Genomic DNA, 288358 nt, shown 5'->3' with positions numbered 1-288358 from the left:
GGTTCAGAGTCTAAGGTTTTCACATTGTATGTATGGTTTTATGTCTAAAAACCACTTCTTTTACATAGGTAACTAGAGAGAAGAGTAAGGAGGCAGATGAACCCTCTAGGTTTTGCATAAGCAAATGAAATGTGCTTTTCTTCTGCCACCAGTGTGTGTCCAAGATGGTAAGCAGGTCATCTGTTTTGACCTGTAAGTAAATAGTTCAGCACATTTTTAAATTGTTGTTAAGAGTGAATTTAAGGCAACAGACTGAAAGGGTGATCTATTTCTTTGTTACAATGATTAATAAAAAACGAGATTTCCAAAATTCTCTGGACTGTTGATTCAGATGATGGGCTGTGCCTCTAACTGTACATACTGGATTGAAAGCTGATAATGACTGATAGCTGATAATGGCATCAGAAAGTGTGTTCTGGTGGCCACAACCAGCCAGGAAATCTTTCTTGCATGAATCATGCTAATGAAGATCAACTTGAATACTTACGGTTTCCACGTTTAGTGGTGTCGGATTAAACAACCAAACAACCCCCAGCCCCCCCCAAACACTTTTTTCTTGTGTGTAAATGTATCACAGGTCTGTTTTTAGAGCTCTGTCTCTAAAGCACTGATTTTTAGGTTTTCAAAACTTTGAAACATTCTTCCTGATGATTGCTAAAATGATATGTCAAACCAAACTTTAAAAAACTATATTAGCATATGCAGTAAATGCTGTTTTAGACCTGTTTCAGGCAAGAATGCATCAACTATATTATGTACGTCCTGAAGTAATAAAAGATACTTTTATCCATCTCATTGTCACTATGGCACGTTGCTTCAAGAACTGGCTCTAAAAATCTGCATGTCTTGAGCAACTTCAGAAGATTCCTGATTTCTTTGAACCAACTTGAAAAATTAAGAAATCAATGTCTGTCCCTTTCTCTAGCTATGAAATTTTCTCTTTTATTCCCCAATTAATAAAAAAAATCAAAGAAATACTAGCCTATTTCTTCCATTAATTCACTTGAGAGACTAACATTTCAGAGACAATCAAAAAGACCATTAGCTAGGCAATTTTTCAGGGCTTATGAGTTATGATATGAAGTGAAATCAGCAAAATTCCACAAAATTTGAAATTTGGAAACATGGGCAAATAGCAATTATGATCCAAAAACTTTTCCTAGCCCTGAGAGTAATTGATCCCCAGCTCAGTCTCAGTGGCAGCAATGCTTTAACATCCCAGATCCCAGAAATGCTGGACTCTTAGTCTGAACTGGACTACCAGTAATATTGCTTGAGAACCATGCTTGAGATTTGGAAAAAAATCAGTGAACCCATGATGAGGGCAGACCATCAGTGAATCTCCTTTATTTAATTAATCAGGGAAATTTCTGATAACCTTTACATTTATATCTTTACAATGAACAATATTCTTGGCCTCAAATATATAAACCTGCAGACCTGTAAAATCAAATCATAGCAGTATGTTTTATGTATAGCAAAGCTATTTTTGGTCAAGCATCTACTTTAAAACCTTTCTCCATTTTTTATTTTTCTCCTTCTTGGTCTCTGCACAGCTGCACTCATGACAACTAATTCACTTGCCATTACAGATGGAGACAAACAAAAATAGTCATATTAACATTCTAGAATTTCCCCAAAATATTTTTGAGAGGATCACAATAATGTACATCAATACATATACAAAATACATGATTGTGTGGGGTGCTAGAAAGGTTTTCCTTGCATGAGTATGTACTAACCCACATAATTCATGAACAGTGAAGAATAGGGCCATTATATGCAGCAAAATGAAGACAGCATTGAATACTACCGAACTTCATAATGTGTCTGTATGAAGCTTAGCTTTTCAGAGAATCAAATAGATTTTATTCAAAGCTTAGAAAGTACAAAGTCAACCAGATTATTAAAATGAATATACAATAAACAGGTAGATTCATACCCTGTACTGAAATTCATAGAGAACTTCATTGGGTTAAGTGGTAGGTCCAGCTGTGTGAAAAATGTCAGCATTTGGCCCCTTGCCACAAGTCATTTTAGAAACATCTCTAGTATTTTTCTAAAAGCTGCCAGGGCAATTCACAATACAGTGCCAAATGATCCACCTTTTTCACTTCACGTTGTGCACCAGATGTTGATATTTTTACAGACACTAAGTACCCTTTATTCCATAAGGATATAGTTTCACAGCAATGTGGCCCTTAGTGATCTTTCCTGTTGTGCATCTATTTACTCCAGATAATGTCTAAAGAATCGAACTTTCTAATTAACTTCTCAGATAACAAATTGCTGTATTTTTGTGGCTGCAACTGAAGAGTCTGCCTGTATTAAGGCATTAGTAACATATTAGTAAAAAAACCTATGTTGATTACTGTGTTTAAAAGAACATGGTCTGGCTGTGTTTCTCCTTAATGTATCTTTACATTGTAGTAGCATAAAGGCGGTTATTTGAAAATAGTTTGGGGATCAACCATGTCAATTCAGTTATCACCCCAAAGTGTTTGTCTGCCAATAGGTATGGTCTCAGTCAGCAGCAAATAATAAACTATATTAAATTAGTCTGTTTAGCAGTTTGAATTATGCATCATTTTAATGTACAGATTATTGTAACAGGTATATATGTATAGTGACAGCCACATGCTAGACTGAAGAATGTCAAATTGACACCACAGATAAGGGGAAGTTTTACACTTTGTTTAAACAGAGAGTTGTTTACTAACTGGTTAAGTGCAATGCAGGGGATGCTGGGAAGAGAGACATCTACATCAATATGGAAAGGAAAGAACCTTATGCTAATTTAAAGTGAGTCTCCTAATAAAAGAATGAATTTAGGGGGAGATTAGAAATAAAGATTAAACAGGCCTTAGAAAACTGAAAAAAGAGTTTGTCTGTAAGAGCATCTTTGGCTAGGATGCTCTTCTAAGACCCTTTGCTAGGACAGGAGCGCCATGGAAAGGTTGTTGCCAGGCTTGTCAGAAAGAAAATAGCAAGTCAGCTGACTGACAGAAAAAGGGACCTTCTGATCTAATCTTTGTGTAAATTATGTACAATTTCCCTTTACCTTCACTCATGTCTTTTATAAAAAAAAAAATAACTTTTTCATTCTGAATATGACAAATGAATAGTTTTATGTGCTCAGCTTTTGTTAAGTTAACTGGAACTCAAGGTAACTGAGTAACAGTTACCAGCAAGCATTCCTTGACTTAAGTGCAGCAAATTCAGGTGCTGGGGACACCTGAGACACCATAACAAGTGCCCTAGCTCCTCTGCCTATCATCCACTCTAAGAGAGTGAGTGCTTCTTTGAGGTGCATGGGCCAAGTGTAGGGAAAGAGGTACCAGAGCTAATAGACAAAAGGCAGAAATGTCTTGAAATGACTGTTGATGAAATTAAAGGCTCTCTGGCATGCAGTAAGATATTGGGGTACATGACTGAACTACAAGAGTCACAGGAAGAATGTCATAGTAACAGTACTTGTGAAATTTTTTCCCCACTATTTCTAGGCAAAGCATGCTTTGTTTTACTAATAATCTGATCAAGGTTGATTTAAAAGCTTCAGAAATCAATGCAGTGCTTTCCCTTGACTGTAGTGCACTTAAAATCCATATAATCAAGAGTGGTAAAATGTATGCAGCAAAGTTAGAGAGATACTATCTTCACAGAAATGTTATTTAATCTAATGTTCTACCATTCAATGATCCAGAGTTAAATTGTGTTTGATGGAAGTATACCTAGCGGAAAGTCACATCTTCTGGATCTGAAAACATCAAAACATAGAGGTTTTGCCATGACAAGTAGTGAAGGCAATAATTTCCACTTCTAATTTGTCCAAATTAACATTCATCTACTAGGCAGTTCTCAAAGTGTTCTGAGAAGATCAGCAATTCTTCATCAGCAATGTCAAAATAATCTTTAAGAAATAAGCATTTATTTTAGAAATATGGATCTTAGTTCATAGACACATGAACAAGGTATAAACTTCAGACCTCTGGAAACAGGAGTTCCCAGCTTGTAAATATAATACACTTCTTAGCTTAAGCAAAATTACAGTTAAGTACAGTCTATGGGTGCAAATACAATGTTCCCTATTAATAAATAAAATACCTGGCCCTGAAAGGTAAATGGTATCTCGTATTTGTTAATAAAATGCTCTCTTATCACTCAGTTGCATAGAGATGATTTTTTGTAGTGGTGGGGTCAGATCATCTGACATTCCAAAGCTGATAAATCTGTGGAAGTCTTTCAAGCATTCAGATAAAGCATGTTCTACAAGCCTTCTAACATGATCACAAGACTATTTTCTTTCTATCCCTAACTTGTTTTGTTTACTATCAGAGCAGGTGTTTTATAACAATTAGAGGTTCTGATGCAACCTTACCTCAGAGAGGTAAGCAAATAGAGCAAGTACACTATGAGTTCATAGAGGATATTTTTTCTCTCTTAGAAGGACCATCTGGTAACTCAAAAGAAAATGTAGCTGAATGCTTCATACTTTTCTCTGAATAGAGTGACAGAATTAGTGCCACCCCTCTGGAAGTATTAGTGTTATATTAAGTGGGTTTTCTCTACCTTTGTTTCTTTTGTAGGTCTGGAAGAGCACTTTGACATTTCACCATATGCACAGTGTATTATGTATCAAGGAACCAGCGGATATTACTGAAGGGTTTTAGCTGGTTTTGTTTTTCAAAAGGGAAGACAGTTTTGCTGATGCTGGTTCCTTTTGCACAGATTTACCAATATGTGCTTTTATTTTCCTTTTGCTTTGGAACAAAACCTAGATTTCATATCTCAGTGCAAATTAATTCTTTGGCGTCACTAGCCTAGAAAGCCCTCTGGGGCCAGCTATTTACAGCAGTGCCATTTTACAAGCATTGCAATCATGGATATATGACTAGATAAATTGATAAATGGTGGTAGCTGTAAGAAGATTGAATATTTTTTGCTCTTTACATGGCACGTATGTTTTGCACAAGTATTGCCTCATCTTTCTTTGTTTCTGTTCTTCATCATTGCAGAACTGATGTATCGGGTTTGTGTGGTGAGGTTTTTGGTAGCGGGGGGGCTGCAGGGTTGGCTTCTGTGAGAAGATGCCAGAAGCTTCCCCCATGTCCTATAGAGCCAGTGCCAGCTGGCTCCAAGACAGACCCACCACTGGCCAAAGCTGAGCCAATCAGTGATGGTGGTAGCGCCTCTGTGATAACATATTTAAGAAGGGAAATAAACTGTGGCGGAACAGTAGCAGGAGAGAGGAGCGAGAATATATGAGAAAAACAACTTTGCAGACACCAAGGTCAGTGAAGAAGGAGGGGGAGGAGGTGCTCCAGGCACCAGAGCAGAGATTCCCCTGCAGCCTGTGGTGAAGACCATGGTGAAGCAGACTGTCCCCCTGCAGCCCATGGAGGTCCATGGTGGAGCAGATATCCACCCTGCAGCCTGTGGGGGACCCCACGCCGGAGCAGGTGGATGTGCCTGAAGGAGGCTGTGACCCCACGGAGAGCCCGCACTGGAGCAGGCTCCTGGCAGGAACTGTGGCCCTGTGGGGGACCCACGCTGGAGCAGTCTGTTCCTGAAGGACTGCACCCTGTGGAAAGGACTCATGCTGGAGCAGTTTGTGAAGAACTGCAGCCCATGGGAAGGACTCACATTGGAGAAGTTCATTAAGGACTGTCTCCCGTGGATGGGACCCCACGCTGGAGCAGGGGAAGAGCGTGAAGAGGAAGGAGCGGCAGAGACAATGTGTGATGAAGTGACTGCAACCCCCATTCCCTGTCCCCCTGCACCGCTCGGGGGGAGGAGGTAGAGAAAATTGGGAGTGAAGTTGAGCCTGGGAAGAAGGGAGGGGTGGGGGAAGGTGTTTTAAGATTTGGTTTTATTTCTCATTATCCTACTCTGATTTGATTGGCAATAAATTAAATTAATTTCCCTGAGTCGAGTCTGTTTTGCCTGTGACAGTAATTGCTGAGTGATCTCCCTGTCCTTATCTCGACCCACGAGCCTTTTGTTATATTTTCTCTCCCCTGTCCAGTTGAGGAGGGGGAGTAATAGAGTGGCTTTGGTGGGCACCTGGCATCCAGCCAAGGTTAACTCACCACAATTGATTAATTAATTGATGATTGATTGTGCTAATTCATAGAAATCTTTTTATTCACAGTAGACTGCACTGTCTTGCCAGGAACAGCAAAACAGAAGTCTAAAAAGAAGAAATTCAGGCAGGTACTTCATGTAGGATTCCTGGAATACCTCCAGATGTCTTTGTGGGCTTTCTTTTGGGGCAGGTGCTAGAACTGTAAAATCACCAGAACTTCCTGTCTGGAAGGAGCCCTGGGAGGACTTCTGGTCCCACCTCCTGCCTAAAGCAGGTTCAATACTGAATTCAGACCAGGTTGTTTAGGGCTTTGTCTAGTCTGGTCTTGAAAACTCCAAGGATGGAGGTTCCCCAGCCACTCTGGAGATCTTGTTCCAACATGTAAGATGGCAGGGGATGAACATAATCCTCTGTGGAGGGATTCCACTGGAAATATACATTCATCCATTTGGACATCATTTGCTGGCTCTAGGAAATCCTCCTCTCCAGGAGATTAAGACCAGTAGCTTGCACTGCTATGGTTCTCCATAACAACTATACTAAATTCTGCAGGGATTATGAATATACTGAATATACTAGAAATATAATGATTTTCTCTGATAATTCTCCATCAGGACTACAGGAGAAAAGAAATATGTTTTTTGCTTTCTGTATAGGATTTTTTTTCCATACAGGCAGTAGTATATATTTGCAAGATTATGGTTACACAACCTAAATAGTTTTTATCCCTCCTCCCAAGTATATATGGTCTCAGGATTTACTCAGAGTGGATCAGCTCTTCTCTGTCTCTCTGAAATATGTGTGTGTAGGATAAAAAGGTAAGAATACCACAGACTGAGTTTGAATAGATGTTATCATACATGCCTGACCATGCAGATGATATTGGTAACCTGAGTTTTTATTTTGTTAGAAGCAGAATGCAATTTAGCTGGAGATAACCTTGACTGGAGACAAAATAAAAAATTAAGAACTTCAGGATCTGTTTCTCCAATCCAGATTCATTACACACACACATAACACTAGGAACTAACTGAGCAGTTTGACTGAATAACCTACACATCCTGATCTCCTCCTATAGCCAATGAAAAGGTATGAACACCACTAGAAAATGATTCCGATTTATATAGGCTTAAAAATGACCTTTAGAAGGTAAGGGTGATTATTGTTCAAAACTAAGGACCCCTGTTAAGTGTGATGAATGAACGTTGCATTTGAATCAGTTTGTCCCTTTTGCCATCAAGTCAAAAGTTGTCTTCTGTGATGCGCCAGCAGTGATGTGAGCTGATAACACATCATTATTCAGGAGAAAACTGCTTTTTGCAATGGAAGATATAACTCATCAAGGAACTCAGCCTGTAAGATCAGGCTACAATTTCCTCAACACTATGTACTCAGACAAAAATGCAGCTGGCTGGTTTATTGGAACAAAATGTTTGGCATTAGTTCAGTAAATAAACATGCCAATTTTGTTTGAGCTGATCCAAACCAAAATATTTGTTTTGAATTTGTTTGTGGAGAAAATTGTCAAAATTGAGTTTAATCTGCAAGAGAAATCAAACAAAAATCATCGATTTATCCAGACACCAGATTCAGCAAGCCTTCGGCCTGGTTCTTGGAGCACTGTTCTGTTTTCAGTTCTGTTGTAATCCCTCATCATTGTTACAAATCAGACCCGAGGCTCTACCTAGAAAATCTGAGGTTGTGTACACAGAAAAACAAGACTATGCCCAGCAGCCATATATGACCATGTGCCTGCTTCATCCACAGTACGGCTACGTGCCAGAAATAGTCACTGGCTGTAGTTATCCAGGGGACTGTTTCCATCAAAGACCATCCTTTCTCTGCTATATTTCTCTGCCTCCTTTACAACATAGCTTCCAACCTGTACAGCAGTAGCAGGTGCTTAAAGGTAGCAGTTCTATTTCACTTAAAACCATCTTTTTTTCCCCAGAACACTGACATGTAGAATATATGTCAGAAGTCTTTTGCAATAAGCACTCAGTATATGATCATATAAATTTGAAACTTAAGATTATCACAGATCTCAGCATCAGAACATCACCTCCCACATCAAGACAAAAAGGCTCCTTCTTTGACATGTCATTGACAAAAATAAGCATAAGCAGTATGTATGCATTTTTAAAGAGGCATACATCCATTCCTTTCCCAGAAAATAAATTAAAATCCAGCTAAACAAAATATTATAGTGAGTAGTCAGTTCACCCACTGCAGAAAGGTGACAATATTATTAAATTGGTAAATAGAATAGAATGGAATAGAACAGAATAGAATAGTTTATTCTGTTGATGTCATTGTTGTTGACATTTGTTTAATACTATGGGAAATCTCAGGAACATATTTAAACAACAATAAGGCAGAAATTCTCAAGGAAAAAAAATCCATATATGTCCTAATATCTGGTACCTTCCCTGGCAGATAAACCAGTAAAATAAAAATTGTTTTTACACGTTCCATTTTGCAGCATTCCTCTCTGATTTTGTGTCCTTAATGACCAAAATGATGCAAATTAATTTCTTATTCCTTTCTACAGCTAGAGAAGTGTTAAGTAGTAGTCTTTATTTTTCTCATAAATATATACATTTCTCATGTTGAAATAGGCATTTAAAAGAGGAATACTCTGGATTTAACTGGAATAAAAAATAAATCTCTCACACTGCAATAAAAAAAAAGAAAAAGGGTTCTTGTATTAGAAGCCTCAACCTAGTAAAATCCCTTTCTCTGACTATGATGCGCTGCTGGTTTTCTGTATTTTCCTGAAAATAGAAACTTTATGTTTAATTGATTTATTTGTAATGACTCTGGCTCAGGGAAGAGACCCTTTGAAGCTGATTGATTACTGCAACAAGCTTAAGATTTCATACCACAACAAACCGTTTTGTACTAATAAACAGTGGGACAATAAAGCTCTGGGGCACGGTGTTTCCCTTCACATTAAAGTGAGGATTTGCAACATAAATATGTGAGGGACATAGTTTATGTGCTCCCAAGAAGCAGACATAATGAACTATTTCTTTTAATGGCAGATTATCCCTGTTTCTATTTCCTGGAGTGAAGACCTCGCAAATTGATGTATCTGTCCTCTGAGGTTTTCAGAGAGGCATTATGGCATTTTAAAATATTAATATGAGAGTACATTTAGCTGAAAGTAGCTAGTCTGGTAGTCTCTTGTGGCTGCCATACAGGTCACCAGAGACCTCCTGTCTCTCAAGGCAAATGATTTACTCTAAGTGTATCATTAAGATATACTTTTTTGGAATTTATGATAGCGCTTTCTTACAAAGTTATACCTTTTCTATAAAAATCTAAGCATTTTTATGCTATTTTCTCCCTTCACTCACTGTTCCTTAAAAACCTGGTCAGTGTCACGGGCAAATTGAAAGTGCCACCCCCTGCACTGCAGTAGTGGGTCTGTGTTGAACACTGATTAGCTAGGACTGGATGTCACATCTTGTTATAACTTTACATAGCTGAAAAATTTCCTAGGAGATTTGAAAAGAACTGCAATTATTCCTCCAATGGAAAAAGAAGAAAGAAAGAAAGAAAGAAAGAAAGAAAGAAAGAAAGAAAGAAAGAAAGAAAGAAAGAAAGAAAGAAAGAAAGAAAGAAAAAGAAAGAAAGAAAGAAAGAAAGAAAGAAAGAAAGAAAGAAAGAAAGAAAGAAAGAAGGAAGGAAGATAAACTCAAATACAATAAATGTCTAGATGCAAGAAATGGAAAAATATTAATTTTCCTCAGTAAGTTTTCTACTATGGAAAACCTAATAGTCAATATATGGTCATGTTTGTTTCACATTTTCTTCTAGATGACAGATGATACCAAGGATGAATTTGTGACTTTCAGAACTTCTAGAGGAGTGTCATCAGCTCCGCTTAGTGTTATTTTAAAAAGACAAGAAAGTAGAGAGATCTCATTTCTATTTGCTGAAATTGTATGGGATGTGGTACTTTCACATTCATGTACAAATACACACACATTGCTTTTGCCTTTTCACAAGTGGCAAAGAGCCTGTCATTCTTCCTACAGATCCATTCTTTGGATGTCATGGAGATAGTTAAGGAGATGAAGTCTTCACAATGAGCTTGTTTTCTGGAGGCCAGACCCATTGCCAGCTAAAATCAGTGTTCAACTTCACCAGTGCAGGATCATGACCTGGAAGATTAGAGGAGCTAACTTAAATACTGGTCTTTGTTTTCTGTCTTGAATTATTTAAGCCTAAACTGATCTAAAGCAAAGATCTAAAGCAAAGTAGCACTGTAATATATTAGCTGAAGTGCAGTCTTTCTATATTTATAGCACTACATTTGAAGCATACCTGGCAGATTTCACCTTCATTTCATTAGTCTATTTTGGTTTAGTCATGTACAGGAGGAGAGAAATAGAGAGTTTATACTTGAATTTGAGCAAGAGACTGAAGCTTCAGAGAGGGTGTAAAGAGTTCAGTGATACAGCATAGCACTTGCACATACAATGCATCTCCAAGAAAACCATCAAAACATCAATTAAATGATTTTTAAAAACCCTTCCATTTCTAGCATAGTTTAAAACCATGTTCATAATCTGGGACAGACCCTAAAATGTTGAGAAAGAGGACAGTCCCCTTAGCTTCAAATGAATTGTAGAATCATAGAATCATTTAGGTTGGAAAAGACCCTTAAGATCATCGAGTCCAACCATAAACCTAACACTGCCAAGTCCACCACTAAACCATGTCCCTAAGTGCTTGTCTACACATCTTTTAAATACCTCCAGGGATGGTGACTCAACCACTTCCCTGGGCAGCCTGTTCCAGTGCTTGATAACCCTTTCAGTGAAGAAATTTTTCCTCATATCTAATATAAACTTCCCTGGGTGCAAGTTGAGATAGAATCATAGAATCATTTAGGTTGGAAAAGACCCTTAAGATCATCGAGCCCAGCCATAAGCCCATGGTTTATGTCGGCTGATGTTTTGGTCCCAGGTATGCATGTCATGCTTTTACTGCCCATTTCCTTAAGCCCTAGTATCCTCTTCAGCATGTGCGGTGGAGAGCAGCAGATGGGCCTATGTTAAAGACAGAAAACCCTGGGGTGTCTGCATGCAGGAGAAACGCATCCTTGTGGCTTCACAGCAAGGCATTAGATAGCTGCCACCTGCTCCTTCGTACCACCACAAGGGTTAGCAATCTGCTGCAGAAGATGGTGGAGAGGCAAATGAGGAATAGTTACAACCAGCCATCCTAGATGATGTGTTCCCTTTCCAAAGCTGTGGGATTTTAGATAGCTATACAGTCAATGCCAAGTCAACATTAACTTCAAATCCCTTGAACCGCACTGCAGGAGCTTGCCACGGGCACAGCTGTGGCCGCACGCCCACTGGCGTTTCAGTACTGGAGGAGAGGTGGCACAGCGCAAGCAGCCCAGGTCTCACAGAGGGGCAGCATGTGGAGCCATGTGCTGGTTTCCCACTGGTTCTCCCCAGTGTAAAACCCACCTGTGCTCAGCTTCATGTGCTTTCTCATCTGTACATAAGGCAGATTGCATGGCCTTTCACATCTGTAGAGAGAAACTGAACACATTTTTAGAATTGCCTTTTTTGAGATCTAAAACAAGGTCAATGCTAATTTTAAGTTAATATGCAGTAAATTATTTCCTGTTTTCAGTTGTCATCTCTACATTCCTGTCAGTAAACAATGAGATACAATTTACACACTTAAAATAATTGACCAGGGAATTTTTTTTCTTAATACTTTTAACTATTAATTCTGATATGGTGTCAAAATTCTTATGAAAAAATAGAATAGTGTCTAAAAATCATGACCACAAACTGAAAAGAAAAATGAATAGATATTTAAAAAATGGACTTTTGGCCCAAAATTTTAAATTTCTGAGATTTAAATTTTTTAGAAAAATTAGATGGTCTTTTTTACTTTTAGTTTTACATTATTCTGACCCTTCTAGCTTTTCAAGAAACAAAGGCTTTCCATTTTCTCAGTAGCAAAACATATTAAAGAAATAAACAACACTTCACAGAAATAGGAGGGGTGAAGGGAAAGACAAGGAAAATAAAAGGTGCGAAAAAATCTCAAAGAAAGGCTGGAATACTGAATAATGACCAAACCCAAACTATTCATACAGTCAAAATTTTCACAAAAAATATCAGATAAAGCAAAAATAGTGAACTCTCTAAACTTACACAAAATGATTTGTCAGCTTTCTAATTTTTTAGTAATTCCATTGATACAAAAATATTTCATATGGCTAAATAACATTTCAGACAAGCGTGTTTTATAATGGTCTTTAGAGGAACTGTAAGAGACAGAGTATTTAATTTCTGAGATTGTTTTATACCTAATTTCGTTTGCCTACACATATCTGTATTTCTGTGTTAATTCAAATGATCGGAATAGACCAGCAAGGACTGTAAGCATAACAGAAAGTCCTGAACAATATAGACAGCCCTACCCTTTTATGTACCCTTGCTCAGTTGTTTCTCAGAAACATTTCTGAGAATGATATTATTAAATATTTCTTAACTAGCTAAGTATAATTCAATTTTCTATAGCTAGAGAATCCACATCATCAAAAGTGTGAAGGCTGCTGGATACTCTTGTGATTCTTTCCTTCCAGTTTTCATGTACATGTTTTTTGCAGGTTTTTTTTGATTACAAAAAGAAATGGTCTGTTCCAAATTTGGCTAATGGCATATAAATATGTTTTATACATAAGTATATAAAACCTGATGATGTTGTTACTGCACAGCAAATCACAAAGAGGTTCCGGTAGCAAATATTACAAATAATTTTATCTATCTCTGTTTCGTCTATGTCAATCGTGAATACAAATAGCCATGTATAATTCTACATTTAAATTGGGGAAAGAAGAGGATATCTTAAGCAGCGGCCTTAAATATGATATGCGGAAAAGTAACTGTGACAGCTCCTGCAATGATAAGTGTGAGTGCTCCACTTACGGAACAGATAATACAGGGGTCTTGTCAACTGATGTGGGACAGCAGCATCAAAACGCATCCAGCCTCTTCTTGGTATAGTGAGGGAGCACTTGTATCTTCTCCTGCCCGTCAAGTGTTTAGAGTGCATACTAAGTGATATTGAAGGGATTTTTATCAGCAATCAGTTCAAATAAGTTAAGCACTTTACTTTCCTAAAAACTAATCTTAAATGCATCTTTAAATTTAACTTTAGCCAGAAGGTTGAACGCTATCTTTTAAAAAAAACATAAATACAACAAGAGCAATGAGAATTAAAGAGACTCTTAAAACTTCTTTTTGTTGTTTATTTTCCTCGTATTCCTTAAATGCTAGCAATAAAAGTAATGTCTGAGGATAGTAGTCTTTTCTTAAGGACCATATTCAATATTCAATAAGCAAAAGCAAACAATTTTTTATTCACTTGTAATGGAAACTGTGCCCATGTACATATCAAAACCATCTGGTCTTCATTAAATCCTTATCGGTGGCTATTGTTTGTCAAAGGAATGGAAGTGTTCAATATCTTCAAACATCTACTCCTTCAACATCAGTCCTATCTTGCATCTGCCCATGCAGGTCTGCTACTAGTTTAGTCCATAAATGATGGTGCTGTTGCAGGACTGGGGGCTTGTGTCATTCCTCAGGTAGAGCAGCCAGCTTATTCTGGGCTTGCAGGGAGCTCTGCATATCCACCTAAGAGCTACACCTGGTCCTTAGATGAGATCAGTCAAGTCTTTACTTATAGGCTTGGAGTTTTATAATGGAAATATTGTATGCTTGACAAGCCATCTTTAGTTCAATCATACATTACTGGTTAGTGCTCCCTCAGTAAAAGAATAAATCCCTCTATTGGAAGAATAAGTGTGTAAAGCTCCAGAGCTTTTAATATTCAAGAGGTCAGGGTCAGGGCTGGATTCATCACCTAGTTTCAGTTATCTTAAACTAATATAACCAGTATAAAATACCTGTTTGTGCTCTTTGATAGTCAATGGGGAAACTCAAGCATCCAAAGGGCAATCTATCCATGTCTCTTTGACACTGATGTAATGAAAGATGAACCTCTGTCCAGGCATACTGATTTCTATAGTAACTATAGAAGAAAGCTGGAGAACTAGCTTAGACCAACTTGCAGCAACTAAAGTTAGGTGGGATGAAGCTCAGTCTTGGTTATCATAATGATGTCTTTTGACCTTAAACCTCTGCTTGTGGATTTCTGCCAGTATGTTTCAGTTGCCAGTTTTACCTTTCTTAGAGAAAATCCCTGCAGAATATAGGTCAAGACTCCATGTTGAAGTGAGACTCCCATTAACTTCAACAGAGAAGAATATGACTGTATATGTTTTACTGATGTAAGAATCAACAGCTGAATTTTTTTGAAATACATATTTAAACTTCCTTTAAGGACAAAGAGATAGGAAATACATGGCCTATGAGACAGATATGCACCTATTTCCAAAGTTATATCTGGTCCTGGAAATTAATTTTCAAGCCTTGACTCTATCATTTCAAATATGTCCATCAAAATCTGTTCTAGATTTAGTTGTGGTCAGTACAACTGCTCTTATTTTGCACCAAGACATGACAGAACAATCAGTTAATCTCACTGTTATATGCCTGCATATTCACACATTGTGCAAAATGGAATTTCCCAGTACAGCTACTTACAGTTTGTTCTTATAATATAAGCACTTTTATCATTGTATATTTAAGATTAATTTTTAATATTATGAGATAGTGAAATTTGTTATATGGGTGTACTGAATATAGGATCTGTCGCACTTATGCACTTGACATATCTTTTCTATGCAAATTGTCTGAGAGGGACATAAGTCATTTTTAATAAATGTGGGGAAAAGGTCTGAGGTGAAATGAGGTTGGTGGTTGGGGCTCAGATTCTAATAAGATAAATTAAGGCTACTCACTCAGCTAACACTCAGTGCAGTTGTCAGCAGTCTTGGTTTTAAAAAGAAAAGAAGATCGAAGAAAAGATTTAAAGATGCATGAGCCATGTAGGCTAAAATACCCTCTCCTTTCAGTAGACAGTGATTCTGTAGGGTCAAAGTTGAACAGTGATGGGAAGAGTATTAAGAAATCTAGCAATTTAGAATGGAGATGTATTCTCACAGGCATTAATTACATCCTCAGAAGGTATAAATTTGGTTTCAAAAGGGTTACTTCTTCTGGACATTAGAGGAGAATCTGGCCTGATCCTTGAACCTAACTCTGGACTTTCAAGTTTCCAATAAATTTCCAAGTTTCTGTGGACAGCAATTATCCCATACAGTCCTGTAATCCATTCTCATGCAGACCTCCACATCACTTCAGGGAGTTACATACATGAAAGGACCATAGAACAGGGCCTTTAATTTTCAGATAGCATATTTGATAAATTATGCTGCTGAATCCATAGTGTCAGTTCTCTACAGTGATGTTTATAGAGTAGCTGGTATAACATACATAGAGCACTATGGTCAGATTTTATTGTTTATTTTAACAAATGGATAGGGTTGCATTAGCATTGGGGAAAATGCATAAATATTGATTTGAAAACCTGTCTTGGACAATAAAAGAGCAACCCTTGTAACCCTTTTAGAGAAACCCAGCCATAAATAAAGTTCATCTCCATTTTTTCAACAAAACAATTAATACATAATTCGTCCCGAAAATATTATCATCCCTGTTGTTACCAATAGCAACTGAAGTATCCTAACACTGCTAACACTGCTCTGTGAAGATTATATTTATTTGTATATCTGAAGAAGGGATGTAATGGTATATACTACAACAACATTTTATTTGTGGTGGAATCTATAAAGGGTAACTTTTAATAGCTCTGCATGGGCTGAGTGCTAAAGGATGAAGCTGACAAATTTTTGTATTATTATGACCATGGTGAAAATAAAATCAGTAAATGCATTTTTGGAACTAAGGAAACTGTTACGTATTGTCTTAGGTCATGTCTTGTTCATTTACTTTATATCTTCCTGTATGCAGAAAGCTCTGTCCAATAATATTAACAGTATACAGCTGTATATAATTAAAGCTTCTTTTTATTAAGTAAACTTTGTTTAAGTAGGCTATTAACTGTAGTCAACTAAGGTTGACTACAACACATTTATATTCACATTGAACAAAACTATCCAAAAGTTTAGGAGATTCATTCTATTTTGGATGGACACCAAAGATCACCTAAGCATTCTGCTCTGAGAACTGGGTTTGAAATCTCACAAGAAAGGCTTTTAGTTATATTACCAGTACTGTCCTGCTCTAGCAGGACTGAATGCAAGTAAAAGAGCTAACACCTCATTATACAATGTGGAAAAAGAGGAAAAAGAGTACAGAGAATTTTTTCCAAAGCTCCTTCCTAGCCATGAGTAGGAAATTTGTTTAGATTGGTCTCAGGTACCTGAAATACAACAGCCCAGGGGAGAATGACAAAGAGAACAGCAACGACATTTAGTAAATCTTCAGGGCCACCAACTGGCTACTACATATGGATGGCAGCATGTGTTGGTTGGAATACAAAAAGCCAACAGAGATATACCAAAAGATAAACATTAGATACAGATAGGGCTAAAAGCAAAACTTCGTAAAGATTGGATGCCCTAGCATCATTTGACATAATTTGACATTTTGGTTGATAACATTTTTAAAATAGTAAATTGTGATGCAAAAAGTGCTACTGATGTTTGAAAAGAAAAAAATCCTTCACTGAAAGGCTGTTTTGTTTTAATGAAAGATATTTGGGAAATAGTTCTTTAACAAAGCCTTTTTGGCTTTGTTAAACAAAGGTTTCAGCACGTGACTGCATTTTATCTTCCCCCTATTTTATAACTAAAAGTTCAGATTCAGACCAAGTAAATCAGAATTTGCTTTTCAGCTATCACAAAACAGATGAGAACATTTGCTACTCCGTAAACCTCGAAATGTCAAACTGGGTATAATAAAAGGTTTTCTATCTCTGTATTCACCAAACTCTAAAAAACTGTATGCTCTGTTTTAATGGATCCTTATAGTACTTTCATACCATACACAGAAACAGAAGGACATGTCAAAAGGACAGATGATTCCCTTGAGAAAAGCTTCACATTTAATAAAACAAGTACCATTTTGACATTTTTAGGGTGAGGAGATGTTAACACACTTCTATGCAAACACCTATTGAAAATCTCACATTCTGGATAGTTGACTAAAGAAGAAGTAACAATTAAGTGTGTTTACAACAGAATGTGATAAAGTTACAGCTTTAGATTAAATCTCTTAAAAGTTTAGCATAACAGCATGATCGAAGTGTTGAAATATCGACAGAGAAATGTACATTAATTTTGGAACTGAATCATGACTGTATCCTTTTCAGCTTATACCTTGAGAAAATATCCTTAATAATAGTAAATATTAAAAAATGTAGTTGGACTGCAACCCCTTTCTTGTGTTTAGAAATATAAACATTAGATTTGGCTTGATTTTATGGAGATCTACAAACCATAAGATTGAAGAAGAATTGAACAAGAACACTGTTTCTATATGACAAACTGTGTGAATATTTGAAATATAGTTGTCTGGAGTCTGAGATAATTCCAAGCCTAGGGTAATAAAAACTTTTCAGTGACACATGGAAATTTATTTTAAATTAGTTTATTTATTCTTATCTCTAATACTTGAACTTGAGTGGTTTGTAGTGTAAAAATAAATAGTGCAATTTCTGGCATATGTATCCCATATCCTAAGTAATGATAAAGAAAAATCCTGAAAGTTCTACTCTTATTAATGAAATAATTTTTTGAGCTATTTTTGAACAGAACACTGAACAGAATATGTAAACCAAATACATTTGTACCTAAGACCTGATGCAAGTTATGGAGCTAGTTATTAATGCTTTTGAAAATCACCTCTGGGGTGGGATGAGGTTGCTTGCTTTTAGCCTATGAGGAAATGAATAATAAATAAAAATCTTTCTGAAACATGGGATAGTTTCTTTCTATGCATAAACAAAGGCTGAAGAATTTAACCCAAGATTACTTTATTTCAGAGAGGAATGAAATGAATTAAGAGGGAACTGAAAATAGATATAAAAACAAAATTGTGTTTCAGTCAAATATTGTTTAAAATTCCTATAAAACTCTTGACAAAATGGAGTACTTGATTCAAGATGAATGAACTTCAAGAGTTTGAAAGATCCATTTTATCTGAAGTATCTAAAGAAGAAGACTCCTAGACCTGAGAGCTTTTCTCAAAGAGATACCTGAACTCTCACCACATCGTCTGCTTCTTGTTTTTGGAAGAGTTCCTGTGGTCATATTTCCAAAGGAGAGCTATATAACTAAAATATAATATCATTCTTCTCACCATCAGATGGCCTTTCCTCTAAAAGCTTCTGTTCATTACCAGTACAATTCTTCCCCTCTTTTTAAATTAATTTAAAAAAATGTTTCTACCTTCCATTAAAACAATATCATTCTCCCTGAGGTGCTGTACTTACAGTCTTCTGACCTGCTCTGCCTAAGTGGTGATATGAGAGACAAATAGCTTTAAAAACAGTATTCCTTCCCTACCAGTACAGGAGTTATCTTTGAGATCCTTATGCACCCTTACATCTAGAGCTCTCTCATATCTAGAGCAGTTCAGTAACTTCACGTTCTCTGTCCTTGTTGTGGTGGTATAGGGGGAACTTCAATGCTCCAAAAGAGCCCAGTTCAGGCAACCTGATCCACTAGACAAAGTATGGAACATGTGTTCTCCATCAAAGCTTTAATTTTGTAATCGTGCACCATGATTTTTCCTTTTCTTGAAGCAGTGACTGGATAGTCCCCTTCTCCTTGAGAAAGGCACAGAAGTATGATTCCTCTGTCCCCATTACAGAAACTGTCACTGGATTTCCCTGTAGGAGAAATTTCAGAGTAATGCATTTACCTTCCCATAAACATTTTCTTTCTATAGAAGTTCACTGGATTTTCAGTACCTAAATTTTAGGAAGAAACCAGATATTCAGAATTGCTTTTTCTTCCTCACAGGGCTGCCATACTGAACACATATCTCCAAAATGCCCTGCAAGTCATTATTGCTTAGTCTTCTGTGTTTGAATTATATGTACAGTTTGTAACAGAAAAAAAATTATCCTCCCCCTGTTTTGATAACAGATATATTAAGTAAGTTAAAATTCAGTCTAGAAGTAAAAGGATAAAATTGAGAAAACATATAATTAAAACAAAGAGATATTCTCAAGATACAAGGTCTGTCATATATGAAAAAACTCTATCTAGTGATGTGATGGAATGATTTGAATAATTTAAAACTGATCTTGAGGGAACATAGGAAGATTATACCATGGAGAATGATACAAAGAGATAGCTAAATTACATTATAGGTCTTCCCATCTCAAATTTATCTTTGTTTAATTGGCCAATTCTTATTCAGCCATTTCTGTGAGAGTTTTGCATGATTAAGGTCAAAATTTAGCCCCATATTTCATCCTGGTCATTCACAAGGACAACATGATGCCATTAAACATTATATAGGCAGTTTCTATGAACCCATTGTGATGGACATGATACAAAAAAAGACCACCAAACTTAACCTGTAAGTTTAAATTGAAACTTAAACTGAAAGCTAGCCGGAAATTTTCAGAATAAAATATGTCTGATCCAGCACATGGCAGAGTCAGAACTAAATGTGAATACTGTAATAACTGTGTATCCAATTATTATTAGGCGCCAGCTCTTCAGGTGCAATGGAATCTCATAGCATGATTTGACTTAAATTGTTGAGATTTTTACAAGCAAAGGAATTTTCTTTTGTGTGTGTGTGTGTGTGCAATTCTCAGATTGCAATCAGTAATAACAGCTATTTTTAATGTGACTGTATTTATCTATGTCAATATGTATGGGATTTTTGTCAGTAATCTAGCTTCTCCAAAACAGGAAATAGAAATAAACTAACAACAACAAAAAAAAGCTGACGCTACAATGGTTAAAAATATCACATTAAACCATTGAACATTAAGGAATATTAATCTAGCTGTTTTAGGGTTCCCGTTCAGTCCCATTTTTTTTAACAGAGGGCAGAAGACATATTTAAATACTAAGCTAGAAGACATTTAAATACTAAGCTTCTTCCTCAAAACATATCTTGAATTGGGTTTTAAGCGACAGATGGTTCCAGTACCATTTGAAATCTGTGTTATCTAATACCCAGATCCCCTATATAAGGACAACTAATACAGATTTATGTTACTATTCATATAAAATTCTTATATATGTGCTACGTATATAATATAGATATCACATAAAAGGATGTATGTACTTTTAGAGGTAGATTCTATTTTTAATATTTTTAATCTCTGAACAGTTTCTGAATTTTTACTGACTGCATTCTTTCATAACTGAAAGGTTCCTAAAGATTTAGCCTGTCACCTTCAATCTTCCTTTTTGAAGCATTACCATCATAACTTAAGATAACATTTCCTCAGTGATTTTCTCTAGCAAGAGCCTATGTGCATGTCAAATCAAGTATGTCAAAGCAGGTTTCCATAGGATAAATTTGAGTTGTTTTCAGTTTTCTCAGAAAAGGTGCTCATACAGACTTTGCTTTTACTAATGCACTTCAATAATGAAAAGAGAGATATGGCCATAAAGATCTTTTATATGTTTCACAAAACATAAACTAGAGGATTGAGTACTATTTCCTTCATCTACTGGGAATAAACAAAAGAGTAGTGGGTGCAATGACTACATACTGATTTAGAAAACAACATTAATACCTTGCATGCATAAAAGTTTGCATAAATAAACAAATAAGTAGCAAAAAAGTGGATGGCAGAATCTGGAAGATGGCAAAGTTATTGCTGCTTTAGGGAAGACTGGGATTACTACATTAATTCAGTCCTGCTGCAGCCAAAGTCAATGGAAGTTTCACCATTGACTTTCAGACTGACCTCCAAATTACCCTGCAGCCTAAAAAAATAAATGAAGAAAATCAAAATGGGTTAATGAGACAAATACAAATCAATAAATTTAAAAAGTAATTCTGAAGTTTAACATAAACCATTTTAATTTCAGCTGAAACTCTAATGATGTTAGAGTATACATCCAAGCAGGAAAACCATTTTCACATTTTACGGCAAGCCCTCACATTGCAAGGAGAGCACTGTTTTCTTGCACTGAGCACTGCAAGGAGAGAAAACAGACACTGTTTTCTTATGCATTCCTGATGCTTTGCTGTACTCCACTGAAAGCACCTTAGACTGGGTTTCCTAAATCATTACTATTCCACGTAGGAGTCAATATGCCACAAGGCCTTGCTTCATATTCTAAAACATAATTTAAAACGGTTGTGGTTTAACCCCAGTCGGCAACTAAGCACCCCCCAGCCGCTCGCTCACCTTCCCCCTTCCCTGGTGGGATGGGGGAGAGAATCGGAAAAGCACAAGTAAGAAAACCCATGGGCTGAGATAAGAACAGTTTAATAATTTAATAATAATAATAATAATAATAATAATAATAATAATAATAATAATAAATAATAATAAATTGTAATGAAAAGGAAAACAACAAGAGAGCGAGAGAGGAGCAAAACCCAGGAAAAACAAGTGATGCAACGGCTCACCACCAGCTGACCGACGCCCAGCCAGTCCCCGAGCAGCGATCGCTGCCCCCCAGCCAACTCCCCCAGTTTATATACTGAGCATGATGTCATATGGTATGGAATAGCCCTTTGGGCAGTTGGGGTCAGCTGTCCTGGCTGTGCCCCCTCCCAGCTTCTTGTGCACCTGGCAGAGCATGGGAAGCTGAAAAGTCCTTGACCAGTGTAAACACCACTTAGCAACAGCCAAAACATCAGTGTGTTATCAACATTATTCTCATACTAAATCCAAAACACAGCACTATACCAGCTACTAGGAAGAAAATTAACTCTATCCCAGCTGAAACCAGGACAAAAATTATCATAAACTGAAAATAGATAGTATATACCTGAAAGTGTTGAGAAACAGTAGTGAAGAAGTATTACCTGAATGGTCTTATATATATGTAGTAAGTTAAATGTATGATGGGGGAATAAACTTCCCAGCTGTTCCTGTTTCACAATGTGAATATTGAATAATCTGACTCTTCTTTGTTTGGGTCATGACGTTTGAATAATTAGACAGTAGGTCATTTGAGATCTGTTGTGTCATCAACTAATTACTATATTTATGTTTGTCAATAGCAAAGCTGCAGTAGTATTTTAAATTCCATTCATTGTGCTTTATCTTAATGCTTACTGTTACTTTTCCTCCACATTTTTTCCTTTCATGAAAATTAACACACAACATATCTTTCTGAAAAGAAAATAAACAGCACCCTTGCTAAGCCTTTCACTACACTGCTTCTTTCCATCATGAATTGTGATCTAACACTAGCCTAGTAAAAAGCCATAGCCTTTGAAGTGTTGTGCTAATTTGATTAATACGAAGTTACATCCTGTTATGATGCACTTTGCCTTATGCATTTTAAATGGAAAATGCAGAGTGGATTACATTTGTGTTAAAACACACCATACTAAATGAACAGCAGTGAAAGTGGGCTATAATAACAAGCACTGCAACCACTTTAAATATGTAAAAGGTTATTGCTTGAGGTTAATGATAATTGTAACAAAATACATGTTTTTATAACAATTAAGAGGTCAATATAAATACTAGTGAGATTCATACAGCTGCTGTGGGAAATATTTACCTGATTTAAATTCCTTGATTAAAAACAAAACAAAGAAAATATTCAAAATAATCCTCTAAATTAGCAGCCTTCTACTCATCCCTGCAAGTGCTCTAGGGCTTGAAGTCGCTTCTAACTCAGCTTACATCCAGCCTGAAAAGAATTTAATGTGCTTTTCTCTTCTGTTTAAATGAAGAGTAAAATTCATCTTCTGTTTTGGTACTACATATGAGGTTTCCTATGCCTAGTAGGAGGCACTATTACACAGCACTATTACATATAGAAATATTTTGGGTTGGTTTGTTCCCTTATCTTTTTAAAAATAAAATACATTGTTTTATCATAATACCTTGAGATACCAATTATCACTGCAGAATAAGAAATATATTACCAAACTACTTTATGTTTCAAGTCTACTGTAAGCAAAATATGTATCAAACCCAAACTTTGTGCTTTAAGTGTGTATCAGTATGCTTTACAGAGTTACATAATTAAATAGTTATATAATTATTACACCTACTAAATTTGCTGACAATATAGTACAGTAAAATTGTTTCCATAGACTTGAGTAAACACACAGTCCTTTTATGTACTTGTGCTAAAACAGATAAAATATCATACTATCAATGACGACCCCAAAAACTAAATATGCATTTTAAAATTTCAGATATTGATTATGATTTGCACAAGAAGAGCACACAGATTGTTTCACTTTTTGCAGCTCTGCTTAAACGCAGAAAGGTGCCATTCTATTAACTCATGATGTTTTCGAATCTTTCAGTATTTAGTGTCATTATATTTCCAGCTTGCTTGCACTTAGAAGCTTATCTGACACCTCTGTCTTGATTATAGGTGAAAAAAGATGTATTGTGGAATGTAGCATCATATTATTGAAGGGGAAGTGCAGCAAAGGGCAAAGAATTAGGTTAAAAAACATTAAATTACTAAACAGTCCCATAAAGTGTGGGGTCTATTTCTGCCTATTGCATGGATTTGTTGCCAAATTCAAGGTGGCAGACACTTGTTATTCCATCTACCTCCCTCCAGGGAGAGACAGCATGTCTGCATGTGTTTCTAATTTATTTTTAAATCGCTTAATTAACGTTTCTTACCTACTCATTTGCAAACTATAGTCACAGGTTTTATTTTCATTTGTATTCCTGAAATTAAGTTTAATTGCTTTCTTTCTTCAGTACAGGCATCTCAGTTCTGCTTTTATTTTTATCATTAAATAATGCATTCCAAACTTTTTTCATAAAGTTTTCATGTTTACAGTTTACTTATAGTTCATCCTCACTCTTTTGCTAGTCAATAATAATATTAACTATTACATAATCTCCGAAGACATCTCTACCATCATGTTTTAAATATTTTTCTAAATTTTCTACTTTTTTCAGTATTTCCTAGTAACATATCATGCAATGGTGATTGTCGTGGTTTAGCCCCAGCCGGGAACTAAGCACCACACAGCCACTCGCTCACTCCCCCTCCAGTGGGATGGGGGAGAGAATCGGAAGAGCAAAAGTAAGAAAACTCGAGGGTTGAGATAAAGACAATTTAATAGGTAAAGCAAAAGCTGTGCACGCAAGCAAAGCAAAGCAAGGAATTCATTCACTACTTCCCATGGGCAGGCAGGTGTTCAGCCATCTCCAGGAAAGCAGGGCTCCATCACGCGTAGTGGTTACTTGGGAAGACAAATGCCATCACTCCGAACATCCCCCCCTTCCTTCTTCTTCCCCAGCTTTATATACTGAGCATGACGTCATGTGGTATGGAATAGCCCTTTGGTCAGTTTGGATCAACTATCCTGGCTGTGCCCCCTCCCAGCTTCTTCTGCACCTGGCAGAGCACAGGAAGCTGAAAAGTCCTTGACTAGTGCAGCAACAACTAAAACATCTCTGTATTATCAACACTGTTCTCAGCACAAATCCCAAACATAGCCCCATACCAGCCACTATAAAGAAAATTAACTCTATCTCAGCTGAAACCAGGACAGTGATGGAAACCACTCTCTATGGAGTTGACTGAGTACATAAAAAAAATTGCATAATTCCAATGATTTATATCAGGCAACCGTAATCAGATCAGATTGCAACATCTGCAGTAAAAGTGCAATGAAGTCAGCTGTAAGATCTTTCCCTTGGCCTTCATGGGCTTTTGGATCATCATCACCTAGTCCTATTATCTCCTTCCATGGCATTTACAGTACAACACTGCACTGACAGTACATGGAGGGAAAAAACCTCCCCTATCTTCTGAAAAATTTGGCATCCAGCTCTACACCAAGAAATAGAAATTTGGTCCTTTTTTCTGGTTCTTCTTATCATATTACATTGAAAACTTATAAATGATTTAATGCCCTTGTATACTGATGGTTTTGACCATTTCTCCTCAGGGTTCCTTTATGCACAAATGTTTGTATCAATACTTCTAAAGTGTAGTCATAAAATTTCTTATCAATTTTCTGATTAATATATTGGCCTGCTCTGTACAATCCTTGATATCTGCATGTTTAAACATAGCTACTCCTTCAAATATGGTCAGGTTTTAACCTGTGCATTTGCATTTATACAATTCTACACTTTCTGATGTTTTAAGAATAAGCTAAACCTGTCTTCCTGGTATACATTATAGTTATGCTGGCATCATAGTTAAGTCTTTATTTCATCATCACCTAATAGCATCACCTACAGTTAATAATGCTTACTGAAAATAATGTGTCTCTGTCTCAGATGCCAGTCCTTAACAACTAATTTTAAAGAGTAATACTCAGTGGAGACTCTAGTTCACAGTTTGAATGAATAGCACACACTTTTAAAATAGATTAATATAGCATAAATTGTTGTAAGCCAGAACCAATGCACTTTAGAATTTAGCTGAGATTTTAATTTTTCATAAGATCTTTGAAAGTGATTTCAAGCAAATCATTAAGCATAACTATTCAGAATGAATAGATGAATCACATTTTAATTGTGATTATCAACAGCAGAGAGATCTGAACAAAAAAAGTTTATTCTTTTATATAGTCGAATCTTTATAAGAGGATTTTAGATTACTAAAAGTCACACTGATTTCTGACCTTGAACCAGAGAAGATAATGAGCTGAGTGTGACTGATAACCTGAGAAAAGACTCTTCTCATACACTTCTGTTCTGTCTCCAAAGAAGATTCAGAATATGGCTGAAGAAATAGAGCTGGACTTGGAAACCATCACAAGCATTCCAAAATCATCACTGATAGCCTTGATACTATGAATTAAAGGCGGATGACACCTTGCTGGTCAATCAAATCTCCTGGAGAGTGATCCCCTTTCATCTGAAAACTGTAAATATTCACCCAGGAAACACTAGATGTATTCTTTATTAATTGCATTATAAGCCTAAACACAACATCAGTCTTATTTTAAAGACACTTGGAAACCCACACAGAGTAGTACAATAATTTTTCTTGGCCTCTGCTCACATTCAATACATGATTCCCACCACAGTTTTCAATTTTCCTCAGGTTCTGAAAGACTTGAAAACGAGGTGAGTGACAATATTTTGTGCATTATCAGTGAACAGATGTGATTACAGTTGCTTACATCTTGGAATTCCTCAAACCAAAGCCTTTAAGAACTAGTGACTTGCCTCTGCAGCACTTCACCAGTGAAGTATTTTTGAAGAGAAATAAGAAACTCATTCTGAGACCAAACACAACTTGCTGTAACTAGGTAAGATCTCAAAAGCAAGTTAATAATCCATAATCAAACACATTGTGATCCTTCTATAATGGAACTTCTATTCTAAACTCTTGAAATACATATATAAACAGTCCACAAATGCATTACACTTATGAAAGATTTATAGGCTCAACCAGATCTGTCACCATACTATCCATATATCTGAAGAGAAACTAAAGCAAACCTTCATAGTTTAAAGTTTGCATATCTGATACATCTGATGCATGATTTGCTTTGTCTGTAATTGAGTTAGACCCTATTGCTTATATCCAGAGAAAGAGAGATTCTTGCATCCACTTTGAGTTGTGCTGCTTCAGTAAGGCTCTCCAAAGGTGTTGCAAAGCTGCAAAATAAAGGTCTTATCTATTTGCTCATTGGTTTGGGTTGATGGTGCCCTGTGTGAAATACCCAGTACCAAATAACGCAGCTAATCTATGACTTCCAATGGAAAGCATTAGAAAGGTAGGCATGAAGAGGAAAGGGTTTTCAACCTGTGCAAGGAAAGGGACATTCTTCATTTTTTTAAGATGTATATGAGCTATAAGTGAATGTGACAATTGGTACTGAACATTTTCTGATTAGTTAAAAAGATGGGTAAATACTGAACTTTTTTTATTCCTGTCACTATAAATACAAGCTTAATTATAGTTATAAGTGGCATTGGTAACAGGGAGAGTATCAAAGAACAAAGAACCAATCCTTCCTCTTGGTTATTTTATAAAGAAACTTAGAGCAAGAAATAGAATGTGCCACATGGCCCTCTAGTTCTTCATTAGCCTCTAGCAATAGTTTTCTGCAGAGCTCTACTGGACTTAGAGTATCCTCCCAAGGCTGTTTTCTTCTACCTCTGTTATCTGGAACCAGAAAAGGAATCATAACCTTACTTCTGAAGTACCTTGGCATTCAGCTAAGCCATTCAGGGAGAACACCATGACATAGGATTTAAAAACAAATCAACACCATTTTTGGGCTCCGTTACATGTTCTTGGTGGCTGCATTTCTCAGCTTGGTTCAAATAGCAAAAAATACAAGATCTGGATCTTTACATTTTACAGATGAATATTTGTAAAGCCTTAGACACACTCTGTTTACCTACATATCGTAATAAATACAGGAAAGCTTTACACTGAAAGTAAATTCAAGTACAGAACCTTAAATAATCAAATGTTTTAAATCACTTTGATTAATCACTAGAATATATTAAAAGATATGGTTTCAGCATATTTTGCGCAGAAAATGTCTTTTAGTCAAACTCTAGTTTCTCTCTTTCTATCTGGTCCATGTGTAATTCATGGACCTTGAAACATTATGGGATTATAGATAGCTAAGCTGACATTTTTACTTTCACTTAGCAGCCTGAATAATTGGTACATTCCAAGCATTTTAAATACTAAAGTAATCATTGTTTTGAATTCATCTTGTGATGTCATAGCAGCTGACAATTGACATACTAAATTTCAAGAATATGAAAGCTTGAAAATAATGTTAGAAATATTTCTTATTTTTAATACATAAAAATTAAATCCTCTATAACCAGCAGTATATTCTGATGTTATCTTTAATGAAATGCTCTTTAAATGTATGATGTATTGTTATTGGTTTTCCACTTCTGGGCAAGAAGAGAATTCATTAAATTTTTTAGTGTGTTTTCCTCAAAGTCATAAAGAAATATATAGACAAAAATACCAAATCTATTTAGTATCTTGAATAACAGTGGAAGTTCAATGATGAAAAATTAAAATTTGACTTTCAGTGTCAGAAACTGCAAGAACTGTGTTGTCTCCTCCTCCTCAGGAGTTGCTCTGGAAGCCAGTCACAGCCAAGTAACAAACAACTACAGCTTGTGTCAACTATAATTTAACATAGGAGATAGCTGTAAACTACATCAAACCCCAGCTGGCAACTGATTTCCTAGGAGAGGCTGGGGGACCTGTAGCCCCCTGACAACCAGTGCATGGTGCAGATCCTGGTCCCACAGTTCAATAATGTCCATGTGGCCATGCAGCCTTCCTTGAGGACTTAAATCAGATCTATCCCAAGCTACGCAGTTTCTGGAATAAAAGCCCATGATATGGAGTACTGCAAACCAGTTCTTTCCTAAGAGAGACTTCCGCTGGTTAATGTGATTTGAACAGCCTGAATATGGGAAGGAGAAGACATCCATCATGTAATTTTTGAAGAGCAAAAGTTGAGTATTGCCCTTGGTGCTTCCTAAATAACATTGGAAATGCTGTTGTCAGTTAAAAGGACATCAGCAAGATAGGAATTATGGCAAAGGTAAATTTTTGGCTTAATGAAATAACCCTTCAAGATGTGATGTTTTTATTTATATTCCATACATAGGTACACATTTCAGTATAAAGCTAGTGACTACAGAGATGAGCACAGAAACGATTTATGTAATGTTGCATTTCTATGGTATCTATCCTTCATTATCTCCTTTATCTTCATTATCTCGTTTAATAATAATAAGAGAATAAATGTTGCATTTATCAGAGTGCTTGCCAAGATGCACAATCTTGCAGAATATACACTAATACTTCCAAAAGCATCACCGTGTAGATGATATCATGTATGCTCTTTGGGCACATATGCAATTCAGCTTCTTTACCCAGAGATTATGCTGCCCTCCATAGGCAATGAGATATGTACTGAATACCAACACATTGCAATGGGAGGAAAGAAGTCCCATTGTCCTTCTCAATAAATCTTTAATTATTTTAGGGGAAAGACAGTAGCTTAAAAAAGAAAGAGTGAAAGAGATTGCTTTCCCCAGCCACACAACCACATAGAGGCATGGACTGCATGCAAAAGCAGTAATTAAGCCACTTCTTTTGGACTGAGTCCCATCTGCTGTTCCAGGTCAGTGTTCTCTCCTGTTGGTTGTTTAGGTGGATGTGAGAAACAGCAATGGGGAGAGGTTTTGTTTGGCTTGGGGTTTTTTTGGAAGGAAGGCAGAAATGAGGATGGACTGCTTTGACTTGGTAGTCTTTCCCCAAAAGATGGTCCATAGCTCATAAAGCCTCAGAAGTTTTCTCTTTCCCCTCCAAACTCAGATACCTTCTTGATCTTTCTATTGACAGTTCATATCTCCTTTCTGGATTCTGTGAATTTGTATACTAGGGCAGGAGTTCTATATGGTTACAAAAAATCTAAAAAGTGGTAAAATATTCAGGATTGCAATACCAAAAACCTTGGTAATGCAATGCAACTAGCATACCATTGACAGGGCATAAGCAGCAATGGTAAAAGCTGATCAGATCTAATAATTTTTTCAAGATAAATGTATGTGTGAGCAACAGAACATACATTAATATGAAATTTTATTTACATTACAGTAGCACCAAACATTCACAAGGAAGACTGGCACACTATTGCTTTGGACACACCATGATCAATGATAACAGAAAGCACTTTCTTGGGAAATAGCATATTCCATCACAGAGGAAATATCCTTCACTTACTAATTTATAGTATATGTAAGGACAAAGCTGAATCCATCAGTTAAGCTTTTGAAGCTGTAGTACAGTAAGTAATGTAATTGTTGACTATGCCATGTTCACAGCCTAGATTTTAAGTTGAAAAAACTCAGGTTAGTATTCCTCGTATATAAGTCTACCTGTCCAAATGTGAGGAGTCTTTCTAAACTAGCTGTCTAACACCCTCTGCAGTAAATGGAAAAAAGAAACCTTCACAGAACAATTCAATCTATCCCTAGGTGTCCTGGTTTCGGCCGGGATAGAGTTAATTTTCTTCCTAGTAGCTGGTATAGTGCTGTGTTTTGGATTTAGTATGAGAATAATAGTGATAACACACTGATGTTTTAGTTGTTGCTAAGTAATGTTTACACTGGTCAAGGACTTTTCAGCTTCCCATGCCCTGCCAGGTGCACAAGAAGCTGGGAGGGGGCACAGCCAGGACAGCTGACCCAAACTGGCCAAAGGGCTATTCCATACCATATGATGTCATGCTCAGTATATAAACTGGGGGGAGTTGGCCGAGAGGTAGCGGTCGCTGCTCAGGGACTGGCTGGGCATCGGTCAGCGGGTGGTGAGCAATTGCATTGTGCATCACTTGTTTTGTACATTCTTTTATCATTATTATTATTATTATCATTATTATCATTATTTTCTCTTCCTCTGCTGTCCTATTAAACTGTCTTTATCTCAACCCTTGGGTTTTACTTTTTTTCTGATTCTCTCCCCCATCCCACTGGGGGTGGGAGGGTGAGCAAGCAAGTTGTGTGGTGCTTAGTTGCTGACTGGCTTTAAACCATGACACTAGGACAGGTGGGATACATCTTGCTAGGGATCTGTCTATATATATTTATTAACTGTAGGACAAACCTAGACAACTAGCTTTGGTGGAAAAGGTTTTTCTTTTCATGTTTTATCAACAGCACACGAAAATGCATTGCATTTTTCGAGTTTTGCTTATTAAAATATATACTGTTGGCCCAAAAGTCTATTTCACTTGTTACCCAGATGAGGAAAAGTCAGATATGAAAAGCAAGGAATCCAATATCTGAAAAATTAATTAGTGTCCATGTTCACAACAAATACTTGCCAAATGGACAGGTGTGTATCTTTCTTACTGCAAAAGTTCTATAAGTGTAGTGTAAAGCTCAGGCTTTAAAACTTAGTAGCTGTAGTAGTGAAAGGTAAAGAAGCCAGAACAATTGAATGAGATATGGTAAATATTCATGCCCACAGAGACACTTCAAGGAAGTAAATTGTCCTGGTTTCGGCTGGGATAGAGTTGACTTCCTTCCTAGTGGCTGGTGTAGTACTGTGTTTTGGGTTTTAGTATGAGAATAATATTGACAACACGCTGATGTTTTGGCTGTTGCTGAGCGGTATTTACACTGGTCAAGGACTTTTTTCAGCTCCCCATGCTCTGCCAGGTGCCCAAGAAGCTGGGAGGGGACACAGCCAGGATTGTTGATCCAAACTGACCAAAGGGCTATTCCATACCATATGACATCATGCTCAGTATATAAAGCTGGGGAAGAAGAAGGAAGGGGGGGGACATTCGGAGTGATGGCGTTTGTCTTCCCAAGCAACCATTACGCGTGAGGGAGCCCTGCTTTCCTGGAGGTGGCTGAACACCTGCCTGCCCATGGGAAGTAGTGAATGAATTCCTTGCTTCGCTTTGCTCGCGCGCGCGGCTTTTGCTTTCCCTATTAAACTGTCCTTATCTCAACCCACGAGTGTTCTCACTTTTACTCTTCCGATTCTCTTCCCCATCCCACCACGAGGGTAGGGGCGGGGAGTGAGTGAGCGGCTGCGTGGTGCTTAGTTGCCGTCTGGGGCTAAACCACGACATAAATCTAAGCTTATTTTGCTGAAGGATTTTTCTCTGAGACATCTGGTTGGTTGATATCTCGAATAATAATTGTTGTTTACACAGTGCCCATAAAACACAAGAACCTGCAAGTATAAACCTTTCACAGAAATTCCTTAAACTACCAATGAAATGAAAAGTGTAATCCTGAAATGTATATTCAGAATTCTTTCAGTCTACCTAAAAGGATTGCAATGAGGATTTCTCTTCATATGCAGCTATCCGCTATTTAAAGATTGTTTTATTCCACATTTCTCTTCAGTTTGATTACAGACTACATAGGAAGTAGATTTGGGAAATAAGTACCCAGCACAGAAGTACCAAGCAGTGATCATGACACAAGAATGATTAAGCTGCAATCCTACATAAATCATGGTAGTGACAAAAACTCCCATGATAACAGTCTATAAACAAGTAAAGTTCTCTACTACAGAAGAAGTGGTTTTACGTTTTCTAAAACAAGTGAACAAAGATTTTCATATGGATAATTACCATAAGGCTGACTGGAGTTTATGTAAAATAAATTACTCAAAAAATTCCTATCACTTCATCAGACGAAAGGCAATATGAAAATGGAATTAATCATAAAGATAATTCTATCACATCATCTAAGAACAAAAATACTGAATTATTTTTAATGTCTAATTGTTTTGTTGACTGTTTTAATTGCTAAGGAATTCAGAAATCAGCAAGAATGCTTCTGCAGAAGCAACAATGTGCTATCTCATTAACTACAACAGCAAATTGAGGTGTTATTTCCCAAGTTTCACTTGTAGTTTAAATGACACATCATATTAAAGTTTTCTATATTGCCATCAGTGTATTCATTCTTTCTATAACTGAGAAAACAATTAAAGAATTGATTGAGAAAGACATATTTGTTTCCTGTCATCCCTGATGCTTGAAACCATAGAAATATAAAAATATTTATGAAAGCCATTTGTTACTACAGAGCCAAAATGGGAATAATCCATTTCTACTTCATTATTTTAAAGACATGAAACTGCATTAAAAATATTTGCAAATGTAAAATGTATACTACAATTAAAAAGTTTGAACTTTATATAATCATTTGCAAATTATAATGTCAACTTTAGGAGATAGCACTCTCTTTACAAATTAATGGAAAATGAGAATGACTTCCTGCTAATTGTTCAATTATGTCATTCTTTCCATTTCAAATATTTCAGTTATTTTAATTTCAATTACTTTTTTTCATCTTTCAAGAGAGTTTCAGAGTCAGAGAAGGTATATCATTATGTCAACCTTCAATACATGAAAATTCTGAGGTATAGCCCCCAAAACTTATTGAACTGTATACCTTCCAATTAAAAGAAACCAGAGGAACAAAACTTCAGTATGTTTTACAACATATTAAAAGTTACTTTAGTATTTTAGCTGCATATTGGCTTGTGAAATAACTTAATTCTTTAAGGGTGAATGCAAAGGCACTTCTCACAGCTGAACATTGTCAGGGGTTTTTTTATGATAAGGGGGTTTTTATGATAAAAAGGGGTTTTTTTATGATACAGTCTTAAAATTAGAATAGTCTGATCTGGTGTGTGATTAATTTTATAACATGATGCATTTTGCTGAAGGGTAAATTATTGATGACACTATCCTTAGTCATAAATGTAAATTTTTCCAAAAATGTATCATAGCAAAGCTGAAAAAGGGAATGAAATTTCAGTTTTATTTATTACCTCTCATATACTTTCAAATTATTTTCCAGCAAACGAATTACTGAAGGCCAATTCTGCCACTTGATCTAAAAGAATCTGGACTTTCCAGAAAACAGTAATATTAGTGAAGGCTTGAAACATGACAAAAATCTGGATGCAGATTGAGGAATTTTAAGACAATTATCGTGTATTGTTAAATTCCATTGAGTGTCTGATCTTGCTTCCACCATTGAGTATGAATGTGTTATGAAGCTCTTTCATTCTGTAGTTTTCAAAACTTCTTAAAACTTACAGGGTATTTTATGTACACTCCTGACCCAGCTGTATCAAGAAAATAGGTATTTTCCTTTTGGAAGTGTGCTAGGATAGGTTAGAGAGACCTGTCCTATTTTTTTTGCTGAATGCCAATTTGTTTGTGAATTTCCAAATAAATTTATTTTTATTTCAACATGCAAATAATTTCATTAATTCACTTCTAAAAGCAAAAATTTAAATATATAGAAACTGCTCAATATGATTTAAAATAGCACACTATGGAATGTCACAGCTGAATTGTACATTCAAAGATGGTAGAAATTTACTTTTAGAGTAAAAATACATAAAGTTTCACTAGCACCCCCTTTAAAGTATTGTGCCTGTTTTTTATGTGTTGTCTTTCTGATGAAAGAGAAAAGATGGCTGCTTTGTACTTTTCTATCTCCCATTCACAATCTGCATGGATAATATCACAAAGATGATTAATAATAATTAGATTTTAAAAACAATAATTAATTACTTTATTTGTCTTTTGGTGTCAGCATGATTAGTGATCCTGCCTACTGCCCCATGGGCTGGACACCTATTCTTTTGTTGCTTCTTTGTGAAAAATGAAAAGCTCAGGTAGCAACCTGACTCCAGTATCAGCTATTTGAAGTTTTGCAATATAGCAAGAGCTGGCAAAAATGCAGTACAAACACAGCATGAGATTTTATAAAAGATGAATCTTGATGGGAGAAGATATAAGAGTAGTGAAAGATGTCCCAAAGGACAAACAAAGAATGTTTTTCTGTGGTTTTTCTTCCAAATGTGGAATGAAATCCGAAAGCATTTGTTTCTAAAATCTCTGCTATAAACTCCCCCTTCCCTATAATCTCGTCAGCTCTGGGGCAACAGAATCTCTTAAGGTCAGCCTCGCTGTTAACAACAATGCTTATATTTCTCCTCTATTTCATGGCAGTAGAAAGGAACAGATGATTTATTTTTAGTGAGTTGCTCAACCTTACAGAAGGAACTCAGTGATTTTTTTTTTTTTTAAACTGATAAGATTGCCAGCGATAGCACTGCTCACAGTAGTATTAACTACATCTATAAACCTCAGTACCACTTCTCTTGGCTCAGTCACAGTCGTATGTTCTTCAATTTTTCTTTCTGATATTTCAGGCTCTTTTTTCCACAACATGTTGAGCAATGTGTGAGATAAACTGGCATGTCTTATGAGACCAGGACAGCACGCATGGGTGAATTATATTATCAGTATAAATGACAAAAAAGTTTTCTGATCCATAACATATGTTTGGGTGAGAAGAAGAGACAGATGCAAGAGAAAGCAGTAATGACATGATACTGCTATTCTGTCTTAAAACATGTTTCTTTTAATAAAACAAGAATAGTAATAACAGCAACAAAAAGTTGTTTAGTGTTCAGTATTCTTTTCTTAAAAAAAAGTTGGCTTCTTAGGGAAATTAAAACATTATAAGGAAGGAGTCTCTTCTCCATTCCCAGACTGAGCAATTTCAATTTTGACCTCCCTTACCTTAAACGGAGTTTACCTGCTTAAATTTGCCCTGCACTGATCAAAGAATTGATACTACAATATTCATACCAGAAGTCTCTCTTCCCACAAATAAATCTTCAGACACAAAATAAAAATCTGTAAAGCCAGAAACAATATTAAAGCAGAACCCAGAAAATTATGTGGTGGATGCTTTAAGCGATATTACAGTAAGGATGCCATTAAAAAGTTTTGTGGATATACAGGTTATTTTTAACATGCAGTTGTCTAAAATAATATTCCATAAAAAGGAAATAGAAAGTATGCTTTATTGTCTATGGAAATCACTTTTTAAAAGGTTCTTTCAATTACAATATATTGAAGCATGTCTGTAAATGCTGACTGCAGCAGTAAGCTCATTTTACAGCCAACATATAAGAGCTGGAAGTGTTGATCCCAGGCAGCTGAGAATGGCAACACCATTTGTTAAATCATCAAGCAGGCAGCTTTGTGCTTTCTCTCTTCCTGTCTCGCAGATTTGCAAGAAGGTTTACATAAACAGTCCAGAAACTGTTTCATTATCATTTCTCAAACCTCTCCTTAAAACAGCCTTTTGCTATAATGCCTCCATAGGGCATGATGGAAATCAAGCTCCCATTCTGCAGGACTGCCCTGGCTGCCAGGCTGCTGCCCAGGGCAGGGGCATGGCACAGGGCCGTGGCCCCCTCTCTCTGCACATGGGACAGGTCGTACCCCACAGCAGCCTCTGTGTCTCCGGAAAGAGGGCAGAGCAGATGGCTTGGATGGAAAGGTAGGTGCCTCAGTTAGGGGTGCGACACCCCATCCCCAGCCCTCCCTCTGTTCCTCTGCTCTGCCCCATCCGTGTCCTTGTGCCATCTTTTGTTTTCTGCTTGAGCTACGAGATACTTCGGACAGATTTTTCTCTTCAGGGTTCTGCACGCTTGGACCTTAGCTACTGTACTTCTGCACTCTAGTAGTGTTGCAAATGAGTATTACAGAGGTGTCCTCTTGGCTTTGCTATTGCTATGAGAAGGGATCTCTCCGAAAGCAGCACCCTGTGCTCATTGGGAGCCCATTCACCCCTGCCAGCGCTGGGGCCCAAGCTCATCACACTGGTGGAGCCACAGCTGTGGCACTGATGTAGGCAGAGGCTGCACGTGGAGCAAGGTGTTGCCAAAGATGAAGAAGGTAATATTTCACGGGGGGCAGAGGCTTTCAGCAGGTAGTTCTTGGGGTCACTTGTTATTGCAGAAATTCACAGAGTCAGCATGGGATTCCTGACATTTCCTCTTTTCCTTCCACCAGGTCTGAGGTTTAAGTAAATAAATAAACTACACATGACAAAGGGAAAGGCCAGGAGAGAGTTCCATCTATCATGATGCAAATGCAGAATGCTTTTGACTCCAGCTATGTTCCATTTATATTAAGAAATGAAAATACAAAGCCATATTTGTGCAAAAAATACTAAAGAGCTGCTCTGTCAGAAAATTATTCTCATAACCATCATTGTTTATATTATATTCTTTCTCTACATAATTTACAACATAATCTCAGCAGACTGTTTCCTGTATGAGGTAAAGAATTTATTTTTAATTATTTTAATGGCACCAACGAAAGGAAAAAAGTAATGTACATAGCTGTCATCAGGTATTATTCCATTGCCTTCCAGTCTCATTGAACAGCAATACAGTCTATTCATATGGTAATTATTTATACTGAAAGACTCCATCATGTACAAACAAGAACTTTTGAATAAAGTAGGCTAAAAAATGTTATTCATATTTTGCCATCAAAATAACTGGCCTAATTTTTAGATATGAGAAATATCTCCACTATTACTGACATGAAGAGTGCAAACCAACTTCAGCCCATAGATCTAAGTGCTGGACAAGGTCTGATTCTGATACAGCAGACTAAAATCAGCTTCAGGCTCCAGTTCAGTAAAATAGCTTTTTGGTTAACTGGATAATAAAATTGCAATAATACACGTACACCCAAGTTAAATTATATATTTTGATATTCAGTTCAGTTCAATATCCCCATGTATTTTTTTTTCAGTGTGAGGCATATTCTTTGAATAAGTGTTGTGCTACTACGTCAAAGAATTTTAAAATCAGACTTTTTGGATCCAAGAAGACACCTGAAAGGCTTTTGTGAAATGCTCCATTATCTGGCTATTCATGTTGAAAACATCAGCCATGAAACAGTTAGCAGCTTCCTATTTAAATTGCTGTTGTCAGACTTCAGAGTTAGTATCCACAATGAAAAAGTGGAGACTTCGTTCATCCAGTTCACGTCCCAGAACTTCTGCTTGCAGCCTTGAGGTCCGTAATGCAGGTTTTCCATGACTGAACCATTCCTGTGGGGTCCCATGCGGACAAGAGTTCACCCTCTGTTTTTGTTTCAGGCACAGTGATAAGCAACAGGCAGTTTAGGTAACTTGCCATTTGCAGTCTTGATCTTAGTGGAGTCCAATTCTTCCTCTTGGAGGCATAATGCTTATTTACTTTAAGGTATTTTTTCTGAAAAAGAATAGCTTGCATAGGCCAAATATGTTTAATGTTTACTGCATTTAATATATAGCAACTATCCTTAAAAATAAAAATTTACCCCAAGCTGAAAGCCCTTCTCATTTTAAAATAACACTAAGCTAGTTTACATAGAGACTTTACCATCACGTTATTTTTCAATAACTTATTTTCATTGATCGGTCTAACAGTTTGACATGTTATTTATGGGCTACTGTGATGAATCACATCCGTTTCCAAGGTAAAGTAAGCAAATTCTCTGTTTATAGGATTAAAGTTGAAGGTCAAACTTTGATTATATTTTCTATTCTACTACAGCAATATAAAGCAAGGCCTTTAGACTTCAGAATCGGCAACCAGTCATATGAGATGCTTTTATACTTAAAAATTGACCACAAATCTTGAGTAAATCATAATTAACATCCAAGAGGCAGGAAACCTAGCAGATGACTGCAATAGACTTTAAGAGAAATTTATTTTGTGTTTTTAATATGCATTTTAATATTTTTTTTACCTTGCAAAGCAGATTTATTTATTTTTAATCTGTTTTAAGAAAAAGTTTATGTCTACTGGAGTGTGTGTGAGAGCTGGGAAAACACTAACCTTCAATGCTTATGGTGTCATGTGGTATTTATCTAACTCACTGGCCCACTGCTGTTGAACTTCTACCAGTGTATATTTATCAGTAAGCCATTGGCAGGTGCAAGTGAAATTTGCCGCGTCCAGAAATGTAATGTATAAACAACATTTAACCCCCTTTTTTAGCAACACATTATTAAAGTCTGAGTTGGGATCTTGGAGCTGCCGAAGCACTGGCAACCTTAAATTATAAAGGATGTTGTTGTGCAATGTAATAATGAAAAGTAATTACCCGGATGCCCTCCACTCCAACCACACACAATGCCCGGCACGCTCACATAGCCAAAGGGAGGGGGAGGAGACGGGGGAACCATTTGTGTTAAAAGATAAACGTGTGCCGATGAGAATCTCATCCAAAATATCCCCACTAAATTATTTAACAAAGGAAGCATGAAAGGGAAGATTGTGAAGTGTATGATTTCAGTGAGCCGTGGAAAGGTTGCTTAGGAGGCTTCTTGTGATGCAACGCAAAGATTGTTGCATTTAGATTAGAGGTACTGACCTTCCTTTATCACCCAGCTTTATAAACCTGTCTCTACTTTGCATGCTTTTTTTGTCTTGGAAGGATTTATGTCAAATCATTTGTTATCACATACATTGTTGTGCCAAGACTTTGCAAATCCTGGCTTGCAACTGCAGCCATCCTTTTAGGTCAGGATTAGGGAATATTTTTGCAACATCCAGGGAAAACAGGAAGGATTCTTCCTTCATACTAGAACTCTTCTTTAGAGATGTCTGAATCATGCTTAAAGATTTTTGCATAAGGAGGCTTTTCTATGGGCAGACTCCCTCCCTTACAAGTGTGGGAGGGGAAAGAAGCACCCATTCACACAGGAGCATCCCCAGTCCACAGGACTTTGGGGTGCTGGGTACGTCCAGGGACCTGTCCTGGAGCTAAAAGGGAAATGGTTGAGCTTAAGAAGAAGGGGTTAGTGCAGAAAGACAGAAACACAGGCCATGCTGTGGTCCCATCAGGAAGGAGATGGTGCTAGAAATGAGTGAAGCTGTGCAAACTTTGCTGTCTGTAACTATTATTGACATAAATCTAGGGATCTCTCTAGCCCCAATTCTGGAAACCTATAGTGGCCCTTTTTAGCTGCCCTGGCACTCTCCAATGGATGAAAAGGATTGAATCAACCAAGGAGACTGAGCTGCCTCCTGGGTATTACAGCTTTAGCTGTATCCAGGTAGGGATGAGGAAGAGCTGAAAGCATGCAGAGCTGGTTGCCTTCAGGAGATCTGGACTGGACATAGAGCTCTCACACAGTGAACTGGAGAGCTGGAGAGCTGGCTAGTGACGCAGGATTTCATAACTCTGAAGCCCCAGAGTGTGCCTTTGAGCTCAGCTCTGAGCAAAAGGACATACATAAATGCCCCAGTCCAGGAAAAGTCTCAGGAAGCACAAACTCTGAAACAGTTTATCTCAGAGACACAATTTGTGCCATAGCCCATACCTACAAACTTCTGTACACCTCTATGCAAATGACCTAGCTGAAACAGCAAGTTGACCATAAAGACAGAATTAAGATTATATTTATTTCCTTTCCCGAGTATTTGCTGCCTTAGACAGGGGCAAATTAACACCCCATAGTGAAGCCAAAAGTGAATTTTGTGGTAAGGGAGCATCTGGACCCCATACAGCTCCTGCCAACCACCCCTTGGATGCCTCCTGCTGTCAGCTACATGCTCAGTTTAGCAAGGCTTGACCCAGAGTTTATGCATCTTGAACAAGATGCAAAGTGGAGCCCTTGCTCTCTTTTATTCTCAGGCAGAGATATGGAGTGTCACATGCAGCCTTGTCCTTACTGAATAAAATTTTGCATTTTCTTCAGCAGTTTTCTCTTTATGTCTAAGTTACAACACCACACCAATTAAATTATTCCATCTTTGATTTAGCACACAAAAGCATTTCTCTTGTAAAGTAGGTCTTCAACTTTGAAGTTTAGTGCAATTAAAACTAAATACTTCTAATTAGGAACCCAGTGCCTCAGCTATTACTCAAATTAATTATGTCATCATGACTTAGGACTACCCACACGAGCAAGAATTTTCAGGACTGGACTCCATATTCATTAAGGTTGCTTTTTTCTGAAGTTGCAAACAGCAGATGGATCACAACAGGACCCTTACACAGCATAAAGTCAAGCAAATATGTAATGATTTATAGGATCAGAATCCTCCCGAACGCATTGCTTGCATTTCACCAATTTCTGCTAACAAGGATTAAACTGTGCACAGTTTTCTTGTGTGCTGTGACTTTTGACAACAATAAAATGTTCCCTATTGCCATATGACACAGCCAAGTCCAGATGTGCTATTTTGGTTTGAGATGGTTAATCTTTTTTTGTTACTATGGAGATTATCTACTGAATGGTTTACTTACCACACCTAAACTGTCATTGCATACTGTTTAATTTATAAAGTTGGTCCAAATCTCTGTGGAAAAAAAGTCACCAATATTTCTCACAACTTTCTTTGATTTATTTTTCAGTGTCAGCCAAGACATAACATTTATTATGATTCACCTTAGCATGATGACATTTCATTTTTCTTACTGAAGAAGATGTTCCTGAAAAAGGAGATCAAAATCTCCTTAGCCTTCTGGATATCACATAATAAATGAGGGGGTCTGGTTTTCCTCAGTGCCTCAATAGGAAGAAGTGTTTATGTTTCAGGACCAAGCCCCCACAGAATATTTACAAAATTTGTTGCGAGGTGTTGAGCCATAAATCTGAAGTTTGAAACCTACATCAAATAGAAATGAAGACCTATAAAACACAGTGTAAAACAAAAAGTCAGAAGAAAAAAATGTAAATATTTTTAAGAATTATTGAAATCCTTAAATGTCTTCCCCATAAATAACACATACAATTTATTTTATGAAATGGACTTTGGTGCCAACATTCTAAATATTATAAATGAATTAAATATTTTCATTGCAGTGCGCTAAAATAAAAAAGTCAAACATTCTATGGTTGCTATAGATAGCCAACTAAAGCCCATTACACTCTTCCTAGAGTGAGAAAGAGAGAGACTTAAAATAGCATCTGCTTTACATAAGAAATTGTTATCAGAAGCTAAAATCCTAAACTGAAAGTTACTTCGAATTTCATTATGGTAAATGAATATGAATTTATTTTATTAAGGGGAAAATGTATTCCAGAAAGCTCATGGAAAAAACCCCACAGTAGGATATGATAAAAAGATAAGAATAGCCAGATGATTTTGCCATTCAATAATTAGGCTATAGTTCCTTAGAAAACAGCATAACCCTCATGATCATTTCATAATAACACTTGCTTTATCTCATCCCACGATCTGTAAGGCATACTAGGATTTTATTGTCTCTGGAAAGACTAAGAAAAGTGTCCTGATAGGTTTATATATAACTGATATTTGCCGAAGCATGCATATTTACTTTTCTGTATTTTTTTATTTATTAGCATTAAGACATTGATATTATTTAAAGTTATACTGAAACAGAATAAATATCATCTTATATTAAGCACTGTATGCAGAGGGAAACAGAGTCTGGGAAGCATTTCTATTCTGGGGCCCGGATCACTTGTCAAGTCATATAAAGGCAGATGCCCTAGGGGTCATATAAAGGTCTCTACTCTGATACTAGCTTTAAGGAGACCCTCTGTGGGAACACACATGTCAGAAGATTGTGGGCTTTAAAAACATGTAGCCTAGCCTGACTATTAGGACATGAGTAGTTAGACAATAGCAAGTTCTTACAGAATAGTTTCTGGTTGTTGAAAAAAGGTGTTCTACAAAATAGACATATCATTGCTGCAACTGTGTTCATGGACATGCGTGTGAGTTGTCACTGCCTCACACACCTTAGAAGCACAAAGCTGTTTAATTTCCCCAACCTTATGTTTTCTCAGTAAGTCCTGCATCTGAAAACCTCCGTCCCTTGCTTCTACTCAGAGTCATATTCCTCTCTTACTTCTTGCTGTCCCTCCTGCACACAGCATGTCAAACAACTACTTATTCCCCAGGATTTTAGACTAGTGACAGGGAAGCTTGTTGTCATGGTTTAACCCCAGCCGGCAACGAAGCACCATGCAGCCGCTCGCTCACCCGCCCCAACAGCGGGATGGGGAGAGAATCAGAAAAGCAAAAGTAAGAAAACTCATGGGTTGAGATAAGAACAGTTTAATACTTTAAATAAAATAAAATCATAATCATAATCATAATCATAATTATAATAATACATTGTAATGAAAAGGAAAACAATGAGAAAGAGAGAGAGAAACAAAACACAGTATAAAAAAAAAAAGGATGCAACTGCTCAACACCTGCCGACTGATGCCCAGCCAGTCCCTGAGTAGCGGTTGCTACCCCCCGGCCAACTCCCCCCAGTTTATATACTGAGCATGACGTCATATGGTATGGAATAGCCCTTTGGGCAGTTGGGGTCAGCTGTCCTGGCTGTGCCCCCTCCCAGCTTCTTGTGCACCTGCCAGAGCATGGGAAGCTGAAAAGTCCTTGACCAGTGTAAACACCACTTAGCAACAACTAAAACATCAGTGTGTTATCACTATTATTCTCAGACTAAAATCCAAAACACAGCAGCACTATACCAGCTACTAAGAAGAAAATTAACTCTATCCCAGCCAAAACCAGGACAGTATCCACCACTTATTCTATACCATCTACATCATGCCCAGGTTCTACACTTTCTAATACATTCCAATTAATCACCACCACTTTCCCTGTCTTTTGATATAGACACACAGATATCATTCCCTTGGTCTATGGGCCATCCCTCTAAAATGTCCGTTGAGGTCATTTAGTCCATGACTTTGGGCTCCATCTGTCATAACAGTCCTTCAGGGCAGGAGAGATGGTGTGTGGTGTTGGATTATTACATGCTGAAGCCAGTTCTGGTTCCATCACTGCTGTACTTTGCTTGGTTTCATCAAAGTTCATTCTTCATTAATCTGGGTGATTCTTACTGAAATACGATTGATATGGTGTATAGTAACCATAAAAGTGATGACATACAGTATTATATAGCAATTAACATCATACCATTCGGTTCATTGGCTATTCTCACCCAAAATCAAATCCCCTTGAGGTACACAGCGGAGGTCCCCATCCTTTTGCATCACCCAACAAGTACACCCAGGTCCTTGAGCAAAAGCAATCCCATGAATGGGCTTGCCTTTGCCTGAGGCAAGAATAACCCAGACTGTCTTCCCCAGCATGTTTTTTATGTGCACTACAGGGACTTTATCCCCCTACAAAAACATAAAAGTTTTGATTGGGCAGGGCCAGCTCAACTGGCAGATCCCCTAGTGTTGACTAACCAGGTGGCCTTTGCTAAATGTGTATTCCAATGTTTGAATGTCCCACCACCCATTGCTCGCAGTGTAGTCTTTAATAGCCCCTTGTATCGTTCGAATTTCCCGGAGGCTGGTGCATGATAGGGAATGTTATATACCCACTCAATGCCATGCTCTTTGGCCCAGGTGTCACAGAATCACAGAATCACAGAATCGTATAGGTTGGAAAAGACCTTTAAGATCATTGAGTCCAACCGTCTATGAGGTTGTTTCGGAAATGAGTCCCGTTGTCTGACTCAATTCTTTCTGGGGTGCCATGTCGCCATAGGAATTGCTTTTCAAGGCCCAGGATAGTGTTCTGGGCAGTGGCATAGGGTACAGGATATGTTTCCAGCCATCCAGTGGTTGCTTCCACCATTGTAAGCACATAGCACTTGCCTTGACGGGTTTGTGGGAGTGTGATATAATCAATCTGCCAGGCCTCTCCATATTTATATTTCATCCATCATCCTCCATATCACACAGGCTTTAACCGCTTGGGTTGCTTGATTGCAGCACGTCTCACATTCCTGGATAACCTGTGCAATAGTGCCCATGGTCAAGTCCACCCCTCGATCGCAAGCCCATCTATATGTTGCATCTCTTCCTTGATGGCCTGAGGTGTCATGGGCCCACCAAGCTATGTGATAGTGAAGCTATTCCCCCTTCTGTTGCCAGTCCAGATCCACCTGAGCCACTTCAATCTTAGCAGCCTGATCCACCTGCTGGTTGTTTTGATGTTCCTCAGTGGCCCAACTCTTGGGTACGTGAGCATCTACATGATGTACTTTTACAACCAGGTTCTCTACCCGGGCAGCAATATCTTGCCACAATGCTGCAGCCCAGATGGATTTGCCTCTGTGCTGCCAATTGTTCTGCTTCCATTGCTGTAACCACCCCCACAGGACATTTGCCACCATCCATGAGTCAGTATAGAGATAGAGCACTGGCCACTTTTCTCGTTCAGCAATGTCTAGAGCCAGCTGGAAGGCCTTTACTTCTGCAAATTGGCTCGATTCACCTTCTCCCTCAGCAGTTTCTACAACTTGTCATATAGGACTCCATACAGCAGCTTTCCATCTCCGATGTTTTCCTACAATACGACAGGACCCATCAGTGAACAGGGCATATTGCTTCTCATTTTCTGGTAGTTTATTTTACAGTGGGGCCTACTCAGCACCCATCACCTCCTCCTCTTGCAATATTCCAAAATCTTTGCCTTCTGGCCAGTCCATAATTACTTCCAAGATTCCTGGGCGATTGGGGTTTCCTATCCGAGCCCGTTGTGTGATCAGTGCAACCCACTTACTCCACGTAGCATCAGTTGCATGATGTTTGGAGGGGACCCTCCCTTTGAACATCCAGCCCAGCACCAGCAGTCGAGGTGCCAAGAGGAGCTGTGCTTCAGTACCAACCACTTCCAAAGCAGCTCGAACCCCTTCATATGCTACCAATATCTCTTTTTCAGTTGGAGAATAGCGTGCCTCAGATCCTCTGTATCCCCAACTCCAAAACCCTAGGGGTCGACCTCGAGTCTCCCCTGGTGCTTTCTGCCAGAGGCTCCAGGTAGGGCCATTCTCCCCGGCTGCCGTGTAGAGCACATTCTTTACATCTTGCCCTGCCCGGAGTGGCCCAAGGGCTACTGCATGAACTATCTCCCGTTTAACTTGTTCAAAGGCTAGTCGTTGCTCAGGGCCCCATTTGAAGTCGTTCTTCTTCAGGGTGACTTGATAGAGAGGGCTTACGATCAGACTGTAATTTGGAATATGCATTCTCCAGAAACCCACAACACCTAAGAAAGCTTGTGTTTCCTTTTTGCTAGTTGGTGGAGACATGGCTGTTATTTTGTTGATCACATCCATTGGGATCTGATGATGTCCATCTTGCCATTTTATTCCTAAAAACTGGATCTCCTGTGCAGGTCCCTTGACCTTACTTTGTTTTATGGCAAAACCAGCTTTCAGGAGGATCTGGACTATTTTCTTCCCTTTCTCAAAAACTTCCTCTGCTGTATTGCCCCACACAATAATGTCATCAATGTATTGCAGATGTTCTGGAGCTTCACCCTGTTCCAGTGCAGTCTGAATCAGTCCATGGCAAATGGTAGGGCTGTGTTTCCACCCCTGGGGCAGTCGATTCCAAGTGTACTGAACGCCCCTCCAAGTGAAAGCAAACTGTGGCCTGCACTCTGCTGCCAAAGGGATTGAGAAAAACGCATAAGTGATATCGGTTGTGGCATGCCACTTGGCTGCTTTTGACTCCAGTTCGTATTGAAGTTCCAGCATGTCCGGCATGGCAGCACTCAGCAGCGCCATGACTTCATTCAGGCCACGATAGTCTACTGTCCATCTCCACTCTCCATTAGATTTTTGCACTGGCCATATAGGATGGTTAAAGGGTAAGCAAGTCTTGCTGATCACTCCTTGGCTCTCCAGTCGATGAATCAGTTTATGGATGGGAATCAGGGAGTCTCGGTTGGTGCGATATTGCTGCCGGTGCACTGCTGTGGTAGCAATTGGCACCTGTTGTTCTTTGACCCTCAGCAACCCCACAACAGAAGTGTCCTCCAAAAGACCAGGCAAGGTGGACAGCTGTTTAATTTCCTCCATCTCCAAGGCAGCTATACCAAAAGCCCACCGGTACCCTTTTGGGTCCTTGAAATACCCTCTCCTGAGGTAGTCTATGCCAAGGATGCACGGAGCCTCTGGGCCAGTCACAATGGGGTGCTTTTGACACTCATTCCCAGTTAGGCTCACTTCGGCCTCCAGTACAGTCAGCTGTTGGGATCCCCCTGTCACTCCAGAAATACAGATGGGTTCTGCCCCGATATAGCTTGATGGCATTAGGGTACACTGTGCACCAGTGTCCACTAGAGCCTTATACTCCTGTGGGTCTGATGTGCCAGGCCATCGGATCCACACAGTCCAGTAAACCCGGTTGTCCCTTTCCTCCACCTGGCTGGAGGCAGGGCCCCCCTAGTCCTGGTCATAATATTCATTACCCACTTCTTGTATATATGAGTCAGGAGCTCCTTCATTAAAATCAGAAGTAAGATCAGCCCTTTTACTCTGTCTGGGGAACTGTCCACTGGGAACTGGAGCAGCAATTTTCCTGGAAGAACCCCCTTGGGTGATTGTTTTTCCTTGCAACTCACGTACCCGTGCCTCTAGGATTGAGGTAGGTTTTCCATCCCACTTCCTCATGTCCTCTCCGTGGTCACGCAGGTAAAACCATAGGGTGCCCCGTGGTGTGTACCCTCTACATCCTCTCTCTTGGACAGAAGAATGCTGACTCCTAGTAGCTGAGATACTGGTCTGTACAGGTGGAGAGCAGGACATACCCTCTTTGAGTTGCTGGACCTTCTGGGACAGTTTCTCCACAGCCAAGATGAGGGAGGAAGAGAGACTTTCTTTGTATTGCTGGAGTTGGCCAGCCAATTCATCCACCATTTGGCCATCTCTGTCTTTCCTGGACATTACTGCCAATGAGTTGGCATATGACAATGGTGTACTCCATACCAACTTCTGCCACATGGGTCGTGTGCATTTGACTTCATCTGGATCTTTGGATAACTGCTCGTTGTTCAGGTCACCTTAAACCACCTCCAGCATGGCTAATTCCCTCAGGTACTGGATACGTTTCTCCATGGTGGTCCATTTGCCTGGGTGATATACAACATCTTCCTTGAAGGGATATCTTTCCTTCATAGCTGACAGGAGTCGCCTCCAGAGGCTGAGGACTGGTGCCCCTTTTCCAATTGCTTTGTCAATGCCCCCTTCCCTAGAAAGGGATCCCAGCTGTTTGGCTTCCCCAACCTCTAATTCCAGGCTACTGGCCCTGCTATCTCAGCATCGGAGCAGCCAGTGACAATGTGCTTGCCTGGATGATGAACGAAATCTTTTCGCATATCTCGCAGCTCACTCAGGGATAGGGATCGGGTGGTTACTGTCTCATTTATGGGTTCTGCCTCTTCCTCCTCCTGTTCTCATGATGGCCCTGGTTCATCTTAATCCCTTACTAAATGAGCTGATTTTCTTGTGTATTTTTTCTTGTGTATAGGGGCGACTGATACCAGCACAGGTTGGTTCTCTGGTTCAGCTGCAGTACCTTTTGCAGGGGTTGGAGTAGCCGCAGTGCCTGTTGTTTTGTCATCAGATCCAGAGACCTTCTCTTCCCCTTGAGGGTACTGAATAGTGTTGAACAGGGCTCGGTAGGCATGGGCCAGGCCCCAGCACATTGCAGTGATTTGTGTCTCTCTGGAGTTGCCAGGGTGACAGCATACTTTTTCCAAATATTCTACTAATTTTTCAGGATTCTGCACTTGTTCAGGGGTGAAGTTCCAAAACACTGGAGGTGCCCACTGTCCTAGGTACTTGCCCATACTATCCCACACACCCTGCCACTCATAACTATCCGGCCTTGGGGCAGATCTCTGGATGATATTCTGAAATTGCTTACTAATCTTGGACAAGATCGAAACAGTATTCCCAAGCAATACCAATAGAAGTATCTTAACTACCCAAGGATGTTCAAGATACTGAAAAGTTATTGTAATGAAGGAGGAAACATTGTAGAAAAAGTAGTGAAGGTACAATTCTGCATTTCCTCCATAAAAAACCTCTCAGAGGAAGAGGTATAATTGCACATTGTCTCCATAAGGTGATACCCGACATACAATAACGGTTTCAGTACAGCACTTAGATACCAAAATAAACCCAAGGTTACTGTTTTAATAACAAATCTCACAAGCAAAACACCACTAATCCCTGCAGAGCACAGCAAACTGCAAAAACCAACACCGATCTTTAACATGTACAGCAAAAAAATGAGCATGGTGCAGATCAGATAAACTGTTATCAAGAACAGATGAATCAGTATTGTGACTGGCAACTGTTAACCGATCTGAATTCCTTAATACGCTCTTGTTAATCTGTTATTATCTCAAACCCTTCGAGCCCCACGTTGGGCACCAAAAAAGGACTGTTGTGGTTTAGCCCCAGCCGGCAACTAAGCACCACACAGCCGCTCGCTCACCCTCCCCCCCCCGGTGGGATGAGGGAGAGAATCTGAAGAGCAAAACTAAGAAAACTCATGGGTTGAGATAAGAACAGTTTAATAATTGAAATAAAATCTAATAATAATAATCATAATAACAACAACAATAATAATAATAATAAATTGTAATGAAAAGGAAAACAACAAGAGAGCAATAGAGGAGCAAACCCCAGGAAAAACAAGTGATGCAACGGCTCACCACCTGCCAACCGACGCCCAGCCAGTCCCTGAGCAGTGATCGCTGCCCCCTGGCCAACTCCCCCCCAGTTTATATACTGAGCATGACGTCATATGGTATGGAATAGCCCTTTGGCCGGTTTGGGTCAGCTGTCCTGGCTGTGTCCCCTCCCAGCTTCTTGTGCACCTGGCAGAGCATGGGAAGCTGAAAAGTCCTTGACCAGTGTAAACACCACTTAGCAACAACTAAACCATCAGTGTGTTATCAACATTATTCTCATACTAAATCCAAAACACAGCACTATACCAGCTACTAGGAAGAAAATTAACTCTATCCCAGCCGAAACCAGGAGACTTGTTAGCTGTGGCTTCACAGTACTGGCTATTCAGTGACTTTATGCAACTAAAATAATGCTGTGGATTTAGGGTATTTTTTACTGGGTGATTTTTAGCCATGCTATTCCCTGTTCCACTTGCTTATGCCGTTGCACAAACACATATGCCACCATGGAGCAGCGGAGAGGTGCGAAGGTGGGAATATGAGGTTGGAAGAATGGAGGGGCAGGAACTTTTTACAGCAGCAGCAGCAGCAGCAGCAGCAGCAGCAGCAGCAGAAGCTTCAATTTGCATCCCGTTACAGCCTCACTCAGTCTTCCTTGCTCAGTACTGTGCTCAGGTCTTTATGCCTCCAGCTGCAGCTTCTATTGTTTCCAGCTATTTCACAACTGGACACTTAATTGTGCCTTTCAGTTCACCTGAAGGAAGGAGATTTAACACATCTGTTGGTCTTAACATCTTCTGTGGTTTTCCCACAGTTCAAAGGTTCACGTGGTGGCTCTCTTAGCCACTGGCAGGGCAGCAATACAAAAGCTCTACAGTGAATGGAGGAGTTGTTCTTAATTAAATAAATATGTATTTCATTGTCTCAGCCAATCCTGAGGTTCTATATCAGCAGACAACATCTAACATGTCCAGAAGACATATGTCCTGCTTCTGCTGTGTAAGTCACGGGCTGGAGCCACCAAATGGGAGCTGCCTTGTGCGTGCTCCCCACCGGGACTGCACAGGTAGGAATGGGGAAGCCCCAGGCATATTGGGCAGCTGGGGTAGACAGCCAAGTCAGGCTTGGAGCACTGATGGGTTAGGAGGGTTACAACAATCCAGGAAGAGAAAATGGGAAATATACATCAGAGGACTATAATTAGAGCTTGAAAGTAGAAGAAAGAAACCAGTCAAGGGGCTGAAATTGTGGAGCACTGATGGCAAAAGGAAGAAGGGATGGCTGCTTGCAGGTGGGTGGCGGAGGGACTGGTGTGTGGGTGGCACTGGAGCCTCCCCCTGCAGCCTGTGGTAGCTCTACCAGGCAGCCAAGCCCGGGTGGTGCTGGAGCTAATGGGCTCCCCCAGGGTGGTGCTGCCCCTCAGTGGGGCTGGCTTGCTTTTTGAGCTCTCTGGCTCAGCGGCAGCACAGATATCTCTGCACCTGACTCCCTTGTGCGGTGCAGACTGACCCTAAGAGTCTTTTACGTCACTCTGGGAATGAAATACAAATACATCCAGATTAACGCTTGTTCCTACTGCCAGTGTGGGATAAAGCTTTCCTTTCCCTGATACACATATACTCACACACCATATACGCACACACAATCGTTCCACCAGCTCGAGTTACCCTCATTTTATGCACTGAAAGCCAGCCTCATACAAGTTACCCTGTTGTAATCATGTATGCTTCATCGCTCTGCCTCTGATCAACATAGATCCTGCATGTAACTTGTGCCACTGTTTATGTCATAGCTGAATTTGGCCCAGAAATGTCATTAGTATTAAGCTGGTTTTTTACATTCCACATCTGTCCAAAGATCTTTGGTAACAGTATAAATCGCAGCCAAAGCTGAATGCTAATCTCCTGAATTTTGAAAGCACAACAGGCAAAGTCAACCCCTGAATACATCTTAAACACAAGCACTCAGAATACAAACATTCACAGGAAATAACAAAGAAAGCCCTGCCATTTCTACAGTCAAATAATAGCACTAGTGCTGAACAGAGAACAATTTTAGACAACAAAAAGGTAGCAAGATTAAAAATATACCTGATTAAAAAGGACTCTCTGTTTTGCCAAATGCCTGGGCTTTTGTTAGAAACAGAGAATTCCCTTCAATTGTGTGGGTCGAAATTTATGGGTATAAAAACCAACAAAAAGTGTAGGACATGATTTTCTGCAATGTGTGGCCAAGCAGTTATTTATCTTCAGTGCTGCGACAATGGAGACTCGGTTTCTATTTGCTGATGAGTGAATTACAAACCGGGGGGGAAAAAAAACTGCAATGATCTCACTCGGGTGCACCTCAGTCTGCTGCCAAAAGTGAGGAATACCTAAAACACAATTTATTTACAAATAGGTCCTTCCTTTTTGCACAGCTGATGCTGTTCAAAGTGAATGGCTGTGTCCTACTGTTAAGTATGATGTCACATCTGTAGTCATCCTTTCCCCATTTAGTCACATGGTGAAATAAAAAAGAGCATATAGACCAGCACACAAAACCAGACCTATTTCCAGAATTACACTGCAAAATTAAGAGGTTAATTGCTTGGCAAAGCAAGCTTCTCACTCTTTTATTTATTTGTCTTTTTAGTCAATGAGGATACATTCTCCTGCACGTAATCAAAAAAAATATATCCAAACAATGATCACTCCCACGAAACAGAACTGAAATGCTGTCCCTGGTGACAAGTGATAGTAAGCAGGAAAAGGGGGTTCAGGCAGAATAGGAAAGATCCTCTTTTCAGCTAATCTGACCATCATAAAACACTGGTATATCTTTTCATTTGGTGAATGTCAGAAATCTTGGCGTTCACAACGTTTTACATGGCCTGTCTGGCAATGGATGGAGAAACACTACCCAGAGTCCCAGACCACTGCTCTAGCCTCAGAGCTGTCCTCTACCTGCACTGTGCCAGGATCTGCGAGAGACGCCCACTCACTGCCTGGTGGGCCCAGGAATACCAAACCCCGCTCCAGCCCTCTTCTTGCCTCTGCGAGTGGCACAGGATGTGATAGTTCTGAAGTATCATGGGCCCAGGCTCAAGCATCGTGGCAGTTGAACAGCCCAAATAACGATATTAGCCCCTTGCAATGACCGGTGCAATAGAGCTTGATTCCCACTTTGCTCACACCAGGCTTGCCCCAGTAGAACTGCATGGACTTCTACTGAGCTATTATTGATTTACCCCGGTGTAATCAGGAAGCAGCTTTTCTCAGCTACCTTCCAAGTTAGGGGGTTGCCCTGGCAGAGCAATATGAGTAAGGGTGCATTCGAGGGTGCCCTGTCCACAGCAGAGCTAAATGCTACCAGTGTCATCTGTTTTGAATTCTTCCCGAGTCTTAAATCATATTTTAAAAAGGATACAAAAAAGTACCAGTAAGAATCCAGCCCTGCCAGCTGGTCAGTCCCTTTCTGGTCGCTATTGTGATCAGTTATGATCACAAAGAGTTACATGGCCTGGAGCAAAAAGACAACACTGCTGAGGTTTACCTGAATGATTTACAGGCAATCAAATGTAGACATCGATGATCCCTCTCCATCTCAGTCCTTCACTCTTCTCTCCTGGCACTAGCAGAACTACTAATATGATACGTTGGCACAACAGGCTGTTTAATCGAGATTTGCTGAGAAGTTCAAAGTACGTGTGTGGTGTGTGTGTGTGCATGTGTGTATACACAGGTGAGACTGAGAGAAAAATGATTTTACAGAGGTAACAATATGGACCAGTTCACTTTTACTTGAAACTGTACTCTTCCCTCTGCACGCTGAGACTTTCTTAGTTCTCCCAGTCCTTTTCTTCCTTGGCATAGTTGGCCACAGCAGCCTGGGGAATCCATAAAGATTTAAGGAACAAGAAGAGATGGTGGGACAAAGAATGACATTTTCCAAAGAACTACTGGAAAATATTGCTTGGTAAAAGAAAAATATGTTATGTCAAGATCCCCTGCCTTCTTTCTGATCAGTGCTTTTCATCATACTATTTTTTTTTCTCTAACATATTTTTTTCCTCTCTTTCTTTTCTCTCCCATTTCTCTATTTTTTTCTGAGCATTACCTCAGAAGTTGTATGTAATCCATGAAGTTTTAGCTAACTCAGCTGCACTTAAAGCTCAGGTGCAGTGGTGCTCCTAGCACCAGAGTCACAACCAAACAACCTGAAATAGGAGGCAGGGTTTCCTGTTTACGAAAGAAACACCAAGCTTTCTGGTTCCAGGTTTGAATAGTGTCTGGCACAACAGGGTTTGACTTCTGACAGAATCAGCAGGAACAGCTGCAATAATATTCAAAACACAATCTGCCAATTAATTGTTCTCTAAAAGCCACTCCACTTGTCCATGACCATTCTGGAATCCATGTGCTGTAATGGAGCTGGTTTTCAGCTAGTGTGAGCAAAAATAGCTCTTCTTTCATGTTGATAAATCCATATCAGTAGAGTATCCTGCAGCCTGACTTTATCCCATCTACAGATAATTGTGTCCAGATATTCCCTGCTTTTGTTTGTTCATAGGCACCATCATAGAGACCAAAAAGAGAGGCTGGTAATTTAAAATATAACCCTTATAGAACAGCTGATTCTGTTCTTTATATTTTGATATTCAGTATCATATTCATTTCCTCAGCCCCAGAGTTCCCAATACAAGGCATGTGCCATTCTGAAGTGTCATGGATGTAAGCAGGAATTCAAGCACTTCACTGACGACACAAAAGAGCTTTAAAATGGGTATTAGTCCACGTCAGAGTGGATGCATTCTGGAATCCACTGCATGCCCATCTGGTGTGTCTTGGATACATTTTTCAAAGACTGCAATATATAAACAAAACATAGAAAATAATGGCAAAGACTAGAAAAAATGCTTGCTGCTCACTGCAGGGTAAAATCCAGGATTGTATTAAATAGTAGAGATTTATATTTTTACCTTTTCATTCCTATAAACTGAATCTATCATAGTTTTAATTTGGTTTCAATTTTGTTACTTTAGATAGGTGTTAAAAAGTTAGTAGAAATATCTATGGTAAAAAGCTCCAGTAAAAAACTAAGAAACCTTAAAATGGAGAAAATAAATTTAGAGTACTCCATGTTAATCTTTAAACATATTTTGTAAGAAATGTGGGGATCCAGAAAATAAGATTCAAGATATTAATCATCATCTTCATTCCAGAAGCACAAATTTGTACTGGAACTCTATAGTGTTTTGAACTGCACATGCTCATAGCAGAAAGACACTATGACCCCAAAACTGTCACTGTGTCCTACTGGCCAGCCCATGAATACATTTGGCATCCATCTAGTAGAAGACCCTCTATTTCAGGACAAAGAATGACCAGAATGATGCAAGGTATTTGTTTTATTGAGGACATCAGAGATTTAAGATGAAAATAATAACTTAAGAGCTTCCTCAGAGGGGAGTATATCACCTCGAAGAAACACAACTATGCCATAAACTGAAATTCAAAAACAAAAGGAACATAGGGCATCCTGGTAGGATAGGATTTGTTCTTCTAAGACTATCTGGATTCCCAGGTCAAGTTTATGAACTTTTGATCTGAAAATAACCTCTGAAGACTGTGGAAAAGAAGGGTTACTTGGGAACTGGGGGAAAATTTTGCATAAATTGTTTGTTTGCCTGTTTGTTTGAATGCTGTAAGTTTGGAGGTGATAGTAAGGGTGACAAACCAAGAAGACTTCATACAGGTTTTCTGAGATACCTTCTTCACCAGTGATATCTCCTAATTCTACCCTCAACTCTTTGCCCCAACTACATCTGATTAAGTGGCTGATGCAGACTAGACTGTACCATTAAAATCAGGGATTTTTTTTTGATGTAGTAACAACTTTGGTGCCTGATGTGCAGAGATAAAAGACTAGTAAAATTAGCCTGCCTAGCACTTTAAGAAGAAAGGTTTTAATGTCCATTAAAAAACCCCAAACAAACAAACAAACAAAACCCCCCACCACTGTAGGTTATCGGAGACCAATGGTACATTGATGTGCTACAAATCACGAAACTGCTGCACAATACTGTGGTGTGTGCTCTGTGTGTGTGAATGAGAGACAGAGAGACTTCTTGGCCTTTGCCATGTTATTCCCATACTGTTATGAGGGGGAAACTCAGGAGCTGTTAGATGTTATCTCCCTGTAAGATGACTGTCATGTAAAAATGTGAATGTTATAAATTCACTGCTGTGAATTTTAAGCAGGGCGTCAATTTTCTGTAATTCATGAGCTGGATGCTAGCCTTTGAGTCATGCTTCAGGTAGCTGCTACCAGGTGGTAAAACAGCTTGTAAAGAGGCAGGCACAAGGCTGAACCTGATAGTACCCGAGAGCCCCACGGCAGCCCCTGGCAGCGTCCCTGGCAGAGCCGAAGGCAGTGACACTCCTCTGTGGCCTCTGTGACACTCTTCTGCACTCAAGCTACAGTGTTGCTTTCAGCTGGGCTGAGGCATGTTGTAATGCCTGGAGGTACAAACTGCAGGCATTTTCTGCGCACTAGGGAAGAGAACTAGGAGATGCACTTTGCTTTAAAGGCTATGATCACAGTCAAGCAAGGATTGTAAGGCATATGGTGCATGTGGGCTGGAGATATCTGCTTAGGTGCAAGGAGCTCATAAATATGTGTTTCTGTGTGCATAACTTGCCTGCCATTAATCAAGGAAAGCTTTTAGATGAACCGACCCCGTAAGCAAACTGAAGGGAAGCTATCTGCCAAGCGACCCCAAACCAGAGGGCAAGCCGGCACGGTGGCCCCGGCAGCTGCCCGCCCGGCCGGCGAGGAGGCTCGGCGCTGTACGAGCCCTGCCCGGAGCAGCGCAGCCAGCCGCCTGCCCTCCGGCGGGAGTTACAACCCACTGATGCGTTCTGCTCCACGCTCAGAGGCGTGGGTGTGATGCCTAAAATTATGCAGACTCTGATCTTTTTTTTTTTTTATACTAGTTTAAATGACTGGTACAATGGGGAGGAGGGAACAATAGGACTTTGCAGTGCGGGGTGATATGCGGTGGAATAGGATTAAGGAGGCAAATAATTATATGGAAGAATCTTGTTTCCTAACCTCCTACGTGATGAAATGTAATTGTAAATTACAATTAGCCGGAGGATAAAGGTTTCCCCGGGAGCGGGGTGGAATTTCATCGCGGTGTATCGATGAATATTAAATCCGAGCGGCTTGATCGGCACCACTGGGGCTCTGCCTCTCCGGAGGCGTTTTGCGGAGGCACCGAGCCGCGGCTGCCGGGGGGTCGCGGGAGAGGGGGAGCAGGGCCGGAGGGCCGGGGCAGCGCCGGCCGCGCAGCGGCGCGGAGCAGGGCGCGGAGGGGAGCGGGGCAGAGAGCGGCGCGGAGCGGGGCGCGGTGCAGGTCGGGGAGAGGCGGGGCCGCTCCCGGCACGGCGGCGGTGGTGTCCGGGCGCCCGGGGCTCCGGCTCCGCCGCTGGCAGGAGAGGGGCAGCGGCTAATCGGATTGGGAAGGCTCCCGTAATCCCAGCCCGATCGGCGGCGGTGCCTCCCTCTCTCCAATATCACTAATGTCACTTTTATTGGCTGCATTAGGCAGATGTTCAAAAGCTCCCTTTCGCTCGCTCGCTAAATCTGATCCCCCTGTAATACTTTCACTGCTATTAAATCCACATGCACCCACTCTTCTCCGCCCCCCCTTCCCATCCCTTTTACTTTCCTGAGTGGACCCTGGCTGCGTTTGATCGCCTTTTCCAGGGCAAAACGAGATCTTCTGGCGAACAGACAATGGGATTGCCCTCCCTCCCCATCTGGTTGTCTACCACTGAACCCTGTCTCCTCCACGACCAAAAAAAAAAAAAAGTAACAAAACCAACCAACCAAACACACACACACAAAGTCCAGCCAAACTAATACTGCCTGGGATGTGACTGTTGCTGGTTATTCAAGGGATTTGGTTCTCCGTTCAGAACAGAGAGAATTATGAGACTTACCTCTTCGACACATGATTGCAATTAGAGTGTTGGGATGCTCTAGATCCCCCCATATAAATGTATAGATGGATAAACATACACACATCTGTGTAGACAGATCAGATACACATTTTTGGCAGGTGTGTCTTCCCAGTTTGTTTATCTGGACCAAGCTGTCTTTTCCCTAACTCTCCTTTTAAAGAAGGTTAGGAAATATCCAGCCGGACTGGCTTTTAACTTCTTATTTTTGTTCTTGATCAGTTTCCCCTGACACTCTTTCCTGCTTCACTGCTACTGTTCTCCCTTACTTTTTGCAATCTTTTTCATTGTACTTGCTTTTCCCTCTTACAGGGTCACAATCTCCTTTGTAAGTGTGTGTTTTATTCCCCCCCCCTCCAGCTGTCCTTTTGTTGTTCTCTGACTAACCCGCAGAAATGAAACACATATGCAACTCTGTCTCCTTGCATTTTCAGATGTTTCTCTCACTATTGTCTGCTACAGCTCATTGAAAGTGCAAAATGAAAACAGATGTATAAAAGATAAAAAATATACATATACACGCACCAACTCCATGGTGTGGAGAATAAATCTGGTAAATCCCATCAGAGAGAAAGAAAAAGAGAGAGAGGGAGAGAAATAAAGAGAGGGAGAAAGAAAGGGGCGAAGAGAAAGAGGGGGGAAGAGAGAGGCAGACAAAGAAAGAAAAGAAAGAAAAGAAAGAGAGAAAGAGAGAAAGAAAGGAAAAAAGAAAGAAAGAAAGAAAGAAAGAAAGAAAGAAAGAAAGAAAGAAAGAAAGAAAGAAAGAAAGAAAGAAAGAAAGAAAGAAAGAAAGAAAGAAAGAAAGAAAGAAAGAAAGAAAGAAAGAAAGAAAGAAAGAAAGAAAGAGGGAAAGAGGGAAAGAGGGAAAGAAAGAGAAAGAAAGAAAGAAAGAAAGAAAGAAAGGAAGGAAGGAAGGAAGAAAAATAATATTAATATATAATGTGCATCTCGGGTTCCTAATTAGCACAAAAGGGCATTTTCATGAGATTTGATCATTTCCCTCTGCCCGGACAAGAAGAAATCAATGGGGTACGAATCTATAAATCAGCCATCATGTCAGGACAAATCAAAATAATGCTTCTATTATTTCAATCAATAAACCATTTTTATACCTAACATCTGATCTACACAATGTGTTTGTGTTGGAAATTTGCAGAGCCACTTTGCACAAAAAACAAACCATTAACATACGTGTCAATCACATTTGAAACTGTTTGAAATGGCCGGAGATTTCAGCGCGGGGCTGGCTTGAAAAACGCCGGGAGAAAGAGAAACGCACGGGGGGCTGAAAACACTTCCGAAAGTCTGTCGCTTCTTTATTCTTTCCACCACACCCCAAGCCCTAAACTTTGCAAGCGATTGAGTCGAGTGGGCGAGGTGGGGAGGAGGGGAGCTGGGTGGGGTGCCGGAGGGGGCAGGCAGGACCCCGCCAGGTCCGTGCGATGTGAGATGTGTCCCCCAGAGCCTGCAGAGGTCGCCTGGAGAGCGCGGAGCGCGGCTGTGCGGAGGCCGGCGGCCCCGGCATTCCCCAGCACGGCCCACAGATGTCCCCAGTCTAGCCACAAACCCCGCTGGGGCTGTGCCCGGGCGGCTGCGGCCGCGGAGCAGCGCAGGTTGGGCGGGCTGCAGGAGCCGGGCTGCCGGAGGACAGAGCAGCCTGATGCTCGCGGGTCCTCTCCCTTCGGGCCAGGTCTGCTCAGCACCTCTGCCGCTACCTGTCTGGAAACTCCTCCAGCCCCAGACAGGGACAGGGAAGGTGCCAGATGGATTTCCCCTACATCTTGCTGTGCAGTGCTTCACCTTGCTTGTTCGCAAATCTACCAAATAATTCATGCCAAACAACCATTTAGAAACCATTTTCTTTGTTTCTTTGAAACCCTACTGTACAGCTCCATCTGTCTGATATAAATGAATAATCCTTCTTGATACCATTCCTAATCCATTTCTTTACAGTCGAATTGGAAAGGAGAGTGGAGGTGGGATTAATCCTCTTTAAAAATAGAAACACCCAAACAGCCACAGATCCGGCGTATTTATTGCTTCAAATTAAACAGATGTCCCCCCACCCAACCCCCTCCCTCGTGGTTGGATTTAGGACAAACGGGAATTTCTCAGAACCAAAATCCCATGCAAAATTCTTTGGAGTTTAAAGCCCAGATTCGTTTTTTCAAGGGCTAAGTAGCATTAGGCATAACTCCTATCTTTCAATCAATCCTTCTTTAGACAGGAAGAGGAGGAGGAAGAAGAAGAAGAAGAAGAAGAAGAAGAAGAAGAAGAAGAAGAAAAGAAGAAGAAGAAGAAGAAGAAGAAAAAAGCGAGGAGGAGATTTTAGCCCCGGCGGAGGGGGGCTAGTCCCGTACTGCCCTGGCTACCCCCGCAGTGCTTCACTTCCCTCCCGTGCCCGGTCCCTCCCGGTTTGTTCCGTGTCGCCGCGTTACAGTGGGCACGGGGCGATCATCTGTAATTCATTGTTTGTTTGGGAGGGAGCGAGGGAGGGAGGAGGGGAAGAGCGAGTAGCAACTGAAAAGGTTGCAGATTTTTTTCCCCCCAGGAATGATAAACAGGGTGGGGAGGCTGTTTAGCTTGTAATATGCACCCCCCAAGGTTTCTGCTTTACTAGTTGTGTGTGGGGGGGTTTCTTCTCTTTTTTCTTCCTATAAGTGCTAATATTTTTTTGACGATAATGATGATTTTCGTGCGCCTCTGGCAAGGCACCTCGGAACAAAGAACATTTGCACCTCTTCTCTTAGACAATCAGCGCCCGTTCACACCAGGCACCTTTGCTCTGCCCCTCTCCCAGCGCCCCTCGGATTTTGTTTTTCTTCCTTTTTTTTTTAAATTTAATTTCCTAATGGAATTGCTTCTTTCCCTACCTGCTATTTTCATAGATGTTTTATTTCCCGCCTCCCCTCCCGTCTCCAGATCAAACGAAAGCTTCCCTGTCTTCCCGGGCTGGCGACAGTGGGGGATTAGGATGTTATTGGAAAGCCAGATTCCCACAGTCAGCGAGGGAGAAGAAGGGAAAAACCTCGGGGCTTCACGGAGCCGAGGCCCTTCCCAAAAACGCTGAGGAAGCCGGCGGGCACCGGCGGGCGGCCCCGGCCGGCGCACCGCGGCCTCGGCCCCGCACGGGCGGCCCGCGGGTGGCCGCGGCTCGGGGGACCCTGCCACACCCCAGCCTTTCTTCACCCCCCACCAGCCCCGTCCCACTCGGGGGTGGTCACCCGGCGCCGGGTCGGCGCACGTCGCCGCGCCGGCCCGCGGGTGCGGGCAGGGTTGGGGGCGGAGGGAGCGGCGAGCGCGTCGCGGAGCCCCCCGCGGGCACGCGTGGATTGCGCCCCACCACGCGTGGAGCCGTGGGCTTCCTCCTTCGCGCCCGTTCCCACCGCCCGCGCACTGGGGCGGCCCACGTTCAGCCGTCGCCGTACCACGGCAACAAAGGGGAGAGGGAAGGCTCCCAGCAGATGCTCACTTTTTTTAACTCGGAGATGATGCGAGCTCGTTTTCGGCCGAGAAGATTACCAGCTATAACTAATGGATTAACCGAACATTGATGATAATATTATTATTACTATTATTATTATTACTATTATTATTATTACTATTATTACCCTGGGGCTGGGCTGTCCGGTTCCGAGCTGAGACCTAAACATTTCTTTCCATTTCATAATTTCAAACCGATTTAAGTGCTGGATCATCAGTTTTTCCCTTTGTCTGCCCCAGTTGTAAAGAATGGCTTTGAGATTAGCTAATTACGGCGAATTAATCACTGATAGAAAGGAAATAAATCAAAGCCGGGTTCGAATTTTCAAACTCACTAGTAGAGACGTGCATAGCAACTCTATCTGCAGCAGATAGGTGCTGTTTAAATTACTGAGGCTACAGAGTAAACCACATCCACGTCACTTTAAAAAATGAAGATTTTATTTATACATACCAGTTGTGCCGTTAAGTGGAAGTTTGGGGGAATTTTTTCAGTCTAGTTTTGTAAAACAAGAGTTCCTATAGTAGTGCAGTCTGAAGCCAGCAACGTTGAAATGTGGAATTAACAAACTTCTTGTAATAAAAGCAGAACATAGAGGAGACAGAAAGATGTAAAAGAGAGAGATATGCAGATAATCTTGTCAAAAAGACCCATTATATTCTTTTTCCTGTGACTAGATTACACAGAAGTTTGTATAACAACATTCATATTAGACGCTGTTTTTTTCAGCATTTCACTAGCCCTCACATCCTTCCTGCTGTCCTCCCTACAGCACAGTGCGTTTTGTAGTCATGTCCTCTCAGTATTTTGAAGCATTTCTCTTTGGGGGTGGGGGTTAGATAAGTATATGCCAGAAAGCAACAAGCCAGCTTCTAGGGGAAGAAATCATGTAGGTCTTCAAAAAAATAGAGTCTGCAGGCGAAAATTCGGAGCCCCAGCCAGGAGACCTAGAAACCCCCCACAGACACAGACGGACACATGCACACACTCCACCCCGAAAGCACCCCTCCACCTGGAAGGAGGCAGCGCCCACCCCTGCCCGGGCGCTCCCCAGCCTGCAGCCAGCCTCGCCCTGCGGCCCCGCGCCCTCGCCTCGCCCGCCCGCCCGCCCGGGGACCGTACCTTCGCCGGGCTCCGCAGCCGCTGCCCGCGGCAGCCAGGCTCTCCGACCCGCACAGCTGCCCAAAAAGTGGAGCTGAAGAAGCCTCCACAGTCCGGTCACTACCGCTAGCACCCTCCACGCTGTCCTTAGCCGGGCATCGCTGCCAAGTGCAGGTGGCCAAGGCTCTGACACCACCTCCCCCCTTCCTTTTAGTCAAGAACCTTATAATTAATTTTAAGTTATTCCGCGTACCGTATCATTAAAAACAGGCTGGGAAACAGCGTCAGACCCCGGGAGCGGGGGGGGAAGGGGAGGGCGATTTGCATAAAGCTTTATCTTTAGTGTGGGTCGAGCTGGCACGGGTTATAACGCTAATTGCACCAGATTAATGCGCAGATTGGTCTCCACCGCGCTCCTGTGCCTGGTTTAAACCCGGAGCTGCACTCGCCTCTCCATCCGCGGGCCGGCGGCCCCCTCCGCTGAACCCCCCGGGATCAGACCCTGCCGCGGCGGCCGCGCTGACTTTGCGGGGGAAGCGCTCTGCCCCGATCCCCCTGCCCGCCGTCTGTGCCGCGGGCAGCGGGCCCTTCCCCGCTGCGCGGGCGGCGGAGCAGCAGCGCGGCCGCGCGGCCGCGGCGGGCAGAGCTGTCCCTCGGCCTCCCGCGGTGTCGTGCTGCCACCTGGCGGGCCGCCAGCCAGCGCCGCCCCGCCGCCGCCCCGCCGCCGCCCCGCCGCCTGCGCGCCCCCGCCCGCTCCCCACCGCGCTGCCCGCCGCCCCGCCGCCTGCGCGCCCCCGCCCGCTCCCCACCGCGCTGCCCGCCGCCCCGCCGCCTGCGCGCCCCCGCCCGCTCCCCACCGCACTGCCCGCCGCCCCGCCGCCTGCGCGCCCCCGCCCGCTCCCCACCGCGCTCCCCGCCGGCAGGCGGGCCCCGGCCTCAGCCGTGGGTGGCGGGCGGCGTGCTGCAAGCGGCAGCCGGCGCGGAGGCGGCGGCCGCAGGCTGGCGCGGTGCTTCCGCCGTCGCCCCCGCGTGACTCTGAAGCCGGGCCGTGGCTTTACCAGGCCGTCGCGCAGTTCGGGAGGTGCGCCTGGCGTTCGGAGACGGAGCGTTCGGGCTGCCCTGAGCGGTAGTACGAGTACAAGGCCGGTGAAAGAGGGGAACCCAGGGCCCGGGTGAACACATCCGTGGTGCTTTCTGCCCCAGGTAGTACAGCGTACGTTATTTTCTTCTGCCGCCTCTTTGGTGACCAGATTCACCACATCGTGCCTACGACTGAGTGGTGCCTTTTCCAAGGCACCAAATCCAAGGCTGCATTCGCCCCTTCACGGTATCGTGAGAGCACGCAGCATCTCATTATGAAATGCAACCGTGATGAGGGTCAGCGATGGGGAGAGGCACAAGGGCAGGGGAAGCAGCACCCTCACTTCCTCAGCACCCCATATAGTTCTCTCTTGAGGAATCTGACGTACAATGCTTGTAGGGTAAGAGGACTGCAAAGACCTGAGTTTTCAGTAGAATAGTCCTTCCTTAAGAAACTCTGATTAAGTCTTGTACTGAATGAGCTGGGATGATCTCCAGTGTTGCTAATATCTATAATGAACAAAATACTATTTTACTTTTAAAGTAATGAGGTTCTTCATACCTTCAGTATTTGGATTAGTCTGAGATTAGTTAATTTTGCTTCTTGTCTCTCTCCCTGAGCAGGCTGTTTTGGTAGAGTCAGTTGTAGGCTGTAGCTAGGTCAGCCGTCCAGTTGTGCATAAGCTCATCTCACTCTGTCCTGCCTGGAGGAGTGCTAGAATAGGATGCCTCAGCAATTAACAATCCAGAATCTGAGCATAAGCTTATTTTACCAGCCATTTAAGCTAATAAGGAGGCAATAGTAATTTCTAGCAGGGGCTGAGGTGGGTAACTGGTTAACCACTGCAGTTAAACCAGGGCTCACCTGTCAGAAACATTACTGGGCAGCTGAGCAGATCCTGATGGCAACCAGATCTCAGTGGGTCCCAGATCACAACAGGTTTTCTAAGTACACTTGCAACACCAGATAATGATAATTTTGCCTAATTATTAGTTTGGTATAGTTAGTTATTAGTTTGGCATAATCAGTTATGATTAGCTTTGTTCTATGGCAGAACAAAAAGCCATAGTTCTTGCTTCCATTACTGTGTAAGAAAATGGTACAACCAGTCCTAACTAATGGTACCTTACACATTTCAAAGTACTCATTAGCCACAAATCCCATTACAAGTATCCAGTGGACTTTAAGTTTAGCCTGTGCCTTCCTCTTCTAGCTGCACATATTTGTGTCCTTTCATTAACTCTTTCCTAAAATCTTAAGAGTTGGATTCATACATAAGTAGGGATAGAGCATGCTCAGAATTTTTACATTTATTTCCAGATACTATTAGATATCCACAGGTCACAGGCACTTGTGGATCAAATATTCTTACATTAAAGTACTTCAAAATTTGTGGCTGATTTGTGAGTAAACTGCATACAGAGCCATACTGCCTGTCAATATATTATCAAGCTGAACGCAAATGACATTCTGTGCTTTGAAGACTGATAGCTCTTGTATCCCTTCTGTTACATCCCCCATCATCCCATTTAAATTAAGAACTTTATTGACCCCTAGGAACTCCACAACAGATTCTTCCCCAGGCAAGACAAGGGATCCCAGCTGACCAAACAATGAGGTGAATGTTTTCTTCATTATTATTGTAGAAGCCTAAAAACTCCTGAGTGTGTTCCTTGATTCTGAGAATGTATCACTGCAGGAATCGCTCCTAATCATGTTTAACTAGGAGTCATTTATTAGACTCATCGAGGACTAGCAACTTGAAAGTCAATGGCACTATGGCAATTGACCCTGCTTAGGATGTGGCTGTACCAACTAGAAACATCTGTAACAAAATAAATTAGCTACAGAAGTTTCATTTGTCATTTTCCAGCAATCAAATAAAATGGCAAATAGACCTGTAATTTTTTTTTCTGCCATCACTACTTGTCTGTTTCCTTTTATTGAAGCTTCTGGAAATAAAATTAAACTATGGAACTATTTGTATGATCATTTTATCGCCTCCCTAGGAGAGAAAATACATATATGCCTATACACACATTTATGCACATATACATATAAAAATTCTTTTTCTTGCCATGACAAAAGACCTTCCCCACTAGTCTTGTGTGTAACTGTATAAAAGTTGCACAGTATCTTATAATCCATTTAGGCTATGGGTAAGGTGTTTATTACAGGTGAGCAGTTTATTAACTATTAGTAATGATAATAGATACACAAGTAATAATATCAACAGTAAAGGCTATTACTACCACATCTACCACAATTACAATAGAAATAACAACCACTTTCTCCTATGCTTTACATTATATACCTTTGTTTTCTTCATTAATTCACAAATTAAATATTAATAAGAATCTCTCAAAAGTATCTGTCAAATGTATGCTGACATATCATTAATAACCATTAATGTCTTTCTTTGCTTTTTGTATCTGTTGCGATCCGAAATACCAGACAAATTCAGTAGCTGGTGGGCTGGTGTTCTTTATATGATTATACCAGAAATGAATTTGGCCCACACGCCTGCTTAATTCAGGAAGTCCAAGCTGGTGCCTCACCTGCTCTCTTTACACTTTGATTGCCCCATATAACTGACGTTTCCACTCTGCAACACGTGTCTTTCAGCCACTAATTTTTATCGAGATGTCTTAAAGATCTACTGAGGTGTTTGCCTTTTCAACATTACATCTGTGTCCCCCAGGGTTTAGTTACACCTTCTGCTCTGTGGCAGAAAAGGCTTTTCTTTTAAGAAAAGAAAAATAATTTTCATAATTTACTTTTATCCATGCTCTTTTTTCCTGGGAGAGAGCATTGTGGGAGGATCCTCACAGGGGTTCATACCCTTCTTCCATCGCTGCCTCATCAGTTCTGCTCCTGAGACAATTCCCTGGGCAAAACTCAGAGAAAGCAGCTCATGAAGAGACAGCCTTTCCACAGGTGAGGGCAGGAGCTAAGTGCAGCAGGCTAACCAGTGCTGAACAGGGAAGAAATGACAAGAGCACTCTCATGATGGAGAGACTGAGAAGGATGTGGTTTCATAAAAATCAAGAGTGCTTGGGATCAGGCCAGTTAGAAAGAAGCAGTGTGCGCTAAAGCCCAGAGCATCTGCTCTCCCTGAAAAGTGCCAAGATGAGAAAAAAGAAGATTCTCTTTAACAAGAAGCAAACCTGTTCAGGATAATACATCAAACCTAAGCTTAATACATGGCCATGTCTACATTTGTATCTATGGACAGTACTATGAACATAAGTTTTGTTACATTACAGATTTTCTGGGGCAAGTACCATCTGTATTTGCACAGGCTCGGAGTCTAATCGGGGACTGCAGGAGTTACCACAACAGGCAAGCTAGGCAACTACCTTAGTGCGATTCAGGACACAAGAAATTACTTCCAACAAATCTGTGGAAATCTGAGGCCTTATGCATAGCATCACGACTACATGAATAATAGCTCCAATGAGAACCACTGTAATTGATTCTCATAATTGAAATATGAAGTCTCTTGTATCTTATGGGAAAATCTGCTCTTTGAGGTTTTTTGTGCTTTCTCTTTCTGACAGAGTTGGGGTAGATATGGACATTTCTTGCAATTCCAAATCCAGAGCCAATAGCTGAGGAGGGCTGTGAAGTGGGGAGATCCAGAAGATAATAGGGCTCCCTGTCATTTGGCATTTGCTCAGGAAGAGTATTCCTACAGACACAGTGATTACATCAGAAAAACTCTGCTTTTAGCTTCCTTACAGAATTTAGGAAGGCCTAAACAAAATCAATACATTGTCCATATGAACCAATAACAAAACAAAACCCAACACATCAGAATATTACAATCTTCTAGAAAAGTCTGAATATTCCTGCTCTGTTATTGTGTGCCCAGTGACATACTTCTCAACCAGCAGGACAAGTGAGACACAGGTAGAATAAAATGAGAAAAAACACTGGAAAGTTTAACAGTTTGTAGACAGTCTAGATGTTTCCACACAAAAGAGAATCATCGATGTACCTCTAAAATTGCATATAACTTAAACACCAAATAGCCACAAATAAATGTGATGAAGATTACTGCTGTATAAAAACAGTAGGTGTGCAAAGAAGGTAGCCTATGGTACCTGCACAGATTGTAGCTAATTCACAGACACTTTTAACACTGGAGACCTGTGAGGTAAGGCTCGATTTCTCCTGTGCGTACGTGAGCAGGAGCTTGTGAAACCCAAGAGAAAATTCAGTTACTGCAAATGTGTCTTGAGGAAGACAGAAGCACCGCTGGCAGTATCCCTGGTGAGTCAGTAGGTAATGTCTATGCTTCAGTCCCAGTTATAGACAGGCTGGTAGCTAAACTTGCACAGGACTCACTGACTGTCCTAGTGTTTGTCCACAGGAGGTTTCTCAGCCTGTGCTGAGTTTCACAGTGCTACAACATCTTGTAGTTAGCTAATTGAAGGCCACATAACTCCTTTCCTCACAAGAAGAATTATATAAAAACTGCAGAGCTAGTGAAGCTCCTGCAATGTGTAATAAACTGTTGCTAAATACAGTTCTGCATTCAGCAGCCTTAAATGTGGGGTAATCTAAGCATGCCTTCTAAAACTGTTTTGTACAGAGTGGTCGTGGTGTAAAAAAAAAAAACAACCTCTCAGTTTCTTCTTAGTAGCTATGCCAACTAGTGCAAATTAATTCTGTATGTTGTATTTGCAAGCAATCGTTTTCCTGGAAGCAGGGAGAAGAGCTGTTCCTTAGGGTCAAGCCACTAAAGATGTATTACAACATAGATGAGTATTGAATCATTGAAGAAGATAACTAAAAGAGCTGGAATATGGTGCATCTGAGTGTAAAACTTTCCAGTAAGCATCTTTGCACAGTGCCACTTCAAGTCAAAGTCTATGTAGGAAATTAAAAGACACCAGCGCAAGAAAGCAGTGCTCTGAAACAGCGGTCTCCAAACTTTTTTGAGTGCACACCCCTGATATATGTATATTTATTTATTTTTAAATTATGTACATGTACTACTGAAGTTCTAATATTTTCTTCCTGCACCACAATGGATCATCTTGTGCACCCCCTGGAGTGTATGCACCCCACTTTGGAGACCACTACTCTAAAATAACTTATTCTAATGTTGTACACTGTCCTAAGAAATATTTTGCAGTATCTTATACAAGAAAGACCTGAGAGAACAACAACAAAGTTTGGGCTAAGGGGAGCATTGATACTAAGAAACATCTTTAACATCAGCACATTGAAATATTCAGAGGCTGTGAAGTACCATATATATCCCAGGTAAGAGCTTTTTATGAACACAGATTGTTGCTAAAATTCGACCACAGGATTAAACCAAGTTTAGCTGTGAATGGTAGGCAGCTGATAAGTGTGTTTGGAAACGGTGTACCCTGGACAACCTCCAGAGTATCTGGAAAAAAAGAGACACCCATCATCATTTCTACCATTAAAAGAAATGTAAACAGCCATAGTGCTTTCTTTCTGCTTTCCTAGAAATCCACATTCTGTTAGCTAACTTGGCCTCCCTTACAGCTTGAGACTGGATATAGACAGCATCAACATTATCTTCTCCACATGAACAGCCACCATCGAAATATAATACAATTTTAGTTACTCTGCTTTAAGAATTTGTCTCACTGCTGAGAATGCTAAGGACATCTTCTTTAATGACAATTGTATTTCTTTTGTCCCTTTTGAAGTACAAAGTGATGTTCTAGCACAAAGTGATGTTCTGAGAAACTGCAGAATGAATAACGTGTGGGTTAACGTTTTAGCTTGTGACCATCCCAGAGTTGAGTGCTGAAGCCTTTGAGTTAGACATAAAACACCCCTGACATCAGCATTTCACATTGATCCTCCACCCATCCCCTTGGCATGTGTGAGGCTCATTACAAGGCACCTAGTGTTCCTGGCTTTGGCATGAGACCAAGCTGATCTGTACTGACAAGGCTGACAGACTTTAGGACATGCAAAGAAACAGAAAGAGTGAGAATTAGCCTCCTAACTCGGAGGATCAGGATCACTTTCCTTTGTGACTTTCCCAAGGTTACAAAGGCGGCAGGTGAGGAAAAAGGGAACTGAGTCCTGGCAGCACAGCCCTGGTGAGCTGAGGGGTGAGTGCAGAAACAAGCAGCCCTCAGGGATCATGGGGAGACGTTTAAACCTGTGTCTCTGCTGAAGGTGGAGTACATGAGGACATGGATGTGAGTCACTAACAGGCAGGAGGAGTGCCAGGGTTTGGCTGGAAGCAGAACCAGGTTTCTTTTTCCTTTGCTGCTTGACTCCAGTCTGGAAGTCCCCATCCTGTATATCCAATCTCTGACTGCTCTGTCCCATCCCTCCACCTCTAATCCACCCACCCTCCTCGTCTGGGCACTGGGACCAGCTGAAATTAATTTTCCTGCCTGCCCTTGAGCAGAATCTTAATTCTGAGTGACATGCAAGCTGCCTGCATACAGGCTTGGCAGACCCCATCCAGCCAGTGGGTTCCTGTCCCAATTTCTGCTCCATGTTTTTGTGGGACCCCCCCCCCCCCCCGCCACTAATAGAATACCAATTATATTAGTCTAAAATCCTACAGAGTTTGCTAAAGTGTATCATCCTCAGAATGGTTTGTAAACACTGGACTGTACAATTCATAGAAATCAACTCGTCTATCACATACATTTGTCAGAACAAAACGTCTATGGAAAAGTTAAAAAGCTGTTAAAAGCTGCAGGCTTTTTCAATAGGAACTGACACTTTATATATTTCTCATAAAAACTCTGGCATCTCCCACCTTTTTTGCAGTAGTTTCTCTCTTTCATTATATTCTGGTGTGCTACAGATGATAAAAGAGATGGCTGAGTTTCAGCTGGATGCTTCTGAAGCACCAGTGGGTGATCCACAATGAGATGATTACCTGTCAAACAGTTGATCCAATTTGTCATGCTCTATTGGGATTTTAATGAATCTGAAGGAGGCAAAAAAGTGATTTGCGTAGAGTCAGAAATTGATCCGAGCTTTCCTACCCCCAACACACTGCAGAGAACTCCAAACACTTCAGCTGTTTTTTTTTTAAGGAGGGAAGACCAAGCTATAAATCTCAAAACAAGATTCTTATCCAGATTTGAACCATGATGAAGCTCAGTCAGGATGTTTGGCTCTAGGTTTTGGGTCATCCAGTTGCAGAAGTAAGAAGCTCACCGTAACATTTAAGATTCAGATAATTTTAATGTTTGCTAACATGGAAAGACATTTTGATGTGGGGTTTTGACTACAGAACAGGCTGAGTTTACTTTTGTCTATGTTTTTATAAGTGTATTTTCTTCCAAAAGCAGTTTGAACTCAAAGCTCTGCCTGGGGAGAGGAGCCTTGCTCCTGCAAGTTTTCAAAGAGAAAGAAGGAATGGAGTATCTCTCTAACTAATCTAGCAGGGTGAGAGGGAAAGGGTTGGTAAAGTTTCGCATACATTTGGACAAGCATCTGCACTTTTCAATGATTATCTGAAAGGCTGTTCCAAACTTTTTGGAAAGATGTCTGGTACTTATCGACATCCATGAAATACTATTCCCTGTTGTGTGAGAATATGGATTAAGGTAATTTCACAAAATCCAATGGTATCATGACACAGTTGTTAGATTTTTTTGTAAGAATTGGAAAAAAATCCTTACACCCTAATATTGCTCTAAAGCAAAGTCTTCCTGTATATTTAACTCTCTTTCCTATTGTCAGTTACTTTCTGAGAATTACTTTTTAAAAGTCAATCTGAAGCTAACTGCACAAAATGTGAGTACTTAGCGTGGCTGCCTTTTTTAGATTTTCCCTGCGTGAGAGCTGTGAATAATGTTCTTGTCAAACTGCTCCACCAAACCAAGCATTTGTCAAACATCTGGAATCCTTTAATTTCTTCTTGCCCAATCTAACGGCCTTCTGCAGGGCAGCTTTCTAGAGGCCATCAAAACCAGCAGCATCTCCTAACCTCTTGGCGAGAGTAAGTTCCACAAACGGGACAGGTACCTGCGTTCAGAAACTACCTGCTTTAGGAGATGTTGGTTACATCCACTGTGTCCAAAATTTTCCATGGCTAACAATTTTTTATTATCTGCTAAGGAGTGATGTTGGCAGCACTTTCTTGTGATGTCACTAGAAAAGCAGTAGGAATGATTTAAAAGCCAGGAGCTTTGTGTTATTAAGGTACTTGATTAGCTAGATACTGTATTCTCCTCACATTTGTCTACAAGAAAAGATGCATTTATGGGAAGTTTTCCAGATCTCTCTTCATTAAAGTGAAGAGGTCACATTTTATTTGCTGCTAAATAAAATAGTATATTACATTGCAGATTATTATACCTAAGTGTGTGTGCTTGGATGGTACTTCACAGAAAGCAAGTCAAGTGCAGAGCTATAACTTCTTTCTTCTTGAGAGCCATCTTGGCTCAGAAAAGACCTTTTCTCTCCAAATGTTAAAGGTTTTGTGAAACACTTCTAATCTTGCATTCCCTGAATCATAATTTCAAATGCTTTCTGTTGACTGTTTAAACATAAATCAAAGTATAGCAGGGCAAATTTTGCCTAGCAAAGGCCTGGAAACCAAGTCCTACTGGATTAGAGCTTTAAAGGTGACATATTTGGTTTTGTAATGTTCAACTTTTATGTGTACTTTGGCCTCTTGAGTTTAACAGATCCAGCGGTGTGTCCAGAGTGCAATTAGACAGTCTAAAAGGGGTTGTGACTAAAGCATTGATCTCACACTTTGGGAGTTAAAAAAATTTGTTCTCTCCTTTGACACAAAAATGTCATACATGAAACACCCCCATCCCATCTTTTAGGAATATTAGATCACTTTGTATAAATAATTAAAGATTAACAGGATAGTGAGCAATCAGAAAAACTGTTGAACTGCAGGAGGAGTGGTACCTTCACCCAAAGGGATAGGTGGAACTGGTTGGTGAAACAGTAACCTGCCTGGCTGTATCTGCAGGAGCTCAAACATTTCCGCTAACCACAGCCTTTTTCTTCATGGTTATACCCGAAAGGGTGTGAGACCAGACCACAAAGAACATTCCACATCCACCTTGCATTTGGAAGGGATGCTGCATGTATACTGCACAGGTCCTGATGCTTGTTTGGTAATTCATTTATAACCATCGTGCTTCTGTGGCACTGATAACTTGTATTTGATTTATTTTTGCAGTTAACTTGCAGTTGTCTTGTAAGTTCCAGCACAGAAATCAGTTTCATTCCCTGTAGTTCTGACATCTGATTTAATATTGGACAGAGTATTTGTAAAAAATGATTGTTTTCCTTGTTAAGATAGAATGGAACAATGAGGTTTGTTTTAAAAATAGCAGCTTCATAGAATTAGGGAGTCATAGGGATGAAAAGGCGTTGAAAGGTCATCTAGTCACCTATGTGCCCCACAGTAAAATCAATTATACCCACATTATTTTTGATAGATGTTTAGCCAACTTATATTTTACAGCCTCCAAGCATGGAAACTCCACAGACTCCAGTGCTTCACTATATATCACTTTATATAGTTAGAAGGTTTCCATAATGTCCAATCTGAATTTTTCTTACTGCAATCAGAGCTCGCTAGCACTTGCCCTCTCCTCAAAAGTTACAGAATACAGATCTTTCTCTTTGCAACAGCTTTTGTGTAAGTTTTTGTGTTTCCCCTCATGCACCTCTTCTTTGGCAAAACAACATAAAAAGCAAATACACATGCTGTTTAATCAAAACAGTTTATTTTTTAGGCTAGGTTTATATGCCAAAAGGAAGAGAAAGGACCAAAGTGATGGAGAGATTACATTAAACATTCAAGTGATAACTCATTTGCTGTGAATTACTACCTCAGCCATACCTTGGCGTAGAGGTCTGCAACTCATTGCATGTGGGATATTATTTAATTTAGTGTCAATTCAACATGCAGCAGTATGTTTACAGACATGAATGAGATTGCCAGCTCAGTAGCACTGGAAAGATCTGGTTCCTCACAGGTTTGTACGTAGGTTACAAAAAAGATTTCTCTTAGGTCATGGTGTTCCTGTAATTCTGTCCACTTACTAATAATGTTATTTAGCCTGCAAATAACTAACTGCATAATGCAATTCACTGTATTTTTTCCAGCAGCTATAATTACTATTTGAGATTATTTTGGAGGCCATACGAACTTAGCAGGTGAAGTGAAATGGTGGCAAGGCGCAGGATCTGCTGATGACCCAGGGTTTATCTTCCAAAAGGGAACCAGCTGCCAGACTTGCACTCTTGGGACTGCTAATGTGCAAGTCAAGGCTAAAGCATAGCTGAACTGCTTGGTACTGTGGGACTTCATAATGCTTTGGAAAATCAGTTATGAAATCACGTCTTTTGTGAGTTTGGGTATTTGGGGGGATTGAAAATGTTATTTATACTGGAGACTACAGACACTGGTATTTCATATATAGATCTTCTTCTCTTACATATTCAACTGGAAGTTTTAGCAGCTGCTAAGGTCCAGATTGCATCCACTTAACTTCAATTCTGGATACCCAAAAATAACCACTTACACTGCCTGTATCATGCACTATAGTTCTCGTGAGCCTAATGACAATACCCCTTGTTACTTCTTTCTTTTCCTTTCTCTCCAGCATGCACTTTCCCCCACATGTCAAGTTCACTCTACAGTCTCATATTTCAATTGCCCTGGTTTGAGAAAATGTCATGTTGTGTTGGAGTCTAAGAATAGAAGGTGCTCATCAGTCAACATTTTTATAGTGTGCTAATCGTCACCGCAGTGAGCTGATTTGGTACTCTGGATTTTGACCACTGCCTTGGTCAATCACTGAGCAGCTCTATTCATCATCTACCTATTCTTATGGATTTGTTTCCATCATGGCCACCTAGATTAAAAAGAGAGACGGGAAAAGAGGACAGAATTCATCAAAATTCATGTCTCCAGTGAAAAGTATTCAACACAATCTGAATTTAATAAATGCTGAAAATAACCTACGTTAAAAAGGAACACACATTCCCCCTGAAAAATTCCAGTCTGGACTATGAATAAATATATACTATGAATAGATGAGGGAATTTGCTTTTATCAAATAGAAATTTTCTTTCTAAAAAAAGGTCCCTACTTATTAGAAGGATGGTTTTCTTTCCTCAAAGGCATTCATGGACGGAAAAGTTATATTTTCTATGTATTGACATCCTGTACAAAAATGAACTTTGGATACAGAACTTCAGTGCTTACCCCTGCTCATTGTTACTGTAATTAAGAACCAGCAGTGTTACTCTGATTATAGCTTAAGTTACTGCCATAGTCAAAGAACACCTATCCCATTCATATTATGAAAAATAATGTAATAAATATGTTGGACAAAAGCATTAAGACTCTGATACACTAGTGCACTCACATTCTTTTATGAATGTCTCAGGTACTTTTGACAAGAAAGAATAAGTATACTTAATAAATAAGTACATATCAGGCAAGAATATATATAGCTGTATATATGTATAAAGTGTATATAAGAAAAGTAAGAATACAGATTCAGAGACTGTGCTCCAACCCATTTCTCCACAGCTACAACCTCCCACGAAGTATCATTTTTCTCTAGTTAACCTTGGTTTCCTAGCTGCACTGAGGAGATCTGACGTACATGCCACATGGAAAAGTTTTCCGTTCCTGAGTGCCAAAATTTTGTTCTATCTTATCAGACTATTTAATGATTATTGGGAGCACCCAGCAACGGGTATTTTCCTCTCTAGTGGATTGCTGTCAGTGAATTGGTTCTTTCTCACTGGCCTCTACGTCCCAGCCACATTTGACAGGACATAAAGTTGATCAGATTCCAACAGGAAATAAAGTTGATCAGATTCCAAAGAATTTGCTCAGTTCTGAGAAAAATCCTTGCCATAGTATGCAGGTCCTTTTCTGGGATCTTTGGCAATAGCACAAATATATCCGAGTCCTGAATGAGCTGTCTTGGCAGTCTGAGGGTGAGTCTGCCCAAGCCAAAGTTAGTGTCCATAAAGTCAAGGCTACTGTCCCACAGGACAATGTCCATTTGGGTAAGGAAAATTCTACATTTTAAAGGAATAAGGGCAAATTCACAAATGAAAGTACATCCTTTGTGAAGGGGGGTGGATTTATGTCCAAGATTTAACTGAAAAATATGGGAAAAGGAAGACAATGACCTTAGTGAAGACAATAAAAGGGAAAAAATCAGGTCAGGTCTAGCTCTATTATGAAACATAAAATATTGTGTTCCATTCACAGAATCATAATAAAAGTCTAGCTTGAAAGGGATGTCTGGAGGTGATACTTCATGTCCTGCCTGAGGCCAGGATAACTGCAAAGTGCGATGAGATTTCTCAGGGCCTTGTCCAGCCAAGTACTGAAGCTCTTCATGGATGGAGATTCCTATGAGGGACTCACCTTTCTAGTTCACTTTTTCTTTTACCTAGTTTTAAAAGATCATTTATTGAAATATTTTGGCATTGAGCTGCTCCTAAATATTTTTTCAAAAAGCTCTCATTTGAGATTTGCTTCAGAGGCCTCACAAATGTAAGCTGTTCATTTTATGTTTATGAAACCTGGTGGCAGAGAAGTCTGTGGACTGACTGCATGTTCTGCTTCAGCAGCAGGAAGCTGAGTGCGTAAGCCCTGGTCTTGGCTTGGTAGCTCATCCCAGCTTTTAAATAGTTCTTTTTCCCAAAGGACAGGTGTCAACAAGAACAATTTTTAATGTCAAGAAAAAGTGTTTCAAATAGGAATAATTAAATTCCTTCTTCAGTGAGAAAAAAATACGATAGCTGTCCTAATCCTGCAAATATTCCTGTGCTTAAATCTCAATACAAGGACTTCCACTACCTTTTGTAACCAATTGATTGTGATGGGATTTCACATCTGTCTACATCTAAGTGTGCTAGTAAGGGTTTGCAAAAGCCAGGTATTAGTACTGAATGCTTCTGAAACTCCTTGTCCCTTCGTGCCTGGAGCTGGGGGAGACAGGTAGGAAGAGGCACACTGAGGGTCTGTGCCCAAAAGAGGCACCACAACTGTAAGCCTAAAGGGAGGCCAGTCCAAAAGGAGAATCCTGTGTCATAGTCAGGGGAACCTCAATGCTCATGCACGATTTCTGGGCACATTGCAGAGGTGCTGCTAATGCTCTGGGGTTGTAGAAACCTAAAAATGTTGTAGGGCCCTCAATGACATTTACAAGCAAGGAAGGGATAAAGAGTGTAACAACTTTAGCCTGGTGGTGTTCTCTGATGGCACACACTCTCCTGGTGTTCTCTGTAAGCTGTGACAGCTGTGCTGCTTCTCAGGATGCCAAGGAGCTGTAACAGAGGATGCAGCATGATGCTGCTCTTGTTGCTGATTTATATTCTAGAATGAAATATTTTAATTAAATTATTTTGGAATGAAAATATGATAATTTTCAGTAGACAACGGAGTAATTGGACATTAGAAGAGGAAAATGAACTGTGACTGGGGCAGCAGTTTAGTACTGCAGGAAAATTGCAGTAATCCTAATGAGGTGCTAAAAAGCAAAATGAAAGCAGTCCCAGTCAGATAGTTGATTTAAAAACCCAGTTGGTTTAGGGCTTTCATGTAAAATGTATCATCAATCTCATTCTTATCTACAACACTTTATCTATTATTGTCAACCACTGTCTTGATGGTGTAAGCTTCACCAAATGAGCACAAAGACAAGGGGAAGTTGAAGTTAATTAAAAATGCAGTATTTTAAAAAATTTAAATCTTATTTAAGCCCTGGTCAAGTATAGACTCTGTTTTATTGTATTAGTTCTGAAAGTAACATGAAAAATTGAAATAAACTCTGAAAGGCCTTGCTATTTCATAAACAAAATATGTATACACAGGATATCTTCCAGCATGGCTGCCTAACTCACAGATAAACATTATACTAAATATTCACCAAAATAAATCCACTTGTATATCAAAATACATTTGCCTGGCACAATATATAGGGCATTACATACAGAGCTCTGGCTTAAATGCATTAAGGCATCCTAATTTTCAGCATTTAGCTCCACTCCATATATAATTTATTTCTTTGTACCTGCAGTGTTATTTGTTGGCTGGTTTTAAAAAAGGTTTTCTCAGGCAACAATATTCATAGCTCCAGTCTGATCACTGAATTCATTATAGACTCATGAACTAGTAAAGCACATAGGTACATGTTTAATTGTACCTATGCAAATAGACTCATTGAGGTCTCGTGTGGTTAGAGCTGGATGCAGTCAGGAGTGTTCTACAGGATCTTCCCAAACCTCCACTATTTCTGGTTGAGAAGGTGTAGGAAGATTGGGAGAATGAGGGAGGCTGATGGTCTAGGACTCAGAAAAAGGAGTTTCAAGGAAGGGGCTTTGTTGCATTATATTAATGAGTCCGCAAATAGAAAGCGAGATGAAAGGTGTGCGCTACTCATTTACTGTGTTTGGAAGAAAATAAAAATCAGGGCATGAGTCTGCACGTCTTCCACGCTCTCTTTGTGTATAGAACATCCCCTGCAAAAATAACGTTTTAATTAAAAAGAAGTGCCAGTGGACTGTCGATATACTGTGAAGCCAGAGAAAGCCTGACAGCGTAAGTTTTAATACGTGCACCGACCAGGAGAGAAAGTGGCTGAACTTGGAAAGTTCAGAGTTGAAATTATAGAGTAAACAGCAAATCATCTCAACTGTCTCTCCCACCCAAAGATTACCTTACCTTCAGGAAGACAAAGAAAAGACCTGCCATAATGCTGAGTACAAACCTGTTGTAATGAATCACAGGCAAGCTGGCGTTTGGGAATTTTTATGGTACCCCTCGAGGCAAATTTAACACATGTTTGTGCTTAAATATAAAAGAAAAATTTAATGAACAATACATTGGGCAGTCCTACTGCCATAAGCAGTTCTACATGGAGCCTGCAAAGATGCGTCACAAGCAAATTCCTTATATACTCTTGCACCAGCACCAATCCCAAGAGCAGTTGCATGGGGCACCTCAGCCAGGCCCTGGGTCCATCCCCCAGCCCAGCTCTGCTGCCCAAAGGTGGCCCCTGATCTCTTGAACTCCAGGATGGCTACAAGACAATTCTGAGGCTGTTTCTTAACTTATCACCAAGGGAAACTTCACTCCCTTGCAAGGAGTCTTCTGTCTCTGGCATTCCTGCTTCCAGCCAGTTTAACCCCTTCTGCAGTTGGCCCTTCTTGCCCTCTGCCAGATCATTTCTCAGTCACAAATTACCACTGCTGAGCAGTTACAATTAGAATTTCCCCTTCACCGGCATTATGACTCAGCAGAGCATCTTATACAGTCTGCAGTTTCCACGGCGGTGCGAGCCTGACATCTACCGTGCGCGGCCGCTCGGGGAGCAGCGGGCTGCGCCGTGCAGAGCACCTTCGGGGAGATGGTCCTCTCGAAGAAGCGATGGGTTTCGCACCCAAAAACCACACCGGGAGGTAGCTATTCCCGCTCCTCTGAGCCTTTTTTCCTCTGTCCCTTCTGGCCAGTATTTCTCAGGTAAACTATACATCAGTACTGAAGGGTTTAGAATAATTTCTAACTTTATCATCACTCGGTAGCAATTTAATGGATATGAAGTATCTAAGGTGAGGAACTTCCAGGCAAAGCCAAACATAACTTCAAATCTGCAACTGCAAAAAAAAAAAAGAGAGGAAAAAAGTTATTTCAGCCTGCATAAAAGCTATTGACTTCTGTGACTCAGTGAGCCGGAGGGTACAGTGACCCAAAAGAGCTGGCCCTGAACTCTGCTTAACCCTTGTGTTCTCCACTGGCTGAGGACCTAGAGACAGCTAACCAGAAAGACTAGGCACTGGGTTTAAGATGGGAGTGAAGCCGCCTGAACCCAGCTGGTGGTGAAAATGCCGCTAATTGTCTGTCACATCTGCAGTAGAAAGATATTCAAATGCTTCAAAACATTTAGGGCAAAGTGTCCAGCTCACTTCCAAAAATAAACTGTAAGATAAAATTTGCAAAGCCAAAGGCAGAGTTTAAAAAGCATTTAGGCACACCGAGGTACACAGTGGCTTCAAGAGAGATAAATCAGACTTGGATCCTAACTCTTTTTGAAGCCTTTTAATTGTTTTAATTTATGTGATTACGGTGCCTAGATACAGTTGAAAACTTTACCTTCTTGATTAGTTATCTAGGCATTCAACTCCCACCTGGAATTCAGTTGGATTCCCACCTGGAAACAGCTCTTAATCCGGGAAAAGAGATAGGCACCTCCAGATGCTGACTCTTCGCCTTAAATGTATGTAGTTTAGGATGGGCTAAATTATTCTATAGAGGTTCTTACCTTTTTCCATTGACAGCAGAGAGTAGGTAATTACTTTGACTCTTATATGCCACTCACATTAAATGACCTTATATAAAGCCCCCCCAATTGCCTCAGGAATCATACCAACCTAAGACTTAATCTGGCTGCTCACTACCAGAATAGGGATTCTTGAATCAGATGATTTCCTGGATGTCTTCAAGTGGTATAGAGAGCATGACAGTCCCTGAAGAAAGCATTTTCTTCAGGAAGATATTCTTCTGAAAAAACAGAAAGAGCAGACAAATGTGTGAAAGACAGGAAGAGAAAATCCTATAAATTGACTTATATTTTTATTGCCATCAAAATTAAAAAATTCTGTGAGCTAGGACTCTGGAGCAGGGTACAGTGGACAGCTCTGTGAAGCCTCAGCCTTCCAGCTCGTCTCCCACACTGAGGGCAACCAGCAGGAGTGGCAGGTAGGGTGTTTGTTCTGCCTGCTGGGACGAAAAGGAGTAAAGCAACATTGAGAATTTGGCCCAATTTATGTTAAAGTTTTAGCAGCACAGAATAACATGTAGGCACATACATCAATGCATGATTTTTAAAAAGTAATCTGAAAATACTATTCCTCAGACCTAATCCAGACGATAGCACAGTACCTGGTGCCATTAATCAGTTCTGCTATTTTCATAGATGACACTGGGAATAACCTTGAATAAGTCACAGTTCCCCAGACTGGTACTTTATGGCACAGGCTTAATGATTCACTTTAATAATTTTAAATTAATTCTCACTTTTTTCCCCATCCTCTGATTCAGTTTTCCACTTTCTGGTAACTGTCTTACACTTTTATCTCGATCAATAATGTTGTGAGTAGTCAGAGTACCTGACAGATGACAACATCTTTGTTATTTAAGGAGGTCTCTTATGACATGGGACCATGTACTAAGGGCATTTTCTAAAAAAAAAAAAGCTTTTACTTTATAATATACTGCAGATGCAGATGGAAGGTGATGTATTATGTGAAGTACTAAACAAAGAAATAAATAACCAGCTATAGGAATATTTTTTCCTTCCTGTCACAAAGCAATCTAAATTTTAGTATTTATTCTAGAAATGTCCTAGCCTCTTACAGGCAAATTATGCATGAAATAATGCAATTAAAACTGAAATAAAAGATTTAAATGCAGCCTCTAGAGGCATCGAGTGGCACCACACTGTCTCACTCTTTACTGCCTCTTAAAATGAATGCTCAATTTATAGGAAAACCTTTCCAGTCCTGGCTCTTAGAATCCTCTGGTTTTGATGGCACTAATCGTAATTCAGTTTCCCTATGCCATGGGAACACGTCAACATTTCCTTCGTGCTCCAAAATGAACAAACAACTCCATGACCAAACACAACCTTATTACTTAGTGCAAGGAGGAGTTGTCTTAAGTCCTGATTTCTTGACTGGCTTGTTCCAGCTTTTTCAGAAGATATTCTTATATCCCTCCTGAAGCTCTCAGCTAATATTTTTGTCATTGGCAGCTTTGGGAATGACACTTGGAAAATCATTGATGGCACCACTATGACGTGAGGGTTCTTTGGGAGTGGTGGATGCCATCTTCAAAACTGCTATAAATGTTATGTCTCCACCACTATCAATGGTAATGGTGGAAAAGACACATACATTTGCAGTGGTGTAACAACTTGCAAAGAGCCTAAACTACTCCTTTTTTTCTCTTCCCTCACTCTAAATTGCTAAAGAGTTTTGATGACAGACATTCAACACCCAGAAATACCAGCAAAATAAATGAACATTTTTTCTGGATTCACTGGCCAAAACCAATGACTTCACAATGGGTTTCATTTCGGAAGGAAAATTCATGGTGGAAGAGGAAGGGGTTAGGTCAATTTTCAGTTCGCAGAACTTAATAAATAGGTTATATTTATCTACTGGCACACCAGGATTGTAAATAACTTCACTAAAGTCTCTCTGACTGTAGTAAACTACATTGCATAATCACATAAATTGATTTTCTCAACAAGAACAGAGATCAATCTATGGAAACTCCTCTCTCTGACTGTGAGCAATGAAGGGATATCATGACATCAGAATAACTTTAGACAATGCATTTGCATTGTAGAAAACGCCGTTTGAGAGGATCACAGATATGTCTTTGACCGCTAGCTTGAACAGCTGAAATATCACAGAGGAACATCAGGATTTGTTGTCACACTATTACTATGGTGCTGAGTTTCTAAGAAGCAATCTCACAAAATCTCAGTGATAAATTTATGAAAACCAGCAAACCAGAAAGATCAGCTAGTTGGAGATTTTCAGAGCTTGTTACATGGGAGGTCTGAAATAAATGCCATGAACATGGTCGACATTTGAAGTAACACACAAAGTTAGATTTTGCCAGTTTCTAGCAAAAGGGAGTGATATATTATTACCTGAAGACTTGCCGACATGGATACACCAAACAGGGCACACCGTGAACATGGTCATACCCAGCAAGTCCTGACTCGCCACAGCCAGCAGAGTTTCTATTTGCGTAACCTGCTGTCAATGATCCAGAAACCTGCTTGATTATGTCCCCATGTGGTGGGGTAGTAGAGCGCTGCTGGCAGCAATAATTCACTGCAATTTTGGTCTGGTTCCAGTTCTGTAACGCTTGAACATTGTCATGTGATCATTCAAAGCGGTATAACCTTCCAAAATGTGGAGGCATACAAGAAAATGACAGAAACAACATCTCACATTGCAGAAAAGCTAAATTGGCTTTCCCTTCGTCATACCAACAGGCACATGTTCAGTAAGTATTGGCTTAGCTGGTATTGACAGAGATAACAGAATTTATTTTTCAAGGGTTCTACTTTTTTAGCAATCTGCTTAAAAGAGTTTACATAACTGACCTGTTGCAAATGTTCCAAAATGAATGCTTTGTTTAATTATTAAACATTCTCTTTTACGCTGCTGTTAAATTAGTATTTAAGAAGGATAGAAATTTGTACAGAATCCTTTAAGCAGGACTACCAATGCCATAATTAGAGTCTTTTAGGCCTAAAAGTGGAGCCAATCATATTAGCATATTAGCCAATACACTAGTTAATATGTTCCAGGTACGATGAAGGCAACGCACACAGCCTTTAACATCTGAGAAGTTAAGTCTTTGACTCCCGCATGCAGTATAACTCTTCTTTGCTCAGACAACATTTTCCAGACCTGTTAATTAGAATATTGCCTTGTAATGTTTTTCTTACTGTGAAAAAAGCCCCAGAAAGCTGCAGGTCTCCACCAGTGAGAGAATCTAAAATGCAAAAGGACAGCATTAGATACAGGTTGCTTCCCAAGCAGCACAGAACTTACCCCTAGCCCAAAGTTAATGGCAAAACATCAGTAGTGCCAAAACATCACTAAATCTCGTAGAAGAGAGGGGACAAAGCAGACAAAACATGATGTTCCGTGTTACAGAAATGATAGTACAAATGGTATTAGGCAGAGGATAAACTGCAGCTAAACATCAGGCATAACAAAACAGCTAGGAACAATGTGTCCTGGTTGTAGACAACAACACAGGATGTGTTAACAGAAAACATTGTGACTGAAAGCATCTGTAAACAAAAAATCATTCTGTCACTACAGACTTCAGAATAGTCCATTATAAAACCTGTGTGCTAGATAACCATTATTGGCATGTGGCATTCACCCATTACTGGCCCATGGAACCAAAGCAGCTAAAATGCCAGTGAGAATCTGGAGGTCATTACAGACACATCCAGATTTGTTGTGTAAGTGAGTGGTACTGACAGAACATAATAATGAGAAACCTGATTTATAGAGCATGGACTGCTCTACAAAGGTAAGTTAGCAGTGCCAGAGATAAGATGTTTTGTAGATGCTTACTCAAAGAGTGTATATATAAATACCAAAGCAGACCATATAGTCTTTGATGGTAAAGTTTGATGATGTCTAAAGAAATGGGATGTTTTGCAATGACTCATAGCATAAAAATGAATCACAATGTACCAGCAGCTGTTCACGTTGGCAGAATTATGCTTGCTTGCCTGAGGTGTATATTAAAAATACAGACGTAAACTGCCAGATAGGAATAACAGAGAAGGCAGGAGAACCTACAGGGTTAGGTTGTTTAGTTTTATGAAGAGGCTTCTTCTCACCCTAAGGGACTAAAAGCAAGGTCCATAAATGTGTGGGGATTTGGTGGGCCACAAGGAAGAAAAAGTCTATAGTATTTGCAGCTGAGGTCCACACAGGAAAGGGTGAGGAAACAGGATTACAAAATACAGTCAATGCTGAGACATTATTAGTGGCATTTCCCTCCTACTGTCACTTTTCCTGCAGAAGTGTTGCATTGGTACTTTCCACAGGACCTTGAAGAGTCACAGCTAAATTGAAACACACACACAAAAAGGAGAAATGCTACAGTCTTTATACATGCAAAGTATTTCAACTACTGAAACAACTCCAGGTAGCTTAGATATTAAAGCAGCTAATGAGTTCTGGCGTGGAAAAAATAATAATTGGAAGCAATGTCTCTAAAGTATGAGATTTTTTTGGTGTTATGATCAGGATTATCTACTTTTGTCTGAAGAAAATTCAACTATTTTGAACAGACATAGAAATGAGACTGATACAGTCGTTGCCCAGGATTCTTCACTGTGCAGCAATTTAGTAATGAAAATGTTAGAAGCTATAGTAGTACTCAGGGCAACTACTCAGGGTTTCGTGGGTAATTCCAGTATCACTACAGAAGTCATCACCAGCTGCAGCTTTTTTTCTTAGAATTCCACTGGTATAGTAAGAAAATGCTAATGTAATACTTGATTGTTTATTGGAAACTATTCAGGGTCTGCCTTATGTGAGCTGAAGTTGACAGCTGCCTTTTCACCAATCCCATGAGCCATTGTTCATTACAAAAGCAAAGGAAGATACATGCTCATTGAAGATCACCATTTCTACTCTGGGTTATCAGAGCTATTTCTTGTTTTGTCACTATGTGTTTTGGCTTTTTTTGTAAATCCTCAAGGCAGAAGTCGGTTCTGAGAAGAATTCAAGAGAGATGATACTATTTGTAGTACTATTGGTACTATTTGATACTACCTGTAAGTATTTGTATTCCTGGCTTTAGGATCTAGTTCTGAAACATAAGCACATTACAATTATTTTATTATTACTCCTATTATTATTATTATTACTCCTATTATTATTATTATTACTCCTACTGTTGCAGCCTTCCACAATGATCTCATTGTGGTAGGCACTGTACAAACACCTCAACAGTCATCACCAAACTCCTTCTGCAAAGGCAGGTGCTTGGCAGCCACCAGCGTACCACAGTTCTTCCTGCCATGCAAAACCCTGGGCAGTGCTTGGAGCACTTCGACAGAGGATACAGAGATCAAATATACTCTGCCAGCTTAATCTTTATTATTTTCCATGTTTTAAATGAGAATTACTAGTGCTTTTTGTAATGTGTCTCAGGTGTTTTGCAGTAGCTGAGCAACGGCTGCTTAGGAACACTCACAATATTTTCCATTGTTTTGACTGGACAGAGCTGTGAAATCACCCCACTGTTTCATATTCTCTCAGAGTATGCATTATGAAAATCTACGAGCACATCGTTGATTTAGATTTTTCGTTTTGGTCTGCTGGGATCCATTTTGTGTGGAGTCATCCCGGGATTTATAATCAGGGGCATTTTTAATTTATAATGATTTGTGTTTCATGTTTTCTTTTTTAAAAAAGGAATTTTCTCTCTCCTTTTAATATTGTCTTGAAACTCTGAAACACTTTCCTGCTCATTTTCAAACTCTTCCTCCACATATATTCCTATCTTCAAGTGCAGCTGTGACATAGGCTATATAATTAATATTAAATTACAGTTCCTATACTTCCTGCTCACATAAAGCATCAGAGATGCTCCTGGTCACAAGCGGTGTTCCCCAGGGCTCTGTGTTGGGGCCAGTTCCGTTTAATGTCTTCATCAATGATCTGGACAAGGGGATCGAGTGCACTCTCAGTAAGTTTGCAGATGACACCAAGTTGTGCAGGAGTGTTGATCTGCTTAAGGGGAGGAAGGCTCTGCAGAGGGACCTGGACAGGCTGGATCGATGGGCCGAGGTCAATTGTGTGAGGTTCAACAAGGCCAAGTGCCAGGTCCTGCACTTGGGCCACAGCAACCCCATGCAACGCTACAGGCTTGGGGAAGAGTGGCTGGAAAGCTGCCAGGCAGAAAAGGACCTGGTGGTGTTGGTTGACAGCTGCCTGAATATGAGCCAGCAGTGTGCCCAGGTGGCCAAGAAAGCCAATGGCATCCTGGCTTGTATCAAAAATAGTGTGGCCAGCAGGACTAGGGAAGTGATTGTCCCCCCTGTACTCAGCACTGGTGAGGCCGCACCTCAAATACTGTGTTCAGTTTTGGGCCCCTCAGTACAAGAGAGACATTGAGGTGCTGGAGCGTGTCCAGAGAAGGGCAACGAAGCTGGTGAAGGATCTAGAGCAGAAGTCTGATGAGGAGCAGCTGAGGGAACTGGGGTTGTTTAGTCTGGAGAAGTGGAGGCTGAGGGGAGACCTTATGGCTCTCTACAACAAGTAGAGATAAGTAACAAGTGATAGGACAAGAGGAAATGGCCTCAAGTTGCCCCAGGGGAGGTTTAGACTGGATATGAGGAAATTTTACTTCACTGAAAGGGTTATCAAGCATTGGACCAGGCTGCCCAGGGAAGTGGTTGAGTCGCCATCCCTGGAGGTATTTAAAAGACATTTGGATGAGGTGCTTAGGGACATGGTATAGTGGTGGACTTGGCAGTGTTAGGTTTACGGTTGGACTCGATGATCTTAGAGGTCTTTTCCAACCTATACGATTCTGTGATTCTGTGATTCTGTGATTTTAGAAAGACTTATATTCTTTGGATGAACTCTACAGGTAACTTCACCCTATTCCCAGTGGTTACACCTGCTTAAAAATTGAGCATGATTTTGCATACTGTTCATCTAGGGGCAAAATCGTTTTGATCTTTCTCTGCCAGATTCATGAGTTGCCTTTTAGCAGACCTACTTCCCTCTCTCCACCAAAGTACCTCAAACACTGCACAGAATGGGAAATAAGAGCTGTTCAAATGATTACAACCAGACATGATTTGTTTTCCCCTGGAAGGATTACTTGTCCAATTACTACTTTCAAACATGTTGCAGCTGATGTTATGGGACCATATGGAGTTAGCAACTATATATTACAAAAGCCTTTAGAAATCAGTGCAGATTTCAAAATGGAGCCATACAGGAAATGGTGCTAAGCATGTCTAGAGGAAGAAAAGGGATCAGGCTTTAAAGGCTATTACAAAAGTAACTAGTTTTGTTCCTAGCAGAACTTACAAAAGCAGCTTTATCTCACTGCAATGCTCCTAACTCATTTAGGGAATTCTGTAAATATCACCAGGCCTCTCTCTGCATTACACCTGCAGAAATTTTGTCCAACACCAGTGACTCTGAAATGAATTTTTTAAAAAAGTTCTCACCAATGCCATATCTCACCAATCAATATATATTTGATGCTCTCACAAACAGACCAGGTACAGGACTGGAGGTGGAATACAAAACAACATATGAAAGCTAAGTGAGAGGAGGTAACAGAGACTAACATCCCAAGACACTCTGCTCAGAGACATTTTTCTTTTAACATGTGTTGAAATAACCTGGAGTGAAAAACCAGCTGTAAACTCGAAGTTCTTTTTTTCAGAAAAACAAAATATCTATAAAATAAACAAGAGCTTGGTAGTAGGAAAAGAAATGTATTCTGTGCAGGCTAGAAAACTGCTTACAAATGAATGCAACACAAACTAGAATTATTACCCTCTTCAGAGTTTGGAGGTGGTACATTATATCAACTTAAACTCCTGTTTGGGGGAGAAAACGTGAAGAAAAGGTGACTTTCAGGGACATGAAAAGAAGGTATGTGAACTGTTTTATGAAGACTGCAGTATAGCTGATCCTCAGATGACCTGACCAGTGTAGGGAAGGAAAATAAAGCAAACACTCTGAGTGTGATATCTATCAGGTACTAATTACCAGAGTCACAAGTTTACATAAGTACTCGCTATACGAGCGGCAGTAACAGAGCTATCACAGCACTTGGACGTCCTTCTCCCAGAGCTTTGAGCTGCATTGTAGATGGCCCAAATTTGCAACATTTTTATGGACATGTACCAAATTCAAGAAGAGTTTCTGGTTCGAAGCCAGAATTTTCACTCAGCACTAAGCTCTGTGAGGAAAAATTTTATTTCCTAGTGTGAAATATAAGTATTACAAAATTGCTACCAGATTGAAAAATCCAACACAAATAATTCTGAAATAAAGCATCAGATGTGGGCATGTTTCAATGCCTCTTAATGAAGAGCTCAGTGTGCTGTAGCAGGGCTGGGGGCTGGGGCTCTAGGGCATATGGTTCTGGGGCACTGAGCCTCTGCACCCTGAGATCCTTTCGAGTTTCCATTTTCCCTGGCAGCGTCCCAGGGATCCCTGAGTATCCTTGGGACTTCTTTGCTACAGAGCAGCAGTCCAGAAGCAGAGATCCCTAACACTGCTAGGGGCTGGCTGGCTGTCCAGGAGACAGAGGTTTGGAAATACAGGCTCCTCAGCAGTGCATTGGCAGTGTATATGTTTGTCTCTACTTAATATTAATTCACAGAAGACAATACGTTACCACAAAACATCCTTAAGCTTTATTGAATTGCCACTTTCCAATACAATTGCTTTTTCTACCAAACATTCCTGTGCAGTCTTATTTCTGGGGCAATAAGGAATCAGATATTGTAATGTACATCAGCACCTAACTGGCTGCAGCTCCCCATGCTCATGCCCAGAAGTGATAAAACATGTAGAAATCCAGTCCCGCTGAAACCCAACAAGCTGAAGAAATGTTTGTTTTTTTTTTTAAATGGAATTTAAGGTTCTTAGACATCAAATGCTTTTGAAAACTTCACTCTTGATCTTTGGCCAGACTGCATAATTTTTCTTGCTGAAGGAGTAGTTGGAGGCAGTCTAACCCTGAGCATGATGCTCAGGTAGTCTGTAGAGCTTGCTGTGCAGGTGACAGGAGGACGCCCTTTTGATTTATAAGCTAAGCTGAAAAATAAGTCTAAGAAATGGCCTCTTACTACATTTGCAGGGCTTCCATTAAGATGTCCTGCTGCTTCTCAGCATATTTTTCAAGATAAAATTTTGTCACCTCCTTTTCCCTCTCTCTGCATAACCAGAAAAGGTGTTTTGCAATAAATTCTAAGTAATGTGATATACTGCCACTAAAACCTCCTCACAAAAAGAAAATTGCCAGGCACCTAAGCTAGCTCCCAGGGTGGCAAGGTCTATCCACTGTGCGTGGCAGACCCTGACATTTTGACTCTGTTTTTCTGAGGAAATGGTTAGTTTCAGTCATTATCAGAAAGAAAGGGGGGAGGGAGAAGACCACAACTTTGTTGCTTTTTCTGTTTCTTTCCCCTATTTTTCTTTAAATTTAATATCTCAAATATTTAGGCATGAAGTGATTAATTAGAACTGATGACCTTACTGTCATTTTGAAGATTATTTAAGTACACGGTTTAGCTAAGGGCACTCATTTGTTGTGATGTGCCAGAAAGGTCTGTTCTGCTCCGTGACACTGGCTGGTACCTTTTCTTTGTAAAGGGTAAGGTGGTGGATAGAGATCTGGCCCAAATGCCTGTGCCCCGGTAGAGATCCCTGAAGTTCCTTTGCTGCTCAGTCCAGAGGCAGGAAAACACACTGGAGTTTTTGTTAGGCTACCTATTTATGTTGTTTAATTGCACGGTGCCAGCATCCAGGAATCTCAGCCACAAATCAAACCTCATTGCATCAGACATTCAGATGCCCAGAATCAAGAGCTTACCACCTCACACTCCTTCTGCGTTCCTTCTGCCAGCCTGCTGCTGCCTCCACCTTTGCATTAATAATCACATTTGTTACCTGGATGTACTGGCTCTCTGTGGAACAGCATGTAGTACTCCATGCCAGAGGAAATTTCATTGCTTAGTGCCTCAGTTTCCTTTCTCTAAAATAGAAGGCAACAATAATTCTTCCCTTAGAAGTACTGTAAGTAAATCTTAATGTAGTCGATACATTCATAGCTGTGAGTTGGCTAACAATGGTGAAGGTGTAAGTAAAAGAAATATCTATTAATGAATAAGACCTTACAATCAATCAAAGCATTGCCACAATGAAAGCATCCTAGAAGGCAGCAAGCATTTCTAATTAAGAAAGACAAGAGACAAATAGGATATGTTGGGTATTTTTTTCCCACCTATTTATGCAAAGTATTTAAAATACCACAGTCATTGTGTTTGGGAATAATATATTAATTGTATTGTCTCCAAGCCATCCAGAGCACCTGGCTAAATCAGCATCCCCAGAAATATGCTGAAGTATGTACATGGTCTCTGCAATAGCTCCAGACAAGCATATGTTTAAAATTAACAGGCATATCTACTCTTATGGCATATCTACTCTTATGACTTAGTCGCCATCACAGACACGTGGTGGGATGACTCTCATGACTGGAGTGCTGCAATGGATGGCTATAAGCTCTTCAGAAGGGATAGGCAAGGAAGGAGAGGCGGTGGGGTGGCTCTGTATGTTAGGGAGTGTTTCGATTGTGTAGAACTCGGTGATTATGATGATAAGGTCGAGTGCTTATGGGTAAGGATGAGGGAGAAGGCCAACAAGGCAGATATCCTGCTGGGTGTCTGTTATAGACCACCCAACCAGGATGAAGAGGCAGATGAAGCATTCTATAAGCAGCTGGCAGAAGCCTCACAATCGCTAGCCCTTGTTCTTGTGGGGGACTTCAACCTACCGGATGTCTGCTGGAAATACAACACAGCAGAGAGGAAACAGTCTAGGAGGTTCCTGGAATGTGTGGAAGACAACTTCCTGACACAGCTGGTAAGTGAGCCTACCAGGGGAGGTGCCTCACTTGACCTGCTGTTTACAAACAGAGAAGGACTGGTGGGAGATGTGGTGGTTGGAGGCCATCTTGGGCTTAGCGACGATGATATGATAGAGTTCTCGATTCGTGGCGAAATAAGGAGGGGGATGAGCAAAACCACTACCATGGACTTCTGGAGGGCAGACTTTGGCCTGTTCAGGACACTGGTTGAGAGAGTCCCTTGGGAGACAGTCCTGATGGGCAAAGGGGTCCAGGAAGGCTGGGCATTCTTTAAGAAGGAAATCTTAAAGGCATAGGAGCAGGCTGTCCCCACGTGCCGTAAGACAAACCAGTGGGGAAGATGACCAGCCTGGCTGAACAGGGAGCTTTTGCTGGAATTCAGGAAAAAAAGGAGAGTTTACCACTTTTGGAAGAAGGGGCAGGCAACTCAAGAAGAGTACAGGGATCTCGTCAAGTCATGCAGAGAGAAAATTAGAAAGGCAAAAGCCCAGCTAGAACTCAATCTGACCACTGTTGTAAGAGATAATAAAAAATGTTTTGACAAATACATTAACAACAGAAAGAGAGCCAAGGAGAATCTCCCTCCTTTATTGGATGCAGGGGGGAACATTGCCACCAAGGATGAGGAAAAGGCTGAGGTACTTAATGCCTTCTTTGCCTCAGTCTTTAATAGTCAGACCAGTTATCCCCAGGGTATTCAGCCCCCTGAGCTGGAAGACAGGGAAGGAGAGCACAATAAACCCCCCATAATCCAGGAGGAAGCAGTTAACGACCTGCTACACCACCTGGACACTCACAAGTCTATGGGGCCGGATGGGATCCACCCAAGAGTACTGAGGGAGCTGGCAGAGGAGCTTGCCAAGCCACTCTCCATCATTTATCAGCAGTCCTGGTTAACTGGGGAGGTCCCAGACGACTGGAGGCTTGCCAATGTGACGCCCATCTACAAGAAGGGCTGGAAGGAGGATCCGGGGAACTACAGGAACTACTCAGCCTGACCTCGGTACCGGAGAAAATTATGGAGCGGTTCATCCTGAGTGCACTCAACAGGCATGTGCAGGCCAACCAGGGGATCAGGCCCAGCCAGCATGGGTTCATGAAAGGCAGGTCCTGCTTTACCAACCTGATCTCCTTCTATGACAAGGTGACCTGCCTAGTGGATGAGGGAAAGGCTGTGGATGTTATCTACCTGGACTTTAGTAAAGCCTTCGACACTGTCTCCCACAGCATTCTCCTGGAGAAGCTGGCAGTTCATGGCTTAGGTGGGTGTACTCTTCACTGGGTAAAAAACTGGCTGGATGGCTGAGCCCAGAGAGTTGTGGTGAACAGAGTTAAATCCAGTTGGCGGCCGGTCACAAGCAGTGTTCCCCAGGGCTCAGTTTTGGGGCCAGTCTTCTTTAATATCTTTATCAATGATCTGGATGAAGGGATCGAGTGCACCCTCAGGAAGTTTGCAGATTGTCCCGCCCAAGTTGGGTGGGAGTGTTGATCTGCTTGAAGGGAGGAAAGGTTCTACAGAGGGACCTGGACAGGCTGGATCAATGGGCTGAAGTCAATTGTATGAGAGTCAACAAGGCCAAGTGCCGGGTCCTGCACTTGGGTCATAACAACCCCATGCAACGCTACAGGCTTGAGGAAGAGTGGCTGGAAAGCTGCCCGGTGGAAAAGGACCTGGGGGTGCTGGTTGACAGCCAGCTGAATATGAGCCAGCAGTGTGCCCAGGTGGCCAAGAAGGCCAACAGCATCCTGGCTTGTATCAGGAATAGTGTGGCCAGCAGGACTAGGGAAGTGATCGTGCCCCTGTACTCAGCACTGGTGAGGCCGCACCTTGAATACTGTGTTCAGTTTTGGGCCCCTCACTACAAGAGAGACATTGAGTTGCTGGAGCATGTCCAGAGAAGGGCAACGAAGCTGGTGAAGGGTCTGGAGAACAAGTCTGATGAGGAGCGACTAAGGGAACTGGGATTGTTTAGTCTGGAGAAGCAGAGGCTGAGGGGAGACCTTATCGTGCTCTACAACTACCTGAAAGGAGGTCTCTTCTCCCAAGTAACTAGCAATAGGACGAGAGGAAATGGCCTCAAGTTGTGCCAGGGGAGGTTTAGATTGGATATTAGGAAAAATTTCTTCACTGAAAGGGTTGTAAAGCATTGGAACAGACTGCCCAGAGAGGTGGTGGAGTCACCATCCCTGGAGGAGTTCAAAAAACGTGTAGATGTGGCACTTTGGGACATGGTTTAGTAGGCATGGAGGTGTTGGGTTGACGGTTGGACTAGATGATCTTAGAGGTCTTTTCCAACCTTAATGAGTCTATGATTCTATGATTATGTCTTGTATAACAGCTCCAAGCAGTTAAAGATTATTTTTAGTTTTAGCCACTTTTGCTAGCAGTCTAGCTTTCCTCTCCTTTTGAATAGATATAATTTCATCTGTGTACCTGTAAAGAGAGAAACAAGGATAAATCAGGGGAAACATAGGGACAAAGACCATCCAGAGAGTGCTTGGGAGTGGCTGTCTTGTACATCACTATTTTTTAGTTACCTAGTGAGATGGTAGCACATTTTGGCAAGTCAAATTTGCTAAGTGCATCTCGTGCACTTCTCATGCTGACCTCAGGGCCAGTCTTTCCATGAGGAAAACCTTTTTTCTTCTTTGCCAGTGTTTAATATATACAAATGTGTAGTCATTTAACAGTTACTGGCATGCCAATATACATCTAGTTTATTTTCTTTATTTTTTGAAGACCATTGCTAGTGTTCTTTCCAAGTAAAATAAAATCAAAATCTTGTGAAATAAGCATTCTCTTAAAGTGTAAACCATATAAAATACAAATGTCTGGGTTATAAGCCATGTCATGAATCTTAACTGGTATCCTTTTGCAGCCCTATTCTAGATGACATTTCAGTGAAAAGACAACCCTTATTTTCATACTGAAAGAACATGGAAAAAGTATCATATCATATTCCAAGATAATCAAATCTCCCTAGGCTAATGCTGAAGGAAGATGAAGTAACTTTACACGTTTTTGAACTGTCCATTTCATAGACATAAGAAGTAAATATTCAGTTATTCATACAGATAATTTATTTTATCCTTCTCCAGCCAAGAAGATGTATTAATCATTTGTGCTTGATGAGCACTATCAAAGATTTATAAAGTCAAAATCTAAACCTCAGGGCTCATAGATCCTTAAAACCCTCTGTACTTAAGTGCTTACACATTAAATGTATTTTGGCCATACAGCTTGTGGCCAAATGCCATATCTGATAATGCTTTTCAATGCCTCAACACAGCTGATGATAATTATCAGTTTACATAATTCATTGCTGTAATAAAAATGGAGGCAAATGACCAAAATCTACACTAGCAGGAAGAGGAAATAGTATCAAATCTAATCCTGCAGCTCAGCAAATTTGGAAGAGAACTACTACTGTTGCATATCTCATCATTTCCCCTTAGATAAAAATATCTAATAAAATCTAGGAATGCTCATTTTGCTGCCTTTATTTTTTTTTTTTTGCTGTTACCTATGGGGTTAACAAATATTACAACCATGCAAGAGATCAAAGGTAAAAATGTTTTTAATACATCATTCCTTAAGGAAGCAAGCAAAACACGATACTTTATTGAGGTGACAGGAATAAATAGTTTGCTGAGTTGCTTTTAAAGGCATAAATGAGTCCATTCTGAGAGAAGGAAATAATTTACTTCAAAACTGGAGCTTCAACTTTATAGTCCATCATTATTTCCCTCCCTGCTGGCTAGCACTCAGGACCTAGAAAAATTTCAAACGTCTAACAAGGTCTGTCTGGAAAAGCTGGGGTTACAAGGCAGAAAGCATGAAGATGACTATGATAGCTGGATCTTAATAGTCAAACCAGAGTGACTATGCTCCAGTACAATGTGTGGAGGCAGTTGCACCCTGTAAAAAGGCATCATAAATCTATATACAAACCAATATTCACTTAAAATTCAGAAAACATGAAATAGATGGTACTTTTTCAGAGATTAGATACCTGCTGGGCAGCTGCAGGCAAATGCTTCTGTAACACAGAGCACTGAAGGTAGGTGTGTTATATCTATGCTTTTAGAAGAACTGAACACATCTCATTTTCTTTTTTAATGATGGCCAAAGATGGCACTGGCTTTTATGAAAGAGCACTATAGTTTATCGCTAGTAGGAGACTTGGATCTATTGTTTTCTTCCTTAGATTGAGATAATTAAATTTCATATCTGCTCCACTGGGAAGAACAGACCAGGTTGTGGGGGACATCCATCACCCTTTCTTTGGCATGACTTGTTTCTTATTCTGGCTTTAGGAAATGCCCCAATAGCCCAGTCTCCTATGGGAATTCCAGTAGCCAGGTTTATTGTCAATTTGGGATATTTACAAAGTTCAGAAGCAGGGCTAAAGAAAGTCCTATGAGACTAATTAATTTGAGTTAGTTTTATGAGAAAAGGACAACTATAAAGATGGAAAATGACTGGGCACATAATGTTGCACACACACACTTCTCCATCACCCAAACACTATCCAGAACCCACTTGTTCACCGGTACTGCTAATAGAAAACACATTGCTCACATATTCACTTTTCTGAAGCTCTCATTCTATAAAATCATAGAATCATAGAATATCTCAAGTTGGAAGGGACCAATAAGGATCATCAAGTCCAACTCCCTGCTCCTTGCTACCTAAAACTAAACCATATGACTAAGAGCGTCATTCAGATGCTCCTAGAACTCTGACAGGCTTGGTGCCGTGACCACTCCCCTGGGGAGCCTGTTCCAGTGACCAACCACCCTCTCAGTGAAGAACCTTTTCTTCATAGGAGAGGTGTTCCATCCCTCAGATCATTTTTGTGGCCATGAGAGGGTATACTTCAAAGACAGCATTTAAAAAATAACTTCTATGCAAATGTTTAAAATGTGAGCACAGAACTAAGTGTTTTCTTGAACAAGAACGCATGCTTTACCCTAAGTGAGCCTTTTGAGCTGCTGGAGCTGAATTAAACAAATAGTTCAGCTTGAACCTCCTGGAGACAAAGGCAAATGCAGCTGGGCAAACAGGAGAAGGTGAAAGACCCCGTGTGACTGAAGATAGCTCTCGGTTCAGAGGGAATTTGTGGGAATGGCCAAATTTCCAGGCATACTCTCTGGTGTGCTCTGCAGGAAGCAAACTCTGCCCACCAAAAAAACAGCTCAGAAAAGCAATTCTCATGGAGGCTTTCTCATACCAGCAGTCTGGTCCAGTATGGCTGCTGTAGGAACAATCCTGTAAGTAAAATTTCTTCCTCAGTTAAGTAGCCCTGAGGTGGCTGGCCCAACATCCTGACCTAACAAAATAAAATCTAAATTAAAGATACAGAGATGAGCTCAAACCAGCGGAGAAAGGAAAGAATAAATTTCACTTACTGCTGAAAGGGCTCAGAGAAACAAAAAACCCCCCAACATCCTCCTTCAAAATATCTAACTACTATAGCATGATTTTCATCAAGTCATCACATTATGTTGATTAATCACTGCAGGAGATGAGTACCTCAATTCAGGTTTTATGCAGACCAGCAAGAGGGTGCAAGGAAGTCTGTGTTGCGTATTGCTACTATACCTTTCAAGTTTTTATGGCCCTCAAGAGAAATGAGGCATTCATAATGTGGGGGAAAAATAAAAATCATAGACAGCACCATAAATCTAAAGGACTAAGTTGTGGAAATCACATCTTTAAACTGACACAGCTGTGATTAACTGGCAATGGCTTTTACAGTTAGAAAAGTTTTTGGATATAGTTATTTGCCCAGAGAAAGTTTCTGGTGGAAAAAAAGAAAAGAAAAAAAAAGCAAGTACAAGAATTTAATCAAATCCTTGTTTTGGGGCTGGTGGGATGGAATATGTTAAACCACAAGCCTTGCACCTCAAGAAGCTTGGTTTTGAATCTGTTCTGATCACAGAGACTTAACTTTCCAGTAGATGTTGGCTCACATTTTTTTATAAAAACACCCACAGGATTCAGTAGTCTCTGTTCAGCAGAGCACTGGAATAAATTGTCGTTCATGACTGAGCTCTACTCGCTCAGCCATCTTTGAAAGTTTAGACAATCTCTGCGTATATAAACAAATGGTCCCCACTTTCCTGTATTCAAACACCAACTTGCCAATCAAAATTAAAAAGGATATGTGCGTGTGTATGTATGTATAGTTAAAGAAAACAAAGGTAATTATTGTTGATATTGAAGTCTATATAGAGGCCTGAATCATAATTGACTTAAATGTTGCGGAATCCCTTGTACTTACTCAGGATGTAGGAATAATGCTACAAATCAAAATAATAGCATCCTTCATCCATTTTGCATTTGCTTTCCCCACAGGAGACTGTACAAAGTGAAAAGCAAGCACAGCAGTGCCTTAAGAAATGTAATCTTCCACCAAGGAATAGCTTTACCACTACAGAGCAAAGATCTAGGTCTAGACAAACAAACCTCCCGAGTTTGACCAGGATGGCTGTGCCGGTACAAGCAAATTGAACAGCTCAGAACATTGCTGGGCATGAAACACAACCGTACGGCTCGTAAAACTGCTAAAGCGATCCCTTGCACAATTTCACCCTACATAAACTCCTACACAATTTCCAGTAAGCATGGACCATGAACCATGTCTTTACTGTAGCTTTGTTTCTTTCCTTGCATTCATGCATGCTAGAGTTGGTAAGAATATATGTGAACAAAGATCCACAGAGCAGTCAATGTAAAGGAACAGTTCATACAAAGTACCATCATTTACAGATAATAGAATTAGATCAGAACAGCCAGAATTTTTAGGTTTATCCAATGGGTCAACGATACCCTAAGAGCCAAAACTAAAAGCAGTCCTCATTTGGACCAATTCATAAATTGTTGCACTACACTAAAGCAGCTGCTTCCCAGGCCATTGTCGTGGTTTAGCCCCAGTCGGCAACTAAGCACCACGCAGACACTCGCTCACTCCCCCCTGGTGGGATGGGGGAGAGAATCGGAAGAGCAAAAGTAAGAAAACTCATGGGTTGAGATAAGAACAGTTTAATAATTGGAACAAAATAATAGTAATAATAATAATGAATTGTAATGAGAAGGAAAACAACAAGAGAGAGAGAGGAACAAAACCCAAGGGAGGAAAAAAAAGTGATACAACCACTCACCACCTGCCAACTGACACCCAGCCAGTCCCCGAGCAGCGATTGCTACCCCCTGGCCAACTCCCCCCCAGTTTATATACTGGGCATGACATCATATGGTATGGAATAGCCCTTTGGGCAGTTTGGGTCAGCTGTCCTGGCTGTGTCCTCTCCCAGCTTCTTGTGCACCTGGCAGAGCATGGGAAGCTGAAAAGTCCTTGACCAGTGTAAACACCACTTAGCAACAGCCAAAACATCAGCGTGTTATCAACATTATTCTCATACTAAAATCCAAAACACAGCACTATACCAGCTACTAGGAAGAAAATTAACTCTATCCCAGCCGAAACCAGGACAGCCATGGAAACTCTACTTACAAAGAAACAAGTAAAAATTTTCCATAATAAATCTCATACACACATGCCATGAAATCTTTCAATCCTCTAAGGAAAAGTCTGAATGAAGTAAATGGACTTGGGGTTTACAAACATAAAAAATCTCTGTGGAAAGAAAGCAAATGCATATGGTAGCTTATTGATGAAAAAACACATTTCAAACCAATTTATGGAAATTGTTCAAGCAGATTAATCTAGGAGATCAATAACATTCCTTAAACTAACTAAGACCCCAGTAAGCTTTCCTAAGAATAACATAAGAAAAGAAGAATCTGGGAAGGAAAGACCAACAATCCAACCTGAACCCTATTTAAAGACATAGCCAGAACTACAGGTAGGGAGCATTTTAAACTTACACTGCCAATTTTGCTTAGATGAAAGGAAATTATGAGAGGAAATTGTGTATATAAAACTCCTTAGCTTTTAACAGCATCCTTCTCGGCATACTCTTTCAGCCACACATTCTTGTTCTCATGTATAAGTTAATGGTTTGTACACATGCTTTTCATATTGCAGGACTGTAATTTCAATACTTTTTTATTATTCAGGGCCACACATTTTTGCATTTTAACTGAAATATCCTCAGTATGGTATTTTAATGCTAATATTTGATGCTTTTCTAAAGGCTAGCTGTGTGAGCAAAAGAGTGAGTAATAGGGAAGAGAACTGCAATGGATCAGAAATTCAGGTCACATTAGCATAGCTATACAGAATATGAAGTCATTGAACAACATAACAAACAGCAAAATGGTTGTCTCTGCAACAAGTCCTCTCTTCTTTATATAACTTTTTGGTAGTGGAAGACACTACCGGAGACTTAAAAAAAAAAAAAAAGGAAAAAAAAAAAGACAAAAAATATAAGCCAGCCTGTCAGAGAGAGAGAAGAAGTGCCATAGCTCAGGTTTAGCAAGTTGTTTAGCAGCCATCCAAAGACCTTTGCAACCAGGGCATAAAATGGCCAAATGCTACTGGTACTGTCAAGAGATGCGGCTGAAAAAAATGATGCAAAGGTCCAAAAGCATATGGTATCTGAAGGAACCTGAAGAAAGGGTGATACTAAAAGATAAGGTAGTAAGGGAGACCTTGGTGTTTCCTTCACAAACAATAGCCATAAATCAAGATGCTTTTTAAGCAGAAAAAAAAATGTTACAAGTAGGAGCAGCTCAGCAGCCACAGAACAGACTTGAGCTTTTTGATATTTATGTCCTACTGATTAGCATGGCAAGCATGAAATCTAAGTTTGCAGAAGATAATAAAGAGGCAAATAGTGGAATAATACAATTTCACATGGATGGAATATTGCATGAAGAGCAACATGCCAGCTACATGGTAACACGTACAGAGGAGGCATGACCGGCCCCTTGAAATTCCCCATGGGCAAGAATTTAAGAAATTAAATTCTTAATTTAATTCCAAAAAGACAGTGAGTCAGATCTACCAAAAGCTACCACATTAGGGTAGGTAAAAACTGTATTTGTAACACACTGCATTTGTCAAAAGAGTGTTGTGAATGGTGATATCCTGATCCTTAGTTTTGAGTCAACAGAACTGTTTTAATTTATATTCCTATATATATGGATGCAAATATATTTACATTTAAAATATATACTTACATATTTACATTAATATATATATTTAAATTAGCTTGGGCTCTAACTCCTCTCATTCTCAAACTTCTTCATACTGAATTAACCTTGGTAGATGATTGTGAGCAGAAATACCCCCAAAGACCAACCTATTTGTCTAGGATAGATGGGGGGAGCTAGATTTTTTTCTTAAACAGTCAGCAAAATTGTTTGTTCAACAGCTCACATGGCAAGAATAATCTGATCAGAGCTGAAAACCAGCAAGGAAAATATCAGCCACCTATTCCCTTTCTGGACTGTTTTACCTGTACAGACTCCATCAGAATATGTAAATAAAATATGAGGCTCCAAGGAAATGTCAGCTAACTGAGCCATTCTTCATTCTGCCCAAGGTCCATAAGAAAGTTGCTACTGCTGTAAGTAAGCCCGCTACATGCAAGTACAGTGGGATATTTCCCCAAGCATGCTATCAGACTGAGCTATACATCTACAGGACAGCAGGTTGAAGAAAACTAACATTTTTTTCCTCATTTCTCCCAAACAATGGAAAGCTTTCTCTTTAAAAGTTACAAATTAGAATTGCTTTGCTGATGATAAGCTCTGGCTTTTGTTGAGCAAACCTTAAGCCAGGAGTTCCTGTATTTTTTTCCAGACATGATCTCTGGAGACTTGTGCTGCTCTTGCTTCTGCAGCAGTCACTGTTCCTGCTGCTAGTGTTATTCCCACCGCTTCAGCATTTTGCAAAATGCCAGTTTTCTGGAACTGGCTGAAATCCAATAGCTGACGCCTTGTACAGGGGCTCGCTACATTCAGTGCTGCTACTAAAAGGGTCTTATGCCCCGTTCAGAGGCTTCAATTTCCTTGTGTTGAATTACACTTCTCTCCCTCAAATGTGAATGGAAAATGTTTGCCACATTTAAGAAAATCATCCTGAGGGAGCTATTATGTGGGCTAATAAAAAATGCAAATTTAAAATCTACTGTATTTTTTTTTCACATGCTGTTCCACTTTTTCACCTGTTTTGACACTAGGCTTTTGCAAGGCACTGAGCCCTGAAGTAAGCCTCTGTTATATTCCTTAAGATTTCTTCTCTCTAGTAACTAAAGAGCTTGCACTGTGCTGAGAGCTGGGACATAGCAAAGTTGTGGCCCTCAGCTACTATTGGCTTCATTCATTTACTGCAGCTCTATTTAAGCAGCCTCCCTATATTTCATGTGGACAAATCTCTCTTGGAGGGGGCCTCAGCTGTGTGACCTGTGCAAAATTATTTGCTGCAATCTGCACTGCACAGTACTTTGCAAAAAAGAAGTTGGCCAAGCGTGCAAACACAGTTTAATGAATACAGCATGTACTCTTTCCAACAGCCATAAGATCTTTTCTTAGCAGATTTTCTGTTCTTCCTCCTGTCAAAAAGGCAATGTGTGCATTTGAAAGCAGCTCTGCTCCATTGCAATAATTTTGTATTGCTGTCAATTAACATTTGGATTATTAATCTCTTGGGACCCACATTGAACTGTTCAACAGGTTGTCCCACATTGAACTGTTCAACTATTCAACAATATGCCATAAACTTTCTCAATGGAAAATTGACTATTGATGCATATTCAGAGAGCTTGCGATGCAGTGACTTGGAAATGAAGTAGCAGTTAAGCCAAAGCTGGTATGAATCCTGTCCCTCCTGCTATCTGTGAGTACTGATTTTAGTGGAGTCTGAGATTTCACCACTGATTCAACTCTTGGCTTGCAAGCTTGGAAGTCACTGTTTCTTCCAACCTTAAGGTCCCCAAAATATGGAATCTCTCTTCCATTACAGAATTCAAGCTCTAGCCCGTACACTTCAAAGGCAAATTATCAGTCATTTAGGGTAGCAACAATGTATTTTTTCCTCTCTCCCATAGTTATATTTGTGTAAAATACTTATCAGCATTCAAAATAATAGTATCACTTTAACTTTTCCAATCCAAAATCTGCAATAAACAATAAATTTAACAAAGCAAAAGCTAAAACTTTCAAAAGATACAAGTTAATATCCACCCATATAATTAAAATGAACTCATAGGCAGTAAAAAAAATAGTACACTCGCTGAATTAATAACCAGTCCTACAAATGTCTGCATATTTTATGAGCTGCAGATGTGCATTTATACTTTAAACATACCCACATTAAAGTACGACATGGTTTGTCATATATTTGCGGTGTTTTCATGACAAAAACAGCTCTACAGAAAAACACAAGACTTCTTCTTTAAAAGCAATTATAAAACCCATCTTGAGACATCCTTATGCATTTTATATGATACTGGGCATGCAAAATACTGCTTTAATTCCAGTATCTCTATTTTCAACCAGTTGTGTAACCCATTCAGATAAACACAGCATGGAAAGCTGGTTTTATGGTTCATCTAAGTGTTTTTAAAAAGATCACCACAGAAAAATTTTACTCCAATAATATGTGTAAAAGCATGGCATAACCTTTAGATGTTGTTGAGATTAGCAAAAGTCAAGAAACTGCTTCAGACTCAGTTTAATTCTTAGACGGCTGTTTTAACTTCGAACAGAGTTCTCAAAATAGTGCTCAAATGCACAGTTCTTGTTGAACAAATTCTGATTTATTGAAAGTAAACATTTACATTGGCTACAATGTTATAACTGTTACAAAGCTGGATAAAAGAGGCTTAAATAGCAATAGAAAGCAAGTGCAGTAAAAAGTGAATAGAGAAAATATTTGGCCTTAGTGATCTTCTGGCAGTATTTACATTATGTACAATTCGTTAAATATTTGTAGTAACTCTAAGGCACCATAGGCTAAATAGCAGGCTGCAGTACTATTTTGTGCACAAAAATTTAATAAATGTATTCGAAGATACAAAGGCTGTAGAGTTAAAAGAAACATAGGCATATTTTATGTTTACATAAAGGAATGGCTGCTTCTTAAAATTCAAAGATACAATACATACTGGGTAAATTTAAAAATTATTTTTAGAACATTAAATTATATTGAATGTCTGTGTATAAGGACTATTTTTACTGACTTGCTGGTAAATGTTTAATGTAATCTATTCTATTCTTCAACAGGGTTTTCACATGCTAGATATGTTCATCTAAAAACTACTTGAATTCTTTTTCTTTTCCTTACAAAAGTCTTATACCTAGTATGTATACAAAATTCCAATGCAAAGTGTAATGGGTAGTAATTTACATAGTAGCCATTCTATGGCAGACTGAAACTTAGCAGGAGCACGCAATCAAATATTACATTTGTCACACGAAACAGCAGCTCAAGGTGTTTTATTCCCCCTGCTCTTGTCGGTGGCTGTTGCTCCCGCCGGTGGGCAGGGGTATTGAACCTGCCACCCGGGAAAGACAGAGGAGGTCAGCGCTGTCAGACCTGATGTTTCCAAAACCAAATCCGGAAATTCGAACTACTGGTGACACCTTTGTGTATTTTATACGACACTGTGCACGCAGAACGCCGGTCTGCTTTGAGTAAATCTTCCCATTTTTACTTATCCCCTTCTGAAGCACAAGTGTCCCTCCACTCCTGAGTGCTTTAAGGAATAAATTTGATTATTATCAAATACAGCCCTGGCCGACTAGACTCAAGATCCTTTCTGAACAACTTTCAGTGCTAGACATATCTTGACTGCTCTCCATACAACAGACCTTGCTTAGTTTAGTCAACAGGCTCATCTTTCACCTTGAGGTAGTGTTTGTAACAAAGAAATTGTGCAGGACACCAAATTAACACCTCGGTTTTGAAAATAAAGCATCGCGGAACCCTAAGTGCCCCGAGAGACAAGTAGAAATGCACCCAGTGCCAGCTGGGTCACTGCAGTGCTCCCGGCACGCTGCCCGCAGTGGTGGCAGCTGGCGGAGGGGCCACGTAGTGCCTGCAGGAGCATGGCAAGGCTGGGCCCTCCCAGCCCCGGGGCCCTCCTAGTCCCTTCTGCCCCTCACCCTCGCCACCATGGCTGCCGTCCCACCATCACACAGCCAAGGAGAAGCTGAGTCCCGCTAACTCCCACCCCGGCCCACAGGCCAGGTGATGTGCGGGCGTCTGCACGCTGACCCCATCGCAATGGGCCTTTGCCTCAGCGGCTTCTCAAAACTTACCATGAGAGTGAGGAGTGACTAGTACAAAAACCAGCTACGCTCGTTCAAGGGCCTGACCCTCAGCACCTCCAACAGGTGCTCAGCACAATGCGGGATCAGGCCCCACACCTATCTGTTGTGAAAATGCTAAGATTACAGAGTGCTTTTGCTCCCGTAGCATTACCTCCCCGTCAGTCATGGCTTCTACTTGTATCTGACTTACTTACATTTTCTAGAGCCAAGAAGAAATCCATCTAAATTAATACAATGCTTATGTAACTAGATACTGGTTTTATATTTGTTTAGGCTTTTTTTTAGTGTTTCTGTTTAAACAATTAATCTTTTCATTCAGTTGTCCCTTCTGTTTTTTTTTCCACTTTGTACTCATCCGTGTTGGAAGTATGCTAATTGCTTCCACAGTACTAAGTGGTCTATAAGCCAAGTATAATTGATCTAAGCACAGAGTCTTCATTTGGAGTGATCTTATATTTGTATCAACAAAAGCATAATCTTAGCATTATTCATCAGATGCATTTTTAGTACCAACAGCTATAATATTAAAATTATACAGCATCAATAACAGTTTTTCAAGGACTTTAGAGAAAAATACAAGCATAAACAATTTTGGTGTCATTGACTAGTTCCTGTAAAATATTAAGCAGAATATTACACAAACTAGCCATTTTATGGTAAGTAAAATGGAGCCCAAGACTCAGGTTATCAAAACAGTGTAGCACTGCTGAAGAAAAGAGAGCGCTATGCTGATTCATAACATAGAAGAAGAAAACTCAAATTGCTTAACCCCTTGAATGCTAAATATCTGCCTGAATCTCAAGAAAGGTTTAAAAGTATCTTTTTTGATTCCTTTCTCAATGTTTAAAATATTCAGAAGTACAAATACGGCAATTCATAATTAGGGTGCAACATTAAAGTATTACATAATTTTTCTGTCAAACCTTACCCATTTGCGGGCTTGTAATTTGTTGTGGGATGTAAGAAGGTTAGAAAGTTCTTTCCCTAGAATTCCCTTGGTTGCTCCATGCTGGACATGGTCACAGCTAGATAGCTATGGCTTCATGGAGATTTCTACCAAGACAGATAGTAGAGCCTGGGCTCTGTTTTCTTTCATTAAAAGCTATCTGTGAAAAGCCTACATCTTTACAGCTGAGTTATAAAGATTGCTCTATCACCAATATGTGTGCATGATAACAGAGGAAGGGAAATGCAAGGGCTTTACAGATAACACAGAGCCTTTGATCAGATGAGCCTGGCTTTTTATTTTTTCATCCCCTGGAATCCATGTGAATATAAGTATTTGGAATAATTCGGCAATATGCAACTTATACCCTTGGATAAAACCACAAGGGAAAAATCCTTCAAAGAAAATCTCATCCTTGGGCTTTTTCATTCCAGTTCTTGGTAATGAAGTCTGTCTTTCAGCTTTGAAGTTTGCTATAGAAGGGCTATTTATTTTTGAGTAAGAGACCCCCAAAGAACCTCTCTCTTTCCCTTCACCTTTTAAAAATGATGAGAACTAATGCTTTGTTAAACAATCTGCAGACTTACGTTCACCTGCAGATAATATAACACCTTGGAAGTTTCTTGTTAATATATTGGCTAAAGAAAAAGGTGACTGAGTTACTGTGTAGCAAGTGAATTTTGGTTTAATTCAATGGCTGTTTGTGTGTAACACTGGGCTTGTGTCCTTGCACTGTCCCCTACAGCATGACACCTTCCCAGGTGGCCCAGCTGCCCTGGGCATGGTGCTGCCCCAGACCTCCGTGGGCTGTTTCCCCATACTGCAGCTTTGTTCTCGCAGCCCCTTTTCCTGCCACGCACAGTGTGGGACCTGAGCTGCTAATGTTGCCTGTTAGTAATTTGGTGGCTCCTCATTTTTTTTTCGTTCCTACCAGCAAACCCCTCGTCCCTTCGGAACTACTTTTCTCCCTGAAAGGTTTTGCCCTCTCCCACTGCTTTGTAATGCCTGTGCTCGTCACATTCTGCCTTTTACTCTTGGCCACCCTCCTTCTCCCCCATGCATAAGCCAGTCACCTCAGTACTCCCTGAAGTGGGCACCTTATGACAGCAAGGCCTCCCCATATACCTGAGAGCCCTGCTTTCCTCCACGCTGTCCCTTCCTTCTGGTCATCCATTTAAATCAATCCTTGGAGCAGTCTTAAAACTTGGCAGAGATGTATTTTCCCTCCTCTTTCCAGTGGTTGTACTTACGATGGCACCATGCATGGCCAGTATCGTGACACCACTGTGCAAAACAAGGCTGACTTGCTGTCATAGCTACATTCCAAGTTTCTTCCTTCAAGGTGCTCACTTGTGACCCTGCTGCAGCTTGAGGGGACAGGGAAGATGACTGCTTACTTGGCTTCTCCGGTTCACTCATGGTCATCTTTCTTTTCTCCTATTTCTTTGAGGAGGCCTCCCAGAGTGGTGGACTATCAGGCCAGAAAGTCAATGTAGGATATCTTTGTGGACTTGCTTCCTAGTTTCTTTCTGTTATGCAAAACATAGTGATTCAGACACATATGGCAGGACAAATTATGGAGAGATGGTCATTCTCAGGGTTTCAGCTCCACTTCTGAATTATGCTGATTTTGTGCAGTTACACAACCTAAGGCAGTCCTTATGTAGACAAGACAAATTTCAGGAATCCTCTTTGTTTCAAGAAGTTAACCTGTGTCCCAACACAAAACATAACAGAATAGTGATTCTCAGGTTCCACCTAATGAGGGTGAAAGTCAACACAAATTCAATAGCAAACGGGGGATTTGCAAACAGGATTTGCTTTACAAGTCTGGATGTGAACCCAGAAAAACTGAGCTCCCCAGCAAATAAGTCTGGAATGCTAAAATACATCTCCAGGTATGTGCTCCTAGGCCAAATAACACTATTTGCAGGGCACTTCAATTACAGCAAGGAATAAGGGAGTGCAGAAAGAAGGAATCACCCATTACTGCATATCTAATGTAGTTCTATTTAAAAGAAGCAAACATGCCTGTGCTCTCTTGTGTTGTTATTTGGCGCTTCAGTAGCTTTATTATGAAAATAACATAATAGAGGATTCAGTCTATTTTTGCTTTCTGAGGTGGCTTGTAATAGTTGCACAGACGGGTAAGTTGAACTGCTCTCCATATTCAAGGGTGTGATTGATGTTTCAGGATAGCTACCGTGAGGGCTGCCAAGGGCACTCATCAGGGCACAGGATATGCTTTATGCCTTGGAGACTGGGCCCCTCCATACCTGTGTTGCCATCATGCTCACTTGGAAAAAACAGGTGTTAATTTAAAGGACAGAGATATTTGAATTGGTTTGTTTTCCCTTATGAGTAAATTAATAAAAATATTTCACCAAGAGAAAATCAGTAAAATTTTGCATTTGTTTGTATTTTCTGATGTACCAACAATCAACTCAATCATGTAAAAGCCTGAATTCAGCACATACTTTTAAATATGTGTCTAAATTTAACCACAGAGCAGTCTCACTGAAGTTAAGATGAAAACATTAAAGAACCTTGTTGATCTAAAGAAACTGTAAAATCTAGTATATAAAAAACAAATTTGTAAAAAGGAAGTTAACAGCTTCAGGATTTCCAGGTGTTTGCTAGGCTCATATAATTAAAAAATGCAACTGAGCTACTTAATGGATAAGACAGTGTTTCCAGAGAAGATAAAGAAAACTAAACATACACCATCACATTCATTGATTTTGCTTTGTTTCGCTCATTGGATAAAAAAAGTATTGTTGTTTTAACCTGTAACTCTAAATCCTAGCTGCATTTGTGTAAAATAAAATGAATCAAAGATAGCTGCAGGTAACCAATCTCTTTAATTTGACGTGTTCCAGACAACCTTTTATTGTGTTTAAATATGAGAATATTTTACTTATTGCAAAGTATCCTGCATAATACAGGTGCTCCGCTATAAAATCTTCTCTCTTGCTTATAATTAAGTCATTCTAAATTTAAAATACTAGTATACAGTACTAAAACCTCCTGTTGAAGTTTAATATAAAAATATCAGCACAAAACTCCTTTTTAAAGTCTGTTTATTGTGAGCAACCCAAATGCCTGTTTAATTATTATTAGTTGTAGTATATTAATAGACTTTGCACCCCTACAGTTGCTAATTCATACCATCTCAGGTATTCTGATGAGATAAGAAATACTAAGTAAGAAAACAGTAAGTATTCAAAGGGTTAATTTGCTTAGAATAATAATAATAAATTAGTTTTTTGCATCTTCTTCAGTTCAAAATCCAGCTTTGAGACTGAGGAAGGCTTCCAAATCACATCAATTAAATAAGAGTGGTCCTTTTAACCAGTAGCAGTTTGATTGCCAATGACTCGAAGAATCTCTTTATGAATGCTTGTCTCCTGTGTATTTATACTTGTATCACCCACTTGACCATCTTCATAACTAAAAAAAAAGAGTATAGAAAATAAAATCAAATTAGTGTTTTATTAATCTACCTAAAAACATCCAAAACTCTGTCTCATTCAATAATCAAGAATGCTTATTCCATATGTTAACATGTTTCTATTAAAATGCTCTGCTGCACTTCACCATTATATGCAAATCGTAAACTCTAGTGAGTGAAGGGTGGTAGGGCTGCCATTGTCATCGAAACCCTGAGGTTGAATAACCCACTAGGACCCAAAGGGGACTTCTGCCGGCACCTGGCCCACCAAGGCATGTTAGCAGCTTCCCTCTTGCTGGAGGTATAAAGGAAAGGGCTGTTTCTGTTTCTGCAGCTGCTCCCAGACCACCCTATGCAAGGCTGGTGCCAAAGCATGCACAATGTACCGCAATGCCTGCAGTACCCAAACTCCTGTCACAAGTGGGCCTCCACTTAGTGGTGACACCATGACAACCTTCATGGTTTTTCTCCTTATGAGAACTCGCCTGCATTAAGGATTTGCATGGATAAAGCAATCCTGATCACTGAAACCCCCAGTGTTGGCCAATCTGAAGTCAGCATGCATGACTGCTGCATGACTGGTCTTGCATCCACTGGTCTGCATGACTCTTTTTGCAGGGCTGAAATCTATGCCGATATATAATTACAAGTCATAAGTGAGAGGGGAAATGCTCACATCATAGACAGGAAGCCTTTAACGAATTCCTCATCCAAATAGAAATGATATGTTACAATACATGGATAGACTTACTGTAACATGAGGTAATGCTATAGAGTGGGAAAAATCAGTAACTGTCCATTCATTTATTCTATAACAAAACATCTACTAAATCTTTGTCACTAACTTATACATACATTTCCTAACAAAAGTAAGTACAGAGATAAATAAAAAATGAAGTGATACTGAAAAGAATTAGGAAGAAACGTCTTTTATCTACTTCAATTACAACTATTGGAGGAAACATGGGGAAAAAGGTCTAGGACAAACAGAAGTTGAATGTTAAAAGAAGGTTTGTACTCACACAAAGAAAAATCTTGTACACACGTGATCCGTATTGGGAACTACCCATATCTCTCCATGTTTGTGCAGATCGGATGAAGTTATCACTATCAGGGAAAGAATAAATTTCATAGTGATGAAAACATGCCTGGAAAATATTGCTTTAAAAGATTTGCTTTTTTAAACACTTTAAATAGCCTTCTGGGAATGTGTAGTTTTCCAGTGCATGTCTGTGGCATGGCATAGACTCCGAGTTGGCTGCTAGTACAAACAGGGAGATGAACTTGATTCTTGTTTCCAAAATATGTTATATTTTCCAGAAAACATAGATGTATGGGAGCCAGTTCTTAATTGGAATGAAAAATGAAAAAGTGTATTTATTAAAAACTCATTTTAAATGGCCATAGGGCTGTTAAGGAGGATCTGAGTCAACTAATTAGCCTTTGTAACAGAGATATTTGTGTTTTATGATGGCTGAGCCAAAAATAAGATGTGAAAGATAAAGCCTGAAACTGAGATACCACAAATTTGGGATTTGCAATACTACCAAATATTTTAAAAATTTAAGCACAGCAATTATGACTGAAGGGGATCACGAAGCTTGCCAAAACTTGCTTAATGTTTAGAAATCAACAATGTATTTGATGATAGGTTATTTACCAGCAGAATGAGGACAACACAGGAAATAAACCTTTTTATTGCTAGGTAGAAGCTATATCATCAATCTGCATTTGAAAAGATTTCTGTAAATGCATTTAAACAGCACCCTTCTGGGCAAGTTGTCCAACTGTGGGATGAGTGGGTTCATGGTCCACTGGGTGAAGAACTGACTGAAGGGCAGAGCTCAAAGGGTTGTAGTGAATGGGGCTACATCAGGCTGGCGACGAGGCACCAGCGGTGTTCCTTGGGGCTCAATTCTAGGGCCAGCTCTGTTCCAGATACTTGTCAACGATCTGGATGCAGGACTTGAATGCACCATTAGCAAGTTTGCTGATGATACCAGACTGGAAGGTGCTGTTGACTCTCTTGAGGGACAAGTGGCCTTGCAGAGGGATCTAGTTAGATTGGAGCACTGGGCTATGATTAATGGGATGAAATTTAACAAGTCCAAATGCTGGATTCTGCACCTAGGATGGAGTAATGCTGGGCACAAGATTAAACTGGGAGAGGAGTGGCCTGGCACCAGCCCTGCAGAAAGGGATCTGGGGGTGCTGGTCCACAGCAGGCTCAACAGGAGTCAGCAGTGTGCCCTGGCAGCCGAGAGGGCAAACTGCATCCTGGGCTGCATCAAACACAGCATAACCAGCCGGTCAAAAGAGGGGATTGTCCTGCTGTATTCAGCGTTGGTGTGGCCTCACCTTGAATGCTGTGGGCCGTTCTGGGCCCCACAATTTAAGAAGGATGTGAAGGTCCTTGAATGCGTGCAGAGGAGGGCAACAAAGCTGGTGGAAGGACTGGAAGTAATGTCCTGTGAGGAGCGGCTGAGGACTCTGGGCTTGTCTGGTTTGGAGAAAAGGAGGCTGAGGGGTGACCTCATTGCTTTCTACAGCTTCCTGAGGAGGGGAAGTGGAGAGGGAGGTGCTGAGCTCTTCTCCCTGGGATCCAGTGATAGGATGTGTGGGAATGGTTCAACGTTGCACCAGGGGAGGTTTAGACTGGACATTAGGAGGCATTTCTTTACCGAGAGGGTGGTCAAATACTGGAACAGGCTTCCTAGAGAGGTGATCGATGCCCCAAGCCTGTCAGTGTTTAAGAGTCATTTGGACAATGCCCTCAATAACATGCTTTAACTTTTGGTCAGCCCTGAATTGGTCAGGCAGTTGGACTAGATGACTGTTGTAGGTCCCTTCCAATTGAAAGAGTCTATTCTATTCTAATCTAACACTACCATGAATAAATGCATATTCAATTTTTATACCATTTCTTCCATGAATTGTAATTTTAACAAACATTTATCTCTTGTAATTAATTTTATTTAAAATCTATATTAACCACCTCCCCTAAACACTTCTTTTCACAGAAAAATGAAGCGAATATGAATGATCTAAAATATATTTTACCACATATTTAAAATTCACCCTTATTAAAATCGATAATCATTAATAAGTGTGAGGAAAGAATGACATGGATGAAGAAGTCCTTGTGAAAGATGTAATTTATATTTAGAAACTTCAGGCATTAAAGGCCAAGTAAATTCTAGTAAACCCTAGATTCATTTCATATCTTCTTCTGAAAGTTTTAGAACTAACCTTATGTATTTTTCTGTCCAGATCAAATTGCATTTTCATGTTGACTGACATCTCCTTAATCATATTAAATATTTCACTTGAACATATTCAAAAATATATATATTAAAAAGTAGCATATATAGCTTAAAGCTTCCATTTTGAAATAACATCTTTTCCACCGTCTGTCGGAATTTTTACTTTTAAAAATAAACAAATGCTCCAAGAAGGGCAAACTGAGTTTAATATAATTTCTTTTTGTTTGGCCAACGAAACTAATTACCAATTAGTGGTACAATTCTTATTCAAATTTCATAATTCTTTGTTCTCAAAACCTGCTGAGGTTTCATTAGTTATTAAAAGAATAGCCAAGTCTTTCAAGAATGACTGTACTCATATGCACTGGATTTTAACTTCACAAAATTTCTGAAGCAGTCAGAGAGAACAGACTGGTTACCACATGAACAGTATATTTGCCTGAGAACTGAAAAATTATTTGGAAATTCAGTAGGAAAGCTGTTTTTTCTGACTTTTAGGTATTTAATGCATCTGTCAAGAGCTTGCAAAAAGTTGGTGTTTCAAATAAAGGCCACGACTTGGGTTATCTTGATGGCTTAGGAATATGATCACATTTGAAAGACAGACGAGATGATCAGTCGCTACCTGCATTTGAATATTTCATGAAAGTTCAGCATGTGTTACAGGGTTTGTTCAAAGAAGGAAACATTCTGAACTGAAAGATAAAGGTACTCATACGCCTACCAGTAGTGTCTTACCTAAAAACAATCAATACTGGAACTAAAGGTCTCACTGATTTGCATCCAGTAACACTGTGTTCATGACTAAAACAGTTTTTCAAGGGCTTTCAGCTTACCTTCACATAAGGCTATGCATTTTAAGTTACGGCTTTGCAAAAATTGTGACTGTTGTCCTTTCTTCTGTGACTGAGATGTAAAAACATGAGAAAACTTAATTAGTGCAGTAAGACAAACTGAGTGAAAAAGTAACAAAGGAGAGGGATGCTATTTTCAGTGGTTTATTAATGAACAAAGATAGACACAGTCTTTCTAAAACATTTCTATTGTATTTCTAAATGTAATAGAATTTCTAAAAACATTTATATTATTTTTTTGGATTATCGTAGGAGAGATTTGAACTCCTTTATCCAGAAAGAAAAGTTCCTAATTATTACAGAATGAATAATATTATTAGAAATATCAGAGTGTTACTGACAAACAAATTGATAGCAGAAAAAAAATAATTACAAGGTGAATTTGATCATCAATTCTTTGACCACTACCCTGATATTTTACTGGCCTTCCCACTTCTGAGGGCTTCTGCTGTTACATACCAATCTCCCTCCAAAGCCAGATTATTCTGTAGTTTCTATGTGTTAAGTGTGGAGACAGATTTAAAATTTCTTTCTCAAAATTTGGTCTTACACATAAATGCTATGACTTTGCTTTAGCGAAAGCAGAACTGTAAAGTTTAACATGTAAAAACCATGAAAAAGAAATACTGACTTGCTATAAATGAAATGCTACTCATTTTCCAGCAATAACCACTCTCAGTTCCTTTTGCATCTTTCTTCTGCAAGTCTAGAACTCAGAAAGCAAGGGCTTGCTAAGGGTCATAATGCAATCTGTATTGCATTTTCATTCTCTTCCTGAATTCTTCTGCTTGGAAAAGCAGGGCACAAGACCTGCAGTATACTCTGTAAATTGTTATTAAAAGCAGTTGGGCTATATTTGGTGTTTGCAGTCTCTGAAGTTGTTGATTTCGTTCAATAAAGTAAAACTGTTAGCTTTCACAAACGGAATATTACCTCCTTTTCAGCTATCAAGTTCCCAAGCATAAAACCATAAATCTTCCAGAGATGGTTGATGTACTGTACCTGCGATGTATTACTGCCTTTACTGCTTGAAGCTGGTTCATCTTTAGCTGACACCTTCTGCTGCTTCTTGTTCATCCCTAGGAATATTAAAATCATGTAAGATACCCTGCCATATAAATACCATAATAAGCAAAGCTAAGTATGGAGAATGAAACAGGTAGCACAGTGGGAATCACAGTCCTTTGCATGGCAGTCAAAAAGCTAGTTAACTTTGTCACAGAATACCTCAATTTAATCTTGCAAATTAGCAGTACATCTGCATGTATTGCAAAGACCTTAGGAAAGTCAAGTTAGTGTTAAGTAGGAGCAAAAGCAGATAAACATGAGCTTAAATGCCACTGAATTCAGTTCAGGAATGCTCTTAGGTGGTTGCTTAACAGAGTTGCATGTCAGCATGTCTTGAGTCTAACTGACTATTCAGGCTGAAGTAACACAGTCTGATTTATAGTGGGTGGGACAGTAAAACCATGAGAGAAAGAACTTTAGATATTAATCTTTAACGCTTTATTTAGACTTATTAAAAATCTAATTAATTTTTAGGAGTAGTTAATTTATTTAAAGTCTACCTTGGTTTAATTAATTTATCTACAGGTAAAAGTATTAAATTATTTGTCAGTCACATTGGATCCAATTTCCATCTCAGAAATCTAAACACCTACATTTGTGCCTTAGATCTCTCTCATATTCCTCATGTTGGTTTATATAAAATTCCTGTATTGTATGCTACTACAGGCTTCCTTGCTTTTCCAGTGTCCCATATTTCTTGGCAGTTTGCAAACACAGACTGACTTAAGGAGAAGTTTAAGTCTTTGAAGTAACAGGGAGTGTAGGACCCCTGGTTTTTATTGGCATCAAGTATTACATACTTTACAGGAACACAGGCCTCCTTTCTGGAGGAGACTGGATGGAAGGGACCAAAAAAGGTAGACGTGAGAAAAAACACATTGAAGCTGACAAAGCAGTGTTGTCCAAAAAGAAGGGCATTTCGTTAGATAATGATACTGCAACCTGCACTTTTAGTGAGTCCTAAAGAGCTTCCATACTTGTGTAATCTCTGAAAAGCTAATAGTGCATTTAGAGATTACTGATATTGAAATTCAATAAATACTAGTAAAAAATGCTGATCTCTTAAAATGAATTGTGACATTACCTAAAAATACTGAAAATCAGAAAGCATAACTAAAACTCTCAGAATTATCTACATGCACACAAACATGCATTCAACTATACCAGCACCTTCACATGTGAAGAAAAGGTAAATACAACATACCTAAAGGAAAAAGTCACCTTATTTTAAAACCTCTTAAGTTTCTTAATATACACATTGGTGTATATTGTTTCTATTATGCTTCTATTTAGGATTTAATTCTTACATGGAAAACTCTGCACGACTCACTTTTGGATTTACTAGGGGGACAAATTATGTTCCCTCCCCTTCTCATAAACAAACACACTGTCCTGTACTTTCTATGTAATCCTGATATGGCAATGCTTGGGAATACTCTTAAATATACACAGCTGAACTTGTCTATTGATGAATATTTGTTTTGTCAGATCTGGTCGCAAAAGCCCATGAATCCATAGATAATGTTAGTTGGACTTAGGCAGATACTGACAAAAAATCACAAACACAAAGTTGGATTTCCACTGCATAATCAAGACCTGCTCCATTACACACAGCATCCAGTGTTAGCTACTATTTACTTCAAGCACAGTGTCAAGATACTCAGCACCTTGGAAAATGAGGACAGGTATTTAGTAAGGGAATTTAGATTTTCTCTTTTTTGAATAAATTAATCTTGGTCAACAAAGATAAAGTTTAATACAGTATTGTAAGCAGTGAAGCTTGTAAGAAAAGCAGTAGACTAAGATACCCCCTATATTTCTCCAGCTTTAGAGTGATTTATAAATACCACCTGAGTAACCAAATGATATGCTTGACAATGGACTAAGGTAGATTCCACTTCCAAACATTGCACCATGGAGCTGAAAAAGAGTGGAGTGACTGTTTAACATTAATTTGGTTATCTGGACAAAATAATAATAATGATAGAAACAGGTTGTAATGTAGATAAGCATCTGCCCCGCTGCACTAATTTATTGCCTGGTAATAAATGGTCTTCAAAGAAGTCTTTAAAAAAATCATGCTGTGAATATATAACTAAGATACTGTATATTCTGGAAACCATGTCCAAATGCCCAAAGATAATTTTACATCAGATTTGTATAGAAAATTTCATTTTCTGTTTCTGAATCTAACATTACCATGGAGGATGCCTACAGAGGGTCCTTCAAGTCATGGCCAAATACACCTCAGCCTTAACAAGGCTGAGCAAGCTCAGCATGTGTCTCACATCAAAACCTTGGCAGGAACCACAGCCTAAGCCAGCCTTTGTGAATCAACAGTAGCAACAGCTGCTTTTGTTTTCTTTAAGGTAAGAAATTAAGAGATGGTGATGACACTGGTCATATGCTATAGAAAAATGTAGTCACTAGTTCAGCCTGAGTACTGGAGGAATGGGTTCAATCAAGCTTTTGCCTGAGCCAATTCAGACATGCATATCCCATCACTGCAGGACTGTGCTTTAGCCACAAAGCTACCAGCTGTCTGAAAAGAAGAGAGGAAAGGGAAGACTCTTCTTCACCAACATCACTGTTCCATGTCATGAAGCTTGGGCTAAGCAACAAAAGTGAGCACTTTTTATTAGCGCTGTGGTAATTTTCTTGTCTGGAAAGGGGGAAGTATGGGTTTTGCTTCTCTTCCAGGGACCGACTGCTTTATGTGGAAAAGCCTTTAAAGAAAACACATCAAGTAGTTGTTGGAGCACAAATGAGAACCCAGAGTATGTCCTACCTAGGTACCTGTTATGACCACTGGGCTTCAGTGTCATGATCACCCTTATTTCTTTCCTCTGATCCAATGACATTTCCATCAACTCTGCAATGTGCCAGAGCTCCCGTAGGAATGTGCAATCATGCTCTCACTCCTCCAGATCCTACAATATTGTATAGGATCCTTGGTGAGTAGATATTTTTCCTGACTGGTTGGTACTGGGGTAAGCAGAATGAACTGGGCTCAGGATATGCCCTAGTTGTGTGAGAGATTTAAAAATGATGACTTGTATAAAATAGGGCTTTACTGCTTCCTCCTATTCCCAGTACCCCAACCCTCAACAAAAAAATAAGCATAAACAAAGGGTTTTACTTTGGTGAATTTTGGTGTGTAAATTCTGCTTTTGTGGGAAAGTATCTTCCAAAGATGCTAATAAAAATATCCAAACCACTAAGAGGAACAGCAGAGATTTCCATTCCCTTTTTTCAGTGTTTCCTGTTCCCCGATCCTTAGTCAGCAACCCCGGGATCCTCCTCCAAGGTATCAGGGACTCAGCACTGGGGAAGAGCTGTCAAAACCATGATGCTAAAATACTCTGAGTTACAGCTCCCCAGTCCCTCTGGTACTGCCTACTTTGCTCTGCAATAGTGGTCTCCTGATGATTCAGTCTGAGAAAATGAACTGCAGTTTGCAATAGCTCCCTCCTGGCCAGTGCACTCATATTTCCATTCCCAAGGAAACCAGAGGAGAAGAGAAGATGCTGTAAAGCCAGCTTCTGTAAATCTACTATGCTCTTGGATCCTATAACATGGAGATAGTTTATGTAGGTCTAAATTTTAATCCCAAGACTGCTTTTAAGCAGTACCGAGTTAAGCCTCCTGGAGGTGCTGCTCTGCAATGTAAAACTGAAACACTGCTTCCAGCAATGGGATTTTTTAGCCATTTTATCAGACACATTATTTCATTTTAATTGCTTCAGAAAAGAACCTTTTCCAGGAAACATGAGGGTATTTGAAGTAATCCCTTTTTTCCACCTATATGACTACCAGAACCACACCCCCTGAAAACCTGCCTAAGCTAGTATGTAATCAAACGTGCACAGGTTAGCTAAAGTCTATTTAGTCTACTATTTAGTCTACTACCTGCAGCCTCGTATTGGAAGCAACAACTAAGCCGTTCCTCAGGATGGAATGCCAATTTTCAATGTGTGAACCACTGAAAAAATGAAAAAGAAAGGGTTAAAATCTACAGTGTAAAATGCAAAATGAAATCAGTAATCCTATAAAACAATAAATTCACAGCTATAAACCTCAAATGGCAAGAACAAAAAAATAGCATGGCATTTTGATAACCTTTGATTAATATGAATATATGTACTCACTGAAATGCAAAGGTACTTCCGTAGAGATTTTTAGCAGCTCGGAAATTGGATTCTTTGGCTGGCGGACTGCTGAGAAGTAGGAACTGGTGGGGAGTGTGCATAAACTTCAGTTGCTGTAAAATATAACAGTGTACAAGTGAAAAGAAGTTGATTAACACAAAAACATTGTATTTCCATAATGATAGTTCTTAAGATACCGTGCTGTTTCATACAATACATGACTACATCTAAATAACTACATGAACTAAGTTGAAATTGGTCTCATTACCATAGCTTTTACCTGAAATCAAACAGTAAAAATGTCTTTCAGTTTATGAAACATACAGAAGTTTCTGAAACAGATTTCAGCCTAATATGGCTCTAGTAAAGTAATTAAATTGAACAATTTCATCATGGTATTCTGATCAGAGCTGGCTTTGAATTAAGGTTCAGATTTGAAAGGCTGCAGATTACTACGCCCTTAATCAGAGGATCAGAGGCACACATACTCAGAAATTAATTTCAGTACCATCCCTCTAAAATTCAAGAGCTATACTCTTTTTAAGGTGTACGCATATATGGATCTCCTGGTACATTGTGTTTGTGTGCACTGCTTTCTGTACAATTCTGTATCTAATATTTTATATAGTAACACAGCAAATAGTGAAATTATTCTCACCCAATCTCAGACAACTACAAGGTAGACACTTGCATTTGAGCTACTCACCTCAAACAGACTTTTTCTGAGCATTATTCCTTTGACCTATTTTAGATATTCACAACATGATTCTATGAGTCATGACCTGGAACTGCCTATTTCTCTCCCCTGTCTATTAATGGAGCCCATGTGATTAGTTTGAATGTAGACACCTATGTTTGGCTAGGAGACTCCCACCTAAAATGCTGATACGAGCCATGAGAACTGAGAAAATAATAAAGAACCCACAGACACTTACCCTATTCACCGGTAGCTTCACAATATGTGATCTATTACTAGAAATAACCCTAAAATAAGAAACAGTTAGATGTATTAGACATGATAACCAAACAGAACTTTTCTTCTTAAGCATGTGTTATGAATGGCCACCACAAAGCACCCAGCTGCAGGCCTTTGAACCTATCAGGTGGAAGTAGACCAAAACTTGACTAGAAAATGAGATCAGAGGCTGTACAAATAAGCTGGAGTCTTTCCAGTGTTTTCAGAGGGCCTAGATGAGGTCCAGAAACAGTCCAGAAACAAATGCAGTTGCAAATGTCAACCCTGACGTTAATTCTTAGGGTGAGTTTATACCAAATTACACTGGTAAAAGTGAGTATTCATTAAACTTGGTACTTTAATAATTATCATCTCATGTGAGTCAATTTTATACCATTGTAGAAGAGGATGTGCAAGTGGGTCTTGTTTATCCATCTGCTTCTTTATTTCCAAGTAAGGTGCCTAGAAAAGAGTAATTACGTTATTTCTAGTTGAAAACATAAGGTTAAATTTTATATGTTACATTGCCCATGATTTCATCTATTAAAATGAATACATGGGACCCATTATTAGGCTTAAATCACAGTTTTACTGACATTTAGCGTTGTACAGTTATAAATGTGTTTTGACAACAACAAGAATATAGCAAATATTTTCCCTGGAGTAAAATAATAAGCATGTAATTAGCATCAAAATGAGTATATTATAGCAAATATTGGTGATCTCAGGGAGAACAGCAGAAGATGTCTATTTATGTTTGGCTCTTGGAATAAGAAATTGGACTGAAACTTCACAAAATTAAGTCTCTCAAAGTACGCCATGATAATCCACTCCAATTTGTTAACTGTTTCATGCTGTAAAACTGGTAAAGTAAAATACTGTATCAGCTTATAATCCCTTTGAAAACCTTTCTTGATTTCAATCACAGTGCAAAGTATCCCTTTAAAACTCTTCAGTCCAAGAATTATTTTAACATTTAAAAAAAGCAAAATGGTGGTTATTTTTCTTTTTAAAAGACATTATATTAGGTAACAGAAATACTTGATTTTTTAAATTTTTACAAGATGTTACATTAAATAACAAAAATATGTGAATTTAATTTTAAATTTATTTTACTGCTCTCTATACACCTCATTCTTCATTCCAGAATCCCAAAGTACTTTACAAATACATATAGAGTTGAGATTTATAAACTGTTATGAGGTTACATTTATAAAGCAGTTGGAAAAGCAAGGTACATGGGAGAGATTTCAATAATCAGTTATAATCAACTGGGCTGTTTGGGAAAGGAAGTGTAACAATAAACATAAGTACGGCTATCAGATTCTGTCCCACTGTGAATATTGAGAAATCGTATGGTAGTAATCCCAAGAGACCCAACCTTCCAAGTCCCCAACCATACTTAGCTGATCAAGTGTTTTGTTATAATAGAAATAAAGCTACCATTCAGAACACCATCACAAAATCAATTTCTTTTGCTTTGAAAATAAAAGACCCCCCCCTTGGCTTTGATATTTCCAGAAATGCTGCAGCTGGCTATTATCTCACTACACTGTCCCATTCTGCTGTTATTATCTCTTATTTAAACTTCAAAAGATCTGAGTTCTACTTCATCACTTCTATTTGACTACCATTATGGAAACTCTACGTTTTTTATTTTTAAGACACATTTTCATATTATTACAGCTCTATAGGAAGGAGATGATACTATTGACTTCCTCACTCATCATAGGCAAGCAATAAAAACATCTTCCTAGTTCTAGAAATAGCGATTTAAGTTAGGTAAAGATTTTTAAACTCACCTGTGTCATCTCTCTAATAGAAGTGATACTGTCCAATGCTTTCATGACTCGGTCATAATTCTTCTTCTGATGTAGCATAAAATAAGCAAATAAATTAAAACAATATTAGTCTTTGGCTCTACAAAAACATGAATTCTTTGAGTGTGTATAAAACCAAAGCTAGGACAAATGTTCAGCAAACCAATCCTTTCAAACATTTCTAACCAATAGCTTCCTTCCACCTTACACACAGACTCTCTCATTCATAGTCCAGGAATATTCCCTGAAAAAATATTATCATGATGGTTTTTCTTCGAATTTCACTGGAATCTCCAACACACTCAAAAAATCAGCTTACTTGGTAAACAAATTTTTGTAACTAAACACAGGTTCTGACAGTTATTTAGACAACATGCTATTAAGTTAAATAATGCAGCGAACAAATAGATTTTAAATAAAATGCTAAATAAACAGATGTGTTTACTTTCTAACAGCTCTATAAAACATCAGAGTTCCTTCAGTTGTCCCTCTGCCTCACCCTGATCCATGCCTACCTTCTGCTTGGGATCCGCTACCAGACAGCTCCACCTTTTCTGAGTGGATGAGCTTAACAGTCCATGCTTCACCAGCTCCACATGTCATGTCACCTTCAGGAGCTTCACTGTTCCCCATCTTTGGGTCTTGCCAACTTCTGCCCATGGGCTTTCACCTCACCCATGCTAGCAAGAAGCTGGGAGGAGGCAGTGTGGGCCCTGCCAGCCCAGGGGCTCTCTCCATTCCTCTTCTGGTGTGACTCCCTTTCATATTCCCTTGTCTGCTTCAAACTCCCACTTTGCCCAGCCACCAGACTAGCTGTCTCCTCATCAGCCCCCTTCCAAGCACCTCCTGGCAAGTCTTCCCACATGCTACAGAACATGCTCATCCCTTCCTGAGGAATAATGACTGCTAACTGGCCTTTGTTCAGAAAAAGTGAAATGCATCCCAATGCAGGACATCCAAAGTTCCCATTTATGCCCCCGGGGATGGCTCAAGTGAGATGTAATAATCCATGGCTTCTCAAGGGCGTCCCTGAGAGGCAGTATTTGCAGCCTGAGGAGCAAGCAGTGCAAACACAATTCTTTATTTCAAAACTGATATTTGTACAAAACTTGACTATTATGTCAACATTTGATAAAATTAAGTTTAAGGACATAATTGTTTGCAAAGAGAAAATGAGATGACAGCAATAACCACTTTAAGAATAAAAAGATGGACTGGAAATCCCCCAGTCTACATGGTCTACACCTCCCAAAGGCCATCTTTCTCTTTGTGTCCAATGTGTACACTGAGAGAAAGACACAAAGAATATAAATTTTTGCATCTAGAATTTTTACCCTAAAAGAATTTCTTGCCTTCAACATAACTTTGAAAGCAACAAACTTGAGTTTATACTCAAATACCTTCTCAGAAACAATTAAAAAAGCTACAGAGTTCTGAAAATAGTCACACACTTGTATATCCTGGAGCTGTCTCTCTTCTAGTAAAGGAGACTCCTCCAGAAGAAGGCTTTGCTTTGAAATCTAATGCATGACTAAAACCAAGATATGACATAATGAAAGATAACTACTTACCCTGGGGTTAAAGGCCAGCATCTGAGGATCATTAGGATCAACTACAGAAGGATATGGCTCAAAAATGACAACTTTCCTAGGTGACTCTAACGCAGACCGACACATGGATACTAACAGATCAACCACCTAGGCATAAAGAAAAATATTTATTCAATATATGTACTTTCATATTGTATCTTCCAGTCTTCTTTTTTTAAGCGTTATAGTAATACTATTATTTCATTGTTACCTATACTACCCAAACCCATTTATCCACACGACATAGTTTAGGACTGAAATTTTTCCATTGACTTCAACAGGCTTCAGGTTCAGCCCTGGTACATTATCCTAGGTGCATAAGTAGGACCAATATCTGCTCCTAAATGTATTATCATGTCAAATACATTGTTTGCAGTCCTGCTTTCTCTTGTGCACAGCTCCTAAATCCTGGATTAAAATCATTCTCTAGCGAAATGAAGTTGTGCTGAATCTGTGTATCTTTGTGCAGTAGATGCCAGTGAAAAATGTTGCTCAGGAAAGGGGGATTGTGAATCTGTACCACTGCCCGCTGTTCTCCTGAAGACTGTAATCATAGAAACACTTGTAAACATTGCTTCTGCTAAAGCCAGAACAGTTCCGTGGTTTAACAGTGATTCGCACAACTCACACTGTGAGATCCTCTTCCTTCCATCCTGTTGTACAAAATTACAACATGGCTTTGAGTATCTATGATTTCCAAGATTTCACCGTAAGATCATGCGTGTAATGTGTACACAGGCATGTATTCACATATGTGCACATAGGCACATACACAACTTAGCAACAGATTTCTGTATAATTGTTTCAGAATTTGTAACTCAGAGGTTAAAAATAGAATACAGCAATCACTAACCAGAGAGAATGCAGCTTTCTGGCAGCTATGAAACCTAAATCCAGCTCATAATGAAATCAAAATTGCTATATAAAAATGTAGGTGCAAATTAGCTCATTTCCCCCTGCTTTTTCTGTGCCTTCTGAAAACAATCCTGTGTGAAAACAGACTTTTCCATGAAAGAAAGGAAAAGCTGAGATGAGTCGTCCTTAGTAGGCATCCCTGGTTCCTCCCACAACTCCACATGGATCAGATCTCATCTCACAGCTCAAGCTGTTCCAGAAGTTATTATATATCTGCCATTGTATCTGATAATTTAGAGTAAAAAAAATTGACGGTCCTTCAGAGAAGCAGAATGAAAATAAGAATCATTATGAAAGGGAAAAGGAACTGTGCTGCAGTGAGTCATACTGTTGCCATTCTCCTCCTCTGCTCCTTTAGCATGAATGGACAATTTCTCCATCAGTTTAAAAATATTCTGTTAGTTCCAGTTACTAAATATCTCACATATATTGAAAAATGAAGTTATTTAAATAATGATCCCTTCCTCCATGGTGCTCTGATTTCTTTCCAGTTTACAATACCTACAAGTGTGATGAATGTTTCAAAATAGGGCATCCGCATTAGCATTTGCAAAGGAGGCCAGAAGTCTGCATACACAGCCAGGTCAACCAACAGGCCTGCAACTGTGTAAATTTATTACCATGAAACTGAGTCTGAGTTCATACACCCTGCTTCTCAGAAGCACTTCTTGGCCTCCAGTTGCAAAACACTGCTAGGGAAGAGTTGTTTGAGTCCCCAGATTTCTTAATACAGTGACTCAAAGTTGTCTTGCTTTATGATTTGCATGATGGGACTTTGTCTTAAAATTGGCACAGTTCTTCTTAGAACATCATCCCAAAGCCCTCCTTTAAAACAACTGTTGACGCCTATATTGTTTCTTACCATGATACCAGCATATTGTTCTGACATGGGGGAAAATGTGCATAGATTAGGCTTAGTTAAACTCAAGATTTTCTCTGAGATCATTGTTTTAAGCTGATGGAACGCAGAACAACTTAAACTGGGAGGCAAGCCTAATACAGACATTATAATACAAACTTGCGTATGCATTCCTTGGTAATAGGAAGTGCTGTGGATCTAGTAAATGTCCTTATAGCAGGGCCAGAACTCCTCCTCCTTAACAGTAGGTACTGAAGTACATAAGTGAGGATTTAAATATTTTCAAGGAGGACAAGACGACACTTGCTGATGGCAATTCCTTCTTATGACATCATTCTCTGAGACAGTGCCTCTCTCTCTCCAGAGACTCTCTACAGGGAGTCTGAACTGTCAACAAATCATGCATTTACTTTTCAGGTATTTTGACTACATGACTAAAATAAGGCGAGGTGAGTTCAGCCTTGAAAGTTTTAGAAAGTACAATCTCTTATTATTAAGAAGGAACCATCAGAATATTGGGAGTGACAAAGTAGGGATGTATACCTTAGGAAACTAGCTGAAAGCACAGCAGAAAGAACAGGATGTGATTTCTAATAATGGGAACCTATATTTAGGTTCCTTCACTACACAAAATGATTTGGAGGAAGATTAATCTGACAAAACGTAGAGATTCACAATGCAAACACCTACCTCTTACTAGTCAGCCTAGGCTCTCTTTATAATCGATGGAGAAAATAACCACTGTGCTGATAGTCTATGCTGTGATTCACACCATCCTAAACTAATGTAAAAAATAGCTCAGATCAATCAAACCCTAAAAGTGTTAAATTCTTTCTGCAAACAGGAACAGGAGCTCAACCAGATCAGATGTAGTGAGCTGGGTGCAATGCTATCACTAGAGTGAGACTTAGCAAAATTTAGTCACCTAGGTCCAATGGGACGACAAAACCTCTTATCTGCTACCTTTTAAGTACCATTAAGGTTGTAATCACTTCAGTACTCTACAGCAAAGCTCTGTAGATGTAGAGGTACTCTAGAGATCTAGAGCAAGCTCCACATATGCCTGCAACAGTGATACCTACATAAAACACAGAGTGAGTGCTAATCAGGACCACCTCTCCTGTCAGCTTTATTTAAAAAGGAAAGTGAGAGCTACTTGTTTGTACCTAATGTACAATGTAAGTGTAATGTATCATGTAAGTTTGTACCTAATTTTTCCCTAATTTTAGGAAAGCAAAATTCCAGCTGTTCAAGGAGTTAGTCAATAGGACCCCCTGGGAAACTGCTCTCAGGACAAGGGAGCAGAATAGAGCTTGCAGATCTTTAAGGATGCTTTCCATAAAGTGCAAGAGCTCTTTATACCCAGGTGTAAGAAATCAGGCAAGGAAGGCAAGAGACTGGCATGGCTGAGTCTGGACCTGCTGGTCAAACTAGAGGGCAAGAAGGAAAGGCACACGCAGTGGAAGCACAGACAGGTATCCTGGTAAGAGTAGAGGGACGCTGTCCGGTTGTGTAGGGATGGAGTCAGGAAGGCCAAGGCACGGCTGGAGCTGAACTTGGCAAGGGATGCAAAGAATAATAAGGAGGGCTTCTACATGTATGTCAGCCAGAAAAGGAAGGTCAAAGAATGCGTACCCCCTGATGAACAAGACTGGCAAACTGGTAACAACGGACGAGGAGAAGGCTGACGTACTCAACAACCTTTTTGCCTCAGTCTTCACTGGCAACCTATCCTCCCACACCTCTCCAGTGGATGGACCGCAAGACAGGGATGGGGGAGAGAAGTCCCTCCCACTGTAAAAGAAGATAAGGTTTGTGACCACATGAGGAACCTGAACATACACAAGTCTATGGAACCTGACGAGATGCATCCCAGAGTCCTGCAGCAAGTAGCTGACACAGTTGCCAAGACACTCTCCATGATATTTGAAAAGTCATGGCAGTCAGGTGAAGTCTCTGGTGACTGGAAAAAGGGAAATATTGCACCAATTTTTAAAAAAGGTAGAAAGGAGGACCCTGGGAACTACCGACCTGTCAGCCTCACCTCTGTGCCTGGGAAGATCATGGAACAGATCCTCCTAGAAGCTATGCTGAGGCTCATGGAGGACAGGGAGGTGATTCAAGACAGCCAGCATGGCTTCACCAAGGGCAAGTCCTGCCTGACCAACCTAGGGACTTTCTACAATGGAGTTACCACTACATTCTAAATGGGAGAGATATGGATTCTCTAAATCTCTTCTCTAAATTGGAGAGAGATGGATTTGATGGGTGGACTGTTTGAGGACTGTTTGATGGGTGGACTGTTTGATGGGTGGACTGGATGAGGAATTGGACGAGTGGTGTCCCTCAGGGGTCCATCCTGGGACCAGTACTGTTTAATATCTTCATCAGCGCTACAGACAGTAGGATTGAGTGCACCCTCAGCAAGCTTGCAGATGACACCAAGCTGACTGGTACAGTTGACATGCCTGAGGGATGGCAAGCCGTCCAGAGGGACCTGGACAAGCTCAAGAAGTGGGCCCCTGTGAACCTCATGAGATTCAACAAGGACAAGTGCAAGGTTCTGCACCTGGGTTGGGGCAACCCCCAGTATCAATACAGGCTGGGGGATGAAGGGATTGAGAGCAGCCCTGCCGAGACGTACCTGGGGGTACTGGTGGATGAAAAGCTGGACAGCAGCTGGCAAAGTGCGCTTCCAGCCCAGAAGGCCAACTGTATGCTGGGCGGCATCAGAAGAAGCATGGCCAACAGGTTGAAGAGGTGATTCTGCCCCTCTACTCTGCTCTGGTTGAGACCCCACCTGCAGTACTGTGTCCAGCTCTGGAGCCCTCAGCACAGGAAAGACATGGAGCTGTTGGAGCAGGTCCAGAGGAGGGCCATGAAAATGATCAGGGGGATCTAACACCTCTCCTATGAAGAAAGGCTGAGAGTTGGGGTTGTTCAGCCTGGAGAAGAGGAGGCTTTGGGGAGACCTTGTTGTGGCCTTTCAATACTTAAAGGGGGCTTATAAGAAAGATAGGGACAGACTTTTTAGCAGGGCCTGTTGCAATAGGACAAGGGGTAATAGTTTTAAACTAAAAGAGGGTAGATTCAGACTGGATATAAGGAAGAAAATTTTTTACAGTGAGGGTGGTGAAACACTGGAACAGGTTGCCCAGAGAGGTGGTAGATGCCCCATCCCTGGAAACATTCCAGGTCAGGTTGGACAGGACTCTGAGCAACCTGATCTAGTTGAAGATGTTCCTGCTCATTGCAGGGGGGGTTTGGACTAGATGGCCTTTAAAGGTCCATTCCAACACAAACTATTCTATGATTCTAAATGTACATGTAATGTACCATATAAGTGCCTGAATTAAAAAAAAAAACCTCTAGCTCCCCAGAAACACATAGCTGAGGTCTTCAGAGGACTTCAGGTTGAGGAAGAGGTGGGACTTCATCAGCACACCTCTCTCCATTTCTTAAAAGCTTACACAGGTATCCCAATGTTTGGTATGCTAGATGTTGCAAATATAGCCATTTAACGGTCTTTAGACATCAGATGAAGAGCTGATGTTCAGCTCCTGCAGTCATATTCGCAAGTGAAGAAGCTGGTGTACACTGCTGCAAGTTTCTTCCTTTGAGGATATGCCCATAGGTGGTATTCAGGCACTTAGCCGAATAGCTTATTTCCAGTGACTTGACTTACTAGTGCTAGTTAAAGTTAACTGAACTGAACATTTGCTCTTCCAAAAAAAGATGTTGCTTACTACATAAATGTACAGTGAGTGACACATGTTTAGGAAATCAGAGAGGAATGCACTTTTCTGTAAGAGGTGTAGACTTTTAACTTAAGATCTTAAAAGGATCTTAAACATAAGATCTTTTAACTTTTGAATTTACTGTAATTTAAGATTAAATGGTGATTTGAAAACATAGTTTAAAATACTTTGTTTTAAGGCACATACAAAATTATGAAAGAAAACAATGATATGGTTATAACTACATTAATAACTGAACTTAGAGTCAGGAAGCAAGCTTCTATTAAACTCTTGATCCTTAAGAAAAGAGAAAAAAACCTATGTAGCAACATTAGTAAGGACTTTCCCACTCTTATTTAATGATCAAAACAACAGATGCTCAGTGGATAGCTGCATTCCAACACCATGAACAGGAAGTAGCTTATTAATTGCATGAGAGTAGTAATGGCTCATTAGGTGAAAATAAATGGGAATTATCTCCAAATGACAATGGCTGCCTTTATTAACAACCCAGGTGACCTAATTGAATACAACAGAACAAGAAAACAGGGTTACTCTAATTACATGGAAGCAAAACAATGGAAGCACCTCATTAGTACTGTTTGAAAATGCCATGCATAAAACAGTATATTTACAGCTATACAGTGGACAAATAAATAATACTTACCAAATACTACTCATATGGGGAATACAAGTCAAAATAAATACTAGAAGAGATTGAGAAGACTGAGTATACTATAGAAAATCAGACATGTAATAAGCATTAGATAATTCTACCTGAGCCCCAGTTGCAATTTCATCAGCAGCTTCGTTCATCACTCCTAATGTTTGGAAAGCAAATACACAGAGCTCCCGTTCACAAACAGTGGGCTACACAGAGAAAGTAAGTTAATTATATTTTTGTTCTAGTTTTGGGTTATTCGTTTTATCATGCAATATCTACAACAAAACCCAAACACATTTAATGTTAATTTTTTTCTTCAGATATTAACTGCAACATTAATTTCAAATTATGAGTACATGTCAATTATTGAGGAAGATACATTAGAGAAGCATTTTAATAATCTGAAGAACAAGTGTTAAGAACTCTAAAACTCGTAAGTGCTCAGAGGCTAAACTTAAACGAACTCCAGATTACAGAAACAAAATTACAGTCATAGTACCCAAATGTCCTTAACACTATCCTATCTGACTCTGAGAACTTCCTAAGTAATTGAAATTAATGGAGAACAAATCCATAAACAAATGGGGGCACACGCCCTTCAAAAATGCAGGTTTATTCTTCACAGCTTGTTATTCTGTTGTTGAGAACACACATAAAAATCTGATCTAGAAGTCAAATTTCTTGAAGTAGTTACTTTTAATTTAATTTTTAACTAATTTAACAAATTATTTGTAAACTTTAAGAAAATGCATTATATTTTTAGAGAATATACACCGTATCTTGGAAGGCCATGTTATTTTAATAAATAAAGGTGCTTCCACTCTTTTTTCAGATATCAAAAAATAATAAAAAAACCTTGCTGTTGAACCATTTTTTTGCCCATATTTTTGAAAAATTTAATTCACAATGTCATCACAATGATCAAATTAAAAAAATATTTAAACTGCTTATTGAGTGATAATTGAGCATTCTGCCTTCATAAAGCAAACAAAGCAGAAACAAAAAAGAACACAGCTTTAAGTAAAGAGAATAGGCATGACTTCATAGGCTTCCTAATTAGTTACAACCCTTACTGCAACTCCATGCTTATTTACTGAAAGATAATTAGCAGATCAGCTTTTTAAAGGCTCAAGTAATGAATCACACAGTGAATTTTTATAAGCATTCAAAATGAACAAACAGCTGAAAGAAATACAAGAAAGAAACATAAATTAAAACCTTCCTTAAAATTGACCCAAATAAACACAACTTTTTACTACAATGTTGAAAACAATCAAAAATATTTTTTGGATACTATTTCTTTGAATCTATATTATTAAATCCTAGCTCACTGAAACTGAAAATGATCTTTGGTAGGCACTACTGAACTTTTATAACTAAAAATTCTGAGTCTAGCTACCACGATAATCACTAAAGCATTCATAGTGGTATGCTTTGAAGTTCAAGCCAATGTCTCTAGGAAGCACTTGCAGAAATGAAAAAATTAATTGAACACACAAAGAAAACATAAAATTTAGCTGAATTCTGTTTCAGGCAACAGCTTTGTCAGTAATAAGCATACTGCTGTATTTGTAGTCACTTGTTTCATAGCCCTTAAAATATGCATTTGCTGGGTTTCAAATATTCTAGACTTCAATAAACACCTGAAATCTACTGCATTGACATATTCTCACATCAGTTGCCTTACAAGAGCTATCATCTTTCAAGTCCAATAGAGTCACCCATTTGATTTATTTTATCTGCTATGTTACATTGCATTAGGCAGCATATGAAGCCTAACATGATCCAATTGACTGTGCCATGACATGCTAGACAAAAAGTATTTATTATTGTCATTATTCTTAGGTTTTCCACATTTAGACGGTGGTTAAATTGTTTGCTTAGTTGGGGATGCCTGGTGGCACTACCATTGTGACTATCATAATCAACAGTATACACAGACTCCCTTTTATTCCAGAGCAAGGGATTGTTCTGGAATAGCACAGCAATCTAAGTTTAGCCATGCTTGCCATGAAGAAAAGCATTAAGAAAATACTTATTGTTGTCATTTTGTTTATAACCTCAACAAAGTAAGTTACCCTGAGACTTAAAGATGGCAAATGGAACACAGGATTTGTCATCTTTGCTCTTCCCTCCCTCCTCCCACCCCCGCTGTGTTGTGATCCCAGAAATGTCTGAGCATCTGGAAGAGGCAAGTTAGGAAAATGGTCATTGTACTTATGTTTGACATTTGAAAGGACTTTTTTCTCTCAGGTGGACACTGGGGCTAAGATCTTAAGGCTGGAGAACTGTAGATACGAGGAGAAGCAAGACAGCAAAATTTGAGCTCTGAAGAGGAACAGACATTCCTGTTAGGGTCTACAAAATTCTTTTGATTTTATGCATTTGATGAACCTTTAAGCCCACTTAATATTTTTTAGAATAAAGACTTCACAAGACAATGCTGATAAAATAACATTTTAAGCAACAGAAAGAGTGACAGAATACTACATTTCCAAGTTACTCACAACCTAGTATCTATTTCAATATTCAGACAATACATGTACAGAAAATACCTTGAAATTGAACACAAAATCATTCACTAGAACCTCACATTCCAGTAAGCATGATATAATATACAATAAATGATGTGATAATAAAACCAGAGGAACTGCTTTTGCTATCTTTGTCTACCTCCTTCAAAACATAAGAAAAAAACTTTTCCCAGTAATGGGAATGGGTTTCACCAAACCCATTTCTATTTGAGAAACAACATATACTTCAGAAAGCTACATAGTTTTGCTGCACAAAATTCTAGTAAATAATAAACACCATTTCCAGATTATTTTCTCCAATTTTTAAACTTGCTATTAAAAAATTTAAGGTATCTTTAGTCTGAATTTGTCTCCCTTGACTCACTACATCTTTAAAGCATTTCTATGGTAGATTCTGTCTAATTTCAGAAATCATTAAATCCCTGTTTGAAGTGGCATTGGTTAAAGAAAAAACACAAAAAGAACTACACAAAAAATTGAACTCTATACAATGTCTGCATTCTCCATACTCTCTTCAACTAAAAGCTGGAGCAAATAAATAGTTTTGCATTAGATGAAAACATCTGGGCTCTGCCAGTCTAATGGGGAAAATAACCCAAACCCAGACACTTCAATAGCCTGCCTATATATCCACCCTGGATGCCTTCTAACCCAAACTCCAGCCATTTTAAGGGCACTTTTGGATCCCGTTTCTGAAATTTGTCCCAGTTTAACCAAATCAGAAGCTTTTAACTTAAATTTCCCACAAGTGTTAGTAGAGTCTTCCAAGACATGTTGGTATGTCCATTTCACTGTCCTCTACTCCAGTCATTAGTTAGGTTCAAGCATTTAAACTCCTTTCTTTCCCTCCAAAATGAAAAGATTGGCTTACAATTAAGAAGCAAACATTTGCAGGGCTTTTGTTTGTCACATGATAGTGACTTATCTATTCAGTGTCACATATCCATATTTTGGTTTTGTCCGCAACTGTGCATGCTAGAACCAATGAAAACATGTGAAAACTAGGTTAATAAATCAATTCTAAAAGACAGAGCTTAAAGAAAACCACAAGTTTTATGGGAAAACTGGGATTCAAGGCTATTCTTACACTGCTGCTAATGTTTTGCATACTGCCAGTGTGTTTCCCTTTATGGTATCCACTTGTCTCTTCTCTTGTAGTAGGATGTGAGCCCTTGGGACAGGAACAGTCTTGTTCTGACTTCATATCATAAATATAAGAAATGCTCCTAGCCACAGTAAACAAACAAGAACAACAACAGTAACACATTTATAAAAGCTACGTTATTCCAATGTCATTTTTGGATACTCTTATTTTGGTTCAAGTACACATACTATTCAGCAAGCTGAACCTTCTACTAACTTTTGTGTACATACATGAAAGTATAGACATGTTCTTCTTGATGTGGATCCATATCCACAAAGGTTCAGAATATCCAACTTCTATTAGACTACTAGTTTCCATTGTTTTCGAAGGGAAAATACATGACTAAATAGGGCTTATACACTTAAGTATGTATTTCCGAACATGAACCTCATCTTAGGTGCATGCAGCATTTTACAGATTACAACTATCATCTTGAAGGCACGTAGAGCTGACTAGCTGGGCAACTTTGTTCTCTACTACCTGAAGAGAGCAGCTGTAACTCCCCTTCAACAACAGCAGCCAGTGGTCTCACATATACTTTATTTTTAACTTGAAAGGAGAAAATTAACGTAAGGCCATTGGCTTCCACAAAACTATTAGCTAAGTGAAGATCATTGGTGCTGAAAGACTATTTAGAAGGATAATTATTCCAGTGGTGAAAAGCCAGAAGAAAATAAGAGCTGGGCAGTTAACCCGAGACTGCAAATCCTTGGAAGCCGAAGGCACTGACAGAAGCAGAAAGCATTTTTTGAGCTTTTGAGGTTTTCGGACTTTTCCTTTAGCCACCCCCTTCTTTGCATGCTCACTAGCACCCACCCAACTGCTGCTGTGATGAAAAAGGGCTCTGTCAGAGTTTCCGCATGCTACACTGGAAGTGTCACTTCTTACAGCAGTGACTGTGAATGGCAGACAGGCAAACCACCTAGGTACTATGACATATTCTGGTTCCTGGACTCATGCACAACTTAAAATATTTTCCAGACATTCTTTCAAGTCGAAAAAGCTGAAACTTTCATAGCTGATATTGATCTATCTTGCTACTTTCTAATGTGTGCTGCAGCTGTGCTCAGAAGAGCAATGTGACACCCTCTCCTGTATCCTGAGGGATGTCACACAGACACTAATGAGGCTGCAACATGACTGACACACCTAAAAACTCTTGATCTAAAAGGAGAAGCTCAGGGAAGGCTCATAGCCTGACTTACAGCAAATGTAACAAATGGTAAAGGTGAAACCATTAGCAACCATCTCAGTTCTCCTAATGAAAGCAACACGCATGGAGATGAAATGCAACTTCAAATCTCTGTTCTGTTTCCTACTTTCAACCATGGTAATTGTTAGTTTTTCCACAGGAGGAACTTCTCTCTCTTCATTACAGTCACCAGAAGTATGAGGATATAACACAGCAGCAATAATATTGAAAATGTGGATAGACAGATACAGAGAGAGAGAAAGAGAAAGAAAGAAAGAAAGAAAGAAAGAAAGAAAGAAAGAAAGAAAGAAAGAAAGAAAGAACGAGAAGGAAAGAAGGAAAGAAGGAAAGAAAGAAGAGAGTGGGAAAGAACAGGTGAGAGAGAAGGAGGGAGAGAGGAAAGGAGTCTGGTAGGTAAAGGTTTATTTTGCAAGGGAGCTTTCAAGTTTTTGAGGTTTATTTCACAGTTTGTGTCAGTTATGGAGTTTTTAGATAAATGTCTTTCTTAGCTATATTTGTAAGAAAAGGCAAAATAAGATTGGTTGCCAATTCTCTACCACCTGAGACCCTATTACCTGAAGGATCAGTTATATTCAGAGCAGTAAGAATAACATTACTAATTCTGAACAGAATCCAGAGCTGTAGGAAAGGCTCTCTTCTGGCTCTGTCATAGCTTACATCTGTAAGCCATGCTTTCAGATTAATTAACAAATGCTACAGAAACCTCAGCTGTATCTACAGATCTGACATACAAGGTAAAAACAGTACCTGAAAGGCAGGCACTAATGAGGTGCTTGTATACTTTCTACCATTGCTACTTAAACGCCGTATGTAAAATTCTCATTCTCTGTAAGAGGACTAGAGCAAAGCACGTTTATGAGTTTAAGACTTTTACATTTCCTATAGTATAACACAAGGGTCAATTCAATTCAAAATTGATGAAATAAAAAGTTTTAGGTAACGTGTATCTTAGAACACATTCCCATGGAATTACAAGGTAAAGATTTGAGTCCAAACTGTATGATTTCTGTATTTACTTAAATCACTACTGAAATCATGCAGAATTACCATTTACTGTAACATAAGGTTCATCAAGCTTCAGAGTTTAAGCAATTTTTAATTATGAATGATCAAGATTATTTTGAAAGGCAAGTTTAATGCACATCTGCCTACTCTGCCATGGTTTTTACTTCTGAGTGAAGCATCCAGCACTAGCTAGTGAATTAAAAAACCTATGACTTATTAAAATTAAAATTCAGCTTTGTATTTTAATAACTTTTATTGACAGGTTTTTGCTTTATACTAGAACATATATTAAAATAAACTTATTCAAAATTAAATATTTTATGCTAGCATTGTATACTATGGCCTAAACTTATATGGATTTAGGAATTGCTTTAAAACTAGATAATTACCAAGAAGTACGCCTGCGTCCTGAATTTTCAAATGAAGTCAAACTCCTGCAGGGGACTACAAACCTGTTAGTCTAGCCTCAGTTCCTGGAAAAATTATGGAGAAGATTATACTGGGTACTATTGGAAGGCATTTAAAGAACAATGCCATCAGCAGGCACAGTCAACATGGGTTCATAAAGGGAAAGTCCTGTTTAACTGATTTGATATCCTTCTATGATATGGTTACCTGCCTAGTGGATGAAGGGAAAGCAGTGAATATAGTTTTTCTGGATTTTAGTAAGGCTTTTGATACTGTCCCTCACAGCACCCTTCTGGGCAAGTTGTCCAACTGTGGGATGAGTGGGTTCATGGTCCACTGGGTGAAGAACTGACTGAAGGGCAGAGCTCAAAGGGTTGTAGTGAATGGGGCTACATCAGGCTGGCGACGAGGCACCAGCGGTATTCCTCGGGGCTCAATTCTAGGGCCAGCTCTGTTCCAGATACTTGTCAACGATCTGGATGCAGGACTTGAATGCACCATTAGCAAGTTTGCTGATGATACCAGACTGGAAGGTGCTGTTGACTCTCTTGAGGGACAAGTGGCCTTGCAGAGGGATCTAGTTAGATTGGAGCACTGGGCTATGATTAATGGGATGAAATTTAACAAGTCCAAATGCTGGATTCTGCACCTAGGATGGAGTAATGCTGGGCACAAGATTAAACTGGGAGAGGAGTGGCCTGGCACCAGCCCTGCAGAAAGGGATCTGGGGGTGCTGGTCCACAGCAGGCTCAACAGGAGTCAGCAGTGTGCCCTGGCAGCCGAGAGGGCAAACTGCATCCTGGGCTGCATCAAACACAGCATAACCAGCCGGTCAAAAGAGGGGATTGTCCTGCTGTATTCAGCGTTGGTGTGGCCTCACCTTGAATGCTGTGGGCCGTTCTGGGCCCCACAATTTAAGAAGGATGTGAAGGTCCTTGAATGCGTGCAGAGGAGGGCAACAAAGCTGGTGGAAGGACTGGAAGTAATGTCCTGTGAGGAGCGGCTGAGGACTCTGGGCTTGTCTGGTTTGGAGAAAAGGAGGCTGAGAGGTGACCTCATTGCTTTCTACAGCTTCCTGAGGAGGGGAAGTGGAGAGGGAGGTGCTGAGCTCTTCTCCCTGGGATCCAGTGATAGGACGTGTGGGAATGGTTCAACGTTGCACCAGGGGAGGTTTAGACTGGACATTAGGAGGCATTTCTTTACCGAGAGGGTGGTCAAATACTGGAACAGGCTTCCTAGAGAGGTGATCGATGCCCCAAGCCTGTCAGTGTTTAAGAGTCATTTGGACAATGCCCTTAACAACATGCTTTAACTTTTGTTCAGCCCTGAATTGGTCAGGCAGTTGGACTAGATGATTGTTGTAGGTCCCTTCCAACTAAAACAGTCTATTCTGTCTATTCTATACTATAAGCTCAATTAAGTCAAGCTACTCTAAGCTCTATATAGGTATACACGCTGTCAGGGAGCAGGAATAATTTATTTAATGCCTTATCTCACTATAAATATATAAGGTATGCTCTCCAAATAATTTCACAATATTCATGTGATATGTGCAACATGCTGCTGAAAGACATGGGAGATACCACAGTGGTAAGCAGATACAATCTGTAGAAATATGAGAGTAGACTGAGGCTGAGTAAGAAATGTCACTTGTTCTGTTTGGTTTTATTTTGGCTGATCCAAATTTTATTTTCTGCTTTTCATTTTTTCTGCATTCTTGGACAGCTTAGACACTTTTAAAAAATTATTTTTACTTCCCAGATATATAAATAGATGGCAAACAGACAATCATTATAGAGTGCTAGCTGGCCAAAGTGCACTTTGGTAAGTTCTCGGTGACAGGAAAAACTATACTGCAGCCATTTTATTCCCTCTGTAAAAAATAAGGTGATTGAAATCCCTTCTACTAAAGTATTGGTTGTAACTGGAGAGGCTTTTTTCATAAAAAGAGATAAAACCAGCCTATATTGTGGAGTAATGATAAGAAGGACCACGGTGTTATTCCACAAGAATCTTGGAATTCCACAAGCATCTTGGCTAAACTCCAGTCTGGTTAAATATCTTTGTATACCTACACTTTTCTCCATAGTTCATTGATGTTTATTCTACTCCAAAAACCTTCCACCCTAAGCAGTGTACTGCTTCTGGAACATCAATGCTACTGTGTTTCAGTGGTGGCTAAGAATCTTATATTCAAAGGACAGAGAAATCCAAGACCTATTCAAGTCAACAGGAACTCACTGAGGCCAAGATTTCACCCATAATGAATAAATCACATCTGAGCACTTTGGGATGAAAAACATTCTAAAAATGTAAGCCTACTAATACAAGAACAGATATATTATAATTACCAGACTGTACTTATTTTTACAGCTAAATACAAACAACAGGTATTTCAAATATTGTTTTACAGTATTTTAGCATTCATATTTTATGGGAAAAACTTTAAACAGCAGAGATGTCTGTACTAGAGTACAAATTTCAAAGAAACTAGCTTCAATATTTAGTTTTGCTGCGTTTTTTGCTCTTCCCTGCTTTGTTCTAAAGACGCCTCAGTCTGAGGTTTCAACACAAGATGGCACTCTAAGGAGACATCCTGACTGAAAGAAAAATTATTGATACAGAGACGGGTTTTTTATCACCTTACTGAATACGCTCTGAGATTTTTTTATCCTATATAATTGTCTCACAGGTCTTTAAAACCCATTCAGTGATGCTGTTTTAACAATGGCTTAAGCATTTGTAAATGAGGAATTCAGGAAGGCATAGACAGTAAGATAGACATTAGCCACACATCTTAAATTATACTATGTAATGGATGAATATGATCACAGAATTACAGAATGACTGAGGTTGGAAGGGATCTCCGGAGGTCACCTGGTCCAACACCCCTGCTCAATCAGGCTGTCCCAGAGCCAGTTGCCCAGGACTGTGTCCAGATGGCTTTTGAATGTCTCCATGGATATAGACTCCACAACCTCTCTGGGCAACCTGCTCCCATGCCCAGTCACCCTCGGAAAAGGCGAAAAAGGTAGAAAAGTGTTTCCTGATGTTCCGATAGAACCTCCTGTGTTTCAGTTTGTGCCTGCTGCCTCTTGTCCTGTCACTGGGCACCACTGAAAAGAGCCTGGCTCTGTCCTCTTTGCACCCTCCCTCCAGGTATTTATAGACATTAATAATATCCCGCCTGAGCCTTCTCTTTTCCAGGCTGAACAGTCCCAGCTCTCTCAGCCTTTCTTCCTATGTGAGATGCTCCAGTCCCTTATTCATCTTAGTGGCCCCTCACTGGACTCTCTCCAGTAGCTCCATCTCTCTCTTGTATGGGGAAGCCCAGAACTGGACACAGCACTCCAGGTGTGGCCTCACCAGTGCTGGGCAGAGGGGAAGGCTCACCTCCCCCCATCTGCTGGCAATTATATTGTTTAATGCAGCCCAGGATACCATTAACCTTCCTTACTGCAAGAGCACATTGCTGGCTCATGTTCAACTTGGTGTCCACCAGGACCCCGAGGTCCTTTTCTGCCAAGCTGCTTTCCCGTTGGGTGGCCCCCAGCATATATGGGTGCCTGGGGTTGTTCCTCCCTAGGTGCAGGACTTTGCACTTCTTGTTGAACTGCATGAGACTCCTGTCAGCCCATTTCTCCAGCCTGCCGAGGTCCCTCTGAATGGCACCCCATTGCTCCGGCGTATCAGCCACTTCTTCCAGTTTTATATCACCTGCAAACTCACCGAGGGTACACTCTCCTCCATCATCCAGATGATTAATGAAGATATTAAACAGGACTGGACCCAGTATTGACCCCTGGGGTACACCACTAGTTAGTGGCCTCCAACTAGGCTTTGTGCCACTGATCATCACCCTCTGGGCCCAGCCATTCAGCGAGTTCTCAGTCTACCTCACTATCTCCTCATCCAGCCCATGCATCAACAGCTTTTCTATGAGGATCTTATGAGAGACAGTGTCAAAGGCCTTACTGAAGTTCAGGCAGACAATATCCACTGTTTTCCCCTCATCTACCAGACCAGTCACTTCATCATAGAAATTTATCAAGTTGGTCAAGCATGACTTCCCATTGGTGAAGCCATGCTGACTACTCCTGATGATTTTCTTGTCCTTAATGTGCCTGGGAACGGTTTCCAGGCTTAGCTGCTCCATCACCTTCCCAGGGATCGAGGTGTGGGTGACCAGCCAGTAGTTCTCTGGGTCCTCACCTTCTTGCCCTTCTTGAAGAGAGAAGTGATGTTTTCTTTCCTCCAGTCTTGTATATGATAATACATGGTAATATGTTTTTATTACACCTTTTTTAATCAGATCCTTAAATATAATAACCACTTTTGTTAATGACTCATGATGTCATTATATTTAAATGTTTGTAATAAAAGTACTGTTATCACATGCTGAATTCCTAAAACAAGATATCTCTCTACCATTGTAACAGCAAGACTGTTGCATTATTAAAATGCAACGTAGTCCTTCCCTAGAATATTATTATCAGCTCTAGAGTAACAGGAAGAATTTAATATGGCATTAAAAAAATGTTAATAGCCTTTTAATATAGAACCAAATAATGTTGAAGTTTCTTTATTTCATTATTATAGTTTCATTATTTCATTAGTTTCAAGTTTCATTATTATATCTGCTTTGCAAAATACATTTTTTAGCTAGATGAACCAAATTATATGGTTGAGAAGGACCTTTGGAGGTCAGTTAGTCCTTTTATTCTCTCATACAGGACTAGCTTTATCTAAACTTTAGATAAACTTTAGATAAAGCTAAAATTAGCTTTCTCTAATGCTTTATCAAGCACTGGAACAGGTTGCCCAGAGAGGCTGCGGAGTCTCCATCCTTGGAGATTTTCAAAAGCCAGTGAAAGACAGTGGATGAAACAAGCTCCAGTTTCAAGGGCTTTTCACTAGAGACACATGCCCCATGGGAGAATATCTCAGTACTTCAGAATGGGCTTTGTGGAGGTCATTAAAATTTCCTAAGTTTACTTCTAATATTTAGTCTAATATGTTAGTTTGACAGAAATCAGGATAATCTATTTAACTATTTTAACAACACATGTGAATGATACACCAACTGTTTGAAAATGTCAAAAAAAAAGCATTGCAAAATATGTTTTTGAAACAATTCAAATCTAGCCATTAATTACAAACAAATAACAGTCCATGTCTCACTCATCTAAACAACTTCTCTGTTGAGAACAAATTCAAAGACAGTAACACAAGGCTAACGGTTCCAATGAGCAGACTCCTATTGTTTTCAGTAGGTTTATCAGGTCTGCCTTCTCCGTCAGCACAAAACCTATGTCTGACCTTGTACTTCCCACTGTTTTTAAAGCTGAGCAAAGAGCTTCTTCAGAAGAGACTGATGACAGAGCTCCTGAGAACTGTGCAGCACAGGTCACCTTGCAGGAGGATGCAGCCTCTTTCTCTGTGATTCTTTACATGAGAAAAAGGAGCGGTTTGGATATAAAGGCTGCAGTCCCAGCCCTCACTAATGATTTCAAAGCTGTTTCTTAATCCTTCTATGGAGAGTGAAATACATAGGATTCAGATCACTGTTATGAATATCTGCACGAAAGAATATCATCTATGTTATGTAAGAGGTTAAATAATACTTTTTCTTCTTAGGATCCATATATTCATTGAATTTTCCCTGTGCTTTACAGAAAGACTGCAAATCATGCCGCGCAGTGATTTCAGGGAATTTGCAGTTTTCAGTGGCATTCTATATAAGTGTGTATCTCTAAACATCCGATTTAGCTTTTATAACTTTGGGTACACTGTAAATAATAATTAGATCTCACTGTGCTCTTGAAATAAATACTAAAGAAACATGCTATGATGAGAAATTACATTCATCCTCATCTCATAAGGGAAAGGTGTGAATACCTACAGGAAAGCATTGCCTACTTTACTGGTTTTTTTTAAAAAGCAGATGGAATGAAGCAGTGGACTATAGACCTTTATAAAGAAGAGCATTACAGCTTCATGATGCATTATAGCACTTTTCTAAGACTCCTTCTTCCATTCCAGGGAACCTTTGTCCTTCCCCTTCACAGTAATACAGCTGCAGTTCCTTGTGAAAGCATTAGGTTTGTGAGTGTTTTGAAGTTACTCCCATCTACATAATGTGTTTTTATCTACACATGCACTTGTGGAATACACACAGGAACTGTATCCGTAATTCTGGTCTTCTGTATTTCAGGGAACTTTTGGAGCTGAAAAGAAAACTGGTTGTCCTGAAAGATACGTACTTTGCTCCATAAAGAATTTCCCAAGAGAAATCTAAGAATTTTGTAGTTATTCATCTTCAGTAAGTCACCAGTGTAGTCTCTTTATTTATCCTCAATAAGTGACTAGGGTAGCCTAACAACATCCAAAAATTCCTGTGTACAACAGGATCCCTGAACCAGCAGGGAACATTTCATTGCAGGGGGGTTGGACTAGATGACCTTTAAAGGTCCCTTCCAACCCAAACTATTCTATGATTTGCATGATTAGATTAGTACCATGGGCTCTGGAGCAAGACAGGTGTCCATTGTAAGAACATAAAGCCAAACATATGCAACTGTGTTATGCAGCTGTTTTGCAACAGACATCTTCCATACAATGGTATGTCTGCCATGTGGATCTAGTGTCTAAATTAAGCCATACAAAAAGACACATCTTGTCATCAAGTTGCTCTTATCTTACGGGAAAGATGATGTCAAGATTTTAAGAAAACAAAATAAATTGAAAAGGTATTAAAAAACAGAACACCCCCCAGAAAAGTGATCTAGGAAAAAGAAACACAATACTGAGAAGAAAGCTTGTGCTGAGAGAGACTGATTTAAAGATACTGTATAACTAAGATAAAAACATAGCCTGTAGAGCAAATCTGCAGAAAAGAAAAACTTTATCTCACAGTTTCACTTGCTATCTTCAGCTGTCCTGAGGATGACACATCTGAATTATGCAAGTCATTAATAACCAGCACAAAAAAATTACACCCAGGTATAAGAGTTTACAGTAGTAAAAGAATGTAATTATTGTGTGATGGCAATTGTTGAATTTTTTAAACTGCATTTCAAGACAATTTATTAAACTACACTATAGTTCAGGAAAGGTGTCAGGCTGACATACTGGAGGATTACAGAATCAAATTCCTTACTGCATCAGTGAGTATGGCTTCTATGCAATTGCGTAAAACTCCATTAAGTACCAGAAAAGCAAGCCTAAATACATTTAAAAAGAACTTCTCAAGCAATAACTTTTCTATGCTGTTATAAATTCATATGCCTTCTTTGTTGTTGAAAAAAAGCTCCAGAAGGTAGAAGGGAAACTCATCATTAAGGATACATACACCTAGGCATGACCCTGTGTGCATCTGTGTGGAGGAACTATTCTTCAAAGGAAGAGACTGTTGAACCATCCAGAACTATTTAGTCTGTGGCATCTCTTGTGATACAACCAACTACAGATAGAGCCTAAGTAATGCCTTTGAGATATGGACATCTGCAGAAAACAAGATCTAGACACAGAATCTAAAAATATAAGCAGACTGTAGCAATGTTCTGATCATTACGAAACCTGGTGAAGTTACTGTGGTATCAAAAGTATGAGCACTCTAAAGCTCTTTATGAAGGCCAGGGATGCTACATATGGGATCCATTAAGTGACACAAGGCTAGATCGCATGTAGCTTTACCTTAAATGAAAGCCCCCTTCATTCTGCTTAATGAAGTACTGTATTTCTGAGATCTGCTGTTGCAGCAGTATTAAACATAAAGTGCTCTTTCACTTGGGTCATTCTTTATTCCCTTTACATACATTATATATATGTATGTATGTATGTGCATGTGTGTGTGCAGCTGAAGCATGTAAATAAACCCTACAACTGACTACTTTAGGCTGCCTCTGCCAGAACTCTCAGTAGAATGAAGCATAAATTTCCTTAAGACCCTTTGGCAAACTCATGCTCTATTCAAACTGAGATCCTTTCTCACCTTCTACAGAACTGCAAACTCATTAATGGCTCTATATTGCTTATTGAGTCATTCAAGCATACACAGAGCATGCTAGATTTCTTCCTGCTATCTCCTTCTTCCTGGGTTATATAAGGACACCCTTTCATTTTTGCAAAGCTTGCTAGGCTATGCTGCTTGCAAAGGCACTGATGAATATATGTTTAGCGGCAAACATGTTTGCACTTCCCTCCGTTTTGAAGCACTGACAAACTCTCAAACTGCTAAAATGACCCCTCTTTACGTTGAAGACAGAGAAAAGTAATTCTAAGGGCTTTTAATCTCTAAGGTGGGAAAGCAAGAAGAGTTAAGATATTTTATGTAAAGCAGATGAATTTCCATTCTGTTTTCTTTTAATACTTCATTATGTGAACAGGAATAAATCCTACTGTTTGCTTTGTCCTATGGACAACAGATAAACCCCAATAATTTAAGTAATTATATTATCCAAACTTTACTCACTATCCTCACTTTGTCTTATCTCATCCTATCACAGGTAACATGTGCATAGCAGTGCATTCAAAGATGAACAACAAGCAACAGATGCCTTTTCTACAGGCTTCTAATCAGTGTTTATACTGATAAATCTGGCAGAAAACCATGTTTTTTAAAAGGCAGATATAAGCTTGAAGAGGCAAAAACCCACCTGATAGGATTTTCAAAAGTACAGAGGTTTAACCATGACTTAAAATGGTGTTAACTGAATATGTAGATGCTTTTGCAAACCCTGTTAGCAGCCTATTTGCACACCCTGCCTGCAGTCAGAACGTCTGACCGTTGGTGCCACTCAGTGTCACGGGGGATGATGCTGAGGTGACTTCTGCTACCATGTAAGCAATAACCTTCCTGAATTTAGTTCCATGGAACTACCAGAGATGATGTCCGCTTCAACTTACGTGTAGTTGCTCGCCACACTGTGGAGAAATTGGCAGGTGTCAGACCATTCACACACTAGTATTAAACGGTTCTCCATGGCTTTAATCTTTTAAGGTTGCTCAGGTTTCCATAGGATTCAGGACAGGTGAAACAAGAAGGATTCTAAACTGCAAGACCAGTCCTAAAGGTAAGAATTTTATTCTCCTAATATAGTCTTTCACAAAGCTGCACTGATCTAGTAGCTCCAGGCAGAGTGCGTCTCACGACCAATCTTACTCTTTTTCACTGTATGCATTCACCAACAGCATGAGAGGGTACAACATTCAGCATGCTAAATTCCGGGTTCCCAGTTACACAGGAATGAAAGGAAGGAAGAGCTGTGTAACTGGCCAGTCCTTGGGCATACTGAACCACAACAGTGCCCCTGGACTAGGTCACACTAGATGAGACACTTCACAGAGCATCTCCTTCTACTGCCTTTTTTATCACATTATGGAGGATGGCTCATTCCAGCGGCCCATGAGCAAAAGAGGGTCAGAAGAACTTCACAGCTTTGTGGCATTAACACCAGTGCATCTGAATACCCTGGCCATGGCTTGACAAGAGCTCAAGGACTGAGGTGACCCTAAGCTTTTAAAAGAATGCGAGAGGACCAGGAAAGCACTCTAATGCACTTCCTCTATCTTATCCAGTTGTGACTACTGTCGCACAATAGTGTTCAGTGAAATACACCCCTCCTTTATGTTTCTATGATATTATACGAGCCCGATTTCCATTTTCCTTGCTTGCAATACATTTTTTCAAATTTACAGCAAAATCTAGTTAATATGCATAACATTTTTGCATCTTAAAAGGATATTAGGATGAAACACATCTGAAATAATTCAGTAGTTTTATAACAGGTTTGTATTGTCCATTGCTATTTAAGGCATTAGAAAATGCATTGTTTATCCCAGCAAGCACACCACTTACCCTCAGCATAGGGCCATTCTGGAACACATGGGGTTCATCACAAACTACACAGTATTCATTCAATACTGGTATCCGCTGCTCAGCAAATTCAATAGTCTGAGAACAATGAAAATGAGAATAACAACATCTGCTTAAAAATAATTAACAGTCAGCTCATGCTCCACAGTGTTTCTTAAATGGGTAAGATATGACATCCTACCTGCACAAGAAAGCCATGGTCTCGTACCAGAATGCATTTTGCACCATAATTTTGCTGCAAGGAAAAAGTTGAGGCAACTTCAGTGTTGGTAGACTAATTATAAGGAAATGGTAAAACATTTGTATTTTTTGTGTGCAAATATGTTAATTAAACAATATTTGCATCTAAAAAGATTTCTCATTTGCATAAAATGGCCATTACAAATAATCAATCCTTTTACTGTTTGCTGAGTGTGGGGTAGATTTTTAGCATTTCTTTTTAGTTCTTAAATCTGATGAGGTTTTGTATCTCAGCATCCCAAAAACTTTAATCTCAAATGGAAACACTAGTGCGTTCACACCATTCTAATAAACTGGCATTTGGTAACTTCCATTAAATTTTAACTGTGTATTGTCTATCCAAATATGGGCTATATGCTTAGGCTTGAATGACTAATGTAACTCTCAGAATGGCTGAAAACCTTTTTATTTTATATTTACTAAAATCTTATTTCTGTGAGCACCACGCTGACAGACCTCTGTGCTCAGATCTCAATCAGATTCTTTCTGCCTTTTTATTTCAACGCACAGCAACATAAATTAGAAGGAACTTCTGTTACAGGAGCCAGTAAGGTAAAAAATTCCCTCTAGGCTGACATCTATCTCAATCAACCCTTGTTTCGAATAAGAGTCAGATCAGCTCCATTTACAGCTTTTTTGGGTTTTGCTTTTGTTTATAGTCTTATTTCCTTTCATTTCTCTAGCTGCTTATTTGGGAAACTTTTCCCTTTTTTCTCCTGGGAAATAATCCTCCTAACTGTATTCATATATGAGATTCAAATATTTAAGCTGAGAACTGAAGAGAAGTTAGGGTCCTGATTCATCGCTTCCGCATTCCACTGACTTCAAATTGCAGTTAGGCACCCAGGTTACCTATATATCTGGTGCCTGCATGTAAAATGTGAAATAGACTCTTGATGCCCTTCTGCTAACATCAGTCAAACTGCACCTGACCATGTATGTGATGACTTTCCCTCAAAGTAAATGCATTATAGCAATAAATTACTGGTAGTTTTTATAGGCTGTCAAGCAGAGCTTGCATTTTTTCCATATCAGCTGATAACATCAGTAATGAAACCACTTAGTCAACTCTTCATTATCTTATCAAAATCAATGGGATTTTTCTATTAACTTCAGGAGAGAAAAGTCTTGCTATGTTAAGATGTCCTCTGCTGATTCAGAAAAAAATGCATCTCTAAACTGCGACAAGTAAAAAGTCTATTGGCTCACCTTAAATTAATTTTGCTGTGCACATTACAGGAACCAACCACACAGCATGTATATAAATGATTTCATGATAGTATATCACTGCTTTTAAATTTGATGAGTATAGCTCACAGCTTATTAAACTAATTTACCATGAGACATAGCCCACTCAATGTAATTTAATTATTCAGAATGCACTATTTTGAATATACGTATGGCATTTCAAGCAAGAATCAGCTTTTTCTCGCTGTGAACATCAAGGTACCACCAGGCTAAGGGAGTGAAGAGGACTGTCTCCTAAGTGCCCCTCCCCAGATCCAACACAGAAAACAGACGGATGCCTTGAAAAGAGTGGAAACAGACCCACTCTTTTCTCTGAAGTATAAAAGCCATCTTTTAAGAGGCAGAGGCAGAGGGATTAATTTTGAGCACTCTTTCTTAAATTTAAGAAATGTGCTACCCTTCGTTTTCCCAATCATGTGTCTGGTGAAAGAAAGGGGGCCAGTGTGGACCTTACTCCTTCCCTGACCTCTGGCTGCCACCAGCGCGTTTGAAGGTTAAACCTTTCACAAAGCACAAATGCGCAAGAGGTGAGCTAAATCATGAATGCATTCCTTCCACTATGATGATGATCACAGATGCAAAGACCAGAAGGAGAGGTGACTTGGCACCCGAACAAGCCAATGGACGGTTGCTTCCCACACAAAGCAAACAGTGAAATGAGAAAAGACCTGTGTAAGCAAGCCAATTTTGCAGCACAGAAGCACACACTCTCCCTTCTTCCTGCAGCAAGAAAGAAGGCAGGGAAGGATGATTGAACTTTTCCCATGGCCAGCAGGTACACTGAGTTGTATTCAACATGACATGTAAAATCTCTGTCTTGACCTAAGCAAATTCTGGTTTTATAACTTAAATATATGTGCATGCATAGTTGTTTAAATCCTCCTTAAAAAGCTGACTCCATTGCTCTTGTCTTCCAATATATTCAATATATGCAATATATTCACTAACATATACCCTAAGTATTAATGTCTTTGCATAACAAGCCTAACAAGCATAACAGCATGTTTGGAAAATAATAGGAGGAAAATGAGCAGAATAAAAAAATTATTACGCACAGCAGCTTGTGAAGGTGATGATGAAGATGGTGTTAAGATACCAATAAGCCCTGAGGTAAGAGAGAGCCTCCTGCTCTCTGCTATGGTGGACTCCTTGAAAGGCTCCATTTTGGATGATTTAGGGGCATTGGAATAAGTCTTGCTGAGTAACTTGTGATTCTTCAATCCATCCAATTCTTCCATTCTAAGATTACTGGAGTAGGACCTGCTTAAGAGTTTATGGGGCTTCAAGGTGCTGTTGTGCTCACATCGAGGGTCCCCAGAACATGACCTACTTAACAGCTTATGGGGCTTTAAAGTGATGCACTCCTCCTGTTTGATGGCTGCAGAGCAAGAACGGTTCAACAGTTTGTGCGATTTAATAGCTATTGTCTGTTCAGCCCTAGGGTCACTCGATAATGAGCAGCCAAAGGTTCTGTGAGATTTTGTGGCACACACATCCTCTTCCTTAACTGTGTTAGAGTAAGTCCTTCTCAGTAGCTTGTGAGTTTTGGAGATCCCATCCTGTTCTGACTTCAGTTTTGATTTATTTTTACCACAGCCAGGTGGAGGATAACTTGGCGACCTTAAAAATAAAGAAGAGGAAGACGTAGCTGGAGAATAATCAGTCTTGTGCAAATCAAACAAGTAAGTCCAGACATATGTACAAATTTTTAAGTGCCACCTGTCTTTATGTATTTGACTAGTGATAAACACAGCCCAACATAAAAAAAATGAGCAATTGTATGTAGGACTAATTTTCCAATACCAAATAGACATCTTACTCCTATTTACACACAAGCTCATCAATCAAAAGGACAACTAACTACTTAAGTAGTTAGAGCTTAAGTAAAGTTAGAGGTGTATCCTCATAGCTCTTTGTAAAGGTCTCTATGTCTCTAAACAAATTATTTATTCAGGAGATTATCTTTGAAATGAAACCCACATATTTCACACAAGATTATATCACATTTTTCTTATCAAAATCTATCTTTCCTATGTAATCATCATGGCATGATCCCATTAAAGTTATTGTCTTCTGGACATAGCATAACAAATTCTATGTCCAGACGCAATGGAAGATACAATGAGCAGTGAAACTTGCAGGCAGTGAATCAAATTTAATTCAGCTGAAATGAACATTTTTTTAAAAAACATCACAATAATCTGGGTGCTTTGTGGAAGACAATTTGATGCCCTTCTCTCCTGTTTTAGACAAATTCTAGCTCTGTAATACTAGAAATGAGAATGTGAGGGACCTAAATCATGAATGCAGAAAGTAAAGAACAAAAGGTTTTTATGAAACAACATTCACATGAACTGTCACATTTCTATTAGGTTCACGTTCACCTGTCCTTGCAAAGCAAGAACCAGTATCAGGTATCCTGAATCATTTTTCTACACTTTACAGGCAATCCCAATATTTGGAGTATTTTTTGGGCTTCGATCAAATAGAAAAGAAGTGAAACCCCAAGGGGAGAGGCTGACAGGTTTCACCATCCTGTTAGCAAGTGGTGACAGTGGAAAATGCACGTGGAGGTTGCTGACTCACTGTTGCAGTTGGCTCATTACCACCCTCCTGCAGACAGGAGGTAGGAAAGGTGCTCTAGGGAGAGAGAGAGGGTCCCTGTGTTTGGGCTGAGCGGTCTTTGGACAGGCACCGCAGCAGCAGCCAAATCAAGAGGAGAAAGATCGGGCTGGCTTTTGTATGCCCTTTCTGAATAAAACCAAACCCCAAGTTACAGCCTGCGCTAGGCAATGGTGCATGGCATGGTAGGGAATGGGTAAGCTTTCTACTTAAAACACCACCTTCCTCTTCTAACCTTTGAAAAGACACATAATCTTTTGTTATCTTTGACATTCCTCCCTTCTTCAATGTGAGTGATCACTGTACTCCCTCTCTTTTTTATACATGGAATTTAGAATGGCAAAATTAATAAAAAAGAAGGAATGTTCAAAGAAGCATTCAATTCAAATGTACAGAAGGGGTGATCTGTCAACCCTGCATAAGCAGGAAAACATGCTAGAGTAAATAGTCACATTCCTGAAGAGGTAAAATCAGAGCCCGATTTTACATACACTTTTTAAAGAGTATGAGTAACTGGCAGAAGTCATAATTAATTCAAATGAACTATTCACAGACTACTTCTTATGTTTTTAATGCCTTGTTCTTTGAAATTCTGTGCCTGCATTTCAGAAGTGGTGAACATTAATGTACCCAAACAGTGGACAGGGGTGGGTGCTCAGCAGCTCTAAAAATCAGTCTTTCATTAATGAACATTCTAGTTTTAAAAAATTAAAAATACACACAGCTGTGGAAAGAACAGCTAGACAACCACAAATTTTTTTTTTTAATATATATATAATATATATATTATATGTATGTTTTATATATTACTTGTATATCTTACTTATATTTGTATTCTTGCTATTCAAGTAACAGTCAAATCCTACCAAGCTCTGAAGCTACAAATACAAGTTAAATAATATAAAAATAATTATTTCCAATTCTAGATGAAACATGGCTGTTGCAGAGAGCAGGGCACTGAAATGCTCTGCCCTCAAATAATCTTAGAAGCTGCAGTAGTACCTAGTTCACTTTTGATGTCATGCAAGGCAAGGACTGGAAACCCATGAGGTAAGATATAAATAGAGCATTTCTCTATGGAGAAAAGTCAACATTTCACCTTGTGAAGTCTACTGTGGATTTTTAACAGGATATGGTGGTAATAGCTCATTTTCCTTGCTATTACCTGCGCAATGTAGAAAAGATGTGCAGAGGGGATTTCACCTTTTTGTCAGACACCTTCTTATTGTGCGTACAATTAGATTTCTCTTTGCTGTTCTTCCACTGTTGTGTAACAAATGTCTGCATGATTCTGCAAATTGAGAAAGAAAAAAATACTTTCTTATTGTAGCCAGGATATACTCACTTTAATACTGAACTCTCTGTTCACCACATAGGTGTCAGGATTCAATGTCCTCACTCTACAGGCAGACTTTTTCTGTCATCTATGTAGACTGACGATTGGGTGCCTCAGCTCCTCAAAAATGCTTTTTTCCCCACATAAAATGAATTTATATGGAACTCTTATTGAGCATACAGTCTGCGAAAACAACCACTGCAAGACTTATATAATTATGCCTCTCATGGAGATCTAGAGACAAACTGATTCAAAGGCATCCCATCCAACTATAGGCATCTGTCTCTCCAGTGACTAGAGAGGGAGGCTACAGCATCCACACTGCTCAAGTAGGAGCATATTCTCCTAAAGCACAAACATGAAGGTAGGGATGTTGAATATTACACTACCCAAAGAGGGTTTACAGAGAAGACAGAGTCAGACACTTCCCAGAGATGGACAGCAAAAGGCAGTGGTCACAAGTTGGAGCAAGGAAAGCTAAAAAACATAAAGGCTATAAAAAGAAGACATCCACAAGAAGAGTGGTTAAGTACAACAAGTTGCCCACAAAGGCTGGAGATTTTCACAGCTCAGCTGCCTGAGGCCCTGAAGTGAACTAACCTAACTTTGAAGTTAGTGTTATCTGGAGCAGGGGGTTGCACTAGGTGACCTCCAGTAATTCCTTCCAAGCCAAATTACTCTGTGACTCTAATCTAGCACTGGGGGACTATGAGTGAAAAAGTCAAAGTGGAAGTTGGTATGGACTTTTACCAAAAATTTAGTGAATCTTCAGAGATTAATATCCTGTTGCCACAGCCTTGGGAGGCCATGTGGTTCATGGGTATTCTGACTTCTGCTCAACTGTGAATTATACAGACATGCACCTGAAAATGTCTTATGGGAACCTTTGGTAATTACCCAGTGCACAAATCAGAGACAATGTAAGTACTGAAATGTTTTAAGAGACTTTTCATGCCTGGGGAGCTTTTAATTTTTTTTCTTCAAAGTCATGTACCATAGAGATTTTAATAACATTGCTTCATTTGTATGATTATGAAAACACTGCACTGAATGTCTTTAAACACTAAACAGCAAAAGATTTTTTTTTTCTTAAGGGATTCTTACTGTTGTAAGAGTCAGATATTAAAGCCTATATTCTTGTCACTTTATTACACATACACAAGCACATGTGAAAAGATGACCCAGCAAAATGTTATTAAATTGAATTGTACCATGAACACATGAAACTGCTAATTTTTTCAACTATTCTTCCCTCTTGTCCTCAAAACACGGATGGCCTAATTACTGTGGTACATCCTAGAGGCCACCATGAAAGCATAGCCCCCTTAGGGTGTATGCATGATGCTCAAAAAGATTCCTGCTCCAGAGCCTTCACCATCTAAGCAATAACATGAAATTGAACACTCCTAGCTACAGTCTTTTTGAACTTTTGTAGCTTACTTCCTAAATGGCAGTAAAGTGACAGACATTTCAGCAAAGCCTCCGAGGCGAGGGGCTCTGGGACAGAGGACTGCGTCGGGGGACCGTTGCTGAATCGGCTAAACCGCGGCAAAACCGCGCAGGGAAGAGAAAAAAACAAACAAACAACAACAAAAAAAAAACAAAAAAAAAGGGGGGGGGGGCACGGAGAGAGAGAGTTACCGCAGCCACGCCCCAGCCCCGAGCAGGAAGGAAGGAGCTCCTGACGAGGGCCCGGCTCTGACTCAGCGTGAGCAGGGACAAGAGTGACGGCAGCAATTCCCTCCCGTGCAAGAGCAGCCCCCAGGGAGCGCGAGCGACCAGGAGCGCGGCGACCACAACGGGCAAACAGGGCGTGGCGTGTCAGAAGGGCGTGGCGCGGCAGTTTGCGCAGGCAGGGCGTGTAGGGAAGACGAAGGCACCCTACCAGCTCAAGAGGTGACTTCATTCGGTAGTCCTCATCCTTTCAAAAGAAACTTAGCTATGGTATTCACTCGTCAGAAAGCGATGTCCTCTGTGCTCGCCAGAGTGGATGTGACTACCCAGACAGAGCTCCCACAAAAACATGCAGCCACCCAGGTCTCAGGCTGCAGGGAGTGCCAGGGCCTCTCACTGTTCACGCATGGCAGCTGTGAGGACAGCTGTGTGAGGTGTGACCAGGTGGATGATTTGCTCTGCATGGTGGCAGAGCTACAGGAGGAGGTAGAAAGGTTAAGGAGCATCAGGGAGAATGAGAAAGAGATAGACTGGTGGTGCCATGCTCTGCCTCCCCTGAGACAGGAACAGGAGCAGCAGCAGCCACCAGTAAGAACCCACGATCAAGGGGATCCTGTATCCCCCCCACCACCGGGCTGAAGGCAGCAGCTCAAAGGAAAAGAGTGAACGGAGGCAAGTCCACGCTCGTGGTGGCAGGCGAAGGCCCTCCCTGCCCACCTCGTTTTCCCAGGTGCCTCTGTACAACAGGTATGAGGCCCTGGAGGTGGAAGGCCAGTCAATGGAGGATGGGGATGACAGTCCATCTACACCAGAGGTGTCGCCTAGGTCAGAAGAACGTACCTCTTGCATCAACACCACCTCCCCAAGGAAGAGAAGATGGGTTATAGTTGTGGGTGACTCCCTTCTGAGGGGAACCGAGGGTCCGATATGCCGGACGGACCCTCCTCTTAGGGAAGTCTGCTGCCTCCCTGGGGCCCGGGTGAAGGATATCACGAGGATACTCCCTAGCCTGGTACGGCCCTTGGACCATTACCCTCTACTGCTCTTCCATGTGGGGGGCGATGAAGCTGCAACACAAAGTCCTAGGGCAATCAAAAGAGACTTCAGGGCCTTGGGACAGCTAGTAAGGGACTCTGGAGCACAGGTTATTTTCTCCTCTCTCCTTCCAGTTGTGGGCAGTGACACTAGAAGGAACAGAGGTACCCAATCTATTAACACATGGCTCCGTGGCTCGTGTCGTTGCCACGGTTTTGGTTTTTTAGATAATGGGATGGCCTACACAGCACCAGGTTTGCTGACGTCTGATGGGATTCATCTTTCTCAAAGGGGAAAGAGAATCTTTGCTCAGGAGCTTGCAGGGCTCATCAACAGAGCTTTAAACTAGACTCGAAGGGGGAGGGGGATAATATCAGGCTTGCCCGAGAGAAGCTGAGGGACTACGTGCCACGGTTAGAGGGAGAGGGTGCCAGCGAGGGCACTCAGCCTGTGTCTCTGAGATGTGTGGGGTACACTGGGGCACAGCTGAAGTTGTGCAGAGTTGAGCTAGGGGATACTGAGGCAATAGGAGCCAAGAGGGAAACACCAGTGAAACACCTCAAAGCACACAAGGGGTGTTCCTCTATGAAGGACACATGGATGACAGCCCAGCTGAAGTGCCTCTACACCAATGCATGCAGCATGGGCAACAAGCAGGAGGAGCTGGAAGCCATTGTACACCAGGAAAACTATGATATGGTTGCCATCACGGAAACATGGTGGGATGACTCACACAACTGGAGTGCGGCGATGGATGGCTATAAACTCTTCAGGAGGGATAGGCAAGGCAGGAGAGGTGGTGCGGTAGCCCTGTATGTTAGGGAGTGTTTGGATAGTTTAGAGCTTAATGATGGTGACGATAGGGTGGAGTGTCTATGGGTAAGAATCAGGGGGAAGGCCAACAAGGCAGATATTGTGGTGGGAGTCTGTTACAGACCACCCAACCAGGATGAGGAGACAGGCAAACTATTCTATAAGCAGCTGGGAGAAGCCTCACGATCGCTAGCCCTTGTTCTTGTGGGGGACTTCAACTTACCAGATGTCTGCTGGAAATACAATACAGCAGAGAGGAAACAGTCTAGGAGGTTCCTGGAGTTGTGTGGCAGATAACTTCCTGACACAGCTGGTGAGTGAGCCAACTAGGGAAGGTGCCCCGCTGGACCTCTTGTTCACGAACAGAGAAGGACTTGTGAGCGATGTGATGGTTGGAGGCCGTCTTGGGCAGAGTGATCATGAAATGATAAGAGTTTTTGATACTTGGAGAAGCGGCGAGGGGGGTCAGCAGAACTGCCACCTTAGACTTCCGGAGGGCGGACTTTGGCCTGTTTAGGAGACTGGTCGACAGAGTCCCCTGGGAGGCAGCCCTAAAGGGCAAAGGAGTCCAGGAAGGCTGGACATTCTTTAAGGAGAGGAAGTCCTAAAGGCACAAGAGCAGGCTCTCCCCAGGTGTCAAAAGACGAGCCAGCAGGGAAGAAGACCGGCCTGGCTGAATAGAGAGCTTTGGCTGGAACTCAGGAAAAAGAGGAGAGTCTATGACCTCTGGAAGAAGGGGCAGGCAACTCAGGAGGACTACAAAGGTGTAGCGAGGTTGTGCAGGGAGAAAATTAGAAGGGCCAAAGATGAGCTAGAGCTCAATCTGGCTACTGCCATAAAAGACAACAAAAAATACTTCTTCAAATACATTAGCAGCAAAAGGAGAATCTCCAGCTAAGGAGAATCTCCAGCCTCTATTAGACAGGGGAGGGAACACAGTGACTAAGGATGAGGAAAAGGCTGAGGTACTTAATGCCTTCTTTGCCTCAGTCTTTAATAGTAGGGCCAATTGTTCTCTGGGTACCCAGCCCCCTGAGTTGGAAGATAGGGACAGGGACCAGAATGGAGCCCCCATAATCCAGGGGGAAATGGTTAGTGACCTGCTACACCACTTAGACATTCACAGGTGTATGGGGCCTGATGAGATCCACCCGAGAGTACTGAAGGAACTGGCAGAAGTGCTCACCAAGCCCCTTTCCATCATTTACCAGCAGTCCTGGCTAACTGGGGAGGTCCCAGCTGACTGGAGATTAGCAAATGTGACACCCATCTACAAGAAGGGCCAGAAGGAGGACCTGGGGAACTACAGGCCTGTCAGCCTGACCTTGGTACCAGGAAAGCTGATGGAGCAGATCATCCTGAGTGCTATCACATGGCATGTAGAGGATAACCAAGGGATCAAGCCCAGCCAGCATGGGTTTAGGAAAGGCAGGTCCTGCTTGACCAACCTGATTTCCTTCTACGACAAGGTGACCCGCCTAATGGATGAGGGGAAGGCTGTGGATGTTGTCTATCTAGACTTCAGTAAAGCCTTTGACACTGTTTCCCACAGCATTCTCCTGGAGAAACTGGCTGCTCATGGCTTGGACGGTCGTAGTCTTTGCTGGGTAAAACGCTGGCTGGATGGCCGGGCCCAAAGAGCTGTGGTGAATGGAGTTTACTCCAGTTGGCGGCCAGTCACAAGTGGTGTCCCCCAGGGCTCTGTGTTGGGGCCAGTTCTGTTTAATATCTTTATCAATGATCTGGACGAAAGGATCGAGTGCACCCTCAGTAAGTTTGCAGACGACACCAAGTTGTGCGGGAATGTTGATCTGCTTGAGGGGAGGAAGGTTCTACAGAGGGACCTGGACAGGCTGGATCAATGGGCTGGGGCCAATTGTATGAGGTTCAACAAGGCTAAGTGCAAGGTCCTGCACTTGGGTCATAACAACCCCATGCAATGCTACAGGCTTGGGGAAGAGTGGCTGGAAAGCTGCCTGGCAGAGAAGGACCTGGGGGTGTTGGTTGACAGCCGCCTGAATATGAGCCAGCAGTGTGCCCAGGTGGCCAAGAAGGCTAATGGCATCCTGGCTTGTATCAGAAATAGTGTGGCCAGCAGGACTAGGGAAGTGATCATGCCCCTGTACTCGGCACTAGTGAGGCCGCACCTTGAATACTGTGTTCAGTTTTGGGCCCCTCACTCCAAGAGAGACATTGAGGTGCTGGAGCGTGTCCAGAGAAGGGCAATGAATCTGGTGAAGGGTCTAGAGCAGAAGTCTTATGAGGAGCGGCTGAGGGAACTGGGGTTGTTTAGCCTGGAGAAAAGGAGGCTGAGGGGAGACCTTATTGCTCTCTACAACTACCTGAAAGGAGGTTGTAGAGAGGTGGGGGTCGGTCTCTTCTCCTAGGTAACTTTTGATAGGACGAGAGGAAATGGCCTCAAGTTGCGCCAGGGGAGGTTTAGACTGGATATTAGGAAATTTTACTTCGCTGAAAGGGTTATCAAGCATTGGAACAGGCTGCCCAGGGAAGTGGTTGAGTCGCCATCCCTGGAGGTATTTAAAAGATGTGTAGATGTGGTGCTTAGGGACATGGTGTAGTGGTGGTCTTGGTAGTGTTAGGTTTACAGTTGGACTCAATGATCTTAAAGGTCTTTTCCAACCTATACGATTCTGTGATTCTGTGAAAACCCTGGCAGGCAGCACAAATCAAGTTCTCTCCAACAACTGTCAAAACTGAAATTAAAAAGGCAAATCCTGTTATTTTTTATTTAAATAAAAACAAGTTCAAAACACTTTGATCCAACCAACCTGACAACCTGTGAATTTTATCCTACTTGACATGGTCCAGGAACTAAAAAGAGTGTAATATTTACTTAAAAACAGGGGTTTATACTTTTCCGGACTTACTTTTTCAGCTGATGTCCCAGCCCAAATCTTTCCTTAGTAGAGATCTGAAATACATCCACAGTTGGCACTACGGAAAAAGGAGATATTGTTGATATATGAACTTAAAGCAATAATCAAGAACTCATGACCATACAAGTCATATTTAAGCACCCTGTTCTATCTGGACCTTTACTATAGGCAGTGCCATTGAAGCAATGGTGAAAGTGGACATGTCATCTAAGCCTATTAAGAAATGAATGGTCCTTTTTAGAATATCAACCAATAGAATTTGTAATTTTACAAATGAGTATTTTAGAAATTGAATTCCCCAAAATGTATCTCTTCCCACTAACTTTAATTACATAAATGTATTTTTATATATATATATATTACGGAAGTACTAGAGAGCAGCATCAGATTAAATGTATCTGGACTGGTAATTCATCTCGCCTAATGTTTTAAACTTGTTTCCAAGTAAGTAGTCTGTACACACTACAGTTCCTGTGACTATGAAGAAAACCCAGAGTGGAATAAACTGAATTAACTAATATCTGGGTTTTCTTTCTGAGGGCGTTTTAATACAAGATCCATAATCATAATCTAAGTGCCTGATATATGAATTCCAGTGGCCAAGGATTACACTGAATTTTCCTCAAGACCTGTCCTAACATTGATATATCCATGTTCATCAGAAAATTGAAAGTGTACAGGGTGAAGGCTGGAAATTAGCTCCTGGTATTACTAAAATCCTTTAATAACATTTACTAGATCAAAGTGGCAGATGGAATCCAGCACTTGTTGAGAGAGTCTCAGGTCCTCGAGGCAGGACAACAGCCAACACATATTACAAGCACAAATAGACTTTATCCTTCATATTACATAAGGTGGTAATGACTACAGTAAAACAAAAAAGGAATTAAAACAAAAAACGAGGGTTGGTTCAAATTTTATTAGAAAAAGTGAATCAGTATTTTAAAATCTATATTATTCTGATCACTCAGAAAGCCAGATTTTATTCAGAATGTCAAAGTTTATCCTTTAATTTCGCTTTAATAAATTAAATTTTAAAATAAATTACAATATATCTATATAGCCTGGCCATCCAATTTCACTTAGTTCAAAGCCCTGTAGATACCCTTTCTCTAATGTTATTATTCAAATATAATCTCATCTTTTAAAGGCAAACTGATGATTTTTTCAAACGGGATTAATGATTTGATTAGGGGTAGCAATGTCTTTAGATTGTCAAATTTAGGACACATGATGGGGGGGGAATATTTTCAATGAGAATCATCATACCTAGACCAGCAATCTTAAAATCTCACTTCTAGGCTACAATTGCTGTCTAGGCTCTACAGTTAGAGGAGACAGCCTGGTACCTCCAAAGGTACCATCCTCATCTAAGACAGGTTTCTAACGCATGTGGGAGAAACTGCCCACAAGTACAATAATGAGAGAAGCTATTAACTAGAGGAATTACTATCTAAAATCAGATTATTACACAGCTACAAGGTCGTACAAATAACCCCCATAGTGCTTTGGAGTATACTGCATTTCTGTTTCTTTTATCAATCAACAGAAAGTACCATAGGAGAAAAAGATGTAGCATAAAGTTATGTCCCAGTCTCAAAACAACATAATTAAGGGGGAAGAGGAATACACAGATAAAGGGTCTTGTTAACACAAAAGACGGTGGATCTCATTGTCCTTTTCTGGTAAATAAAGAAACGTGGCTGCAACAGCAGCTGAGCTCATAAACCAGTAGCAGAGAAGTACTTGCCTCTGGCCCTGATCTTGCCTTTCTTGGTACTCAGGCACTCCCACAATCAGTCAGCTGCAGGACTGGGAACTAAGCTTCCCGTTTTAACCTTGTCAGTGGTGCAGAAGATATCTTGTTACTTCTCATTTCACTAGCTCATTTCTTACTGCACACTGCTCTTCACGCTTCACCTTCTCTTATTTGCTGCACTTTTTTATTTTTTAAATTACATTTTGATAGAAATATTCTGAATACTAACACTGTTACCTGCTACAGCAAATACATATTTTAAGATCTGCATATTTACAAAAAAGATTGAAGCAATAAAATACTGACAAAAAGACCAAAGTCAAGCAAAAAAAATAATGACTGATGTAATGAAATGCTTATTTGAATGAACAGAATATAGCTTATAGTTAGAATTGGCAGACAACATATCCTATAAAAATAGCTCATTGGGACAGATTTTGCTAAACATATTATGACTGGAAATACCTATTCATTTTCCAGAGGCAGAATTCTCCCACAGATACAAGCCTAAACTGACAGCTTGTACTGGAAGCCTCCAAAGTCAGGCAAGTTATGATCCAAATTACACACTTAGTTCTGACTTCCCATTGTAAAAATATATCTGAAGTTGACTCTTGCATATGAATGTTTCAAAATCTTCAATCATCTCAGTTGATTCTTCATGAGTTTGACCATTTTTACTCTCATGAGGAAGCTTTACTCACGTAACACAAGAGAGTAGGTTGTCAACATAACATTTAAAATTCTCATTCAAATTTAAAGATCCCCAGAGTTCACACAGTCATACAGAAATCAGAAGCTGGCAGGATAATTATTATGGCTTGATTCTTCAAAGGTGCATGAAAAAGGGCATATTAATGTGCTGCACAGAACTGTGTATGTATACCTTAACAGTGATATCTCATCTGTGCAGATGATCCCTGATTTCCAAAATCAGGAAATCACATATTAGAAACTGTCGATCTTTATTGCTTAACCCCTGGTTCCTAGGGGAAGCAGCTGCATTTCAAAGGGTATCAGGAAAACAAGTTCCAAAAATCAACCTATGAAAGTTTGAATTAGATGCCCATGTCATTATTGAGGGCCTAGCCATGCAAATATATGTAAGCATAATTTCAAACCAGTAGGACTGCTCTCAGCAGTAGATTTAAGAACATGCAGGGTCAAAGATTTGGCAGTGAATTAGTATCTATCACCTAGTACATGGCTCAGACCGAGACACCATACAAGGCACATGAAGAATACACAGGTGACTAACCTGGACCATTTAAGTACTGTGTAAGTGAACAGTGCAATCGCACTATTATAGGCTCTGTGCGAATTACATCCCAAGCCACAGCAATCTCTTCCTAGTTCAAAATAAAAAGAAAACAGACACCATTAGCCATCATGAGGAACTGTTGCATTTTGTCAGTATACCTTAGGGTTGTTATAAACACCATCCATCCATTTATCCAGTCGTGGAATAACAACTCCAACTTTAAACTCGAGACTTAGGACAAACTATTGCCTGCTGATGCCCCTAAGAGAACTGTTAGACTGCTTCCAGTTGTTGAGTATGCTCATTTAAACTGAGCACAGGTTTATACACAACACTACACCTACGGTGTGGGTAGACACATTCCCATTATCAAGAGATACTGCTTCAAAGCTGAGAACCAAAGGAGAAAAGATGGAAAGGAAACTCATCCCATAACATAGGGCAAAAGAAATGTTTGCTCCTTAAGACTGATTACAATAATTCAAGGTATGATCAGATTTTCTTAAATTTTAGAAGAGCCTGAGAACTTATGTGCTGCGCTGACCTGAGAATATGACATATCTGTGCAGAAGTTATTGATGCCCCTACAGCACTAATTTTTATTCTCTATCAAGAGGACAGGAAGTTACTGCACAGATGAGGTGAGGAAGTGTGGAGTTAATGACAGCATAACTGTTAAAGAAGCCGTGCTGGCAGTCGACAGCACCACTGTCCTGTGTCTCCATTGCCACTCAAGCCTCTCCCTAATCAGCTGCAGATGTTGAGAAGCACACAGGAAAGCTCCAGCCAAGGTCTTCTTCCCTCCAGGACTCTATGAAGTGCTTTCACCTAACTAATGTCTAGGATAGCAAAAAAATAAATGTATTTCATTTATATCAGTTAAAACATTTACCATTCACAAAGCATGTTTGAAAGGAAATACACATGCAGTAAATAAAAGCCTACAAAACACTTTAACAATGTGATCATAAAAGGAAAAGGAAACCTTCCACTGAGTAGCAATCAATAATGTGACATCCGCTTATGAAGATCAAGCCTCTGAAAAAGGAAAGACTCAGTTGTTGTCTAGAGAGTCTGATGTGTAGCAGAATTAAATGGGTATTAATGTTCATTATGTAATTCTGTGATTAGATTACTTACATCAAGAAAGCTAACATCAATATGCAGATCAATATCTACATCATCAATGGCTCCATATTCCCTGAAAGGAAAGAATTACATTACATTAGAGCTCTTTAAGATACTCCTTAGCCCAGAAGTATTTATAACAGAGAAGATTTTATAAAGGATAATCTTGTCTGTAAAATCAGAATAGTGATAAAATACACATTTACATAGATTGGATCAATATTCCCAGTGGGTGACCGTTTGCTGCACTGAAACTTTCTTTCAGTGGATCTTGCTTAAACACGCTAAATCTTTTTTTCTACTAATTCCCTCAAATTCTCTCTCCATGTATTTTTGTTCACATATTGCACAAATAAATCAAGAAAACAGTAATGGTCACATGCTGCTCCCATTTATGACAAAAGAAAACCCTAGTTAATTTTCAAAAGTATTTCAGGTTAACAGCCAGTAAGCTAAGGAGAGGCTTGAGATAAATCATTGAAGACAAATACAACATAGCCTAGAGGGTGGCATATTATACCTGTGAGATTGCTTCATACATTCAAGCACTTGTTTGTCAAAACATAAAGATTGCCCTGTAATGCGCTCAAGGCAATAGTTACCTTACTTTATCTGCTATGTGTAATATTGCTGGAATCCCCAAGGTTCAGATTTAACTTATGCTCATAGGTGTTTCATTGCTGTCTGAAATCTTACATTTAAAGTGTGACTTTTCTGCCTCTTATTTTCTGACTCATTCTGATTGTCCTCCCCCAACGTACTTGAAGACTTCTGAAAAATAGGGCTAGAAAATACTCATTATACACCTAAATAAAAAATTGTTTTTCTTTTCATTTACATTACTTAAGTGGACAATGCTGTAAAAATGCAATCACTCTCAATTTTTCACAGGTTAGCTTGTAGTCACTAGGTTTTTTTCTTTACACTGCATTTATATGCTTGCTCTCACAGTGACTTCCATGCTTTTAAACTAGACTAAGACAGTGTACAGTAGCAGTTGTGCATAAAGAAGTTGATAAGGCAATTTTGAAATACAAAAATATTTTTGCCAATACAACTATCTCCTGCCAAAGTGGCCTCTCAGCCCATGGCAGGACCTAGCTCACACTGGAAATGCCTTGACCTCTTGTAAAATTTTGTGGAGGGAACCCCTTCCACCAAACCTCAGCATCCCAATGGTTCTCTCTGGTAAGGTCAAACCCACAGTGTCTCTCTAGATCAGATGCGTCCACACGTGGCACACAGGGCAGGTAAACGGCTGGCCAGGGCTGTGTTATCTGGAGGCTTCCCAGCCACCCTGACAGCTGCTCCAGAGTCCACTCACCCAGAGCTACATGTACAGCTAGAGGCGCTCACTGACCTCCTACAGCTCACTGAAGACCTGACTTTGAAACACTGAAATTCTCCACCTACTGAATGGCTTAGCCACTATGCTACACAACAGTAGCCTCAGATATTTTTGTAAATTTTCCAGAAGATCCAAAGAACAGATTGTTATGAACTCCTAAGTAATATTTATAAACACAGGCTGGTGTTACTCACACGACTGAGATTCAAAAGGCTGTGAACAAGCATAGTTTTATAAATTAAACAGAAACATAGTTGAACTAACTAAACAAAGAAATATTAGTGGAAGAAAGGATAAGATAAAAATAAGTTACAACTGTGGAATTTCCATACTCACTGAAATCCCTTTGCTCCCACTCCATTACCATCACAGAAAATGGATTTTAGACACATGATGCTGACTCTAGTTTTACTTCTCCAAGCTGAAAGGGAGGAAGAAATCATGTTTTCTTCCAGCACCTGCAGCTTCTGATCTGCTGCCTACAATGGCTCCAAGAACACATCTTGATTTTGAAGCTCCCAGAGGTCCTCTGTCCATCAATGTATTAGCAATGTAAATAGATACTGAAGAGTTTGGATCAGTTGGTCCAGAGGGCTTTCTCATGGCTTTGGTGGCCAGATTTCAAAAGGCAGTGGTGAAAAGCATGCAGGTACAGGAATTTCCCTTTTATATGTACAGTTGACTCTCTGACAGCAGGAGTCTACTAAAAGAGGATATGGATTTGATGGATGGACTGTTTGGTGGATAAGGAATTGGCTGGATGGTTGCATCCAGAGGGTAGTGGTCAATGGCTCAATGTCCGGATGGAGATCAGTAACGAGTGGTGTCCCTCAGGGGTCTGTATTGGGGCCAGTACTGTTCAATATCTTTATTAATGACATAGACAGTGGGATCGAGTGCACCCTCAGGAAATTTGCAGATGACACCAAGCTGAGTGGTGTGGTTGACATGCCTGAGGGACAGGATGCCATCCAGAGGGACCTGGACAAGCTTGAGAAGTGGGCCCATGTGAACCTCATGAGGTTCAACAAGGCCAAGTGCAAGGTCCTGCACCTGGTTTGGGGTAACCCCTGGTATCAGGGGCAACCTGGTATCGACCCGCCTAGTGGATGAGGGAAAAGCTGTGGATGTTGTCTATCTAGACTTCAGTAAAGCCTTTGACACCGTTTCCCACAGCATTCTCCTGGAGAAACTGGCTGCTCATGGCTTGGACGGGTGTACACTTCGCTGGGTAAAGAACTGGCTGGATGGCCGGGCCCAAAGAGTGGTGGTGAATGGAGTTTACTCCAGTTGGCGGCCAGTCACAAGTGGTGTCCCCCAGGTCTCTGTGTTGGGGCCAGTCCTGTTTAATATCTTTATCAGTGATCTGGACGAGGGGATTGAGTGCACCCTCAGGAAGTTTGCAGATGACACCAAGTTGTGCGGGAATGTTGATCTGCTTGAGGGGAGGAAGGTTCTACAGAGGGACCTGGACAGGCTGGATCAATGGGCTGGGGCCAATTGTATGAGGTTCAACAAGGCTAAGTGCAAGGTCCTGCACTTGGGCCACAACAACCCCATGCAACGCTACAGGCTTGGGGAAGAGTGGCTGGAAAACTGCCCAGCAGAGAAGGACCTGGGGGTGTTGGTTGACAGCCGCCTGAATATGAGCCAGCAGTGTGCCCAGGTGGCCAAGAAGGCCAATGGCATCCTGGCTTGTATCAGAAATAGTGTGGCCAGCAGGACTAGGGAAGTGATCGTGCCCCTGTACTCAGCACTGGTGAGGCCGCACCTCGAATACTGTGTTCAGTTTTGGGCCCCTCACTACAAGAGAGACATTGAGGTGCTGGAGCGTGTCCAGAGAAGGGCAACGAAGCTGGGGAAGGGTCTAGAGCACAAGTCTTATGAGGTGCGGCTGAGGGAACTGGGGTTGTTTAGCCTGGAGAAAAGGAGGCTGAGGGGAGACCTTATTGCTCTCTACAACTACCTGAAAGGAGGCTGTAGAGAGGTGGGGGTCGGTCTCTTCTCCTAGGTAACTTTTGATAGGACGAGAGGAAATGGCCTCAAGTTGCGCCAGGGGAGGTTTAGACTGGATATTAGGAAATTTTACTTCGCTGAAAGGGTTATCAAGCATTGGAACAGGCTGCCCAGGGAAGTGATTGAGTCGCCATCCCTGGAAGTATTTAAAAGATGTCTGGATGAGGTGCTTAGGGACATGGTGTAGTGGTGGTCTTGGTAGTGTTAGGTTTATGGTTGGACTCAATGATCTTAAAGGTCTTTTCCAACCTATACGATTCTGTGATTCTGTGATCTATACAGGCTGGGGCATGAAGGGATTGAGAGCCGCCCTGCCAAGAAGGACTTGAGGGGATGAAAAAAAGGACATTTTTTCATCCACTTGAGGTGGACATGAGGTGGATGAAAAAAAGGACATGAGCCGACAATGTGCGCTCACAGCCCAGAAAGCCAACCATATCCTGGGCTGCATCAAAAGAAGTGTGGCCAGCAGGTCGAGGGAGGTGATTCTGCCCTTCTACTCTGCTCTTGTGAGACCCCACCTGGAGTACTGCATCCAGCTCTGGAGTCCTCAGTACAGGAAAGACATGGACCTGTTGGAGCAGGTCCAGAGGAGGGCCACAAAAATGATCGGAGGGCTGGAACACCTCTCCTATGAGGACAGACTGAGAGAGTTGGGGTTGTTCAGCCTGGAGAAGAGAAGCCTCCAGGGAGACCTTATTGCAGCCTTTCAATACTTAAAGGGGGCTTATAAGAAAGATGGGGACAGAGTTATTAATAGGGCCTGTAGCAATAGGACAAGGGGTAATGGTTTTAAACTAAAAGAGGGGAGATTCAGACTACATATAAGGAAGAAATTTTTCACAATGAGGGTGGTGGAACACTGGAACAGGTTGCCCAGAGAGGAGGTAGATGCCCCATCCCTGGAAACATTCAAGGTCAGGTTGGATGGGGCTCTGAGCAACCTGATCTAGTTGAAGATGTCCCTGTTCATTGCAGGGGGGTTGGACTAGATGACCTTTAAAGGTCCCTTCCAACCCAAACTATTCTATGATTCTGTGATTTCCTAAACCCATATACAACTATTTGGACTGTAATTCCCCAGGTCCTCGAAATGTAATGAAATTTCCACTTAATTTGAAAAGGTATAGTACACCATAGTTGTAGACATGCTCTCTCTTCTTAGACTAAAATAACAGAGTTTATTGTTTAGAGGTTAATGGGAATTGTTACTTGCAATATATGTATGCCTAAGTTTATTTTCTTCTCTGTATTTTATTACTTGGTTTGTATGACAACTTTGATATTTTCTTTGTAATACATCTGACAGGTCTGTTACATCTTGCCTACCTGTTATTTTTATGAAATTATTAAGATTGCATAGATGGAAAAAGAAGTTATAAAAGACCTGAAGCATATTAAAAATATCGTACAGCTATGCCCTATGGCAGAATCATGCACACTCATATATGCCCAACAGAATTTTTGTGTAATTACTCTTTGCAATCCACCCCTGACTGAGGTTCCACCACTTCCCTTTGTAGGATACTTTAGTTTCCCACAGTTAGAAAACTTTCCCAAAATCTAATCAAATTCTTGTTTGTTTCTAACAAGGGTAGTTTCTTATTGTCTCTCTCATGATGACAATACAGAACATTTGATCACTCCTCCTATCTACAAACAGCTTTTCTGAAGAAGAATAACTGTTATTACATCTTCTCCTTCTCTTTTTTCCAGATAGACAAATCCAATTCCTTCAGTCTTTCCCTAGGGAAAACATTTACTAAATCTCTTATCATTCCTCTTGTTCACCTCCAGGGCAAAAGACAGAATATGACAGAAAAGGAGTTTAACAAGGCTTTAGACTAATGCTGAATAAACAACAAAAAACAACAAAATACAACAGCCTGATCAAATACTGACTGCACTGCAAAAGACAATGATGTTTTAGAACAGGCTTCCAGGGCTCGTTCTCAGCATAGCCAGTTGTATCAATATTCAACCACAAAAAGAAAAAACAAAACCAGCATTATTGCTAGCCAGCAGTGCTCCTTCCTTTTGCTGCACAATATGCAGAAATCACTAGAAGAGACTTGTGCTTTGGCAGTGAGGGAAGGTCCACATGGAACTCAACCTCCGAAACGTTAAAACATTCCACAATACAGAAAAGTCAATGACACACCTGAGAGATACTGCATTAGGTCCATAGATCTCTCTCACTGCTGTCAAATCAGCCTCCAGCTGTGGGTGCTTGTGAAGTTCTCCATCATAGCTAACCTACAGGGAGAAAAAATATCATAGGAGTTCTTATTTATTTCATTACTGGCACCTGACCTAGGCTCTTGAAAGTTCCCCCTGCAAAATACGCTGCATAAAGATTCCTTAATGCAACGCTCAGAAAAGACACTCTGTTGATAAGCTGAAGCACTGAGGTGGTCTAGCTCTGCTAAGCAATGAGATTTGCAAAGCAGGCACCTCTGCATTGAAATTTTTTTAGGGTCCCACTCCTGTTTGTGGGAAGAGAAGCTGCAAAGGACTCATCTCTCTGTCCTGTCTTGTCCTGGGGTCTGTTCTGGGCCACTTGTGCATTTTAAAACTGTTAAGCAGAAGAACCAGATCTCCCCAGTCATATCATCCCAGTCCAACCACTACAAGACAAAGGTTTGTTCCCTCTTGCTTGTTGTCACACTCTCGTATTTATTAGACACAGAATGGCTTGGGCCCAACAAGAGAAACATGAAACTATTCTATATACCCAGTGTCTCAGCATCTAAGTTACATTTTCAATCTACTCATTAGATGTATTTGACTATTCTATCTACCAATGCAATTATATCAGATCAAAAAGAAAAATAATTAAAGAACACTTTCCCATTTTAAGTATTTTAGCAGAGAAGGTGTAAAGAAACATGTGTTTAGACATCATCCCCATTTTTTAAAACTCTGCATGAAAAGTGGAAACAGTTATGTTAGTGCTTACACTATAAAGAAAAATTGTGAGCTGGTTTGGTTGAACTGTATGAAGTTAAAATAATTAATATCCTCCTATCTTCTAGTCTTGGTTTCAGCTGGGATAGAGTTAATTTTCTTCCTAGTAGCTAACAGAGTGCTGTGTTTTGGATTTAGTATGAGAAAAATGTTGATAACACTCTGATGTTTTAGTTGTTGTTAAGTAGTGCTTACACTAAATCAAGGACTTCTCAGCTTCTCATGATCTACCGACCGAGAAGGCTGGAGATGCACAAGAAGCTGGGAGAGGGCACAGCCAGGACAGCTGACCCAAACCAGCCAAAGGGCTATTGCATACCATATGGCGTCATGGTCAGTATAGAAACTGGGGGAAAGCTGGTCAGGGGGCCGCTGCTCAGGGACTGGCTGGGCATCGGTCGGCGGTTGGTGAGCAACTGCATCGTGCATCACTTGCTTTGTATATTCCATTATTATTATTATTATTATTATTACTATTATTATTATTATTATTATTATTTCAATTATTAAACTGTTCTTATCTCACTTTTACTCTTCTGATTCTCTTTCCCATCCCACCAGTGGGGGAGTGAGCAAGCAGCCGTGTGGTACTCACTTGCCGGCTGCAGTTAAACCACGACACTTCTACAAGAACCAAAATACCTCTTTAGACTTGTAACAATCCATTCACAGTCTATTACTACTTTCTCATTAAGCAATATGCTCCTGATTGTGTGAGCCTAATTCTACTTCTTTATACCAATTAGAATGGCAATAATTCCACAGAAGTCGATGAACTCCCTAGATTTGGACAGATTCAGAAATGAGAGTAGGATTTGGCTTGTACCTTTGACAAATTCAGAGAGCAAAGCACAAGAGTGTAATTTATCCCTTTAGACATATATATACATCCTTATACAGGAATTCCTGCAAAGAATTCTTGCTATTGCAGAATCGTATCTAACCGCAATACTGTTTCTTCCATTTGTACATCCAAATCCATAGGAGACCAGTGCTGTGACACTTTGAGCTCTGATATCTGGAGATGTACTTTTCAATCTAATTAAATAAATTTCAATAGAATGAAAATCAGCTGACCACTTTTTACATGTGAAAATTAGCAAAGAATAATTAAATTAGACTTAGAATTCTTCAGATATAAGGCACAGAACTCATGAGCATAGCATGGGCATGTATTTATCAGAGATATCAACAATATTCATGACCAGAAGGATATAAGCCAAGTATCCCTGCCTTGTTTGGGCAGGCATGTCAAAATAATTTCCCAAGTAGAAGAGCACAGGAAGAAAACTTTTATTATAATTTTTTTTTTCACTTTAGGTATGAGAAAACCAATCCTTTTTACATGCTCATTACTCAAAGATGAATTCTTTAAAGATGCATAAATAATTGCTGTCCTGCTTCCAAAGAGAGCACAGCAATCATTTCACAACTGGTAGCTGTGGTGCACCTGTCACCTTTGTTGGTCCTAAACCACATTTTTTTCATCAGTCTTATGTATCAATAATAGTAAAATCCAAAAGGAACACTATGCAGAACATGGTACTGCTCAACATAATGCTTTCTCCAATCTATTTTCTGATGGTAAGAGGTTATGAACTCAAAAAGGAAACAAAGCAGTGTTCTGGCAAATGATAAGACCACAGTATGGTATTTTCCATCCCTGAATTAGTGCCACAGACGTGCTGCTGTACACAGTGGAGACTGCCAGAGTTTTGTATATCTGTATTTGCAAGTATGTCCTGGAACTGAGCACAAGAGAGAGGGAGAGAGCACCAAAGACAGTAGTATTACTGTTTCAATCTCCTATTCTCATTTGCAAATGTAGAAGATAGAGATTCAAAGCAAGAATTAACAAAGAGTCTCAGAGAAAGTGAATATAAAAGCTAAAAAATCTGATAACTTTGCTGTGTCTGAAGGGTCTGTGTTTAGAAGGTCTCAGTTTTTAATCTGAGACCTGATTCAGATTATTTTGTCCCACATAATGACAAAAGGTTTCATTTTTAAAGGAGATTAAGTGATTTACAAACCTAAATCCCATTGAAAATCAATAGGACTTAGGCTATTGAATCACTTAGTTACTTTAAAGTATTTATCCATTAAATTCTTAGGGAGGATTACAAGCAGGTGCCTAGGAAGTGGATACAAACATTTAATTTATGACCAAAAGGTCGTATCTTGTTTTCACTGCCCATCAAATGCCATTTCCCATTTTCCATGGTCCTTGTTTCATCATCAGCTGCTCACTTGTCTTTCCAGCTGTAACCACTTAGCAATGTTAAGAATTACCCCTGACCTCCGCTTTTCCCAACTGTATTGCACACAATTACACTGGCATCTATTCCCTCTAGTTGCTAAAGTCAATTTTTGTCCCCTTTCTCTGTGGGCACAGCACACGCTTATCTCAAGTGAAGCAGCTTGCCTTGCTTGTTCTCCACATATACAGTCAACTATTTTGTCTTCTCAACACACCTGGTGCTCACTTAATAACTCTTACAATCACTTTATTTGAAAAAGGACTGTTCTTTTTATCTCTCGGGGGACTGTGCTCATTACCTGACTTCCTATTTATTTTCTGAGTCCTCAATATTTTCTTTAATTCTACATGTCTTCTTTAGAATTTTGTCCTTTTGACCATGAAATTTTAAATTCAAAATTTTCTTTTTTCTCTCTTGTAAAATATACCTACTAGGATGTCTTTGTTTGTTTGTTCTCCTGATTTTGCTTTTTGAATATTCTATATTCAAGACATTCACAATCATCTGATATTTTATTTTTATTGCTGATCTAATTGTATTTTCTTGCAATTTACAATTCCTTCAATTAAATCTATTACCTTAAAAAAATGACAGTGCAATATAATGTAGTTTCCACTTCAAATATAAGGCAACTAAATTCTAACCATTATTTCCTATTACACAGCTCTTTTACACCTTGCAAAATGATTTACTGCTCTCTGTGTTCATATCACATAGGCAGCGTTAATATTTATTCATTCATTAGGGCACTGGCAGGCATCCTTTACTAAATGTATTTGTGCTGGTTCAAGAAGTAAGCACTCCCAGCTGTTTGCTGCCTTTTCCTTCACCTTGAGGTTACTGCCCTTTCTGCAGCATTGAAAAATGAAGCCAGTACACACAACTCATCGCTACAGGGCAAAACCAGAAGATTTTTCCTTTCAGGCACATGAAAATAAGACATTGCTCTTCGCACTGAAGTATGTGTACACGGTCCTCCCCAGCGCTCCGTGGGGCTGTAGGAATCAGCAGCTGAAGGGAGACAATTCCTGCACTCATTTCTAAAGTGAACATGAGTCAATACCCCATGTCAGTTATTTTCTGATACTGAAAATACATTCTTTCAGTTCCAGTTTCAATATCACTTTTAATAGCTTTTTAAGGGCGTGGGGTTTTTTTCAGAGTAAAGACCTCAACGTGTATTTTGTGTTCAAACCCTACCACGCTGTTGGCTCTGCAGGAGAAGAGGCTCAGCGATGTCCTGCTCATCAGCATCCCACACTCTCTGCACTGACCCAACCGGCTGGCACTGCTGGCACACTCCTGCAGCCTCGGCTCTGCACACCCAGGGCACGGATGGCTTCAGCCTCAAGGCTGAGGTAGTGACAACTTTCATAAACAGCAACCGTAATTCATTAAAATGTTCATCGAAATAAACAGTTCTAATAACATAAGTGAGGAATAATTCCTTTGGGGCAATAGTTAGACTAAAAAAGGTATGAAAAATCTGAATAAAGACACTAGCAGCGTGAAGCGCTCTATTGACATTGCAAAAGGAAAAGAGATTAAGAGATTTTATTTCCCAATATATAAGAGAATGTAATAATAACTAATTCTGCTGAGGGAACAAGAAGTAAAGACACGGAGCCATACATTCATCTAAAAGTATGCAGCATTTTTCAAGGTGAATTTAACTGTAGAGCTTAGAAAAAGAATGCACTATTGCCTAGATCAAAATTGTTTTGTAATAACCTTTTTACCATTAAATTCCAGTGCTCTTGACTTTACAAAATGGCAGTCCTCCAGAAGGAAACAGATTTGGATCCAGCTTGACTTCCCATTTGTATCAATAATGGGATAAGCTTTAAAGAGTGAATATCCATTTCCTGGAAGTAAGCAACTGGCTTCTATTTTCAATTCAAAGCCATAGTACTGGCCTCAGTACTCTGAAGAAGAGTATTTGCTTTTTCTATTCTTACAGCTTTGCAAATGTAAATAAACTAATCTTATTCTAAATTTAATATAATTATACAGTACAACATATTCAATATTTCTGCTATAAAATACTATGTATATATACACTGTAATTCTATTTGATGTTGAATAAACATAAGAAATTAATTATTATCAAAAATTTATAATGGAATGAACAACAGAATCTTTCAAATATTCATTTCTTGAAACTTGTGCAAAAATATCCTCCATTACCTGTCCTCCATAATAAAATTCCTCAGAATCATTATCTCCTTCAGAGTCTTCTTCAACTGTGCTGTTGTGCCGTGACTCCTTAACGGAAAAGGAAAGTTAGCAATGATTTAAGCGATATGCTTATCTTGCATTTATAGTTCTAACTACAGGAATTATGTTGTTACAAATAAGCTCACAGCACTTTTTATTAAGGAATCTTTTAGAATCATTTTTCCAGAAGAGTACTAAGGCCCTGTTTTAAGGATAGTGAAATATCAGATAAAACAAGCACCTACTAACTGGGTACATAAAAACACCCTTAATTTATGTTGGAGAAATAGTACTTTGTCTGGCTACAGACACAGTGTGGTATTTTAAGGAACTGGGGAATTCAGTAGACTATCTGGGGATACTTCACTCTGTGCTTTTGCTAAACAAAGCATAATTTACCCACCAAGACAGGTTCTGGAGTTAATTCATTTGGTGTTTCAGTGACCTAATAAAATTTTAATTTACCTATTCTGGTAAATCAATTCTAATAGTTTAAGGAAATAATTCAAGCCTGAGCATGGGATGTCTTAAGTTCCTTTCTGTGAAAAACTCTCTGACACATTGCTGCTTTATTATTTTTAACAGAAGTACCAGCCTGTTCCCAGAAAAGTTCAAACTTAATTTTCTGACTAGCTCTGTTCTAAGACTTCGAAAATTAAGGATTAGAAAGTAATATCCTTACCCAAGTAAAACCTGCTCTAAATAGACTGCTCTGTGAATAATTGCACTCAAGTAAATAGAACTGATCATGGTACAGACTGCAACTCAGCATGAGCTGAAGTGTAATATTCTGCTTCCCACCAATGGAACCTTTACTTATAATTATGTAATTAGATATTAATTCTTGTTTCCCACAATCCATTTATTATTTCTAGTCCCTATGCTGACAAGGATCCCATAAAGAATACCTGATATCTAAATCAGGTATCTATGATTTAGATACCTAAATCATAAATCTTCACTTCAACCTGAACACGATGTATTTATTGCATATTTTTTATTTATGTCCTGCACAGAACTGCCATAATGGAATAGAAATCAGATGTATGAATCAAAGATTAGAAGTTACCCTTAAATCCCATATAGTCATAAATGTCAAATACACCCTTATCACCAATTTCTATGGTCAGACATTCTAATCCCATTTCCCTACCTTTGCCTCTAAATTCCTGCTCTATTCACTGTATGTATACATAGAACAAAAATTGTATTCAGCCAATTTCACAGCAATTTTCTACGACAAGGCATAAAAATAATTTCTGCTTCTACTTCACTGAAAAGAAACAAAATTACTTTAGTCTTCTTTGTCTTATAATAACCTTAGCTCAAGAGGAAGTCTGTGTTAAAACAGAACTCAATTGAACAAAAATTCAACGCAAACCAAAGAGAAATGAAACTCTCACACTACAATTGTGACAAACCCATCCTATCCTAACCAAACCTCTAATTGTCTAGCCAAGAGAAATGGTCAGCGTTAGAGACTTTTTTAAAAGTTTTTTTTTTTTCAGTAGTTTCATATGTAAGTACCTCGTTCAACTAAAAACAGAATAAAAGCTCAAACTCTGTCGCATAGAAGCTAACTATATCTCAGGCTTTTAATCAAAAGGGTAAATTCTTACTGTGCTTGAATTTCTAATGTTTACAGAGCACTGAATACAATTATGAGGCAGCAGAAGCAAAATATTTCCAGTGCAGCTTTTTACATCAAATCAGGATCCATCTACTAAAAAAACCAACCATACCCATTATCGTATCTGAACATGCTTATCTGCCTTTTCCAGGACCAAATACAGATCAGAGCCTAAAAAGCAGTAGTCAACAAACAAGTATTCCAAACAAAGCAACCACCCTTATCAAAGGAAGTCTTTAAGTCAAGCACTTGAATTCTTGATACAGTGTTCAATTTATTGCCTGGGATAGGAGCCTGTGTGGTACTTTCTTTGAGCCCATAACACTGTCAAGCCCTGTAGACTTCAAGTTAGTGACTTCTTTGTTGAGTTAATGTCTCAGTGAGACTGGTCAGTGACCCATGCCAGGGGTACAGCACAAATACAACTGTGACTGGAAGGCCTTAATACTGCAGACCCTACTTATGGCGAATAGAGTCATGCAGATGCCTAGAGCCTCCAGTGGGGCTGCTGTAGGTCACACAAAGCAGCAGTGAGCTAATAAACGGGATGTGGTCCTATGTGCAAGACTAGGTTAAAAGGTAATGGCATCATGATCTACTTCTCCAGGAAAGCTGTATTTTTAGGGCAGACAGGGTCTATACCACTGTTGAACAGAAAATGAAATAAACGTCAAAACCATATCTCCTAGGATGGGAGCATCCCTATCCCAACTAAGTGATTCACTGGTTAATCCACGTATGAAACCCGGAGAACTATGCTCACCTTATAAAATGTGTAAACATGTGCAGTTTGCATAAGCACACATTTGATAGGAAATCTATGGTAAACATTTCATATTTAATTTTCTGTTGTTTCTTAAAATAGCTTGTTAAAATATACATACAAGAAATACATACCTCTCCATTCTCCCTCTGTAATTTTGATTTTATGGACAAGCAATAGTTGACATCACTGGTTTTTCTTAATTCTTAAAAGAAAAGGGAAAATAGTGAACATATGTGAAAAATGTGAAATAATTTTGCATATGCAGACTTGAAATACTTGGAGTAGTAGAGCAAATAAGGAACAAAAACTTACAGATATGAAAAACACCAGAGTTTACAATACAACAGTCTAAAATTAAGAAGCCCCAACATCTCAGAAGACTCATATTTTTAACTGTGAAATTAAACTCAGCTGGTCCACCTAGGACATTTGTTTTTCCCAATCTGTAACTTATACTTCAGTGTCATTCATTAATTTTGTATACTTTATAAAAGAACAAAAAATCAAAATCCCTCAGCAAAATTAAATCAGATCATCTTCTACACAAAACATAGGTTTTTATTCCATTTTAAATGACAGGCTTTATTTCTTTGTAAATTACAGAAATATTTGCAAGTAAAATTTATCTTAAACTTCTGACTATAATGGCCAGTTTTTGTTTCGGTGCCACTGCACCGACTTCAGTAAAATTATTCTTGATTTGCATCAGTATAAATGAGATCAGAGACTGAAGATCATATTGGTTTTCCAACGGAATTCAAAGTAATTCTGTGTTATGCAAAAAAAGCCCTAAAGCATTGTAATAATAATAAAAAGACTGCAAAGTCAAGTGTTCCTATCTGAAGAACTGCCAGAATTAAGACTGCTCTATGCAGTGTCTCTTGCAGCCTGAAATCATAAAGGAATTTGGCTACTAAAATCTAAAAAAATCTCTATGGAGTATGCACAAATCTTGATTATTGTCCTGGTTTTAGATGGGATAATTTAATTTTCTTCCTAGGATAGAGTTAATTTTCTTCCTAGTAGCTGGTATAGTGCTGTGGTTTGGATTTAGTATGAGAACAATGTTGATAACACGCTGATGGTTTAGTTGTTGCTAAGCAGTGTTTACACTGGTCAAGGACTTTTCAGCTTCCCATACTCTGCCAGCGAGGAGGTGCACAAGAAGCTGGGAGGGGGCACAGCCAGGACAGCTGACCCAAACTGGCCAAAGGGCTATTCCATACCATATGGCGTCATGCTCAGTATAGAAACTGGGGGGGAGTTGGCTGGGGGGGCAGTGATCGCCGCTTGGGGACTGGCTGGGCATCAGTTGGTGGGTGGTGAGCGGTTGTATCACTTCTTTATCCCGAGTTTTGTTCCTCTCTCTCTTTTTTGTTGTTTTCCTTTTAATTACATCATCATCATCATCATCATCATCATCATCATTATTATTATTACTATATTTCAATTATTAAACCGTTCTTATCTCAACCTACGAGTTTTCTTACTTTTGCCCTTCCAATTCTCTCCCCCATCCCACTGTGGGGAGGAGAGTAAGCAAGCAGCTGTGTGGTGCTTGGTTGCCAGCTGGGGTTAAACCACGACAGTCCCTTTTTTTGGTGCCAAACATGGGGCTCAAAGGGTTCGAGATAATGACAGGTTTGATTGGAATGTGCTAGATCGAATTTATAGCTGTTATTGCTGTTTAGCTATTAATCAGCAGGCTTCTGTGCTTGCCATAGGGCTTGCTTGCCTTACTGTATATTAGAGTCTAGGGCTCGTTAGTGGCTGCTTTTTTGCTTTTGCTGCTTGCCGTGCTGCTGTACTGCTGATCATCTGACTGCTGTGCCTGGGAACATTTTGATAACAGCAATGGCCGTGCGCCTGGGCTGGCAGATGGCCAGGGCATGGCTGCTGTTTCTGTGCTGCTGTACTGGACAGGCTGGAACTCCAGTGTGAACTCGAGTCAAAGGGACTGTGACCTGTGGATGAATTCATGTGGGAGCAAGACACCCCGAAGCGTCTGTGGCCGTGGATAAGTCTGTGCCGCAGCAGGTATACCTCTGAAGGGATTGTGGCCCAAGGATAAGTCCACGCAGGAGAAGGTACACCTCGAAATATCTGTGGCTGTGGGTAAGTCCATGCTGCAGCAGGTACACCTTGAAGCATCAGTGGCTGTGCATGAGGTCATGCTGGAGCACCTCAATGTGTGTGGCCATGGGTAAGCCCACGACAGAGCACGTACAGCCCTGGAAGGACTGCAGCTGTGGGTAAGGCCATGTTGGAGCAAGTTTACTTCTGAAGGGACTGTGGCTGTGGGTAAGGCCATGCTGGAGCAGGTTTATCTCTGAAGGCATTGTGGCCCATGGAGAAGGCCACGCTGGAACAGGTGCATCTCAAAGCGACTGTGGCTGTGGATAAGTCTATGCTGCAGCAGGTATACCCCTGGAGAGACTGTGGCTCATAGATAAGGCTCCACTTGGAGCAGGTACAACCTTAAGGGACTGCAGTCTGTGGATAAGTCCAAGCTGGAGCAGGGGCAAGGGGAGGAGTTCATTGCAATGTTAAACCCAATGGTCTGGTCCAAAGGGACCAGGGGTGGAGATTGTAATGGAAATACTTTTAAATTGTTGTAACCCGGGACTTGATTTGCATATTATGGGAATTACTATAGCAGAAACCCCTTGTTGCTAGCCAGGCTAGGAGCAAGGGGAGGAGTTCATTGGAATGTTAAACCCTATATCCTGGCACAAAGGGACCAGGGGTGGAGATTGTAATGGAAATACCTTTAAATTGTTGTAACCCAGGATTTGAGTTGCATGTTATGGGAATTACTATAGCAGGAACCACCTGAACCAATGTAGGACAAGCCTTACAAGAAGCAGTGCAAGCGCAGCAGTGACCCACCCTGAGCTGGCTTTGGTGCCCAATAACTCCACGCAACACACCACCTCTCCTGTCCTGAGTGACCACCATAAGAGATGGAGCCCAAAGTCATGGACTAAATGAACTCAAAGGACATTTTGTGGGTGTTTATGGACATGTTACAGACATTTTACAGTAGCGGTCCATAGACTAAGGGAATGATATCTGTGCATTATATCAAAGGATGGGAAGGGGGGAGTGGTTAATGAGGTTGTATTGGAAAGTATGAGACCTGGGCATGACGTAAATGGTATAGAATAAGGGGTGGAGAATGTGCTGGTTTTGGCTGGGATAGAGTTCATTTTCTTCCTAGTAGCTGGTATAGTGCTGTGTTTTGGATTTAGCATGAGAATAATGTGATAATACACTGATGTTTTAGTTGTTGCTAATTATATATTGTATAAATGTGCCTAGATGTCTGAAAAGCATGCCCTTTCATGTATCAAATACTTTTTGAAGTATGGAAACAATTTCAAATGAAGAGGTTCTCAAAATCACTGGAAAAAATATATTTTTTTTCTATAGTCTCATTTAGTGAAACAGATGAACTATTTTGTTTGAAATTTCCTGAAATAATTCACCAGAGGCAATGGTAGAGAGAAACAGAGACTGTTTCATCCCCAATGGTGAAGATTTAGTGAAGTTTTAAGCAAGTGAGCATGAAAACTTATATTTGGGAAGTATTAAGCACCTCTAGCTGTATTCAAGGATAATTGCTTTAGCATAGTCTGCAAGACATTAAAAGAATAAAATACATTCTGCCTGCACAATCGTGTTGATCCCCAAAAGAAATATTTTTATTTCTTCTATTCTGAAATGTAGGACAATTCACTACAGCAAGGCTGTGAGAAAATAGCAAACTGTACACACATTAACATATCTCCCTTTAAGTACAGGCAATGCCTTGTCTTTCCTCACAAAATATGAACTTGATAAAACACTCAGGACATAAGATTACCTGTAGCGATTTGGTGGAAAATTACTGGAATTGGCTCTGTTGTAACTAACACATCTTCATTGTTATCAGAACTGGAAACATAAGTGTTATCTACAAAAGAAAAACCTTGCATGGTGAAGTCCAGTTGTGCTCTGCCAGCCCCTTCCGACCTTGCCCATCCTACCCTTGCACCATACAGAACCACTCCCCAGATGGTTAGGGAAGCCGAGCACTATCATCTTCCTGTGTGGTTTTTTTTCTCTTGAGACAGATAACAAAAAGAAAAATACCAAAAAGATGGAAGATTCGGATCCAAATTTTATACAAGCAAACCCCTGGAGTCTGATGTCATAGATTTTGTGAATCACACCAAGCACTGCTCTGAACCGTCCCACAAGGCTTATGGGGGTCTGAGCCAACCTTTTCCAAAATGAAGACTTGTTCTATGCTTTCTGTCATGCCTGACACTAAAACTCAAGCTAGGTCTGGTGTGCAGAGTGAAGGCTGCATTCAGAGCTGGGTGTTAACAGTCCATTATGCAAAATACCTGTGCCTCATTTTGCCTAGTCACATAAAGGATGTTTGAAGTATCTTCTAATCAGTGGATAACCTTTCTTGTGCCTAATTCAGGAAAAAAAAATCTTTCCTCCCACTTAACAAAAATGTTAGGTATGGATATGAATATGGAAAGTCTATCCCAAATTTTCTTACAAAATGTAGGGAATAGGTTGAAGGGGGTGTGTGTTGGTTTTTTGGTTTGGTTTCTTCTTTTGCTTTCCAACCAAATGTTTAGTAACAACAAACAAGGAGCAGCAAGTTTTTATGTAGTATCTGCAGAAGCTTATTTTGCATTAATTGCTGAACTGCCTATGAAAGTAATAAGATTTTGTTTTCTACTGATCTGGGCTGAATCGAAACACATGCTGTAGAGCAGAAAGGCTCACAATTAAGATAATCACAGATAAAGAGACAAATAAGAGAATTGAAACAAGGACTTAATCTATCATAATTCCGAACATTCTTGTCCCACATCAGCAAAGTGTGTGAACTCACACATAATATTAAGCATACTGCTGCAATCTCAAAACCTTTGACCACAGTGCTTCCAGTGAAATGTTAAAAATGTTAACATTAATTGATCAGTAAATTCAGAAATATTATTATTTGTATTACAGAGGTTCTCAGCAGCCTGTATTAAGATGAAGCCCCAGTGCTGCCGCCCCTTTCTCACACAGGTGTACCACACTGCCTTTGCAGACTAGCAGCTGCATTGCCACACACAGACAGGCGCGTGGGGCTTTCCCAGCCTGTGAAACAGCCTTTCTGCCACATTCACACACATCTACCGCGTCTGACACTATCCCACACCTTCGCCTACTTCCACTCCTGCGCTGTCCTACGAGGTAATCTGCGTGATCTGCGCTCAGCTCAACATACATATATTGCATGCAGGCAATTGCTGCAGGAGGCTGACACCACTTTTCCCTGAGCACTGCACTCCAGTGGGCACAGCAACCTGCTCCATCTGCTCAGTTTGTGTCTGCTCGGCTACACACTTGGCACAGGGATATGTTTTTAGAGCCACAGCATCATGTGAATAAAATGGCGTTCCTCCAGCCATCTGCCACCATTCACTCCTTCTCCCACTTTTGTCTATTGGCAGGACAGGTTGTGAACGATGCCTCCAGGACTGCTGCATCTCACCCTCTCCACGAACCCCTGCCTTGCCTCTATCTGCATGCTCCACCTTGCTGCCATCATTTCAGTGTCAGCCTCACCATACTGGATGGCTCTGGGTATACAACACATGCCCATTCCTTTCCCAGGTTTGGGAGTGTAACTTACTGGTATAGAGTCTAATGAGCTGGAATAACAGAGGCCATCATTTGGCTCTAGATATACCTAACACCATATATCTGCATGGGAGAAAGGAAATCCATGTGCTAGAACTTATTGCTGTACGAAGAAGTAGGAAAAACGACATGTGCTGTACAGAATAGACAATTACCAAGATATACATATATGGAAAAGAGGACTGCTCAATTACAGGTTTTATAGATTTTAATTATATTTTTACGCCCATTGTCATTCCTTCTTGGTGGCTGGATAATATGATTTTCACTGCCAAGCTTTTGTTTTCCTTTTCTATTTGGCAGCCATTAGGGTTTTTTTCTTTCCATCAGTCTAATGAAACTTGAAATTAAGATACTGGGTTTGGTTTGCTTTCTTCAACATCCAGTTTCTAACACACTACACCCAGGAACACCTCTCCTCTTAAGCGGAGTCTGCCTGGACCTAGTGGAGGGATGCAACAAACCACTCGATGCCAAACTGGTTCTCTCTGTCTCTGCTACACTCTAATGAGGTCTAAGAAAAGGATGTTTCTGTTAACATGTGTGTAACCCACAAATCACTGGGATAAAAGACTACAGCAGTTCTACAATTTTATGGCAGCCAACACATATCACTCCAAACATATATTCATTAGCAAAATGCTTGTTGCTGTAATGGTTCTCACAGGAGTCATGATCCACTCATATTAATGGAACTTTAGTCTACTCACTGATGTTATATTTTATAACTGCTCCTTAGGAGCATTATTCTTCCCCAGTTGTGTCAATGTTATCAGAAAATAGTTACAGAGATATTTCGCTGGAACTGTTATTACCTGCCTCTAAAATTTTAAGTGATATTTTCACAATTTTGGCAATGTATATATAACTTTGAGACATTACTGTCTCAACACTATTCTTATTAAGTTCTTCAGTGTGCCTTTGTGAGCATATTTTTAGCTTTCACTCATAATTATGAAACATTCAAACACCTTCCATTATTGAAAGTTGTCATGTCATATTACAGTTCCCATAGGTATGATTTAATGCTCAGCTGTTTGTAATCTTTTGATGCTTTATGAAGCAATTCAGCAATAGCTACACACTGTTACCAGTGCCAAAGTGGTGACACTGCATACATAACAGCAATGCAGGGAGCTAGAGTATATGCAGTACGCAAAGCTCTTCTTATAGTATCTAAAATTTACTTGTGGTGGTATCACTTTAGGCTGAATGAATATAATTTGTATAGTAACTTAATCTCTTCTATTTTCATATATTTATTGCATGCATTAGCAATTTATCTGATGATCAACTCTGACAGCCTTCTCTCAGATTTCCAAATCTGATCCACTGTGTATTACACACTCTCAATTTCCAGAGGATACAACTTTGGTATAGCTATGCACTAATGGACTTAAACCTTGATCTGTAAAGACTTATCCTGTGGGAAATTTAATTTGATGAGCACGTGTTGCTCTGAACTCTATCAACTAGCAGTAATACTTGAAGATCATCTTCCAGTTGAGGAAGACATCAGCACAGAGCTTCCCAGACTGGTCACCATTGCACCCTGACACGTCCCTGAAACATCCCTTAAAATACATGCCAGAGAAGAGAGACATAGTCAGCAGTAATGTTAAGTTAGAGATTTAGGACAAAGAGAGGAGACAAAGAATCTGGCTCACCAAGTCAAAACGAGTATTTTTAGGATCAAAGCTGTAAAATGGCAAAGAGTCATTATCCTTCCTTAACACACTAAACACCTCTTCATCACAAAGCAAACATACATACTGCAAAAGCTTGAGATATGAATGAAATCAGCTCTTCCAAAAGCTTGAAGGGTTAGATTTTTAATCAGTAAACATGCACAGCTGGTTTACCCCCCCTCACCAAGTTAGCTACAGTGTAAAATGTTCAAATTCTATCTGGCTTTAAAATACAGGGGGTGATGGCAGAGAATATTCACTATGTTTCAGAGCTGCCAAAGTCACTCAGGCTTGTAGGCCATCAGGGCATGCTACAAATAGCATCTGTAAGGGAAGTTTGAGGTCTGTCAGGCAGAATTTTGCCAGGAGATGAGATCTTGTGCTGTGGGACTAAACTGCTGGTTCAGTGCTCCAGCTTGCCATTTAGTCAGGGGTTCCCAGAGATCAAGTTTTGTGCCTTGATAATGGCTTAATCCCTGAAATGAATAAATCCATTACTGCCTTTTAATAAATCAAACCGTTAATAACATATGATGCAGATTTTTTCAACTATTTGTCCCTCTGTTCACTGTCAGGTCAATGTTGTAATCAGTAAATTAATTTAATCACTGGTATATGTGTATTTATGGTATATGTGGACTGTGTATTTTATGAATCTCAGTTTCTCCCCCTACTACATGTTGAATAGATTATTATTAGTAGTAGCTTTCCCTCCAGTTTTTACTGGTATAAAAATATGTCTCATGAAGGTTGTTAGCATTCTTTCACATAATCCATTGTATTTAGCATCACTGCTGACACTGATTTCTCTCTGCATCTGCTTCAAACACTCTGGTGTTTTGAACAGACATGGTCTACTCCTGCTTATCAGTGAAGAAGATCAAAGCCTCACTTCTTTAGAGATTCTAAAAGAAACAAGAAATATTTCTTTTAGAAATATTACAGAGATGTTATGGATAATGATCAAAAAAAGGCCAGAGGGTTTCATATCATTACGGTACTTAACACTATTAAATACTCCCAGGTGCAAAATACACAATGTGGTGCAATCCAACAGTACTACCATGTACCTTTACTTGCACAATGCCGGTCTGCCCTCACCCTCGCTTCCCTCTCCTGCTTCTGCTAACCTCTATGCCACCTGAAGTATCTGTGCAGCCTCTTTGTGAAGGAAATTGGGGAAATAATCTGTTGCCTGGTTGTCTTTCATATGAATAATTCCCCTCGTCTGGGTTGGCCACATGGTAACACAAATGCTTTTGCCAACCCAACTCAGGGTATGACAGGGAGGCAGGACTGAGCAGCTGGGAACAGCTTTGCAAGCTTATGTTACCAAAGACATACCCATAAACCCTTGGCTCCAGCTGACCCTGAGAAGCATCAATGCACAGTCCACAGGCTTAACTTGAAGAATGTGAGTAGTCTCATTAAGGTCTAACACAGAAGTGCTTTGCTGGCCCCGCGCCAGACTGTGCAGCCTCTTGAAAGATCAAGCTTTGTCTACCATGCCAAAGAGGAGTTGGGTGCTTTCTCACTCCTATCACTGTTGGCTCCAGACATGGAAAGCATCACAAGCTCCGGTCTCTGTAAACTTGTGAACCAGGTTTTCTCACCCTGACCCAGTTGATAAATGTCGCCTGGAAAGGAGAAATGACTGTGAAAATAATCTAACTAATGGAAAATGATTAGCACAAGGATGCACCTGGAAGACATCAACACCCTTTCACATATTCTCATCTGAATATAGCAAATTGTGGTAACATGCATACATGTGTCATGGACAAGAATGTTGCACTGTACCTGGGTAATCCTCAGAGACATGCACTGAATAGGATACACTGCAAAAAGAAAAAAAAAGAAACAACAGAATTAATAACAACAACATTAACTGCTGGCATAACATTTTTTTCCTGCTCCTGTATTATTTTATGTTTATTTATAGGTTCCTGACAGTTTCCAGGACAGAAGGTAACAGCTATTTTGATGGCTTTTGAAGTGCTCAACCCAAAAAAAAAAGTGTTATGCCCATTTTGAAAGCTTACTTTGCTAAATTGGCACATCCCAATTTCAAGCTTGTTAAAAAGAGTATCAAGACTGCCTTATATTCGCTTTAGAGTAATACTTCACAATATTCGTACTTATGCTTAAAAAAAAAAAAAAGTTGCTCTGAACACCAGAACTAGAAAAACCCAGTTTTCCCTGCATCTGGTTTCTGAGGTTGACTCAAGACTCAGTAGGAAGCCTTTCTTGATAGCTGGGGCACTTCTGTACATTCCCGTTAGTCTCAGCAAAGGCTCTGGATAGCTTGGGCTCCTTCCTCTCATCAAACACCCATATTTATAACAGTTGTGGCAATCTTATTTGACACCTCTACCTCTCTGTCAAGCTGAGTTCAAATCAAATTTGAGCGAGCCACGGTCACACTAAAGGGTAGCTTCACTACATGGATTACCTGAATCTGTTTCATCAGAAAATGGACATACAAACATACTGTCCCAGTCCTCCAGCTCAGCCCACATATGCTTTCCCTACCACCCAGTGAGATCTTCACTAAATGCACTGCTGAGAGACAAATGGGCATGATGATCTGCTCAGTTATCTAACTACCCACCAAGTCCTTCTGATTTTTTTAAGGTTAATGTGCGTCTTCATTCTGCATTAAAAACTTTCAACTCTGCAGCACACTGAAAGCTTTCTGTTGTATAATTCATGTTCTTTCCACTTCTAAATCCTATAAATTGTATGTGTCAACTCACACATTTAAATAATACATGGCATGTGTTCATGTCTGTAGTGAGTTAAGCAGACAGACAAAGGCAGGATGGCACAGTCCTCTTAATAAATTTTGGTATGTATTGTACATCGCTGAAAATTGATTCAGTGGATCTTTCTAAATTACATGAATACAGCTTCCATGTAGATTATAAAATAAAACCATGGATTATTTTTTTTCTTTTTCTCTCTCAAGGACTTCAATTAAATGAGGTCCACTTTCACTATCCAATGACTGGAAGAGGCAATCAATATGAAAAAGTAGGTCTCATACTTTCTTCCATAAGTCAATCTATTACCGCACAGCTCTGTCACCTGTTTTTGCACATAATCTATTCTAGTGTAATTCATTTTATGTATTGTTTGACTAAGGGGCAAAGATGCCCGTTTCTTCAACAGCTGCAAATCTTCACATAAACTGAAGCAGAAAGAGTGTTTATTACAGCTGACAACAGATTTAGCCACACAACTCTTGATAGCCTCAGTCAAGCCAGAGTTAAATCCCATCGCTGTGTAAATTCAACATTTTGTGATTTTTCTCTTTTAGTTATTTTTCAGACATTTGGAATAGGCAGCATCTGTATCCCCTCATCTTGGAGTATTTTCCCTAAAGACTGGGGTATCTAAATCTAATTAATCTGTCATGGCATAAAATAGGACTATTGTAAATAGGGAAATATTCCAAAACAAGGAAATGTTATATCTCAGTGCAGTCATGTGTGGAGAATTTTGTCCTGTGGTGCAAAAAAACCCCACCAAAAAAGCCCCCAAGAAGTTAACTAAGGGCTTGTTCTCACCAAAAGCTATCTTCTAGACATTGTGTTTGTAACCATGATTTCTTTCTTCTACTACCAAAAGAAGTACTTCAGTCTTACTCTTTTAGACTGGCTGCTTGCATACCTCTTTGCTGCCTCTAGAATTGCTGTGTATGGGTTTGTTTGACTATTGTTATATAGGATTATCTTCAAGTGTGGACTTTTATTCCAAGAAAAGAAAAATCTTTCTAGAACTCAGGAATTACTCCATATTCTAATTTAAAAAAACATCTAAATCCAACTTAAAAACTGCAGGAAAGCAGGGAAATTCCATGTATGTATAAAAAAAAAGTTCTTCATATTGAGAACAAGAACAGGGGTTGAAGAAGCTACAGAATTTCCATCAGTGCAGATATTCAAAACTCAGCTTGATAAGGCCCTCAGCAACCTAATCTAACTTTGAGGTTGGACTTGACTTTGAAGTTGACTTCTGCTTTGAGTGGGGGGTGGACCAGGTAGTCTGCACAGGTCATCCCCCCACATAATTACTCTATGCTCCTATGTGCAGAAGCCCTATGAAAGTGTGTTTCTCTTCCTTCTTCATCATGTGGTATCTGCGACAGCAGCAGCTGTGGTGACATTAAATGGAAACTAGTAAGAAAAAAATATGCTGTAGGCCTTGTGAGATGGAACTAAAATGAAAAGGTTCATGAAGATGCAGGTTAGAAATAGTCTCAAACCAGATCCTGTAATGACTGCAAGCAAATTCAGGGTCTGATCCAGAGCCCACTGAATCCAGTAGTGGTCTCACTACTAAGATGAATATTATCAGAGAGGAGAAAGGAAAGGTAAAAATCATGTGAAGTAAAATTATTCTGTAATCCCAATAATAAAAAGTCCCCTTACAGAAAAAAATTTGCCACCAAAATCTGATGTCACCTCCATCTGAAAAGCATTAATATAAAATCCATCTGCCAAACCAAAATTAAGTGGTAGTATGTTGGAAATAGTAATGGAATCTGATGAGCCTGAGCTGCCACTTCAGAGGAAAGTGTTTAAAGGAGATGTGAACCAAAGATTAAAGAACAAAATGCCTGAAAATGTGATATTTACTTCCAATTAAAATAAACCAGTAGTTTTTATTAGAAACACTACTGACTTAGTTTAGGAACAGAACAATCTTAGTTTAGTCCTCGACTCAGCAGAACTATTAGTTTACTCTGCTGGGTGTGTTTAATCTGAAACTCTTACACTCTTCACATACAAACTGTCCACCTCCCCCTCCCTCCCCCCCCCAGGGAATGTCCAATTGTCTTCTTTCCATCTAAATTCACAACTTCAGCACATGTTGGGATCTCTGTGCTGCCCTCTCTTCAGTGTTCCCATATCAGTGTACTCTGAGAAGTATCATTGAAGTATTATGTCAGAGAAAGCTCTTGTGGAAACTGCCTTTTAGATAGGCCATTCCTCTCACACATATTTAAAGGTGTATTTGGGGAGAATAAATGGCTTATTTGAGCCCCCAGAGAGAGGTGGTGGTGTTTTGTTTGGGCTTGTAATCTTATGTTAGTTATGAGCACGCCATGGAAGCAAGAAGCGGAAATAAAGCTATGGAACAGAACAAAACTTGGTTTTGTGTCCCAGCTTGCCCCTGTGATTGTCACACAGGATCACACTTTGGCACATTTTTCTGCACTCAGGATAAACTGCTTCCTACTGACTGTGCACCTGATTTGTCAGAAAACAAGATATACCAGGTGTTCTGGTTTCAGCTGAGATAGAGTTAATTTTCTCTATAGTGGCTGGTATGGGGCTATGTTTTGGATTTGTGCTGAAAACAGTGTTGATAATACAGAGATGTTTTAGTCGTTGCTGCACTAGTCAAGGACTTTTCAGCTTCCCATGCTCTGCCAGGTGCAGAAGAGGCTGGGAGGGGACACAGCCAGGATAGTTGATCCAAACTGACCAAGGGCTATTCCATACCACATGATGTCATGCTCAGTATATAAAGCTGGGGAAGAAGAAGGAAGGGGGGGACATTCGGAGTGATGGCGTTTGTCTTCCCAAGTAACCATTACACGTGATGGAGCCCTGCTTTCCTGGAGATGGCTGAACACCTGCCTGCCCATGGGAAGGAGTGAATGAATTCCTTGCTTTGCTTTGCTTGTGTGTGCTGCTTTTGCTTTCCCTGTTAAACTGTCTTTATCTCAACCCTCGAGTTTTCTTACTTTTGCTCTTCCAATTCTCTCCCCCATCCCACCGGAGGGGAGTGAGCGAGCGGCTGCGTGGTGCTTAGTTCCCAGCTGGGGCTAAACCACGACACCAAGCTAACAAAGGTCTCTTAAGAGGCTCCTGTCCTGCAGCCACCCAAGTGTTTTCCCACTGATTTAAATGAGATTTACAGCCAAGACAGAAACACAGGACTGTGATGGCTTACAGCACCTTCAAAAAGCACAGACTTCAGTGAAGATGCAGATGTTCAACGCGTCTCAGTGTTAAATCCTCTCAGAGCCAAAGAAAGCCTTTACTGAAGCAGCTTTCTTGTTTAAGTACTCAGAAATGCAACTGGAATTAATTTAGGCCTGGCCCCCACATAGAAGTACAATATGATTATTCCACTGAGGGATGTGATTTTTCCTTCTGGCAATGCAGTTCCTCTGTACAACCCTGTTGCAGTTACATTGCTATAAATACACCTTATAGCACTATAATTTATTTCCATTCCCATAAACACATTCTAACCAGACAACCATCGTCCTTGCTCATTCAGTTATATTGCTTTAGCTACACGAACACAGTTAAACTCTTGGGTGTAAGCAAAGCCTCGACGGTGTTATTTCTGTTTTATTCAGCTTAGACTCTCTGCAGAAGGCATCCTACAGTACATATATTTCTCAACCCTTAAGCTCAGAACAAGCTTCATACTAGAAATGGTCTTGTAAAATTTTTGTTATTTAACAAACAGTAAAGCACCATATCAGAAACTAGTGAGAGTTGTCATGTTTCACCGCTTATGAGTTTTTAATGTAAACTTCTTATTGCCTGAAATTATAACATGTAAATCCACACTTAGCTTAGTAACAATTCTACTCACAGGGAACGCCTTGCAAGCATTTTCAAATGTGTTTTAACCATATCTGTTCCTTATTCAGAAAGATTATCCTGCAAAGGTCTATCTGCATTTGAGAACTAATTTTTAAACTAGATGGGGATCCACAACATAATTGCCATTTTTCAGATTAATCTGTCCCATTTTGATACAGAACAAGCAGATTCACCTGCATTTGACATAACTATAATTTCTCAAAGCTAGTTAAAAAGGAGTCCAGAGTCCAAACTGATTATACTACCAGGCAAAATATTGGCCCAAAATGTAAGCTCTTGGGCAAAGAAAAAAATCCATGAAAACTGAAAAAGGCAGCAAAGCAAAAGTTTCTGCGACAAAGTATGTTCATAAAAAGGAAAAGTACCAGCTTCATCTGTTTACATCAGTTTGTAAGATTGTTTCCCATGCCTTGAACTGCAGTTTTTACCCATCACAGTATAAACCCCAGAATCAGACATGCATCCTGAAGTCAACAGTGACGCTGGAGCTGGAGTATATGACGTATCTTCCCATCAAATTCACATTATCTCAGCTCTATGCTACCTGTAGTTTCTCTCTAGGAAAGAAATCCTTTAAGCTGAATTTCCAGCTGTTTTGCACAGCAGGAACAGCGTGAAGCATCTGGTACAAGTCTAAGATATATGCCTATGGAACGGTTATGACAATTCAACCAGCTCTGTCCCATGGCTACAGCTGACTTACTGCCTTATTAAGTGTGGAAATTGTGATCTAGTTTCTATTCCAGTTTTAGTTGTCTCTACTAGAGCCAGAGCTGCATGTGCTAGTGTTGTAGCTTGCAAACTTGCTGAAGAAAGGAAACAAGATTTTTTGTCATGTAGAATCTTATGGTAGTCTAATGCTAATCTATAACAAGATATAAGAGAGTAAATAGGACTTTCTTAATCTTAATGCATCTGGAGCTACAGAATTCAGAAGAGATTATTTTTTGTTTACAATATACAAAATCCCAGATCTAGCTCCTCAATGAAGTAACGCAGTAAGCTAATACGATGCACAAAACTTTATACCTGAAGAAAAATACTAAGACTCAGCAAAGTAAGCTATGGACAAATATGTAAGATTAAATGCTACTGTGGTATTGATTATATGGCAGTGTCAACTTCTGAACAAGTTGGTGAGCTAAAGAAAAGATCAGTGAAACCTTGATAAGAAAAATAAAATTATACTGGTGAAAACTTTGGGCCGAAGGGCCTTTTTAATGACCTGTATAATACTTCTGAAAGCACAGCATAATATAGACCTGATGTTTTTACTCTCTTCTAGGTGATGCAGTAAGGAGGAATAAGAATAACGTCCAATTGAACAGGTACAACTGAAATTGTATTATTTTACCAATTTCTAGCTATCAACTCTCAAAATTACTACTCATCTTTAGTATCTACACATAACATGCCTCAGTAGAACATTTCATGAATGTCCACTAATTATACAGAATATATTCCCACTCCCATCTTCACTCCTTTGTTTCCTTATCTGTGAAAATGCTTCCAAATTCTTTAATCAATTCCTATTATGTTCACAGCCTTTAGCCTCCTCTTCTACTGCAAGATCACTATTTGATCCTGAATCCAGACCCTTCATACTATTTTACTTCTGACCAACCTTTTTCCTCAAATGAAAGAAAATTGGTTCCAAAAGGATTTCACCATGAACACAGGCCACTCTCTTTTCTAGTAATTGGTCTGAGATCCAGTTTGAAACCTAATGGCTTGGCAATAAATCATATCACAAATACAGGGTGGAAATTACAATTTTCAGAAGATGTACTGTGGGATCCCATCCAAACAAAACTTCCAAGTCGCATTCCTGAAATATCTGACCTTTGAACAAATGCCTTGAGAACTGGTAGGAGATGAAGGCATTTAGGTATTGGCCACCTGAAAAACTAGGTAGGCTATGTACACAAAAAATTTGGAATACTTAACAAGAAACAAAATCCATTAATCTTTTCTTGTAGTTGACCTTATTTGAATTAGGAAATTCTCTGAAGAGAATTACAATTCAAAACTAATAGTTAAACACACTGCAAAAGGCTTCAAAATCAAGTCTTTCTTCCAATTTGTATGAAGATGACATGCATGCATATAACAGCAGAAGAGACCCAGCAGCCATAAGCAGCAATTTTCTATGGCAAAAAGATCTCTTCTGCTTAATGGACACTGCCAAAAGACAAGCCTTCCAAAGTCACAGCCTGGAGACAACCATTTTGTTCTATGTTGAAAACAGGACAAAAAAACCCAACAACACTATAAAAGCAATTGAAAAATAAGCAAAAATTACTACTGTATTACTTACAGTTAGGCCAAAGAAACTTAATGTAAACTCTCCTTTTGGTGCTTAATTGTCACAACCATGAGTGAATGATAAATGTTAGGGTTTTTGACAATTTATGAACAAGTGAATTAGCAAAATACTTCACTACTTGGTATGTATGACTACTGTGCTGTTAAACACTTCATTACCTTTCTATGGAGCTCTTAAAAAAGAATGCAGTCATGCTACAGGAAAAATAATCTTGCTCTTCTACTCTGGAGCTTTTGAAAGATTCCATCAGCTGAGGAAGCGCTCCACTGAAGCTCATATTCAGAAATATACATAAAACTATGGCAGCATTCTGAATTCTCTTATCAAGCAAATTTTGTAATCAACTATTGCTAGCATTCACAATGTCAGTAGTAAAAAATATGGAGACTTTAAAAATGCATTTATAAATGTACATTTATAATAAAATAACACACATTTTATTGTATTGCAAGTCATATCAATGAGTGAAGTAAATACTATTCACTAATACAAATCAGCAAGTACTGCATTCCATTCATTCATGATACCTTGACAATAGCGTGCCAGTAATGTGACAAAAACATAAATGGAACTGAAAAAAGTTCTAGTTGCGTAAAACACTAACCACAAAGTGATGTGCATCTCCAAACAGATAGACAGATGAACAGTACTTAGAATCACGCGAGTTAGAAATACGGAAGATAGCACATGACATGACATGGTCCTGAAAATAAAAGCCTGCATAAGGCTTTTAAAAATACAAATAAATATACAGGCTTTTTGCTCTCTCACACAGTGAAAGAAATACTGAAGCACAGGACTTGTGCCTCTTTTTAAGCAGTGAAATAAAAACTGATGTAATTAAATAAAATAACAATTACTGAAAAACAACCTTATCTTCTGGAAAAGAGAATTAGAAGTCTCCACAAATGAGACAAAAATTAAAAGGAGGTGGACCTAAGTTTTCATGCACATATTAGCACAGCTATGGAAAAAGTGACTGTTAATCAAGGGCAGCAAGAATAATCTCCTTATATTAACATTTATTTTATTTTCTGTTACAGAATTTAGAACTTGAATTAAATCCCACTGAAGTCCAAGGGAGACTTTAGTACTTGACAAAGAAGATTACAGACAAGTTGCACAGAAAAAACAAGACTTCTGGCCCCTGCCACGCTCCTGGTATTTCTAGAAACAAGCACCGAATTGCTTTGCTAAAAATTTCAAGATGTATTCCAAAGGGTGCAAATTTTGGTGAGCACTTTTTTTTCTTCTTTTACATTTGCAGCTTGCTACACAACTGGACTATGAACCATTTCACATCCATGCTATTTTCTGGATTCCTGATTAAAACAAGGTTCATGGATTTCTAAACAGCTTTTTAAGTACCCTTTAAAATGTTTTGAATGTGTGTGTCTGCATCTCAGCAATTTGTTTTCCGATATACAGGCCACCTTAAATCTCCTTCTGAAACACATTAGTTTAACGAGTTGCCATATCCATTGTGATCTAATAACTGATGACCCAGCATCAGTCACAGCTATTTTTTGCTGCTAGATAGAGCCAGGTGCTTGCAAAGAACTGAAATTTGTCCACACACTCTTTCTTCCTTTCACTATACATCAAAACTCCCCATGGTGCACCTGCAATTATACAGAAAATAACAAGTGACTCTGAGTAATCTTTTCCTCTGGATGTTGGAGAATGTGCGTGTGTGATGACATATGAAAAGTCCCAGGCAAATCTATTGATGACAAATGAGAACTATTCCAAAGAGAGATGAGCAGTGTCAATGCACCAAAAATGGCACTGCTTTCATTTCTTGACATAACCTGGAGGAACAGAGGTGCTGAGTCAAAGTTATTATATGTTTGCATTTGTCACTAAGAATAATTGCGCTACTGGTCCTTTCACACAAACAAAGTGCATCTCAATCAAATGGTGAACATTATTCATAAAGCCCCGCTTGATTTAGCATGTTATTCAAATAAAGGGGATACAGAAGACTACAACTCAACCATTTCCCTTTTGCAAAGCTTCCAATGAAAAAGGCATGGCAACTTCTAGTAAATGCACTGAAGTCTACAGGATTAATCATCACTCCAACAAACATGAGGGCACTCCTAAAAATAAAAATAGCACTTACGAAATAAGCAAATCAAGGACACTTGGGGAACAAAAAAAAGTGTGTGCTGTGTGTCATTCTAGAAAGAGTTACATCAAAATATGGCTACGTTTGCAAAGCCAGGTTGTCCACAATCAGACTGTACGAGAATCAGACCATTTCATCCAGAACTACAAAAGCCACCTCTTCTTGCAGTCACCCTGTCGACCAGGTCCAGCTCCCTCCCCTCGACACGGATACTCTTTAAACCTTTCTTATGTGTTCTTCCTTCTCTCCACTGCTCCCCCTAGATTGAATTCTCCCTCCATCCTCCCCATTAGCTCTTCATCCAATTTCAGTCTCCCCCAGGACACTGAGCACAAAACAAACTCAGGACAGTAACCTCTTGACCCAGCTCAGCTGCAGCCAGAGCAGCATATATGATCACAGCCATTAGGCACCTTATTTACAGGGTTGGGCCCATCTTCTTCCACTATGTGTTTTCTACAGTTTCTTTTTTTTTTTTTTTTTTTTAAGGAAGAAAGTTTTTCCTCTCTTCAGCTTCTTTCTTTTCATTTTGGAGCATTGCTGTCAGAAGCAACCATGATATCCTCTTTATGGAGCCAGTTAAGAGTTATCTTAAAGACATGAATTTGGTCCACATTGTTCCTATTGGAAGGCTGTTCTGAGGCTCTTGTGACTGTAATTCTAGTAACTCAGTTTTCAATTCAGATCAATTGAACAGAAACCCCTTGTCCAACCCCTGTATGAAGCCTCTCTGTTGTGATCTTTCAAAACAAAATAAAAGGACAAAAACTGTGATCCCAAGGCAGAGACACAAGGCAAACTGCAAACCGAACAGTTACAGTGATCTAAGCAACAGAAGAGAGCATTTTGTCATACGAAGTTTTACCCAGTCATTTTAGCAGATAATTCCAGCATGTTACCAGTCATTAAAAACAAAAATAAAGCTCATATAAATCCCTGGAGATATTCACTGTTTAACTTCATTGTGTCCCTATGTCATGGTCAGACCCTCTGCTGCTATCTACCCCTTGAAGGAATAAGGTTCTGAGTCTGAGGTACAAAGTGAGGTTTATTGGGATAAGGCACTTATTAAGTGGATAACAATTACACAACCCTGCAAGCGGGGACTATTCTGCTTCTATTCCAAATTCCTTATAATCTACCTAATAGGTATCACTCAGTTCCCAGGAAAGTATCCTTACCTGGCATCCCAAGTAAGGGGAGATCACCAAGGTGCGGGCCAGCCATTCCTCAGGAGCGCTCAAATCGGACTCTCAGGGAGCGGTTTATATACCCTTCCTCGGTGGTTTCTGTGGTTACTGCCTAGCAGTATCATTTCGCTGTTGCTGGGCAAACTTGGGCCCAGCACAACAAAAGGTCAGACCCCCGACCAAAGCACTGCCACTTGGTCTGGATCATCTCCCCACACCCTAACAAGTGGAATGGTTCCTTTCCTTTACATGCTGTGTTCGTCAAAGGAGAAAAGTCTTAGGCATCCTTCTTAGACCACTCTACACATTCATTAATTAGTTGGCATTTTGCTTGTTTATCTAATGAGGTGTGCAACAGCCACTGCTGTGCAGGGAAAAAGTAACAAATTTAGATACTTTTTCTCTTCAGTTATTTGAGGTATCTCACAGAATTCAAATTTTTCCCTTCACCCAGTGTGTGTGTGTGTGTGTCTGTGTGTCCCCATAAAGTCCCCAATACTTCTTGGTATAGCTGAAATACTGTATTTATGGACTAAAACTATTTTTTCTGTAAGTTCCATACATACAGCTTCCATTAACATCAGTACAAACTCAATATATAACTTCCAAATACAGAATTTGAATGTCAAACTATGGCTTTTAGGAATATTCTAAACTAAAAGTTTAGAAATATTCTAAACTAAAAGTGCATATTCTTGCACACATTCAACATAACAAAATCCCATAGGGCAAGATTTTCAATAGATGTTACATATGAAATTGCCCAACCCAGTTTATTCATGCCGATGTAACGCATTCACATAGTTCAGGACTACTGGCATACTTACAGCCAGTTATTTATTTAATGCTTACAGGTACACACAGTCTCCTGGTCAAGTTAGTAAGGCGGTGTCCAGCACCTCTGAAAATTGCTGTATATGATACACCACAGACCCATATCTGGCACATATTTTAATCACAGGTGACAATCACTGTTCCCAACTCCTATGCCACACAGCTGCAAGGATTGCTGGTAGACCTGAGGGGTTGGCTCATCCTCATGTCCCATTACACTAACATGGTCAAAACCACACCATTTTCTGTGGTTAGAGACACAAAAGGAGGTGCTATGCAGCTAGCTGCAATGCCAGCAGGCTTTGCCTCCTCAGCCCAATAGACCCAAGAACTACAGTGGTGCAAGGGACAATGTGAAGCATGAGAGTGCGTCAAACTCTCACCCCTGGAACCACACTGGGATACCTGTAGCATCTCTGCCACTATACCACAGTCATGAACAGCATGGACTCATGAACAGCAAATAAAATGGAAAATTCAGTATAAGATGACAAGAAAAGATTTTTTTTTTTTTTTGCTTTCTTTTCAGATATGACAGTTTCAGTCTGAGGGCACAGGTGAAGTAACACTTCAAATACAACATTCAGTCCTAGTTGTCCTTAGCATTAGAAAGATGTCAGTAAATTGAGGGTAGTGCAGGAATCATCAAGAAACAATCACCAATCTGGCAGAACAGGTTGGCAAGCAAAAAAATTAAACGGGTTCAGACAGCTAGGTATACAGAGTGTGGCAAATCAATGAGCAAGCGTGGTAGGAAATATGATTACTGCTAAGACCTGTTTTCCAGAGCGCAAATATGAAGATGGATATCATATTTACACAATGGTCCAAGGGAAAATGGCAAGCCATACTCAGGTGAAATTAGAGGAAAAAGTATAACTTGGCCAAAAATCAGAAATGGAGAACCCCATTAAACAGTGAATTAGTCTCCCAGGGAAGAGGTAGAGGGCTAATCACATAGCCATTTAAAGTCAGGATAGAAAAGGAGCTGAAGTAAAATTAATGCAAACATTTTGCATTGGCAAGGTTACTAACTAATATGTTTCCCATTGCTAGTTTCAATGAGTTATGAATGAGTAAAATGTTACTTGCCTTTCTCACCAGTAGCTTGGAAAACAAAGTTGTAGGTTGAATATGACATTGATGACTCTCAGTGTGACTCATGGAAAAAAATTCAAAGCATACCCCTGTACTATATTTCAATAGTGTGCAGAATAATAGCAGCAGGGAATTTCAGTTCAAGCACTTTTTATGCATTTGAAGTGGCAGCAGTGGCTAAGATCTGAAACAGTTCTTCCACTAACTTCTCATGAATTTTAGCTGTTCCTGAATATCACACACTGATGTCTTCTTCATGACAGATTGCAACAGAAAGCATACTGCGCTAATTTTTTTTGCATTTAGGCATATTTAGTAACAGCCCATCTAATAATGAACAATTTCTAAAGACATGGGCTGTTCTTGGGCCAAAGAGTGCTTCTAGATGCATGACTGCTCACAAAATATTAATTTGATACTATACCCAAACAACCATACCTGAATATAGTCTGGCAGACATTCCTACAGAAAATGCTAAGCAAACTATAGAACAAATAATAAAAGATAATTTTAGTACCCTACCCCAACATGTAGTTAGATTTTGAATACCATTTTAATTTGTAAAGATACAATTAAAAAATCCCTCCGCTAGTCTTAATTAGACCCCTGTCTTCCCATAAAATTACATGTCAGATGAAGCACTGACTTAGGAAGCCCCTGTATTCTTGCAAAGGCAGAGGTAGTTCTATTCCCAGCTGTGTTACAGTGACTTGCTATATGCCTCCCAGCAAGAAAAAATGCACACATTTTCAAAAGGCGATCAGTAACTACAAAGTGTTCTAGACACTAATTTGCCTTTCATGTATGCTGAACCTCTACATCTCCAACAGAAATCAGTGGGAACCATCAAGTGTTTTGAAAAATAAGGCCTTATAGTCCAAATTTTAAAAAGTTAGGCAACAAAATTTGTGCAGAAATGGCAGTTAGACACTTAAACTGTTTATATTCCCTTGAAAATCCCATCAGTACATATCCACCATTTTAGATAATTCAGTGTACTTACAAAGGTATAAAAATGTCCATTTTATCATGGATTTCTATAGAAATTTAGTTATCTTAAAAGGGATTCAGCTACCTACGCACCTTTTATGAGGCCAGCATGTAAATACCTTTGAGAAACTGGTAAAATAAGACTTATGCTAAGGTACTCAAAATTGGTACACACTTTTCAAAATACACAATAAAATCCTGGCCCCATTAAATCCAATGGGCAAAACTCTCACTGACTTAAAAAAAAGTGAAGCTTTAGCCTGGCCTTAGCTTCTTGACCAGCAAATCTGCAATAAAAAAATTTCAGAGATGATGTACTCCCTTCATCCCTTCCTTACTCTTTGCTCTGTCTGTACAGTTTAACACACTCAGACACCAAAACGATCACCAAAATTTGGAAAGCATCCTGAAGATGGGAAACAGCCTGTAAGCAGTAAGTTTTGTAATCAGACATTCTATTATTAAGTATTTCCAGTAAGTCTAGAGAATGAGAGTAAACATGAACAGAAAACTTCAGTCTTCTGCTAATGTGAGATTAAAACCAGTCTCACTACTACAGAGCTCTTAATCTGAAGATTAAGAGCCCTGTAGTAGCTTTTAATCTGAAGCTTAAAAGCTCCTCAGAGCCTTTAATAAAGACAGCTATGAAGACTAAGGTAAAGAAAAATGAGATGGTATAAAGAGTACAGAAATAATTAACCTATAAAATGAAAGAAAAAAGGATCGAACACCAAAGAATAACTCCTCCCTTCTTGATGTCTCACTGACACCACATGCACTTGCAGTGACTTGAAGAACTGTTCAGCCAGCAGTGTCCCAGACTGCAGAGAAAGCATCAGTGGAAGCAGTAATACAGCTGCAAGTGCTTGTCACCCTGTTTACTGAGGAACCTAAATACAGAGATTAAAAAATCAGATTCAGACATCTACACTGCACAGGCAGTGGAAGCAGGGACAGGTAACCTGGGAAGAGTATAGGGATGCTGCCCGGTTGCGTAGCGATGGGGTCAGGAAGGCCAAGGCACAGCTGGAGCTGAACTTGGCAAGGAATGCAAGGAATAACAAGAAGGGCTTCTACAGGTATGTCAGCCAGAAAAGGAAAGTTAAAGAAAGCGTACCTCCACTGATGAACAAGTATGGTGACCTAGTATCAACAGACGAGAAGGTTGAGATACTCAACAACTTTTTTGCTTCAGTCTTCTCTGGCAACTGCTCTCCTCACCCTTCCTGAGTCAATGGACAACATGATGGGGACCAGGGGGGTAAACCCCTCCCACTGTAAGGGAAGATCAGGTTTGTGACCACCTGAGGAACCTGAACATATGTAAGTCTATGGGACCTGATGAGATGCATCCCAGAGTCCTGAGGGAATTGGCTGATGTAGCTGCCAAACCACTCTCCATGCTATTTGAAAAGTCATGGTAGTCAGGGGAAGTCCCTGGTGACTGGAAGAAGGGAAACATTGTGCTCATCTTTAAAAAGGATAGAAAGGATCACCCTGGGAACTACTGACCTGTCAGGCTCACCTCTGTGCCTGTGAAGATCATGGAACAGATCCTCTTAGAAGCTATGCTAGAGCACATGGAGGACAGGGAGGTGATTCAAGAGAGCCAACATGGCTTCACCAAGGGCAAGTCCTGCCTGACCAACCTAGGGGCTTTCTACAACGGAGTTACCACATCAGTGGACAAGGCAGAAGCAATAGATGTCATCTATCTGGATTTCTGTAAAGCCTTCGATGCGGTTCCCCACAACATCCTTCTCTCTAAATTGGAGAGATACGGATTTGATGGGTGGACTGTTCAGTGGATAAGGAATTGGCTGAATGGTCGCATTCAGAGGGTAGCAGTCAATGGCTCAATGTCCAGATGGAGATCAGTGACGAGTGGTGTCCCTCAGGGATCCATACTGGAACCAGTGCTGTTCAGTATTTTCATCAATTACACTGACAGCGAGATTGAGTGCACCCTCAGCAAGTTTGCAGATGACACCAAGCTGAGTGGTGCAGTTGACAGGCCAGAAGGACGGGATGTCATCCAGAGGGACCTGGACAAGCTGGAGAAGTGGGCCTGTGTGGACCTCAAGAGGTTCAACAAGGCCAAGTGCAGGGTCCTGCACCTGGGTTGGGGCAATCCTCAGTTTCAATACAGGCTGGGGGATGAAGGGATTGAGAGCAGCACTGAGGAAAAGGACTTGGGGGTACTGATGGACGAAAAGCTGGACATGAGCCTACAACGTGCGCTTGCAGCCCAGAAGGCCAACTGTATCCTGAGCTGCATCAAAAGCAGCGTGGCCAGCAGGTCGAGGGAGGTGATTCTGCCCCTCTGCTCTGCTCTGGTGAGACCCCACCTGCAGTACTGCGTCCAGCTCCGGAGTCCTCAGCACAAGAAGGACATGGAGCTGTTGGAGCGGGTCCAGGGGAGGGCCACGAAAATGATCTGAGGGCTGGGGCACCTCTCCTACGAGGACAGGCTGAGAGGGTTGGGGTTGTTCAGCCTGGAGAAGAGGAGGCTGCAGGGAGACCTTATAGCAGCCTTCCAGTACTTAAAGGGGGCCTACAGGAAGGACGGGGACAGACTTTTTAGCAAGACCTGTTGTGACAGGACAAGGAGCAATGGTTTTAAACTAAGGGAGGGCAGATTTAGACTGGATTTAAGAAAGACTTTTTTTACAATGAGGGTGGTGAGGTTGCCCAGAGAGGTAGTGGAGGCCCCATCCCTGGAAACATTCAAGGTCAGGTTGGACAGGACTCTGAGCAACCTGATCTGGTTAAAGATGTCCCTGCTCTTGCAGGGGGGTTGGACTAGATGACCTGTAAAGGTCCCTTCCGATCCAAAGGATTCTATGATTCTATGAGTCTATGATCTACAATTTAAAATCTGGGCCAGTTTTACCAAGATCCAAACTGTCTTCCCAGGCATGTTGGGATACATAAAACATACACAGCAGTGGGTAACTGAACTGCAAATAGTTCAAAGTAGGCAGAGTCAAAATAACATAAATATGAACACTTGGGAAGATTATTTTTTTAGTTTGAGGGTTGGGGTCTTGGGTTATTCTTGAGGGAGGAGAGTTCACAAAGAAAAACCTTCAGGTAATACACCCCCAAGTGACTGGGTACATTGCATTTTAATCTCAAAAAAATTCCCCTGAAAAACTTACCAGCAGGGATGGGTCAAACTGCTCACCTGCTCACACAATTGTTTATCATCAGAGGCATCAGTGATGTGAGTCATGCGAGTCCCTCGATCAATAAACACCCCCATTTCTTTCACAGCCCCCTTGGGTGCTACGAGGCTACTGCAGAAAGCTGTTCTTCCAGAAGCTTGAACCAGAAGCTTGGTGGCAGAGTGATTATAATTCACTCCATTTTGAAAGGTCACTCACTTTCCATCATCTGATAGTGTCATTAAGCCCAAGAGAAGTGGGATAACTGTTCGAAATTACTGCCTGGGGTGAAATGGAACAGTAAAGCCATATCACTTTTTTGCACCAGAGAAATTAAAAGGAAAAATAGCAGCCTCCTTTCACACCAGGACACATATAGCAGAGAGCCTGAAAAATACAGCAGGAATTTACTGCTTAACGAAATACTTACAGTGATATTCTAAGGCACAGAAATTATTACTGTGGGAGAGTCCATGATGTATTAATCAAAACACATTTGAAAAGCTTCATCATATTTTTAAATTATGCTAGCCTGCGTGTGATCCGGCCTCAGGAGGATCCAGCCACCTCCCGGGGCATGCTGTGTTCTCAGCTCCTACTGAGATGGCTGTGGGAGCAGAGGATGCTTAGCACTTTGGAGGATAGGGCCCTCAGTGCTCAAAGGAAAATCTAACCTAAATTTAACCTAAATGACTCAATCAGATCAAGCAACTTTAATTAACATTTAACAAGAACATGGTTAGTGACGTAAGCAAACAAATTTCAAGCTTTTTTAAAAAAAAAACACCCCAAAACACCACCACACAACAACTTCGCACTGACCATCTCACCTCCCATGTTACTCAGCAGCAAAACTCTGGCTGAGTTGAAGGAAACAGAAATAAGCTTCTCTCCCTGCCCCAACCTCTCCAGTTAGCGGACCACCACAGGGCATACCTATTGCTCTTGTTCTCGACCGCATTCTCTCTGGGCCTCAGCACTCATGGAAACACCATCAAAAGTGCTGGGATGATGCCTTGGTGGGAAAGGCATTGATATCCCTCCTGTTTTATAGGTGGGAAACAAATACCCAGGAATGATACTGAACTGTTTCAGCTCACACAGATAGTCAGTGGTAGATAACAAGAGATCACAAGCACCAGCTGGAAGACCATCCTTTCTCATATAAAGGTCTTCAATGCTGGCAAAACTATTGTTATCCACAGGATATAAGTCTTTCACATTGATTGACTCCTGCCAAATACAGGTATTTTCAATCCCAGTAGAAGGTTTAGAGTTGACTGAGTTTTTGCTACATTTTTTCAAGTCATCAGACATATATAATCAAAATGTTACATCTACTATCTGCCTAATTTAGCTAGGTATATCCAACCATGAATATGTTGTGCAATGAAATTCCAACTAGTACAGACAACACAGATTTGCTCCTTTGCAAACTGCAAAACCCTGCCACTTCCCTTTTTGAAATAACAGAGTAGAAAGGCTTACATGAAGGCAACTGCTATGCATTTTCAATAAAATAAAGATTTTGAGTTTTACTTTTGGAACACCCACTATACATTTTTTACCAGACTTTCACCAAACATAGTCATAGCAGTTGACCATTCAATTGCCACTGCTTCCCAGAGCAAGGGGATTTTACTGAACTCACATTTGCTAAACTGTCTACAAATAGAATTAGATGAGTGGTAATCAGTTTGATTTTTTAAAAGCTTGAAAATTTTACAAACATTATGTGCTGTAAGTAGTATAAGAGGCAATGGGAACAAGAGGTACTTCCACTGGGAATAAGAGGTATAGCTATACCTCCTATAATTAGGACAATGCATTTATACAAGAGTTTACTGAGCATGAGCACTCTTGCACAGTCCCACCAAAAGGACTGATCCTATCATCGCCATAAGCTTTAGAGCAGTGGCAAAGCCAGTACAGAGCTTGCAGACACCCGTTTTCTATAGCATTGCTGTAAGTAAAATTGGAAGAAAAATCATACAGAGCCTGTTAAGTGACTTTAATTTACAGACAAACAAATCCTCTGTTATAGATTTTCTTCTTGTTTTTTTGAAAACATTCTTTGCAATGCGGATCACTTTGAAATACGAGAAAGAAAACTGCTCTTGTATGATATACTTCACTAATGAATCCTAGCTTTAATAAGAAATTACAATAATTCAAATTCAATCTCTTAAACAATTTGTTGTTCCTCACCTTCTGTGAATTCACCATGTCATTTTAACCTAATGAACATCAGTGTAATGCATACTACATCTTTCTAACATCAAAACCACTTGCCTCTCAAAATGGTAATTAGAAAGAAATTAAATTACAGAGAAATAACTACATTTTGTTTGATTTGTTTTACAAATAAAAAGCAGATCCTGCAGGACACTGGATCCACTACTGAATAAGTATGAAATGAAGCTAAATTCATTTGATGTACTATATTTACTTTATTAGATCAGGAGAGAAGCAGAAATGCAGTAGCGTACTGTAAATGTGCCTAATAAAGTAGGCAAACACAGGCATCAACAACTTAGACAATGTATTTCCAGTGAGCTATATTTGTTTTTATCAAAGTATTTGTGTAAGCAGAAACTACAGTCTAAATCTAAAGCTAAAAAGAAAAAAAAAAGGGCACAGCTCGTTCAGGCAACTAGAGGTCTAGGAATGTAAACTATTTAATTTAGGAGTCTATACTTCTTTTCAAGGTCATGCAATCCCCCCATTGACCTCAGTGGATCTTACACTGTCAGAAAAACAGAATTCTAAGTCAAAGGTTGTTTGCCTCTCCTTTTACAGCCTCTTCTTTCAAATCCACAGGTATAAATGAACCTCCTCCTTTCCTTAAGAAAGAGCTGAAAACAACATACCAACCCCTCTTTTATAGGAGAGGACACGGGAAGAGAGGGGCAAGGAGAGGGTATGCTTTAACCTAAAGAATGTGTGGGGCTGAAAAGATGTGGAGAGTGATGTGAACTGGGAATGCTTAGCAATTACATTTCTAAACTGAACTGCCCCTAAAACAAGTGGGAGCCCCGACATCCATTTCCATAGGGGAAGAACTGCTTCTGTGTGGTTAAAAAGCTTCATACAGAATCAGGCAAGGAGATGTTTCAATAAGTGAGCATCCAGTATGAGAGATGAAAGTGAACTGGCTCTTTGCTTTATGATCCATTAAGGGATCTACCCATATAGAAAAAAAAGGAGATAATTTGCCCAAATCAGTATGCCCTCAAATCATACTTAATTTAAATAAACAGACAAAAGGATTCAAGGAGTTCAGCTCTGCCTAGACACAAGTGAAAGTAATGCAAGCCAGTTTATTAATAGACAGATAAAACCATCCAGAAACGGCCTGATGAGTCAGTACGACTCAGCAGCTGAGGGAGATCTCCACAGCTTTCACACATGATGGGCGCCTGTGACAACAAGGTCTACAGCTGAAGCCACTGGTTGCAGCAGGCAGCTCTCTGGAGCTGAACAGCTGTAATGGAAAGGGGGGCACTCAGCACTTCACTCGGGTTCCTGGCAGGTTAGGTGATCATCTGCACACGCAGTCACACCAGCCAGGGAAGGAACCCCGACAGCCTGGTCCGAGCAAGGGAGCCCCAGGGGAGCTGGGGCTGCCCCGGGGAGTTACCGGCTCCATGGGCTGGGGCTGCCACCCAACACGGGGAGTCAGTGGGAGAGGTTCCCGGCAGCACTTTGCAGACTGAGGGGTTACTGCCAGTGGGACACTTTATGAGGTGCCTGGGAAGAGCGCTTGGGAACTGCCCAAGACTTACGATGGGAAGGACCAAAGGTGGGCCAAAGGTGGTCTGGGGGGGAACAAGCAAGGGAAAACAGAGGGACAGTGGGATAAAAGAGGCTGGTCCTGTGTCAACAGGTCAGTATGCTTGCTTGGCCATGCCTTGTGCCAGCTAAGTGTGGGCTGGCCTCTCATGAGCACCAAGCTGGACTACCTGGTGAGCAGGATAGGAGACTGGGGGAGCCTATGTGTGTGTATATAGATATATATACACGTGCATATAGTGCCTACTGGAAATATATGCTCAACCTCGCTACCAGGTGGACTTGGGGACATGGAGCTGTGGCAGCCTCACCTCTGGCAGGCTACCAGGGTCAGCAACTCCTAGCAGATACCATCTTTGTGCTGGATTTACACAAATAATTGTGAACTCCTCATTTGATATCCAAATAGGAAGAACTATATACCCACCAAAGTACGGTTAAGGATATCCTAACTATAACCCTCACAGCTCAAAAACTTCCAAAGATCAGTTATCACAGAACAATATAGAAAGCTTTCCAGATGTTCTACCTGTACAAACTTGAAATCTGAGAGTAAATACTAACAAAACTAATAAAAGGTGTAATAATGATGTAGAAACTGTAATAAAAGATCTACACTTCTACTGGGAAAAAATATTAACTCAAAAGTCACATTGGCTTGCCAGAAAACAAGTTTGGGGTAATAAATACTGGTTTGTGGTTGTAGGTTTGTAGCTTTACATTCAGCTGAGCCATCAGTGCCTTTGAACAGCTGAGACTGATAAAAGCATGATCCAGTGAAAACAAATGAGGATGAGTTCTGAGCTTTGCACCTGGCAACTAATAAACTCCTTTACATGGCTTTGAGCCTCATGCTTCCTGTTCCCTTTCTGCAAAATGCTTTGAAAACTACAGATGAAAAGCCTATGTTTATTATGCATTATATTGAAGCCTTATACTCCAAAATAAGATACAAAGTAAAAGTAAATTAGCGGCCAAATTCTCAGATGGTAAACAGCAGCCTTCCCCCCATCCCACCTGGTAATTTTCTCAAACCAAGAGGCCAGCTCACAAATCAGTTCTTACTTTACTTTTCACCTGTGACAGAAGACTTCTCAAAAACTGCTTGCAAAGCTGTGATATGTCAAAGCCTCTACCCCCAAAAGCAACTAACATCCCTGGCCACATCCGACAGAGCCGAGGCCAAGCCAGCGATCGAGCTCTGTCCTGGCAGACCCACCATGCCACCAGGGGTGGCCTGGGGCAGTGCTTGCAGAAGGGCCTGGGACAATCAATCTCTGCTGAGGACCTGCCCCAGTTTCTTCCAAACACAGAGACTCAGATAGCCCAGCAGCTTGGCACAGCCCTCACATCAGTCATGTCATACAACTGCCAAAGTGGGAGCCACATCTGAGCTGCTTGTCAATTCTGGGCAGCTCACGTTGGTCACTTATTTGCTGTGACTGCCCAGAGGTTCCAAAGAAAATAAGATCTGTGTAAGGGGATGCAAGCAGGATCAGACCTTTTGACCAGTAAATCAATTGACACACAGTTTGTCTGAAGATCAATGTTTCTCTAATGTCTGTTGCAAAGTAAAAATATCTTTTCTTGATGACTCATTTTCCACACTAAAGAACATCAGTGGGTGGGAGAACAGAGCTGAAGCAATTCTATTTTTTTCCTCCTGTCACTATTGTAGCAGTTCTAAACTCCAGCATGAAATAGAAATGAAGCACTTGCAAGATGTTTCCAGCAAGTGAACTGAACAGCACTGTTTTGTTACCTCTTTTGTCATCATTTTTATCTAGATGCATATTATATTCAAATCATTTCAGCACTGTTATGCTTACCCTCAGAATCTGACCTTCCAAACGCAGAGGCAGAAGTGGGATTTTTATTGCATAAACTACTCAAATGGATGGTGTGTTATTTGCAAAAACTTCTTCGCTGTTAGTGTTGTGAGTCCAGGCACGCTTCAGTTAAGTTAGGACCAGGGTCCCTACGAATTTAATGAGAATATATTTATCCCACAGGATTAGACTAAACAGCATGTCAGAGTAAGGAGTGTCTCAGAAAACCTCTGCAACATTGCTGGACTCTGAAACTCTACAGAGCTCAGCAAGGGCTTTCTCCTGTCCCAGTGCCCCCCTACTACACTACACTTCAAGTGGGGATGATAACATAATCCCTTTTGTTCTAGATGACAAAAGGTGTGGGATATTAACACCTAGAATCAGGAGAAGTAGGCGATCCCAGCATCCTCATAGGGAAGGAACAATTTTCATACACTCAGAAGCTGGGCAGAAAACAGCCCACAGCTTCTGAAGCAGTGTGCCCAAAACAGAAACAGCAGGAAGTGTGGGAAGACTCATCATAAAAGGAGATTTCCTCACCTCCTCCTCCTTCCCTTGAGCAAGCTGACTCACGGTTTCTCAGCAGTACAGGCACAGAGTCTTTCCCAGCAATGGCAAAGCATGCATCCTGGAGCAGCAGTAATGAAACTCCAGTGGGTTGAAAGAGGATGACAGAAAAAGTGGGTATTTTTGGAAAGGTAGGGGGCTAGGAGGAGCTAGTTTCAAGGGGGATCAGAAAGCTCTCATCAGGTGGTAAGAAGGACTGGGCACCTCTTGCCCTCCAGTATCCCACCCTGCTCCCATACACCTCCCGTACCCAGTATCCCTCCAGCAGAGAGACCTCCAGCAGAACCCGAAGAGCCACGCTGCATCCAGCCCCCTGAGCATCCGTCCTGCCCTCACCCACGTGTGCCTCCCTGCCTGCCGCAGAGGGCAGGGGATGAGGCTGGACGCAGAGAAGGCCAGTACACTTTGTTCCTTGCCTCCACAGAAGGAGCAAGCATTAAAAAGAATAAATTTTTCTGGGTGGGGAAGAAGGCAGAGGAACCACGTCCATACAGGAAGCCATCCAAACGCAGATTATCCCAAAAGGCCCTACGCTTTGTACATAAGCATAAATCAAGACTTGCCTTGTTCTTAGCTTAAGCCATTTATGCTCATTTTCAGTGAAATATGAATATATATTAATTTAAACTCAAGTGCCTCTTGTTATTTTGAGACAATTTTCTCTAATGCTTTGCTGTGTTGCAAAAGTGGTTACTTTATAGGGTTGTCTGTGACGACTCAGGAATTCCTTCCTGTGCTCTTTTCTTATTTGCTAGATAAACTTATTTATTTGTTCAGGTTTAAACATTACACAGCGCCAGGTCCACGCTCTGTTAAAACCATTGAAAATGCAGGTGTGGTGTCCAGTTAAACCTGTCCAATAACAAATATTTGTCATGGTTTATAGATCTCTATCTGAGATAGTACAATCTTGCAGACTGACTTCGATTTTACATTTATAAGGGGAAAGGATCAAGGTTTGCTCATACAAAGAGAGAGGACAGGTACTTTCAGACAGAGACAAAAATGTTCACAAGCAACCACAGGTATACCCAAAAGAGTAGGGCTTTCAGAGAGCATTTGTGCAAGCAGCCCTAAAGATATAGACAGAATAATCAGTCTCCTGTGTGTATGAACTCCTCAACCCAGCAGCTGCTGATCTGAGAGCAGATCTGAAAATGCCTTTTCACTCTCTTCATCTCTCAAGTCAGTACCAAACACACATCTATAGATTTATTTCCCAGATTTCCCAACATGAGAATAACCCGAGCACTTTTTACTGTTCGCAGACCCAAAGGTGGGTAACAACAAATGGATTCACTAATATTTGTAGGATATGATGAAGAAATAAAAAAAAAAACAACAGAGGCACGAGTGCTCCCAAACTGCAAAATGGTGCATCAGAAGAGGCACTAATGTTTTCTGTTCACTGCATTTCCAACTTAAGCATGATTTTCTTGAAACTTCTGACACAGTCAAAGCTCTGACAGCTGTCATATATGGACGGTTATTTCTCTTGGTGAACCTTTTCGCTTCTGAAATCTTGACAAATGCAGGTGCTAAGCCAAGAAAAGCTAGCATGAGTTACTATTCTATATTAACCTCAGTGAAGAAACTGCCCTCGGTGTATCTCCCAGGATTAGGGTTATAGCCACAATAAATAGAGTGCATTCACCATGTAAGTCTACAGTTATAAACATGGGCCATACGCTGTCCATATCTGTCTGAGTCTGTAGCACAGAAATACTAGCTAAACACAGATCATGTGCCAAACAAGAGAGAACTATTTTCAGAAGATCTGTAGAACTTCAGAGAGCTCAAGTTTCACTGGACCACTGTCCAAGGATGTCGTCTTCACTCAGGATTCAGATGTCATGTTAGTCATGAGTAGTCATAACTCATCTAAAATATTTGCAGGCTTATCAAATCCCTCCTTAGTTAAGAAGCTCCAAAGCAATGTATCGCCAAATAATACAAGATTTGTCCTCATGGGGCTTAAAGGTTCATCAGTCTTTCAAGGTATTGTATTATACTTTATTTCTTTTAAGCACAGGTCAGAACAGAGCCCTCAGGCAAAATATGAAAGATCTGCAAATTCTTGTCTCAGAGGGTTTTTTAATCCATTCGTGCCCTACACTCTAGCACAAACAAGAATGGAGAAAGGTTTATTTTTCTTTCCCTCAATTTCAAACTGATCTAGATGACAATCTTGTACTTTCAGTGATAGCTTGTTACCTCCTTTGCAGAGAAATAAACTTTCCACCCTTGGCACTTCATTTAGATATGGTGAGGTCAGAAGTCTGGCAGAAATATCTTTGCTGATACGTATTTCACAATGATCAATAAGAGAAACAGAAAAGAAACAAAAGGCATTGGAATATAAATAGAAGAAACCCAATGGCAACATGGCACACAATCCTGTAGGGGTCTTGGAGATTATTTTTAAGAGAGATTATTTAAAAGAAAAAAAACTTTGCCCCTCTTCCCCAGTATAAAGCAATTTGTTTAGATGAAGTGCAACACTTGGCTTGGTGAGAAGAATTCCAGCTGAACTCTGCCCGGGCGACCCGGGGCCTCTGCCACCCTCCACCAGCAGACAGAAGAACACTTGTTTTCTACATCCCCAACTAATTTAATTCTCAGGACGGAGCAGCCTGATAAAGTAGTATTCATTCCACACCAGCTTGCTTCCCTATCCTGTAAAAAAAAACTAAGTGACAATAAATTCAGGACTATTTTTAATTTAAAAATGTGTATGTTACTATATTTTCAGCATACGAATAAAATCTGGTGGCATTAATTTGACAGTTTGTAAAATCTAAATTTCAAATACAAAATAACACTAGGAAAGCATTGTTGCCCATGAAAATAGAAGTCTGCAGATTTTGTGGAAAGCTAAAAATCTTTTAGAAAAGCATTTTTTAAATAATTTATTTTTACAATATTAAAGTGCACATTTATTTATGAAATAAATTATTAAAACGACTTTTGCTAAGGATTCCTGCACTTCAAATTACATTGCTTTAAAATTACTGAAAGGACAACTTTTTCTCTTTGTTCTGTTCTTTTAATCACTTACTGATATACAGACAAACTTCATTTCATTCTAATATGGCGAGCCCGTCAAAGCCTCCATTCCCTCTCTCCCCTAAGAGGGTCTTTGTTCCTGATCTGCCTATCAGATTCTCTCCTCCTTCCCAATTTTCTTCTGCATTTTATTTTCTCACCTTCTCTTCACATCCGTTTCTCCTCTCTTGGTCTGCACTGTTTTCTATAAGGGCTATAGTTCATTATGCTAAATGGAATGGGTTTAAAAATTCCTCATCATTTATTTAATCACTGAAAATCATGTCTCCACTAAACCAAAAAATTCCATGAGAATGCTTCCTTCAGATGCTTCCATGCTTCCTACAGATCAGTTTTCAATCAAAATGGTAAATATCTTCCAACCGAAATATTTTTATATGGCCTTAGTGCACCCTGGAAATTGTAGTTGAGGAACGTTATGTCCTCTGTGGCCTGAACAGAATAAGCATCCTGTATTAACACTGTGTCAGACCTTCTTGAACGTGATCCATCACCCCAGGCAAATAACCAACCAACCAACCACACATTTCATTGCAAAGAGATAATAAAAGGAACTCTAGAGGGAAAACAGGAGCAGAAGCTCCATGGGAGCCAAAGCGCAAAATGTCTTGGGCCAAAATAAGAAATTTAAACTTTGCCGCATTTTGCTGTCAGGTAAGGCAAGCACAAAGGGTGTAGGAGCAACAGCCCAGGACTCACCAGCAACAGTAACGTTCGTTTGCTTTGCAATTTCCTTGCCAATAACACAATAAGGAAGACAAGAAATAATATTAGGCCAGTACCTAAGCTGAGATGTTTACAAACTTTTATAATTAGACAATTTATTATAAAAAAATCACTTTAATTGAGTTTAATTATGAACAGCTTAAATTAATTACTTGTACAACATTAACTCAGGCAAGAGTGGGGCTCCCTGTGCCTTGCACAGATATGTATTACGAGAGTACGTACCCAAGCAAAGCTACAATCTCATTCAATCAAGGGCTCATACTACAAAAACACACAAATACACAGCAAAACTGGACTAAAACTCATGGATTTAGATATGAGATCCTGCATGTAAGCAGGGAGGGAATGTCCTTACCAGGACTTTGCAAATACATAATGCATAAGCCGATGTGGCTTTTCTGAATTTATTGTAGATTCACCTATATATGTTGGACAGATGACTGACCTAGACCTTCCAATTATTTGCCATCCTGCTAGGATGGGTGACCTGACGGTGACAGCCATAAAACTCAGCAGTGAGATCCTGTGCTCTGGTAGGAGGCACTACGATGGCCTTTTCAAACACCTGCAGATAACCACTGATAAGTCCTCACGACGGTAACTAATACCGTAGGACACTAAACAGTGAAAGAAATGTAATAGTTTTCAGTGAATATTTCTGTACAATAAAAACTGGTATACAACTAGGACCAGTTCTCCCCAAGCCTGTAGTTGATGCTGATGACTGAGAAACAAGGTATAAGGCAAAGCAAGTTTGACATAAGTTGTCAGGAAGGCCTAGTACTGCTCCATCTCCTCAGTATATTCAGTCCTTCTAAAACTTAGCACCACTTCCACCAGGGACTTTTTTGCCTCTCAGTGGGAGAGAAAAACAAACTTCAGCTGAAAATTGCACTTCACAATTAAAATCCTCCCTGGGCTATACTTCCCAGTATTATATTTACTCAAAAGCACTAAAGGGGATGAGATGCATAAGCCTCATTAGAGAATACACAGGCTTCTGTATTAAATTAATATTCTCCCTCTTTTCCCCATTCATATTAGGACACAGAATTAACACTTCCCATTTAACTGTCAGTGGTAATAAATAATAAAAAAAAAATAATAATGCTAGTGCAAGCACAGGAAACTCTCTACAACCTGAGGGTATAGAAGGTATATTTACTATTCCCCTAAGACTTGCCACATAGGCTATATTGGTCAAGTCAGGAAATAAAGCACAAAACCCAAATCCCACTGTCCCCATAATAACTAAATTATAATATTAGTGCAAAGCTATTAAGGCCATTTAATATGATCCTCCTAGAGTTCCAAACAACGGTTTCACATTTTGCCTACTTACAAATACGTTAAAATGGATCCTAGCTAAATTGTTGGTTTGGTTACTTTGGAGTCTGTTCATTAGCAGAACCCCTACCTTCTCCACGCATTATTAAAATTCCTTTCTTAATGAATCTTTCTACACATGGAAATATATTATTGACACAACTCAAACACAAGTATATACTGTGTCAACAATGCTAAATTATCTTCATTACACAGCAATGCAGAACTGAAACAAAAGCTACAGCACTGCATCATTTAATAGGGCATGCCAAGTTAAATGGTCCCACTTCAATAAATAGTCTAGCAATCATGGATTTCAAAGAGAAGGACACCTATTGATTTAACATAGGAATCCGAAAGGTTTACACAAAAAGAGAGATTTGTAACTCCTTGCTTTCTCTAAAATGCAGAAAGGGGAAAATAGATTTTTTCCCTGAGGAAAACAGAACAGCTGAAGAGAGAATGCACAGAGAAAAACAGCTTATTTTGATCATTCACCCTTCACATAGTCAAACATCACAGAATCAAATGACCAAAGCCAGAAGGCAAAAATATGAGACAGTAAATGCAAGAAAGAATAAAATGCTATATTAATCCAAGAAAGTTAGAGAGTTACATTAAATAATATACTCTTCACATCAATTCCACCAATTGGAGCAGAAGCATCAGTTCCAGGTAAGTACCTAAAGCTAGGTGGAATACATCTGTGTCCATGTCAAGGAACCCTACATAATTTGATGACATGCATTGAGAAATGAAGGCACACCCTTCCACAAAGATATACACTTGTGAAATGAATCTTGGCAGAGGGCCCGGTCTGCAGCTCATACATTTCTGTGGCTCTAGTGAAGCACACAGAACCAGCCAGTGCTTTAATATGCAAAGCAGAAGTTGGTAGCCTGTAAATATAAATCCAAGTATAGCTTTATCATACATAGTGTATCAGGTGCAAGTACAAAACACACACTAATGAAAAAAAAATGGCGGTGCAGCTTTTCTTTTTTTAGCCTCAGGGGAAAAGAAAGTACTTCTACAGCCATTTTTGAGCTATGTCTACGTGCCACGTATTGAGACTCTTCACCAAGGTCAGAAAACCAAGTATGTGAATTACGAAATATTCATATATATGTGCACTTGCCTTAATTTTATCCTAACATGTCCGTTTTTTATACAAAAGAAAAGGACAGTGATCCCCTTAATCACTAGGATAGATTTTCCAGATACAGTTTTTATTAGCAGAACCCACTGCAACATATGCTTATGTTGAAGCACTGAGAAACTTCTTCACTCCACAGGCTCTTCCTTCCACCTCTACCATATGTGAATCTACAACTTATCAAACTGTACTGTAAATAAGTTGTTGCAATGGAACAGCCGGGTCCAACAAATGAGACCATTAGACAATACGAGGGAACACTGAGTTCCTTCATTTACACTATTGTCTTATACTAAGAACAGATGGCTCAAGAGAAAATGCAAACATTCCCTTACGAGACGCCAGGTTAATGGCTGCCACTTTTTAAATGGCTGAAATCTTTTCCAGCTGAGCAGAATAAATGAAACGCAGCCATGAACAAGAAGCTATGGCCTTCAGTTACAAACCTCTAATTTAGAAGTCTCTTTCTTTTAATCATATAAACTTGTCAAAGGTGCAGTTAATAAACATCTAGTACTGATTTAGCAGGCCGTACCTAACACAATAAGCTGAAGCGCAAAGACAAAGATGAGTTTATTTTGCAGCCTGAAATCAGATGTCACGTCCCAGGTTCTTCGCAGCCGTTCACAAACTGAACGATGAGGTAGAGGGACCCATCCAGGGAGGCCAAGAAAAAACAAAGCTGAGATGACTGTGGCTTGTTTCTGACAGAATTCCAAAAGAAAGAGCAACTGTTTAATGTAAAGGAAAACACTTGTGTACAAACAAGTGGATGAGTGCTGGTTCACTACTTACAGTTAGGTTGGAAATGGAAAAGTTCCTAATAATCAAAAGAAAGGTGTCTGAAACCGTCTCTCAACATCATTAATTTACTTTATATGGAGATTTATACATCTACCTAGTGGATTACCATGAGAGAACTGCCCAGAAATAGTTTGGATTCAGTGCTACAGGATCTATTCAATTTTATATTCAAAGCTTCTGCCAGGTCTCTCACCAGAACACATCACCTTCAGAAAGTCCACCTCATTCTCAGCAGTATTATTAGGCAGGGAAACCCCAAAGCGTGTCTAACAGATGCCCGCTCCTTTCCCAGTTGTTTTGTCTTCATGCGTGAGTACGTGGCTGCCTAGTTATCACAATTACCTGCTTTAGCAGATACAGATAGTTGTAAGTCATAATACCATCAGTGCTGCCATACATGATTAATATTAAGGCTAAGGAAATTTTCTGATAGCTAATTCTCAACCTGCCAGCTATAACCAGAGCCTAGTGGGAGCAGAACTGCTCCTGAATCCTTAACTGGTCTGCGTGCAGCAAGGATGTGCCTGCTCTTGCTGCTGAGAGAGATTGTCTTAATGTGCTCTCTGCAAAAAACATGAGTCTGAAGGAGCAAATGTTACAGCGTGCATCATCTCTTCTCAGGCATCAGAGGAATTAAGCACCAGAAGGTGTATGTCTTCTTGTTGTTGGCCCTACCTTATTCTGTTAGGTAGGGCCTGTTAAATCAGTAGTAAATGTTTATTAACTGCACCTTTGACAAGTATATAGGATTAAAAGAAAGACACTTCTAAATTAGAGGTTTGTGACTGAAGGCCATAGCTTCTTGTTCATGGCTGGATTTCATTTATTCTGCTCAGCTGGAAAAGACTTCAGCCAAACCAGACCACAGGGGAACAAGGTAAGATGCTTATGGCTTTCTCTATCAGAATGTGTATGGCATACAGCTGTGTTTGGGATGACAAATGTATAAATACAAGGGATGAAGCAAAACAAGCTAAAACCAAGGGTGAGTGAAATGTTCTGACTGACAGGAGAGATACGTGCAAACCAGGACAGTGAGTTACAGTGGTAGTGAAAGATCTCACACTTAGATCCCTGAGAGGACAGCTTCATACTGTGTTTAATTCGACCTGAACAGTGGGCTGCCACCAAAAAGAGACATCCCCTTCTCCCCGCTTGTCTCACTGCTTTCACTGCTCTCAAGACCCAGCAACCCATTTAATCTCTCCCTTGTGCTGCATCTAACAACTGTGCAGCCATAATCATCAGTTCTCTAACAAATCAACTCACTGGTGCAAGGGATGGGATATTAGTATAGCCACATACTCCTTTTTACCAGGGGGCAATGAAAAAGCTGCTTTTGGGCAGCAGCCTGCAGCTAGGGTGGATTACGTACAACAAGGAACCGAACTCTGGAACAGCACAGCCTCTGCGCCTGCGCTTTCCTAAATGCTTCACCCATTTCAATCTTGAATTTGCATCATCTGCCTTAAATTCTCCAATCTGGAGAATTTACATGAGAGGCCATCTTGGTTATGAAGACATTTCCCCATCTAGTCCCAAAACTATAATGAAAAGCTTCCAGAAATATCAAGGGATGGCAAAGCCCCGGAGAAAATAACTAGCATGGTCACAAGCATAAACTGTGAATGTAAATCCTTGTAAATTCTTATAAATCATCAAAAACCTAAGCACTGAAATGTCAAGTCCTAAGGTATATATCCACAAAGACTTAAAGTACCAACTGCATATGTAGTTCAAAGAAAAAAGAAATGCAAATGTTACACAAGCAAAGGGAAAAAAAAACCAAAAAACCACAATGACGTTTGCTAGGCAGATAAATGGACTACCTTATAATTTTCACACTAGCTATGGCAGGCGAGTACACAGAGTTCAACTGGGGAAGCAGAAACCACCTACTGCTGAAACTGCAACTGCTCATGCTGCCTGAACCTCAGATATCATAATGATGGCAAGCTTTGACAGTTCAGATTTAATATTGATAAAGCACCATAAACTAATTAATCTCAGAATACTACTATGAAGTAAAGTAACATTATTCCCATGCAATACTGGTGAAATTGAGGTACTAAAAGAGTTGATAGTTAAAACTGTTTTCTGGCTTTCAGGCATGTACTATAGGCTTGCTTTTGTAAGAACAAAATATTTTCTGCAACAAACTAAACTCACAACGCTGATCATTTGTTCTGTGACCATACAAAGATTAAGGATGTGACAGCTTAGAGGCACAAAAAATGAAAAATAATATTTTTGGTTTTTGCCAACACAGTTGAATACTATATACTACAAAACAGGAACTCTTTGGTGCTTCAAACATACTAACCTGTCTGCCAAATCTCTATTGTAAAGTCACTGTGTAAACACCTACAGTATGGAAGACGTAGCCTTTCAAAAAATCATCTATGCTCATCAGATTAATTCTGGCAACACACTATGAGGTCTTACCCATACAGTAATCCCTTTGAAACTGATAGTTTCCTTCTCCGAAACTGCTATAAAGAGTTATCATCTTCCTTGACAAGTATGTCAGCCTTTCTTTCAGCCCTCACACACAGGACCTGTTTGATTCTGTGCAGGGTTTGCTGCGTGGGATGGTAGCAATTGGAGCTAGAGGAGATGAACATTGCATGATGAATGCTAGGTGCATCCCCCGTCTGCCCCAGACCCAAATTTCTAGTCTCCACTCAGGCACAAAAACCCCAAAGAAAGCCAAGACAGCAGAAGGCAACATGCAAGAGAGAAGGACTTAGGAAAAAAGAGTATCTACATTGGGTATCTTAAGCCTGTATTTTTGCAGATTTAAAAAATGCATGTACAACTGAAAGCATGGCAAAAATTTTACAGAAAGAAGGAGACAGCATAAGCAAAACTTGAAAACACTGTCTGTAGTGCTGTGGGTGAATCTGTATATATAAAACACATGAATTCTGTTTTGCCTTTATGAACTGCCTCTATTTTTATGTCTAACAGCTGCTTTTCACTCTCACAGTGTATTGAACTGTGCTCCTTCCACTAAAAGAAGAGCAGTAACAACTACCAATTTGTCAGGAAAAAAAACCCCACCACAGTAATTAAGAGCTAGTAAGTAATGAGTAAGGTTACTTCAACACAAAATGGCTTTTCTATTTTCTCTGAAAAAGATATTACGTTTGGAAAGAAATAACTTCCACAACAACAAAAAACTAGTCCAGGCTCCGATGCTGCCTTCTGCGATCTCTAGGGGACTGAGAGGAAGAACACATGGGCAGAAGTGCCAAGCCAAAGACAGGCTGAGAGGTAGGGCTTTCCTGGCAGGCAGGCAAGCCTCAAGTTTGGGGGTCAGCCTGGGCTCTGGGAAGGTGGTTTACACAGATGACAGCCAGCACAGAAGACCCTGACCCAGGGCCACAGGATGTTTCACAGCAGCAAAGACAGAAGCCAGTCAGCCTCTGTGTATAATATGGGCTAAATTAAGCAAAACAGAGACAAGAAACCCGTGTTGAACCTACCCTTCTACTTGTTACCTCTCACTTGACAGCTACTTTTTAAAGCATAAATCCACCCTGGAGGTGAAGCTCTGGAAACAAATGTTAATGAGCAGTGCAGAGCCTGAGGCATCAGCAGCAGCACTGGGACGTGTAGGCTACGCCGTCCCAAGCCCGGAAGGGTAACAACAGAGTGCCTGTGCTCAGGGAAGATGTGGAGAAAAAAAAAGACTGGTAGCCTCTGCAAAATCCAAAGAAATGTGGAAGCTACAACTACACGACCCAAACTCCATCTCCCACTGACCGTACAGGACCGGGCAGAGGTAACAGCAGCCCTGCAGCTTTGCTTGTTGTGTCCTTGCATCTGATTCCCTGTCCTGGTCTACCCTTTTCTCACTGACACTCCCACCACTTCGCTTTTGGAGGAGGACCCACACCAGTCAAGAGATGAAACTAGTAAGTCTGACCTATTTCTAAAAAGCCTCTACTGATATAAAGTGCATGGCCCAAAAAACTGCTTTGGTTCTCTGAAAGATGGGGATCTAGCTAGGGAGACCTATTAAGAAGCTGCTCAGACAATGGTGCTTTTCAAGAGCACCATGGGTGACCAGGTAGATCCGTAGATGAAAGCCATGGACAAAGCAATCAGCTGGGAAGATCTCACTTCCCTAGGGGAGATCAGCTGAATTCACACTCTGAGCATCTTCAGGATATGTGATAACCCTTTCCTGTCAGACAAAGCATTTGTAACACACCCAAAACAGCATTCACAACACAAAATGCCTTCTATGAAGAAGGCACAATAGTAGAAACGCTTCTCACAAAGGGAGAAGTATTCAATATCGAGAGCTACTTGGTACAGAAGAGCCTCAGGTTCCTTAAAAAAGAAGCCAAATACCTACAGATGTTGTATATCTACCGACACTGTAATATATATATCTCTCTACAGGTAGACAGAGGCCACTTTCACAACAGAATCTGTGAATTATGCTTAAATGGGAGCAAGGTTAGGAGAGTCTAAGCTTTGGTACCGAGAATATCTGGTTATACATCTGGGCTTCCTATGCAAGCCAGCAAAGAGTACACTCGGAGCATGACCAGTACATCCCACCCTTCAGATACAGCAGGTCTGCACAGCAGAAACACAGAGCAGGTGCTCTGCCTGCAAATGTGACTACCTACGGACCTCAGTGGTCATGCAGTTTCAGCAGCATATCTTAATGAAACACTTTGAAAGGGATGCTGTTAAGAAACAGCACTGGCAGCAGCCATTTACATAAATCTTATTCCTCTTTCAGAAAAGAGGAAACTCTTCAAAGAATAGGAGCCAGGGGGCTGACGTTCCCACTGCTGCCTCCAGAGAGTACACAGATGACTGGCTCTAACCCACAGCCCTGCGCTGCTCTAAGGGTGCACATCAGACACTCTTCTTTAAGAAATGTACACAGTAAAAAAGTTAATGGGACCATATATTTTAATTTTAAAGTGTCTCAGCACTGATGGATTAAATACATGACAGCATAAAAATGTCATTAATCTTTCTTTCAGGTCCACTGAATATCTCTGAGTTCCCATTGCTAGTGGAAGTCTTAAATTAAAACAGCAAGGTCTGAATTAAATCAGATTCTCCCTCAGACATATTTTTTTCTATGTCTGTTGAACAGAAGTGCTCAAAGGTTTATTTTAAAGTGAATCAGTGGAGGAAAATAGCTGTTGGTCAGGTAAATAAATCCGCTGAAGAATAAAATGCAGAATGCTATCCTGACCTGACTTAATTTCCCTGAACCCAGAAAAGTGTCCCTGGTGTCTCACTTCACCAAAGACTTTTGTTTCACGCTGATTTAGTGCCTACACCTATATGAAACACAAGGTATATAAATTAAAGCAATCTTAGGAATAGATACAAATATTTGTTTAACATGCTTCAATTACACTTTAAAACATTTTATGGATTTTATGCAAATCCAGGTAGGTTAGGAGTTGTTACAATTTAGGATCAAAGCGATCTACAGTCTGAGATGTGGGAAAGGAAGCATACAAGAAGATTAAAAGAGAATGAGTTTCTTTTTTTTTGCTTGGTTATAATTCCATCAAACTTTATTGATTTCAGAGGAAGTCGTTCGCAATTTAAATGTCATTAGTGAGGGGAGAAAGGGACTTGCTGAGCTGCGAAATAATTAGCAACTTATTTCCTTCTTCCTGCAGGGGGAAAATTCCCGTAAATGCCAGTGTCAGTGCAGACTGACACACATCCTCTTAGTTTATGTGTTAGGTATTTCTTGCATTATCAGTATGAAAGTACAGCACTGTACTGGTTTTGTCTGGGATAGAGTTAATTTTCTTCATAGTAGCTTGTACGGTGACATACATATGACATACATATGACATACATATCCACATGTGACCAGAAGAGAGTTGATAACACGGGGATATTTTAGTTATTGCTGAGCAGTGCTTATATAGCATCAAGGCCTTTTCTGCTTCTTGCGCTGTCCCACCAGCGAGTAGCCTGGGGGTGGGCAAGCGTTTGGGGGGACACAGCCGGGACAGCTGCCCCCAGGTGACCCCGGCTGGGGGGAGCGACCGAGCGGCTGTGCGGGGCTGAGCTGCCCTCTGGCACTAACCACCACAGGTAGAGTGTTAGGAGGCAGCTCATAACAGTATATGCTGTGAACTTAGATTTCTTGTAGCACTATGAATGCCTCCAAATTCAAGTATTTCTGTAAATATTCAAACACATCCAGATCCACTTTTCTTATCTCTCTTCTCCCTTTTAATTCACGCAGGTCCATGCAAGACTGCATGTCTCCAGTTTAAAAGGAACTTGGAAAACCATCAAGGATATTAACTTTTCAGTGATGCCCAGTCTTGTCTCAGGTTTTTACTTTTGGAATACCGTGACAGCTGGTTTTAAAATATGCATAACAGGACCAACAACAGATCCATACCTCACTGCAGCTCCTGTCAGTAACTCTACCTACCACAGTCCCCACATACTTCTGCAGACTTCATTCTGAATCCTTCCAAATACCTGAGCAGCCCCCGCTGTAACTTCTTTATATGAGTAAGTTTATGTGAATCAGGATTGCAATTCATATTTAAAATCCCATTGACAATTAGACAGATGTTACAAACCTCTCCTTCATCTTTATGCATGCAAATATGCAAGTATTTAGTTTTTAGACTGCAGCCAAAAAGTATTTTAATAAGAAACCTAGGCTATATACATCCAAAAGCTATTCTATAATTAACACAGTTTTAATTTGTTTGCCTGAAATGAATATGCTAGTTCAGCCAGGAGTTAGATCTAGTGATTGCTATTACAGTTTGCAATCAGGCTTATAAGTTATAGGGACACAGATTAATTTAAAGTGAAATTTGAATCTGATCATGGTACACAGCATGGCCACCATTAAAAATGTCCTATGATTTTATCAGACTGTAATGTTTTAAGGGCAGTTTCCTCAACAAATTATCTATCTTGAGTTTTCTTTTTTAAAAAAAGTAAAATCTAAAATGGGCCAATTATTTCTAAGAATGAAGCTAATAAAGACTATGTTCTTTACCCATATGAAAAAAAAACCAACCATCTTTGCAAGACCTGGAGGCCTCATGCTTTAGATCAAGAACTTGATGGTTGGCAAGAGAGAGGCAATATTTCAGGTATCTGTCCATATGGACTTTTGTCCATAACGCATACTGATAAAACCTGCCTTATTCTACACAGCTGCACTGAATACAATTACACACTGCTCTGATTTTTACCCTATTTTATTTTTCTGTAGTCTATTTTTTCCCTGTAAATACAGCAAAAAAATGTATTTTCCCCTTTACTCCTAGCCTATTTTAATCATTTCAATGCGGAATGGTACGTTTCTTTAGAATATAACACATTTTAAAATCCTCTTCTTTCTCAAGAGGGTTTCTTCCTTTCCGCCCCCAGACATGATCCTTCCTCACACGCTCTTATTGGCAGCATTTTCTCTCTGACTCAGGCTCTCACACCTGTCTTTCCATTTCCCCTTCCAAAGTACGTGTGTATCTCCTTGTCACTTCCTCCACCCTTTCTATCAGTACCCAGCCATCTTTGGCTCCCCATTCCCCCCCAGTTTCTCCACCACTGTCTCCTCTTTACCCGCTTCTCTACACCCATTCTGGCTCTGACTGGGTAAGGCAGCTCCAGCACACCCAGCTGCGGATTGGTTTTGTGTATCTAGGCTGAGCTATGGTCCCGAGTCAGACTTTCAGCCTGCGTAGCTACTGAAAGGCATGAAGCTGGACATGGGGCAGTGAAAGAGCATTATTCCTGTAATGATCCAAAGCACTCCACTGAAGCCAGGGACAGCCCGCAATGTCACTAAACCTTTGCATTTGTAGACTTCGTAATGAAACGAAACAACAGCATTCACTGAGTTGCGATACAAGCACCAAAGCTACATAAGGGCAAGACTTGCATAATCATATCGCTTTAAAATTGACCTAACAGCATTTCTCATCGTTGAGATCTGCAGATGTCCATGCTGATGCAACTATATGTCACCTTCCCCTATTCCATTAAGTAACACCTTAAACATGATTTCAAATATCTGAATGCAAGTATATGCATTCATGCAGTACAGATGCTCAGGTTCATAAACTCATGATTGGATTACATTGTTTCATCAATGCAATACCCAGTTGTGCAAGGTAATCTAATCTAGACCTTCTCCTCTATTATCTCTAACCTTTTAAAAAAAATACCATCTGAGAAGGAGAACACAGGAGAGCAGAAACTGGTTATAAACCATGTTGCACCAAGGCAGCTTGAGGTTAAGTTGTAAGAATGAGATATATTTATTTGGGGATCAGAATACACAGACTTTACTGGTGAAAAAAAATAAGCTGTTATTTTTCTTTACTGATGAAATATATCCTAAATGTCAAGGGCCTGATGTATCCTTCACAATTCAGTGGCTCCCAAATCTCACACAGACGGTACGCTGGAGCTGCAACTGTCATTTTACTCGAAACACCACAGTGAGGCAAGAATCTCACAACTGCTTTGTATTAAAAGATGGATTTAGAGCAAAGTTCCATTGAAAAATACATGAAGCTATGTCAAATAACATTAGATGAGTTTCACTTCACAAAAGGAACTAATTAGCTGACCCAGGAGACAGAAGTTTGAATGCTCATTAAAAAGTCTTTTGACATCTCTGCTCCTAACCAGCCATGTCCCCTAAGCACCTATGTTTCTGGTCCAGAGCCTGCATCCAAGCTGCCGGCATCCAAGCAGTATAACACAATTAGTCACAGGTGAACAAAAGAATTTAGAGATTGAGAGACCAAATTTTAGAAACCTCCACAGCTATGAGAAGGGGCCTGGACAATGCAGAGGTTTTAAGAAACGTTTAGGCTCTGTTTTCAGGACAGAGCAGCCTAATTGTGGGGCTGGATGTGCTGTGGAGTCTCACAGCTGAGCATCCTGATATCTCTACCCCCGGGACTAGAGCAGGATCATACACTACTGAAGGAAAGGGAACTACTGCCACAAAACATTTAGCTGTATTCGGAACAAGAAGGGCTGGTGTAGATACCTAATGCTTCACAACTCCGGACAGGAGGCAGATACCTAAATTCCCTGAGAGTGTATGTCCCGACACAAGCCTGGCAGCTTTTCCCAGCAGGCACCTCAGGACATTCCCTTTGCAAAGCCTCTCCTCGGCAGCCTGCCAGTCCTGCCGGGAGCTGCATCCCCACACGAGCAGCTCCGATGCACAGGAAACCAGACACAGGCCAGTATACCTTGCGAGAAAGGTGCTAGAAGACATAAATAAATTTCATTCCACAGATACTTGGAGAATGGTTCAAAAGGCCAACAACTGTAAGTTTCTCTGACACAAACGCCCCACTGCCTTCTTACCAGTACACCAGCACTTGCTTGGCATGTTCATCCATCTTCACTTTCAACGGAAAATAAAGTTCTTTTAGATTTTATTTGAAAAGATGAATGCTTTTACCATGCTGTTTGTCAACACATCTCTGCAGTCATTTGCCATTTTACTAGTGTAACTGCAAAGTAGCTGGTTATGAAATAATGAAGGCTGAAAGTTCAGTGACCCAACTTCCCATCATCAACACAAATATGTGCTTGTATCAGGTACATAAACATGGCATGTTACATGCTAGAGTATCCTGACGGAAATTTCAGATGAAGTAGAATCACTCACAAGTTTAATTAATGGATAGTCCCCTGACCAGTTATTCTTCTCTCAAAATGCCATTGACCATGACATTGACCATGTGAGATGGCCAATGTTAATGCAAATAATACTAACAAAGGAATCAATGAGTACCTGAAGCCTCTGTAAATAACTATACATCACGTATAAACATAAGGAGGGTTTTTAGCTAGACAGATGGCCAGGCAGACACATAGGGTTAAGTTCTTTGAGTGTAAATAAAACCAGTATCATTGCTTCAGCTTTATGCAGATTACTGCAGCTACAGGTATTAAGACAGCAAAACACACCAAAGCAATTCGAACTATAAATGGAATTCTTTCAAAACAAAATTTGGCCAATTGTTAAATATTTGACTCAATTACTCCAATAATCTCTAACTGACATAAATGGAATGATAAAGGCAAAATATGACCATATAAAGGAAATAAAACTGAGCTTTCTCTTTAGTTAGACTTATGTCATCTCATCAGTTTACATAGTCTAGAGGTGAAGAGGAACAGGCTAAATGTAGAAACCTTTTAAGTATTTCCTTTCAGTCAAAATACCGATCAGCAGCACAATGAAAATGTTTATGCAATAATCTTCTGAACCTTATCACGTACAGCAATAAAAACCTCAGCAGTTCTGACCGATTGACTTCAAAACAGAAATAATCTACGCAGGAAAGTCCCAGCATCACCCCAGCCCACTCAGCCTTCACCTCACAATTCAAGGATTTTTCAGTAGAGTATATTATCTAGTTAATCATAAGCATATTGCAATCATTAGACATTGAAATCACTGAAGTTTAAGAGCTGTAAAGGATTCTCACTCAGTAGCAGCTGATGTCCCAATCAATGTACTGCCACTGCAGAGCCATGGGCAGCATCCAACAAGGAACTTCAAAATACTAGGGGCAGAACAGCTCAACTGTTTTACCTACCTGAGCCTTGAATGCATGTCAGTCAGATGCATAAATTATTTTTTTAAAACTTTATTTTAAAATATTAGAATAAGGTGTGGTATTGCTCATTGTCAGCCCTTCAAAATAAAATGAAACAAAACCTGGCATTGTATCTCTGACGGAAATAACACTATCATAATATGTAACACACCCAGCTTCAACCTCGTGCCAGAATTACTCATTATAATAAAAAATAAATGATAAACAACTCTGAGAGAAAATACAGAAGTAAACAGATGAGAAAACGTATTTACATTGTGCTTATTGTCTTTTAAAGTATTTTAATTGTAGATGAAAGTAGATGGCAATAAATAACATCTTATTCTGTCTTTACTGTTTAACACACCACCTCTTTATTAAAGATGCCTTTCCACACACAGCCAGACTTCCACTTTGCACTGATGTAACTCAGCTGAATGCCGACCCGTGCTCTTTCTTTTCACTACTCCCTCCAGATTTCTCTTCTGTAGTTCTTCATGCAACAGCAGCAGCAGCAACAAAAAGGAAACAGCAAACCTCTTCCTGTGACAAGGCTCTGCCACCTTCGGTCACACATGAGCATTCCCTCAAGCAATGGTGCAGAACCTCTGCCAGCCTCCTGGCCATTGTGACAACTTACCAGGAAACTGAGGGGTAAAACTCATTTGCATGTACATTTAAAAAACGCACACAGATCTGAATCAGAGAAAAATGAAAAGAAAAAAATACAGAAGAGTTCTTATTATGGAGAGCTCAGATGTTTTCAGAGCTATAAAACCTCTGAGGAAGAAGAAAGGACGGAATGCTAAAGAGAAAGCTGACACCACTTGTCTAAAATCAACGTGCATGCATGCATTGGTTATGGTCTGGAGTGGCTGCATATGCTGCAGCTTTGTGCTATATGAAATTAGCACTGGAAAAGAGATACTCTCTGCTTAGGTCCTCTCCAGGAGAAAATATTTTATGCTTAACCTGAAGGACTCCGAGCCTTCTGGGAAGCAGAGGCAATGAGAAGGGTCTGTGATCCATCTTCAACTCTTTTTTTCTAAATTTCACAGATACTGAACTCACACAATTCCTTCCATTTGCCTGATGAGCTTTTTGCTGGCAAGAAAAGGGTTTTTTCCCCTCCACGTATTATTTCATTGAAGTAGTTAATTATTTATTTTACCTGACCTGACCCCCACAGAACGGTCCTGCAGACCTATGCTATCTGCTAGCCTTCCACGAGTCACACTTGCCCTGAGATGGGAGGAGAGCAGTCATTTGGAAGCACACGCTCCCATGGCAGGCAGCCAGGCTCTGCCCCGCAGCACCGGGGCACCGTGCCGCTCCACCTGGAGCAGCTCTCCATCCTGCTCCGAACCATCTCTGATCGAAGATGGTCACTTCAGGTAGATCCCAGTGCTATATCTACTGAGGTGTGGAAGAGCAGCCTTCAGGGAGGATATATGCACAAGAATTTCACCCTCCTTCCATTTACACGGTTGTGCAGGGCACAGCCCATGGCCCGTTCCTCTGGCTGTACCTACTGGCAAACCACCCCACCAGATTTCCTTAGCCGTACAGGTCCTGTGTGCTGACGGCACACTTCACCCATCCTGTGCCTATGGAGATAGTGATCTGCACAACAGGCAAACCTGGCTTTCAAGCCTGATCCTTAAAAAATCACGGACATACCCAAGGAGTCCAGCTCACACTAGTGAAACTCCACCAGCAGGTTTGCAACAGGCTAAGTCTTTCATCTGTCACTTACATCACTACAAATCAAAGCAGAAGTCAACCAAGGAGAATCTCAAACAGCATCATAGAGGGCAAAAAGTCACCCCCAACCAGTTATATTACTGGACAAATACATGAAAAGAACATTGTAATGATCCCCAAAGCAAGTACTGAACACCCTAGGAAGTGCAGAGTGACAATTAATGTCACCTAATGAAATGTGCATCGTTACTGATGGAAATATCAGAAGGTTTCCTATATTCGGGGGAACAGAATTAAAATATAGTCACTGGAGAGAGACTTCCAAAGGTCCATAAAGAATGCTTTTTAAAGAATAAGTAGCATGTAAAATGAAGAATGGGAAACTGTATAAAGCAACATCTATTTTTTAATTTCCTTTTCAGTTCTATTTAAAACAATTTCTGTAATGCATAAGACCATACAACTTTTATTGGTTCAAGCTAAAATGCATTCTTACACCTGTGCAGCATCTACAGTGAAAGATCTGAAATATGTACTATTTCTGAACATCTCTGTTCAAGCTTACTTAGGTACAACAGCAGTCTCAAAAACATCCCAGATAAAAAATTTTTTAAACCTAAATCAGCAAACAACTCACGCTGCAGCTGCAATTATTTCAGCAGTGATTTTTTTTCTAGCCACCCACATATTAGACACCAAAAACAGAAAAATGAACAGCAATGAACATGTGATCCCTCTGATTAACAGTCTGAGCGCCCGTTGTTATTCTGGTGAAACTTCCCAAGAACCAAAACAAGTATTTCAGGATATATATATAATCCAAAGAGAACTGAGACATAAGTTATCTATAGCTGCTCCATGTTGTTAACTTGCATAGTACAGTTGTTTAACACCAACTATTTCACGTCTGTCTGCTTCAACAATATGAACATACCAGACACCAGTTTTAGTCAGAATAAATCAGTATGCAGAGCACCTCTGGAAAACAAAAGGCCAGAAGAAAGAAGGGTGGAAAATGACAAGTTGGGAAGGAATGGAAAAACAATTGTAAGGAGCCTATGCTCTCCAGTGGCACAGCCAAAATGGAAACAGCATGGTCTGTGTTGGCGTGGAACCTTCTCTAACTCCTGCAGATTGAAGTCACCATTATCTCTCAAGGGAAGTGCAGAGGTGGTATTTTCTGTGGGACAAGACCTTCCTTGTGCCAGAGGGATCCTGTGGGAACATCTATGTTGCACACAGACAGGCAAGTGCTCTGTCAAGCTCACCCTAGCACTGAAAATTAGGAGAGACCACTGCGGTGTCTTAGCTAGTGCCTTTGCTCATGCTCAGGTTGCACCACATGCAAACCTGAGACTCGAGTGCCACACACTGAGAACATCTGTTTGCTATGTGGGAAGACTTTCAAGTCTCTATCACTTCAGGCATCTCTGCCCCATTTTGGTGTCGTCTCCCCTGCTTCAATACGCGCCATTCACAAAGAACATTATTTATATCTCACTTTATCAGCTTCCATGAAACTTGTCCTTACCTGTCACCTAAAACACAATTATAAATAATGTGTAATTTCACTTTGGTATGTAACTAATCACGCATATATTAAACTATTCTATTAGATTTCAATGAAGATAACATACTGCATTTTTATTTAGCTTTGCTCTATTTCAACTTCCTTAACAAGATGAATATAATTATAGACAGGTCCTCAGTGCTATAAGCTGGCACGACTTTACTAAATTCCATGGCAATTTGTCAATTTAAATTAGCTGAGAATACAGTGATAATGTTACATCACATAAAGTACAACAGAGAAATAACTTGGGACAAAATACAGATGGGAATACGCTGTAAGCAGCCAGAGTAATGGCGAAATCCTCATTAATACCAACAATTTATGATGATTTGCTCAGCACTCATGTCAAAAGTTCTACAACTGCTACATACACTGAAATATGCTGGAAACATGCTTTAGAAATTGCCATGCCAGACAAGACAAGCCGCCTTTCACAGTGGCCTTTCAGTTAAAGACTTGACCCACTGTGCTGTTGGCTGATGATGCCTTACAAATAGGGGAAATGAGGAAGGACTTTGTAGCCAGGCTAAAAGCTTTTCTTGAGCCTAAATGACGATCGGTTTATGACCTCCATGAGCAAAATCAATAGCTTTTGTAATTTTTATCCTGCCTCATGTAACTGCAACTCCTGTTCTCTGCATGGACAGCAAATGCCTAATCCTTATTAGCACACTGGGAGGCCAGCATCTTCCACACATCCATGCCTGACTTGAACTGCTAGATGTAAAAAGTATTTACACTCCGTATCTCTGTGTGTTTGTTATCCTTGGCAAAGGTCAGTTTTTAACTGAACTACAGGACGAATGTGTTTCTTCTTGCCTTAAATAATGGCATACACTTTTATGACTTAGTATTTTTTAATATCTAGTTATTGATGTTTAAACACAGAAACAGTATAGTAAGCAATTGTTCATCACAAGAGGGACAATTCAAAACAAATAAAAGCTTATCAGTAAAATATAAATTCAGGTACAGAAAGAGCCTGGTGTCTCCCTCCACTCATCTACTTGTGGTTCACAGGGAGAATGCATTTCTTTTAATTCACTATATATAGCTAAAACCAAATAAAGACTAGCATTTCTCACAATTCGTCATTTTAAATAAGAATACCAAAATGCACAAATAAAATGTACAGCCAAACCATGGAATAGTAGATGTCCTTAGCTTACCGAGCAAAATAGCTTAACAAGAAGAACTAAACAGGTGGCTGTTAGTCCCATGCAATTTTACTTCCGCAACGAGAGCAGAACAGCTTTAACCAACACTGAAGTTTGATGTGAAAATTCCATCAACAGCTAAATCTGGCACAGGGAACATGTAGAAAGCAGGACTGTATGCCAAAGGCAATGCTGCTCTTGTGTTATTCAGATATTTGGGGAAAAAAAAAAAAAAAAAAAGAAGTATGTGCATATAGGTCTGCTAAAGGCAAGAGAGCTTCCATCTTTGGTGGGCTGATCATTGTGACTCTTTACTTCGTACTCTAGAGACTAATGCTAAACTTATCTGAAACTTCTGTTGGCCTGAATTAACAGAACTAGTACATGCCCAAGGAGATTCTTGCAGAGGTTATGTTCCTCCTGTTGCCACCTAAACATATCCAATTTCACTGTTCTTGTCATCCACTGATAAAACATGAGTCCTTCTTCAACATATAAGCCTACAAAAAGCCTACTACTGAAATTTTATGCCAAGCCTAACAAGCATTGTTCCATAGGATGATTAAAATTCTTTATAGCAAAATCATTCTCTAACGTAAAATAAAATAATTTAAAGGCTCAGTTTGCAGCTGTAACTCCATTAGAGCTACAACCATGTACAAAAGATTTCATGTAATATTCATAGAACTATATTAAACCAGTGGACTACCTTAATTTATATTCTCTACCTATAAGGGAAGCCTGTTGATAGTGTCCATAACTGCTGTACTAAGGCATTAACCAAATATATGTTTTCCAGAAGTTTTTAATACTTGAAGGTTACATTTTTTCAGTCTGAAATCCTGTAAAACTTTTTTTTTTAATATTTCCACTATTTTGCACGAATATATACTGAAATTACCGGATTTCACACAGTTTTAATCTGGACAAAGTCAGTATGTTCCTTATAGGTGTTTTCACAGAATAGTCCTCGTGAAGAAATCACCATTTCTATTTCAGCTAATGGTTATATCTACAAAAAGCTCTGAAACCATTTTGGGATTCAGCTTAAGATTTAATAGTGAATCAGAGTGAGTGACAGGTAAAGAGGTTTTCATGTGGCCTAGCAAACTACGTTCTTTAAAGAGGACTCTGTGACAACCAGGTTTTCAGATACTTAAGGAAGACAGAGGAAGAAAAGCATGGTTTTGACAACTGACCTTCTGTCTGTGCCCTCTGCAATGCCAGCGACCTGGTAAGAATGAATGAAAGCAAGCTTTTTTCCTTGGACAAATTGCAGCTCTCCCACCATCCAGGAAAGTACTCAAAAATGAGAATACATCTGCAAAGATCGCACAAAACAGAACTCTGCTCTTCATAACTCCCCCCCCCAGGTGAAAAAAATCACATGGATTCCCATTCACTAGGAGTAGTCAGGGCCAAATAAAAAATTCAGCAATATCGCTGTGGACCCAGGTGAGCCCCATCACATCAGCAGAATTACTCGGGATTCATATAGCTGTAATTGAGATCAAGGAGTTGACTATCAGCAAGTACTTTTATGACAATGAAGTGCTTCCTGGTTTTGACACCTTTATCAACCCCAGGTCCTAATCTGACAGAAGAGCATCCTCATTATTTTCACGTTTGGCTGTATGTATTGATTATTACAGGGTGAAAACTCCCCATCAAAGATGAAGTTTTCAACATTAAAGAAAAAGAATAAGCAAGAATGAGCAATACCATAAAAACCCCCTAAAATAAAATATTCTACCATTTGCAGAAAAGCTAATGACCTGGAATACCACGTCTAACCCATAGGCTATTTTTTCTACTTGAGAGCACATGCGACGTCTGTCAAAAACACCTTATTGAGTAGAAGCATGACAGTTGAACGGTGCAAAGTTATCCTGCCTTCTAGCTTGGCTCTTAAAATATGAAAAATTCTTATCTATAAACATAAAATGGAACACTAATTTAAAGCAAGAAGATTTCAAGATGGCAACCTGTAATATATGAGATGAAATGCAGAACGCTACACAGGTTGAAAGGACCTTATTCTTTAATTATGTACTTGTTTCTACAAATGGTGTATTGCCATTTTTTGCACTCTCTTTTGGCAAACAGTACATTTCATTACACAGAGACATGCTGTTCCCCCTTTTATTTCTGGTCAATGCCTTGAGGCTGGAAGGAAATGTCTGGAGGGCTTGCTAGTTTCTTTGAGCTTCCTCTTTGCCCTCAATTCTTTGCTCCAGACAGGCTCCCACTGAGTGCTACAGAAGTCTCCCTCAGAAGAAGTGGTTCAGCTCAGTCCTAATGACCAGGACATGCCACGGTCTTCTACAACAGCCAGGAGAAGCCAAAGTCTTCCACAGGGCTCATGCAGGTACTCTGCCCTCCAGCAAACTACAGGAAGATGCTCACCTTCCAACCTTTACCCAGGACTGTTTTCTGCCTGTTACCTTACGTGAGCATGTGCAAGACCATGACTTACTCCCACGGAATTACCTAGTGCCAAAAGCACGTGTGACGGTGTTCAGCCCTTGCAGTAGGGGAACACAATGACTGACACCAAGCTCCCTGGAGATGATGGCTCCTCCCAGAAGTCTGACCTAAAAGCAACAATTGTTCCTTAGGCAAGGCTCATTCCTGCTCTTCCTCCCATAGAAATAGGCTGGATGCAATCTTGTGTGAGCATGCAGAAGGCTGTCAGGGGAAGGAGATGTATTTCTGTACCTTGTTTAGTCCCTTGTCTTTCAGTAAGATTTTCTAGCTACCGCTGCACAGGACAGTAGTCTTGTCTTTATGAGTCAATTTTACCTTGTTAAAAGGAGCTACTTTTCCTCAGATGAGGCCAGTTCAATGAAACATCTGTAAAAATCTTCACCCTCCTGTAGCAAGGAGGACATTAATTCTTAGAAACTGTCCTTTTAAGTGGGATTTATTTGATGCCAAGGCAGAATTATAAATTGGACATTTTTTTTAGATTTACTCACATTTCATCCCTTTCTTAGTTTTAATTGTAACTAAACTGAACTCTCCCAGCAGTTTAAAATTTACTTTCCCTCTAGGTGCTGAAGCTTATTAAAGTAGGTATTTTGACTCTGAGTGATTAGACTCTGACTCAAATGACAATTCATATTCTGCACAGTAAGTAATCCATGGAAAAAATATGCCAACAGGTATCTTCAGCTCTTTATTTATGAGCGATGAAAAATATGGGCAATTATTAGACTAACAGGAAAAGCCAGAAATGGTGTTAGTCCCAATACAGAGAAAAGTGATCTGAATTAATTTTGTCAGAGTTAACTCCACTTTCAAATGTATTTGTCTTATCACATTAACACTTTAACAATGACAGCCTACAGGTCTATTTTTAGGTACTTAATATGTTAAAATATGTGATGAAAGCTGAGAAAGAAGAAGTTACTGAAAACATTTTCTGTAAAGACATTCAAGCACTCTTCCCAGCTCTGTGCTGGTGAATCATTCAAACAACAGCGCACACATTTGTACAACAAAAACACCTGCATAAAGATTGTGATGCTTTTTAAAAGTGCTAAGCAATGCACAGTAATACTGAGACCACTATGTGGTGTGGGAGTTTGGCACTTCTGAAAACTAGGCCATTCATTTAAGTGCCTAAACCCACATTTTTCTCACAGAAAGGTAGACATTCGCAATTTGAATGTATTGTTCTTAGTATCGGTTCAGTATGCAGCTGAAAGAGGACAGCCACTCACTTCACCAGACCAGTAAGAGATCTCCACAAGCTCATACTCTCCCTGAAGTACGAGATTTTTACAAGATGCAATGATGGGGACTGGGTTAATTTCAGACACCACTGATTTTCTAACAGCAAGACAAGAGGGATCTGTCAAAAACAAGATCATCAAAAAAAGGCAAGCTCCATAAGACCGTGAGTAGAATGGTGTTGATTTTGCTTTTCACAAATCCTCAACATTGCGCCTAATGCCTTCTTTACTACAGCGTGCTACTAGATCTCTTTTTAGGATGAATCATTTGTTAAAACACACCTACTGAATTCCTTGTAATATCTATCAAAAAACTATCTATAGGAATGTATGGGTAGGTTCATGTACATACTACACACTGCTAGTATTAAAAGGTAGTATAAAGTCAGAATAGGTACATTAGCAGGAATTAATAGAATGGAAAATGCTTGTCCTAAAGAGAGATTTTAAAACTGAAACTTCATTAATACCTGACACAAAACTGTTTTTTAAAAGTACCAAGGCTGTATTCAACATTACTTCATCTACAGAATCTTTAATGAACAAATGAAAATCACAATGCTTGCCATATTACATCTAAACAAGATTCCTGTCTCATATCACAGATTTCTCTCCCAGGAAATGGTGCAGTCCCAGCAAAAATGTTAATCCCTATTTGATAGTAAAGTTAAAATTGAAAGACGATGTACAATCTTCCAGGTATTCTGAAATAGCAATAAACAGAGGGCTAAGTACAAGCTGTGTATCTAGTTTTCACCCCAATCTTACTGTAGTAGAGGTAGATTTTAGGAATGTAATTACATATTTAATAACCTGAACACAAAGTTAAGCACAGCCATCAGAATAGAAGATGAACTATACTTGCGCCAGTCCTTCCTAAGCACTGTATAAAACCAATTCCAGTTAAACTAAAACCATTTAGAGCAATGGATTCCATAAAAATAACATTCTTGTCTTCTTAAGTCATACTTTCATGGACACTTTAATCTTATGTAAGCCAGCACTGTTTCTAAAAGGAGCAGTTCAACCTTCTCTTCCCAAACCTCGCATAGCCAGTAAACACATTGCCATGCAATGAACCAGACAGAGGAGCTAGGTTAAAACTAACCTATCCAAAAAAGGCTGGTCTTAAACTAGATCATTTTGGAAAGGAAAGAAAAAAAATGAAAATGTTCAGGAAAGTGTTCCATTTTGATATTTTGAGATGGACACATTTTTATGTTTCAGTTTTAAAAATGTTTTTCTCTCCTTTTTTGATACAGTATATATAAATTGAACATAAATTTTCAAATAAAAACACACATCAATTAGCCCGAAACCATTTTTCTTCACCATTTTTTTGTATTGAAGACTTTCAGTGTTATCAGAGTGACATCAGAATTTCAAAATTATTCACCAAATGGAATCTCTGATGTAGGCAGAGTTTTATTAAATTCATGTAAGTAGCAATAGGGCATACCACTAAAAGGGAAAAAAAAGGTTATCTGTATCTATTTATCATCAAGTGGTTCAAACACCTGGTGAACATAATGCGCTAGGACTTCAGATAGTGGTTTTCATCTCTAGCTATAGAAAGCCACAAGCAATTTAGTTACTCTTTCAGTGGCATAGCTCCCCAGCTGTGAAATATTTCACTGCTATAGTGAGGTGGGAATTAATTCATCAGTTTACATGAGAATTTCTGATACTACAATATTAAGCACTATGTATAACCCCTTGAATAGAAAACAAATAGCCAAATATTCAAAATCGAAACAGCCTCAGTTAACAATTTGTCATTATTTTAAGCAAAAATAAACAATTACTTCAGACCAAAATTCAACTTTCCTTGCTTCTTCAGAACTGCCATTGTTATAATCATTGTGCTAAAGTACTGAAAGCAGAACACTAGAGTCCACTGTACAAATAGGAGATGGGAATTTTGCTGACAAAATTAATCTGTGTGTTCAGTTCTTACAGGTCTTATCTGGTTTCTTTACAATATGCTGCAGTATTAGATCTGTTCTCATGCACAGCCTTATTGTCATTGTTCCTCGCTGCCAATGAGAGTTAAGTACATATTTGAAAGAAGTATTTCAGGACTGATATGATGTCCTTGTTTAGCCTCAGAAAAAAAAAGGGGGCTGAGAAAAACACTAAAAAAAGGAAACATCTTTTTTTTCAGGACAACCAAGCACTGCTTTTATGTAAACCATGTCAAATGACCTATAAAGTGAAAACAACATCAGGACATCATACATTTTTATTTGAAAGATGACAGATCAGCAGTTCTGTTCAGTCTGCACAGTTTCTGGAGGAGCACTTTTCATACAGGGGCAGAAAATAGGAAAAAGGAAACAAGGGATTCTTTTTTTAAAAAAAGAGAACTCAACATGTTCACACTTTAATACCCTTTTTAGATCCTGCAGTAAAAAGCATAAAAAATCCAGCCATTGCTGATATTCTGCCAGATGTAGAGTAAATCTTGCACAGTCACAGCACCTGAATGAACACCTCACTTTATAAGAAATCTATCACCCTACTAATTGCTTTCTGACAATGAAATTAAAAATTTTTAAATTGATAAACAATCTGTCCCATATTTAGTGCCCACGTTATGCACAAAGATGTGCTTTCACTAATAAATTGCTAATTACAACCTTCCCAAACCAGGAAGCATCTCTGCAGTGTCAAACAACTCCAATAATTTAGAAGTGTGAACACAGTGCATTTAAAAAAGAAAAAAAGTACAGTGAAATACAGTCCAAAAGTATTAACTGAACTACATAGGTAAAGGATTATTTATGATAATTCACACAATACAAATATGTTGTACTTACAGAGATTCTTCCTTTCTAACATTTCATGAAAAATCCTGCAAATGTAGAATCTCCTTGAAGCATATTTATGTCCATCCAGTGGTCATTTACACATGGATTATTTACATAATGTAATAGCTTAATACCACCTAAAGGTCAAATGTTGTAACAGGTCCATATAAAGAATAAAAAAAAATAGTTCTCAATTGGTTTTCCTGGAACTGCTAGCTTTAACAAAAGCTAAGTCATGCCCTCAGGGTTTGGTTCAGCACTTTACTGTGGGAATACAAGTTAATTCCACTGAAGAGATGATAAATGTGCTCTGGATCAGGCCTGTCTACTTGGATTGATCTGCAGCGTGGTTATGTACTACCTCAATATTTGAATAGTACTGATGTAGGAAAAGGCTGTGTAATCAATCCAAGCAACAGGGAAAAATCAGATAAAGTCAGAGAAGCTGGCCCAAGAAGAAAAATCTCACACAGATAAACTTAACAATTTAAAGAACAAACACAAATCTTAGGTCCTCATTGTAACTGAAATAATACTGGTACACTGATTTCCATGGACTTACACTGATTTGCTAAGAATCTGGCTCTGAGTTTATAAATTAAGACCACTGATAAATTGACTTAATGGGCACTAGGGGCAACTACAGTATGCAGAGGAAAATCCCCAGTGATGTTTAACTTGCTAGTATTGTAACCTGCCTTTATACAAGGGTAAGACAAAGAATCCTCCTTCTAAAACAGAAAACATATTGCCGTCTTTCAAGGGTTTCTGCTCTTGTGTCTAACCCACTATGGCTAAAGCAAAGCCATGCTACACACTGACCTAAAGGAACATCTAAAGGAAATAAAGCATGAAAAAGACTTAGTTCCAAGCATGGCTAATGAGTGCTGAAGTACTGTAATCTTCCTTACATACCATTTCTACTCTTACTCATTTAAATCTGTTTCTCAGTTTGAACATCCATCCAGTGAACACCCACCCCTTTGCCCATTACTCAAAAGCCTGTGCTCCTGTTGGTTCAAAAAACAAAGTCGTCAGGCTGAATCACTGAAGTAACTGGACAAGGCTTGTCGTCTGATACTCAAGTCTACGACCATGAGCTAACAGAGCTTTTGTCGTTTAGGGACAATTCCTGAATGCAATAGTCAAAAAATGGGGTCACCACTCAGGAAGTCCACAGCTGCAGCAACGGTAGTAGGAAAAAAATCATGGCCAAATGCAAGAAAAAGATCCTTAGATAGCCTTGTGCTCTCCTAAACTGTTACCACGTACAAGTCACTACTGTTGACCCTGTACTGGAGACTTGCCCGAATGCTGCACACAGTGCTGTATAGCTGCTGCTCAGCCAGCACCTCCTCTAAGAAGAAACCACTAAACTCATCTTTGATGTGAGAAACTGAAGTTTGGCTCTTGGTTTTCATTCACAAGAGAGCTTACTAGCGTAAACCTGCCACTCAGTACACCACTGTACACTAAGAGTATTGTAAAACTTCTTTCTAAATCACAATACAAACAAGCAGAGAACATGAAACCCTTATCTCAAAGGAGGCTTTTAAAATGTCCTTAAAATGTGAAAAGGAAAGTGAAATTTGAGTGTGCTCTAAGTAACAACCCAATTTCTGTAAGCATAACGTTTGTTTCTCAATTCAGTTTGAATTTTCAAGGTCCTGAGACTAGTTTCCAGTCAACAGTTTCCTTAGCAAATGCTGACCCCAGTTAAAATTCAAGGCTGCAGGATGTAAGGCCATCTTCTGTCTCTCGTTGTAGAACTGACAACATTTTGTTTCAACATTTATAAACCAGTTTGTTTCCTATCAGTTATACCCTCAGGCTTTTCACTTTATTCAGCTTGGAAAATGGAAACAATAGACAGGTTTCACTTCCTGGTTTCTTGCTGCAATATTTGGTTTGGAAAACAGAGCGAAGTAACTTTTGAATTCAATCGTTTTAGTTACATGATAAATAATATTTCTGTTAGATAATTTTTACTGTATCAAGCCTTTCAAAATTGTCTTTTAAAACAAGACCAAAACAAAACATATACTAAAACCCTAAATTAAAGAGTATACTACAAGCAACCTGAAAATACATCTGATTCTCAGCTACTGGGTGAACTATTCTACTCCACTGAAAATGACAGAAGTTGTCCTTTCCTTTATTAGGAAGAGGCAAGGTAGTGAGGTGGGAAAGTGTTTTTCTGAGCGCTCTCGCAGCCCAGGGAGCATCTGGGAGCCTGGTCCTGCAGCCAGACCCCGAAGCATGCACAGGGGGGAACCGATGGCTGTGGGAGTGTTGCCTGCACTGAAAGGTTCACTTGCAAAGAATACAGTACTTTAACCTGACGTACCCTGGGAAAGAAAAACAATCGCCGAAGATATCAGAAGAACTGAGAAAAAATAAATTAAAACAGAAGAAATAAAACCAAGACTTCTCGCCAAGTGTAATAAAATTCAGCTAAAAGATAAGAGAATGACGTAGCATATACTGTTAACACCTTACTAAGTTACCTTATTAAGTTACCTTATTAAGTAAAAGGTAACTAAGAGTCAGGGAAACGAAAAGGATGTGTGTTCAAGCTTTTACATGTATTTCCTTTTGAAAACAGACAAACACAAAAAATGATGAAATATAATTTAAAAATGTGTACATGCACAATCCAGTTTATAACCAAAAGCTCGGAACCACTTAGAAATAATATTTAAACTAACATTCAATAAAACATTTTTTTAGCCTTAGAAGCTATACTGACATTTCACTTAATGTCTCAGTAGTTTAATTTGGTCAATTGCAGACAGTCTTGCATCTGTCATGGGACTAAATATGGCTCTCTTGCAAGAGAATAAGGTGCTGATGTGAAATTTGGCCTATTTGTTATTAAAACCATAACTTTTTCCAGTTTTTTAAGATGGATTAACTTTATATCTCATATGTTGATGCCTTTGCTGTGTTTCTGTTAAGTTTACATATGGCAGAAATTCTACGTATCCATATATAATTAAAAAAAGAGAAACGGTGAAGCGCCACAGAGCAGCACTCAGAGGAACAAGCCTCTGACAACTAGGATCACCTTTCTGATCACCTCCCTCGACACATCCTCCTCAGTTTACGTTTGCACGAAGGCAGATGATTTATTGATCCTCCTTGCAAAAGGAAAGGAAACAAAAAAGCCTGCCACGGTATTGAACCACTGCACCTCACTGCCAGCAGGAAATGAAGGGAGTCATTACTGTAAAAAAAAAGTACCTTTTGGAGCCTCCAATATAGGTGAAGGTAAAGGTGGAGTCTGAGTACCTGAAATCTGAAAGACAAAGAGCTGCGTTATTACAGCTTGTCTTTATTTTGGCTGAAATAGCTGAGGTTTTGCAAACCAGCATTCTGCTACCGACACGGGGGTGGGTGGAGGGGGGGTCGGGGTGAATCACAGGAAATGCAGCAACTCCCCCCCAGCCCCTCGCAACAAGTGCCCGGTACTATGGCAACGGCAGGGATTTCCATTGTTAGAAACGGCAACAGGCAGCCACAAGCCGGGCTCCTGCGACGGCAAATCACTGCCGGCACCGCGCCGGCACCGCCAAGGAAGCCGCGGGAGCCCGGGCGGGGTGCGGGGGGGGGCGTGTGCACGGAAGGGGGGACGTTTACCGCTGGCCATGCCCCCGGCCCTGAAGCAGGCGGGCGTGCGGGGATAAAGGCATGCACCGAGGATAGCAGGAGCCCGGCCGCCCGGGAAAGAGTCGCGTAGGGCCGGCCGGAGCAAAAAGCACCAGGGCTGCGCTCGGCTGGGCGCTCGCCCCAGCAGCTGCGGGCTGCGCCAGGCAGCGGGGGGCACGCACACGTACGCTCGCACACACTCACACTCGCCCACACCCGCCCGCTTTTGCGGCTGGCCACTGCCACGCTCCCTGACTCGGGATGCCCCCCGCCCTTCCCCGGCCGGCGCCTGGTCTCCTCTGCCCTCACATGCCCTCAGAAGGAGAGGAGCAGCAGGAGGAAGAAGGGGGCTGAGGGCAGGCACACGCCGGCTCGGCGGCGGCCCGCGCTCCCGGGAACGGCGGCGAAGGGCACGGGCACAGCCCGGGCAGCCGCGCCGCGGCGGGAGCGGAGTCTGGGGCGGGCGGCGGCGGCGGCCTCGACGCCCCCAGCCTGGCGCCCGGGAGAGAAACTCACCTGCAAACAGGCAGTCCTTCTCCGCCTTGCACTTTTGGATCACAACGTCAATATCCTTCTGAATCCTCTCTTGTCTTGAACACATCCCCATGAAATAAATCCCAGGGGAAGAAAAAAGCAGCTTTTATTTCCACCCCACCCCACCCCCCGCGCTGCCAGTTTTAATATTCAGTCCGAAAGACGGACCCTGGGGCTGGCGAGCAGGAGTCTCCCCGCGCCCCGGAGGGATCCCCTCGGCCGGCTGGAGGACGGAGGAGGAAGGCGGCGAGAGCCGATGTTGCATGCCCAGATTTGCCCGCCCAGATGTGCCGCCGCTGCCGGCGAATGGCAAATTTCCTCACAATAGATCCAGCGGAGGGTGGCGGCGGCGACACGGGATCCCCCCACCCCCCACGCCCTCTAGGTTTTTGGGGGTTGGCTGGCTGGTTTGGTCTTTTTTTGGAGGAGAGAGGGGGAAAAAAAAGGGGGAGGGGGGACCAAGCCGGCCCGACCGCTCACATCCCTGCCCCTCCCGCCAGCAGCGGCGATCGCCGCGCAGCAGCAGCGCGGAGCCGGCGGCGGCGGCGCCCGCACCCGGTCCCTGGCGGCGCGACGGGGCCGGCGCTACTGCAGCGACGCCGAGCCGCAGACCCTCCCCTCGCTCCCGGCCCGGCACGTACGGCCCCCGCCGGCTCCCCGGGCGGAGGCAGCGCGGGAGAAGGAAGAGGCGGATGCACAGAGCCGTGCGGGCAGCCTGTGAGGCGACGGCTCGATGGCCCCGGCCCCGCCGCCGGCCCTCGCCTCCTCCCCCCGCCCCGGCCCCGGGCATAGGCTTTCGCCTCCTCCCGAGCAGCAGAGAAATGCAAATGACAAGTGATCTAGGCGGCGGGGCGGCTCCCAGGCCCGCACCGGGGAGGAAGCGGGCAGCGCCGTGCTGCGCAAGGCCGGCGGCGGCGGGGCACGGGGGAAAGGGGCGCTTCCCGGCCGGGCGGGGGCCGCCGCGCTGGGGCGGGGGAGCGGGGCCTGCGCGCCCTTTGTCGCGGGGGGAACGCCGTTCCCCGGCGCCCTTCCCGGGCACGGCGGGGCCGCGCCGCCCTTCCCCGGCAGCCGCCCCGGGCACCGCCGGCTCCCGGCGGGGCGGGCGCTGCGGGCGGCCCCCGCCGGCTCTCCGCGCCGCCGGCCCCCTTCCGCCGGCGTCCGCGCCCTTCCGCCCCCGCGGCGGCTGCGCTCCTGCCCGGCACCGCGGGCGGGCGCCGGCAAGCGGCACGGCGGGCAGAGCTCTTCTGCCGGGCGCTTCCCCGGGCAGCCCCCGCTTAGGAGAGTGCCATCCCCTGCTGCCGCCGCCTCCGTCCTGTCGACGGGGATGCGTGCCCATGGAAACAATAAAAAGAGAATTAACGTGTTTATAGTCCCTCTCTGACCACCGTGATTTTTAATCGCGCTCGTCTCCCGTCAGTCTTCAGCAAACCTGTCTCTCAAACCTAAGGGGGCTTCGGGAGAGGACTCGGGCTGTCGGTACAGTGCCTAGCAGTCAGCACTAATCCAGGCTAGAGGCTTTGGGCGCTAATGCGATGCAAGTAATAACCGTAACGTAACTCGGAAGGAATGGCCAAGTCTACAAAGCGAAATATTTTTCATAAAAGTGCAAAGTGAATGATTAATATAAAGGGATGGGAACGTAGTAGAAACAGATTTGACTTAAAAATTGAAAGAATATTCGCAAAATTCAGTTTTCACGTATTCACCCAGCTCTAAACAGCTCCCATGGATTATTCATTACCGAGCTCAGTCCTTTTAGTGTGTTTCATTAAGCAAGTCTGTATTAATCATGTATTGTTGATTTCAATGATTTCAAACACGGGACAAACACAATCATTATTTTGTTATTTGTTCTTAAGTGAAAATAGCTAAAAAAGTGAGGTTAAAAAGATTCCATATTTATTCCTATCTTGAAAAGATTTCATGTCTGAAGGAGGGAACAGAAGAGAAATTACAAGGAAAAGGTAGTGTTTAAAGAGAATAAAAATCCGTCACGTGATAGGACTCTCTAACAAAATAATTTATCTTTGAAGGGAGATTTCCAGATGACTTTTCAGTGCTGTTCACTAAATTCTCTTCTACTGCAGCAAGACTCTTCCAAGGCAGGATACAGAACTTGTCACTGTAGTCAGAAATACAGTGTAAAATGGTAAGACTGTCATTCTGTCAAGTTATGCCAGCTTGGTCAATGAGTGATGCTTTTCTAGAGTTTTTTCTAGCTATTCAAGCTAGGACATCAGCAGCCATGTTTTCTGCCTTCCCCTTAATCATAGTTAGAAGATGTAATCACAACTTGATTTATTCTGGTGGCGTTTTGGTCCTGAACCTTTTAGAGAAAGGTTTCTGTTATCCCTCCCACATGGATCAGGAAGGGGGGAAGGTTATTAGCTAGTTACAGGATATTTATGCTGACAGTTCTCCTCACAGCTTATTCTGACCACAGGGTTCTTCTCAGTGTTATGTCAGTTAACACAATTCTTGAGTGCCTTTTTAAGCCTCAGACTATTTTCATAGGCTTGGTAACAGTCAATTGAAAAGTCATCCACAAAGAAACACTACTGTCTTCAAGAAGGCTCATATGGTTGGTATCTGGTTTCACAAAATCAACTGAATAGAACAAGAACTCTGGAAATACGGTTGGTTATTTATTCCATTTATTGTTGTTTCTTGTAAGTGGCTCTTAAATTTCTATATTCTTAGCCTGTTTGGCCCTTGATTTACCTGATGCCTCTAGTACTGTTACAGCAGGAATGGCTGATTTCAGTGAGGAAAAGCTAGTTTATATATTGAGGTCATTCTGTTGATTAAAATAGTGAAAATGGAAGTGTTAGAAAATTGACGTGAATCTTTAGAGTCAATCCTTATGTTTTTAAAGATTGACAAGCTGTTGACATCCAGGTACCCTAAGTGTTACTGCAACAGTATGTGTATGCATGCCGTAATCCCCATAACGATGTACGTTATACCACCCTCTTGAAGAAAATTTCTGAAGAGCTTTACAAGTAATTTCATGAACAATAGGACAGTTGGCCTTGGAATTAATGGTCTTGGCTCAAGGGAATTCAGCGTATGTCTTTCCAATTGCTTTCTCAGTCTTGAAAATCAGCTCATGTCATTTCTAGTTTTGTCTCAAGTTCAGCTCAGCTCAATTAGATTGTACTGAACTGATTACTCCAGTTAAGTAAAAAAGAAACACAAGTAACTTTTATGTTTGTATTCCTGGGAACTTGATAACATTTACAGAGGTGTAAATAAGGTAAAAAGAAATTGAAATCCATGGAGCTACTTGATTATAAAATTTATGTGAGAAGATTGGCTCAAAATGTAATGGGGAAAATTATCTACAGAGAGAGAGAAACAACACAGTGAATGTGATTCAATAATGTGTGAGCAGTGACTGAGAAAGTCATTGAGGAAATGCACAGGTCAGCCAATTTCTGCTCATAGATAGGTTCTGCCTCCTTTAGACTAAGCAGATTTTTTTCATTTTATGCAGAGAAAAAAACCCTTTCCACATATTAATAAAGCTCTTAGAAATGTTTCAGTAAGCATCAGAACACCCTGTTCTGTTCCAAACTATCTTATTTATGTATTTTTCTAAACATGTTTCTGTTACATATAAACACATATCAGAAATCTTAAGAAAAATAAAAATATGCAGACCTGCCATTGTAGGAAATATACAGAAGTCGAGGCAATGTGATATGGCATCTGTCCAATATGTCTAATATGGGAGAGCATTCAAAAGGGCAGAGATAAGGAAAATAATGCAAAACCCTCCAAAACACAAAATTGCCACCAACCCTCCAAAACAATTAAAAAAACCTGTCTCCACTTTTACATGCCCCAGACAAAACTGTAGTACAAAACAAACTAAAACTCTCCTTTTTCTCCAATTTCAAGCACTATTTGCCAGTCACCAATACAGCAAAGCTCATTGATGTTTGTAGACAGTGAGCTTTGAGAGGTGGAACATTTAGAGGATCAATACCATTCCACTCTTACAGCATAAAACACAACTTCCAGTAAGCTTCCTCAAAATGACACAGTCATTTCTAAATGACACTGTGGCATTAAAGTCTGAAAACATAAGCACGAAGTTGTGAGAGATGTAGGAGCAACACTTAGCTGTTCCCAACAACAGAGAAGTGACACAAAGCATTAAAAAAATGTTTGGCTTTAAACTTTAGTATAATTTTCACTAGAACTCCATTATTAGCAGTAACAATCTAATACTCTGATGTAATATTCAATACTCTTCAGTTTATAGTTCATTTTCTTTAAGCCTGTTCCAGTTTTAGACAGATACCAAGTCAGCTGTCCTCTACACCATTGCTCTCAGTTGTCTATCCAAGTAGTCATTGCCACTCTGTGTAGCCACAATCTTTAGCCAAAGCAGTCCATAATAGACTACAAAGCTACTCAAATCATGGTGAAGTTATAAATAGATTGGCTTCTTTGGGTCATCACTGTAAGTCTGTGATGAATTGGGTTAAAAACATACTAGCATGGTGGACCTAGCATGATTTAAGAGTGAATTTCACTGTGAATAAAGCATCTTAACTGATTTTTTGAGTGTGTTAGCACTGGTCCATTGATAAAAATCCATAGCTTTTAAAAAAAGCATGCCAGTTAAAATTGAATTAATAACATGACTTAAAACACTGCTTAATTCTTAATGAAAGCTTTAAATATTTTTGTGTGATAAAAACAGAAGTAATGACCTAGATTACAATATGAAACAACAGCTTAAACTATCACTTGTCCAATCCTCCGTAAGTTCTAAAAAATTATTGTAAGCCATCTCATCTAGCCTAGGGGGTGAAAAAACCTTCAGCTAACGTATTTTAACATTACTATTTTATTTGCTTTTTTTTGGAATAGCAATGTAGGAAAAAAAAATAAAAGCATTGAAGTGATGTACCAGTGGACCAAGGCTTATTTTTTTCAATTTAGTGTTGAAATTTCCAAAGCAATTGTATTTTTTTCTTTTTTAAAAAAATATATTAAACAGCAGCAATAGTCACCTCAAACAAAAAAAGGTTGTACAGGTGCTACACACAGATGTGTGAATTGCTGTGAGAGTGACCTCTAACTTTCCATCAAATACCAAGTACTTATCCTTCCAGATGTTGCTGAGGCGCACAGTAGCTAAGCCTATGGCTGCTGGCATGATAAATGCTCCTAGCAATGCTCAATAAATCATGCAATCAGTCCCAAATGACACCACAATTTATTGTAACTCTTAGCATTACACATTCTAATAGTGGTATTAACTTGTTCTTGTTTTTCCTACTTCACTAATGTCATCTCATCTTTCAGTCTCTGCCTGTTAGCCTCATTTCTCCTACTCCTTTTTCCTTTCCTCATTAGCTCTTACACCACTAAGACATTTTTTTTTCCCTAGTGCATCTCATTGTTCCCTCTTTTCAACTCTTACTTCTGTCTATCCCATCCATTCAGTTCCCCTCTTCCACCTCATTCTTGGCAGCTCACTTCATGAGCAGCTCAAGGAAGAGGGCTAAAATGGAGCTACAGAAACTGGAGTTTTTTAAGAGAGGCAAGCAGGAATATTTCTAAACCTTTCATCCATGACTTTCTGATGTCAGTCACAAACAAATCCAGAATGGGAACCCTATGTTTCCTACCAGCTCCTCAAGTTAGTTGCCTCTTCCCAGCATCCTCGTTATTTCCATGAATTGTGGACATTTCTGGCAGCACAGTGGCAATGCTCAGTAAGGCAAGTAATGGGGCCTCTATCTCGATTACTCTGCAGCCCGGTAGCTAGAATATTTCTCTAGAAGTTGAGAGTTGTGAGTGTATGCTCATAGGCTGACATTAAGTTGACGCTTACTGTCCCTGCAACTGTCTTTTATCAGAGTTACACCCTAAGGTCAAGCAGTGATCAGTGCTGAAGGTACATCATCCTGCCTGAGCATAGCAAATGGCTTCCCAATCAGTCTGAGGCGCCTATCTCAGTGCGGGAGGGGGGTGGTGGTGGGGTGGTGCAGATAAGCACCTAAGCCCATCTCGGGGGTGCAGATAAGCACCTAAGCCCAGGCCAGAGGCAGAATTTCAGCTCCATTCCTTACTTGCCTGCGGGCTGTGCTCCCTTTACAACTATTCTAAATCCCCTTCCCAAAAGCTTTACTGGTCCCATTCACTGCGCTGGAAACCTGGATGGTTTAGCTGTGCTCACGGAATAGCTGCATTTACAGCTGCAGACAGTACATAAGCACTGCTTCTCCCAATTCACAGTTAGTCCCAGATGATAATGTTTAGTGAATGGCTCAAGGGTACGCAGATTATTTCTGAAATGCATGGTATTACTGGTGTCATTTACCGCAGCTGAACTTACTACCTGGCAAATTTCTCAATTGCTGAGCAAATACATGGCTAAAAAGCCTTAAAACAAAACTCTTCTGTTGCCTATACCCAGATTGAATTTCTTAATTGCAAATAGTCATGCCAGAAAGTACTGAAACTGTAAAATACTTACCTGGCTAAAAATATTCCATTTAGTCCATTTTCTGCAACAGTAAATATGATTCACCATGTCACCATCTGTTATCAGGTACTGATGCTTTCCTGCTGTAACAACCTCCATTGTAGCCAACCTGTGCATGATCTTAACTAAGAATTTGTAATCCAAAATTTAAAGGAACTGCCAAGTACTCTCAGTTTAGCTGAAATTGATAGGGTGGGAAGAACTCAGTACCTTGCAAGATTAGCCCTTAGAAACTGAGGACTAATTCCATCAGCAGACCACGTCTCATTTATACTGCAAGCTGTGGGGTACTGTTTTGATGTCTGACCTAACCCTAAATGAGAAGCTGAAAAGAGGGAAAATTAGCACATGCAGAGTTTCATGCTGCTGCAACTACACTGTTTCCTGTACCCAAGCAAACTCATTTAGCATTTGCTCAGCTGTTGCTGCACAACCAACTGTGTTTAACCTCACAGATGTAATTAGATTTGGGTGCCTACATTTGTTCCCTTCAGAAAATTGGAACTGGGGGTTAATGCAATGTTCAGTCAGTCTTCTTAAACCAAGGCACTCTTTAATCTTAAGGAACTAAACATAAAAGAAAGTGACATTTACAATAATTAAGGAGCGTATGCAACTGTCTCATCTAACTCTTACCAAAAGCATCCCAAGCTTGCATACAACAGCCTAACTTTCAGACTCCATACGGATGTCTTCTTTAGTCACTTTCCCACAGTCTCCTGTCCAGTGCCCTTATGGCTAAGAAAAGGGTTTTAGCTTTTTAGCTGTTTATAGGCCATCTTTTATGGTTGTTTCTCATCTGGTAAAACAGTTGTGTAACCTGGCAGGAGCCAGAGTAGGTTTTTTTCTTTACAAGTAATAGCTCAGACATAGTATTTAACATTAAACTCATACAAGAGAGTACATTGTGTGGGTTTTTGCTTATTTCTTTAGCTGCTAGGAAACCCAGCCAAAATGTGTACAGTATTCATCCCATTGATGATATCTTTTGGTAGTTATCCAGATAATTTGTTTGCAGGCCATGTTCATGATTACTACAAGTCAACCAGTTCCCTGGTTTCCCTGTTATCTTAACCCTGAAGTACAGTGTGAGCCAACGGTATCCAGAATGCAGAAGTCACTGTTAAGCTAAATAACACCATAATCTAAACTAGTAAAAATCTGCAGTCTCTGCTATATCCCAAACAGACTGGAATAATTTAAAAAATCTTAGGCAAAAAGTCTGTGGAGTTATAAAGCAAAACCACCAAAGTACTTGGAGAAACAAATCCACTTCTTTTCATGTATTTGCTGCACTTTGTACAAAATCATGCTTACCACATATCAAGTAGATGTCTTTCCTTTTAAAATCGTGTGCTAACTTCCAAAGGCTTTTCAGTAGATGACCAGCCTAAGATGTCCAGTGGTGAGACTGCTGGCTGTCTACAAGATAGGAAATGGGTGAAACAGAAGTGGCAATGAAACAAAACCTGACACCCCTCAAAGACATATATATCAAATGCAAAAGAAAATGTGCAATATTTACAACAAAAAGATCTGTCTGAGGTAAATCTACAATGTGGCAGAGGGAAGGGAATGGAGGAAGGGGAGGAAAAAGGTAGAGGAGTTAAAAAAAGTTCAGAAATGACTGGGAGAAAAGGAGTAAGATTGCTTTTACTTGGCAGAGAAGAAATATTTAAGTACTTCACTTGATTTTTTTTTAAAGGAGATCATGTCAGTATTCCAGCTTCTTATTAAAAAAATAATGTCCATGGGTATTAAAAATTAATATTGAAGACCAAGCCTTCATTGCAGAAATTGGGAATTCAGTTAGACCTTGCTTTTGCAAATCGCATCTAAGCTTTCAGCATGAGTAGTCCCATTGATGTGAACAAGACAAGCTGTGAATTAAAACGAAATGATTAATTAGTTTTTTAACACAGGTCTTAGTTGTGCCACATCCATACTTTGATTTTTAAAACCTGTTTGTGTGCAGCATATTAAAAAAAGTGGCATTTTCTGTAAGCCTAGTGAAGCTTTGCCTATTCTAGTAATATTATTTCTATATATTTCTAATAATATTATTTAAATAAATACTAAAAGCAAGTCTCCTTAAATACAATATATTCTTGAAAAGGATATCAAAATAATTCACTGTCACTGTTGAAAAGATTCATAAATGCCTTTGTGAGGAAGGAGGTTGGGCTATGCCCATTAATGAAGCAATGCCTGTATGGTGTAAGGGTTTGAGCATTCACAATGCTATCTATCTACCTTCTCAGTTCCTTCTCTGATATACAAAACACGCAATAAGACCAAGGTTATATCCTAAAAGTAAAGTAAAGATATTGTCTTGTAGGCAATTCCTCTACCTTAGCCCAGAGGGGTGGCATATTACTTCAAAACCACAAAATTAATGAAAACATGCAAAAAAAGTTTCTGGATTAAGTGTGTTTTTCAGATCTTCTGTGTGACCTTTTTCTCTTTCCTCTTCTTCCTCAATTCTGCTTTGATTTTTCTCTGAAATGAGATCTAGGCTGCCAGCAGTGAAGTAACCCATTTTACAAATCCTGTTGGAGCCCCATCTGTTTTGGTTGAACTTTGTATTTATTTTGTCCCATCTAACACCCATAAACACTAATTAAATATATTATAAAACGTAGATGAGCTGTCTTGTGACTGACAAGGTTGTTTTACAAGGCTTACAATGTGTTTATACTAAAAATTGTGTAGTATGAGACCAATTTCTTCTAACATTCACAACATAAAATATATACTTGTGTAAACAGACTAATTCAATTAGTCTGTGGGAATAGTATAGAAAAACAGCCACAATTGAAACTAGGTCATTATTACTGATTTCTAGATGTAAACTTTAGTTATTTTATATTTTATATAGCTTTTTCCATTTTATGCTTTCCTTTTTTTCTTTCAAAATGGTGAAAACCATGAGGCTAACATAGAAATCTTTCAAAATATGTCAGGGGTGAAAAGAAATTTTGTGTAAAATAATCAGTTGATAATGTTTCAGCAAACTTTTCTTTATAAATTTGGCATTCCCCAAAATAAATTATTAATATGTCCATAATTGTCTTTAAACTATTTCAGTTTTATAGAGATGTTCTATGAGGTTTTGGTGTGCAAAACAGTGATAAAATGTTACATAAGGAGATTTATCTTAGCTCTTGTGTCTTGGTGATTTTTTTATGCAGCTACAGACAGTTCTATACTATAAACCCTATTTTTATTTTCTTATTAAATTAATTTTTCATCTTCCTACATAATAATCTAAATTCTATAAACTACACAGATACAGCTCTTGGCACAATATTTCATACTGACAAGAGAATGCTAAAAGAGAAATACAGCTGGATAAACTCCTAAAATACTCAGCACTGATTTATGCATTTCGGTAAACTCAGTCACAAGAGCAGAGCTAGGTAAATAATAGGAAAAATTATTCATGGAGACATTTACAAATCCCTTACAATTTGGCTATTGTCCCACCCTTTATACTTGCTTGTTTTAAAAACTATTCAGCAGGATTGTTTTATTGGATGATGTCAATATGCAGCCATGATAATTCTGGTACCAGTATTAGTATTTACATTTAGGCCAGAAAATGTTCATCTGTTTACATGGTCAAGAAAGACACAATATTATGTAACATAATTCCAACACATATCATAGATAAAGTATTATAATTGATTAAAGATATGATTAAAGTGAACAGTTTTCAAGCAATACAGTACTTGATAGCTGTTCACATAAAGGTGTTTAAATAATGAAGAAGTGATAAATACGTTCATAAAAATGACAGGGCAAAGGTCTTCAGCATTCTGAAGTCCTTTCAACTGGGACTTCTGCTGTTGAATCAAAGAAAAAGGAAAATCATATTTGGTTTGTATCAAGCTAAACTTATTTTTGTCATCTCTTTTTGTGATTGAAATAGGAGATAGAGAAATTCTGGTCCATTTAACACAAAATTGATCTTTTCAGCCTGAAACAAAAAGTTTCATTTTGGGACACTCATTTTAGGAAAAACAAGAAGTCATAAAACTGTACTATGAATAAACATCCTTTTATTCTGTAGCTTACAAAGCCTGAGGAGACCTTGTGTCAATGTCTTGCATCTTGGCCTCTCGAGATTTATTGAAGTATTTTATAGAAGGTGAAACATCTTCAACAAGAGCACCCCACCTAGAAAATTCCCCCAGCTTCTAGCTAGAATACTTGGTAGAAGCCAGGTTTGGTTTTGTTCCTGCCTTGAGTGGAAAAGACCTTTTATTTGAGCTGCACGTGAAGGGAGAAGCAATGAACCTTCAGCTCCATTGTTTGAACAGTCACTCAGGAGGATTCCAGGCCCTTGCTCAATGTACTTTTGGTTTAGACAAAGAGAAACAGTTTTACAAACACAGAGCAAGAGCACTTGTCTGAGAGCAGTGTATTTATGGCACTCTGTTCATAAGTGTAAGATCTGTCTCCTGAAGAGGAAGGAACTCAGTTCAAGTTTCCCATATCTTGAGTGAATGCACTAGCCACATTACTCAATGAAGGAGAAGATTATTTTCTGCTGGGACAAAAAAAAAATTATCCATACAATTAACCAGAATAAATAATTCCAGATCTCCCTTAGAAGGCATTCTTGTTATTTGATAAAAAGAGCAATTGTTCATATATCACTCTGATACTCTCCTAAGAAGGAAGAAGGAATAAGTAAGAGCAATGTCCAGAAAAACGAGGTATAGTTTGAGCACCTCTGGAGTTTGGAAATCCTTGACTCTCAGAAAAATATTTGATTGACATAGTCATTAGTGTTCTCTAGGGCCATGTTTCTCAAAATATGATCAATGAAAATGGCTGTAAAATAGAAGATTTTTAAGCATACACACAAGCACGGAAACAAACACAAAAGAGAATAAAGAGGTAAAAGAAAAAAAAACAGACAAAACTTCAAATATGAATTTATATGTGAATGTAAACACTGCAACATACTGTACAAGGTAGTTCCTTCATTCCCCTCCCCTTCTCCTCCCCCAAAATGATGATGAAATTTCAGAGATCAAGTTCAAACTTCCACAGTCCATTTACCTTCTGCTTTTGTCTGTGTGTTTTAAGCCCCTTCTCTAGACCAGCATTGGAGCTTGTGCAAACCCACAATGAGCTGGTGTGGGGAATGAAACCAAAAATCAGGTATACATAAAAAGTAATTTTGGGTGAGATCAGCTCTTGAAGTGGCTTATTACAGAACTATACGTTAAGCAACATGATGATTTAAGAGAGGGGACAGAACCACAGCAAACCCCATTGATAAGTTGTAGCTATTCTGAGAAGTTTCCCAAGACCAAATCTGATCTCACATACACTGATTACAGTCAAGTAGTCTACTTACCCCTTGCACAGGCAAGAACATAAATCTTACAGTCTAAAACATAAACCTTCTACTGAAGTACAAAGTATGTCACTTCACATTAGGGGTCCTAAAAAATGCCAGTTGAGCTGCACTGCATGAAACACTTGATGTGAGAAGGACACAATAACTCATCACGAAGTGGAGTTTTAGAAAACAGAAGGCCAAATGACATGATGCAATTATCTCAATTACTTCTTTACTGCAGAGGTGACAAGGATAGCTCGGATCTGGAGAGGGGGAGGCTGCTAAGTGGGTAAGGACACAAACTAACCAGGAAGGAATGCTCACCGTGATAATGTAAACCGCAGTCTCAAAACCATTTTCCAGATAGTCTGGGCACAGATCTGTGGGTCCCAGTTTATGAAGGCACAGAGGTCCAAGTCAAGCAACTGCCTCCTCGCAGCCTGGAATAACAAATGTCATCGTTCTACCTAAATAGACACCAGTATTTTTGATGAGGTGAGCTTCCCCACTGCGTGATCCATAGAAGCAATCCTTGTTAAGACCATCCTTCGCTTCTGTCCTCCTACCCAGGGAGGAGTGGCAATACTATCCAAGAAATTATTTTAAACACCACTTGTGAGGAATATAATTCAGAAAAAATATTGGAGGAAAAAAAAGGCATAGTTACTCTCCATACAAGCATTTGATCACAAGTTCAGAAACTCATTTCCTTTAGTAGCATATGGCCCATTAAATTCTTTCACATTTTAAAATTATGTATTGTCCTATGGCTATATTACCTTTTAAGAAAGTAATGTAGCATTTCTAATTCTTCAGGAAGAAATTAGTGTGGAGACCTATATACTTGTATTCATTCTTTGTCCGTTGCGGTATTCAGCTTTAGGTTTTAGTCGATTTTTCCAGGATATCCTGAAATATTTTGTACTGGTAAAAACAGTGTATTGGAATCAAACTTCTTCCAGTGAGTCCAAAAAATAAAGCATGTTATGTGGCCTTTTGCAGCTTTCATTAAATGTTCTGTGCATTTACTTTCTGATTTACATCCAGAAATAACTGGGAGAAAAGGAGTAAGTTTATGCTTCATAATTTCATACTACAAAATGTAAAAAGGATTTGAAGTTATAGGATTTGCTAAGTCCCACCTTGATATCTATTGTCTCCGAGATCATAGCAAATAATACACAACCAAGTGAGAAAGGAACTGTGCAAGGTGTGTACCACTGCCCTCTAACTGTATATAATCAGAACTATTCAGTTAGACGTCTGAGGCTCTGTATATATTCAGACATCTGAGGCCTTGTAATTCAAAATTTTTGTAAGCTAAAAATTGCCTTTTAGCTGTACAGATTCTTTGGTTCTAGGACCACTCATCAAGTTGATTGGTGCAATTTTGTTTTGTTTGGGGTCTTCTGGGAGATGGGTGGTGTTGAGTGCTTTGGGAAATGTGGGGGGTTTAAACACAACAGGTAAACAAGAAAGGAAATGTGCTAGGTACATAAGCCAAGTGGACAACAAAGTGGATGGTTTAGTTTTAATTTAAAAGTTGCCTCCCATCACACATATTTTTTTTTCCTAAGTAACTGTGCTTTTATAGCAGCAGTCGAGTTCTAGATCATTTATTCCAAGAAATGTTCCCCTTGTCTCCTCATCAGTGTGCTGATCACTGCTACAGGCAATAGCACATGTCAAAAATTATTGCAACACTCAGAGCTGGGGGATAGCTAATTGTAGAGATGAGGCTGCTGTACACAGCCTCAGCTGCTCCCTCAACAACTGGAGGCAAGCTGTCTGTCCTACTAAAGTGCATGCGTATGTTCTGAAACCCATTTCCCCTGTCCGACTTGTTGCAAGTGTCATGAGGTAACCAGAGCTTCCTCCTCTGCTGTGGGCTGGAGGTGTCCCCAGACTACCTGCTTGTTTCTGCCTGCAGCTGCCTTCATTTTCTTACACTGTTCACTGTTCCTCTTCCTGTTGTCTGCCAGGCTGCAAGCTCTGCAAGCAGTTTTACAGAAGATTTAAACTCCATTGTGCAAAGAGATTTCCATCAGAATCAGGAAGAGGGGAAAACAAAAAGCAATGACAGTTTTTCTTCGAAAGGCATGAAGATAGATTCATACAACTGAAATATGTAATAAATCAAAGGCATGGACAATGTGATTACACAGTTTCCAGGCTGGTAGAAAATATACTGGAGGAATAGTTGCAGAAAGAAGCTAAAAATACCCTTTTTGGCTACAAAGTCAGTGCTTTGAGGTTAAGGAAGCAAAGTCTCCTATAGACACTGTATAGGATGAAGGACCAGATGGATTCCGACTCTCTTTTGTTGGTGTCATAGTTTAACCTTGATGTTATAGTTTAACCTTACAACTTGTGTTTCATTGGTAAAGTACTTGTATATTATCTTTCAAAAAATAATATGGTTAAATATCTCAATGCAAGTAAACACCTGTGATAACTTCCCCCCACAATATAACTTCAAATACATGTTGTACATATCTTTCATTCTAAGGCAATACTAGTTTATGTTCTCATATCAATGAGAGATTTCCTCTTTCTGAATTAGATCATTACTACACGGTTTTATTTTCTGTTTTGAGGAAGAGAAAAATGACTCGGGTATCTGAAGAAACATGACCGCTTGTAGTTTAAGCAAAACTAAGTAGGAGGGGTTTGTGTTAAACTATCATCTTGTGGTTAATAAACAGCCATCTGTATATACAGACTGTGCAGTACTGGGTTGTAATAACTGTTCCGCTTAATAATGCTGTAGGGCAGCCTAAAATTAGATATAAACTCTTTATCCAATTTTGAAGCACATGCAAGATTTATCACTGGCAACTGTTTCTGTATTTTATATAAGGTTGACAGTATATGTTGCATACAATTTAGCAACACATTCTTAAAGAATGAATAAAAAAAGAATAGGTTTTAAATATATATCATGGGAAAGAGTTATAATCCAAGAATGCATTGACAGAAAAAATGGGAGAGGAAAGAATGCAAGGGATAAGACAGTTTAGAGACTAGTAAGAGCATAAAAAAATTAAAAACAAGCAAAGGCTTGTTTATTGTTTTACATTGCAGACACTAATTTTGCCTCTGTAGTTATATTAATATTCTCCGATGCCTGTTCCAGAAATTGGAATCTCAGATCTCATACGGTTCTGTTCATCCCTAAAAATACAGCTGACTATGGTAAGTAATTAGTTTACTAACGTTATTTACTCTGTCACAGCAGCACCTACTTTATTACTTCTCCAAAGTGAACTATAAGCAATTTTCTCTGGTGAAATAGAACAGTCTTGAAACTAGTGCTAGAGATAATTAGAAAAACCACTCAAATTACCCTTTGATCTGAAAAGGCATTTAAATTTTTGCCACAACAAAGTTTATTTCACCTTCTATGGTGGAGAAATCTATCCTCAAATGACCATGATGTATTGGTCAAAACTGATTTAATCATGTTATTGACAGTTCCCAAAGGAAGTGATTGGGGGGAGGTATAGATAAGTCAGTTCAATGATTCTCTGTGTCTTGATGTTTCAGTACTTGGAATTACTTATGGTCTCTGAGCTACATGAGAATTTTAAATATGGTCATCGAAAAGGACTAGACACATCTTCAAAAGCATCAGCCAGCCAAAGTCTTTACATTAGATAATGTATTGACCTCTCCAAGTTTTCACAGTTTGGAATGATTCTATTTATTTCTATGTTATTTTACTGATACCTTCTTAAATTATGTGAAAATCCTTCCTCCTAGAGAAGTCTGGTTGATTTTCAACATAGTGCAAGAAATCCACAGGTTAGGGGACAATTAACATTGCGTGCAAGCTTCATTATATTCTTCAAAACTGAAATGCCATCTGCTATAGTTTGTAATATTTCTGCCTCTATACCTTCTTCTGCCTTTTACCAAGGAGCCTCAGGAAGGAAAAGTAATTTTTGAAAGGAACACTGCAACTAGAAGAGACTGTTTAAGAAATCATTGCCAAGCCCTAAAGAAGCACAAAGTGATGACAAATTGCATGCATAAAAATATAGGCAAAATGCTGACTATTGTACAACATGAGCCATTCTTACTGAGGCTTAAAAGTAGTGGGTAAGCAAAATTGTACATACAGGTGTATTTTTACTTCAAGAATTGCTAAAACACTAAAATTACAGATAAGATGATTTTACTACATTCAGTTACATGTTGTTAGCAAGAATTCACTGCTCTACTTCAGAAAACAAAATAATAATTAAAGGAATAAAAATTACCATATTTCTCCTTGGACTTTTTTTCTTTAGATAAATTAAATACTAAAATCCTGGACTGTTATCAAATTTAGACTTTCCTGAATGAGAATAAAAGAGGAGATTTAAAGACTGAACTATGTAAAAGAGCTTCAGTTTTGAGGAGATTCACAATGACAATAACAAAAGAGTTTGCCTGTCTTGAGGCAATGAAAGTTACTTTTTTTGAATAGATTATGTGAGTCCTTTAGAGAAAATGTAACCCTTAGGAGGTATGTAACAATCAAGTGACAGCTAGTATGAACCTGGGATAGATCTGGGGAAGACAGAGGTCCCTCATGTAGGCATTTAGAGAGGAATTATCTACTCAGCCTGAAAATACCATTTAGGTGGTACCTTACCTTGGAGACACACAAGTGCCACAGGGTGCCACAGGCTGTGCCTTTGACAGGCATCCTTCAAAAGGGCTAGCTCTATACATGACATGTTCATTTCGATGGGCCTGAGGTGCTCAGCTTCCCCAGTCAGACTGCACTATAATCCATGTGTGTGCCTCTGTGTTTCAGAGTGGGCTTTTTAGCACTGCTAAGAACAAGCTCCCTTCCCGAGAGAAGCCAGTCCCCAAACACTAGCTCTGTACAGGACAGCCAGGGCACAGCCCCGCAGTGAGTCCCAGGAGCCAGCATTAACGATCAGCAGCTGGGACGCTCCTGTAAGCAGGAGAAAGAGCCACTGTTCGAAGTCCCCTCCCTGAGGTGTCCCCTCGCCGAGGGGCATGTCCTGAGCAGCCTGTCTCACCTCGCCGGCGAGGCCGCCCACTGCTGCTGAGAGTCCTTGTTCAGTAACTGGGTTTCAGGGGCTGGCAGTAACATGAAGGGGATTTAACTTCACAAGGGCCTTTTCCTGGTCTTTGCTCCAAGGTCTGTTATTAATTAAACTGTCATTAGATGAAACGCTCATGTAATGATCGGAGCAGGGCCTACAGACAAACGGCAAGGTTGCCTGCTCGCGCTGCCTGTCTTGGTGGCCTCTCCCTGGCCTGCTGCACCTCTGCGTCTCCATGGGCTCCACCACAGAAATACCCCTCTGCCCAGGCCAGCCACATCCTCAAAATGGGAACTACAGATGTTCCTGAAAGCAGCAGGAGTCTGGTCACAGTGCCCGTCGGCAGCCCCGGGGCCCTCCAGGCAGCCCCGTCAGGAGCAACAGGAGCTGGACTCCAGGCAAGCTGCAACGGGCAGGGGGGGCCTAACCACCACCCTGCAGGCAGGACCCAAGACAGGCACACCAAAAACGTAGCCCAGGTGGGGACTGGCAGCCCAGCCTGGGTGGAAAAGGGGGCATGGGGAGGCTGGGGGAGGCTGGGGGGCCAGGCAGGACCTGCTGATGCCCTCCAGGCCTGGCACACTCAGGTACCAGGTGGGATGTGACAGGCCTCATGTGGGGAGGGAAGAGGAGGGCACTGCCTCTACCACTTCATACTTAGTTTGTCTTCTGCTTTCTGACCTGTGAAGAAATGCTCATTTTCAAATTTGTACTCAGAGGTGCTGGAGTTACTAAGAGTGCCATGAAAACCTCAGGGCTGGGGCTCGGCACTTTCCCTTGCTGCCAGAGCTTCTTCTGCTTCCCACCAAAGGGCTGAAAAATGTTTTCACTACAGGAAAAACATTATTTGATACCTGCTGGATCAGAATTCCATGCTGAAAAAATTTGAAATATGAAATGAAATGAAAAATTGGATTCCCAACACTGTTTCAAGAACAGTTACTGAACAAAGTACATAAACGGGATTTAGAGTATTTCCAGTCACTCCCTAGCAAGTGCTTTGACCACATGGCCACAGATTCATGCTCCCTTTCAGTCCATCTCTTTGGTCCAATTAATCTTCAATTATGCTCCAATAAATGTAAGAGCTATGGCAGAGGGGATGGGCATGTGCCGGGGTTAAGGAGTGAGGGATGGGGCTGGAGCCTGCCATGGTGCAAGAGCAAGTACCGTCTCAAGTGCTGCCTCGACAAGGGGATTTTCTCCCAGCCTGGATGTTGAGACGATGTCATTTCAAAATTTCTCATTCATGAACCAATATAGGTCAGGGTCAATCCCTAGGACAGACAGATCTCTACATCTGTTCTAACTATAAATGTAGAAAGGGCAATTTAGTTGGGATGTTGGTATCAATAACTCTTGCCTTGAAAATGAGCTTGCAATATCTGGTTATGTACTCTAAGTACTGTATTAGAGAGACAAAGGCAGATTTACTTTACCTTCTTCCTTAAGGAAATCAATATATTCTGAAGTGTCTGTACAAGCATAGCTACCAAAACAATGAACAAATTCACAAACAATGCCAAGTAGGTACAAAAACAAAAGCATTGTCTTCATTCTTGGACCTGGGACAGAAGGGAGTCTGTTAAAAGGACAAAGCTCTGAAGAGTGTCAGGACAAGCCTGAGGGATAGGGAAAAGACAAGACAGTCCCTTCTTGAGGGGGAGAGGTGTGAGCCCTGAGAAGATACAAATGATGACAGACCACAAGCATAAAAACATAGGCAAACTGCTGACTGTAGTACTTTAGGCCATTCTAAATTCAGCATAATGATAGGTGAGCAGATTTTCATGTGCAGGAGTACATGAATTCCTTGCTCCAAGAAAATAAACAATTGAGACGAAATCTAGAACATTTGAATTATAAACAGAGAGAGAACTTAGTGCAAGGAAAGACAGGAAAAAAAGGACATGAGTCTTACTCTGAGGTATAACTTTCTCAAGTCTCAGCTTTTCTCACTGTGAAGGAAAATGGGAAAAATACTGAATTCATGGAAGTTTGGGTAGGTACAGCAAGGGGAAAAGAAAAAAAAAGTAGGTGCTGACTTTACACGTAGGGAAAGGCATGCAAAGAATAGTGAAACACACAACAACCACTTTTTTTCCCAAAAGTGTTTTCCCTAGCTTTCCCACTGGTTTTGCTAGATGCTGTCTACAACGTGGAGCATCTAGCACTTAAAGATATTTAAGGTGCTGTGCCAAATGACCTTTAGGGACCTGACCCAAAATTTTGCAATTTTTTTCCTCTCTAAAAGAAATGAAAGCTCTCAAAAGCTCCTGTGCTGAAATTTTTCACAATATATTTATCACCATCTCTAGAACTCTGGAATTATCAACTACAATTAGATAACTAAGGCTTTGCTTTTGTAATTACCAGATTACAGGGATGTCCTCAGTAGCATTTAGGCAGATATGCCAGCATTAACTGTAGCCTTCAAATGTTTGAAATAATATTCACAAGGAAGAGACAAAGGCATCATTTCTAAGGCCATCTCCTCATTTTGTGTTGACCGCAACAAGAAGAACTCTTTGCAACAAAAAGAACTCTTTGCCAACACTCAGTATTCAGTATCCTCTCAGATTTCTGTCTGAAACAGACTCAACACTGTCACCATCCAACCTACTATTATAATAGCTGAAAGAGAGATGAATAATGCTTTTAAAAGTTGAGTTGATGTAAGCTTTATAAGAAATAACAGCAAAAAATCACACAGACCATGTTAAAACATTTACACTTCTTGATCTAGTTGTATGACCGATATTCATAATCTTGCAGCTTGCTAGCAAGAGGAAATGAGACATTCTTAGATGCAATCCTGCATACTTACAATGTCCATTTCTCTTGACTGAGAAAAAAGCAGGGGTCTGATACACAGTTTGGTGACAGTTGAAAATCTTTCTACTTTTCAAACTTCCATTGCAAACACTGTTTAACAAAGTTTATTTTGTTTCTTCATGGTTGTACTAGTTCTTCATTGACCATGGTATTTGTGATGCTTCTTTGAAATTCTCTGTAAGCTTAAGTGTCAGTTCTGTTTCTTTATTAGAGCTCACTGTGGAAGTAATCAATATTGAAATGGCATTCAAATCTAGGAATAAAGGACCCCTATAAAAACACATAGCTCATTTCTTATTCTGGCCTTTCCCCTCTGTTTTGACCATAAACTCTCCACATCTCCTTTTAAACCACCCATACAATAATTTTTAAAATGTCTTGTACGCTGTATCACAGCTTTAATTTTTTAAGCACCACTCAGCAGAACAACATAATGCAAGTCAGAGAAAACCGACACTTCAGCAGTTCAATGCTATCAGTAAAATTCAGTTATTAGGAACATTTATGTTATGACTATGACATTTCACTGAATGTATGATTTACCACAACCAGTCTCACCTGACTCCTGTCACCTCCACTCAAAAACCCAAAGATCTCCCAAAACAAGCAAACATGCAGTATCTTCTAGCAAGGATCAATGAAAATTTTTTACATTTCAAACTACACAGTTGTTTAGGTGTCTCCAGAGAATGATCACCTCTCCTTTTATCTTACAGGTCAGCAGTTCAAAACTAGCTTGTCTCAGCAATGAGCGAATGCTGTTACCTTCATAAAAGTATTCAGTGCTCTATATAATGCACTATAAAGTCTTGTTGCATTCTGACCTTTTTACACCAAAACATTATTGCACTATATGGAGTGCAACCATATTGCATTCTATATAGATAATTTTAGCACATTTAACAACTGGAATATTCACTTTTAGGTATGTCCTACCTAAAAGAAGAAACAGTAAGCTCTGAAAAAGGAAAACAAGCATAGGCTGCTCATCTATTTTTGAAGGAAAATGGCTTTAAAATGAAAGGAAAGGATAACGGCACCAAATGTGTGAGTGTCCAATGCGATAACAAAACACAATAGGAATCTAGAACTGATTAGAGACTATGCACAGAAAAGTACAAGAAAGTTATTTATTGTAATAGAGGAATGCAATCAGATTCTTAGCTGTGTTTAAAACAGTACCAGACATTGTAGTCCCAGGAGTTTCTGTGCAGTCTCAAACACAAAGACAAGGGAACTACCGTTCAAAAGTGTGTTCACAGTGCCTGCTTAGCATGGACCAGCTATGAGGGCCTCAGCTCCTAACCCGCTGGTGCCTAGTGTCCAGACACAGCCTGGCTGCAGGGATGTTTGCTGCAATGCACTGCACCTCTGCTGTTCAGAGCTGGAATTCAGGAGATTCACAATTTACACTGAATATCAAGGGAAGATCTGCCAACAGGGCTGGCTCTAGTCGGAGAAGATTTCTAGTCATTAATACAGAGGAAACTAGATGGCGTGCCAGGAGTAGGATATTCCTCTAGCTCTTTAGACAGAACTCAGGTTCAGACATGCACTCGCCTAGCCAGAGAGCATAAATGTGCCCTATGTAAAGTGCAGCAGAAAGTGCAAAGAAGTCAAAACAAATCCAATTTTGTTTTCTAATTTGTCACTTTCTAATTATAAGTATTTGTAAGAATTGTTGAGAACTCAGAGAATGGCAGATCTATATGATTTTGAGATGGATGTTACTCTTGGTTGTTTTAAAAGGGAAGCTTTTTCTTAAGATGTATCAGTGATTTCTATTATACATGAGTTTAACCCAACATTTAATTCATGGAATCATAAAATATCTCAAGTTGGAAGGGACCCGTAAGGATCCATTGTTGTAGCTATGTGCACTTTTCCTCTTGTTAGCTTAACAAGCTTTCCTCTTGTTAGCTTTCTTCTTGTTAACTCTACACCAATGCACGCAGCATGGGCAACAAGCAGGAGGAGCTGGAAGCCATGGTACATCAGGAAAACTATGATATGGTTGCCATCATGGAAACGTGGTGGGATGACTCGCACAACTGGAGTGTGGTGATGGATGGCTATAAACTCTTCAGGAGGGATAGACGAGGCAGGAGAAGTGGTGGGGCAGCCCTATACGTCAGGGAGTGTCTGGATAGTTTAGAGCTCGATGATGGTGATGATAGGGTGGAGTGTCTATGGGTAAGAATCAGGGGGAAGGCCAACAAGGCAGATATTGTGGTGGGAGCCTGCTACAGACCACCCAACCAGGATGAGGAGACTGACGAACTATTCTATAAGCAGCTGGGAGAAGCCTCACGATCGCTAGCTCTTGTTCTTGTGGGGGACTTCAACCTACCAGATGTCTGCTGGAAATACAATACAGCAGAGAGGAAACAGTCTAGGAGGTTCCTGGAGTGTGTGGCAGATAACTTCCTGACACAGGTGGTGAGTGAGCCAACTAGGGAGGGTGCTCCACTGGACCTGTTGTTCACGAACAGAGAAGGACTTGTGAGCCATGTGATGGTTGGAGACCGTCTTGGGCAGAGTGATCACGAAATGATAGAGTTTTTGATATGTGGAGAAGCGGCAAGGGGGGTCAGCAAAACTGCCACCTTAGACTTCTGGAGGGCAGACTTTGGCCTGTTTAGGAGACTGGTCGACGGAGTCCCCTGGGAGGCAGTCCTGAGGGGCAAAGGAGTGCAGGAAGGCTGGACATTCTTTAAGGAGGAAGTCCTAAAGGCACAAGAGCAGGCTGTCCCCAGGTGCCGAAAGACAAGCCGGTGGGGAAGAAGACCGGTCTGGCTGAAAAGAGAGCTCTGGCTCGAACTCAGGAAAAAGAGGAGAGTCTACAACCTCTGGAAGAAGGGGCAGGCAACTCAGGATGACTACAAAGGTGTAGTGAGGTTGTGCAGGGAGAAAATTAGAAGGGCCAAAGTTGAGCTAGAGCTCAATCTGGCTGCTGCTGCAAAAGACAACAAAAAATACTTCTTCAAATACATTAGCAGCAAAAGGAGAGCTAAGGAGAATCTCCAGCCCCTGGTAGACGGGGGAGGGAACACAGTGACCAAGGATGAGGAGAAGGCTGAGGTACTTAATGCCTTCTTTGCCTCAGTCTTTAATAGCCGGGCCAATTGTTCTCTGAGTACCCAGCCCCCGGAGTCAAAAGATAGGGACGGGGACCAGAATGGAGCCCCCATAATCCAGGGGGAAATGGTTAGTGACCTGCTGCACCACTTAGACACTCACAAGTCTATGGGGCCTGATGAGATCCACCCGAGAGTACTGAAGGAACTGGCAGATGTGCTCACCAAGCCACTTTCAATCCTTTACCAGCAGTCCTGGCTAACTGGGGAGGTCCCTGCTGACTGGAGATTAGCTAATGCGACGCCCATCTTCAGGAAGGGCTGGAAGGAGGACCCGGGGAACTACAGGCCTGTCAGCCTGACCTCGGTACCGGGGAAGCTGATGGAGCAGATGATCCTGAGTGCCATCACATGGCACGTAGAGGATAACCAAGGGATCAAGCCCAGCCAGCATGGGTTCCAGAAAGGCAGGTCCTGCTTGACCAACCTGATCTCCTTCTACGACAAGGTGACCCGCTTAGTGGATGAGGGAAAGGCTGTGGATGTTGTCTATCTAGACTTCAGTAAAGCCTTTGACATGGTTTCCCACAGCATTCTCCTGGCTGCTCATGGCTTGGATGGGGGTACTCTTCGCTGGGTTAAGATCTGGCTGGATGGCCGGGCCCAAAGAGTGGTGGTGAATGGAGTTTACTCCAGTTGGCGGCCAGTCACAAGTGGTGTTCCCCAGGGCTCTGTGTTGGGACCAGTCCTGTTTAATATCTTTATCAATGATCTGGATGAGGGCATCGAGTGCACCCTCAGTAAGTTTGCAGATGACACCAAGTTGTGCGGGAGTGTTGATCTGCTTGAGGGGAGGAAGGCTCTGCAGAGGGACCTGGACAGGCTGGATTGATGGGCCAAGGCCAATTGTGTGAGGTTCAACAAGGCCAAATGCAAGGTCCTGCACTTGGGCCACAGCAACCCCATGCAACGCTACAGGCTTGGGGAAGAGTGGCTGGAAAGCTGCCCAGCAGAAAAGGACCTGGGGTGTTGGTTGCCAGCCGCCTGAATATGAGCCAGCAGTGTGCCCAGGTGGCCAAGAAAGCCAATGGCATCCTGGCTTGTATCAAAAATAGTGTGGCCAGCAGGACTAGGGAAGTGATCGTGTCCCTGTACTTGGCACTGGTGAGGCCGCACCTCGAATACTGTGTTCAGTTTTGGGTCCCTCACTACAAGAGAGACATTGAGGTGCTGGAGTGTGTCCAGAGAAGGGCAAGGAAGCTGGTGAAGGGTCTGGAGCACAAGTCTGATGAGCAGCAGCTGAGGGAGCTGGGGTTGTTTAGCCTGAAGAAAAGGAGGCTGAGGGGAGACTCATTGCTCTCTACAACTACCTGAAAGGAGGTTGTAGAGAGGTGGGGGTCGCTCTCTTCTCCCAGGTAACAAGTGATAGGACAAGAGGAAATGGCCTCAAGTTGCACCAGGGGAGGTTTAGACTGGATATGAGGAAATTTTACTTCACTGAAAGAGTTGTCCAGCATTGGAACAGGGTGCCCAGGGAAATGGTTGAGTTGCCATCCCTGGAGGTATTTAAAAGACATTTGGATGAGGTGCTTAGGGACATGGTGTAGTGGTGGTCTTGGTAGTGTTAGGTTTACAGTGGGACTTGATGATCTTAAAGGTCTTTTCCAACCTATACGATTCTGTGATTCTGTGATTCTGTGATTAACAGAGCTTACTGATTTGAAAAACAGAGACTGTGATTTAAAAATATGTTTAGTGGATGATATACTGTGATAAAAGTAAATTTATTTCCCAGCTGAGCAGAGATCACCTTCTTCCCCAAAATAAAACAGCTGCCACCACCCACCTATTCTCTCTACGGCCACTGAATCCAGCATGCTGGCAAGTCAGTATGTGGGTATCAGCAGTGAAGTTGCCTAGGCATAATGAGGCAGAACCTATAAAGAGGAGGTTTTCTTTCCTGCAGAGTTGTGCCCCAGGGTAGATTACTGTTGTATGTGAATGGAAACTAATGACTTGTCATTATCACACAAAAAGTTAATTTTGCATTGGAGAAAGGTTTCTTGTCTTGCTTTGAGCCTGATTTGCATATTGGGTTGGGTTTTATATAAAGATGGCTTGCTTTGGATATGTCTACACTGCCTTCCAGATACAGACCCAAACCTGCACTCAATTGCAAGTTCATCCATGCCAGAAGTCCACGGACTTCAGGCGAGATTTGGCCATTCCTAAAAGGACTGTGAATCACGCGCTACCATTTAGTATGATCCCAAGCACGTTCCTGCCTGCTTTCCCATCAGCACCTACTGACAGTACAACTGCTGCCTCAGAGATGCTGTGAAGAACTTAATGCATGTTTCTGTAAGCCATTTTTTTGTGCCTGTAGGTCACGATCTGATTGTATTCTACAGACAGCATTTTCCCTCTAGGTCTATGTAGGAAGAAGAGTGATAAAGGAAAAAATATTATATAAAACTTAGCATTAAGGTGATGATATTCACATTTCTTATCCTCTCCAATAAGAAATACAACTGATGACTGTACTTCTTCATTCAAATTATACTCACATACATGCACACAAAAAATGGGAAAAGCTGTTGCAGGTAGGTAACACCAAGAGAGCAAGAAACAAACATGCAGTTGATAAACGTTATGCTCTAGCTTCTGCTGTAAGAGTGAAAAAGTAGCAAACACTGCACAAAGGCATTATCTGAATAAGAGACATAAAAGTGCTACTTGATAGCACTGCTGTTCTCAGTAGAAATCTTCTGGAAAAATGTTTGCTCAGTTCCAGGAGAAATTCAGTCCTTTTGTGAGATATCTCCCTTTTGTACTTTGCTTCCTTTTTAAAACCCAAGAAGTTTAATTTTTTGAACTACAGAGGATGCCTGTTTAGGACTAAATGTGGACAGTCATACTGTGAATCAGATAAGCTGCATACTTGGCATACAGACAGAGAATTGGAAACAGTGATGTTTCCGGCTTCAGTTGACTTCGGGTTGCCATAACAAGATCCTGTCTCTTTTGAAACGTCCTATTTTGAAAAGCTCCGAGTGTGGTTTTTTTGTGTGGTACACAATGTTATGCAGTATGTGTTTTAGGAAAATGTAGACAGTAAAAATGTCTCCCTTTCTTCTGACATCAACTTAACACCACCAAAAAGTACTTGAAAAGAGATTCATTTTTGCAACTTCCAAAAAAAGAGTATGAAATTGGGTAATTGGAAGGTCATCAGTCAATCTGTTAGTGAGATTAAATTAAGTGTTGTATGAACCATATCATATTCCTTGTTACAAGCCCATCTAGAGGTGGGCTTTCCTTGCAAGGATCTCTGTGTCTCCAGTAGTAACACCTGTATTGCTTCTACCCGAGACATCACAGAGCATGCTTTAAAGGTCTGCTAAAGTCTGCAAAGGTTTTCAAGAATGAATATGTAGCCTAAAGGGGAAACTGCCAAAAAAGTAATAAATGCACATGAGTAATTCTTTTTCCTACGAGGAAGGAAAGATGCAATTCATGGAGTTTCAGTGGGCAGAGCAACTTCTGCAGCACACAACAGCTGGAAGAATTAGTGCACTGTAAGTAGAGCTGCCTTAGGACTGGTTTCTTTCACTATTCAAGGATGGGGCTGCAGAGAAGCTGTAGAAATAGTGATGAACTATGCTGCACTGACAAACTGGGATGTACTAGATGATGCAGAAGGTTTGTCGATACCCATATAGAATCATAGAATGGTTTGGGTTGGAAGGGATGTTTAAAGGTCATCTAGTCCAACCCCCCTTATCAAGATTAAGTAGAACAGTGACTAAGATAGGCATGTGAAAGTAAGATCATGTAGTTTCCAGCCACTCTGGTCACAGAGCTTTGTCAGTGACTTCTGCAATCAAGATTTATTCCCCTATTTTCCTACTACTAACTTCAATTAACTTACTGCATGGAGGTCATGGTCTCTGTGTGAAGTACAAACTATTTAATGATTACTTTAAAAAATTTAATTAATACCTGCACTGCCCCTGGTTTGATGCATTGTCCTAGTGAGGCATCATCATCCTCAAGGGTGTATTATCAAGAGAAGAAAAAAGCCTTAAAGTAATCTAGAATTAATAAGCTTTGTTTCAGCAACTTTGTGAGAAGGTTTAAATAATGTTATAAAACTTTCAAGCATGTTTAAAAGAACTGTGTACCAATAAGAAACTGTAACTGAAATTTTATTTCTGGTTTGAATATCCCACAACAGTTCATATGTAGGAGTAAGTGCACCACTTTTGCAGTAAATCTGGACAGTATTTATCTGTAAAGCCCAGAAAAGACACCTCCGCAAGAAGCTTGAGCTTGGAAAATAGTGGTTTTCCTAGTTGATGTACTACAGTACCTGTGAGCCCAGGAGACCTGTAACCAACAAGTCCCAGAGATCTACAAACAATAAAGTCCTTTGCAGAAGTCCTAGAGGATAATGAACCCATTGCACAACAGCAATTTTTCAGACCACTCGTACTTGGAATCTAATTTCCAATGTAATGCCAATGTGTAAAAGTGCTCAAACATTTGCTTGCATCAAAATCACCACATTCACACATCTGTCTGCAGTCTTAGATGCTCACCTTGCAATCTGTGCTGTGTGTTAGACGGGGCAACTCAAATTCTTCCCAAGCCAAGTCCAAACATGCCACCTGTACAAAGGGCATGGCTTGCTCTCTCCTAAAAGAAAGAGGAGTAATAAAACAGGTCAGCAGGGAATGCCTGTGACTTTTTCAGTGCACCCCGAGTAGCCTCTTCTATCTACTCAGCTTTATCCTGGGGAATCAAAAAGAACCTGGCACAGGGCAGAAAAAGCTAGAAAAGAACAGTCAAGTGTAACACTTTTCCTGGGTTATCTCAGGTGAGCCACTTAGTGTCTCACCAGAGTTAACATCACACACAAGGCTGATGTGAGGACAAACACATTAAATGTTATCAAGCATGGGAATAGGGTCCACATGGAGAGAACACATTTTCCTCTGACAGACTTGTTTCAAATACTATGAGAAGTCAGTCAGGGGAATATATGCCATCTAAATAGTCAGAATGACCCAACATCCTCACAGTAGACTGATTTACATTTTTCTCTGGAACCTTATTTTCCAGTAAATAATTATGCAACCCTTAGCAATATGCTTTCTAAAGTCTTACTGGTGTCAGATGTAATTTATTACTTATTCTTCTTATCTAAGTTATTTAAAAACCAAACAAAATTATTTTTTCTTCTAAAAAGCTGTCTTAGCATTACTAGTTCTAACTTGTTGCTGAATTAATCAAAATGCAATAATTAAAACACACTAATTCTTATACTATAAACTGAAATTCTACAATACAGTTTACTACTGGTTCTAGTAACTCTCATAACCGAAAGAAAGTGAAACAAGCTACAGAGGAATCTGGAACAATGAAGAACAAAAAGATGCTGTTTTTTTCTGGCATTTGTGAGGTTTACAAAACGTGAAATAAACTTCATAGATCAGACAGGATAACTTGATATCAGTTATTGTTGAAAAAATTTACATTACCTTTGTAGAGTTTTCACTACTGATTATGTTCTGCACATTCTTCTCTTCATGAGGAATCCTTTTTTTTTTTTTAATTGTTGTACTGAAAGGTAAAACTCGATTAAGATAAGTTATCTTTGCATAATCCTCCCCCAGCTTACTGAGTGCAGAAATATTTGGAAATATATTAACAATTGCTGACTCAGACCTAAAAGTAAAAACTACTTATTATCATTCTTTTGCACTTTGAAATTCACATTCTACACACTAATATATTTTAGGCTTCTTTCACTTAAAAATATATATGTATTTTTCCCTGGAAATATTGATAACATTGTACAAGTTATTATATAACCCTGATGAATCCTTTGTGGAAATGCCTCGCAGAACAAATCTGCTGTTAAAAAGTCACCTTCAGAAGTTCATCTTTGAACCCTTCTGGTGTGACATAAGCTCAGCTGAAAAAGGCATTTTAACTCCATTATTACCAGTGTCAAACAAAATTTATGTATTAATAGGACTAAAATGATAAATAAGATGACTGTCTCACAGATCAGTAGTTCCTTTCTCACAGATCCCACTGGACACTTCTGATGGGGCAGTTTACAGCTCTGGATGAAAATGTTTCCTGTGCATGAGTAAAGTGTGTACCGCTTTAGGCATCAGAGAAACAGTAGGATTATGATGCATAGTCAGACTGAAAAAGCCAATGAGATAAAATGATTTTGTACAAATAAATATTCCACAAATTCTAGGCATGCAACGCCTGACTCTTGATACTTTTTCTTATTGCAGACATGTTTCTTTATTAGAGTTCTGCTGGCTTTCCTTCCTTTGTCTGAACTCTGCTACATGCTGTTTCCACTTCTCCAAACAAAATATTTGCAGAGTGGAAAACAATCAATTTCTGAAGGAAGCTCTTCCACATACGAAGAACTAGAAATGTTTGCAGGCTGTTTTGTTTTAGAACGGTGTTTTCCTTCCCACCCAAGAAAAATATCCAAGACCACCTCTCTCTGGACCAACATAGGCTTTTTTTATTAAAGTACTAAGCTATTCAGTTCTGAGTATGCATCATTTCAGAGGGTATTTAAATAGTTCTGTACCTGTTACACAAATGTTACATTTGGGTGAATTAAAAGCTACGAGAATTATCACTGTGGTAAACCCTCAAACTGAATTTTCTCTTTAACAGAAATAGTATGGTACAAGAAACATGGGTATATTCCTGTAGCGTGCAGATTCCAGGTCACATTTGCTTGCGCTGTCTTAGATGGCATGGTTCTGCCAATGCATATATGGGTTCTCAAGTTTTAAGAGACTGAATATTCATATTCACTCAGTCACTGCTGTTAGGTATCCCCAAAGCACATGGACTGAGGTCTCTGCCTCTGTGTGGCTAAGGACAGGGACATATCTTACCTGCATTCTGCAAAGTTATGAAGTGATTGAATGACAGCATAGTTCTCCCCACTTGACTTCTTCAGTTTTGGCTATGATGACTCTGCAGTCAGTGAAAGTGCTGAAGATTTTATCACGACTTTTGAAATCCTTTTTCTTCTCTCTTTTTTTTCTTATCCAACCCATACAGTTCCCACTTCTGGAGTTCTGTGATTTCAGTAAAAAAACTTAGCTTTCATTTAAGAGAGAAAAGAATTAAAAAGCAAAAGACTAATAAATACTGTTTAAAAACTTGGGATTTTGAAATTACAAATAACAGTTTTAGTTACCTAGCTTTCTCCACTTTTTTCCTGAAGCCTTCTTTTCTCTTTCTAAAATACTACGTAAAGACCAAAGGAAAAACAATGTTGAAAGTGAAAGGATACTGTTAGAGGTAGAGTTTCTAAAGTTTCCCGAAGCTGACTAATAAGTACCAGGAGTGGTGTTTAACTTGAATGACTTCCCTCCACCAGGAATACAATCAATAAGGCTTAGGCCACTTTACTTGTTACTTATTTTACACTGTCTTATCTTCAGGCCTTATCTTCAGCCTTACAAACACATTTCCAAATAAAAAAAATAAATTCAGAGAAACTAGGCTTGTGTCGGCTACCTGGGGAAAAAAAAAACAACAAAACCACAGCGGAGGAAAACCATAGAACAGGTCAGTTGAATGAGGCAAAGTCTGCACTCTGTCACCACACCCACAAAAAAAAAGGAAAAGCATTATCTTGTGCGGCACACACGTTACTCCCCCAGAGCAGGAGCCCCACATTGCCCAATTTCAGTGATGTAAACAAGGCCTGTTTCACCCGACTTAAGTGCTCCCACTTACTGCTGCTAATAATGGAGCAAGTACAGTAGCAAAATGGAGGAGATTTTCCTGGATAGTTTATAGCATACAAGGCCTTTCATGACTTTTTATCTTTGCAACAAATGAGAAACTATTTTTAAGAGTTTGAAAGGTTGGAAAATGCAAAAATCATGAAAAAGAAAGACTTATCAGAGGTGATCTTCTTCCTGATATGAAAGCAGTAGGTGAGACTGTAATGAAAGATACTACCTCCCTCAAAATCTGGTCTTCCTTGAGACATTTAAAAATATTTTCTGCACAGTTTGAAGCAACAGCTTGCAAAACAAACCCTGTAATGGGGTGGCATGCATTGGTATCACGGTGAACTTTATTTCTACATTAAACTAACAGATTGTAGAAAACCCTTCAGATATCTGTACATAAGGTTTCAATCTAAGTTTTGTTTTAAACAAAATATTGTTTTTTCATTATATTTTCCATTAAAAAATGTCAATTTTGTTCAGGCTTCCGGGGGGGGGGGGGCGGGGAGGGACAGGGGGGCAGAAAGGCAAAAAGAGCTGTTTGCCAGAAATCTTACTTGGCTGACATTCTGGTTGCCAGTTCCTGATGACAGTATGTTTGCCATGTGAACAAAGACTTTTCTGAGCAGAGCCATACTGCATAAATCTGCCACCCTGCATAAAATCAAAACCTGCACAATAACAATTCATATAGTACCTTGTATGATCAGTATTGCCAATCTCAATACCGACAGTGACCTAAGATTTTTAAGAAATATGTTTCTAAAGCACTACAGCCCAAATTTTTATTTCATCTACAGCTCAAATCTTAGAAGCGACATTAAACATTTGATAAATGGCAGAATTCTCAATAGAGATTATATGCTTAAACTTGCAAATTGCCTCTGAGGAGGTGACAGGAGATACTGGGATTTACAGCCATTCAGCAGTATGCAGACATTGCAGAGTAGGCAACTGCAGAGTATGCAGATTGCATAATCTGGCCCGTAATTTTAAATCCAGCCAAGAGGTCAGTTTAGTTAAATCCTTCAAAGAGAGCAAGCAAAAGATAAATGTTTGGGGAAGACAATAAAATTCTGTTTTGTAGTCTTGTACTAGCATTCAATATATTGCATTGGCTTTCAAGACCACGTGCATTCTGCATTGTTTTTTATTTTATTATAACCTATTACCTCAGAATGGGGAACCCATCTAGATGTTGCATAGCATTTACACTGGCACATCTTTTTGATAGTGATCCACAGATTAGTAACAGATTATCTCCTGGCCTTGAAAAATTATCTCCTGACCTTGCTTGCAAGACTTATTTCTGAAGTAATTCTAAATTGTTTCTCCTATTTCCCACTGTTTATTTTTATGCTTTTCCAATTAAAAATTTTGCATCCATAAATAAATGTTACCTCCTCATTAAAGTTCCTCAAACATTAGAAAAATCTAGCTAGAGTCTAATAAGGTCTTGATGATTCAGCTTCAGATACTGAAAGCAACTAAGCACCATCCCTGAAACATATCTGAACTGTCACCTCAAGAGGTTTTCGGTCCCTTTTGACTGTTTCTTCTTTTTCCCTGTTCTTCTCAAATATGCGTTAGTTACCCTTTCACAGTTTGAGTGGATTCTATGAAAGCAAACCTCCAGCCAAGGAAACTGCTGGATCAGGTACATCCTTTGGTTATTTTACTGTTTTAGTTATTAACAGAAATAAACAAACGCCAAAGACTGGGCTTTGAGAACACTTGGTTGTTGGAGAAAAGGAGCTGTAAAAGTACAAATTATCATCCAGATTTTTCTTCAGACAATAATCAACACGTCACAGCAATTTTCAGAGCTTCATTTACTTTCTTTCTGTCATGAAAACTTTAAGCAAAGATTTTCCAGATGAATAAACTAGCAATTTCCCTGTATCAGAGGTTTTATTAAATATAAAAGTTTTCTTATAAGCCAAAGTACGGTTCAACAGAGGAGTCTTTATTCCAAAACAACCATCACATTTATCAAGTAATTACCATGTGAGAACAACTCAAAGTTTCTCTCTGGAAGGGAGAGAAAAGAATTAGCTTGAGAGAGAAGAAAATACACTGGATGTTAATAGATGGAACAGATTAGTCTTAGCATGTAAAGTTTAAATAGAGATACTTTTCCTGAAATTCCTAATTACTCACCAGTCAGTGTTTCCAAATGCAAGCAAATATGACAGCTGATTTTTTTTTAATATCTCCAATATTCTGTTTTCTCATAGTTTGTGATCACTAACCTTTTAATTTCTGAAATCTCTCACTCCTACACTTTCAATGATCGAGCAAATCCATCAGTAGTATTTGGGGAATAATCTAGTACTAGCATATTATTATGGTAAGGCAAACTTTGGAGCAATGAAACCCTTGAAGGGCTGTTTCATTCCTTTGCTCCGTTGGTTCCTCTAAATTCTGCTTCCTCTTTGCCTTCCCCCCTTCTGTTGCTTTGTGGCTTCTGTATCTCATACCATGAGTATAAGGAACAACAGCTGCCTCAGGAGTAGTTTAATAATTGTTTTCTTCCCATTCACCATTAGGTAAGTGTGGGATGTACCATTAGCAGACAACAAGCCCTGAAGAAGAGTTGAGAAGGAATCCTGCAAAGGCATTCATCATGTCTTGACATTGCATTGATGCGCTATCCAAGATGACTTGGTGGGAAAGATAGAAGCCAGTCCTATACAGGGCATAACATAAAGTCACTCAAAACAAATAATCTCCATAAGAACCTCTACAATTTCCACTCAGCAAGAACTGATAAAGCTACAGCTAGGTCCTAGATCAGACTGTCCTAGCAGCTCCATTCCTGCCAGCTAGTAGAGTTTAGCCATAGACTTTTACATAGACTTGCCCCACACTAACACATCCACGTGGTTTCCAGGTGGATAAAATCTGACTCATCAAAACGTGCTGCATACCTAACTGCTAAATCAGGTGAACATAAGGTTTTATTTTCACCCATTCCAGGGAGAGCTAACTGGAACTACAGACCAGCCCCTTCATATCTTAAGGCAGTCGATGTACCCTTTTTTTCCCTTCCCCCGTCTCCTGAGATAAGTCTCTTCAGGCCTAACTGGTTCAGATAAAACAGCTTTCAAGCTCCAGCCATTTTTTTCCCATTAAAAGCTGAAGATCTTCTGCCATTCCTAAACAGCCTTATCTCAATTGAATTCTCTCTCTGAATCCCATTGCTCTGTGCAGTTGTAGCAGGCTGACAGATTAACAAAACTCTGGGGGTTCAATCTCTCCTTAGAGCACATTGGTACTGTCTATCAAATCACTCCAGAAAACTATAGGCTGTAGCTAAATTTCAAAAGCAGTGGATTTACAGCTGTGTAGGCATCACTGTGCATTGACTACTCATATATATGACTCCCTACCTTTTGTACATGAGCTAAACAACCTTAGAGCTGGAGCACAGAAGGCTTTATCCCATTGCTCTAAGTGTATGAAGGGCGTTCATTCTTTCAACAACAGGAGAAAAGGCTCCTATCTATACGTGGTCCCATTTAGTGAGCAGGAGTCCTGAGTCTTCCTGTGACACACGGCAAGGCCTTAATGAAACAATCCTGTTCCCAGTCTTTAGCCATTAGTTCTAATTATTGGGAGGTTTTATGATGGAAAATTTTAATATGAAGGACACTGTACTGGTATTGGGGGACATGGATGGCAGCATGAACATGGGCAATGCTGGAAAATCAACACACAGGGCATTTGACTTACTCCTGCTCTGCCTAAACTCCTACAGCTCTGCCAGCATAGGAGAGCTAAGATGACGTAAAGGCTTAGTTGCAGTGACCTTTTTGCATTATTGATACAAACCTTATACACAATTCAACTTTTGCATTAGCTGAAGTAACCGTATCTTGATAGGAAGGAAGAAGCAGCAAGTACCCCATCACGGAGACTCTCCTTCAGAGAATGCCACCCTGCCAGATTTTATACTGCAAAATCCAAATTCAGTTATTTACCAAGTGACAAACAGAAATGCATATATATTTACATATATGAGTGGTTTTACTATACATGTACATATATATATATGGATTAAAACAGTCTAAGCAATTAAATAGTGATTTTAAAGGCACCAAGCAGTAGGCTTCTCAGTAGCTTTCCTGAGAAGCACTTGTTAGAAATGGTGTTCCCCGGGCACTGCTGCCCAAGCCAGGAGATTTAGAAAAGGAGATGTGAAAAGCTGCAGCTCTCATACAGTATAACCCAGCTGCCCTGGAGCCACTGACCCTCAAAGCTGGGCTCTCCAGAAGATCACCAGCCAAAGGGCAGAGACAGGCTGCGCTCTGCCCTAGGCAACCTTCTCTAGGCAAACCCTACCAGAGCCAGCTGCCTCAGAGGGCTGCTCGAGCCGAGGTGGTCCTGCAGCAACAGCTGCTTTTGGCCAAAAATAAGACCCGACCCGACCCGACCTCCCTACGTGCTCTGCCAGCTTCCCGCTGCCCCCAGCGAGGCTCCGAGCCAGATCAGCTGCGAGGGCCCCTCTCCAATTAGCCACCGGTGCTCACCCACGCCCTTCCTCCCGCTGCATAAAGCCCGGCGGGGCCGCACCGACTGCCCCGACGCCGGTGGTAGCATGTCCTGCTGGTGAGGAGGAGCGGTGGTGCCTGCAGCGGCTTCCCGGCTTTTTTCTGCCGGTCGTTGCCTGGCGTTTGCCCTGTTCGTGGATTTGGGGCTGCTTTGTTCTGGTTTCTGGCCCCTGTCGCCGCTGCAGCAGCCGCCTCTCTCGCAGAGCCGCTCCAGCCCGCTTGAGGCTTCCTCAGCCGCTGCCCGCAGGCGGTGCGGGGCCGAGCGAGCCAGCTGCCTGCGCGCCGCCGGGGGAGGCGGCAGTGGGAGCGCGGCGGCGGCTGGGGCACCATGCCTGCCGCCTTCTCCGGGAAGCGCCCGGGGCGGCTGCTGCTGCTGCTCTGCCTCAGCTTCTCCCTCTCGGGCGGGAGCCCCACAGGTAAATGCTGCCTCATCTCGCGGGCTGGGCCGGGCCGGGCGGCTGTCACGCCGCAGCCGTCCCCTCCGCCCTCAGCGTCGGGGTGGGCTGGGGCGAGGGGAGCCGGGACGCCGCCTGGGAGCTGCGGCTGAGCAAAGGACCTCGCTGCCGCGAAGCATCCCCCTGGCTCCCCAGGGGGACGAAGCGGTGGCCCGGCAAGGCGGCTGTCTCTCGGCCCTGCCTATTTAAACGACGGAGGCGTCTCTCTTCTTCGGCGGCCCCGACCCTCCTCGGGGTCGGAACTCCCCAGCGCTGCCGCTTCCCCGGCACCCGGTGCGGGGGCAGCTGCCGCCGCTGCCCCCCCCGGTGCTCTTTCGTCTTTAGCTCCGAAACGTGTTCGGGTTTCTCGTAGGCCTGCTGGGAAGTAGGGATCCCCCTCCGCTGTCCGCTCACGAACGCCGCCGCCGCCGTTAGCCTTGCCTCCCCGCTGGTGGGCAGCCGGTAGGCGGGCGGCGGTGCTGAACTGCATCCAGTGGTGGTCAGTCCTGCGGCCTGGTACCGGCTGCTGCTCTCTGCCTCGCAAACAGGAGGACTTATTAGTTCACAGGTGCAGGACTCGGAGGTCGAGGCGTAGTGTTTTATTGCTGCCCTGTCCTTATCAAGTAAAGCATTATTTAAGTCCTGAAAAAAATCGAATTGGCAAGTTAAATTACTAAAATATCAGTATGCCTAGCAGGTTGCGAGGCCCGTTCCTTGGAGGATTTTATATTGTGTTTTTAAATGTGACATTTAAAATCCATGAAGGAAGAAGGATTTGACCCTTCTGGGCCTTAGCCTTCCTCTAGTGGTTTTTAGCAGTTGAGGAGCAGGCCAACCGCTTCTAAGGAAACAGGAACTTATTTATAAAACTAGTGGGTTTTTGTTGTTAATCCCTGTTTTTGAAGCATCACAGAGTAGTACAGAATGGGTAATGGAAGGAAATATCAGATTGCTGATGTTTGTACAAGATGTAATTGTTGGAGCGTGTCTTGCTGAGGTCGCAAGTTTTGCCAATACATGTATGTGAACATTATTGCTGTGGCTTTCATTAACCATTAATGGTTTAGCTGTATTTTCAGTGTGTGATATGTAAGTAGTTACATGTTTGTTTGTGCCTCTGTCAGTCTTTCTGACATTGAGGAGCAATACTGTGCCCTGTGTGATGATAACGTCTGTAAAATTTGTAGTAGTTTCACATAATAAGAAAGGACAGAAAATGTGTTTTACAGTTCTCAAGGTTTGTTTAAAATACATATATTTATGTATGCACACAGAGGAAAATCTGCTTTGTAGTTCTTAAAGCTTCTTTAAAGTATGTATGTGTATTGATGTTTAAAACACATAAAACTTGAAGTTCATTCTAACAATTTATTTCATTGATCAAGAAGTTTTGTGACTGTAAATGACCTGATATCTGTAGGAACATGTGAGTCACATTATGGCAAGCTAGCCACAGGGTATTTATTTTTGATGACTACTACTGCCAAAAACTGTACCTAATGGTGGTTGATGCAATTTTAAGTTTATGTAAAGCCATCAGTGAAATGATATCCTCTTCTGGGGGGGGGGGGGAGGCAGGGGAACCTAAAAAAAACCCCTAACAATGTTGTTTGTATTTCCAAAATTTCCCCAAATTTACTATCTTCCTAAAGTGGTGGATATAATGTCTGGGTTTGAGCAGACATCAGAAATGAGCCACCTGCTTTAGTACCCTTTATTTGTATAAAGTGAGGCTGTTGTTTTTCAGACTTCTATTAAATGGTTTCATATTTATATGAAATAGGTAGGGAGGCTTCATACCATGATTTCTGTGATGATTTACATGTGAGGAAAAGCATTTCATTAACCAAATGTGCAAAAACAGTCAAGCACAGGGACTGTCTGCACAGGTGCAGCAAAGGGAAGTTCATGCTTACTTGGAGGGAGGGGAACTAAGTGTCTTCTAGTGAAGTCCAGAAACAGTGTGCAATCCTGGAGATGTGGGGGTTCAGTGGGTTTCTGCAATCAAAAGAAATGTTTGCATAATGCTAAATAAAGTAAAAGCAAGCGGGTGGAATACTAGGTGCACAAGGACTGAGTTGCAGAAAGGCAGGTTGCATGCTTTCTGCAGCTGGTCAGGCAGATACCACAAGAGGCCTCTTAGATTTTTGTTTTTAGAGAAGTAGCTTGAGGAGAGTTAGTATGATGATACTGTTGTCTCTTAGTCTTGTAACTGTTTAGTTAATTTTTTTCAAAAACTTAAACCATCGCTTTTATTCTGTATTGAGTTGAGGGTAATTTCTAACTAAGTGTCACAACATTGTTCTTCAGAGTTTGCTGCTTTATTTGGTTACCATTGTGGTTCCCAAATTTACAGAATCACAGAATTGTATAGGTTGGAAAAGACCTTTAAGATCATCAAGTCCAACTGTAAACCTAACACGACCAAGACCACCACTACACCATGTCTCTAAGCACCTCATCCAAATGCCTTTTAAATACCTCCAGGGATGGTATCTCAACCACTTCCCTGGGCACCCTGTTCCATGCTTGATAACCCTTTCAGTGAAGTAAAATTTCCTCATATCCAGTCTAAACCTCCCCTGGTGCAACTTGAGGCCATTTCCTCTTGTCCTATGGCTTGTTACCTGGGAGAAGAGACCAGCCCCCACCTCTCTACAACCTCCTTTCAGGTAGTTGTAGAGAGCCATAAGGTCTCCCCTCAGCCTCCTTTTCTCCAGGCTAAACAACCCCAGTTCCCTCAGCTGCTCCTCATCAGACTTGTGCTCCAGACCCTTCAGCAGCTTCGTTGCCCTTCTCTGGACACACTCCAGCACCTCAATGTCTCTCTTGTAGTGGGGGGCCCAAAACTGAACACAGTATTCGAGGTGCGGCCTCACCAGTGCTGAGTACAGGGCCATGATCACTTCCCTAGTCCTGCTGGCCATACTATTCCTGATACAAGCCAGGATGCCATTGGCTTTCTTGGCCACCTGGGCACACTGCTGGCTCATATTCAGGCAGCTGTCAAGCAAAATTTAGTTGCAATATGTGCTGCCAGATTCCTTCAGGAAAAGCACATGCACCACATCTCATCTCCCACCTTCTGCCCATAAAGATACCAAGGAGTTATAGAGGATACACCTCATTTCTTACAGCCTTTGCTTCCAGGTTGGATTTTTCTGATTTGCCCTGAGGGAAGGGCTCCTATCAGGCCATTTGGAAGTCCTTTATGTGGATCCTCTGGTGCCTCAGGACAGCTCAGCCTGCAGCTTTTCCCTTTCTAGGGACACTAGGAGGTTCTGGTGGCTGGTTTTGGATGCTGCTGAATGCTTGTGTGCTTGCACAGAGTATAACATTGAAAATCAAACATTAAATTAATGATGTTAAATTAAACCAAATTGTATCTCAACCTTTCCCTATTCAGCCACTTTTCTGGTTGAAAAAGAGGGTGAATAGATTTTAAAGCCTGAAATTGCTCTGGTGATGACATGTATGGCACACCCATGCTTTATTCCCCAAATATTGGCTGCAGTAGGGAGGAGAGGTAAGGTAGAAAAAGAAATTAATGACCTCATACTGTCACCTATTCCTTTCTGCGTAAAGATCAGGGCAACAAACACTCAGCAAGCTACCACACTATTGATTAAATCTAATGCAAATCAATTATAGGCTAAGGTATGCAGCCATGACTCAGTAGTTTGAGAAGTTATTCCACTTTACTTGCTTACGTCACTGCCTGACTTGATGACACTAATCATGCAGCCGTGGGTCATCTTGATCTCCGACACTATTCAGCAGGTGTATATGAGAGGACAAGAGCGGTGCAATGTTAGCTCTGTGCTATGTAGTTTGACATATGGACAGATAAGAGCCAAGATGTGGAAGCAGTGGTGACTAGATATGACACTACTTGACTACTTTCAGTTGGTATGTGAATCAAGGAAGAAAGCCAAGATGAGAACTCTAGTATGCAAACCATGTTGCAGGTTATCCAGCTTCCTTGCAGAGAGATAACAGAGCTGCTGTAAAGCTTTGCACTGGCATCTTCTAAATTTATCATCTTTGGGGATTTTAATTAGTGTGCAGGTGATGCATCTACTAAGCTCACACAGTCAGGTGATCCATGACATCCTTAGAATGCCTCAAGATGCTGCAGATATAAAAATTCATGGACCTTTCTTCAACCTTACCCTGAATATCAGAGGCATAATATCTCTCCCTGCTCTCAGCACCTCTGTCAAGCAGAGAATAAGACTCAGTCTTCTTACTGGCTGGGTCATAAGCCAGCAGATACTCAGACTGATCAGATTTGTTAAGTTCTTTGCTTGGGTGAAGGGCTGGGAGGGAACACTGGCTGTGGGACCAGTGGACTGGTATGAAAAATGAAGAGCCTGTTGTTAAAAGCCACTAATGCTTAACTTTTTAATGATATCCTTTGCCTATCTTGTTTTACTCTTTGATCCAAACTGGTTGAAGTATGATGGGCAGATTGAGAAAGCAGATGGTGCAAGCCAGGCATGACTCTGACATAGTCTGGAGTAACTGTGTGCTGGAGGTGCCAGTGGGAGAGTCTGTAGTTTGTCTATGCCTATAGTGCTGAAATGTGGTAGGAGTGTTAGTAGTGGTGTTCACTTGTAGGAACTGGCAGCGTGCTGACTTTACCTTCTGCTGAAGGCACACAGTTCTCAACAAGTTTGAACACACTTAAAGTATGATGCAGCTTTTCACTTTTCATTCTATGCTTGCTGCTGTCTTGGATGTCTAGCAGAGCTTATTACCCCTCCCAGACTCTAATTACACCTGCAAAACATGTGTCCTTTTTCCCCTGTGTAACTACTGGCCAAATAACTTAAAAGCTACTGATAGGAGATTACTCTGAGTCTGAGGAAGAGCGCATCCTGCTGCTATGTCAGTATAATAGGTCCTGGAATACCTAAGGATGTGAAGATAGTGTTTATTTTACACTAACTAGTTCTGCCACCCAAATGTGGAAACTGAAAGGAAGGGAGCAAACATCTCAATTTTTATAAAACATATAGGGACCTTGAATGTTTAATGCAAGAGTGACACAGCAGCATACTCAAACTGAACAATTCTCCCTCTTCCCCTGCTGTCCTTTCTCCAGTCAAGAATGTAAAGCAAAACCCTATAGTCTTGCCTGGCTCTTACAAAAACTGTATTATAGGAGCAGAATCAGATTTGAAGTGGTATTAAGGAAACTGGAAATAGTCATTAGTATTCCTTCGTGAAGTCCATGTTGGACACAGATGCCTTTTGTTTTGCTCACCAAGATGATAACAGAAGGAAAGGAGATTGTTCACTGCATCTCTAAACAGTAGACATGTAAGGTTGTAATGAGGTCCTTATTCTATTAGTGAATCTGCTAATCTGAGTTTAAAAATAATCAACTAGTGACAGTGTCATAAGCTGTGGTGGTCTAAGCCCACAAACAAGGCAGGATTTGAGTACAGGTTATAAAGTTTATTGGTCTGCTGGAATATTCTGAAGAATGGCTTTGCCCTGACTATAGGCTAACTACAGGTAAAGATCTGTATGCAGAAATTAGAGGTCAAATAAATACTGCCTCTGTTCTTTAATATTTTCTTGCTTAAAGTAAGCTAAAGAACTAATGAAAAGTAGTTCTTGCACATTTTGGTTGTATATGCTCAGAACTTAGGAAAAAATGGAGGTAGTAGGCTGAGGTGAGGAAGTTCTGTTTGAATTATTTTCGTGAACTAGATATTTCTAACTCAGCTCAACTGAGATATAATAAAGCTTCTTTAAACCTTTTTTTTCTTTCTAGACCCACCTATGACAACACAAGATGCCAATCAGTCTCAGGAGAACTCTGACTAAGATGCAAGCTGGACTTAATGAACAATCTCCTGGTAATTGTTTTATTTCAGTACACCTAAAGCTATAATACTTATTTCTAGTGATCCTAAGTTACCACATAGAGTTTACATTTTCATACTAAGTAAGTCTTTTGAAATATGATTGTGAGTCTTCAGAAGAAACGGAAGTAAATATATCATCTAGGCCTTTTAAAGCCAATGCAAGAGCTTAAGTGTCATAGGCATCTCAAGGACTAGAAAAAGCTATGCAACTGCCAAGTGTGATCTGTTGCCCTTAGGCATATATGCCATAAAAGCAGGCAATGACCCTGGAGATGGGACAATTGCCAAACTAGAACCATTGCAGGAGGTTCTGTTCTAGCACTGACACCTGATAATGTCTCTTTATGCTCTTGTATTAGTGAGAGGTACAATAATGTCCTTGCATCACTATGCCTGCTAGCTTAATCTATTTTTTTTAAATTATGGATGTGTCAAAACCTTCTTTTGTCCCCACACTTTATTCACCATATTCTGGACCTTAATTGTGGTTTTGATAGGGAGCAGAGAATAAGTTCCAGGCAGGAGACGAAACCGATGATTGTTGATTCCCACCTCTCCTTTTTCCATAAAGATCAGAGCAGCAGGAATTCAGCAGTGTACCAAAGCTCATGTTGATTAATGCAAATCAAACATGGGCTAAGTTATATTTATACATGAACTCAAAGCAAGTTCTGACAAGTTATTCCATCTACAGTTCTGTCATCGGAGATGATAATGCTATTTATCTGGTGTTTGTCTTCGGAGCTTTTTAGCACAATGTGCGTGAGAACTAGGAGTGCAGTAGCTAACAGATTCAATAACTCTTTCCATATATAAAACCACATATATGTATGAGTTAAAATACACGAAGTATTTTGTATAATATGACCTCACCAGACTATTTTCATTTGATATGTGAATTGAGAAAGAAAGTCAGTATGAGGATCCTGTTAGTGTGCAAGACATTTTAAAGGTTGTCTGTGTTTTGTGGATAGATAACTGCAATATGAACTGGCACTGGTGCCTTCTGAATCTATCATCATGAGGGATTTCAGTAACAAACCAGGTGATGCGTGTACTAGATTGACATAAACTCAGGTGATCCATGACAACCTTGGCATGCTGTCAGGGTGTTTGCACACACAGACACAGGAAGATTCCCTAGAACGCTTTGAGGCTTCATGTTTTATTTCAGGGGTAAATACTTGGACTAGTTTGTTTCTCCATCAGGCAGAGATCAAGGCTTGCTCGTGCTCTTGTCCAGAGGAACAGGACTTACTGTCCAGTGCTAGGAGACAGTCTCATAATTTTTTTGCTTAAAAACCCATTTTGGACTAGTAGTTGAGATTGACAACAGTCTACTGTCAACAACCACTGAATGAACTAGCCTGAAGCTCTGTTCTTCTGCATCGTCCACCTTAATATGTAGGTTTATTGTTAGTTAAACTGGTCGAAGCATGAGGGAAGGTATGAAACTGCAGATGGAACAAACCAGGCAAAAGGCTGATTGCCTGTGGCATAGCATTTCTTGTGTTGTGAGCTGGCATGTTGATAAAGAAAAACACTGCTTTATGGAATGGGCCAGCAACTTGGAGGCATGTGGTACCTCTCTTTATGCTTGCTCAGAGACCTTTTAGATGCAAACCACTAGCACGGACCTCCTTCAGCACAGTCAGATTCTCTCAACTGTAGCCAAGAAGCATGTGTTTAAGAACTTTACTTCAAAGTTTAGTATTTTATGCAGGAAAAGAGAAGGAGTAATTCTGAGAAGACCTAGGCTTTCAGAGATACTATTTCTACTGCACAGTGATCAACTCTGCCACCCAGTGCTTCTCTCAGTGAGAGAAGACTGAAGCTGTAGCCCAGTTTTCTCTACTGTCCCAACTGTGAGTGGGAATCTTTTCAATCCATGGACAGGAGAGATAATGAAGCCCCTTTCCTTCTACAAAAACTAGAATACTTTTCTCCTATAATGCTGTATGATTAGGCAGATTCAAGCAGTTAAATTACTTTTATATATTCCTGAAATGCATTATAAAATAACTGACAAAAAAATTACCTTGCAAGCATGTAAAACATGTGGCTTAAAACATTTAGTGTATTTTATCTGCCATGGGGTGGGGGAATTTCTATTTCTTTTGTTTCATTGCTAAATTGAAAGAAAATTAATTTTTTAACAGGTTTGTTTTTTCACCTTTCAGAGGCCATGACAACTACACGAACTGTCAACTGGAAAACTCAGGGGAGCCCTTCAGATCATTTGACACTTGGAGATAATGTATCTACACCTGGTAAAAGCAATAACTTGTTTTCTTCTACTTAAATTGTTAGATTTTGATTATCCTAAGGTTCTACCTTGGTATTTTTTAATCAAGTGCTTATGGAGATTTTGTGTTAGTTGATAATTACCAAGACAAACAGTGTGAAGTTTAAAGCTGTATAGAAAGTAACTGTGGAAATTGAAAAAATGAAAAATGCTGTAACTGTATTAAATTGACCTTTCATTTAAGCATAGTTTCTAATGTCTTCTCCCAATGTGCTTCAGTTCACTAGAAACTTGTATGTGGATAGTACAATACTAATGAAACAATTACGCGTGTAGATCTGGAAGGGTGATGCTTCCTTAGCTAGGCTACATCTGTTGTTAAAGCTGCAGCTTATTAATTTGCTTTCTTGTTCTGTTCTTGAAATACACAGAGCATGAGAACAAGTATAGTGGTGGGAACAGACTGTTTATGCTTACAGTTGCCTGCCTAATAGCTGTATCAAGCTTTGTAGAGCTTTATAAAGGTAGTCTCTGAATAGTACGCTATCCATAGCCCTACAGAAAAGGGGTTTTGCTGGCTATATTAAACCTTTTAAATGTAATTTTGCCTCACAGAAGGAAAGGACTCTATTTTAGGCAGGCAGATGATGGTCAATATTGATATTCTTTGTGTATGGAAGGAAATTCCCTGCAGTATAACAGGAGTTCTGTGGAGCAGTTGAAGGACTCTGACCATGTTCTGGTGCAGCACAGGGTGTTCTTGCACCTGCATTCATTAGAGCTACACCTAGATCAGATAGTCTATCGCTGGCTTTCTGGCTGTGTTGTTAAATTGTAGTGGCTTTGGGAATGGCAGTGTTCTGTCCTTCTGTTTCTTTTTTATTTTTCTAAAGCTTATTATTTTCCAAGCTCTACTTAACACTGATGTAATCCTATACAGTTCTAGTACCCACCTGCAAGCTTTAGGAAAAGCTATATGTATAGGTGACTGAATCAGGCTGTGAAATAGATAGTTTAGACTTCTTCAGAGTAGTATAATGTTGTAATTGTGAATGTCAATAAAGTTAGAAACAATCTTCTAAAATGGCATAAGTACTATAACAGTAGCCACACAACACTGCTACTTTAAGATTCTGGCTGTTAACACACAAGGTATATGAAAGGGTCTCCATAGTAGTCAGCATTTGGCAAGGTCCTTCCCCCCCCCAACTATAAGAAACAATTGCAGTACCATATTGACACTCTGCTGTATGATTACTTTAATAGGATCATAACATATTACTTTGCTTCCCACACAACCTTGTTAGGTCCAGATCTTACCACACAAGAGTTCAAGCAGGCAACCAAAGAGAATGTGTCTAATCTCACTTTTGTGGAATATGAGATACTCCTACCTGGTGAGTGTGTTATTTTCTCTTCCAGTTATGTTATATTGAATGCCTATGATTACACACAGTCTTTTGTATGAGTTGTGGAAGTATCTAGGATGGCAACTTCTTGATAAAGTTAAGATGCTCACAGTGAGGAATTGATGAGCTCAGTAAAATAAAAGATGAATAAGTTTGCACTATTCAGTTTTGTGTTCTAATAACTATTTTGCAGTGGAGAATGAGATTCTTTTTTATTAAACACAAGTAAAAACAACTCATAGCTATCTCTTCCCCCAAATCAATTCAAGTGACGATTTCTTTGCACTAGTGAATCCACTTGGAGAGACCATGTAAGCTAGGGTACTTGTTAACCAACAGGTGTTAGTCAGCTTTCCAGCATTGCAGGAGTTAGAGCATGGAGTAAAGACAAGATAAGCCTCTTCCTAAAGTAGATGTGAAGTTCCCAGTTGCCAAATAAGCATTTATAACTAAGTTTTTGAACAGCTGGAAAAACTGATCTGACTGAAAACTCTCTCAATTGGAGGAGATCGGTTAGAATTCCTTTGCAAAGTATTGGTATGATACTTTAAATGCTGTGTAATTATGTCCTTATGCTGTATTTTCTTCTAGCAGAAAATGTAAGGTAATGTCTATTTCTTGTTCTGGTACATGTACACTTGGTACAGAGATGTCCCAGGTATCAGTCTTGCTAGTGGTTAATCTTCAACAGCATCAGGTTTTCATGTTCCATTCATTTAAAGTGTGGATTTATTTTTAAAATAATCTCAGAAGGTATGGATTCTATTTTTAGCCAGTGTAATTAATCTGACCATAAAACTTGTGCTACTGTGAAACCAATTCCATTTCAAAATTACTTTGATCATAAACAACCTCAGCAAGGTGAGTTATGCTTGGTTCATTGAATGTAGTGGCTCTAATAAATGAGTTGCAGTAACTGACTTTGCTCTGCTATGAAAGACTGAGGTGTTGCACCTCTAAGTTTAACTCCAGTTCAACAAATCTGTAATATTTTGGCTGGGACTTGGAGTTCTGGGCATGCTGTTCTGCAGGCTGTAAATGTCTCTGCCAGACCCAATAAAGTTCAAATATTCTATGGGAGTATCTGGTGCTTCTATGTCAGCCAGACGTTGCTGCTTCTTAGGTATGATTTGCATTATTAAGTCAGTGAGCTATACCTTAAAACTTCCTTTTCTCTCAGAAAGGATTTGAGCTGTGAAATACAGCTGCACTTTTTTGACCATCAAGTACTACAGGGTAGGCCTAGGATTGAGGTGAGGTCTGTAATAAATTTTTGTGGAGTATTCAGATGTAAGGAATAAATTTTGAGGGAGTATTCAGAGTAACCACAGTTCTACCCAGAAGGTGTGAAAGAAAAGGCCATTTATGAAATAAAACATCAGTGCTGACAGGTACAAAGTCAGAGGTGTTTTTTATAAAAGGCTGTTTGTATGGATTGGAGAAGATACCTGCTGTTGAAACCTACTTTTTAGATATGCTTATTTTATGCTCATGGAGCTTGTTAAAAGCAAAAAAGTGTCAAGTTTTTCTACTGTATTGGAATGTTTTCACATTGTAATTCTATTGGCTTGCAGTAGGAAGGCAAAGGCAGCCATAAATAGGTTTGAAGATGATTTGGTTTCAAGTTGAGTAGCCGTAGCATGAAAGGCCAGATCCAACAATGTTAAGGTTGTGGATTTTATCAACAACTTTACTAGCAGCAGGACATTACCTATAATCTCACAGTATCATAAAAATTTGCAACTAGCTAAAACCTGGATGCTTACAGATATTTACAAGTCTAACTTTTTGATATATTAATGTAACTTTTAACATATTTACTAATATTTTTAATCCAATAAATCCTGCTTTTTTAATACCAATTGTGAAGTCAGAAAGGAAGTTTAAACTGAGAGCAGGCATTGTTCCCCTTGGTGAGAGCTAAGTAAACATAAGCATATGTTTTGGTTTGGGTTAAATTATGTAGAAGCATAGGTCTGTCTTGTTTTCAGTGAAATGAACATGTTTCTATATTAGAGCCCTCTAGGAAGTTTACCTACAGAATGGAGTGACTTTGTTATTTTTGTAAGGGATGTGTATCATAATTCAGTTATGGTTTAAGAAAATTACTGTCCAACACTGATTGCCTGATTTTGCAGTTTTTACCCTAAAAGTAGAACAGCAGCACAGAGTATCTGCCTGTAATCCAGCATATGTAAAACACAATCTTTGAATCTCTACTTCCCCCAGAATGAAGAAATATGTTTTTCATAAACAATTTTTTAAACTTCTTTTAGGTGTTTCTGCTACTTCCATGGAAAAAAATATCACTTTGGGCAGTGCAACTAGAATTGAACTTTCATGCAGATTGGACAATAAATATTCTCATTTGAAAAGTCTTCAAGTGACTTGGAAGAGGGGAAATGAAACAATCAGACACATCAATAAAACTGAAAACAGCTGGAGCATCCAGTAAGTAGCATTCTTTAGTTCAACTTGCAGGTTCTAAGGAGTTACTATCACATGCATATACACTGCCCAATACTAGTCACGTGTATATTAGAAAAGAGCCAAATGCGGTGATTAATATATGCCCATAATCAACATATTAAAGCTGCAGGAAAGGAAAAAGGTTACAGTTAGCTCAAGCCTGGAGGAAGAGCTCCTGTTTTTCTGCTGGTGCTGGAAAAACAAGGCTTTTTCAAGACAAGAATATAGAATACGGACACAGTTCTTTGAGGTCCAGTAATTCTGTTCAGTAAGTGAAGCAATAATCTCAGTCTGAGATTGGAAAAAGAAAAGGAGATATTTTAGCACATTCTCTTTTGCACCTCAGTGCTGCTTTGCAGAAGTCTGAAGGGCATCAATGGTCACTTTTTTCCCCTCATAGTTAGCAAAAGAGAAATTAGCTTTACAGTAAAGATGTTTTGGGTTTTTTTTAAAGGTTTTCGCAATTCTTTCAAACCTCTACAGAGACTCAAGAAATGTTGTAGAAAATTTTCTTCAATTGATACAGTTTACTGTTGGACTTTAAAAATCTGTAAATGGGCTAACTGTAACCAGGTAGTCTCCAGCTGATTTCTGTATTGCTTTGATTTTTTAACATCGATAATATTTATATAAAATTTCTGTGCTAGAAAATGTGATGGGAATGTACTGTCACTTTTCCTCTACTCCATATGCACAAGCATGTAAACCTTTTTCAAAGTATCTGTGGAATGTATAGTTTGCCAACAGAGAAGATGCTGGACTTCATTAGATGACAGCTCTTTAAAACTGTTCTGTGTTGGAGCATGCTAGCCATTGACTGACTGACTGGCTTTAGAAAGAACAATCCCCTTAAATATTCTCCTCTGAAGTCCTACGTAGCATATCTATATAGTTCACACGGTGAACCCATGTCTAATTTGGTAACCTGTAGATCATACGGCGTAAAGATGTTTGGCCTTCTGTGAGCAACAAGGGTGAAAATATTTATGTTCCCAGGTGTGCTTGTGCTTTTCTATTTTCTTAAAAATGTCATGCTGTTTCTACATTGCACTAAACCTAAATTCTAGTGTTTCAGCGATGTATGTTCTCTGCTCCATTACTAATATCTGTTGGTTTCTTTAGAATGTTAATTAGCATTCGCTGATAGTTATAGGACAAAAAAATAATACAAGCAAAAAAGCAAAATGGTGAAACTTTTTTAAAGATTGAGGATCTTGGATAACAGTAAGCTGGGAAGTTACACTTGTACTCTGAAAGGTGAAGAAGAAATCAGCACTAGGTTTCATTTACAAGGCAAGTTATTTTAAATTTTGCTTCACTTGACCATTGAAATCCTGTATTAATATGGTTTCTGGATAGTATGGAGATTGCAACTTAATTTGATAAGCAGTGACTAATGGTCAAGCTAAGGGAGAATTGCTATCAAAGGCATTTCTGTAGCATGGAGGGAGGAAGAATTTTGAAGCAAAAACTAAAAGCCATTTTAACAAAACTTGCTAACAACCAAAAGAGCATATAAGCCTACTTTTTTCCTAAAGGAGTAACTGATTTCCCCTTCCCTCTCCATCCCTACAGCAGGAGTGAATACTCATCACTTTCTGGGGGGTGGGAGGAAAGGATGGTGTCTCAGATAAATTCTTCAAAAAGCAAAGCCAATGACTTGGAAGTTTGGCCTGAGATTTGGTGTTACAAGAGAAGCAATGATTGGCAGAGTGGAGGCAGGTTTTTTGAACAAATTCAGTTGTATTTCTGAAACACCAAGTTATTACTGTAGTGAATCTTTCATTCTGTATTATATAAGAACAGCTCCATATTAAAAGTTAGTGCACTTCATTGGGCAGTATGAGTGCTCTTTCTTCTGTTTTGTATTCTATTCTCCAATAATGTTGCCCTTGACAGTAGCAGGTGAAATCCAGTTGAATGGAAGACATGTGGAAATGAAACAAATACAAGCTGCTGAGAACCTTCATATATGAGACCTATTTGCTTCTCTGTTCCCACCATCCAAATTTTGCAAAGAGAAGGCAAACATTTGATCTGTGAAAGCTTTACAGACTGTGATATATAAGATTCTCCTTGAACAGTCTCCTAAAAACCCTAGCTCTTCAAGTAACTACTTTAACCTCAGCTGAACTAACAAGCAGGGCTTTGTAATTCTTGGTGCTGCAAGCTGGCTTTGTTCAGCAGGGTATCTGGTCATATGACTTGAGGAAACTCTCATGTATGTTCAGGTCTTGAATAGTAATGTTGACATCTCCTTTCAAACCTTCAGCCGGGGAGACTAGCTTGCAATACTGAAGAAAGACAAAATTGTAGTTTGAGACCTTTTAATATCTAAAAATTATTATATATAAATTATTATATATTTTTCTTGTCAACATGTGGGTAAGGTTTAATTGAATGGCTACCCAAGTCTGTTTAGATTAAAAAAGTCAAAGGAGACCTTTTTCTTTTGAAAGTACTCAACAACTATTTCGTAACAGCAGGAATGGCTCAATAGGGAAGTAATCTTTTCCAGAACAGTGCTTAGGACTGGTTGATTTACTACAAGATGGGAGAATTGCTTCACAACAGTTGAATGCTGCCACTTCTGATGCCACAAAAAGTACTGGCTTGACACTTTTTAAGATTAATGCAAGAGTGAAGGAAATAGGAAAGAGAAATCCTTGAATCTTCCAGTCAATAATGCAGAGAGAATAATTCTTGAACTGAAAGATGAGTAATGTGTTGGTATAGATGCAGTGGCTAAAGTAATCACTGCTGTAACTAACTGCAATAGCTTTTCCACTAGGCAGTTAGGCATTATTGGATTGTTGCCTCTCCTCCCCTTCCCCCCCGTCCTGGCTTGGCATAACCCTGCAGATTTCAAGGATTGAGCTTTTACCCAGGTCTGCAGAAAACCATAACATTTTGAGAGGCTTATAGGAAGTTCAAATTATTAAACATGGAGACCATTCATGGGTATTTTAAAATGTCATGAAGTTATATTAAAGGGTAGAATGGATTAATTTGTGCTTGCCCTTTCAGGGATCCTTAAGCAGCTGTCCAGGTACATGCACTATGAAACAACTCTGGTCTTAAACCAGTATGGAAATATGACTGCTATAAATGCTAGTGGGA

The 288358-nt window shown here is 40.3% G+C and overlaps 2 protein-coding genes across 2 annotated transcripts in view; one reads left to right on the top strand and one right to left on the bottom strand.

The window, feature by feature from the left end:
• Window positions 1-107051: 107051 nt before the first annotated feature.
• PARP8 (poly(ADP-ribose) polymerase family member 8) lies at window positions 107052-238313 on the bottom strand. The gene is made up of 26 exons (XM_072858885.1): window positions 237597-238313; window positions 236676-236730; window positions 182002-182039; window positions 176682-176771; window positions 172948-173018; window positions 170391-170468; window positions 165140-165234; window positions 159627-159687; window positions 158484-158574; window positions 155458-155524; window positions 148877-149002; window positions 146145-146709; window positions 143783-143836; window positions 143584-143679; window positions 127534-127626; window positions 121228-121353; window positions 119639-119704; window positions 118231-118298; window positions 117817-117865; window positions 116882-116994; window positions 116643-116715; window positions 114584-114653; window positions 112668-112744; window positions 111648-111717; window positions 108571-108655; window positions 107052-107547 (listed from the first exon to the last, which is right to left on the bottom strand). Exons 1-26 carry the CDS (start codon window positions 237685-237687, stop codon window positions 107445-107447), a joined length of 2571 nt encoding a protein of 856 aa, XP_072714986.1. The 5' UTR covers window positions 237688-238313; the 3' UTR covers window positions 107052-107444.
• A 34817-nt stretch (window positions 238314-273130) lies between these two features.
• EMB (embigin) overlaps window positions 273131-288358 on the top strand; it is a 23398-nt gene continuing 8170 nt past the window's right edge. The window contains 7 exon segments of the mRNA XM_072859856.1: window positions 273131-273218; window positions 279022-279064; window positions 279066-279106; window positions 281296-281385; window positions 282659-282757; window positions 285046-285220; window positions 286443-286531. Of these exon segments, the coding sequence (XP_072715957.1) occupies window positions 273131-273218; window positions 279022-279064; window positions 279066-279106; window positions 281296-281385; window positions 282659-282757; window positions 285046-285220; window positions 286443-286531 (625 nt within the window).

Source organism: Ciconia boyciana, chromosome 4 (assembly GCF_034638445.1).
Source record: "Ciconia boyciana chromosome 4, ASM3463844v1, whole genome shotgun sequence".
Taxonomy (NCBI): Eukaryota; Metazoa; Chordata; class Aves; order Ciconiiformes; family Ciconiidae; genus Ciconia; species Ciconia boyciana.
Note: the sequence above shows the minus strand (reverse complement) of the source record. Positions and strands in the feature narration are given on the sequence as shown.

Bases quoted from the DNA above. Each gene is read 5' to 3' on its own strand.
- PARP8 (XM_072858885.1), bottom strand. From the start codon at position 237,687: ATGGGGATGTGTTCAAGACAAGAGAGGATTCAGAAGGATATTGACGTT. The intron at 173,019-176,681 runs GTAATCTTATGT...TTTTCTTTTAAG, and splicing joins TTTCCACCAAATCGCTACAG to AATTAAGAAAAACCAGTGAT. The intron at 159,688-165,139 runs GTGTGTCATTGA...CTTTCCTTTCAG, and splicing joins CCTAATGCAGTATCTCTCAG to GGAATATGGAGCCATTGATG.